The 243,793-nt window shown below is 34.0% G+C and overlaps 10 protein-coding genes across 28 annotated transcripts; 3 read left to right on the forward strand and 7 right to left on the reverse strand.

Annotated features, from left to right (window-relative positions):
- The first annotated feature begins 65,467 nt into the window (after positions 1–65,467).
- LOC126748447 (hemicentin-1-like) lies at positions 65,468–113,699 on the forward strand. The gene is made up of 7 exons (XM_050457703.1): positions 65,468–65,510; positions 65,607–65,808; positions 70,915–71,077; positions 81,177–81,390; positions 81,906–82,089; positions 94,320–94,456; positions 113,041–113,699. Exons 1-7 carry the CDS (start codon positions 65,468–65,470, stop codon positions 113,157–113,159), a joined length of 1,062 nt encoding a protein of 353 aa, XP_050313660.1. The 3' UTR covers positions 113,160–113,699.
- On the reverse strand, positions 113,689–121,589 carry LOC126748778 (serine protease inhibitor 77Ba-like). Its single transcript, XM_050458227.1, has 8 exons — positions 121,258–121,589; positions 120,791–120,888; positions 119,098–119,295; positions 118,705–118,912; positions 114,376–114,593; positions 114,120–114,326; positions 113,922–114,060; positions 113,689–113,870 (listed from the first exon to the last, which is right to left on the reverse strand). Exons 1-8 carry the CDS (start codon positions 121,274–121,276, stop codon positions 113,740–113,742), a joined length of 1,218 nt encoding a protein of 405 aa, XP_050314184.1. The 5' UTR covers positions 121,277–121,589; the 3' UTR covers positions 113,689–113,739.
- A 2,460-nt stretch (positions 121,590–124,049) lies between these two features.
- Positions 124,050–136,975, reverse strand: LOC126748171 (chromodomain-helicase-DNA-binding protein 1). Its single transcript, XM_050457209.1, has 12 exons — positions 136,827–136,975; positions 135,213–135,289; positions 133,929–134,109; positions 130,109–130,928; positions 129,809–130,056; positions 129,644–129,757; positions 129,425–129,589; positions 126,557–129,372; positions 126,309–126,504; positions 126,114–126,253; positions 125,753–126,055; positions 124,050–124,677 (listed from the first exon to the last, which is right to left on the reverse strand). Exons 1-12 carry the CDS (start codon positions 136,833–136,835, stop codon positions 124,458–124,460), a joined length of 5,289 nt encoding a protein of 1,762 aa, XP_050313166.1. The 5' UTR covers positions 136,836–136,975; the 3' UTR covers positions 124,050–124,457.
- Positions 135,447–146,425, reverse strand: LOC126748172 (SHC-transforming protein 4). 2 transcript variants are annotated; one of them, XM_050457210.1, is made up of 6 exons: positions 146,121–146,425; positions 145,838–145,908; positions 145,547–145,781; positions 145,058–145,487; positions 144,762–145,000; positions 135,447–144,700 (listed from the first exon to the last, which is right to left on the reverse strand). In XM_050457210.1, the coding sequence occupies exons 1-6, from the start codon at positions 146,205–146,207 to the stop codon at positions 144,566–144,568; spliced, it is 1,197 nt and encodes a 398-aa protein (XP_050313167.1). In that variant the 5' UTR covers positions 146,208–146,425; the 3' UTR covers positions 135,447–144,565. The 2 variants fall into 2 exon arrangements, with proteins under 2 accessions (XP_050313167.1, XP_050313168.1); XM_050457211.1 differs by having other exon boundaries at positions 146,117–146,424.
- A 730-nt stretch (positions 146,426–147,155) lies between these two features.
- On the forward strand, positions 147,156–148,515 carry LOC126748173 (60S ribosomal protein L17). Its single transcript, XM_050457212.1, has 4 exons — positions 147,156–147,226; positions 147,436–147,525; positions 147,886–148,158; positions 148,221–148,515. Exons 2-4 carry the CDS (start codon positions 147,445–147,447, stop codon positions 148,407–148,409), a joined length of 543 nt encoding a protein of 180 aa, XP_050313169.1. The 5' UTR covers positions 147,156–147,226; positions 147,436–147,444; the 3' UTR covers positions 148,410–148,515.
- Positions 148,516–148,977: 462 nt separating this feature from the next.
- Positions 148,978–167,530, forward strand: LOC126748175 (cubilin-like). 2 transcript variants are annotated; one of them, XM_050457215.1, is made up of 53 exons: positions 148,978–149,123; positions 149,173–149,293; positions 150,278–150,595; positions 150,649–150,752; positions 150,807–151,090; positions 151,141–151,241; positions 151,294–151,420; positions 152,223–152,546; positions 152,601–152,785; positions 153,705–153,873; positions 153,925–154,003; positions 154,055–154,160; positions 154,212–154,559; positions 154,611–154,770; positions 154,822–155,000; positions 155,057–155,225; positions 155,281–155,643; positions 155,700–155,886; positions 155,940–156,282; positions 156,339–156,689; positions 157,361–157,535; positions 157,585–157,766; positions 157,818–157,983; positions 158,035–158,216; positions 158,270–158,431; positions 158,489–158,615; positions 158,667–158,900; positions 159,022–159,129; positions 159,182–159,424; positions 159,474–159,676; positions 159,813–160,002; positions 160,060–160,431; positions 160,483–160,553; positions 160,611–160,847; positions 160,901–161,109; positions 161,167–161,561; positions 161,616–161,747; positions 161,804–162,136; positions 162,188–162,453; positions 162,508–162,904; positions 162,959–163,287; positions 163,579–163,777; positions 163,832–164,032; positions 164,086–164,233; positions 164,289–164,503; positions 164,558–164,769; positions 165,394–165,559; positions 165,614–165,894; positions 165,950–166,097; positions 166,152–166,321; positions 166,554–166,854; positions 167,212–167,291; positions 167,342–167,530. In XM_050457215.1, the coding sequence occupies exons 1-53, from the start codon at positions 149,056–149,058 to the stop codon at positions 167,474–167,476; spliced, it is 11,055 nt and encodes a 3,684-aa protein (XP_050313172.1). In that variant the 5' UTR covers positions 148,978–149,055; the 3' UTR covers positions 167,477–167,530. The 2 variants fall into 2 exon arrangements, with proteins under 2 accessions (XP_050313172.1, XP_050313173.1); XM_050457216.1 differs by having other exon boundaries at positions 163,835–164,032.
- Positions 167,506–173,138, reverse strand: LOC126748176 (elongator complex protein 1). Its single transcript, XM_050457217.1, has 6 exons — positions 172,409–173,138; positions 172,067–172,350; positions 168,598–170,623; positions 168,286–168,541; positions 167,900–168,231; positions 167,506–167,845 (listed from the first exon to the last, which is right to left on the reverse strand). Exons 1-6 carry the CDS (start codon positions 172,956–172,958, stop codon positions 167,772–167,774), a joined length of 3,522 nt encoding a protein of 1,173 aa, XP_050313174.1. The 5' UTR covers positions 172,959–173,138; the 3' UTR covers positions 167,506–167,771.
- Positions 173,139–173,445: 307 nt separating this feature from the next.
- LOC126748177 (glycogenin-2-like) lies at positions 173,446–183,580 on the reverse strand. Of its 2 annotated transcripts, XM_050457218.1 has the most exons (9): positions 183,357–183,580; positions 179,029–179,164; positions 178,799–178,973; positions 177,257–177,419; positions 177,077–177,203; positions 176,844–177,024; positions 175,716–176,474; positions 175,173–175,437; positions 173,446–174,738 (listed from the first exon to the last, which is right to left on the reverse strand). In XM_050457218.1, exons 1-9 carry the CDS (start codon positions 183,361–183,363, stop codon positions 173,591–173,593), a joined length of 2,961 nt encoding a protein of 986 aa, XP_050313175.1. In that variant the 5' UTR covers positions 183,364–183,580; the 3' UTR covers positions 173,446–173,590. The 2 variants fall into 2 exon arrangements, with proteins under 2 accessions (XP_050313175.1, XP_050313176.1); XM_050457219.1 differs by lacking the exon at positions 175,716–176,474 and having other exon boundaries at positions 183,357–183,575.
- A 4,321-nt stretch (positions 183,581–187,901) lies between these two features.
- LOC126749115 (sodium channel protein para) lies at positions 187,902–224,977 on the reverse strand. Of its 15 annotated transcripts, none has more exons than XM_050458760.1 (28): positions 224,494–224,977; positions 217,643–217,819; positions 213,842–213,874; positions 211,146–211,301; positions 210,870–211,075; positions 207,998–208,126; positions 207,199–207,290; positions 206,924–207,136; positions 206,662–206,870; positions 206,444–206,608; positions 205,210–205,449; positions 202,051–202,291; positions 199,390–199,589; positions 199,228–199,324; positions 199,106–199,171; positions 197,305–197,570; positions 197,082–197,255; positions 196,861–197,023; positions 196,616–196,803; positions 196,355–196,559; positions 194,541–194,924; positions 193,921–194,489; positions 193,744–193,866; positions 193,497–193,691; positions 193,310–193,447; positions 191,980–192,087; positions 191,346–191,921; positions 187,902–191,291 (listed from the first exon to the last, which is right to left on the reverse strand). In XM_050458760.1, exons 2-28 carry the CDS (start codon positions 217,787–217,789, stop codon positions 190,470–190,472), a joined length of 6,105 nt encoding a protein of 2,034 aa, XP_050314717.1. In that variant the 5' UTR covers positions 217,790–217,819; positions 224,494–224,977; the 3' UTR covers positions 187,902–190,469. The 15 variants fall into 15 exon arrangements, with proteins under 15 accessions (XP_050314717.1, XP_050314714.1, XP_050314711.1 ...); XM_050458757.1 differs by having other exon boundaries at positions 196,325–196,559; XM_050458754.1 differs by having other exon boundaries at positions 197,305–197,591.
- Positions 224,978–229,801: 4,824 nt separating this feature from the next.
- LOC126749117 (restin homolog) lies at positions 229,802–242,761 on the reverse strand. Of its 2 annotated transcripts, none has more exons than XM_050458764.1 (20): positions 242,479–242,761; positions 241,284–241,410; positions 241,135–241,230; positions 240,862–241,085; positions 240,646–240,809; positions 239,436–240,338; positions 239,246–239,377; positions 239,107–239,197; positions 238,704–238,984; positions 238,531–238,652; positions 238,184–238,475; positions 237,659–238,130; positions 237,350–237,606; positions 236,707–237,298; positions 236,526–236,652; positions 236,091–236,474; positions 235,790–236,036; positions 234,475–235,740; positions 230,385–230,503; positions 229,802–230,316 (listed from the first exon to the last, which is right to left on the reverse strand). In XM_050458764.1, exons 2-20 carry the CDS (start codon positions 241,379–241,381, stop codon positions 230,229–230,231), a joined length of 5,955 nt encoding a protein of 1,984 aa, XP_050314721.1. In that variant the 5' UTR covers positions 241,382–241,410; positions 242,479–242,761; the 3' UTR covers positions 229,802–230,228. The 2 variants fall into 2 exon arrangements, with proteins under 2 accessions (XP_050314721.1, XP_050314720.1); XM_050458763.1 differs by having other exon boundaries at positions 240,628–240,809.
- Positions 242,762–243,793: the final 1,032 nt, after the last annotated feature.

Here is a 243,793-nt window from a genome sequence, read left to right on the forward strand (position 1 = left end):
ATCTAAATATTGAAATTCACGTTGTTATGTCAGGCATTCAGAGGCATATTTTATCCTCTTAATAAAAAATATGAACTCTAATTCATTACATGCGATTTAGGCATTAAAATTTTTTTTGTATATTATTTGATTGAAAAAAATCAATGAGATTAGGTTAACATTAAAGTGAATTTAATATGTTTCTTAGCGATGTTTTTAATCCTTTTTAGGCAATTTTTGGAAGCATATGGAATAATTTATATCTTTTTCAGGCATTCAGAGGCATAATTTACCTTCCTAAAAAATTATTCCAGGCATTAGAATCATTTTTTCAAATCTGATTGATAGATGAGAAATCAGTCTAAGAACAAACAATTTTGAAAATAAAAGGCATTTTTTTATTCCAGGCATTTAAAGTTTCTTCTAGGCATTTAGCGATTATTTAATTTAAAGTCAAATTAATTTTTTTCCAGGATTAAATAAATATAGAATTCGGACATCACTACATTTTCAAAAAAAAAAAAACAAAAATTAATTAATTTCTTTCAGGCAGCTCTAAAAAATATTAATTAATTACTCTCAAGTATTTGATATCAATTTTAATATTTTCCAGAAATAAACTCAAATGTCTGTAAAAAAGCAAAATTAATTAAAATAGTCCAGGCAATTGAGGTAATTTTTTTTTAAGGAGTTTAAAAAAAATATATTAATTATTCCCAGAAACTAAGTTTTAATTTATCCCACTAATTAAATACCAGGAATAGATCCAGATGTTTTGGAAAAAAAACAAATTTTAATTAACTTCTTCCAGGTCGTTAAAAATTTAATTAATTATTTCCAAGGTAAATCTTTACATTTTCTAAGCATCAAAACATAGAAATGAACTCAAATGCCTGGAAGAATTAATTAATTTAATTTAGGTAGTTAAGGTCCATTTTACTTTTTCCCCATATAAAAACAAATAAAAATAGACACAAACGCCTTTAAAAAAAAAAACAATTTTTTTTTATTTTTTAAAGAGTTTTACTTGATTAGTGGAATAAATTAAAACTTGAGGTAAGTTTTAATTTTTTAGTTTAGAATTTTTAGTTTCTGGGAATAATTAGTATATTTTTTTAAACTCCTTAAAAAAAAATTACCTCAATTGCCTGGACTATTTTAATTAATTTTGCTTTTTTACAGACATTTGAGTTTATTTCTGGAAAATATTAAAATTGATACCAAATACTAAAAAAAACAAAAATTAATTAATTTCTTATAGGCAGCAAAAAATTAATTAATTACTTCCAAGTATTTAAGATAAGTTTTTACGTTAACGAATTAGTGACCAAAAATTTTGAAATAGAAGTGGAATTTCGTGGGTAAATTGGCCAATTGCCGAAGAAAACTATTTGTTTCTAGCCATCGTTTTCAATTATATTTAATCCATCTTCAGGGCTCTACAATAGATAGATAGAAATGGTGTTTGATGTTATTATTTATACAGTGCATCCCAAAAGTTATGTCTAAATTCATTTAAAATTCAGGGGTGTGTTCGAAAAAAAACTGCAGAAACTGATGCACGAAACATACGTAGAATTCTACGCGAAATTCAAAAATGAAATAAAAAAAAGGTGTTTTCATTTGAAAAAATGAAGTTGATGGTCGTAATTTATTTTTTAACAACCCTGTATATACAAACTTCACGTACAAAAAATTCACAACTTGAAAAAAAATCGACGGGTCCGAGCGTTTTTTTTCGAACACATCCCTGAATTTTAAATGAATTTAGACATAATTTTTGGGATGCACTGTATATGTAAATAACAGTAGGCCTGTTCTAGAGTTTCAAGAAAAGGAAAAAAGAGAAGTTATCAAAAACACTTACTGAAGTCGTAGTACCATCCAGACATTAAAATACCTAAATGCCTGGAATAAAGCAAAATTAATTAATTTATTCCAGGCAGCTAAGGTAATTTCTAAACTTAATTAAATTATAGAATTTAACCGAAATTCCTAAAAGAAAATAAAAATTTATTAATATTTTCCAGGCAATTTTAAAAAAAATTAATTACTTCCAGGCACTTGAGAAAAATTTTTACATTTTCCAGGCATCAAAACACAAAAATACACTAAAGCCTGGAAGACAGAAAAAAAAGAAAATGGTCAAAAATGGGCAAAAAAAATCCAAAATTCTATCATAAATTTTCATCCCTTAGTAGCAGGCGATTTATTTTAAAAATTATAGAAATAACATCTTAAAAGCTATAATAATAATAATTTATATAAATGAATAAATAGTCGCAAAAAAATTAAGCCATTTATTACAATAAATTAATACTTTTTGGTTCTTTTATTTACATAAAATTACAAGAACATAATTTCAGTTATTTTCTGGAATAAAAACCACCAAACTATAACATGCTTATATAAGGGTGGATCTTCAAAAAATGATTGGCCCCAATCAATAAGATCTTCCCTCTCATTTAAACTTTGTTTATTCCTGGCCATTCTATTTTAACTAATTTCAAAAGATCAGGGAAAATCTTAGCCGTAAAACTTCGGGAGTAGACTTTTAAAGTCGGTTCGAGACATAAGCGGAACTTTCCGAATTAACTTAATTTAAGCCGCAACACAACTAAAAAGGTAAACTCTAAGTATTATTAAATCCTTTATGAAACTTTTCGTCGGCGGGGGGATAGAATAAACAATAATTGACTTTTTTTAATGCAACCCTAACGTCATAATAAAGCTCAAATTTTATCCGTGGGCGTGTATACGCGTGCCATCTTAAGAAGGGATATACAATACATAAAACAGCTTTTTTTTTTATCAAAGCTCCCCTTTTCCCTTTCATATTTCCGCTACTTTACGCACCGCTATTCCAGGCAATTTGAGGGAATCGAAGGGTGAAATTTTTAACAATAAAGTCAAAACATATTTTATTGCCGACAGCATATGGTGTCAATGAATTTTCGCTCAATCCGGATCGAATTGGGGATTTTTCTGTGAGTTTTTTTTTTTTTTTTGATGTTTGAGTCGATAATTGGACCTTCATATCATCGATGTTGAAAATAAAATTTTTTATTAGTAGAAGTGCAGCCCTGATCAAAGAATAAGGTATTAAAGAAGGTAGGGGGTGAAAATGTTCTTTTAGTAATCGACTGGAAATATGTAATAAAGTCTGACTTGGTGTCAGAATCGGGGGGCGCAAATATGACAAACTGCCAGTTTGCCCTATATTGTGGTTGTGTGAACCGATAAATCTGACAAGGCCAGGTAATCCCCCTTAAATTAATACAAAGCAATGCCTGTTTGTGACAGTTAAGCCCTTTTAAATTTTAATGTGATTTTATTACTGTTGTGTTTTGTCGAATTGTAGTAAACACCGGCCTTATTATTTATTTATGTTGTTTTTTCCCTTCGCTCGTGTCATTTTGATCATATTTATTTGGATTTTTTTTATTTGAGAAGTGTTCGTCAAGACGAGTTACCAAGATGCACCAAGCTTCTTTAAAATATTTGTTATTGATCTTTAAAGGTCATTCAGCGAAAAGTGTTTCAGGAAATTTTTATGTTTTAAAATTTCTTTGTTTTTTGAAGTAAAAATAAATTGGCTTTATCAAGAAAAATTATTCTAACTAAAAAAAAAATTGCAAGAAGAATCATAGTTTTTTTAAATAAAAAATATAATATCGCGATTTTTTAAACTGTTGTCACTTTTTAATTTTTAATAAAAACACAGTATATGTCCTTATGGGCACTTATTAAATGGTATTATTCGAACAACGTAAAATTATCATCGTAAAATTTAGTGTCATTAGAAATCTTGATTAGGCATGTAATGGTCCTAAATTTTTTCTTGAAATTACACTAACAATGCATAACTTATCAGTTTATGCGGATATAATTGCCCTAATATTTTTGATAAAACTAGCAGATTACTTATTGGCCTAAGATCTGCTTCTTTTAACTATTGGCTTGATAATAGCCTTTTAACAATATTATTCAGAAGATTAGTACAACAGATCAAGCATAATTTTAAATCTTATTGAATTGTTATATTCTCTCATTGCATTTGTCTTGATTTTTTAAAATAAATCCATGCTGTAATGTTGCTCTATTTATAAGAAAAATTATTGAAGCATTTACGTATTTAACTGTCTGGAATATGAAGAAAATTCTTCTAGGCAGTTGAAGTATTAATATAGAAAATGATATCAAGTTTAAATAAACAGTGTCAATAAATTAAATATTGATTAAATATTTTCTGCAAAAATATTGTTTTTTATCAACAAAACCCTTAACCCCCCACCCACCCCAGATACTGTTCCAGTAAGAAATTCTTTTGAAAAAACACTGTTTTTCGATCATAATATCCAATCTAATAGCACTGTTATTGTATAAAATATTTATTAATATACATATATATAATTATATCAAATTTAAATAAACAAACTGTGTTATTAGATTAGATATTAATGACAAAACCAGCTATTATTCATGCATATTATGTTTGGAAAACAGTGTTTTTTTAAATGTATTTCTTACTGGTAAGTTGTGGGGGTGGGTGGGAGGGGTAAGGGTATCGTTAGTAAAAAACGTTTTTATTGCATAAAATAATGACCATAGAGACAATTCTTTGTTCAATAAAATACCATTCAAAAAGATTGATATATTGAAAAAAGTGGATGGAAACTTATTTCTGAGTAAAACAGTCACCATTTTTCTGAATTACCTTAAGTAATTTAAAAAAAAAAATGTTTTTAGCACATAAAGCTTTACTTTTAGATCAAGGACTTCAGAAGTTAATAACACAGAAATTATTTAGTAAACATTTCTGATCCATTAAGTAAAGTTGCAGGAAATCTATTTCTTAATAGAAAAGCCATTATTGTTGTTCTAAGCTACTTTACGTAATTTTGTACACATCTGTATTTTTATAGCGCAGAAATATTTGCTTAAATATTCCTAATCTGTCTACAAAAATTGTTGAAAATCTTCTTTTGAGTAATAAGATAATTATTTTTCTGAGCAGATTCAAAAGTTATTTTTAAAAAAATTTAGTTTTAGCTTTCAATTGTTTTTTCAGTTAAATCGAATTTAGTTAAGAAATTCATAACTCAGAAACACATTCGTAAAATTTTCTAATCCATTGACAAAAGTTGCAGAAAATCTATTTCTGAGTAATATCGCTATTTAACCGCTAGAGCTAGCTTTTTATAGGATATGTTCAAAATAAGTTTTAGAATTATGCTGAATAACTCAGAAATAATTGCTCGAACCTCTGACCCTTTTACAAAGATCATTAGGAGTCTTCTTCTGAGTAATTTAGTATTAATTTATCTGAACTGGCTCAAGTAATTTTAAAAAAATTAATGGTTCTTGCCCATAAAGATTTTTATTTTTAGATTTCTGAACTGCAATTTATTCAATAATTATTAACTCAGAAGCTATTTTGTAAAACTTTCTGATCCATTAACAAAAGTTGCAGAAAATCTATTTCTGACTAATACGGCGATGGTTTTTCTGAGCTAGCATAAGAACTTTTTCAAAAAAGGAGATTTCTATGGGATATGTCCAAGTCAAATAAATATCGTAAAGTAAAACTGGATAGCTCAGAAATAATGGCGCAAATATTTTTAATTCTTTCACAAAAATTGTTTGGGAGTAATATGGAATATACTTCTTCTAAGTAATATAGAATTATTCATTTTTGTAAACAGGCTGAAGAAATTTTTAGCAAATAAATGGAATTAGTCCATAAAGGTTTTTTTATATTCCTGAATTGAAATTTGTTCGGAAATATATAACTGTGGCACAATTGAATCAAATTCTCTGATCGATTAAGAAAAGTTGCAGAAAATTTATTTCTGAGTAAAATAGCCATCATTTTTTTTTAATTACTTTAAGTAATTTTTCATAAATTTCAGCTAGTAGTATATGTCTATGCTTAGAAAGTTTTCTGGTAAAACTGGATAGCTCAGAAACAATTGCTTAAATTCTTCTCATCCTTCACAACAATTGTTTGAAGTCTTGTTCTGAGTAATATGGTATTAATTGTTTTCAGGAAGCTAAAAAAATTTGTATGAAATTATTGTTTTTAGTTCATAAAGGTTTATTTTAAACACCTGAATGAAAATGTTTTCGGTCGTTAATAAATCATAAACAATTAAGTAAAATATGCTGATCCATTAAGTAAATTAGCGTGAAATTTATTTCTGAGTAACCTAGCTATTATTTTCCCGATTCACTTAAGTAATTTTATAAAATACTTCTTTTTTATAGCGTATATTTATGTTCTAGAGTAAAGCCGGATAGTTCAAAAATAATTGCGCAGAACTTTCTGATCTTTTTACAAAAATTACTAGGAATCTTCTGAGTAATAATTAATTCATTTTTCTGAACAGGCTTAAGTAATATTTAAGCAATTAATGGCTTTAATTCATAACGTTTTATTTTTAGATTCTTGAATTGAACTTTATTCAGAAATAGGCATAATTAAATAAAATTTTCTGATCCATTAAGAAAAGTTGCAGTGTATAAGTGATTAGCAATAAAGAATAATATAAATTATAGTTAATTTCTTGTAACCTGAGAGAGTAAATTATTTAATAAATTATTATTTTTCTTTTATGGCAATTATTTTATGCAATAAAAAATGTATTTCATCAACTCTACCCTTAACCCCCCACCCACCCTTAATGATCTTCCAGTCAGAAATTCTTTTGAAAAATCACCGTTATTGACTATAAAATCCAATCTGATAGCTCTGTTTTTGTATTAAATATTTATTAATAAACATATTTATAATTACATCAAATTTAAATAAACAAACTGTGTTATTCGATTAGATATTAATAACAAAACCAGCTGTTATTCATGCGTATTATGTTTGGAAAACAGTGATTTTTTAAATGAATTTCTTACTGGTAAGTTTTGTGGGGTGGGTGGGGGGGTAAGGGTAGGGCTAATAAAAAACGTTTTTTTTTTGCAGAAAATAATTGCTTGAGAAAAAAATGCTTTTTACGAAATTTAGGTGATAAAAAAATATATGTAGTTTTTTATATCTATAGCTGTTCTCAGATAACCTTAAGGTTTTTAAGTAAAACGTGAAAAATCCCTATTTTATTTCTCGAAACAAGGCGTATCACTCTGTAAATAGCAGTAGTAAAGGTAAACCATTAAGTTAAAAAAAAATCAGTATAACGTGTATGCCACTGTGTAGGATACGGTATACTTTTCATACACGTATATATGTTATAGTGTATGAAAGTAAAATGAATTAGGGTAGAGTTGGGACAGATGACGCACCTTTTTTTGTTGCGTGATAAAGTTTATAGTTCTAACATTGGGAGACAGTAAATAAAGACCACATTTAAATGTTTAAGTTTATATGTGAAAAATGTGTAAGAAAAAAGTATTAAGCTCACATTAAATATAGGTAGTTTAAATAAAATAAAAAAAGTAACAGAAAGAATTCTAGAAAATATGAATTAAATATTAACATGGCTATTTTTTAAAAACTAGTTTAGCACATAACATGCAATGTGAGGTGCAGGAAAAAGCATGAACCCATCTCTCACATTTAACACATTTTATCCAGTCTACAGTGGTTGTTTGGTCGTACTTTTCTAAGCAATCAACACATTCATTCTCATCAAAAATCTCGTCATCGGTGGAATCATTAATTGAAAAATCATCATCATTATCTGATGATGACGACTGACTTTCAACTAATTTGCGTTTGGCAGAATTAAGAGTACTCACGCGAGAAAGTGCGAGTGCTTTTCTTGGCTTCAAGCTCTAGTTTTTTTGAGTCTTTTTTTTTTCAAAATCTTGATAGGGCTAGTTAGGTCTTGAGCAGACTATTTTCTTCTTTTTGGATTCTTTGAAGCTACGATCTTGGGAACAGGAGAAAGATCTTCTAAAATCTTTGAAGGCGTCCAATCTGATGTACAAGTGACAGGCACTGCAGAATGATTATCCAATGTCTTAAAAGGGGAAGAGTTTGAACTTGTCAATGCTACATTGGGTGTTAATGTGGATTAAGGAGGACCAGGTTTCTGAGCGTTCACTTGGTAAATGTTGAGAAGGTAGTTCATTTTCCTCGGCAGAAAGAAAAGCATGATCTGGGATAGCAGATGGTTTCAAGGGGTAAATTACTGTAGCACGAAATCCTGATATTCCAATCTCAGTTGTTGCTGCACGTATCCAAGAATCAGCAAGAAGTTTTTCAAAATGTCTAGATTCAATACGTTTGCCTGGATTTGCCCTTATAAATTCATCACATGCACGTTTAAAGTAACTTTTCAGTGGCTTAAAAAAAAGAGCGATCAAGGGATTGTAAAAAATGGGTAGTATGGCTGGGCAGGCATAATAATAAAATGTCATTTTCCAGGGCAGTTTCTAGCATTTCATAGGGGTTCATATGAGAACCATGACCATCTAAAATCAGGAGACACTTTCCAGCTGGCTTCCTGGGTTTGAAGTGATTTGTTAGCCAATCCATGAACAGCTTTTTTTTTTTATTTTCATTTTAATTATGGCTGCGGGCGGCATATTTTTTTCCCAAACTTGTTGCTTCTTCACCTCCTAAAAAATACAATATGGTGGTAAAAATGAACCTTCTGCATTACAGCAAGCCACGAGTTATAGTCTCTCCTCTTTCTTGACCTTTAATAACATGAATATCTTTACTTCTTTTTGCAGCGATAACTTTTCCAGGATCATTGTTAAGCTGCAAGCCACTTTCATCCATATTAAAAATATTCAAAGGCTTATTAATTTAGCAAATCATTATCTGTTAACATTTTTGATAATAATTGAAAATAATTATTAACCTCTTCTTTATTAAGCCCTTGAGCTCTTGCTAAAGAGACGCCCTTTGCTTTTCTTATCGAAAAGCTCTTATTTCGATTTAAAAAAAGTTTCAACCAATCTTTTCCGGCCATATGGGCTTTCGATACCCAACGATTTTGCTAAATTGTAGGTTAAAATTCTAACAGTAGTTCTTGTTGGTGCAAATCCAGAATTTTGTAGCTTTTTAATATGCTCACAAAGCTTTTTTCAACATCCTCCCCCAAAAGTGATTCTAGTGATCTTAGCGTTCTTTCAGGAATATTATTTTCTCTTGCAGCATGTCTTATTGAAAGGTTTCTGACTCTTACAGCTTTTAGCAGTTCTTCTTCTGTTCATTTGCCCCTTGAACTTTTTCTAGGACCATAAAATGTTGAAGGATCTGAAAATAAAGATTGGCTTAAAAAAGTGAACAAATTTTTATAAATTATGCGTCATCTATCCCAGATGTGTGGGAGAGATGACGCACCAATATTATTCTATATGTTATGAACTAAACGCACTTGCCTTAATATAAGCACGTTACTAATATAACCTAGTTTTTCCTACGGCAAGTATTTTTTTGGTTATTCACGAACTTTGGTTAAAATAAAATATTTTTTAACATGTTTCGAAACTTCGTGGTACTTACCAATTAGAAAAATTATACTGCACTTATATTTTAACGCCTTTTTATATAAAAAAACAAGAGAAACCGAAAACAGTACTAGCTCTATGCACGACTAATAAATTGGGTATGGTTACATGGTAATTTTGGCTCTGCGTCATCTGTCCCGACTTTACCCTATTATACACAAAGAAATTTAGAATAAAATAGGAAATGCATTAATGTGTATGAAGTAATAATTATATCAAATAAGATATACAAATAAAAAAAGTCTAGTTTTCAAATACAAATTTGCTCAAAAATAAACACGAATTTAAAAAATAAAATATATTTAAAAATATGTAGTTGTATACTTTTAGTACTGTATCATCAGCATACATCAAGTTATTAATGGATATTTAATTTATGTTAACTCCTTTTGTTTTAATGCAGTTTTCATAATTTCCTCCAAATAAAGTTTAAATAGGGCCGGTGACAGAATAGACCTTTGCCTGACTCCCTTTTATTAATTTTTTAGCATGTCCTTCTACCCTTAACATTAACCTATTATTGTAACACTTAAATATTTAAATGAAAATAGTGGAAAAATTATTTGTGATAATCACAAACCCTCAGTCAATAAATGATAAAGCTTAAAATCCTTTGCACCATTTAAAAATGTATGCTACAAACATGGTAAATATTTAAATAAAGACAATTTGGCATAAGTAGTAAAAATCGAATTTGGCAACAAGGTTAGTAAAAACCTTAAAATCATCACTTCAACTTCCTGGGAAAAACAAATAATTACTTCAAATGTTAATCTTAAGCAAAATAATTAATTAAAAAGAATTTTAAATTTTATTTCAAGCGCATGCCTAAATCACTTTCGACTAGATTAATGCCTATGAGTTATTCAAGTTGATTCCAATTGCCAACGCCTGCCTCTATAATAATCGAACCAAAACGGTTTTAATATAAAGAAAGGTGTTAAGCGAAAGCAAAATATTAACTTTCGTTATCTTAAGAGCGGCGATATCTTAATTAAGCAACGGTTAATCTGGAAAATTAGTGCAGCATCTCCTTTGAAGCGGGCCCAGTGCACAGTAAAAGGGTAATTATCTAGAAGCCATCCTAATCAGTGGCACTGGCTTGAATGAAAAGTCTCAATTAGTCTTCTCAAACCGTAAAAACTATTGATGCTAACTGAAAACAGATACCAGTGAAAAGGACCGATGCACTGGTAATCAGTAAAAGCTTTCGGGCTATTGTGGGAATTTTATAAAGGTTTACAAAGATTCATTACGGCTTTCGACGAGACAAAAACTAACAAAAACTTCCCAATGATGCGTTCTTTAATTTTTTTTTTCTTAAGACAAAGTAATTAGGACGAGTTTTTAAGGAAACAACACATATAGTTTTTCGAGGCAAAATTTTCTTATAATAATTTATAATGGGATAATTTTACCCTTTCTATAGTACGTTATTTAAAGCATTATAAAATTTACAAATGAATATGACAATATAATTCTTTAATAAAAAATCGAGAGTTCTAATACGTGGTATTTGGTACAAGACGGTCAATATATATAAAATGTTGGCATAACTTAAATGGATATAAATTGCACTTTCTTCTTGGTAAATATTATTTTATCCAACAAAACATGCAGACTTACATATATTTTTTGAGTCATCTACTAAGACCTGAACTTTGAGAGAATAAATTTAAAACTCATTATATGAATCATATAAGAAACTGGCATAACTTAAACAAATATGAATGTCACTTTCTCTTAACTAACCCTTAATTAATAATACAATTTTTTTATTTTCTATACGTCAATCTTTCCTACCCAGTGCTGAATCCAAAATAATTTCTCTATTATTTGCCTGCAGTTAAATTGCATAAGAAGCAAAAGCATCTTAATAAAAAAAAAATTAATTTGGACGGTCGCCCTTCGTCGCTTTATCCATTAATACAGAATTTTATATTATCTATAGTTCTACCAGTATTACTCTTTAAGATTCATTATTAAAACTGTACAAAAATCTGTAATTAATTAATAAGAAATCTGTAAATTATAAAATGATAAATGATTAAAATGATATTAGAGAGAGCTGAGATGTGGTGGAAAGTCAAAAGTTGGACTTGTTACCTCTTTTTATGCATACAAACCGATCTGAGTCCCATGAATCTTTGACGATCGTTATGAAATCATGCTTGTCGGTTGTAAACGAATTAACGTAATAAGAAAAGTAACTTTTTAAAATGATTGAGGACGTTAGAGAGAGGTGAGATGCGGTAGAATGTCAAAAAGTGGACTTTTAACCTCTTTTTTGACTTAAATCTTTATCTCAGGCCCAGGAATCATTGACGACCGCCATGAAATTATGTCTGTCGTTTGTAAACATATTAATGAATTAAGAAAAGTAACATTTTAGAAGGATTCAGGACCTAGGAGAGAGATGACATGCGGTAGAAAGTCAAAAAGTGGACTTTTAACCCCTTTTTTGACCTAAATCTTTATCTAAGACCGAGGAACCATTGACAATCGCTATGAAATCAGGCTTATCGTTTGTAAACAGATTAACGAAATAAGAAAAGTAACTTTTTAAAATGTTTGAGGACGTTAGAGAGAGGTGAGATGCGGTAGAAAATCAAAAAGTGGACTTTTAACCCCTTTTTTGACCTAAATCATTATTTCAGGCCCAGGAATCATTGACGATCGCTATGAAATCATGCTTGTCATTTGTAAACAGATTAACGAAATAAGAAAAGTAACTTTTTAAAATGATTGAGGACGTTAGAGAGAGGTGACATGTGGTAGAAATTCAAAAAGTGGACTTTTAACCCCTTTTTTGACCTAAATCTTTATCTAAGACCGAGGAACCATTGACAATCGCTATGAAATCAGGCTTGTCGTTTGTAAATAGATTAACGAAATAAGAAAAGTAACTTTTTAAAATTATTGAGGACGTTAGAGAGAGGTGAGATGCGGTAGAGAGTCAAAAAGTGGACTTTTAACCCCTTTTTTGACCTAAATCTTTACCTCAGGCCCAGGAATCATTGACGATCGCTATGAAATCATGCTTGTCATTTGTAAACAGATTAACGAAATAAGAAAATTAACTTTTTAAGATGATTGAGGACGTTAGAGAGAGGTAACATGCGGTAGAAAGTCAAAAAGTGGACTTTTACCCCTTTTTTTGACATAAATCTTTATCTCAGGTCCAGGAATCATTGACGATCGCTATGAAATCATGCTTGTCATTTGTAAACAGATTAACGAAATAAGAAAAGTAACTTTTTAAGATGATTTAGGACGTTAGAGGGAGGTGAGATGCGGTAGAAAATCAAAAAGCGGACTTTTAACCCCTTTTTTGACCTAAATTATTATCTCAGGCCTAGGAATCATTGACGATCGCTATGAAATCATGATTATCAGTTGTAAACATATTATTGAAATAATAAAAGTAACTTTTTAAAATGTTTGAGGACGTTAGAGAGAGGTGAGATGCGGTAGAAAATCAAAAAGTAGACTTTTAACCCCTTTTTTGACCTAAATCTTTACCTCAGGCCCAGGAATCATTGACGATCGCTATGAAATCATGATTATCGTTTGTAAACAGATTAACGAAATAAAAAAATTAACTTTTTAAGATGATTGAGGACGTTAGAGAGAGGTAACATGCGGTAGAAAGTCAAAAAGTGGACTTTTAACCCTTTTTTTGACCTAAATCTTTATCTCATGCTCAGGAATAAATGACGGTCGCTATGAAATAATGCTTCTCATTTGTAAGTAAAAATTATTATTTTTAAAGAATTGAAAACATTAGTGAGCAGTGAAATGCGGTAGAAACTCAAACATTTTACTTTTCATAATAGTTATAAAAATAACTGACGATCGAAACAAAATAATGTGCGTTGTCTTTAAAAAGTCCAACTAAACAAGAATTTCTGTACAACCATAAGAAACTCCATGAAATTTCTCCTTAATCTTGTTTAATCCCGTCATGATTACTTACACTCAGCAAATCTGTTCACCGAACCCAAAAATTCGTTTATTTTCTCTCCTATAAGCTGAAGCTAATAAACAGTATTAGCGACAGCACACAAAGGAACGACATCTAGGAAAATAAATTGTTAATTTAAAGAAATCGGAGATATCAGGATAAGGGTATGGAAATTGGGCAGACCCTCTTTGCGGAGGACCTTATCTGAATAACTCATAGCGTTTAGATAGCAATCACAATCGACCGGATAGCTACAGCTACAGCTACGGCCCTGCCGTGGCCGCCTCGCAGCTCCGTAACTGAGCTGTAAAGCTGAAGAGAACTGACGTGGTTTCGGTTACGCGCTTGGATTTGTTTATGTCGTGATTTGTCGGTTAGATTGTCCCTGTTTTTTTTTGTCTTATACAATTATAATCTTGATTACGTGTTGAGAGAAAAAAAAGTTTACCAAAAACGTCCGCCATATATATAAACATTCGTTAACCCCGATAAAATCGGAGGGATAGAAATTATAAAGCCCTTTAAGTTAAGTAGGATTTGCAACTGGAAGTTTTCTCCCTCGTAATTTTCAAAGTTTTATACCTAGGCAGCAAGGATGCGAAAGTTTTTATTAAGTAGCGTTAACATTTAGAAGATGTTACGACCTTTGAGCTAAGATCTTTTAGTATGGAGTCTGGAAAAAGTTAAAGAAATACAGTGTTGAGGAAACTGAGAGGGACTGCGGAAATATTACCTTTTATCCATTTTATGATAGCATGATGAACTCTTTGTTTTTAAAGATCAAAAAAATACACCCTATAGTAATGTAATTGATAGAAATTGCTTTTAGTACATAAATCATCATTTACATTAGACATATTACAGATGTCCCTATATTGTATTTCAGGGCTATAATTACGTAGTTTAATATCATGCTTTGTACAACAGCCGACTCGTACATGTAATATTTCTGACATTACTTATGTTTTATGTGTATATATCAGATAGTTGCAATAATTAATTTCTAGTTAAATTAACATTACTGATTGTAAAATCGATTTATATATTTCCATTGGGTGTTATATAGTTCCCCCTTCCTTTTTGACTGAAAGTTTAAGTTTTGAAAAAATTATAGAGACAGTAATGTACAAGTGTGGCGTGCATAGAAGTGGTTTTAGGTTCGTTACGTTTTGAAATGTACTTGTTTATGTAACGTTAATTTGCTTAAAATGATTATTTTTAAGTGCATGGGAAAATAGAATTGATTCTTCCAGGCAGTTAAGGTCATACTTTATCCTTTTTGATTAAAATCGTCATTTCAATAGTCAATATTTATAGAGAAGTGGTCGATGGAACTTCAAGCTGTTTAAAAATTGTACTAAAAACACCTGGTTTTGGACAATTTTGTACAGGGTGTCCCATTAAGAATGTTCCTCGGCTGTATCTCAGGCCCCAATAATCGTAGAGCGTTGGAAAAAAAAATTAGTATAAAAGTGGGTCAAAAAAAATAGCTGGAAAATATTTTGAAGTTCATTGGTCAACCGCTAAAGGGCGTTCTAGCTACTTAAAAACTTTAAAGTCAATTTTTTCCAAAAAACTTTTAACAACTTGCATTCCAAAATATTCCTGATAAAAATGTTCTGACAACCATTTTTGTCAAATGTCAAATAAAGTGGTGAGGAGAGTTTCTATCTTAAATGAGAAAAATGATAAGAAGTAGGCTTTGGCTGCATCGATTTTTTTAAAACAACTTTTATTTAAAAGTTTTTTTATTGCTTTATTTTTCTACTAAAAAGATATTATTGGAAAATTTTCCTAAAACCCGCTAGATGGCGTCTACTTCTAACTTACGCTATTCGACTGACTATTTTAAGAAACTCAAATGCAACCATGTGTGTTTTTTTACATTATTAAGAGCAGAGAACAAAGCTTAATAATTTAGTAAAAACCGCATTTTGATATTACGTCTCTAGCTAAAGTTACAAAAAAAAATGTGTTCATTAGAAAGTGAAAACATCAAATATGGTTGTTAAGTTCTATTTACCAGCCGGGTTAAAAAAAACTGGGGTCTAAATGAATCTTTGTGTAGAGAAACAATCTTGGTATACCAGCTTTTTAGAAATTCCCGAAGGTGGCGTTTATTTGTACACTTCTTTATACAGGAAGTTTCAGCGGGAATAAATCTATTCAATATAAGAAAACTATGCATAGGAACGTTTTAAATTTTTGGACAACGTAGCAACAAATAATACCACATGATGTGCTAAACCAAAGTTTACTGAATAAAATACTTAATATAAATATATATATTTAAAATTATAATAAATTTTATTCAGTAAACTTTGGCTAAACTAAGTTAAAAGAATAATATTAAAAAAAATACAGCAACATATTAGTTGTGTTTATAAAGGAACTAAAAATTGAAGTTTATATAAGATTATCGATTAGCAGTTTATTCGAATATAAATAAATAGGTAATTAAATTATGCCAATTTTAATAATAAGTTGACTTTGCATTTGTTTAAAAAACAAAAAGGCCGGTGACAACTCTATGACAGCTGCTTAAAAGTTTTCGGTGGTCCTATAAATTTAGTTATTTATTTCGATCAGAGTTTATTCTTTGACTTTAATTTAAAATGCGTCTGTCTTTGCAAGAGACTTGTTTTGAAAATGCTACTATAGCTGCAAGGCTGTATGCTCAACGTTTTCCTCAAAACCGGCGTCTGAGTAGAGGCATATTTCTTCGTTTAGCCCGTCGTTTTCGGACAACAGGTAGTGTAGTCCATTCAACCTACCGTAGACAAGATCGCAGGAGAACGGAGGAAAACATAAAAAATTGTTTGGCCTATGTAGAATTTGATCCGCACTTAAGCATCAGAACTATTTCAGGCGATTTAGGCATACCTTGTTCTGTAGTTCACAGAATGTTGCAAGAACACAGGTATTACACAATTTTTCAAAAATAAGTGCCTAGATACTCACTTAATTGAATTTTTTTTGCATATAGATTTCATCCATTCCGTATAGTACTCCACCAGGCATTAAATCTAGAAGACTATGACAGAAGACTAGATTATTGTCATTGGATGGAGAATATGTTGCTCGAAAATCCAAATTTTCTCAACGAAATTTTATGGACAGACGAAGCAACGTTCAATAGTGACGGAGGAGTTAACAGACATAATATGCACTATTCTGGTCTGAAACTAACCCTCGTTGGATGCGCGAGATCCAGCATCAGGGAAGGTGGAGTGTTAATGTCTGGTGCGGTGTAATAGGATCTCAGGTTATAGGTCCATTTTTATTTGATGAGAGCCTAACTAGAGAACGATATCTTGGATTTTTAAGAAATGAGCTCCCAGCATTATTAGAAGAGGTGCCTCTGTTTATAAGAGCCAGCATGTTTTTACAACATGACGGATGCCCGGCTCATTTCGCGGTACAAGTGCGAACGTTCTTTAATCAGTGGTACCCTGATCGGTGGATTGGCAGAGGTAGGTTTTTCCCTTGGCCGGCAAGGTAATTTTATCGTTATAGAAACATTATTAGATTACATTGCATATACTTGCAGATCGCCAGATTTAACCTGTCTTGACTTTTATTTATGGGGTAGAATAAAAGTCATTGTATTTTCTTCGATTCCTACTAATAGAGAAAATATGAAACAGCGAATAAGGGGCGCTATTCGGAGTTTACCAGCCGTGGAATCAACCCGACGAAGAGTTCAAAATTGTATAGAACAAGACGGACGATAATTCGAACACCTCGGCAGGCATTAGATTAGTGTAGGAATTAAAATAATATTATTTTTTATTCCATTTAAAATAAGCAAGATTTTTATCTTTTTTCAGTTTAATCGGTTCCAAGTGCCAAAACTATGAAAATATTTTTATCGTGTTACAATGACGCATCGACGTTGATAAATATTTAAAACGTTCCTATGCATAGTTTTCCTAGTTTTCCCATAAACATTGATTTATTACCAACGAAACTTTCTGTATAAAGAAGTGTATAAATAAACGCCACCTTCCAGAATTTCTAAAAAGCTGGTATACCAAGATTGTTTCTCTACACAAAGATTCATTTAGACCCCAGTTTTTTTTAACCCGGCTGGTAAATAGAACTTAACGACCATATTTGATGTTTTCACTTTCTAATAAACACATTTTTTTTTGTAACTTTAGTTAGAGACGTAATATCAAAATGCGGTTTTTACTAAATTATTAAGCTTTGTTCTCCGCTCTTAATACCGTAAAAAAACACACATGGTTGCATTTGAGTTTCTTAAAATAATCAGTCGAATAGCGTAAGTTAGAAGTAGACGCCCCCTAGCGGGTTTTAGGAAAATTTTCCAATAATATCTTTTTGGTAGAAAAATAAAACAATAAAAGAGCTTTTAAATAAAAGTTGTTTTAAAAAAATTGATGCAGCCAAAGCCTACTTCTTATCATTTTTCTCATTTAAGATAGAAACTCTCCTCACCACTTTATTTGACATTTGACAAAAATGGTTATCAGAACATTTTTGTCAGGAATACTTTGTAGATTATTTTGATAATATTTTGGGATGCACGTTATTAAAGGTTTTTTGGAAAAAATAGACTTTAAAGTTTTTAAGTAGCTAGAACGCCCTCTAGCGGTTGACCAATGAACTTCAAAATATTTTCCAGCTATTTTTTTTTGGCCCACTTTTATACTAATTTTTTTTTCAACGCTCTACGATTATTGGGGCCTGAGATACAGCCGAGGAACATTCTTAATGGGACACCCTGTACATTTCTAGGAAAAGCAATGCCATTTTAAATAATTAAATATAAATTTAGATAAGTTGATCATTAAAAGTCTATTTTTTGACATTCTAAAGCATCTTACTTCTTACCAACATCCTGAATTATTTTTAAGTTACTTTCCTTATTTCGTTAATCCATTTACAAACGACAAGCATAATTTCATTGCGATCGTCGATCATTCCTAGGTTTGGGATAAGGATTTAGGGGAAAAAATTGGGTAAAAGTCCACTTTTTGACTTTCTACCGCATCTCACCTCTCACTAGCATATTGAATCATTTTCAAAAGTCACTTTTCTTACTTAATTAATCCGTTTACAAACGAAAGGCATAGTTTCATTGCGATCGTCAATGATTTCTGGGCTTCAGATAAAGATTTATATAAAAAAAAGAGGTAAAAGTCCACTTTTTAACAGTCTACCGCATCTCACCTCTCTCTAATGCCCCCAATCATTTCAAAAAGTTACTTTTCTTGTTTCATTATTCTGTTTACAAACGACAAGCATGATTTCATAGCGATCGTTAATGATTGCTGGGCCTGAGATAAAGATTTAGAGCAAAAAATGGGGTAAAAGTCTACTTTTTAACTTTCTACCGCATGTCACCTCTCTCTATTATCCTAAATTATTTTAAAAAGTTACTTTTATTAATTAAGTAATCTATTTACAAACGACAGGCATGATTTTATAGTGATCATCAATGGTTCCTGGGCCTGAGATAATGATTTAGTTCAAAAAAGGGGTTAAAAGTCCGCTTTTTGACTTTCTACCGCATCTCACCTCTCTCTAACGTCCTCAATCATCTTAAAAAGTTAATTTTCTTATTTCGTTAATCCGTATACAAACGATAAGTATGATTTCATAGCGATCGTTAATGATTGCTGGGCCTGAGATAAAGATTTAGAGCAAAAAATGGGGTAAAAGTCCACTTTTTAACTTTCTACCGCATGTCACCTCTCTCTATTGTCCTAAATCATTTTAAAAAGTTACTTTTATTAATTAAGTAATCTATTTACAAACGACAAGCATGATTTCATAGTGATCGTCAATGGTTCCTGGGCCTGAGATAAAGATTCAAGTCAAAAAAGAAGATAAAAGACCTTTTTTTGATATTCTACCTCATCTCACCTCTCTCTAACGTCCTGAATCATTTTAAAAAGTAACTTTTATTATTTTAATAATCCGTATACAAACGACAATCATGATTTCATAGTGATCGTCAATGATTCCTAGGCCTGAGGTAAAGATTTAGGTCAAAAAAAGGGTTAAAAGTCCACTTTTTTCTCTCACTTCTCACTAGTATATCGGATCACCTTGGAATATTATTTTTCTCAGGTCGCTCAATTAAAATGCAAGTTATTTATTAGCAACGATTCTTACATATATAAAAAATGTTTAATGAAGACAATTCAATTTGGAAAGCGATTTTCTTAAACAAAAATGCCGTTCTCCGGTTTACGTTTAAAATGATCGTCGCCGAGACGCTGCCGGGGGTTTCCTCTTTTTTAAGCCCGATGATTTTGGTAAGCTATAATGGATTTTCGTTGTTTTCAGATGCATGACGGCTTAAACGCGTGATCTCGATTCTGCCGGGTCCTAACCAAACTTGAAACTGGGTAAGTACAATAGGGAATAGTTTATAATGCGAAGTTTCATTTAATTAATCAAACTTCTTTAAACCCTACCCCGGGAGGGAGGAGGCTCCTAAACACCCGGTATTATTTAAATTAATCAGCCTGGGTCATGAAACTTTAAAATCAGTTTAATAAATATAAAGTTAAAAGCTTAGAATTACAAACTCTTTATTAAACGAGAGGAGAGCGACCGAATTCATTATAATATTAACCGTATAAATTTAAATGTCTATAGGGCAAGAGGATCCAGCTTTGAAAACAAAACGTATAAACTATGTAAAAGTTTTGACAGTTTCAATTAAGTGCTTATGAATGCGAAAATGCCGTAAAATAATATTCAGGAGTAATAAAATGTATAATTCGAAACCGCTTGCCCGCCCCCCATTAAAAACCCGGTATTTATGTGGATTTATTCAAATTGCTTTTTCGTCCAATAAGGGGGGAATTTAAAATCAAAACGTTATATATATACTTCAACCCAACGATGAATCTTTCAATGCACGGTTTCCTTCAAATCTGTTGCTAAACATGCATGCGTGTTGAAAAGCAGAAAATCACTTCACAAATCAGACAGAAGATCGCGGCATATCGATATCGAAACTATTCAAAAAAAAAATAAACAAACAAAAAATAAAGGATAATTCCCTGACGTATACTTTTTTCGCTTAGCGTAAAATCTCTGCCGAGGAATAATAAATCTTGGTCGAGCGGTGAAATAGCGGAGGCATTCATTGTGACGCACCGTTATTTCCGTTTCGCTCTGCTATTCCCCAGAAGACTCAATCTGTTGGCTTTAATCTTCCAGTCCTTGTTTCATCGATTTCTCGACATTTTTATACACAACTTGCTTCATTTTATGTACGCCAAATCAACCTTTCAATGCCCCAACGAGTGATGTAAGTTTCGCATCTTTTAGTAATAACCAGACGACGGGAGATTTATTAAAAAATCCTAGTTAATTACTTCGGATCCCTTATTCCTTTTAAGGATATCAAAGAGATTTTTATATTAGTTTCTATAAAGAAAAACTGAATATATATGTAGAGAGATAGACAATTACTTAAAGGCGCGCCTTTTATTAACGGACGGATTATCACTGCGTCCTTTTTTAACTCTTAGCGGCGCCTAATTTAGTTGGTAACAAAATACCTAGTGGAGCCTAAATATTTATATTTTTTTGTAAAATTGTAGTAATTTAATACATGAAAATCTGTCAAATAATTTTTTTGTTAAATTTGAATAATTCGGTGGATCATATGGTGGACCACCACGACACAAAATAAGAAAACTAAGAGTAAGATAACAAATTTAATTAAAAACTCATACAAACTTGGGTACTAAAAATTACGTTGCATGATAACTTTGGAAAAACTTTACGTTTTCACAAGCACAAAGGGACTTTACAGATGAAACATACCTAATCCGTCCTTACTGGGTTAGCCTAAAGCACGGCGCCCACTGAATCGGCATCGACCGTAGCCGATCGATAGTTCTAGCCTAGACACTTATTCCCGCTTCCATCGATATACCTCACAACAGAAGCCGAAATCATGCGAGGCGACGACCGCATCGCGATGGCAAAAATTCCGCGCTGGGATACATATTTTGCGTTGATTCGAAATAATATTTTACTGCAGTTATTATTGTAGTTTATAGTAAGATTACGCATTTAAAATTTTAAACTACCAAACTATTTTAACTTTAAACTCGAAAATCGCTATAGAAATCCCTATCAGCGGCTTATTCCCATCACCTACATCACGAAAACACCGGATTATAACGAAATTCGACCAGAACAAGTGGAATTATAGCACTTTGAAAATTCGGAAAAAAGTCAATTTTCGACCCCGTTTTTGAGCCCAAAAATGGGCTACAAAAATGCGAGATCTCAGCTATTATGGGAGCTACGACCTTGCGGATGGTCTCGTTGGATTCAGAAGGGCGAAACTAAGTCAAAACCGTTGGAATTTTCCCGATAGGGCCCATAGAAGCCGAGATATGGACCTCCAAAGTTTGGGATTTCTCATTTTTAGGGTATACCCCCCCGTATCGAATTTTTCACCAAAAATTGATTTTTTTCGAATTTGAACTAACTATACCAGCGGCTTGTTCCCATCACCTACAACACGAAAACACCGGGTTATAATGAGTTTTGAGAAAAACTAAGGGAGTTATAGCACTTTGAAAATGCGAAAAATCGATTTTCTTTAAACCCGAAAATAGCTATAGAAAACCCTATCAGCGGCTTATTCCCATCACCTACATTACGAAAACACCGGATTATAGCGGAATTCGACCAGAACAAGTGGAATTATAGCACTTTGAAAATTCGGAAAAAAGTCAATTTTCGACCCCGTTTTTGAGCCCAAAAATGGGCTACAAAAATGCGAGATCTCAGCTATTATGGGAGCTACGACCTTGCGGATGGTCTCGTTGGATTCAGAAGGACGAAACTAAGTCAAAACCGTTGAAATTTTCCTAATAGGACCAATAGAAGCCGAGATATGGACCTCCAAAGTTTGGGATTTCTCATTTTTAGGGTATACCCCCCCGTATCGAATTTTTCACCAAAAATTGATTTTTTTCGAATTTGAACTAACTATACCAGCGGCTTGTTCCCATCACCTACAACACGAAAACACCGGGTTATAATGAGTTTTGAGAAAAACTAAGGGAGTTACAGCACTTTGAAAATGCGAAAAATCGATTTTCTTTAAACCCGAAAATAGCTATAGAAAACCCTATCAGCGGCTTATTCCCATCACCTACATTACGAAAACACCGGATTATAACGGAATTCGACCAGAACAAGTGGAATTATAGCACTTTGAAAATTCGGAAAAAAGTCAATTTTCGACCCCGTTTTTGAGCCCAAAAATGGGCTACAAAAATGCGAGATCTCAGCTATTATGGGAGCTACGACCTTGCGGATGGTCTCGTTGGATTCAGAAGGGCGAAACTAAGTCAAAACCGTTGGAATTTTCCCGATAGGGCCCATAGAAGCCGAGATATGGACCTCCAAAATTTGGGATTTCTCATTTTTAGGGTATACCCCCCCGTATCGAATTTTTCACCAAAAATTAATTTTTTTCGAATTTGAACTAACTATACCAGCGGCTTGTTCCCATCACCTACAACACGAAAACACCGGGTTATAATGAGTTTTGAGAAAAACTAAGGGAGTTATAGCACTTTGAAAATGCGAAAAATCGATTTTCTTTAAACCCGAAAATAGCTATAGAAAACCCTATCAGCGGCTTATTCCCATCACCTACATTACGAAAACACCGGATTATAACGGAATTCGACCAGAACAAGTGGAATTATAGCACTTTGAAAATTCGGAAAAAAGTCAATTTTCGACCCCGTTTTTGAGCCCAAAAATGGGCTACAAAAATGCGAGATCTCAGCTATTATGGGAGCTACGACCTTGCGGATGGTCTCGTTGGATTCAGGAGGACGAAACTAAGTCAAAACCGTTGGAATTTTTCCGATAGGTCCCATAGAAGCCGAGATATGGACCTCCAAAGTTTGGGATTTCTCATTTTTAGGGTATACCCCCCCGTATCGAATTTTTCACCAAAAATTGATTTTTTTCGAATTTGAACTAACTATACCAGCGGCTTGTTCCCATCACCTACAACACGAAAACACCGGGTTATAATGAGTTTCGAGAAAAACTAAGGGAGTTATAGCACTTTAAAAATGCGAAAAATCGATTTTCTTTAAACCCGAAAATAGCTATAGAAAACCCTATCAGCGGCTTATTCCCATCACCTACATTACGAAAACACCGGATTATAACGGAATTCGACCAGAACAAGTGGAATTATAGCACTTTGAAAATTCGGAAAAAAGTCAATTTTCGACCTCGTTTTTGAGCCCAAAAATGGGCCACAAAAATGCGAGATCTCAGCTATTATGGGAGCTACGACCTTGCGGATGGTCTCGTTGGATTCAGGAGGACGAAACTAAGTCAAAACCGTTGGAATTTTTCCGATAGGTCCCATAGAAGCCGAGATATATACCTCCAAAGTTTGGGATTTCTCATTTTTAGGGTATACCCCCCCGTATCGAATTTTTCACCAAAAATTGATTTTTTTCGAATTTGAACTAACTATACCAGCGGCTTGTTCCCATCACCTACAACACGAAAACACCGGGTTATAATGAGTTTCGAGTAAAACTAAGGGAGTTATAGCACTTTGAAAATGCGAAAAATCGATTTTCTTTAAACCCGAAAATAGCTATAGAAAACCCTATCAGCGGCTTATTCCCATCACCTACATTACGAAAACACCGGATTATAACGGAATTCGACCAGAACAAGTGGAATTATAGCTCTTTGAAAATTCGGAAAAAAGTCAATTTTCGACCTCGTTTTTGAGCCCAAAAATGGGCCACAAAAATGCGAGATCTCAGCTATTATGGGAGCTACGACCTTGCGGATGGTCTCGTTGGATTCAGGAGGACGAAACTAAGTCAAAACCGTTGGAATTTTTCCGATAGGTCCCATAGAAGCCGAGATATATACCTCCAAAGTTTGGGATTTCTCATTTTTAGGGTATACCCCCCCGTATCGAATTTTTCACCAAAAATTGATTTTTTTCGAATTTGAACTAACTATACCAGCGGCTTGTTCCCATCACCTACAACACGAAAACACCGGGTTATAATGAGTTTCGAGTAAAACTAAGGGAGTTATAGCACTTTGAAAATGCGAAAAATCGATTTTCTTTAAACCCGAAAATAGCTATAGAAAACCCTATCAGCGGCTTATTCCCATCACCTACATTACGAAAACACCGGATTATAACGGAATTCGACCAGAACAAGTGGAATTATAGCACTTTGAAAATTCGGAAAAAAGTCAATTTTCGACCCCGTTTTTGAGCCCAAAAATGGGCTACAAAAATGCGAGATCTCAGCTATTATGGGAGCTACGACCTTGCGGATGGTCTCGTTGGATTCAGGAGGACGAAACTAAGTCAAAACCGTTGGAATTTTCCCGATAGGTCCCATAGAAGCCGAGATATGGACCTCCAAAGTTAGGAATTTTTCATTTTAAGGGTATACCCCCCCCGTATCGAATTTTTCACCAAAAATTGATTTTTTTCGAATTTGAACTAACTATACCAGCGGCTTGTTCCCATCACCTACAACACGAAAACACCGGGTTATAATGAGTTTCGAGAAAAACTAAGGGAGTTATAGCACTTTGAAAATGCGAAAAATCGATTTTCTTTAAACCCGAAAATAGCTATAGAAAACCCTATCAGCGGCTTATTCCCATCACCTACATTACGAAAACACCGGATTATAACGGAATTCGACCAGAACAAGTGGAATTATAGCTCTTTGAAAATTCGAAAAAAAGTCAATTTTCGACCCCGTTTTTGAGCCCAAAAATGGGCTACAAAAATGCGAGATCTCAGCTATTATGGGAGCTACGACCTTGCGGATGGTCTCGTTGGATTCAGGAGGACGAAACGAAGTCAAAACCGTTGGAATTTTCCCGATAGGTCCCATAGAAGCCGAGATATGGACCTCCAAAGTTTGGGATTTCTCATTTTTAGGGTATACCCCCCCGTATCGAATTTTTCACCAAAAATTGATTTTTTTCGAATTTGAACTAACTATACCAGCGGCTTGTTCCCATCACCTACAACACGAAAACACCGGGTTATAATGAGTTTCGAGAAAAACTAAGGGAGTTATAGCACTTTGAAAATGCGAAAAATCGATTTTCTTTAAACCCGAAAATAGCTATAGAAAACCCTATCAGCGGCTTATTCCCATCACCTACATTACGAAAACACCGGATTATAACGGAATTCGACCAGAACAAGTGGAATTATAGCTCTTTGAAAATTCGGAAAAAAGTCAATTTTCGACCCCGTTTTTGAGCCCAAAAATGGGCTACAAAAATGCGAGATCTCAGCTATTATGGGAGCTACGACCTTGCGGATGGTCTCGTTGGATTCAGGAGGACGAAACGAAGTCAAAACCGTTGGAATTTTCCCGATAGGTCCCATAGAAGCCGAGATATGGACCTCCAAAGTTTGGGATTTCTCATTTTTAGGGTATACCCCCCCGTATCGAATTTTTCACCAAAAATTGATTTTTTTCGAATTTGAACTAACTATACCAGCGGCTTGTTCCCATCACCTACAACACGAAAACACCGGGTTATAATGAGTTTCGAGAAAAACTAAGGGAGTTATAGCACTTTGAAAATGCGAAAAATCGATTTTCTTTAAACCCGAAAATAGCTATAGAAAACCCTATCAGCGGCTTATTCCCATCACCTACATTACGAAAACCCCGGATTATAACGGAATTCGACCAGAACAAGTGGAATTATAGCACTTTGAAAATTCGGAAAAAAGTCAATTTTCGACCCCGTTTTTGAGCCCAAAAATGGGCTACAAAAATGCGAGATCTCAGCTATTATGGGAGCTACGACCTTGCGGATGGTCTCGTTGGTTTCAGGAGGACGAAACTAAGTCAAAACCGTTGGAATTTTTCCGATAGGTCCCATAGAAGCCGAGATATGGACCTCCAAAGTTTGGGATTTCTCATTTTTAGGGTATACCCCCCCGTATCGAATTTTTCACCAAAAATTGATTTTTTTCGAATTTGAACTAACTATACCAGCGGCTTGTTCCCATCACCTACAACACGAAAACACCGGGTTATAATGAGTTTCGAGAAAAACTAAGGGAGTTATAGCACTTTGAAAATGCGAAAAATCGATTTTCTTTAAACCCGAAAATAGCTATAGAAAACCCTATCAGCGGCTTATTCCCATCACCTACATTACGAAAACACCGGATTATAACGGAATTCGACCAGAACAAGTGGAATTATAGCTCTTTGAAAATTCGAAAAAAAGTCAATTTTCGACCCCGTTTTTGAGCCCAAAAATGGGCTACAAAAATGCGAGATCTCAGCTATTATGGGAGCTACGACCTTGCGGATGGTCTCGTTGGATTCAGGAGGACGAAACGAAGTCAAAACCGTTGGAATTTTCCCGATAGGTCCCATAGAAGCCGAGATATGGACCTCCAAAGTTTGGGATTTCTCATTTTTAGGGTATACCCCCCCGTATCGAATTTTTCACCAAAAATTGATTTTTTTCGAATTTGAACTAACTATACCAGCGGCTTGTTCCCATCACCTACAACACGAAAACACCGGGTTATAATGAGTTTCGAGAAAAACTAAGGGAGTTATAGCACTTTGAAAATGCGAAAAATCGATTTTCTTTAAACCCGAAAATAGCTATAGAAAACCCTATCAGCGGCTTATTCCCATCACCTACATTACGAAAACCCCGGATTATAACGGAATTCGACCAGAACAAGTGGAATTATAGCACTTTGAAAATTCGGAAAAAAGTCAATTTTCGACCCCGTTTTTGAGCCCAAAAATGGGCTACAAAAATGCGAGATCTCAGCTATTATGGGAGCTACGACCTTGCGGATGGTCTCGTTGGTTTCAGGAGGACGAAACTAAGTCAAAACCGTTGGAATTTTTCCGATAGGTCCCATAGAAGCCGAGATATGGACCTCCAAAGTTTGGGATTTCTCATTTTTAGGGTATACCCCCCCGTATCGAATTTTTCACCAAAAATTGATTTTTTTCGAATTTGAACTAACTATACCAGCGGCTTGTTCCCATCACCTACAACACGAAAACACCGGGTTATAATGAGTTTCGAGAAAAACTAAGGGAGTTATAGCACTTTGAAAATGCGAAAAATCGATTTTCTTTAAACCCGAAAATAGCTATAGAAAACCCTATCAGCGGCTTATTCCCATCACCTACATTACGAAAACACCGGATTATAACGGAATTCGACCAGAACAAGTGGAATTATAGCACTTTGAAAATTCGGAAAAAAGTCAATTTTCGACCCCGTTTTTGAGCCCAAAAATGGGCTACAAAAATGCGAGATCTCAGCTATTATGGGAGCTACGACCTTGCGGATGGTCTCGTTGGATTCAGGAGGACGAAACGAAGTCAAAACCGTTGGAATTTTCCCGATAGGTCCCATAGAAGCCGAGATATGGACCTCCAAAGTTTGGGATTTCTCATTTTTAGGGTATACCCCCCCGTATCGAATTTTTCACCAAAAATTGATTTTTTTCGAATTTGAACTAACTATACCAGCGGCTTGTTCCCATCACCTACAACACGAAAACACCGGGTTATAATGAGTTTCGAGAAAAACTAAGGGAGTTATAGCACTTTGAAAATGCGAAAAATCGATTTTCTTTAAACCCGAAAATAGCTATAGAAAACCCTATCAGCGGCTTATTCCCATCACCTACATTACGAAAACACCGGATTATAACGGAATTCGACCAGAACAAGTGGAATTATAGCACTTTGAAAATTCGGAAAAAAGTCAATTTTCGACCCCGTTTTTGAGCCCAAAAATGGGCTACAAAAATGCGAGATCTCAGCTATTATGGGAGCTACGACCTTGCGGATGGTCTCGTTGGATTCAGGAGGACGAAATTAAGTCAAAACCGTTGGAATTTTCCCAATAGGACCAATAGAAGCCGAGATATGGACCTCCAAAGTTTGGGATTTCTCATTTTTAGGGTATACCCCCCCGTATCGAATTTTTCACCAAAAATTGATTTTTTTCGAATTTGAACTAACTATACCAGCGGCTTGTTCCCATCACCTACAACACGAAAACACCGGGTTATAATGAGTTTCGAGAAAAACTAAGGGAGTTATAGCACTTTGAAAATGCGAAAAATCGATTTTCTTTAAACCCGAAAATAGCTATAGAAAACCCTATCAGCGGCTTATTCCCATCACCTACATTACGAAAACACCGGATTATAACGGAATTCGACCAGAACAAGTGGAATTATAGCACTTTGAAAATTCGGAAAAAAGTCAATTTTCGACCCCGTTTTTGAGCCCAAAAATGGGCTACAAAAATGCGAGATCTCAGCTATTATGGGAGCTACGACCTTGCGGATGGTCTCGTTGGATTCAGGAGGACGAAACGAAGTCAAAACCGTTGGAATTTTCCCGATAGGTCCCATAGAAGCCGAGATATGGACCTCCAAAGTTTGGGATTTCTCATTTTTAGGGTATACCCCCCCGTATCGAATTTTTCACCAAAAATTGATTTTTTTCGAATTTGAACTAACTATACCAGCGGCTTGTTCCCATCACCTACAACACGAAAACACCGGGTTATAATGAGTTTCGAGAAAAACTAAGGGAGTTATAGCACTTTGAAAATGCGAAAAATCGATTTTCTTTAAACCCGAAAATAGCTATAGAAAACCCTATCAGCGGCTTATTCCCATCACCTACATTACGAAAACACCGGATTATAACGGAATTCGACCAGAACAAGTGGAATTATAGCACTTTGAAAATTCGGAAAAAAGTCAATTTTCGACCCCGTTTTTGAGCCCAAAAATGGGCTACAAAAATGCGAGATCTCAGCTATTATGGGAGCTACGACCTTGCGGATGGTCTCGTTGGATTCAGGAGGACGAAACGAAGTCAAAACCGTTGGAATTTTCCCGATAGGGCCCATAGAAGCCGAGATATGGACCTCCAAAATTTGGGATTTCTCATTTTTAGGGTATACCCCCCCGTATCGAATTTTTCACCAAAAATTGACTTTTTTCGAATTTGAACTAACTATACCAGCGGCTTGTTCCCATCACCTACAACACGAAAACACCGGGTTATAATGAGTTTCGAGAAAAACTAAGGGAGTTATAGCACTTTGAAAATGCGAAAAATCGATTTTCTTTAAACCCGAAAATAGCTATAGAAAACCCTATCAGCGGCTTATTCCCATCACCTACATTACGAAAACACCGGATTATAACGGAATTCGACCAGAACAAGTGGAATTATAGCACTTTGAAAATTCGGAAAAAAGTCAATTTTCGACCCCGTTTTTGAGCCCAAAAATGGGCTACAAAAATGCGAGATCTCAGCTATTATGGGAGCTACGACCTTGCGGATGGTCTCGTTGGATTCAGGAGGACGAAACGAAGTCAAAACCGTTGGAATTTTCCCGATAGGTCCCATAGAAGCCGAGATATGGACCTCCAAAGTTTGGGATTTCTCATTTTTAGGGTATACCCCCCCGTATCGAATTTTTCACCAAAAATTGATTTTTTTCGAATTTGAACTAACTATACCAGCGGCTTGTTCCCATCACCTACAACACGAAAACACCGGGTTATAATGAGTTTCGAGAAAAACTAAGGGAGTTATAGCACTTTGAAAATGCGAAAAATCGATTTTCTTTAAACCCGAAAATAGCTATAGAAAACCCTATCAGCGGCTTATTCCCATCACCTACATTACGAAAACACCGGATTATAACGGAATTCGACCAGAACAAGTGGAATTATAGCACTTTGAAAATTCGGAAAAAAGTCAATTTTCGACCCCGTTTTTGAGCCCAAAAATGGGCTACAAAAATGCGAGATCTCAGCTATTATGGGAGCTACGACCTTGCGGATGGTCTCGTTGGATTCAGGAGGACGAAACTAAGTCAAAACCGTTGGAATTTTCCCAATAGGACCAATAGAAGCCGAGATATGGACCTCCAAAGTTTGGGATTTCTCATTTTTAGGGTATACCCCCCCCGTATCGAATTTTTCACCAAAAATTGATTTTTTTCGAATTTGAACTAACTATACCAGCGGCTTGTTCCCATCACCTACAACACAAAAACACCGGGTTATAATGAGTTTCGAGAAAAACTAAGGGAGTTATAGCACTTTGAAAATGCGAAAAATCGATTTTCTTTAAACCCGAAAATAGCTATAGAAAACCCTATCAGCGGCTTATTCCCATCACCTACATTACGAAAACACCGGATTATAACGGAATTCGACCAGAACAAGTGGAATTATAGCACTTTGAAAATTCGGAAAAAAGTCAATTTTCGACCCCGTTTTTGAGCCCAAAAATGGGCTACAAAAATGCGAGATCTCAGCTATTATGGGAGCTACGACCTTGCGGATGGTCTCGTTGGTTTCAGGAGGACGAAACTAAGTCAAAACCGTTGGAATTTTTCCGATAGGTCCCATAGAAGCCGAGATATGGACCTCCAAAGTTTGGGATTTCTCATTTTTAGGGTATACCCCCCCGTATCGAATTTTTCACCAAAAATTGATTTTTTTCGAATTTGAACTAACTATACCAGCGGCTTGTTCCCATCACCTACAACACGAAAACACCGGGTTATAATGAGTTTCGAGAAAAACTAAGGGAGTTATAGCACTTTGAAAATGCGAAAAATCGATTTTCTTTAAACCCGAAAATAGCTATAGAAACCCTTATGAGCGGCTTATTCCCATCACCTACATTACGAAAACACCGGGTTATAACGGAATTCGACCAGAACAAGTGGAATTATAGCACTTTGAAAATTCGGAAAAAAGTCAATTTTCGACCCCGTTTTTGAGCCCAAAAATGGGCTACAAAAATGCGAGATCTCAGCTATTATGGGAGCTACGACCTTGCGGATGGTCTCGTTGGATTCAGGAGGACGAAACTAAGTCAAAACCGTTGGAATTTTCCCAATAGGACCAATAGAAGCCGAGATATGGACCTCCAAAGTTTGGGATTTCTCATTTTTAGGGTATACCCCCCCGTATCGAATTTTTCACCAAAAATTGATTTTTTTCGAATTTGAACTAACTATACCAGCGGCTTGTTCCCATCACCTACAACACGAAAACACCGGGTTATAATGAGTTTCGAGAAAAACTAAGGGAGTTATAGCACTTTGAAAATGCGAAAAATCGATTTTCTTTAAACCCGAAAATAGCTATAGAAACCCTTATGAGCGGCTTATTCCCATCACCTACATTACGAAAACACCGGGTTATAACGGAATTCGACCAGAACAAGTGGAATTATAGCACTTTGAAAATTCGGAAAAAAGTCAATTTTCGACCCCGTTTTTGAGCCCAAAAATGGGCTACAAAAATGCGAGATCTCAGCTATTATGGGAGCTACGACCTTGCGGATGGTCTCGTTGGATTCAGGAGGACGAAACTAAGTCAAAACCGTTGGAATTTTCCCAATAGGACCAATAGAAGCCGAGATATGGACCTCCAAAGTTTGGGATTTCTCATTTTTAGGGTATACCCCCCCGTATCGAATTTTTCACCAAAAATTGATTTTTTTCGAATTTGAACTAACTATACCAGCGGCTTGTTCCCATCACCTACAACACGAAAACACCGGGTTATAATGAGTTTCGAGAAAAACTAAGGGAGTTATAGCACTTTGAAAATGCGAAAAATCGATTTTCTTTAAACCCGAAAATAGCTATAGAAAACCCTATCAGCGGCTTATTCCCATCACCTACATTACGAAAACACCGGATTATAACGGAATTCGACCAGAATAAGTGGAATTATAGCACTTTGAAAATTCGGAAAAAAGTCAATTTTCGACCCCGTTTTTGAGCCCAAAAATGGGCTACAAAAATGCGAGATCTCAGCTATTATGGGAGCTACGACCTTGCGGATGGTCTCGTTGGATTCAGGAGGACGAAACTAAGTCAAAACCGTTGGAATTTTTCCGATAGGTCCCATAGAAGCCGAGATATATACCTCCAAAGTTTGGGATTTCTCATTTTTAGGGTATACCCCCCCGTATCGAATTTTTCACCAAAAATTGATTTTTTTCGAATTTGAACTAACTATACCAGCGGCTTGTTCCCATCACCTACAACACGAAAACACCGGGTTATAATGAGTTTCGAGAAAAACTAAGGGAGTTATAGCACTTTGAAAATGCGAAAAATCGATTTTCTTTAAACCCGAAAATAGCTATAGAAAACCCTATCAGCGGCTTATTCCCATCACCTACATTACGAAAACACCGGATTATAACGGAATTCGACCAGAACAAGTGGAATTATAGCACTTTGAAAATTCGGAAAAAAGTCAATTTTCGACCCCGTTTTTGAGCCCAAAAATGGGCTACAAAAATGCGAGATCTCAGCTATTATGGGAGCTACGACCTTGCGGATGGTCTCGTTGGATTCAGGAGGACGAAACTAAGTCAAAACCGTTGGAATTTTTCCGATAGGTCCCATAGAAGCCGAGATATGGACCTCCAAAGTTTGGGATTTCTCATTTTTAGGGTATACCCCCCCGTATCGAATTTTTCACCAAAAATTGATTTTTTTCGAATTCGAACTAACTATACCAGCGGCTTGTTCCCATCACCTACAACACGAAAACACCGGGTTATAATGAGTTTCGAGAAAAACTAAGGGAGTTATAGCACTTTGAAAATGCGAAAAATCGATTTTCTTTAAACCCGAAAATAGCTATAGAAACCCTTATGAGCGGCTTATTCCCATCACCTACATTACGAAAACACCGGGTTATAACGGAATTCGACCAGAACAAGTGGAATTATAGCACTTTGAAAATTCGGAAAAAAGTCAATTTTCGACCCCGTTTTTGAGCCCAAAAATGGGCTACAAAAATGCGAGATCTCAGCTATTATGGGAGCTACGACCTTGCGGATGGTCTCGTTGGATTCAGGAGGACGAAACGAAGTCAAAACCGTTGGAATTTTCCCGATAGGGCCCATAGAAGCCGAGATATGGACCTCCAAAATTTGGGATTTTTCATTTTTAGGGTATACCCCCCCGTATCGAATTTTTCACCAAAAATTGACTTTTTTCGAATTTGAACTAACTATACCAGCGGCTTGTTCCCATCACCTACAACACGAAAACACCGGGTTATAATGAGTTTCGAGAAAAACTAAGGGAGTTATAGCACTTTGAAAATGCGAAAAATCGATTTTCTTTAAACCCGAAAATAGCTATAGAAAACCCTATCAGCGGCTTATTCCCATCACCTACATTACGAAAACACCGGATTATAACGGAATTCGACCAGAACAAGTGGAATTATAGCACTTTGAAAATTCGGAAAAAAGTCAATTTTCGACCCCGTTTTTGAGCCCAAAAATGGGCTACAAAAATGCGAGATCTCAGCTATTATGGGAGCTACGACCTTGCGGATGGTCTCGTTGGATTCAGGAGGACGAAACGAAGTCAAAACCGTTGGAATTTTCCCGATAGGTCCCATAGAAGCCGAGATATGGACCTCCAAAGTTTGGGATTTCTCATTTTTAGGGTATACCCCCCCGTATCGAATTTTTCACCAAAAATTGATTTTTTTCGAATTTGAACTAACTATACCAGCGGCTTGTTCCCATCACCTACAACACGAAAACACCGGGTTATAATGAGTTTCGAGAAAAACTAAGGGAGTTATAGCACTTTGAAAATGCGAAAAATCGATTTTCTTTAAACCCGAAAATAGCTATAGAAAACCCTATCAGCGGCTTATTCCCATCACCTACATTACGAAAACACCGGATTATAACGGAATTCGACCAGAACAAGTGGAATTATAGCACTTTGAAAATTCGGAAAAAAGTCAATTTTCGACCCCGTTTTTGAGCCCAAAAATGGGCTACAAAAATGCGAGATCTCAGCTATTATGGGAGCTACGACCTTGCGGATGGTCTCGTTGGTTTCAGGAGGACGAAACTAAGTCAAAACCGTTGGAATTTTTCCGATAGGTCCCATAGAAGCCGAGATATGGACCTCCAAAGTTTGGGATTTCTCATTTTTAGGGTATACCCCCCCGTATCGAATTTTTCACCAAAAATTGATTTTTTTCGAATTTGAACTAACTATACCAGCGGCTTGTTCCCATCACCTACAACACGAAAACACCGGGTTATAATGAGTTTCGAGAAAAACTAAGGGAGTTATAGCACTTTGAAAATGCGAAAAATCGATTTTCTTTAAACCCGAAAATAGCTATAGAAACCCTTATGAGCGGCTTATTCCCATCACCTACATTACGAAAACACCGGGTTATAACGGAATTCGACCAGAACAAGTGGAATTATAGCACTTTGAAAATTCGGAAAAAAGTCAATTTTCGACCCCGTTTTTGAGCCCAAAAATGGGCTACAAAAATGCGAGATCTCAGCTATTATGGGAGCTACGACCTTGCGGATGGTCTCGTTGGATTCAGGAGGACGAAACTAAGTCAAAACCGTTGGAATTTTCCCAATAGGACCAATAGAAGCCGAGATATGGACCTCCAAAGTTTGGGATTTCTCATTTTTAGGGTATACCCCCCCGTATCGAATTTTTCACCAAAAATTGATTTTTTTCGAATTTGAACTAACTATACCAGCGGCTTGTTCCCATCACCTACAACACGAAAACACCGGGTTATAATGAGTTTCGAGAAAAACTAAGGGAGTTATAGCACTTTGAAAATGCGAAAAATCGATTTTCTTTAAACCCGAAAATAGCTATAGAAACCCTTATGAGCGGCTTATTCCCATCACCTACATTACGAAAACACCGGGTTATAACGGAATTCGACCAGAACAAGTGGAATTATAGCACTTTGAAAATTCGGAAAAAAGTCAATTTTCGACCCCGTTTTTGAGCCCAAAAATGGGCTACAAAAATGCGAGATCTCAGCTATTATGGGAGCTACGACCTTGCGGATGGTCTCGTTGGATTCAGGAGGACGAAACTAAGTCAAAACCGTTGGAATTTTCCCAATAGGACCAATAGAAGCCGAGATATGGACCTCCAAAGTTTGGGATTTCTCATTTTTAGGGTATACCCCCCCGTATCGAATTTTTCACCAAAAATTGATTTTTTTCGAATTTGAACTAACTATACCAGCGGCTTGTTCCCATCACCTACAACACGAAAACACCGGGTTATAATGAGTTTCGAGAAAAACTAAGGGAGTTATAGCACTTTGAAAATGCGAAAAATCGATTTTCTTTAAACCCGAAAATAGCTATAGAAAACCCTATCAGCGGCTTATTCCCATCACCTACATTACGAAAACACCGGATTATAACGGAATTCGACCAGAATAAGTGGAATTATAGCACTTTGAAAATTCGGAAAAAAGTCAATTTTCGACCCCGTTTTTGAGCCCAAAAATGGGCTACAAAAATGCGAGATCTCAGCTATTATGGGAGCTACGACCTTGCGGATGGTCTCGTTGGATTCAGGAGGACGAAACTAAGTCAAAACCGTTGGAATTTTTCCGATAGGTCCCATAGAAGCCGAGATATATACCTCCAAAGTTTGGGATTTCTCATTTTTAGGGTATACCCCCCCGTATCGAATTTTTCACCAAAAATTGATTTTTTTCGAATTTGAACTAACTATACCAGCGGCTTGTTCCCATCACCTACAACACGAAAACACCGGGTTATAATGAGTTTCGAGAAAAACTAAGGGAGTTATAGCACTTTGAAAATGCGAAAAATCGATTTTCTTTAAACCCGAAAATAGCTATAGAAAACCCTATCAGCGGCTTATTCCCATCACCTACATTACGAAAACACCGGATTATAACGGAATTCGACCAGAACAAGTGGAATTATAGCACTTTGAAAATTCGGAAAAAAGTCAATTTTCGACCCCGTTTTTGAGCCCAAAAATGGGCTACAAAAATGCGAGATCTCAGCTATTATGGGAGCTACGACCTTGCGGATGGTCTCGTTGGATTCAGGAGGACGAAACTAAGTCAAAACCGTTGGAATTTTTCCGATAGGTCCCATAGAAGCCGAGATATGGACCTCCAAAGTTTGGGATTTCTCATTTTTAGGGTATACCCCCCCGTATCGAATTTTTCACCAAAAATTGATTTTTTTCGAATTCGAACTAACTATACCAGCGGCTTGTTCCCATCACCTACAACACGAAAACACCGGGTTATAATGAGTTTCGAGAAAAACTAAGGGAGTTATAGCACTTTGAAAATGCGAAAAATCGATTTTCTTTAAACCCGAAAATAGCTATAGAAACCCTTATGAGCGGCTTATTCCCATCACCTACATTACGAAAACACCGGGTTATAACGGAATTCGACCAGAACAAGTGGAATTATAGCACTTTGAAAATTCGGAAAAAAGTCAATTTTCGACCCCGTTTTTGAGCCCAAAAATGGGCTACAAAAATGCGAGATCTCAGCTATTATGGGAGCTACGACCTTGCGGATGGTCTCGTTGGATTCAGGAGGACGAAACTAAGTCAAAACCGTTGGAATTTTTCCGATAGGTCCCATAGAAGCCGAGATATGGACCTCCAAAGTTTGGGATTTCTCATTTTTAGGGTATACCCCCCCGTATCGAATTTTTCACCAAAAATTGATTTTTTTCGAATTTGAACTAACTATACCAGCGGCTTGTTCCCATCACCTACAACACGAAAACACCGGGTTATAATGAGTTTCGAGAAAAACTAAGGGAGTTATAGCACTTTGAAAATGCGAAAAATCGATTTTCTTTAAACCCGAAAATAGCTATAGAAACCCTTATGAGCGGCTTATTCCCATCACCTACATTACGAAAACACCGGGTTATAACGGAATTCGACCAGAACAAGTGGAATTATAGCACTTTGAAAATTCGGAAAAAAGTCAATTTTCGACCCCGTTTTTGAGCCCAAAAATGGGCTACAAAAATGCGAGATCTCAGCTATTATGGGAGCTACGACCTTGCGGATGGTCTCGTTGGATTCAGGAGGACGAAACTAAGTCAAAACCGTTGGAATTTTCCCGATAGGTCCCATAGAAGCCGAGATATGGACCTCCAAAGTTAGGAATTTTTCATTTTAAGGGTATACCCCCCCGTATCGAATTTTTCACCAAAAATTGATTTTTTTCGAATTTGAACTAACTATACCAGCGGCTTGTTCCCATCACCTACAACACGAAAACACCGGGTTATAATGAGTTTCGAGAAAAACTAAGGGAGTTATAGCACTTTGAAAATGCGAAAAATCGATTTTCTTTAAACCCGAAAATAGCTATAGAAAACCCTATCAGCGGCTTATTCCCATCACCTACATTACGAAAACACCGGATTATAACGGAATTCGACCAGAACAAGTGGAATTATAGCACTTTGAAAATTCGGAAAAAAGTCAATTTTCGACCCCGTTTTTGAGCCCAAAAATGGGCTACAAAAATGCGAGATCTCAGCTATTATGGGAGCTACGACCTTGCGGATGGTCTCGTTGGATTCAGGAGGACGAAACTAAGTCAAAACCGTTGGAATTTTTCCGATAGGTCCCATAGAAGCCGAGATATATACCTCCAAAGTTTGGGATTTCTCATTTTTAGGGTATACCCCCCCGTATCGAATTTTTCACCAAAAATTGATTTTTTTCGAATTTGAACTAACTATACCAGCGGCTTGTTCCCATCACCTACAACACGAAAACACCGGGTTATAATGAGTTTCGAGTAAAACTAAGGGAGTTATAGCACTTTGAAAATGCGAAAAATCGATTTTCTTTAAACCCGAAAATAGCTATAGAAAACCCTATCAGCGGCTTATTCCCATCACCTACATTACGAAAACACCGGATTATAACGGAATTCGACCAGAACAAGTGGAATTATAGCACTTTGAAAATTCGGAAAAAAGTCAATTTTCGACCCCGTTTTTGAGCCCAAAAATGGGCTACAAAAATGCGAGATCTCAGCTATTATGGGAGCTACGACCTTGCGGATGGTCTCGTTGGATTCAGGAGGACGAAACTAAGTCAAAACCGTTGGAATTTTCCCAATAGGACCAATAGAAGCCCAGATATGGACCTCCAAAGTTTGGGATTTCTCATTTTTAGGGTATACCCCCCCGTATCGAATTTTTCACCAAAAATTGATTTTTTTCGAATTTGAACTAACTATACCAGCGGCTTGTTCCCATCACCTACAACACGAAAACACCGGGTTATAATGAGTTTCGAGAAAAACTAAGGGAGTTATAGCACTTTGAAAATGCGAAAAATCGATTTTCTTTAAACCCGAAAATAGCTATAGAAAACCCTATCAGCGGCTTATTCCCATCACCTACATTACGAAAACACCGGATTATAACGGAATTCGACCAGAACAAGTGGAATTATAGCACTTTGAAAATTCGGAAAAAAGTCAATTTTCGACCCCGTTTTTGAGCCCAAAAATGGGCTACAAAAATGCGAGATCTCAGCTATTATGGGAGCTACGACCTTGCGGATGGTCTCGTTGGATTCAGGAGGACGAAACTAAGTCAAAACCGTTGGAATTTTCCCAATAGGACCAATAGAAGCCCAGATATGGACCTCCAAAGTTTGGGATTTCTCATTTTTAGGGTATACCCCCCCGTATCGAATTTTTCACCAAAAATTGATTTTTTTCGAATTTGAACTAACTATACCAGCGGCTTGTTCCCATCACCTACAACACAAAAACACCGGGTTATAATGAGTTTCGAGAAAAACTAAGGGAGTTATAGCACTTTGAAAATGCGAAAAATCGATTTTCTTTAAACCCGAAAATAGCTATAGAAAACCCTATCAGCGGCTTATTCCCATCACCTACATTACGAAAACACCGGATTATAACGGAATTCGACCAGAACAAGTGGAATTATAGCACTTTGAAAATTCGGAAAAAAGTCAATTTTCGACCCCGTTTTTGAGCCCAAAAATGGGCTACAAAAATGCGAGATCTCAGCTATTATGGGAGCTACGACCTTGCGGATGGTCTCGTTGGATTCAGGAGGACGAAACGAAGTCAAAACCGTTGGAATTTTCCCGATAGGTCCCATAGAAGCCGAGATATGGACCTCCAAAGTTTGGGATTTCTCATTTTTAGGGTATACCCCCCCGTATCGAATTTTTCACCAAAAATTGATTTTTTTCGAATTTGAACTAACTATACCAGCGGCTTGTTCCCATCACCTACAACACGAAAACACCGGGTTATAATGAGTTTCGAGAAAAACTAAGGGAGTTATAGCACTTTGAAAATGCGAAAAATCGATTTTCTTTAAACCCGAAAATAGCTATAGAAAACCCTATCAGCGGCTTATTCCCATCACCTACATTACGAAAACACCGGATTATAACGGAATTCGACCAGAACAAGTGGAATTATAGCACTTTGAAAATTCGGAAAAAAGTCAATTTTCGACCCCGTTTTTGAGCCCAAAAATGGGCTACAAAAATGCGAGATCTCAGCTATTATGGGAGCTACGACCTTGCGGATGGTCTCGTTGGATTCAGGAGGACGAAACTAAGTCAAAACCGTTGGAATTTTCCCGATAGGGCCCATAGAAGCCGAGATATGGACCTCCAAAATTTGGGATTTCTCATTTTTAGGGTATACCCCCCCGTATCGAATTTTTCACCAAAAATTGACTTTTTTCGAATTTGAACTAACTATACCAGCGGCTTGTTCCCATCACCTACAACACGAAAACACCGGGTTATAATGAGTTTCGAGAAAAACTAAGGGAGTTATAGCACTTTGAAAATGCGAAAAATCGATTTTCTTTAAACCCGAAAATAGCTATAGAAAACCCTATCAGCGGCTTATTCCCATCACCTACATTACGAAAACACCGGATTATAACGGAATTCGACCAGAACAAGTGGAATTATAGCTCTTTGAAAATTCGGAAAAAAGTCAATTTTCGACCTCGTTTTTGAGCCCAAAAATGGGCCACAAAAATGCGAGATCTCAGCTATTATGGGAGCTACGACCTTGCGGATGGTCTCGTTGGATTCAGGAGGACGAAACTAAGTCAAAACCGTTGGAATTTTTCCGATAGGTCCCATAGAAGCCGAGATATATACCTCCAAAGTTTGGGATTTCTCATTTTTAGGGTATACCCCCCCGTATCGAATTTTTCACCAAAAATTGATTTTTTTCGAATTTGAACTAACTATACCAGCGGCTTGTTCCCATCACCTACAACACGAAAACACCGGGTTATAATGAGTTTCGAGTAAAACTAAGGGAGTTATAGCACTTTGAAAATGCGAAAAATCGATTTTCTTTAAACCCGAAAATAGCTATAGAAAACCCTATCAGCGGCTTATTCCCATCACCTACATTACGAAAACACCGGATTATAACGGAATTCGACCAGAACAAGTGGAATTATAGCACTTTGAAAATTCGGAAAAAAGTCAATTTTCGACCCCGTTTTTGAGCCCAAAAATGGGCTACAAAAATGCGAGATCTCAGCTATTATGGGAGCTACGACCTTGCGGATGGTCTCGTTGGATTCAGGAGGACGAAACTAAGTCAAAACCGTTGGAATTTTCCCGATAGGTCCCATAGAAGCCGAGATATGGACCTCCAAAGTTAGGAATTTTTCATTTTAAGGGTATACCCCCCCGTATCGAATTTTTCACCAAAAATTGATTTTTTTCGAATTTGAACTAACTATACCAGCGGCTTGTTCCCATCACCTACAACACGAAAACACCGGGTTATAATGAGTTTCGAGAAAAACTAAGGGAGTTATAGCACTTTGAAAATGCGAAAAATCGATTTTCTTTAAACCCGAAAATAGCTATAGAAAACCCTATCAGCGGCTTATTCCCATCACCTACATTACGAAAACACCGGATTATAACGGAATTCGACCAGAACAAGTGGAATTATAGCACTTTGAAAATTCGGAAAAAAGTCAATTTTCGACCCCGTTTTTGAGCCCAAAAATGGGCTACAAAAATGCGAGATCTCAGCTATTATGGGAGCTACGACCTTGCGGATGGTCTCGTTGGATTCAGGAGGACGAAACTAAGTCAAAACCGTTGGAATTTTCCCAATAGGACCAATAGAAGCCCAGATATGGACCTCCAAAGTTTGGGATTTCTCATTTTTAGGGTATACCCCCCCGTATCGAATTTTTCACCAAAAATTGATTTTTTTCGAATTTGAACTAACTATACCAGCGGCTTGTTCCCATCACCTACAACACAAAAACACCGGGTTATAATGAGTTTCGAGAAAAACTAAGGGAGTTATAGCACTTTGAAAATGCGAAAAATCGATTTTCTTTAAACCCGAAAATAGCTATAGAAAACCCTATCAGCGGCTTATTCCCATCACCTACATTACGAAAACACCGGATTATAACGGAATTCGACCAGAACAAGTGGAATTATAGCACTTTGAAAATTCGGAAAAAAGTCAATTTTCGACCCCGTTTTTGAGCCCAAAAATGGGCTACAAAAATGCGAGATCTCAGCTATTATGGGAGCTACGACCTTGCGGATGGTCTCGTTGGATTCAGGAGGACGAAACTAAGTCAAAACCGTTGGAATTTTTCCGATAGGTCCCATAGAAGCCGAGATATGGACCTCCAAAGTTTGGGATTTCTCATTTTTAGGGTATACCCCCCCGTATCGAATTTTTCACCAAAAATTGATTTTTTTCGAATTTGAACTAACTATACCAGCGGCTTGTTCCCATCACCTACAACACGAAAACACCGGGTTATAATGAGTTTCGAGAAAAACTAAGGGAGTTATAGCACTTTGAAAATGCGAAAAATCGATTTTCTTTAAACCCGAAAATAGCTATAGAAAACCCTATCAGCGGCTTATTCCCATCACCTACATTACGAAAACACCGGATTATAACGGAATTCGACCAGAACAAGTGGAATTATAGCACTTTGAAAATTCGGAAAAAAGTCAATTTTCGACCCCGTTTTTGAGCCCAAAAATGGGCTACAAAAATGCGAGATCTCAGCTATTATGGGAGCTACGACCTTGCGGATGGTCTCGTTGGATTCAGGAGGACGAAACTAAGTCAAAACCGTTGGAATTTTCCCGATAGGGCCCATAGAAGCCGAGATATGGACCTCCAAAATTTGGGATTTCTCATTTTTAGGGTATACCCCCCCGTATCGAATTTTTCACCAAAAATTGACTTTTTTCGAATTTGAACTAACTATACCAGCGGCTTGTTCCCATCACCTACAACACGAAAACACCGGGTTATAATGAGTTTCGAGAAAAACTAAGGGAGTTATAGCACTTTGAAAATGCGAAAAATCGATTTTCTTTAAACCCGAAAATAGCTATAGAAAACCCTATCAGCGGCTTATTCCCATCACCTACATTACGAAAACACCGGATTATAACGGAATTCGACCAGAACAAGTGGAATTATAGCACTTTGAAAATTCGGAAAAAAGTCAATTTTCGACCCCGTTTTTGAGCCCAAAAATGGGCTACAAAAATGCGAGATCTCAGCTATTATGGGAGCTACGACCTTGCGGATGGTCTCGTTGGATTCAGGAGGACGAAACGAAGTCAAAACCGTTGGAATTTTCCCGATAGGGCCCATAGAAGCCGAGATATGGACCTCCAAAATTTGGGATTTCTCATTTTTAGGGTATACCCCCCCGTATCGAATTTTTCACCAAAAATTGACTTTTTTCGAATTTGAACTAACTATACCAGCGGCTTGTTCCCATCACCTACAACACGAAAACACCGGGTTATAATGAGTTTCGAGAAAAACTAAGGGAGTTATAGCACTTTGAAAATGCGAAAAATCGATTTTCTTTAAACCCGAAAATAGCTATAGAAAACCCTATCAGCGGCTTATTCCCATCACCTACATTACGAAAACACCGGATTATAACGGAATTCGACCAGAACAAGTGGAATTATAGCACTTTGAAAATTCGGAAAAAAGTCAATTTTCGACCCCGTTTTTGAGCCCAAAAATGGGCTACAAAAATGCGAGATCTCAGCTATTATGGGAGCTACGACCTTGCGGATGGTCTCGTTGGATTCAGGAGGACGAAACGAAGTCAAAACCGTTGGAATTTTCCCGATAGGTCCCATAGAAGCCGAGATATGGACCTCCAAAGTTTGGGATTTCTCATTTTTAGGGTATACCCCCCCGTATCGAATTTTTCACCAAAAATTGATTTTTTTCGAATTTGAACTAACTATACCAGCGGCTTGTTCCCATCACCTACAACACGAAAACACCGGGTTATAATGAGTTTCGAGAAAAACTAAGGGAGTTATAGCACTTTGAAAATGCGAAAAATCGATTTTCTTTAAACCCGAAAATAGCTATAGAAAACCCTATCAGCGGCTTATTCCCATCACCTACATTACGAAAACACCGGATTATAACGGAATTCGACCAGAACAAGTGGAATTATAGCACTTTGAAAATTCGGAAAAAAGTCAATTTTCGACCCCGTTTTTGAGCCCAAAAATGGGCTACAAAAATGCGAGATCTCAGCTATTATGGGAGCTACGACCTTGCGGATGGTCTCGTTGGATTCAGGAGGACGAAACGAAGTCAAAACCGTTGGAATTTTCCCGATAGGGCCCATAGAAGCCGAGATATGGACCTCCAAAATTTGGGATTTCTCATTTTTAGGGTATACCCCCCCGTATCGAATTTTTCACCAAAAATTGACTTTTTTCGAATTTGAACTAACTATACCAGCGGCTTGTTCCCATCACCTACAACACGAAAACACCGGGTTATAATGAGTTTCGAGAAAAACTAAGGGAGTTATAGCACTTTGAAAATGCGAAAAATCGATTTTCTTTAAACCCGAAAATAGCTATAGAAAACCCTATCAGCGGCTTATTCCCATCACCTACATTACGAAAACACCGGATTATAACGGAATTCGACCAGAACAAGTGGAATTATAGCACTTTGAAAATTCGGAAAAAAGTCAATTTTCGACCCCGTTTTTGAGCCCAAAAATGGGCTACAAAAATGCGAGATCTCAGCTATTATGGGAGCTACGACCTTGCGGATGGTCTCGTTGGATTCAGGAGGACGAAACTAAGTCAAAACCGTTGGAATTTTCCCGATAGGTCCCATAGAAGCCGAGATATGGACCTCCAAAGTTAGGAATTTTTCATTTTAAGGGTATACCCCCCCGTATCGAATTTTTCACCAAAAATTGATTTTTTTCGAATTTGAACTAACTATACCAGCGGCTTGTTCCCATCACCTACAACACGAAAACACCGGGTTATAATGAGTTTCGAGAAAAACTAAGGGAGTTATAGCACTTTGAAAATGCGAAAAATCGATTTTCTTTAAACCCGAAAATAGCTATAGAAAACCCTATCAGCGGCTTATTCCCATCACCTACATTACGAAAACACCGGATTATAACGGAATTCGACCAGAACAAGTGGAATTATAGCACTTTGAAAATTCGGAAAAAAGTCAATTTTCGACCCCGTTTTTGAGCCCAAAAATGGGCTACAAAAATGCGAGATCTCAGCTATTATGGGAGCTACGACCTTGCGGATGGTCTCGTTGGTTTCAGGAGGACGAAACTAAGTCAAAACCGTTGGAATTTTTCCGATAGGTCCCATAGAAGCCGAGATATGGACCTCCAAAGTTTGGGATTTCTCATTTTTAGGGTATACCCCCCCGTATCGAATTTTTCACCAAAAATTGATTTTTTTCGAATTTGAACTAACTATACCAGCGGCTTGTTCCCATCACCTACAACACGAAAACACCGGGTTATAATGAGTTTCGAGAAAAACTAAGGGAGTTATAGCACTTTGAAAATGCGAAAAATCGATTTTCTTTAAACCCGAAAATAGCTATAGAAACCCTTATGAGCGGCTTATTCCCATCACCTACATTACGAAAACACCGGGTTATAACGGAATTCGACCAGAACAAGTGGAATTATAGCACTTTGAAAATTCGGAAAAAAGTCAATTTTCGACCCCGTTTTTGAGCCCAAAAATGGGCTACAAAAATGCGAGATCTCAGCTATTATGGGAGCTACGACCTTGCGGATGGTCTCGTTGGATTCAGGAGGACGAAACTAAGTCAAAACCGTTGGAATTTTCCCAATAGGACCAATAGAAGCCGAGATATGGACCTCCAAAGTTTGGGATTTCTCATTTTTAGGGTATACCCCCCCGTATCGAATTTTTCACCAAAAATTGATTTTTTTCGAATTTGAACTAACTATACCAGCGGCTTGTTCCCATCACCTACAACACGAAAACACCGGGTTATAATGAGTTTCGAGAAAAACTAAGGGAGTTATAGCACTTTGAAAATGCGAAAAATCGATTTTCTTTAAACCCGAAAATAGCTATAGAAACCCTTATGAGCGGCTTATTCCCATCACCTACATTACGAAAACACCGGGTTATAACGGAATTCGACCAGAACAAGTGGAATTATAGCACTTTGAAAATTCGGAAAAAAGTCAATTTTCGACCCCGTTTTTGAGCCCAAAAATGGGCTACAAAAATGCGAGATCTCAGCTATTATGGGAGCTACGACCTTGCGGATGGTCTCGTTGGATTCAGGAGGACGAAACTAAGTCAAAACCGTTGGAATTTTCCCAATAGGACCAATAGAAGCCGAGATATGGACCTCCAAAGTTTGGGATTTCTCATTTTTAGGGTATACCCCCCCGTATCGAATTTTTCACCAAAAATTGATTTTTTTCGAATTTGAACTAACTATACCAGCGGCTTGTTCCCATCACCTACAACACGAAAACACCGGGTTATAATGAGTTTCGAGAAAAACTAAGGGAGTTATAGCACTTTGAAAATGCGAAAAATCGATTTTCTTTAAACCCGAAAATAGCTATAGAAACCCTTATGAGCGGCTTATTCCCATCACCTACATTACGAAAACACCGGGTTATAACGGAATTCGACCAGAACAAGTGGAATTATAGCACTTTGAAAATTCGGAAAAAAGTCAATTTTCGACCCCGTTTTTGAGCCCAAAAATGGGCTACAAAAATGCGAGATCTCAGCTAATATGGGAGCTACGACCTTGCGGATGGTCTCGTTGGTTTCAGGAGGACGAAACTAAGTCAAAACCGTTGGAATTTTTCCGATAGGTCCCATAGAAGCCGAGATATGGACCTCCAAAGTTTGGGATTTCTCATTTTTAGGGTATACCCCCCCGTATCGAATTTTTCACCAAAAATTGATTTTTTTCGAATTTGAACTAACTATACCAGCGGCTTGTTCCCATCACCTACAACACGAAAACACCGGGTTATAATGAGTTTCGAGAAAAACTAAGGGAGTTATAGCACTTTGAAAATGCGAAAAATCGATTTTCTTTAAACCCGAAAATAGCTATAGAAAACCCTATCAGCGGCTTATTCCCATCACCTACATTACGAAAACACCGGGTTATAACGGAATTCGACCAGAACAAGTGGAATTATAGCATTTTGAAAATGCGAGATCTCAGCTATTATGGGAGCTACGACCTTGCGGATGGTCTCGTTGGATTCAGGAGGACGAAACTAAGTCAAAACCGTTGGAATTTTGCCGATAGGACCCATAGAAGCCGAGATATCGGCCTTCAACATTTGGGTTTTTTCATTTTGTGGGCATACCCTTTCCCCCGTATCGAATTTGAAAATTGATAACTGTACCAGCGGCTTCCTCAGATAGAAATCAATTCATTAGGAGAAATAAAATCCATTTTATGAAGTTTCTTTCAGAAATATAATGAAATGTAGAATTTTTAAACCTTCTACTCTAAGAATTTTAAGCCGAATAATAATGTATACAGTATGCTTCCGGAACTGTTGGTTAAAATATTTCAAATTATGTATGCATGCAGGAAATATAGTGGTAAATGTGAGATAAAATTGAAAAATAAATTAGCCCCCCCCTGTTAGGGTTAGTCCGCTTATCTGGTCTAGGTAGTCGAGAACCGCCGGTAAATTATTCTTGCGCAGGGTGTTACAAATTACAGATTCATAATTCAAATCTTTGCCCGCCCTGCTGGCGGCAATCTCGCTAACCCTATAAAAGATATGAGCCCCCTTATGCCATCTGATGCTCAATTTGCTCAACAATTTCGTTGTTCTTTAAATAAAACCGATATTTTTCGCTCTTTTAATCGAGATTAATTAATTCATTGGCCGACTTTATTGGCCATAAATTGAACGGGAATAAAATTAAACCTAAACATAAAACCGAAGAAGCGACGAACCAGGGAAGGAAAAGTAATTAGTCTTAAGAAAAGAGACAAAAACCCTTTAATGTGGCGACGTCATTGTCCAATCCACGACGATTTAATTGCCTAAATTTACTTGCGATTGCACAAACAGCTCTTGGAGTTTATTTTATTGGAAATTGTAAATAACCCTCTACTTTCCATCAATCGCCAGTTTGTTAGGAGAGATTTAATCCTTTGTAGCTCCCGCTCACATCTAATGGTCCAAGTTTGTAAGTCAGCGATTTTCTTTTATTCCATCTTCTGTAGTGGCATCAAAGAAATAATTGGATCGAATAATATCGAGGGAGAGAGATGCAGCTAACTTGGCAATGTGTCTAGTTCAGCCTTTGTACTTGATATTTTCCTCGAAGCCCCGCTACAGTTATTTCTAAACTTTAATCTTCTATTGCAAGCCAACGATAATAATATAAACTTCCCAGGGAAACTTTTTAAAAGGAAAGTTTCACAACATCATATTTCAATAAAAGATGATGTATTACTTTTTTTTCATTCAGGATTCTTTTTATCGGAACCAAACCTGACAAACCATATGAAATCCACTCAACAATAACATACCAGTATTGAAAGAAACAGAATAAAATCGTACAGGGAGTCAAATTATATTAAAAAAAATTAAATTTACAAATGTTTAAAAAATCTAAATTAATTTTTTTTAATTAATATTCTTACGTCAAGAGCAACCAGATGCTGAAGAATTCTGCAGCACATTATTGAGAAAATTCAACATAAGTGATTTTGTTGAATTTTCTCAATAATTCCAATTTTCCGTTATTTTTTTGTGAATACTGCCATATTATTCTCCAAACTTAACTTTGTTTATAAATATTTAGAACTGCAACTTCAAAAAAATGGTCATTCATTTAAAATAAATACCACATGCTCAAATTTTAATAATCTAAATGTAGAATCATAAGAGATTATTTTTATACATTATATATGAACATTAATAATTAATGGCCCATCTGTGATAATAATAATTTTGTTAAAGTATCTTATTTAAATGACATTAGAATTAATTACAAATTAAGATAATAAACAAACGCTTATATTTTTTAATTTACATATTTTCATTTTTTGCTCCTTTTACGTTAAAGAAATTAAACGTAATTATATGCAAGCATTCCATAATTTCTAATAGACAACGCTTTATTTTGAAAAAACCGCTTAATTAAAAATAATAAATGTAACTGTATAAAATAAGAAAGCTATTGGTAAAACTTCTAAATGATATAAGAAAAAAAATATATTTATTATTTATTATTTTCTATTAATTAGTAATAAAAGTAATAAATACAAGAGATTTATCAAGGAAAATATGATGAAATATACAAAAAAACACGCCTGTGTACATAAATTAAAAATATCCCTTTGACAGTTTTTTTTAAATATATAATCAAAAAATGAAACATTTTTTGTTGCTACAGCCCTTATTTATATAAAAGACTCCAATTATTTCTCCCGAGGATCAACAATATAAACAGAAAAACAAGATAACAAGAAGTCGATATCGAGAAACTGAAAATCTCATTTAACGACGTATAAACTTGTATCAATTGTAAAGCAATGCAAACTGGGTTGTAAAAATTGGGTTAATTTCCCCGACAGGCACACGGCGGGGGATTTATCACTGCTTGAAATCGAATTGTCACTAGTTTGGAAAAAATTACGGCCGTTTCTACTTGTACCGCATTAACATCCATGTTTATTGTGAGCAGTTACTGATTTTGCAAGTCAAATCGTTCTGTAATTATCATGTTAATTCATATTCAAACAAGACGTCGGTGCGGGGTGTTAGTGGTTCATTTTAAGACTGACTTATATGTGAATTTTAAGACATTGGAAATTACTTTTTTTTATTAGAAACCTAACTCATATATAATATAAATGTCGTCAATATTTGTTGCAATATTCATCTGTATTTAAGAGAATGAGGTTAATAATATTTTTAATTAAACTAAATATCTCAACTACTTGACATACATGTAAGAAGTATGGTTAATAAAATACCTAAATATTTTATAATAAATTTATTTGTCTGACAGTAAATATTTGTACATAATTATTTGAACATTTTAATTCATAAGCTATACGCCTACGTAATATTTCAATTATTTTATTATAAACAAAATAATGAAAATTTATACAGTAGATGAACAATTTGGAAACATTCGATAACAAATAATGTTAAAGTTTGTATTGGTAATTTTATGCAAAATTAGGAAAAATAATTTAAATGATAATTTGGATGTGGTAAATGTAATTAAATATGAAAAATCACTATTAAAAAATCATTCACTTTAATGTGTTTAGATTGAATCAGTTCATATAAGAGTATTTAATTTTATTTCAACTACCTGGCAAATGTACCTTAATTTTCTTTTAAATTTTATAGCACCTTTTTTATGTAAAAAGCATAGGAACATCATAATCTAATGCCCAAACGGGCAGAAATTAAAGTCTTAAAGAAATGGGCCTAAATTTACCAAATACCCTCCTGATTCTGAAGCCCCTGCTAAATATTTTTTTTATTTAGTAGGTTCAAAAGAATAAACGTACTAACAATAATTTACCTCCCAAAATTGGTTGCGGTAGCTAAAGTATTTCCGGAGCTATTAAAAAAAAACTAGTTTTTAAAGGTCATTTTCAAAGGGCTCTAGCTCCCTGAGGAAGCTTTTCCGGACCCATGTTTATATGAGCTTTTGTTTTTCTTTTGACGTTTTCTATCTGCCCTAGAAGTTTGTAACATGATCAACGGAACACCCTGTATACATATTTAAAATGTTACTCAACTACCTGAAAAAATGGCTAAATACCTTTAAGTAGTTTAGAAAATAAAAAAAAATTCAGGCAATTGAATAATCATTATTTTTTACTTTTATTTCTTAAAATGCATCAGAATATATGAATTAATGTTTTAATTTTTATTTGAACTGCCTGGAAAAAGTGCCTTAATTTTCAAAAATTTAGCAAAAAATTACCAAAAATTTAATATTTTTTAATAAAAAAAAAATTAAAGTGACTAACGTACCTGGAAAATGCCTTCATTATATTCTATGTCTAGGAAATTGAGGAAACAATATTTTAACTGCCTGGACAGAGACAAACATGTGAACATCTCTTCTATTTCTTAATCTATATGCATGTATATGACGGATCTTTATCATCTTATTGAAGTTTACGTTTTTTATTGCTAAAAAATAGAATTTAAGACAAAAACTTTGTCATGGCATTCAAAGTTTTGTCAATTTTATCTCAAATGAATGAAAATCTGAATTGTAATTTCCCATTTCAATTCACAAGATGCTCTTAAAATATATAATATACTATAAATGCTATGGTAAAAAAATAACAAATTTCTTAGTAGCACCTAGGTGTACAAACACCTGTGTGTGCTAAAAACAAAATAAATAATTTATTATAGTTAACAAGATTAAAAAAAAAATATATATATATATACATTTTAAATTAGTTCACATAATATCAATTTACATTTTAAATTTTTCTTCATAATACTGATAGATGTATGATTTTACTTTTAAAATAAGGTTATATGTGTTATGTCTTTAATTTGCTTTGGTAAACTGTTTTAAATTTTTGGCCCAAGCCAAAACAAAACCAATTATTTCAATTAATTGATCTGCTCTACCACGTGCGTTATGCATATGATTGATATATGTTAATTTATTTTGATTTTTGTGGATATACATGGAAACTGTGTGAATATAAATACATCTTACATTTTGAAAGTGGGATGGGTATCTCCTAGGCTTTTTATACATCATTTTTAGAATCGATTTTTGGATTATGTTAAGCTTATTTAAATAAATGTTGTACAACCCACCCCATACTAATATGCCATAACGAATCACAGCTTCTATCAGATTTTTATAAATTGTTTGTAAAAGGTTTTTATTAAATATATCTCTGAGAAGAAAAAATTTATGTAGCAGATTTCTGATCCTATTTGTCACATAATTAATATGGCTAATTATTTCAAATTGTGGAACCGTTTCTCCAATTAGGCTCAATAGTTGCATTTTTTTAAGTTATTCTATTTTTTCATACCATTTTAGCCCAAAAAATTAAGCAATAGGTTAATAAGGTTGTACTGTGTAATATTTGAATAAGTAATTAATTCTTTTCCATACTGTATATAATATCCTAACTCCTTAATAAAGTAAGATATTTTACTAAATCGTACTAGTTCAATGACTAGTACGGAAATCTGCGATGCACTTATTTCAGTAATTTTTAATAAAGAGATTTTAGAGAGATAATTTTTGATAGAATCCATATATTGCCCTAATAAATAAATCAAAAATGTTCCAGGAATATTTACTGAGAACTTTATTTTTTTTTATTTTTTTGGCATATAGTACAATATTCATAATTTTTTTATTCTATTAAGACAAATACTTATCCAGGAATGGTAAAACAGGAATAATCATTTGTGTAAAATCCTAAGTAATTTCTATGAATATAAAGTCCTGAAATATTTCAAGAATTTATTAAAAAAGAGTGCATGCTTTGTGCCCTCTTTAATCATAAATTGGCTTATAGTACTGCGGGTTGCCTGCATAGCATGGAAGTTATGTTTACATTTATGGTATCACTGATGAGGGTCAAAAGTATGGACCGTAATTTTTCAAAAAAAAAATTATAGTTGTTTTTTGTTAATTTAAGATCGGAAATGCATTAAGTGTTAAAATGGGCCTTTTCAAAACGACTTGAAAAAATATTCAATTTTTTTCAGTACGTGCAACATTTATACAAGGTGTTTCAGAACTATGGGATCAAACTTCTAGGGGTTGTTCAGTGCAATAGTAGAATCCATTTGAGTATAAGAACTGATGCCCGGAAATGCGTCACTACCTGTATATGCAAGTTAAAATCCTAAAACATTCCAGGGGAAAAAATATTCTAATATAAGGAATGTTTCAGGAATTTAATTCATACATTCAAAAATGATTTACAAGGTCTCAGAATATTTTGGGAATATTCTTATAAAAAGGCTATACTAAAATGGATAATTCTTTAATGATTTTTTGGGTCGTAGTTTATGATTTTAATAATGATTATTTGTAAAAATATCTAAAACATCTTCGAAGTTTTTCGATCCTTAGGTTTATTTACAAATTTAGCTTTTAAGCGATATTTATGTAAACATAAAAATAATATCTCGAATAACACAGAATTGTGTTTTTCAAAAACAATAAATGACTTCAACTACCTGGAAGAAATAAATAATTAGACCAATTTGTCTGAAATAATTTGAAGAATATTTGGGGAATATTCGTATAAAAACGCTATGCTAAAATGGATAATCCTTGAATGACTTTTTGGGTCGTAATATGATTTTGATGTTAAGTAGTGCATCAGGAATATTCCTAAAATAATAAAATTCTCAATATCCACTCAGGTATATATATCCTGGAAAATGTCTTATATTAACTTTTTTACTGGTTTTCATATACTGCCCCAATAAGACAAATACAATTATGTTCTAAGAATTTTATTTATCAAATTGACACCCTATATAATGGAATTATTTGAACTTGAGAAATACTTTGTATAGTAAACCATAGAACAATTTAACTTCTAATAATTCCTTTTATTATTAAGTGTTTTGTGCATCAAATTTAAAATATTCGTTACCCGAGAAAAGTTGGGGAAATTTTCAGCGAGTCAAGTTTCAAATTTGCTATAAAGTTCCCGAGGTTTCATAATAAAATGATTTAAAATAGGAAAGTTAAGGCCTCGCCCTGTTTTGAATTTTGATTTTTATGTTAATTTTTCGTAATGCGACGCTTTTTGTCTGGTTTTCAGAAAAATCTGCTTGGGGTTTTGTTTCTTTTCTTGACCCACATTTTAGTTTTCTTACGAAGAGACTCTTTTTAAAACGGGAAAATGGCTGTTATTAGTATTAGACCTAGACCATAAAGGGAGTGACAAAAAGTCTCTATATTTTTAATCAAACAGTGTAGCGATTATAATTCAAATTTTTACTTTGGGAGTAAGATTTCCAATCTTTAACTTTTTCTATTAGGTCTTGAATAATGTATAAAGTTCCACGTGAAATTTAAATTTTAAATGCTCCAATCTGAATACGCATTCGTGTAAAAGTACATAAGGAAACGGATGAATTGTTTTACTTTAAATTTATCCCTATAGACGATTTATGCATATTTTACGGGCACATTTCAAAAATCAACAAAATCCCTGCAATTATTTATTTTTCTTTTTTTTTTAATGTATGCAACGATTTAAAACACCATTTGTAATTTATACATGAAAACGCGAATAGTTAAATATTTATCTGGTTTGTAAATGTTTGCTTAGGGTCGAGGTTTTTGAAATTTTAAATCTTTAATTTATAAAAGGGAGGCGAGCAACGACACATAATTTCTAAAAAAAAAAGTATTAAGAACTAAACTCTCCTACGAGAAACTTTATTATGTTATTAGTTGCTAGAATATGTACTGGAGCAATTTACATGTTAACTAGTTGAATTTCATTGTCCCTTAAGAGGGTTGTAGGAAACTACATGCAAATGTACTCTCAGGCTGTTCGTTAACTTTCGGACTTTGATTGTGTTAGCCAATAAAGGCCCAAAAGTAACAATCTTATCTGTGTGGCCATAAAATACAACATTTTATGCGGTAACGATTTAAAAATCAAACTGCAGCACCAGCACCGGGTTTTATGAATGGCTTCCTCACCCTCCTATATTACCTTCAACATTAGGATTTAACACGTATGGGAGATGATGGAGAAAGGAAGAAGAGACGTTAGCTAAGCGCCATTATTTCGTATACATTTGTTCGCGCACCTTTTAACAGATTTGCATCTTTAAGTTAAATATTTTATCTTTAACGGCGTAAACGTTTTTGCCCCCCACAATTATCATAAAAGAAGATCGTAATGGAATGATTTTACACGCACCCCTTAGATTTTCTGGTCTGTACATGTTATTTGGAAATATTGACAAATCAATTCAACACGGCGTTTATTTCAATAATTTTTCGATTTACCCGAGAAGCATGTTAAATTTTATCAACTTTCTCAACTCCTATTAAGGTTTCGTCGACTGGGTGCAGACAGAAACTTCATGATACGGAGATGTAACTTTTCGGCTGGGCCAGGGATCTATTTTCGATAAGGGACTCTAAGAAAAACACGTTATACATAGATATTCTCCGAGGGTTTATACACATTCCGTGCGCAAATAAGATTTAGGGAATCTACTTTTATATGTCTTTGTTGTATAAAATAGATACACCCAGACAGATGTTGGGGGAACCGTGATGCTACTTTTATTTCGCTTAGCATTAAATTACTTAGTGTTTATGTCATCGTATACATAAGACTCTTAACCTAAATAAATAGAGTATCCATGATTTCGTGTTTAATATTAATAACTTAAAAGCACACCCAGTATTATTAATGCATTGATTAAAACCAAGATAAATTATTACACTATTACCACTAGAGATAAAAAAATAGTTCTTAGAATAAAAATTAGGAATTTCAATTTTAGAGTCAGAATTTTTTTTTCAGGATTTCATCAATCTCAAATAAATTTATTTCTGTCATCCTGCTTCCGGAACAGGGTTCAGGGTTTCTTGGTACAAAGTCCCTTAAACAAGATATAATAGAGTTATATACAGTTTACATAAGGTATAATTTTTCTTTTATGTATTATAATGTTAGATTTAATTATAGGAAATACTTAAAACAATTCTTCGAAGATTTCAGGCAGTTTGGTCTAATTATTTATTTCTTCCAGGCAATTGATATCTTTTCTTCCTATGAATTGAAATAAATCCGAATTTTCCAGGCAGTCAATAACCTTTCTATAGAGAATTGTGTTTTTCAAAAACAATAGTTGAAAAATGACTTTAGTTGCTTGTTTTATTACGTACATAATATTAGTCATAAGTATGAAATAAAACACAACATTAATTTCTTTAAAAGAATTAGCAAAAAACTCGAGTTTTTACAAAACTCAACAACTTACATATTAACATTGTTTTCAACAAATGCAACAATAGATTGAAAAATTAATGGGAAAAAATGCAAAATACATACGTTCTACATCTCCAGCACTTATAGATTTTGCTAAACATTTCTTTTTTCCTTTATTATCTAAACTTATATGAGGACATTCTAATATAGGTGGGTGATTTCGTCCAACAAAATATCTCGTTTCTTTCTTCTGTTTTTTTTCACTATTGCGATGCTTCCGCCCACCTGCAGTAACTGTGACATGTTTGTCGTATTCCGCGTTTTCATTTTCAGTACGTGTGGTCTCCATAATCGATCTTAAAGAACTAACAAATTAGGCTATTAAACGATCTATTTATGCGACTGTGGAAAGGCAGGTCTGATCTTGTTGAGTTTTGCAAAACCTTTGAAATTTTAAATTGCTATAGCGCGGTGTTTGTTGCGTTTTGCTGTATATTAGTGCACCAATCAATAGCCGACCCCAAAAACCATATATAAATATGTGTAACTCATATTTGGCAATTTTTGCTTTTGTTGAGTTTTGAAAAAACGCTCCTCAATTAAGCTTTACTGCCTTGGAAAAATCCAGAAATCAATTATATTTCATTAGAAAAAAATTCAATTGCTTGAAATTAAAATAAATGCAAATTTTCTAGGCAGTTGATATCCTTTCTATGAAAAATTGTGTCTTTCAAAAACAATAATTAAAAAATGACTTTAATTGCTTGAAAGGAATTAATATTAAGGCCCCATTGCCTGGAAAATTTTAAAAAATAATTAAATTTCATTAGAACTGCCTAAAAAAAATGACTTGCTTTGAATTGAAATAAATACAAATTTTCCAGGCAGTTGATATTCTTCCTATAAAGAATTATGTTTTTTTAAAACAATAGTTGAAAAATGACTTCAACTGCCTTAAAAATATAAGTAAATAGGGCAAAATGCCTGAAAAATCCAGTAATTGATTATTTATGCTTTAAATTAATACGAATTCTCCAGGAAGGTGATGTCTTTCCTATCGAGAATTGTGTTTGTCAAAAACAATAGTTGAAAAGTGACTTTAACTGCCTGGAAGAAATAAATAATGAGGCCCCATTGCCTTGAAAAATTAAGAAATTAATTATATTTCCCTTGAACTGCCTAGAAAAACTACTGGAATAATAAATAAAGTAATATTACACCAGGCTCATAAGTGACTATTCCAATAATAAGTCCAGGGAATGTTGGAGAATTGTCAACACTTTCAAAATTGATCACTTCACCAATTCCAAATTCAGAAATTCCTTTATCCAAGAAAATTTACCCAAACTGTTGGGCGCCAAAATATTCCGACATACTGGGCTTTTTAGGGAACTAAAATTGTTTTTATTTTTTTGAGCGGAAACCATGCGTTGGACAAGAAAAAACCAGGAAATCAAATTTGCTAAGAAATGATTAAGGATCTTAAAAATAACTTTTATTTTTAGAAAAAGCAGTGGCGTAGTATTTGTTTCACTAAAAATATTCAATAGAAGTCCTGTAGGGACGCCACTGGTAGAGAAAAAAAAAATTTTGCACATCAGAAAATGCGTCTTGATGCATGGAATACATGTACCAAATTTGATAAAAATGTCTACAATATTGTTTAAGCTACTATTAAAAAACTGATTTTTTTTGAAAACTTTAATACCTTATATTTCAAAAGTTAAGACGTTTAGGACATATGTTCATAGGAACTTTTTTTCTTAAAATGAGTCCAGGAATCACCCCCTTAAATATTAGCACGTTTTTAAGGAACACCCTGTATATAAAATTACCGCAGTCTCTTCTGGAAGTTTGAGTTTAAAAAAAATAACCCACACTGTTGGGCGCCAAAATATATGTACCTAATGCGACAATTTTGTATTTATAAGACATTTTTAATAAACTAAAACTGCTGATATAAAGTTGCACTGGGCATATTTCGGACTAATTTAAATAAGAGATGAATGAGTGACAAATCTGCCTACAGTCTGGATAAGTCTTACATTGATTTTTTGTAACTAACTTTGTTTTGATGTCTATGTCTTTCCTATCGAGAGATGTGTTTGTCAAAAACAATAGTTGAAAAGTGACTTCAACTGCCTGGAAGAAATAAATAATTAGGCTTCACTGCTTTGGAAAAATCCAGAAATCAATTATATTTCATTAGAACTGCTTAGAAAAAAATTCAGTTGCTTAGATTTGAAATAAATACAAATTTCCGAGGCAGTTGATATCCTTTCTATGGAGAATTGTGTCTTTCAAAGACAATAATTAAAAAATAACGTTAATTGCTTGAAAGGAATTAATATTAAGGCCCCACTGCCTGGAAAAATTAAAAAATTAATTATATTTTATTAGAACTGCCTAGAAAAAAATGACTTGCTTTGAATTGAAATAAATACGAATTTTCCAGGCAGTTGATATTCTTCCTATAGCAAATTAAGTTTTTTTTAAACAATAATTGAAAAATAACTTCAACTGCCTGGAAAATATAAATAAATAGAGCAAAATGCCTGAAAAATGCAGTAATTGATTATTTATGCTTTGAATTGAAATTAATACGAATTCTCCAGGAAGGTGATGTCTTTCCTATCGAGAATTGTGTTTGTCAAAAGCAATAGTTGAAAAGTGACTTCAACTGCCTGGAAGAAATAAATAATTAGGCCCCATTGCCTTAAAAAATTAAGAAATTAATTATGTTTCCCTTGAACTGCCTAGAAAAACTACTGGAATGGAAATAAATAAAGTAATATTACACCAGGCTCATAAGTGACTATTCCAATAAGTCCAGGGAATGTTGGAGAATTGTCAACGATATCCCGCAATATAACACTTACCTTCCAATTCCAAATTCAGAAATTCCTTTATCTAAGAAAATACACCCACACTGTTGGGCGCCAAAATATACCGACATAATATGCTTTTAAGGGAAGTAAAATTGTTTTTATTTTTTTGAGCGAAAACCAAGAAATCAAATTTGCTAAAAAGTGATTGAGGATCTTAAAAATAATTTTTATTTTAAGAAAAAGCGGTGGCGTAGTGTTTTTTTCACTAAAAATATTCAATAGAAGTCCTGTAGGGACGCCACTGCTAGAGAAAAAAAATTTTTTTTGGTCATCAAAAAATGCTTCTTGATGCATGGAATGCATGTACCAAATTTCATAAAGTTATTATTAAAAAACTGATTTTTTTTGAAAATTTTAACACCCTGTATCTCAAAAGTTAAGACGTTTAGGACATATGTTCATAGGAACTTTTTTTCTTAAAATAGATCCAGGAATCACCCCCTTAAATATTAGCACGTCTTTAAGGAACACCATATATATAAAATTACTGCGTCTCTTCTGGAAGTTTGAAGTTTAAAAAAAATAACCCACACTGTTGGGCGCCAAGATATATGTACCTAATGCGACAATTTTGTATTTATAAGACATTTTAAATAAACTAAAACTGCTGATATAAAGTTGCACTGGGCATATTTCGGACTAATTTAAATAAAAGATGGAATGACTTAGGTGTAACATTTGATAGCTCTCTTTCTTTTCAGCCACATATTACAGATATTGTCAAACGCAGCTACAGAATGCTAGGTTTTGTAATACGTAACTCTCATAATTTTAATAATATCCTCAGCCTAAAAATCTTATTCTTCTCATATGTCAGATCCATACTTGAGTATGCTTCTCAAGTTTGGTCCCCTTATTACCAAAACCATATAAATTAGATTGAAGGTATACAGAGAAAATTTCTTTGCTATAAATGCGATGGAGTGTACCCAGAAATCGGTTTTCCACATGCACGGTTACTGGAAAGATTTTTCTTTCATTCTTTAGAAGATAGAAGAAAATCTGCTGATTTGCAGTTTCTATATAAATTAGTGAACAACTTAATCGACTTGCCAGAATTATTACAAGAACTGAACTTTCACATACCTCGCATATCAGCCGGAAACTCACAAACATTTTACCTACCTAGACCAAGGACTAACATTAACAAATTTTCTCCACTACGCAGAGCCTGTAACACATATAATTCTGTTCAGGGTCAATGTGACTTATTTATCTGTAGCATAGCAGATATCAAAAAAGTACACTATTCTTAGTAAAACTTTGTTTTTTTTTCTTTACTTTTCTCATTGTTTTTCTTTTTAAGCATTTCCTTATTGTTATTGATTGTAAATGTATTTTTTCCCATTCAGTAATTGGATGTATTTCTGTTGAATGACGTAAATAAAATAAAATAAAATAAAAGATGAATGAGTGACAAATTCTGCTACAGTCTGGATATGTTTTACATTGATTTTTTGTGTATAACTCTTTGTTTTAATTGTAGTTTCAAAACCAATAATCCATAACACCCTGTCATAAAAAAATTGCTCTCGATTGTCAAACACAATTTTAATTCTTGGCCATATTCATATATCTGTCTTTGTTCTACTTATTGTAAAATATGTACCGCAAAGTCACTTCTGAAAGTTTAACGTAATGATGATAAGTTTGAAGTTTGAAGAAAATTTACCCACGCTGTTGGGCGCCAAAATATACCTAATGCGACAATATTGATTTTAAATTAAAACTCTTTCCTAGTAATCTGACATTCTAAATAAACCTAAAATGCTGATATAAAGTTGCCTTTGACATATTTCGGACTAACTTAAATAAAAGATTGATGAGTGGACAGTTCCTATTCCAGTATGGATACAAAAAAAATAATAAAAATTCTTCGCTTTTATTATACTTTCTTTTTAATTAAAAAATCACATTCATCAAAAAAAGTTATATTCATATACCTGTCTATGTTCCACTTATTGCAAAATTTTTACTGCAAAGTCACTTCTTGAAGTTTTATATAATGATGATAAAATTTACCCATACTGTTGGGCGCCAAAATATATTGTTGCATTATGCTTAGTGCTTTATTTCTCTTTCCTCTGTTAATAACATTTTTTGTATTGCTAAACTTGACTTTGACAATGAAAACTATAAATTTGTATTATTCGTTTTATTTTTAATGTGCAATATTATATACACGAACGTCTCAATAAATTCGATAAACTTATACATATGTACTTGCATATAATACAACTTACCATGGAGATAAATCCTAAAAAGATTTCTATACATAAATACATACATATGTATGTGAATGCGAGCGTTCCTAAAGATTTTTTCTACCTTATCTAAAGCAAATCCTTCGGAAGTATGTGTACATATGTGGCTTGGCAAACGTTTCATTTTGAAAAGGATTTATTTGACATCAGAAAAATTATAGACTTTATCGTTATCATTCTTTGTTGGTTGGTATTTATTTAGATTTATGAACCCTTTTTTTGTATTAAATTTGAGAAAATCCCGTTTTGGCTCTTGCGGTCGGAGTTTTGTTTAATATTTTATTTGAGATAAACTTAATAGAAATTGTTGGAACCTTCGTCTTTATTACCCCGAAAATGGCCGCCTCAACAAATAAACTTAATACGTTTCACAATGCTAATATTTTATTAAAACACCGCACTTTCGGCGCTATAATAAACCCATAAAAATTAATTCGCTTAATTCATTTCGCCTCTTAAACTTTATCTCTCAAACTGAAGTTTCACCCCCTTAAAAATAAAAAAAAAACTCAAGCGACCATAAAAATTTCAAACGAGCCATATTCAAAGTTATAATTCGTGGCTCGGGGACAGTTCACGTCTACCGCAACGGAAAATAATTCACATGACTGACATTACACCCCCAAGTTTTTCCCTTTTAGTTCCGGTTAATTATTTTATTTGCATAATTGAGGAAACGAATGATTCGATTCATAAATCAATTAAGCAGCTTAAAAGGTTTTTAGAGAAACAATAAGAGAATACTCATTAAATAGTTTCAACGAGCAGCACAAAGGCCTTTTGAGTTTTTAAATTGAAATAGAAAATGAATCGGCCCTTTCATATGGGGACGAGTTTTAGTTAAAAAAAAATTCCTTGATGTATTAAAACCTTATGAAAGAAACTATTCATTAGGCAAAAATTTTTAAATATTCGCTACACCACAGAGTTTTAGAAACTTTTCGCGTCTAAGGGCTTTCACCGTTTCTCTGGAACTTTTCATAATGTAATGATTTAAAATAGCGGAAAGTTGTCTGTTTTGAATTCCGATTTTTCCGGGAAACTTTTATAGGCGAGAATGAGTTTCTGCTCAGACGTCTTGTACTTGAGATTTATTTAAGTTTTTCACGCTGCAGGCCAGCCATGTTAATAACAAAACCGGAACGACGTGTTAACCAAACTCCTGGATGTCCCATTAGCATACCACTACTTACTTAAGTAACCGTGTTATTTACCTGTAGGTAGTTACTTTGTTAAATTATGTGTTTATGTGTGTTCTTTGTATGATTATTTGTACGGTTTATTCACGCAATCAGGTAATTATGCACTAAAATCCTTCTCTAAAAAGTATATCTTAGTGGCATTAAATTAATAATCCAAGTTTGTATATCCGCCTTTATTCCACTCATTGAAAAATCAAGAAGTGGCCTTAGTGAGGGGTTGAAGCTATTAGAATTTCACGCAAATCAGGTGTGGCGGTAAATTTGAATCTGTATTAAAGTTTTTCCAGCTGATTTGTTTGTCCAGGTTAAGATTTTTGTAGATTTAATAATATTTCTATTTTAAATACACTGCTCAACAATCGAAGTGGATATTATAAAAATCTGCAATTTTAGTTTGCCAATGATTTCCAATAGAACAAAATTAAATGTAATAAATAAAACTCTATAAAGTTCACTCACAATAGCCCCAAAAATTAAATAAACAGATATCTCCTAAAAAATTAAATTTTTAACACAGCAGGAAAAATTAAAATTACACCCTGTAAAGCGTGCCCCAAAGTCCTGTCATGAAAATTAATACCTCGTAGGTCTACCCCTGGCTCGTCTTAGTGCTGTCACCCTGTTTGGCATATTAAGTTGTTAATGTAGTGTAATGAGGAATGTTTTGCCATATTTCCAGTAATTGATTGGCTAGTTGTTCTAAGGTTAGAGGTGGTTTAATCTTCGAGACATTTCGGCCCATACATGATCAATGCAATTTATGTCGGGTGAATGTGGTGGCCAGTCAGTAATGCCATGAAATTCAATGCGATCATTGACAATTCTCGCACGGTGCGGGCGCGCATTATCATCGATTAAAACGAATTATTCGCCTATTGCACCAAAAAATGGAACAATTATGTTCTCTATAATAATGTCTCTATATCGTATAGCGTTCATTGTTTCATTTCTTAACACTACTAAATCAATGCGGACATCGAAACATATGCCTCCCCAAACGCAAACTTAACCGCCACTAAAAAGGGTAGTGGGCGCCATCAAATTTTCATGGTATCGCTGTCCCCTTTCGCTCCACACCAAAATTTGACCATCACACATATATGTAGCCGAAATCTGGACTCATCCGTAAACATACAAGACCTCCAGTTTTAAAAATTCCAATTACTGTGCTCTATTGCCCACCGATTTCTGCATGCACGATGTTCCCCCGTCAACCGTGGATGTGTAACACGTCGTCTGGCTCTTAAATTGAACGCATGTAATCTTCTTCTAACAGTCTGATTAGTAATTACCCTCGTTAATTCTCGAACCCGTAAATGTTCGGTTTCTTCTTGCGGTTACTGTTATATAGCGGTCTTGAGCATGAGTTGTAGCACGTTCTCGGCCTCCACCATGCCTGTAAGCTGCAGACCCAGTCTCTACATATTTGGGACAAATTTAGCCGGTTAGCAACTTCTTCTTGAGTTAGGCCCTCCTGTAGCCAACGTACTAATTGCTCGAGTTGCACTCTAACCGTCGTAGAACCATTATTTTTAAGAAAGTAAAGAGATTTATTGGTAACAATGAGAATAATAAAGTCTCTACAAGCGCTTTTATGTGACTAAATTGTTAGAGATAAGAATGTATGAAAAAAAGGAAAAAACGACCAAAAATATTTGCTATCAACAGGATTTACTCATAGCATAAATTTTATTTTTTTAGGCAAATTTCGGTAATTTATAAAATATCCAGTTCGATTGTTGAGCAGTTTAATTCAAATACTCAGTATAGTCACTGCCCATGTCTTAATATATTGTCATCCTTGTTCTAGAAAACTCGCATATTTGGTTGTTGCGAAGTGTCCTCTGGACGCCTCCGAATTCGAACGCTGTGGCGGGAAATTTAAATGTTTATGTTAGTGGTTGTGACGACTTGGCAAGACATTTGAATTTTCAATAAATTAATCCCAATACAAAACAAATAATTTTCTCTCTATACAGAAATAACATTAAAATAAATTTTTAAGCTTGAATATCTAGTCACTGCTTAAGTCTCCTCTCTGTTCTACTCATTAGGAAAGACCCAAATTTAGTACCAACCTTTAGAGGCTCTCAAAAAGCCTTTGAATGTCATGACTTAGCGGAAGATTTAAATATTTATACATTTATCCTAATTTTCTTTTAAAAATAATAAAACAGTTTTTTAAGCTTGAAAATACAGTGGACCAAATAAAATAATAGTCACTGTCTTGGCTTCAACACATAGCCGTCCTTGTTCTATTCATTGGAGAACACCCATGTTTAATAATTCCGAATTACCCTCGATTCCCGTGGCTTGGCGGGAAATTTAATTTTTTTTCTCAGTAGCCAGTACGACTTGGAGGGAAATTTGAATTTCTATGTCTACGTTTTTTCAAACTTAATTTTTTGGGGATTTTTGAATTATTTCAGATATTTCCCAGTTTTGACTACTAGAAACATTTATTCATTTCCCAATATTTCACGTAACGGCAAAAGCTCTTTATATAATAGGTAGACCATTGTTCCGGAACATTCGCCAACTTTCTACGTATATCCCGAGATGTCGCGAGGTATGTTCAAATGGGTATACAAAAGTAATAACAATTACTGTAAATTATAATTTAACAGTAAAATGAAAGTTTATAACAACCTTGAAATATTTAAACGTGGGTCTACGTTTTACAGCACCCTCTCTTGGTTATATTATTAAATTCTAATAGGGAAAATTATTTATTACATGATGAAATTTTAAAAACTAGCACTTATTGTAAGAGGAATTCAATGAATGTGAGGTTTTTACGTTCAAATAATTAATCTGATATTAATAAATGCATGCATATTGATGTTTTTGATGGTACTTGCAGTCTTTAATTACAGTCCTTGATTTGAAGTTTCTGCAGTCTACTTTCAATTCGATTTAGATAGTTTCTTAAAAATATTGTCACGTTTTTACCCTTCACAAACGATGCACAAACAAATAATCAGCTGATTTATTACTCACTAACGCACTATTAAAAACATTTATTTACACTATATTTATATACTACTATTTACTTTGATTTAAATGTCGCGCCAATGAACTGGCCTCCTAGCGGCGAACTTGTTCCGGAAGATTCCCTAATCTTCCACTTGGCGGGAGATTTGAATTTCTACAAGCTTAAAAATCCCGTGGATTACTTACACCAATATTTGCCATCCTTGTTTCACTTATTGGAAAAAACCTGAATTTAAATTCTTCCGAATTACCCTGAAATGCCTTGACAGTAAATTTGAATTTATGCCTATACATTATATATAATTTCACAGAAAATGCTTAGATGTACGTAATATCCTTTGTTCCGTTCAATGTAAGAAAATTTAAATTCAACTTGTGCCTTGACTTGGCCGTAACAAGAAAGGGCTGAATAAAGAAACCGAATGTATCCGATAAGTTCTATATTTACCACTAAACGTAAACAAGGTAACTCGAGCGTTCCCTTTGAAAAGGTTCGGACATTGAAGCCTTAATGGATACTTCGTTTTTATATTGACTAATTCTCGTATTTTCTATTTGCAGAGTCGATAAAGTCGGACCTTTCGACGGTAATCGCCCAAATAGCGCCGAGTTTAATTTCGGAAGGGACAACGATTCCTTCGCCGCCACATCCAGAGCCTGGACCCGTTCCGGGACCACCTCCCATATCGTCTTTTGCCTACTTGGGTCGACATGACACGAATAAAATTGAACTGGGAGCAACCAACGTCACCAGACATCACAGGTAACCCAAAAAAAAAACGCAAAACTAAACAGCAAACGTATTAAATAATTAATTAATTTCGCAGGTGGAGTTACTTGTAGAAATTTCATTTTCAACTTTAATATCGTCGGGGTCTTGTTTTATTTGGCCAAATGGCTCGTGGAATACAAAAGGGTTACTTCAAAGGGATATTTCAACCTGCCCGGGGGTTATTTTCGGTTGAAATGTTTGTTTCCCTTACGAGGGGTGTTTGCGGCTTTTTTTTTTTGATGGCATACCGAGTTTATTTGGAAAAACCAAAACACGCGGCTTGGTTTATTTGATTTTTTTCGGAAAAGGAGGACAACAATAATCAAAAATTCAAACTTCAATTTACTAAAAGATAAGAGTTTGTTTGATTTGGAAGTATTAAAAGTGCTCTATCTAAACCGTGTTTGGAAAACACCGGTTTTGGTCTCAAGGTAATTTTTTTCATTAGAGTGTCACTTGAAATCTTTTTGAGTTTTTAGATAAATAAAAGGCGTTTTTTAAGGAGTAATTTCGTATGCGAACCATTTTTTTAGGTTCCATACTTTTTGAGATAGAGCCCATTTGCTTGCCAAAGATTCTTGCAATGCATTGAAATTTCTTAATTAGTCTTGGCAATTTATCTATATATAATTTTAATGCTATTTAAGATATTTTATATTTATTATGTTACATATAATTAATGTCAATTTCTTTACAGTATTATAGAGGGCAAAAAGATTAACTAGGACAATTTTTGTTCCAAAGTAATTAGGTACGAAATACTTTGAGTAATAATGAACAATTTACGTGAGTCTGAGCTAGGAGGAACAAACGATTCTTAGACATTTTTCTATATTACTTCCAAGTGACTTAAGATATTTTGGTAATTCCTTAGTAGCATTACAATAGCATTTTTATCAAATATAAATTAACCACTACTTCTACATCTCCTTTTAGAAGGTCTCCTTTATCATAAATATTCTCACTTTTGATGTTGAAACTCTCAACGGATTTAAATGCAGCTGTACAGGTTATTTAATTAGGACATGCATCTTTTCTCTCTTCATCACATGGCGCATATACTACAACTTCCTTATCTTAATTATGTTCTATTTTTTTCTCTTTTTTATTTATTTATTTAATAGCGTCTGAATAGATTGATAATAGTGTTTTTCTGGTATGATTTGTCAAATTAAACCAGAAAAACATCATTTCGTTCCAATACTCTTCTATCTGTTACCATGTTTACACAACTTATTTTCACCCAAAAAAACGTAGTATTTTCCTGTTGCTAAACTGCTCTTATTATGGTCATAAGTTTAATATTTAACTTGCTCGTCCTTGTAAATCCTCTATTGTTTAGGCAATAAATATGGTGTCATCTGCAAAGTGAATATTGTTAACTTTTTCCTCCGGTGCTCCTCTGAATTAACCACTAGGAAACCTAAAATATTGTGGTTTTCACCAAAAAGCAAAAATATTAGGTGAAAAAACCCAACGTACAAAAAAAAAGGCCCGTACCATTAATCTCCTTATTTTGTTATCCATCGTGGATATTCGGGATCATTATATTAAGTTCATTTTTTCCCAGGCACGATTTATATTTCGGCAAAGAATAAAAAATAAACTCCGGCCAAATACCGGACGGGGAGTAAAATAAAATAATAAAAAAAAAATAATAATAAAACTAAGAGCGTTCCATAGTAGTAAGTTTAAGTGAGTTAAGCGAATGAGGGAAGTTAGGGCGGTATGTTTCAGTCTGTCAGTGAAAAGTGCAGTTTGGTGCTCGCATTAATAAATTAGAAGATAAACTCGATGAAACGTCGAAATCCTTTTCAACTTTCGAGCGTTGGTAATCAAGGTGCCCCTGCTTTTGGGGACATTAAAGGGAACATCTCGTCCCTATAAGTATAAACTTTCTTATCCGGTTTTAAGCAAGAAACTTGTATTAAGAATATTCAATTATATTTTAATTAAGTTTTCGCCAAGGCATACATTTCGGGGGATTTCTCTTATAAAGTCGTTTAACTTATTGGGATTCTTGGGGCATTTTTTTCTTTTGGATAATTTTGGAATTTTTTCACCAAATTTGCTACTTTTGTAGGACTTGAAAAGGCGCTTTTTCAGAAATAATTTGATACTAAGATCAATTTTGCTTCACCCAAGTCTCAATGCTCACCAGATTTAAAGTACTAATTATTCTTGGACGCTTTTAGAGTGTTAAGGAATTTTTTATTTTTAAGCATATTTTTGATTTATTTTGAAAAAAAATCCTCAACATTTTATTTTAAGCTAATTTATCAATAAATGAATAAAATGCGTCGCTTTACAAAAGTTATTTTCATATTTATTAAAGCTTTCTTTAAAGCTGTCGTGCTTCTTAAAGCGTTTATTTAATTTTTTTTATTATTTCTCCAATTTATTTTCCCTTCTCCTTCAACTTTTTTTTTAATATTATTCTAAGCCCTGTTGAGTATTAAAACTAATTTTTTCTTAAAAGAGAATTTGTAATTTTTATTTATCCTTATTTTTTCAACGTTTAAGAAATACTTGAGATACCACTGCTCTAAATACTCAAATACCTAACCCAGAATGGATTAATTCTATATAAAAAATGTGATTTAGTTTAAAATTGAAAATTAGATAAGCAGTGTTTTTTACTATGAAGAATTATTAAATAAATTAATTAATTAAAAAACCCGTTTTCAAGGAAAATTTGATTAATCAATTTGTTTTTAATCGAATTTTTAAATTCTGCATATCACCATTAAAAAAAAATTATACACTATTTTTCTTAGGAAGATTGTGCATAATTTAAATGGATGTGATACGCTTATTATAAAAAATAAAAATAAAATTCACATTTAAAAGTGTTAAAACTAAAAACCTTCACGTTTAAAAAAAAATTTAATTGATTACAAATTTTCTACTTTTTTTGGTACTACTAAAACCTAATTTAATATAATATAAAGCATTTTAGTGAGTAGAGTCTTTCCCCATATATTGGCCTTTCTTCTACAGGGGTTAGGTTAAAAGTAAACAAAGAAATGTTATACAAAACTTTAGGGCTTGACTTTAAATGTTGGCATCCGATGTCATTTTTTTTTCTTTTAGAAACATCAAATTTTGATAGATAGTCAATTTTTTCTTATTCTTATTCTTATCTCTTAATCAGATTTAATATTTATTAGGCGATATTGATTTTTTTTGACAAAACTACATTATTTTAATAATTGCTTTTTCTTGGATTTATTTAAAAATCTTTAAAAATTTATTTAATAAATTATATTATACAGGGTGTTTTTTATATATTGCGACAAAATTCAGGTACGTGTTCTTTGGACAAAAATTCGCAAAAAAGTTCCTATAAATATAGGTCCTAAACCTTTTAGATTTTGAGCTACAGGGTGGTAAAGTTTTAACAAAAAAATGATTTTTTTTCGATAACTTAAATACCCCTGTAGATATTTGTCCAAAGATTGGTATACAGGGTCTGTGTATCCAGAGCCATTAGAAAGATAAAGAAAGTCTAATCAAATCTGAGCAACAAAATGTCCATGGTTTTTAATTTTTTGTGCGAAAACCGTGCATCTAACGGACAAAGTCCAAGGGATCAAAAATGTTGCAAATAAAACGGGGAATTTAAAAATATTTTTTAAAATACGAAAAACCAGTGGCGTATCATTTTTCTTTATAAAAGTATTCAGCGGAAAACCTGCACACTGGAGAACATAAAAATGTTAAAAGTATGTTGGTAAATGGCTCTGGATACACAGACCCTGCAAACCAATCTTTGGACAAATATCTACAGGGGTATTTAAGTTATCGAAAAAAAAATCATTTTTTTGTTAAAACTTTACCACCCTGTAGCTTAAAATCTAAAAGGTTTAGGACCTATGTTTATAGGAACATTTTTGCGAATTTTTGTCCAAAGAACACGTTCCTGAATTTTGTCGCAATATATAAAAAACACCCTCTATAATCCAGTTCAGTATTTTTGTATCGTATTAATTCTAAATTGTCTATGATTTTGGTAAATATAATTTTGTAAAAGAATTATTTGTTTCCTAGTAAATGTCAAATGATACCAATGCACCGTTTACCAAGATCTTCACTATTTAATTTTTTTAAACTTTGGAACCCGATATTTCCAACATGGTTTAATTAAAAATATTTAAACTAAGAAAATGCCTCTCTTTTCAATTATGAGGTCATATACAGGGTGTTTCATAAGAAAAAACTAACCGTCTATCAAAATTTGACATTCCTAAAAGAGAGAAAAATTTCTTGACATCGGATTCAAAAAGTTTAATATATTTTTTTTATATTGACCTAATCTCTATAGATAGGTAATTTAATATTTTAATTACTCTTGAATATTTTTCCATATAACTTCCACACTATTAAAGATACTTTTGTAATTCTTTTGCGATATTATTAAGTACATTTCATAGATTAGTTCTATATAAAAAATATGACTCTAGGTTAAAAGTTTAATTAACAAAAATAAAACATAATTTTTTAGATACATCAAAAACAACGTTAAACTGGTATTACAAGGCTTCAGCGACCCAAATGAGTGAATTTAGACCCAAAAGAGTTAAAATCAAATTTGGCGCAAAATATAGACAAAATAGAGGATTTATTGGTCCTGATAACAACTCTTTGGCTAATTCTATTCATTCAAAATGTGCTTTTTTAGGCCTTCATAATTTTGGGATTATTTCCACATGTTCTATGTATCATTTAATTATTATAGAAGAGAAAAACTGCCTAAAATTATCAACCAAACACCTTCCTTCCAAAAATGCATTTACCATCATAGTTTTTTTTAACAGACTAATTTATTTGACATTTGAAAGCAATCTCATTTCACCTATGATAGCAACCTAGTACTACCTTCGCCAATCCCAATTTCATTTTTATTAATTAAATAATTCATATTTTCGTAATAGTTGCTTTATTCTCAAGCGAAAGGATATTTTTTCCTGCAATAAAAGTCATTTATCTTATTGGGATACAAGCTCGCCTTGTCCGATATACTACGCACGCACCGAAATCAATCATAAAATGACAATTTGAGAGTGATGAAAGAGGGTTTTTGGTTATTTTTTTCAGCACGTCGCATATATACCGAAGCAAGCCGCATTTTTACGTGTCGGGAGCCAGAGTGGATGGACCCTTTTTCGAAGAAGCTGGAACGGAAGGAAATAATGTCACAGCCCAAGTTGGATCCACCATAAATCTCGACTGTCGTATTGGACTTCTCGGCGACAAAACGGTACGTAATTCCCGATGTTTTTTACATTACCTTTTAACTTCACTATTTTATTTCTTGTTACTCGTTACGGGTTACTGGTTGACCTATTTATCGATTACGCGAAACGTTTTATTGCGAATATATAGATATATTTTTTTTTTATTTTGTTTATTTTATCCGGACGTATGAAGAAAAAAAAATATTTATTTAAAAATGTCATCAGGCAAAGAGGGACAACTTGAAATCGTATAATAAAAGAGCCAATTTAGTTGCGGCTATATCGTTATATATTTGTATAAAAAAAAACAATTCAAATACGTATCGCGAAACAAGAAGCAAAACCGCTTTGTGTAACAAATAAATACAAATTTTAAACGTAGGTTCAATATTTACGCAACAGAAACGGCAATTTTCGAATATCAAACACTTTATTGTGCTTTAAAGTGGATAGAAACACCAATAACGGGTTTTTTTAAAAATTGTGAAAAGAAAAATTATTTTTTCAGGGTTTTTTTTGGGTCAATTATAATTTTTCTTGCAAGAAGTTAAAGTGGAAATAATTGAAGAATTTTTAGAAGTATCATTGGCACCCCTTAAAAACTGGTCACTAAGTCATTGACATCTTTTTTAATAGTACCATATGGTCCTCTAATGCATAATTTAATTATTCTTATGAAGTTCTTCTATTGCTGACCTCTGAAGACACTGCCATACGCCTGTTTAAAGTCTACAAATAGATTGTGTAAGTCCCTATCGAATTTTAAGACCTAGTAACACCCTTTTTTATCATTAAGATATCTTTATTCTTATTTGGTTTATGTTCAAAATTTTAAGGACATCATCGATCCCTAGAAGGTTCCAATAGTCATGAAACAATCAATTTTTCATCAGCGTTAACTTTTAAACGCTAAGATCATAAGTATAACACATAAATTCTTATTAAACTGTCAGGTTATTAAGTCTTAGGCCCTTAATCACATCCCTATTTGATGAAATATGCAATTAATGAGCAGTTTATGCGGTATTGTTAATTATTCAACGATTTTTTAGTAATTTTTGGTTTTGGTATATGCATTAACCGTATATGAAATCAATCAATCAATCGATTTTGTTTGCAAAAGGAAGAAAATTTCGGCATTTAAAAAAATTGACACGAGCATTTGCATATCTAGTTTTTAAACTCGATTACTACACCTTAAATATTTGATCAAATTCTTCAGAAAAACCAGTGTTTTTTCGTCCATATTTCTAATCTAATAACGCTGTTTTTTTAATAAATATTTATATAAAAAATTATATCAAATTTAAATAAAAAGTGTTATTAATTTAAATTTTAAATATATATTTTCTGAAAAAATATTGTTTTTCATCAGCACAATCCTTACCCCCCCACCCACCCCAAACATTTGCCCAGTATGAAATTCTTTTGAAAAATCATCGTTTTTCGTCTTTTCTTCTTTTTCGTATTTTTTTTTTCATTTTTAAACCCACTAAAGCAAATATTATAATTATCTGTTTATTTTAGGCAATTGATGTTAATCTTCCAGGCAGTTAACTCTTTAAAGCAAATATTGTAATTTTTTGTTTGTTTTTGAACATTCAACCTCATTTTCCTATTTGAATTTAAATATGTTTTTTATTGCTTTCAGGTAGTTACCGTAATTGTAATATTTATTCTTTACAAAATGTATAGTTTATTTCTGTAATAATTTTTTGTTCTGGCAAAACCGCGATTTTTGAAAGGCAGTATAGGGTAAACTTGTTTCTTGGACATACTAAAAAAGTCCAATAATTCCAAAACTATTTCTTAACTTCTTTGAACGTGAAAAAATATTTAAAGTGTCTACTTTTTTTGGTATCATGCTTTTTATTTCATTACAATCTCTACAACTAGTTTCTTAGATTTTGGACCCTTTTGATGTTTATTTTTTAAATGATTGTTTACCTTAACCATGATGTCAAACTTGTAGAATATAAACTGCAAAAATATTTGTTACAATCTTTTGAACATTGAGAAACGTTTCTTCTTTTTCTTCTCACTTTCGAATATTGGCTATCAAACATTCTACCTTAGTACTTTTCCTTGCAAGATAGTCATTTCTCATTACGTTTCCCAAATATTAGAGGTTCTATTTCTTCACAGTATTAACCACTTCCTTTTTCTTGCTCATTCTGCCGAGAACCTCGATATTTGTTATGTGGTCTGTCCATGGCATTTTCAACATTTCTATAATTTAATCATAACTCAAATGCTTCAAATTTCTTCATTATAACTATAATAAGACAGAGAACACGCAACAGTACAGATGTCTCATCTTGCAGTCCTGGGCTTTTCAATTCTGCGTCGTATTTTTTGCAAATGATCATTATATTGCTCGTTCAGAAATAACCAATGCTGCTCACTTTTTCTATTGCTTTTTAGTTTATTATAAACTAACTTATTAATATTGTCTCTGCTTATAATCATTTTCTGTTTTTGTCCAGGTCATGTAGTTAACTGCACGTATCGTTTGCATAATGAATATTGTTCACTCTTTCTCCGTTTAGGGATATTCCTGAATCTATGTGCCCGAAGACTTCTCTTACTAAGAATAAATATTGAACACTTTGAGCCTTACACCTTTCAATATCTCTATTCCTTGTATAATTCTTAATTGATTTCAGTATAGGTTGACGTTTTATAATTGTTCAGAATTTCTAACATTTTTTAATGTTTTACTCTATCAACAGCCTCCTGGTCGTCTTTTATTAATATACAATAATACATTTTTGATACTATCGTCCAGGCAATCGAAACCCTAAAGAGAGAATTACATTTTACACAATTGCCTAGACGAATCTTTAAAAAAATAATTCAACTGCCTGAAATTAATGAATAATGCCCGAAAATCGTCCTGTTTTTTTTTTTTTATTTAATTATTCCTTTCAGGCAGTTGATACCCATTCTGCTGAGAACCTCGATGTTTGTTATGTAGTCTGTCCATCATTTTCAATATTTTACGTTATAACCACTCGAATGCTTCGACGCCAGTAAGTTTCTATCAAATAAAACAGGTGGGTAAATGAAAATGACAGCTATGCTATTTGACAAGTGACACCACTAACAGCATATTGGATTGCGGTCAAGTAAATCGAAAACTTTTTTTTAAACCTTACGGTTCAATTTGCTCTACATAAGTGATCTTCTTATCAATGTTGACACTTGTCACAGGAACTTATAAACAGCAAAATGAACCGCAGTATTGCCAAATAATTGATGAATAAGTTCAGCAAGATGAGACATATGTTCAAAAGGCATCACAAAACATTGCGCACCAAGATAAGACTCCTGCACTGTTAATAAATTTTAAATACAATACCGCGGTGCAATAAGCTGTCTAGATTTTCTAGCGTCAGGTAAAAAAATTGCCTCATTCCCAGGTATATTAGCTATTCATTAATTATTTGGTAATACTGCGGTTCAATTTGCTGTCTATAAGTTCATGTGACGAACTTATAGACAGCATTGAAGACAGCTTGAAGGAAAAATTTCGATTCATTTGACAATCTCGCAGCCCAATATGCTGTTTACATGTTTCTATGATAGGTGTCACCTGTCAAATAGCATAACTGTCAGAAGCATGGACATTTACTGAATCCGTCGCGGAGAAATTGGAAGCATTCGAGTTATGGTTATATCGTAGAATATTGAAAAACCACGGACCATATAACAAATATGGAGGTTCTCAACAAAATGTGAATTAACTGCCTGGAAGGAATAACGAAAATAATTTCAAGCAGTTAGAAATTTCTTAAGCCTTCATAACGATTTCAGTTGAAACAGTTGAGATAAATTAATTAACTGCAGTTGATTGATTTACCTTAGATTAACATAACCTTTTAGTTCTTTTTAATAGTTTAATTTTACTTTAGATTGGGTCAAGTATGTATATAAGAATAGATTGTTAGTCTGTAAATTGACCGAATGCTAAAAATATCCTTAGTAAATAGTAAATGTGTGGGGTAGAAACGTAGAATTTATCTTTCTTCAAAATACATTGTTGTATTATATGTTAATATTTAATTTGAACAGGTGTACAAGTGCACAGTTGAAACAGTTGAGATAAATTACCAACTGCCTGAAATAATAATTGATTGATTTATCTCAACTGTTTCAACTGCCTGGAATTATTTTCATTATTTCTTGCATCCAGTTGAACAGCTTGAATTTATGAAATTTCCATAAAATCTACATCCTAGAAAAAAATAATCCAGTTACTCTCGAGCAACTAATTAGTGAATGAAACAGAAAATGTTTATTTCCGCGATTTCCTCGACACGGGTAGATTTGAAATTAAGGCTCAACAGGAATGTGGTAAACATATACAGGGAAAAACGAGCTCAATTTTATAACGGCCGCTATTAATTATACGATACTTTTAGCGCACAAAGGGTCGTAAATAACCGAGTACGTTGGACATGATTAGTTTTTTTTTGCATTTGCATTTTATAATGTAATAGAGGCTGATCCAATAATGGTGTGTTGACCAGTTTGAATATGTAATAAAATACCCTGTCTAGGTCCAGATTAAAAACAAACAGGGCCAAAATACTTTTCCAATTCTTTAGGAAATAGGTACATTACGTTTACCTCCTAAACGTTCTCGGCCAGGAAAAAAGTTAAATTGCTTTCGAACTTTTTATTGTTCCCGTTACCGGCGACCATAAATTCACCTGGCAGCTCCTTAAGATGAAATTATTTTGCGACTTTTCCCTGGATTTAACGGATAATCACCCCTATTTTCTGATTACGTCTTTTCGACGGAGGTATTGTAGCAGAAAAATCCGCGGTGCAAACAACTCCAAGGGCGGAGGGGGCGGCACAAAACGGAAGCTTGACATTTTCACTTATCTCCGGTTATTTTCCGACAATAATGCCGCGAAACAATGCACTTGTTGATACCATCCGATATGACAAACGCATAAGCAGGAATAATAGTCCGAAAAGTCAATAGGAACGCTCCCGAAAAAAAAAAATTGTGTATTCTCCAAACAGTAATGCGGGCTTCTATCTGGGATCTCGATTATCTTTACTTGCTTCCTGTGCATGTAAATAATGTTTACTTTATTATTATTTCAGGGGTTTTTTGGGTCAATTATAATTTTCCTTCCAGAAAGTTGAAGTGGAAATAATTCAAGAATTTTTAGAAGTATCATTGGCACCTCTTAAAAACGGGTCACTAAGTCATTGACTTTAATGCATAATTTAATCAATCTTATGAGTGTGCTGGATATTCCAAGTTCTTCTACTGCTGACCTCTGAAGACACTGCCATACGCCTGTCGAGTCCCTATCGAATTTTAAGCATTTTTATAGTAGTTATCTTAGCGTAAATAACGTTGGGAAATAACTTAATGACACCCTTTTTTATGATCATCAAGATGTCTTTATTTTTATTTGGTTTATGTTCAGAATTTTAAGGACATTATCGATCCCTAGCAGGTTCCAATTGTCATGAAACAATCAATTTTTCATCAGTGTTAAGTTTTAAATGCAACATTGTTTTTCATCAACACAACCCTTACCCCCCCACCCACCCCAAACATTTGCCCAGTATGAAATTCTTTTGAAAAATCATCGTTTTTCGTCAATAATATTTAATCTAATAGCACTATTATTTTATTAAATATTTAATAATAAACATATATATATAATTATAATAAATTTAAATAAACAAATTGTGTTATTAGATTAAATATTTTTGACGAAACCAGTTGTTAATCGTGCATATTATTTTGGAAAACAATGATTTTTTAATACAATTTTTTACTGGTAAGTTGTGTGGGGTGGGTGGGGGGGGTAAGGGTAGATTTATTGAAAAACGGTATTTTAGAAGAAATCTTTTGCCTGAGAAAAAAATACTTTTTAAGAAAGTTATAGTTAATAAAAAAAAATCTATAGTTTTTGTATCTATACTTTTCTCATATAACCTTAAGGTTTTCGAATAAAATATGAAAAAACCATATATTATTTCTTGAAAACAAGGTGTATCGCTATATTGCAATTTTATTGCAAATAAGTGAAAATATTTTTTTTTTTTTGGTTCTAGACAACTTTTCATTATCCAGGATCAAAAATACAATTTTTAAATTGAAACTATTGGTATATTTATCAACCGTAAATGATAAAAGTATAATTATTAAACAGCAGAATATACGTATATTATATACCATTCTGTTTATACAAATATGTGCTAAAATGAGTCCAATATCACATCATCACTACACAAGAATTCTAGAAAAAAATAGGAAATGCATTAACGTGTATGAAACAATAATTATATCAAATAAGATATACAAATAAAAAAACCTCAAGAATATCGTAAATTTTATCTAATATTTGACCCCATTGGTAAAAATTAATTTTTTTTCTTTTACGCCGAAAAATGCCCCCCGATGCATAAAACACATCTGCGAATATAAAAAATATCTACATTGACAGTAGAGTTATTTAAAAAAAAATCTCATTTCATTAGTAAATAGTATACTATATACTTAAATATTAAACTTTTATGAAATAATAATTGTACATTGTTAACATGTAATAAACCTTTTTTAAGTTAAACGTGAAGAAAACATAAACATAAAATTAAATTCCTCAACGTATATCACGCTAACATTTTATCCGATATATAAACGTTTATTGCTTGTTTGTTTGTATTTACAGAACACCTGATGCTGACGTAAATGTTTTTTTCCAAAAATTACTAAGCTTGCTTGAGTCTCTGCCGTTAAAAAGCAAACTCATTTTATGTGGCGACCTAAACATTGATTTTTCCAGTGTGTGTGCTGCTTAAGAATCTCTCCAGTCCATTTTCGACTCACATTAAATCACCTACCAGAATAACTAAAACCAGCTCTAGTTTAATAGATTATGTCGTATCTTCCTTTGAGCCAGATTTCGTCGATTGTATTGTCTTAAGCTCAGGTTTCTCAGACCATGACACAGTGTTAACAAAGTTTTTCATAACTAAATCTAGGCCGTATTTTCTCGGATAAAATTTTTTTACATTTTAGGCACCTTTGTCAATCAACTGACTGGAATATTCTCTCTGACGACGTTGATTCAGCATTCTCTAGATTTGTAAAAACGCTATCTAGTCTTTCTCATAAATCCTTTCCTTTGAGACCTCTTAAAAAGAAGCAACATAACCCCTGGTCTACCCAAGGCTTGCGTACATCTGCTTAGAACATGCGCTTATTATCTCATCTTAAAAAAATTTCAGACAGCGCTTTTTTTCATGAATACGTAAGACTTTACAAAAAGATTTATCAGAGAACTTTAAAAGCCGCCAAGGATATTTACTATAATAGGAGACTGGCTAAATCTAAAAATGTGGCTAAGGAAACATGGTCGATTGTTAATGCTTTGAGAAATAATCCTCCTTTGTCGAATACTATCTCCACTTCATCTGAGAATCTTAATGATTAGTTTGTAAATGTGGCAAATAATTTAATGAGTGATCCACTTTCATATCTTCCTATTGCAAATGAGAATTTCCACAGTTTCTTCTTTACGCCCGTAGTGTTACCAAAGCTTTGCAGTTCAATTAGGGAAATCAAAAACAAAGGCTCTTCTACAATTAATGGACTTACTCTCAAAATATTTTCAAATCTGTCCGAATGTACATTATGTCATCTTATTACTCTAATTAATCAGTCTTTTTAAAAAGGTGTTTTTCCTAACTGCCTTAAGTTGGCGATAATAATTCCACTACATAAAGGAGGAGACAAAGATCAGTCTTCCAACTATCGCCCTATCGCTTTTCTTCCCACACTTTCAAAAATTATTGAAAGATTGCTTAAAAAAAGACTTCAATCATTTTTGCTACAATATAAAATACTTACTTCCCATCGATTTGGATTTTTAAATAACAAATGCACAAATGATGCTATGTTTTCTCTTTTTAATAATGTATACTCTAGCTTAAAAACCAACACCCTACAGCAACAATTTTCTGTGATTTTTCTAAAGCCTTTGATTGTGTTAATCATGACATCTTATTAAAAAAGTTGCAGTATTACGGGTTCAGAGGAGCGCCTTTTGAATGGTTTAAGTCGTATCTCAGTAACAGAACTCAAGCTCTGAGAATTGATTCGACTATGTCTTCTTCTAATACAAAGTGGAGTGCCTCAAGGTTCCGTACTTGGCCCTATTTTGTTTCTTATCTTCATCAATGACATTGCTAATCTAAATATTAACGGTAAAGTCTGTCTATTTGCTGATGATACTAGTTTTCATAGAACCGTATCAAGTGATTTAACTACTATCAAATCATGGTGCGACTCTAATCTCCTTTGTCTCAACATTTCCAAAACTAAAATGTTGTCCTATAAAAATACCTTGCAATCTTTTGTACACGTTAAAATGGGACACACATATTGACTCTTTATCAAGAAAATTAAGTTCCGCTTGTTTTGCGTTAATATCAATTTCTAAGTAGCTTAGCCTGTCTACTTCTAGAACAGTTTATTTTGCCTTTTTTGAATCGCACTTTCGATACGCCCTTCCATTCTGGGGTACATGTAGTGCAACTCAATTTGACCGTATTTTTAGACTACAAAAGAGAGTTTTACGTTATACACTGAGACTTAAATACAGAAGTCATTGCCAGCATTTTTTCAAAAAATTTCAAATATTAAGTCTTCCATCTTTATTCATATTTGAGTCCGTTTGTCTAATACGCAAACACGGTTCAGCATCATCTGATAGGCCTTCCCATAGTTATCCACTTAGAAACACGAAACATGATCTATACCTGCCTACCCCACATTCAGAGTTGGTCAAAAGTTCCATATTATATAATGCAAAAAATGCACAATCATCTGCCATTGGAAATTAAATCCATCACATTTTTTTTTGCATTTCGTAAAGCATTAAAAGCATTCTTACTGGAGAGAGCTTTTTACACAGTTAACGATTTTTTTTGTAATCATTAATTTAAAATTTCGCACTAGCTGATTATGTATTTTTACTATCTGTACATGTTTAGGTATTCTGCTTTGTGTAGCTATTTTAGGATTTTTTACATTTTTTTTTTTAAATAGAGAGATTTTTTAATGATTTTTTTTTTGACATTGTATACATTAAATTGTATATTTTATAATAATATTTTTGACTACTTACAATTTTTAAATTGTATTAATCTGTATATATTGTAGATATTCTATTCTAATTATTTATTTATTTTTTTTAAATTTTCTTTTGTTTTTCTTTTTTTTTAATTGTATTTTGTTTGTATTTTTGTGTCTTTTTTGTTTTACAGCTTTGTCTACAAATTGTAACAATTTCTTGACAATTGACTGATTGACAAATTAATTTTTTTTCATGAAGCTCTCGTCACTTTTCTAAGCATGCATTTTTTTCAAGTTCAAATTATTTTTTGGTTCCTTTCAGGCAGTTGATGAGTTTCAATTATATCTAAAAAAAATGACTGTAATGAATAAAAACCTTTAATTGAAACTGCTTGATAAAAGAAATAAAGTGAGCTGCCTAAAACCAGAAGAAATCGATTAAAATAATTAGAAAATTCTGAAAAATGTATGTTTGAATGGAAAGATATCATTCCATTTAAATTATGTATTAGGAGAGTGATTTGGAGCCATAGAAGTAATAATACCACTTGAGTTTTTTCACTCCTCCATTACTGCCTCTATCACCCTAAAATTGCATTTCCCTCCTTGATTCCTAAAAGTAAAAACTGTTCAACCGGTTGTCCAATTAAAAAAAAAGAGGTGCCTTAATGAAATATCAAATTAAACACTTTGAAACGAACAAGTCGTGCTCGACTGCGAAACAAAAATTGCACGATACACTTTTAATTTATTCCCCGCGGTTTAAATTAGCGTCGCGAGAACCGGAAATAAATTCGTTAGTTTTAATATGCGGATTATCGCACCTTTTTAGGCAAACTCAATGCTTGTAATTAAAGTTCACGTTTTGCACCCCTAATCGGACGATAATCGGGGGTTCCTCTTTAAAATAGGGGAGGAGCGGGAAAAAAATGGCCGCAGATCTTCAAATGAAAGCAAAACACTGCGAGTTGTTTTATAATTAACTTTAGGTCTGGAAATCTTTCCAGGTGACATGGACACAAAAGCGTAATCAGATTATAAACCTGCTGACTGTCGGACGAAATACCCACAGCAAGGACGAGAGAATCCACCTGGCATTCAGATATCCGAACAACTTCAGATTACAAATTTCCTACGTTACAAAGAGGGATGACGGCATGTACGAGTGTCAAGTGGCCACTCATCCTCCCAAAGTCAAAAGGATTTATCTCACTATTACTTGTAAGTTAAATGTGTTACCTACTTTAGTTTACATAACAAAGGTTCGATTTAATAGTGAGTCATCACTTTTATGTTGCCTCGAATCGAGTTTTAAACGATAAATACAGTGCGCACATAAACTGCAAACAAGGTTATACGCAACAAAATAACTAAACCCAACCGTAAAACATGGGAAAAAATTATTAAGTACAATTTTATCGAGTAAAGCTGTTTTTTAAATTGGATATTAAAGTGATGGCTACACGGGAGTCTAGGGGGTGAGGTAGTTCTCTTCAGGTTTCAAATAAATCGGGCGTTTTATAGTTTTATAGTGTTGGTTGGGGGTTGTAAGGAAGTAGGAGCGGCCACTTCCGTTGCTCTTTTTACCGCTTCCCGCCCGATCGATACTTCTAAATTGTTAGATTCACGAGTATAGAATATAATGCTTGTGGCGGAACATTTCCTATTTTAAGATAATAGTTTTCTCTATTTTATCCGATCTTATCTCCCCTGTTTTTTTTTATTCTTCCTTACAGCGCCTGAGGTTAAAATCGTAGACGAGTATCTGAGGGAAGTTCACGAACGTTATTACCGACGAGGCAGCTCTCTGGTTTTAACTTGTCTTGCTACGAATATCGGCACTTTCGAGAAGAACGGCACCGACATCACCAATATGATTTATTGGGAACGCGATAATTTACTCATCAAGAATGGTAGCAAGTAAGTAAAATTTTTTAAAACTAAATATCACAAAAAAAAAAACCTTTACTATCATATAATTTTTTAAGTATTAAAAGTAAAATCCATAAGACAGGCTAAAAGTCCAGACCTATAATACCCAATTGATTTTTATTAATTAGGAGAATAGACTAGTACTCAAAGGTAAAAAATTGAATAAAATTTAGTACATTTAAACTAATTGGTAAAGTCAGAGTTTTACTGTGTTTGATTGGTTCCAGTAAAGATTTCAGCTGATTCTTAAATCTTTTTTCATCCATCCATGTATTCCACAAGACATTCATCTTTTCCTTCTGGTAGTCTATAAAACAGGGAAAAATATCACAGCTTATATGCCCTTCATAAATTTAAATATGACACCCCTTCTTCGCAGATTCTGTAGATTCTTCAATGAACGCATTTGAGGAACTGCTTTATCATGTATTTCTGTAGTTAGTATTATAAATATTATTAAAGTCAGTAAATGTGACGGACTTATTGTCAAGAAACCCGAGGAATTTCGCATAATACTCTGATAAAGTCCAGTTCAGAGATCTATTAGAATCTTTGATGTGTCGCAGTTGCCGCACTAAATAGTCTGTGCGCCTATGTCGTATTTATTGTCGCATGATATACAATGGCAAAATTGTATATAGTTTATCTGTGAAAATATTTTAAATGTTTTACACTATTTTTTTATTTTTCTTTCGAAAATGTCAATTTTTAGAAAGAAAATAATATCACAAGAAAATAATATAAAAAGATTGAGCGCGGACTAAATCCAAGCATCTTACAAAATATTTTAAACACTTCCAGCACTCACAGCCTTCTCACCTCTTTTTAGTCAGTCTATTAAATAAAGATAAAACACCTGCGTTCTGGCGATTCCTACTTCAGGCTGTGCAAGTGATTGTGTATCTTTCTCTATCCCACTGATTTTGAGAATTACGGGGCTGTACCCAAATAAATTTTTGGGCTGTTTTTGTATTATTTTCGTCGCGTCTTTAAAGGAATCTTTAAGAATGGATCTATCGCCTTTAAAATAGTGTTGTTGGAAATCCGGATAAAATTTTAAATATAGGGTCTACCAATAAGAATGATATAAGTTTAAATTGGTAAAAAATAAAACCGAATTGGTTAATTTCTATGATTGATGTTTCATGTTGTAGTTCATTATGTAACATTATGTTTTAAACAAAATATCATTAAGATGTGCACCTCGGCTACGGCGGCAGACGTTTAGACGATGAACCAAATTTTCAATCACTTTTTCTAACTGAATTTCGCGAATAACTCTAGTTACGTTAACTTTCAACTCATTGATGGTTTGAGGATTGTTAGAATACACCTTCGACTTCACATATCCCCAAAGAAGTACAGGGGAATAAGATCACAGGACCTTGGTGGAAATTGCAGGCCAAAGAAAGTTTGTAATCATGTCGCGGTAGCGCTCTCCGTTGACTGTCACAGTACGCCCCCCTGCATCCTCAAAAAAGTATGGACCGATAATTCCACCGACATGCAAACCACACCACACAGTCACTTTTAACGGATGTAATGGCACCTGTACTAATTTCTGGGGATTGTTCAGACACAGACACCAGAAGCGACAATTTTGCCACTAAGACAAAAATGGGCTTCATCTGAAAAGATGATTTGTTTCCCAAAATCGGCATTTTGTTCCAACTGCAACAGGGCCTAGTCGGTAAACGTTCTTCGCAAACCATGATCAGCAGGCTTCAATTCTTGAGTTAGAACCATCTTATATGGATGTAGGCCTAAGTCTTTCTTTAAAATGCACCACAGAGACATTGGTGAAATGCCTAATTGCTGAGAACGGCGCAAAACAGACACATTGTTATTCGCTCTTGCAGCGGCTTCTCTTTTTTGTCGCGTTGGTGGCTTATTATCCAAAAGAGTGTACTCCCGTTCAAACTTAATAATTGTGCGCCTTATTGCAAGCTCAAAAGGCCAAAATCTTCTCTAAGAGCATGATAACAGGCTCTAACCGATTGCGCATTTTCGTAATACCTTTTCAAGATAGCTATACGTTGCTCTTGACTTAAACGATTCTTAATAGTATACTTAACACAACTGATGCTGGATCCGCGTTTTGACACATACCATTTTGCGTACATGGCCCACTAAACTTCTATCACTTCTATTGGTAGACCCATTACAAATAAATTTTAAGGCCGGACCTGTGCAAGTTTTCACGCTTGTGTGGCTGAACTGAGGTCAGACGTCTAATAAAATAGTACGTAGGCATGTGAAGTCAAATTTTACGAACCAAATGTATAAATTAAAAAAAAAATTTTTAATTGATTAAACTCTTTCTTATGACTCTTTCCACATAAAATTTTGCGATTTAAACAATACAAGCAACACCGGCACACGGACTATTAGCGGCACATCAAAGATTCTAATAGATCTGTGAACTGGACTTTACTTATCTACTAGACGAGATCCATATAATACATACGTCGAATTAGAAACTCTATTACAATTTATACTGCAAAGAAAATTCTTCTTGACCCTTCGAATTTTAACAGATTTCATCCCTCAATGATTTCATACGAATTTCACCATAAGAGGGACAAAGGCAGGTATTTTTCAAATTTTCACGCTTCCTGGAGAAAAGGTAGCGTTAAAAAAAAAAATTTTTACTATGTTATTGACAGAAAAGTTGGGGTTGATTAATGACATATTTGTAACTATAATAAAGTTCCTAAAGTGGCTTAAGCTTAAGTGATTAGATTAAATACCACTTGTGTAAAGTTTAATTGTATGATAATACTGTAGGGAATATAGTTATATTACGTAAGTGACAATCGGAGGAAGCCTTCTTAGTTCCTGATGTTATATTGAGCCCTTGGCGGCAAGTTTCGATTACGCTTTTATCTCATCCACCAAAGGTTAAGGGGGAGTTAAGAGCGGCTTACCCTCTGGCCGCCCTTTCTCTTAACCAACTTCGGGGTATGTTATTATATATGGGGTTATTTGAGCACTTAATGCTTATATAGGGTTTTAGATAATAGTCGCCGTTAAACGATAAAAACCCGACCCGCTGTATAAATCAACTGTTATTTTTAATTTCCACAAACCGGGGCTATAAAATTTTAAAGCTTGGCACGATTTCGCCGTTGCGCCCTTTACTTAATACGCCTGAATACGAGGAAAGAGCGAATTCATGTTACATAAATGGATTAGAATATCGGGAACATTTTAAAACATCCCAAAGGGCGTGCACACACACACACACACACACCTTCGTGTCGCTTTTCGCAATTCTAAAGGAGGATATAGTGTTTTACTAGGTTTAATCTTCGCGTTTAATTCCTACAGAGCGTTTGCTTGAAGTAAATTAATTTTTTTTATTAATTAATTGCCCCAAATCCACGTTACCCTTCATAAACCCTAAACAGGACCTCATTATATTCTGTTAATCTATTGTTATTGACCTTCAAGTTATTAACTTACGTTATATAAATTTTATTAAAAAAAATCTCTTAGCTGATGGAACTTTCAAAGCTTCCACATTTTATTTGTATATAATTATTTGCTGCATTATACCCTTTTGAAATAAATATTCTGTGGCTAATAAAATTTGGATAGTAATCAAATAAAAGAGTCCAACACGCATGTTTATTTATAATAATATTTATTATCTATGTACCTACGTTACATAATAGTAATCGGGAATTTTAAATATCATAGTTCTCGATAATTATATTTGAAATAAGTTACCTCAACTGCCTGGAATAGATTATTTAATTTTCTTTTAAAGGCAATTTAGCAATTTTATTCCACACTTCTTCTTCATTTTCTTCTCTTCCTTTAAGTATATGAAAGAAATCAATTATGAGATTCTTTTATAAACAGCTCACTCATTTTATCCTAAGTTTTTGATTTTTCTTTAACAAGTAGATCATTAATTTCCAATATCCCACTTACTCTTCTTTCACTTTTTTAAATGCTGGGAAGAAATTAGCGAATTTGTAACAGACGTCAAGGGTCACGTCGAAGGTCAAGTCAAGGTCGGATCGAGGTGACGTCGAGGGTCACGTCCAAGGCCAAGTCAAGGTCACGTATACTGTGGCACCGAAAAAAATTAACAATTACTTATTATTAATTTTTAAGATCATGGGAATAAAATTAACGATTTTTTACAGGCAATTAAGTTATTTCAATCCATAGTTCTTCTTGTCATTCTTCTTCATAACCTCAACTGCCTGGAAGAAATTATTGATGCTTCTTTAATAAGCAATTAATTTATTTGATCGTGCATGTCTCCTTCTTCTTTTTTCTCTTGTTCTTTTTCTTTAAGTACATGGAAGAAATAAACGAATATATTACAGGCAGTTAAGCTACTTCAATCCATAGTCCTTCTTGTCATTCCTCTTCATAACCTCAACTGCTTGGAAGAAATTATTGATGTTTCTTTAATAGGCAATTAATTTATTTGATTATGCATATCTCCTTCTTTTTTCTCGTGTCCTTTTCTTTAAGTACGTGAAAGAAATTGACGAATATATTACAGGCAGTTACGCTACTTCAATCCATAATTTTTCTTGTCATTCTTCTTCATAACCTCAACTGCCTGGAAGAAATTATTGATGTTTCTTTAATAGGCAATTAATTTATTTGATCATGCATGTTTCCTTCGTCTTTTTTCTCTTGTCATTTTCTTTAAATACATGGAAGAAATTAATGAATATATTACAGGCAGTTAAGTTATTTCAATCCATAGTTCTTCTTGTCATTCTTGTTCACAACCTCAACTGCCTGGAAGAAATTATTGATGCTTCTTTAATAAGCAATTAATTTATTTGATCGTGCATGTCTCCTTCTTCCTTTTTCTCTTGTTCTTTTTCTTTAAGTACATGGAAGAAATAAACGAATATATTACAGGCAGTTAAGCTACTTCAATCCATAGTCCTTCTTGTCATTCCTCTTCATAACCTCAACTGCCTGGAAGAAATTATTGATGTTTCTTTAATAGGCAATTAATTTATTTGATCGCGCATGTCTCCTTCTTCTTTTTTCTCTTGTCATTTTTTTTAAATACATGGAAGAAATTAACGAATATATTACAGGCAGTTAAGTTATTTCAATCCATAGTTCTGCTTGTCATTCTTCTTCATAACCTCTACTGCCTGGAAGAAATTATTGATGCTTCTTTAATAGGCAATTCATTTATTTGATTATGCATGTCTCCTTCTTCTTTTTTCTCTTGTCCTTTTCTTTAAGTACATGAAAGAAATTGACGAATATATTACAGGCAGTTACGCTACTTCAATCCATAATTTTTCTTGTCATTCTTCTTCATAACCTCAACTGCCTGGAAGAAATTATTGATGTTTCTTTAATAGGCAATTAATTTATTTGATCATGCATGTTTCCTTCGTCTTTTTTCTCTTGTCATTTTCTTTAAGTACATGAAAGAAATTGACGAATATATTACAGGCAGTTAAGCTACTTCAATCCATAGTCCTTCTTGTCATTCCTCTTCATAACCTCAACTGCTTGGAAGAAATTATTGATGTTTCTTTAATAGGCAATTAATTTATTTGATTATGCATATCTCCTTCTTTTTTCTCGTGTCCTTTTCTTTAAGTACGTGAAAGAAATTGACGAATATATTACAGGCAGTTACGCTACTTCAATCCATAATTTTTCTTGTCATTCTTCTTCATAACCTCAACTGCCTGGAAGAAATTATTGATGTTTCTTTAATAGGCAATTAATTTATTTGATTATGCATATCTCCTTCTTTTTTCTCGTGTCCTTTTCTTTAAGTACGTGAAAGAAATTGACGAATATATTACAGGCAGTTACGCTACTTCAATCCATAATTTTTCTTGTCATTCTTCTTCATAACCTCAACTGCCTGGAAGAAATTATTGATGTTTCTTTAATAGGCAATTAATTTATTTGATCATGCATGTTTCCTTCGTCTTTTTTCTCTTGTCATTTTCTTTAAATACATGGAAGAAATTAATGAATATATTACAGGCAGTTAAGTTATTTCAATCCATAGTTCTTCTTGTCATTCTTGTTCACAACCTCAACTGCCTGGAAGAAATTATTGATGCTTCTTTAATAAGCAATTAATTTATTTGATCGTGCATGTCTCCTTCTTCCTTTTTCTCTTGTTCTTTTTCTTTAAGTACATGGAAGAAATAAACGAATATATTACAGGCAGTTAAGCTACTTCAATCCATAGTCCTTCTTGTCATTCCTCTTCATAACCTCAACTGCCTGGAAGAAATTATTGATGTTTCTTTAATAGGCAATTAATTTATTTGATTATGCATATCTCCTTCTTTTTTCTCGTGTCCTTTTCTTTAAGTACGTGAAAGAAATTGACGAATATATTACAGGCAGTTACGCTACTTCAATCCATAATTTTTCTTGTCATTCTTCTTCATAACCTCAACTGCCTGGAAGAAATTATTGATGTTTCTTTAATAGGCAATTAATTTATTTGATCATGCATGTTTCCTTCGTCTTTTTTCTCTTGTCATTTTCTTTAAATACATGGAAGAAATTAATGAATATATTACAGGCAGTTAAGTTATTTCAATCCATAGTTCTTCTTGTCATTCTTGTTCACAACCTCAACTGCCTGGAAGAAATTATTGATGCTTCTTTAATAAGCAATTAATTTATTTGATCGTGCATGTCTCCTTCTTCCTTTTTCTCTTGTTCTTTTTCTTTAAGTACATGGAAGAAATAAACGAATATATTACAGGCAGTTAAGCTACTTCAATCCATAGTCCTTCTTGTCATTCCTCTTCATAACCTCAACTGCCTGGAAGAAATTATTGATGTTTCTTTAATAGGCAATTAATTTATTTGATCGCGCATGTCTCCTTCTTCTTTTTTCTCTTGTCATTTTTTTTAAATACATGGAAGAAATTAACGAATATATTACAGGCAGTTAAGTTATTTCAATCCATAGTTCTGCTTGTCATTCTTCTTCATAACCTCTACTGCCTGGAAGAAATTATTGATGCTTCTTTAATAGGCAATTCATTTATTTGATTATGCATGTCTCCTTCTTCTTTTTTCTCTTGTCCTTTTCTTTAAGTACATGAAAGAAATTGACGAATATATTACAGGCAGTTACGCTACTTCAATCCATAATTTTTCTTGTCATTCTTCTTCATAACCTCAACTGCCTGGAAGAAATTATTGATGTTTCTTTAATAGGCAATTAATTTATTTGATCATGCATGTTTCCTTCGTCTTTTTTCTCTTGTCATTTTCTTTAAGTACATGAAAGAAATTGACGAATATATTACAGGCAGTTAAGCTACTTCAATCCATAGTCCTTCTTGTCATTCCTCTTCATAACCTCAACTGCTTGGAAGAAATTATTGATGTTTCTTTAATAGGCAATTAATTTATTTGATTATGCATATCTCCTTCTTTTTTCTCGTGTCCTTTTCTTTAAGTACGTGAAAGAAATTGACGAATATATTACAGGCAGTTACGCTACTTCAATCCATAATTTTTCTTGTCATTCTTCTTCATAACCTCAACTGCCTGGAAGAAATTATTGATGTTTCTTTAATAGGCAATTAATTTATTTGATTATGCATATCTCCTTCTTTTTTCTCGTGTCCTTTTCTTTAAGTACGTGAAAGAAATTGACGAATATATTACAGGCAGTTACGCTACTTCAATCCATAATTTTTCTTGTCATTCTTCTTCATAACCTCAACTGCCTGGAAGAAATTATTGATGTTTCTTTAATAGGCAATTAATTTATTTGATCATGCATGTTTCCTTCGTCTTTTTTCTCTTGTCATTTTCTTTAAATACATGGAAGAAATTAATGAATATATTACAGGCAGTTAAGTTATTTCAATCCATAGTTCTTCTTGTCATTCTTGTTCACAACCTCAACTGCCTGGAAGAAATTATTGATGCTTCTTTAATAAGCAATTAATTTATTTGATCGTGCATGTCTCCTTCTTCCTTTTTCTCTTGTTCTTTTTCTTTAAGTACATGGAAGAAATAAACGAATATATTACAGGCAGTTAAGCTACTTCAATCCATAGTCCTTCTTGTCATTCCTCTTCATAACCTCAACTGCCTGGAAGAAATTATTGATGTTTCTTTAATAGGCAATTAATTTATTTGATCGCGCATGTCTCCTTCTTCTTTTTTCTCTTGTCATTTTTTTTAAATACATGGAAGAAATTAACGAATATATTACAGGCAGTTAAGTTATTTCAATCCATAGTTCTGCTTGTCATTCTTCTTCATAACCTCTACTGCCTGGAAGAAATTATTGATGCTTCTTTAATAGGCAATTCATTTATTTGATTATGCATGTCTCCTTCTTCTTTTTTCTCTTGTCCTTTTCTTTAAGTACATGAAAGAAATTGACGAATATATTACAGGCAGTTACGCTACTTCAATCCATAATTTTTCTTGTCATTCTTCTTCATAACCTCAACTGCCTGGAAGAAATTATTGATGTTTCTTTAATAGGCAATTAATTTATTTGATCATGCATGTTTCCTTCGTCTTTTTTCTCTTGTCATTTTCTTTAAGTACATGAAAGAAATTGACGAATATATTACAGGCAGTTAAGCTACTTCAATCCATAGTCCTTCTTGTCATTCCTCTTCATAACCTCAACTGCTTGGAAGAAATTATTGATGTTTCTTTAATAGGCAATTAATTTATTTGATTATGCATATCTCCTTCTTTTTTCTCGTGTCCTTTTCTTTAAGTACGTGAAAGAAATTGACGAATATATTACAGGCAGTTACGCTACTTCAATCCATAATTTTTCTTGTCATTCTTCTTCATAACCTCAACTGCCTGGAAGAAATTATTGATGTTTCTTTAATAGGCAATTAATTTATTTGATTATGCATATCTCCTTCTTTTTTCTCGTGTCCTTTTCTTTAAGTACGTGAAAGAAATTGACGAATATATTACAGGCAGTTACGCTACTTCAATCCATAATTTTTCTTGTCATTCTTCTTCATAACCTCAACTGCCTGGAAGAAATTATTGATGTTTCTTTAATAGGCAATTAATTTATTTGATCATGCATGTTTCCTTCGTCTTTTTTCTCTTGTCATTTTCTTTAAATACATGGAAGAAATTAATGAATATATTACAGGCAGTTAAGTTATTTCAATCCATAGTTCTTCTTGTCATTCTTGTTCACAACCTCAACTGCCTGGAAGAAATTATTGATGTTTCTTTAATAGGCAATTAATTTATTTGATCGCGCATGTCTCCTTCTTCTTTTTTCTCTTGTCATTTTTTTTAAATACATGGAAGAAATTAACGAATATATTACAGGCAGTTAAGTTATTTCAATCCATAGTTCTGCTTGTCATTCTTCTTCATAACCTCTACTGCCTGGAAGAAATTATTGATGCTTCTTTAATAGGCAATTCATTTATTTGATTATGCATGTCTCCTTCTTCTTTTTTCTCTTGTCCTTTTCTTTAAGTACATGAAAGAAATTGACGAATATATTACAGGCAGTTACGCTACTTCAATCCATAATTTTTCTTGTCATTCTTCTTCATAACCTCAACTGCCTGGAAGAAATTATTGATGTTTCTTTAATAGGCAATTAATTTATTTGATCATGCATGTTTCCTTCGTCTTTTTTCTCTTGTCATTTTCTTTAAGTACATGAAAGAAATTGACGAATATATTACAGGCAGTTAAGCTACTTCAATCCATAGTCCTTCTTGTCATTCCTCTTCATAACCTCAACTGCTTGGAAGAAATTATTGATGTTTCTTTAATAGGCAATTAATTTATTTGATTATGCATATCTCCTTCTTTTTTCTCTTGTCCTTTTCTTTAAGTACATGAAAGAAATTGACGAATATATTACAGGCAGTTAAGCTACTTCAATCCATAGTTCTTCTTGTCATTCTTCTTAATAACCTCAACTGCCTGGAAGTAATTATTGATGTTTCTTATTTATTTTTTTTATCCTGCATGTTTTCTTCTTCTTTCTCTTAATTTTCTTCTTTTACGTTTAAGTATGTGGAACAAATTAACGAAAATATTACAGACAGTTAAGCTACTTTAATCCATAGTTGTTCATAACCTTATTCTTGTTCTTCTTGTTCATAACCTCCTTCTTGTCATTCTTCTTCATAACCTCAACTGCCTGGAAGAAATTATTGATTTTTTTTTATAGGCAATTTATGAATTTTATTTCACCTTTATTCAACTTTTTCTTCTCTTTTTTTAAGTACCTAAAAGAAATCATTAATAAGAATTATTGATTTTTTATAGGTGTCTATAAATAATGACGATTTTTTTAAAAGTAGTTAAGTTACTCTGGACCTCAACTGCCTGAGAAGAAATTATTGATTTTTCTTTTACAACGAAATCATTAATTTCAGTTTCGTGTTTGTGAACAAACACGACACAAACACGAAACTGAAAATAACCAAAACTTGGAACATCGATAGATGGGATTTTTGAAAAATATAAAACGTAATCATGGAATACAAACCTATGAATACTTGAAGAAACGGGCGAGCATCAGCAGACAACTTGCGAATTACAGAAATCACAAGTGTTTTCTTTTACAATGTAGAACCAACCAGTGTCCTGAGGATGACTTAATATAAGTCGAAACGTCGACATTTCTGGTTTCTGTTTTATTTCTGACCCCACCCAAAAACCCTCCGCAATATTAAAATCATTAATTTCCAATATTCCCCATAATATCCCACATGAGAATTCAATTTTTCCACCTATTTCCTAGATCAAAGTTTTATTTTCTAAATAGTGTTTGGATCCCCTGGAAATGGTGTTTTTCTCTCGTAATTATATCTGAAAAACATAATTTTATTCTCATCCTCTTTTAATTTTCAGATTGAGATAAAGATATATAAATGAGAATTCAATTTTTCCATCTATTTTCTATATCATCGTTTTATTTTCTAATATTAGACAGTTAAGTTACTTCAAGCCATAATTCTTTATAACCTCAACTGCCTGGAAGAAATTATTGATGTGTCTTTAAAGTCAACTCCCAAAATCCCATTAATTAAACAATTATGCTTCAAAATAAATAACCGTCGGAGCAGTCTCGTTGGTTATTGAATAATAGTTAGGTAGCATGTAATTAAGTAGAATATAAATACGGATAGTCTCTTAAAACTAGCATTTTCAATGAAACTTTCGGGGCGTGAGGGGATTCCTTGAATTTCAAGTAGGTTCAGTGTTAAAGCCGAAGACTCAATTTGTACCGATAATGAAATAAGTGTTCTATCGAAGTGTGAAATTGGATTTTTTCGCCTTTAAAATTGGTAGAGGCAGGTGCTGGTTAACTAATGTCTTTTTCGAGATAAATTTCCCTATTAACTCTTTGTGGAATGAGGAAATTACTATGGAATCGGGGACACCTTGTATACGATTAAAGTGGAAATCCACTCCGAGCAGTTTTATAAAAATGGAAAACACTTTTTGGTATCTGATGTATTAAATTCGTCGAGCGCTTTCAGTTTATTTGGTCTTTTTTCGGATTTTCAATATTTACCTTTCGTGTTACTGGGAACCCCATAGGGGTTAAATTTCAAGAAATGTCTTATTGAATTTGAGTAGGGAAGGGTTTTAAGATCAAGGTTCTGCGTGTGTTTTATGAGATTTTGGTGTTTTCGCAAAAACCTTATTGATATTTAAGACTATTTAATAAAACATAACTAAATTGAATGTCGCCTTTTTACTTAAGGGATATTAAATACCTTTTTATTTTCTTCCGTCTTCTGCCGGGACTTCACGATTTATATAAACACAAAAGCTTGTAAAGTAAAAAAGCTTCATTACCCAAAGGATCGGTTCGCTATTCCGGAGGGAACAACTGAGAAATGCCGCCCTTCTCACTTTTACTACGAATATTATTTCTTTCGTTCTATTTACGTCAATATTTTATTCGCAGTTCGAATTTTAATAAAATTTTCCAATATTAATATTTGATATAATGGAATTTCCGCTAGCATAATGCCCAGCTTATACTGGACTAAATTAATATTTACACTACGCCAATTCAACATTTCTAATTTAATTTTCCCATTTATCGTTTAACAATTACTAATAGCTTTTTGTTTGGAGCAATATTAAAATGATATAAACTTTTTTCTGCGCAAATTAATTAATGTATAAGGAAAACTTTTAATTGAATTTAATCATTTAGCAAGCATTTAAATTGGTATTTTTTATTCCAGATCGAACGTAACAAAAGAGACGAACTCGGCCATCTCGACCCTGACCATTGCCCCACTGGAACGGACCCATTCAGGAAACTATTCATGCTCGTTCGGGAATTATGCGAAAACGTCCATAACTGTCCACGTTTTAAACGGTAAGGGAATTTAATTGCAAACGTTCAAACTTATTGCGACTTCGCCTTTAACTCACGCCAGTTTATTAAGCGGGTTAAGTGATTTTCGATACTACACACGGCGGCCTTTATTACTCCTTCATCTTTAATTGTTTTAGAAATTTTTTCTTAAATCAAAAGAAAATTAGCATTTTCATGAAAAGAATAAAACTAAACTGAAGCTAATTACAAATCATGGCTGAACTTAGTGAATAATAGGTCACTCATTTGGGATGTTTTTCCCAGTTTATACAGTGCATCCCAAAAGTTATGTCTAAATTCATTTAAAATTCAGCGCTCGAACCCGTCGATTTTTATTTCGAATTTTTGTACGTGAAGTTTGTATATACAGGGTTGCTCAAAAATAAATTACGACCATCAAGCACCTTTTTTTTATTTCATCTTTAAATTTCGCGTGGAATTCTACGTATGTTTCATGCATCATGTCCTATACCTAGAGTCAAAAGTTATCGAAAAAAAGACGACCAAGGATTATTATTTTAGTTCACCTTATCTCTGAGAATTTTTATACAGAGCAAAATTCCATACATTTGTGTTTTTTTATTGTTGGCTGGTGACCGTGTATTTTCATAGAAACTGTATGATAGTTGTACGCCAAACAGATATTGTCAAGTGTGAAGTGTACGAGTAAAGTTGCGGTTTTCACAATGGTAAAGTTAATGGAACGAGAAAAAATAGAAATTCTGTGCATGGTTTGGTGATAGAACACGTACTCAATGAGAAGCTGCTCAATTATTCAATGAAATCCATCCTGATCGTCCTCCGATATGTCAAAAGGTGGTGAGTAGAATAACGTTTTAAATAATAATGATAAACGTTTGCCTGCTTTTTATTGTATGTTTTTTTTTGAGACTGAAGGTTTTTGACAATTTTATACATATAATGTATAATATTTGTATATAAAAAATATTTTATTTACTTATGTATTTCGACCAAATTGTACAATTTGATAATTTGTACAGTATTTTTGTTTTGTTATGTACCTATTTACTTTGTGTGTATTTTGTCTGAGTATTTTTTTTTATGTATATTTGTTTATATTTGTATTTTTTTTTCTTTAGCTTTGTCGATAAAATGTAAATTTTCTGACAATAAAGCATTTTGATTTGAATAGAGGCTAAATTTAGAGAATTCGGTCATGTTAGAGATCTACCCAAATCTGGTCCTCCTGCTGGAGATGAAATTGAACAACTTGAAGTTTTGCTTTCTTTGGAAGAAAATCCATGCACTCCTCTGTCGCAGATTGGGGCAAATTTACACATGGCGAAATCTATAGTTCACCGAATAGTTAAAAAGCACAAGTATCACCCCTACAAAGTTATTCCTGTGCAAGAGTTATTTGATGACGATTTCGATAGGCAAAATGAGCTTTGTGAATGCTTACAAAACATAATTTAGTAACAAATATTATTTTTTCCGTTGAAGCCACGTTCTGTTTGAATGTTAGTGTGAACAGACAAAATTGTCGATATTGTGCAACAGAAAATCCGCATTGGATGTTGGAGGTAAACACACAGTACCCTCAAAAACTAAATGTGTGGTGTGGAATAGTGCGCGGAAGAGTAATGGGTCCCTTTTTCTTTGAACAGACTTTAACGAGACTCGATTTTCTCCAATTTGAACTAGTTCCAGCATTACTAGCTTTATTTCCAAATCCATTGGACCCAGACTATCCTGACGAAGAACTAATTTTCCAGCAAGATGGCGCTCCTCCGCACTATGCTGCCACTGTGCGTACATTTTTGGATAAAACCTTTCCCAATTATTGGATAGGAAGGAGAGGACCCATCGAATGGCCTGCTAGGTCGCCTGACCTAACACCAATGGACTTTTTTTTGTGGGGATACCTCAAGTCGAAGGTATTTGTTAATAGGCTAAATAATCTAGACGCTTTGAAAGAGAGAATTCGCAGAGAAGTGCGCGCCTTGTTGACTTTAGGTATAGGACATGATGCATGAAACATACGTAGAATTCCACGCGAAATTCAAAGATGAAATAAAAAGAAGGTTCTTGATGGTCGTAATTTTTTTTTGAGCAATCCTGTATATATACAAACTTCACGTACAAAAATGCGCAACTTGAAATAAAAATCGACGGGTCCGAGCGTTTTATTTTCAAACACACCCCTGAATTTTAAATGAATTTAGACATAACTTTTGGGATGCACTGTATGCTCCACTCTTGACAATCACGAATAAGTCGATGTAATTTATATCGATCTTCAAAAGGCATCTGATCAGGTCGACCTAAGGTAAACAACCAGTTATTGACATTTCACCAATCATTGACACCATTCTACAATTTTCCCTAAAATAAGAAAATGTATTTGAATTTCATATTAAATGTGAAACCTATGCAAGCCTCTGTAAATCTGGCAACCCTGAACATATTTCCAGAATTTTCTGGTCAGTCATTTTGTCAGGTCAGTTCATGTTCATGGTGTTTTTTGTGCTCCTTAGTGTAAAAAATAAGGTAAGTAAATTTTTGTGACACATTTTAAAAAATTAGTGAAATTGAATGAATTAAAAAATCCCCCCCATATTTATTTGTTTACAAGGAAGTGGAGGTGTCAATAACTGGTTTCAAGGACTATTCCTTCCACCAGTTATTGACACAACTGTCAACTATTGGTTTTTAATACTTTTGACCAATCACATTTTAAGGGTGAAATACGTATCAAGACAATGATGACAATATTTGGATGAGCCAAAACTAAATATATTTAAGTCCTTCTGCTTTTTCAGAAATGTCACATAGAAGAAATTATACCTCTGACCAAATGACAGCTGCACTGGCGGAAGTAAGAAATGGTGTACCAGTTGCAGTGGCTACTCGAAACCACCATGTTCCACGGACAACCCTACTTCATAAGATGCAAGGAAAGTCTGAAGTTGTTTGTACCATGGGGCCCTCAACAATACTTAGCAAGCATGAGGAATCCCTATTGGTTAAATGGATTATTGAACTATCTGAAAGACATTTTCCCGTTTGAAAAATGCAGCTTTTAGATTCAGTTGAAAAAATCATGAGTCATTCAGAACGGGCAAAATCGTTTACTAACAATAATCGTCCTAGCGACAAATGGTTTCTGCTATTTTTGAGGAGACATCCGGAAATTTCACAAAGAATATCACAGAAAGTGTAACTTCAGGACAAATTCGTAGATGGTTTCAGGAAATAAAGGAGTATTTAACGTCCTATGATCTCTATCAAGTAACTGATGACCCCAAAAAGGTATTCAATGCTGAAGAAAGCGCGTTTTACCTCTCACCCAAAGAAGGAAAAGTGTTAGCAAAAAAAGGAGACAAAAACATTTATCGTACTGGAAACAGCTAATGCAGCTGGTAATATTGCACCGCCGATGATAGTTTTGGCCTATGAGCGAATTCCATCTGCCATAGCGTCAAGTGTGCCTAAAGATTGGGCATTGGGTACATCCGAAAATGGGTGGATGTGTTCAAGCACTTTTTCTGAATATATCACCAATATATTCATTCCATGGCTCATAAAAGAGGGGATTCAAAAACCTGTTCTCTTTTTTGTAGATGGCCATGTGTCCCACTTAACTCGCCATTTATCAACATTCTGCAGTGATAATGGCATTGAGTTGATAGCTTTATATCCCAATTCTACACGCATCCTTCAGCCTATCGACATTGCAGTATTTAGGCCCCTTAAATTAGCCTACAGAATTGGAGGATGGAGAACTTTGGCAATAGGCCCTGGGACACATTAAACCAGAAACCATTCAAAATGGTTTTGAATCTTCAGGTTTATGCCCCTTTAATGTTGACAATGTACATTTTGGTAAAATTTCTGCCAAAAATGACGATTCAAGTGACATCCCTGTAGCTGCTATGGCTTCAAACGCTACAATAGATAAGTCCTTGCTTGCCTTGAAAAATTTTGAGAGCAAGAAAAGCTAACTACATTCAGGAACTCCTTAAACCAACATTCTTGGGATGGTCCAGTGGAAGATAAGCATTTATTCGAAATTTGGAAAAATTGGACACTAAAAACATGTTCAGATGTTCAACATGCAGAAGTAACAAATGAAAAAGGGGCCATGGACTCAGTTGCAGATAATCGATTTAGCCATTCTCCCACTAATCTTGCTCCTGCTTCTGTTGCCGAAGATCTTTGCACTCCAACAACAATAACTGATGATCAGCCGAGCACATCTTATAATAACACCCATGGCCAGCCAAGCACCTCCTTTCAAAGCCTTGATGCATCAAATGTTCCAACTCCTTTTAAGAAGGCGTTATTTAGGCCCGACCCAAAACCTCAAACAAAAAAAAGGAAAATTAAGGACAAAATTCCATCTGTTGTTACCTCTGACGCATGGCGAAGGTATCACGCCAAAAAAGAAAACGAGAAGAAAAAGAAAAAAGTAAATTTGAAAGAGAAAACCAGAACTTCCTCACCAAAAGTTCTGGTGAGGAAGAAGAATGGATAGAGAGTGGAACTAGGAAGATAGAATCATTTTGCCAAGTTTCTTAGATTCAGATTTACTCCTGTATTGTTCGGAAATGTATCGAATGTTAAACGGTCTCCATTTACAGGCTTCCATCTCTATAAGATTTGCTAAAGGAACAACATCATCCGGATCTTCATCCGAATTATTTCCTCCATCTTCAGTATCAGATTCTGAATCAGGGCTGCTCTCCTCCGGCTCAAAATCTCGATCATTGATTGAATCATCCGAAAATCCTGTTATTATTCAAATCAGTGAAATGTTCTAATTCAGCGGCAAGTTCAGCATCTGTTAAGCGTCTTACAGTCATTTTTAATTAATTCTGTAACAAATAATTAATTTGTAAAACAAAAACATAAAATAAAAAAACGGTAAAAACGGTAACTTGGTCCCAAAATGTAAAATTACATTCTAGGACCAAGTGACTACTGGTGGATCATGAAAAAAAGTAAGTAAAGATACCATAATAAGAAAATATTTATCAAAAATAATTACTCTAAGGTCATACCAAGTCCAAAATATCGATAAAACTCAATAACAAATGTTGGTCCTGACAAGCGACACAAGAAATGTCCACCCGTGACCACGAGGTCCCCTGCCTGATTTTAATGATGACCACCGGTGAGCACGTGGCGTTCAACGTGTTAAAAAAAAACTTAATTTTGACTTTGGAAAAATTTTATTTAAATTCTGCAAAAATAAATTAATCTTGTGTAATTCGTAAACTAAAAAAAATATATTGGAAAAAAGTAGAGTAACTTATTATTTTGAAATAGAAAAATTAATATTTAGTAATAATTTCCGTTATTTTTAATTACTTCCAGATAACTTATTGAACCTACCAATATGTAAATAATTAAAAAATCCAAATTTTTCGATGCTAAGTTTAAGGCTTCATAAAATTCTAGTACGTTTGTCCGTATTTTCTTATCCAATATATCCTATAAATGTCTATTGAAGTCCGGAGACTGGGATGGGCACTTCATTATTTCAATTTTTTCTTGCCTGAACCAAGGGCATTTAAAGGATTCCTGGCAAAACTAGTTAGAAGTCGTGAAATATAGGTTTCCTTAAAAAAACTTTGAACTGCAACTAGAGGAAGCCTGAAGAAAACAATGATTTATTTCAAAAAATAAGAAAATAAAAAAAAATCTCTTTAAAAAAATGTTTTTTATTTAAAAATATATATTTGTGGCAAACCGATCTAGAAAAACTAAAAAACACCTAGAACATTGAAAAATTCTTATGGCAAAACCACTCAATAGAAAAAATAATTTACTTACCTACTGGAAAGTTTCATCTGCGACTTTCTATCCCCACTGTTGGATCTATTATTATTATTGGATTTACACTTTGTAAATCTACAGAGTAAACCTCCTTACTCACGCAGACTTCACGTTGGATGCCTTGGAGAAGTATTTTCAGATAGATACAATATACATCGACTTCTCCAAGGCATTTGATAGATTCCCACACAACATGCTGCTTCATAAGCTTAACTTACTTATCCAGTAGAAGTGTTCCTTAGGACTCACACGTTGGATTACTCCTTTTTAATGTCTTTACACATTAATTTGCTGCAATTTCTTGCTTTTTGCAGATGCTCTGAAACTAAATGGTATTGTTCATTTCAGGACCTTTTTTGGCAAAATATTTATTAAGTAATTCAGAATCAGCAGATGATGAGATATCTGTGTTACATAAAAGATTTAATTTTTTTTAAAACATGAGTCTATTTCTCGATAATATTGTCAAAGATTTTCTGATTTTAATAAATATTTTTTTATGTGTGGGTAAAAGGTAAAAATATTCCTCAAACAGAAAATGGTATGTGGAAGGAAACGCAAAAAACGGTTAAGTATCAGCATAGCAGCAGCAAAGGCGGAGTAATATACGAGTTTTTATCAGGTGTAATGCGGTGGCGAACCTCTTTACTTTTTCCTCGTGCCCTGATAATGTAGAGGAATGAAATATTGATGGCTCGTACTGCTATTACTACTTCTACGTAGGATATTATCTCTAACGTAACATTTTGCCGGTTTTTGCACAAACACAAAGAACTACCGCCTTTAAATTTATTATACTCGAACGTCGTTTTTGATACTTGCGAATTTTGCAGATGTGCATCGCATGTTTCTATTGCGACTCTTTCGTATTTATTGGAACTTATTCGGGAATATACCATTATAACAGGCGCTCAAAGGAATCTATCCGACCAATAACGGGAATTCATTAGGAACGATATTTTTCCTTGGAAATATATTCAATTTTACCGTAGTAATAAAAAGGCACGTGCAATAGAAAACTCGGCGGGGTTTTAAGGATCATTTTCCACCTATTTTAACAACTAATGTATTGGTGGAGACTATACTCTATTTCAAATAGGTAGAGAGTATATAATGGTAAGAAGGATATAGGTAGATGCGATTTTTAAATGAAACACAGCAGATTAGCATAATAATTAATATATTAATTTGGCAACTTCATTGTGCTGCTGATCTAAATAAATAAATAAGGCTGGTAATAAAAACACAGAGTAAAAATATTAGCGGTTATATATAATATACAGATGTTATATGTAACGTACACTATTTTTATACTTACTTTTTTAACTCTTCATAGTCTTTTTATACATCGTTCTTGCCTTTTACAAATTCTTTTTTTTTATAGTACTGATCCATTGCTTTCCTTCACAACGTACTAATCACTATGTTAACCGCGTCATTTATTATGAACCTTCTACTTTCCTCTTGTTTTTACCAAAAATGTTTGCAAAAACACCGATATTAATATTAAAGTGACTTAATAAGTTTAGGATGCGTTTAAACCCTTTGGACCCACAATTGCCTGTATAACATCTTATTCATTTGGTAGCTGAATTTTTAATAGTTTTAGGAAATTTACCTTCAAAGATCTCATTTTCCCAATAAGAGGAAAGAGATTTTAAAAAACGGTTTTCACTGGTTTCTTTGGATGTTATTTGGCTACTTTTTCATAAAAAAAGCCATATTCCATTTGATTTCTTTAGGATTTTGAGTCATGGTGTCATAACTAGCCCCCTGGTGGAGAAGGATTCAAATAAATTAACTATATTTAAGTTGAGTATTATTGCCCAATAAATGCTCTTTTCAACTATATGAAATTTGTTAAAATCGGCCAAATCGTTAAGAAGTAAAAGCAGGTTATTGCAAAAACAATTCAACGCCCACAACCATCTTTATTTTGAAAATAACTGAATTTTTTGTTCACCACAATGATAAATCTCATCAAGGTTCTCTTTGAAAATGTGATTTTTTTTACGCTTAAGTGGTACAACGAACGGTTCCCGAGATATGGCCGAGGAACATTTTGTCTTATTGAATCAGTCCAACTATTGACGTCTCTTTTCATCTTTGTCAACCATAGAATATAAATTTAAAAAATAAATAAATTGAAGGTTTTTTTGACATAAACCCTGGTGTGCGTAACTCGTACCAATTTTAAACATTTGTAAAAGTGCGTTATATTAATTTTAAGTCTTTCTTGTGTATGTTTGTCTTGTTTCTTTGTTCAAGCCAATATCCCCTGATGATGGACACTACTGGGTCTGAAACATGTCGGAAATTATAAAGTCTAGCCTAGGGCTAATCAACTTAACCTTTAATTACATGAACAAAATGTTATACCAAATTACATAGATAGCAGTTATAGAAAGAAGATAATGGAGAACCCGTGAAATCCATGAAATCTATCTTGAGTTGGATGTGATGTAACGTGAGAAAATGCGACCTTGACTTTACTTTAAAACCAGCAATAGATATGCACTTAAGTGAATTCGGAAGTTCATTATACACCGCAACAGCATTAAAAATAAAACATCTGTGAAATAAGGCAGAATAAACACGAGGAGCCGATAATTTACTTATACATCTTAGATTGACGTCGAAAATTGAATTTTTTGCGAAGGTAAGCAGGGGAGGATGTACCAAGCAATCGATGCACAAAAACGGCCAACTGATGAATTTTTCTGAAACTCTATCATATTTTCTTAAGTTAAAAATGAATCTACCGCATTAATTTTGAAGCTTCTGCAAACGATATAGGGTGACTTTATCTAAACAAGGAACATAAACAATGTTACAGTAGTTCATAATAGGAAGTCCTAATAGCTCGCATAATTTCTTGCGTAATTTGTAGCTAATGATACTTCTATTAGTGTACAATGGTTTGAGCGCAAAATAGGATTTTTTAATTACGTCAGAAACGTGCATTTTGAATCTCAAGTCCTCCTCGAAAATCACATCAAGATTCTTAATGTTATCAACTATTTTTAACTGCGTTCCCCCCCCCAAATAGTTGTAGATTATCCAAGACAATTTATTTCTTATTTTTTAAAGAGAAATAGATGACAGAACACTTGCTAGAATTTAATTTTAAATTATTGCTCGACGAGGAAGTTGAGATACATGACAAATCTTCATTTATTCTACTACAACACCCCAATACGTCATCAGCTTTAAAAGAATAATAAATTTGCGTATCATCCGCAAACTGCAATTTTTTAACAACCTTATACATGTCTGCTATGTACATTAGAAATAAGATAGGATCCAAGACGGATCCTTGTAGTACCCCAGAAGTTATATAAGAACGGTTTGATTGAGCTTGATTTTCAATTATGGATAGGATTTTCATTTTAATTTAATCTACCATTTCACTACAAGTATAGACTATTTCTTCACTACAATTTTTTTTACCTTTCAATAAAGTTATAATACTCTGCATGCACTTGTCGTGCCATTTTCAGTATTTATCCGATGAATAACAATAAAAAAAACTCATAAACTGACTCAAAACCTAAAAAAAAAACTAATTTCGCAATATAAATTATGTAAGTGACATACATTATTGTAGAGCCACCCTATACCCATTTTACATACTTGATAAGGTTTTATTACTCTCAACCTATTTTAAATAGACTATAGAAAAAAATGAGTTCTACCCCTAAACAAAAAAGCGACATGGGACTAATAAATAAAATTTTTACTGGCGCCACAGGGATGAAATATCAAACCCAACAGCGGCGGAAATATAATCTACCAAAAAGCGCGTTGCGGTACGGGAATATCCGTTTTCGCCCGCTAAATACTTCGCGATAACTATAATGCCATGTCCCTAAAACAATAATAATCAAGACAAGCAAAACGGGGATGCGATGCTTACTTTATGGGGGGAAGCTGTCACCGTTAAGTATTCACCGGAAGATAAAATTAGCGGCAACAAAGTAACGCACACAATCCACATCCAGACCGAATTATTTTAGTATGACGGTGTTATTGTTGAGCCCGTCTAATACGGGCGAAGCGGAGCTAAGATATTAATTTATTTTAATGACGCGACAAGTATGTTGTTACACAATAACCCACTTTTCATACGAGAGTGATTCCTCACAAAAATTCACTGTTAAGGAACTTGTTTTCCTAAATAGTTTAATATTCATGTATTCATCTCGCTGCTTGCTTTCCTCAAGTTTTACAACTACCGCTTTAAATTTCGAAACTAAAAGTTAGAGTGATTCAGTGATTCGCGAGCCGGAGCCAAAGAGTCATCGATCCATTTCTGATAGATGCCGGTTGTAATTCAAGTATGTAATGTAATGGCATCAGATGGCATCGATTTTATGTTGCGTCCAGACGGGACGGGAGTAATGAATCGCGTAATGGCGTAATGTTATGCAAATCCCGGGTCGTTTTGTACTCGGACGGACGGCACTGTAACCATTTACTCTGCCTCTGGTAACACTCAGTGTTTACCTAAATTACTATAAGCAGCGGCATAGCTTGTGGTTGTTGCTCGTACACTAGTTTCCATTTTGGTCTACATGTGAATTGCACCGATATTTTAGCAACGTTATTTTGATCAGTCATAATGACTTGAAAAATTGGAAAAAGGCAGGTAGGTTAAGATATCATTAAATGATTGCCAGAACCTTGTTCTTCAGATCAACAATTGCAAAATTATACAGGGTGCCTCCGATTAAGTTGGCACTATTGGTATCTTTGTTATTATTTAAGATACGGTTAAATGAATAAACTCTATTAAAATAAATATAACTATTATAGAAGTGCGTTTTAGAAAAAATATTAAAAATGTACAAGGTGTCCCTTTTTAGGTACTTTTGCGGGATATCTCTGTTATTTTTAGAGATAGAGAGTTGCGGTTCTCGCCACACTGTGCTACTTTTTCGTAAAATTAAAGATGCTGTTTACAAAATTTTCATAGCCCTTTTATTTTTTAAGATACAGGGCATTTTTGAAATTTTTGCACTCTGGAACCCCCGTCGTATCTCCGTTATCTTTAAAGTTTTTGTAAAAGTAAAAATTCATTCTTAAAGATTTTTTCTATAAAATTCAGTGGTGTAAATTTTTTTTTGATCAATAGTTTCTGAGCTATAACCCAAACTTATGTTTTTTTTAATGGAACACCCTGTGTATTTATAGTTCATAATATATAACCGTATGGAGTAATTTTCAAAAATACTCAAAAAAATTACAATTTTCTAAATTTAAATGATAAAATTCATAATTTAATAGCTATTTATAGCAATAAACAAAAAAATTACAAATAAATTGTTTTTTATTAAATTAACATGTTTCTTTAAATTAATTGATAACATTGATTTACGAGGGTGGTCCCAGAAGTACCCGGCCTGACCTAGAGATGTAGGTAGTGATGATCAATAGTGAACGTTTTCAGTGAATTTGTGAAAATGGAGAAAATTGGTCATCGTTATATGATACAATACTTTTATTTGAAAGGCCTCAGCCCAACCAATATAAAAGCTGAACTGGATTCTACTCTGGGTGAGTCTGCTCCTTCGTTAACAACAGTCAAATATTGGGTAGCAGAGTTTAAACGAGGCCGTACGAGCTGCCAAGACGAGCATCGCAGTGGTCGACCAACTGAGCTGACGACTCCAGAAATTTTAACGTACTGGATGATCGCCGACTGAAAGTTCGCGAGCTAGCGGACATAGTAGGCATTTAAAAAAGTGCGGTACATCGCATATTAACTGAAAATTTTGACATGAGAAAGCTGTGTGCAAGATGGGTGTCACGTTTGCTCACACTCGAGCAAAAACAGTGTCGTGAAGATGTTTAGCGAAATTTAATAGCAACAAAACAGAATTTTTGCGTCGTTTCATAACCATGGGTTCATCGCTTCACACCTGAGATAAAAGAACAATCAAAACAATGGATTCAAAAGAAAGAACCGGCTCCAAAGAACGCGAAAACCGTTTCATCTGCAGGCAAGGTCATGGCGTCGGTTTTTTGGGATGTGCGAGGGATAATTTTCATTGACTATCTTGAAAAAGGTAAAATTATTAACGGCGAGTATTATGCGAACTTATTGCAACGTTTGAGCAAAGCAATCAAGCAAAAACGGCCGCATTTGGTTAAGAAGAAAGTGTTGTTTCATCAAGACAATGCACCAGCTCACAAATCCGTTATTGCAATGGCCAAAATTAACGAATTAAAGTTTGAATTGCTACCTTATTTGCCAGATTTAGCCTCCTCAAATTATTTTCTATTTCCAAACTTCAAAAACTGGCCTAGTGGTCAAAGATTTTCCAACGATTGAAGAAGTGATGTCTGCAGTTAATGTCTATTTCGAGGCGCAAGACAGTTCTTATTATAAAAAGGGTATCGAACTTATAAAACATCGCTGGGAAAATGGTATAGAGCTGGAAGGAGATTATGTTGAAAAATAAATAATTTTTTTTTTCAAAATTTTCATGTTTTCTTTCTTGGGTCGGGTACTTCTGGGACCACCCTTATATGTCTTACTATTATCAAGCTTAAGTTGAATTAATATTAGGATCTTTTGTATTATTTTATTTTTGTAAAATTGGTGGATATCGTTAATAAATAAATAAATAATTTTATAGGGGTACATATATACAAGATCAAGTGTATAAAAGACAATGCAATAATCTCATAGAACTTCAAGACGCAATTCATTTACTGTTTCAAAATCTGAGGAGACAAATTATTATTTTGAATGCTATTTAAAGGGTAACAAAAATGTGCCAATTTTGTATCAGAGAAGATGGTGGTCATTTTGAATCTATTGTAAAAAAGTTGTTTTCTTATAGTGTTTATTAAATTTATATATTTGTTCCTTTATTACAAGAAAAATAAAAATGATGCAATTCCCCATTCGTCGTTATTAATTTGTAACTTTTTATTTGTCTATTATTGTTATTCATGGTCTACTAATAAATTATGCATTTAATTTCAAATCGTTCGAGTTATTTGCGTATTTTTGAAAATAAGTCCATACTGTTATATATTTTTAAAAAGGTAAAAAAAAAACAATTTTATATTTGGGTTATAACTCAAAAACTATTAATCAAAAAAAAAATATATCTATACCACTAGATTCTATGGAAAAAATCTATAAAAGTGAGTTTTTACTTTTACAAAAACTGTAAAAATAAAGCTAAGCGCGCACTGACGATTTAGTTGCAATCGCAAATATTTTCAAGTACAAAAAATTTGGGCGCGCACAGCGAGTAATAAATCGCAATATTAGTGTATTTTCGAAATGGATTTTGTTGAAACAACTTGTGTAGTAGCTTTGCTATTGCGTAATAACGCCAGAAAACATCGTAAAAAAAAAGTACTGGGTGCATCCTATTGTTAGTCAAAGGTTAATTAAAGTGTGAACAGTTTTAGTACACTGCTTCAATTAATAGGGCCAAATATAACGTATAAAAATACTATATGGAGGCAGGCAATACCACCTGAAGAGCGACTAGCAGTAACATTAAGGTAAATAAGAACAATCGCAAAGTAATTTATTAATACATTATGATTACAAGTCATATAATTCGCTATCATAATCTCTTGATGACTCAAAATTATACGAAAATTCCGAATAGTAGGTCTGGAGGGAAGAGTTTTTATCAGACTGGTTGCTGAAGACTGGAAGCTGCTGGCAAACGTACAGAGGTTTGATGCTGCATATTATGTGGGCCTGGATGGAAATACTGATGGAAGTTAATTTGTGTTGATGGCCCAAGCTGTGCATAGAATTTTGCATTTCTCATCACATTTAGTTTGGCAAAATGTTTTTGCTCGTCGTTTAGTTTGGCCAACATAGGAATTAACATAAGAGCAAAGTTTTTATCCTCTGAAACGTCCTCCGTTTGTTAGTTCTTTAAAATCTCTAATAACGAAGCCTCATATGTGGACATAAGATGAGAATATTTGCTGGAAAGACTCTTTGTTGTTCCTAGGACCTCCATCAGCGTTTCTGGGTCCTTTATTATGGTCTAACAGTTCTTACTTATCGCCTGGAGGCCCTACATTGCCACTTGTTGTCCTGGGTTGTTGGTGAGGAAGTAAAAATAGCAATGCGTCGAAGTAGATGTATTTCCGACGTTTTTTTGCAGGCTCACCAGATTTGATTTTTTTTTGAGCAGCAAGCTCTCTCGCGAAACAGGAGTCTTTCAGATTCTTCCACTTTTTTTAAACTTCTTTCCCTGTAACAAAAAAAAAATTGTAACTAATTATATACGTTTTATTTTAGGTGTCTGGCAACCGGAAATAGCTTTAACTCTTTGCATTTCGAATTCCTGTTAGGAGCTACAACAGTTCGAGAAATTGTTAAACATACCTGTCATCAATAATGGGAAGTTTTGCAACCTTTTTACATGTCCGAAAAATCTGAAGAGGACTGGATAACTGGAATTTTATTACCGTACTAATTTTCCGAATTATATCGGGGCCGTTGACGATAAACATATAAGAATGAAGCAACCAGAGACAACAGGCTCAGAATTTTACAATTATAAGAATTTTTTCTCAACAGTACTTCTTGCCGTGGTTGATGCCGATTATTGTTTCATTTCAATAGATGTGGGATCCTATGGTGGACACAGTGATTCCAATATATTTAAAAATTCGAATTTTGGCCGAAGACTAACAAGTAACCAATTAAACATTACCTCACGATGAATAAGAAAAGTGTATGCCTTTTGTCATTGTCGGGGATGAGGCATTCGCTTTAACACAACAGATTTCCAAACCATATCAACACACCAAAACAACGAGTTTATAACTATCGATTAACCCGTGCTCGGCGGATGGTAGAATGTACATTTGGAATTATGATCAATAAGTGGCGAATTTTCCATCGTCCCTTAGATGTCAGAATAGAATTTTCTGACGAAATCATTAAAGCGTGCTGCGTTTTACATAATTTTGTAAGAAATCACGATGGTATAAAATTTCACGAGGAATCATACGAATGTCTTTTACAGTCCATTCGACCTGCTGGAACAAGAGCTAATACATCGGGCATGCAAGTACGAGACTATTTTGCAAATTATTTTACCTCTCCGCAAGGTTCAGTTGCTTGGCAATATGACAAAATTTAATGCACATTTTCTAAAATTTGTATTATTTAAAGTAATAAAAATATAATCTACCTACCTCTGTCTTTTCTTTCTGCACCTGATTTTGGTATTACATTTGCGCATACTTCTGTCCATAATTTCTCTTTCGCATTTCTATCGCTGTATTCTTTCAGTTCTTTATTATACAGCGCTGGTCTTCTTTCCACTTCCACAATAATTCTCTCAGTATCAAGAACGATGTGGGTCGTTTCTTCACTGTCAGACATGAATTTTTATTAATATCAAATATTTCACACCCAAAATTAATGTACTACTAATCACAACTGAAAACAGGAAAAACGTCGGACGGTTCCAATCCAACGAAAATCGTACTGCTAAATAATCGCAATGCGTGCACGTCCCTACGAGTCGGTATGCTTCATTCAAAACAGCGATAGTCGCGTCGCTGCTAAAATAGGACTGGTTCATAAACAGTTTATAGGGGTTAAGGTAGGATGTTTTACTTTCCGACACTGTGACATGCGATAACGACGTGCGACACTGCGGTGTGCCGTACATTTAATCTGGCACTAGTCAAATTAGTGTGTTGTTTAACCTATCGACTTGCGGCACCGATACGGCGACAGCGCAGCTAGTACCACAGATGTAAATACGCACTTAAAAGTGCGGAGCTATTTACATCTGTGCTAGTACTTTTGTAGCATCCCCGGCATCGGTCTATTTGGTACATTTGGCGGTTAAATTATTTGTTTTTTTTTGCCATGTCACAAACCATAGATGATGACTTCGACCAACGTTTAGTAGATTGTGTCCGTGTATTTCCAGTCCTTTATTTCAGGTCTTATTGGTTTAGGACAGCGATATGAAGGCATTGTCGTTATATCCTCTTGAATTGCACTCAAGATATAGTAGTACAAATCATGTGATACTCTGAAAAAGGCCTTGAATCGCGTCTCACTATCGCTTAAGTAGCCTTCAATAAAAATGTTGTAAGTTCCCTCCTTGTCACGATTCTTGTATAGGTCAGAATGTTTCTGGAAAGGTTCAGGAGCGTGAAGTAATAGAGGTAAATTTTCTTCTTCTTCGTAAAGCAAGAGAATCGCAGCAATTTTACGACGAATAGCGTTCATCCATCTTGATAAACTGTACTGCCTCAAACGATTTGCGCTGAACTGAAATGTTGCATAGTAAGAAAAAAGTTGGTCGCAAACCCGCAATCTGCGTCGCGACAGTTCAACGCACGTCGTTATCGCATGTCGCAGTGTCGGAAAGTAAAACATCCTACCTTTAATGGTGGACTGGTTCTATTATTTAGTCGCAGCGATTATTTTATCGCAGAATGTGTGCATGTTCATTAAACTGTTAATGCTTCATTTTAGCGACTAAAAGTGGCACTATAATAAATCGCTAGTGCGCGCTTAGCCTAACGGAGATACGACGGGGGTCCCAAAATGTCCTGTATGTTAAAAAATAAAAGGGCTATAAAAATTTTGTTAGCAGCATCTTTAGTTTTACGAAAAAGTAGCACAATGTCGCGAAAACCGCAACTCTCTATCTCTAAAAATAACGGAGATATCCTGCAAACGTACTCAAAATGGGACACCCTGTACTTTTATTAAATTGAATCAAAATATAATGATTTTCTTAATAAAACTGAAAATTATAGCGATATTAATGATTTTACCATATGTGATGTTAGAAGCACATCATCACACGTGACTCCTTGCTAAGATGTTACTGTGAAATGGTTTTCTTATAATCATAATGCACTCCTATCTGTCTCTTTTATTAAATTAACTTATGCCGATTATTGTAATCTGTAACAATTTTTTCTTTGTTTCTTATTTATATAAGTACGGCAGCCGCATAATAATTATTACGCAAACAATTTGAGCTTGTCATGGCGATTTTCGCAACTTCCTCCAAACAACATCCGAAATTTCATAACTTTATATCCGTGTTCAAAACTCAGATCTAAAAGCCGAAGTCGCGTCATGTTTCATTTTCGACGCCGTTTATTTTTTGTGAAACAAACATTAATCCAAATTCTATTTTCAAATTTCAATTCAAATAATCTATTTGAATTTGATTGACCAAAAAAAGGAATATATAAAAATGAAGCATTGATTAATGGCAAAATAGGCGATTATAAAACTGATATCAATAGACCTAAAAAAGCTATAATTGGATTTGCCCTTCGAGTAGCATACTTCTAATATCTTTCCATAATTTAAAAGTTGAAACGTGAAATAGCTCTTAAATGAATTGAATTTGCTCAAATGTATTCACTAATATGCAACTTTTTTTCCATAATAAAAATTTTTCATTTTGATGTGTATAAATTCAAATTGTATTTTTTTAGAGGAAAAATACGTTATATGTCAAAGGTTAATTTTTTTGTCTAATATTATATTCGGAATGATAAGTTATGAGCCATCGGCGAACTGTTCAATTTTGCAGAATTTCAAACAATTACACATATTTAATACATAAATATAGAAAGAGAAACGATGACCAGGTCCCTATGTAATATGTTCCTTTTTTCACTAACAACTATATTACATCTATAACAAAAAAATCACATACCCTTTTAAGAAATTTATATGACAATATCACTAAACATTTGCCGCCTTAAAATTTTTGTGACAAGATATTGACACATAGAATCCTTTGATTATCTATATTATTGCTAATAAATTTGATAGTATCACACGTTGGTGTGGAGAAGAGGGTGTTATTTATGATTGTGAAAAATTGACCAAGCTAAGTGTAGCTGATAGGTTGGAAGGAATAAAGCATGATAGGCTCTGCTTTAATTGTTGATAAATGACTATATTACATTTTTAAATGAATATAAAACTTTTAGCCACATGGTTCAAATATGAGAAGTAAATAAAGAATGGAAAGAGTTAACTGGTAGTGAAGGATATTTTTTGCCGCATCATGTTTTGAAGGCTTACATTAAGACTACAAGACGTCTAATTGTTTTCGATACTAGTAAGATACAATACATGAGAAAAATCATCGATTTTTTATAGATCTTCGCAGTAGAGATGGGTCATATTCGTATGATTTGTACCAATGATATGAATCCCATTTTACTGGCGACTCATAAAAACCTTTTCGTATTTGTATAAATTAGTATCGTGCCGCAATAATCGGCAATCGCAATTCGTATCGTATTAATCGTATTGTACAAATACATTGATATAAAGCGCCGTGATATACGGCATACTATACACTTATACAATAGTATTGTATAATTGCTATTATTTAATTTTAGTGCGAATAATACGAATCCTTTGATTCAAATCTCAAGAAAGATTCGAATCGCCCCAACTCTACCTCGCAGTCGATTTGTAATGGAATCGGGATATTCTGATTTTTGCTAATTACCATTGTCTTCATTTTCTTACTGTTGATCTTCATTTCCTAGTGTGAGCATGCTCTTTGAACGCGATCATTAGTATCTCTGTCGGCCATTAGTATCGTATCATCATAGCCATTGATAGTTTCCCTATATACTTTAATGACTGGTGCCTTATTATTTCCCGGATATCGAGTACCAGAGAACAATAGAAAAATCGTAAATCAAGTAAATCATTCATCATTCATCTATGTTTAACGATTCCAACAAATATATTAATTTACTTATTTTTATTCCAGGTGAGTTGCCGGCAGCAATCCAGAGCGCAGGCGTCGCGTCTACGCCACCAGCAATGGGCATGATCCTGGCATTGTTCCTTCTATGGTGTTTTTTCATGTGCATAAAGCGGAAGTTTTAAGTAGTGAGTGAGAGAGTGAATTAACAAAGTCAAAGTCAATGTGTTTAACAAAGCAAAAAAAGTGATACCATATCAAAAGGTGATGTGCATGGACCAATAGATCCAAGACTGTCGTAGAATACATACAAACAAAAAATAATAAAAGAATTAAATTGAATTAACAAAAAAAGTTATAATTAATATACAATATATACGATATTATATTATTGTATTTTAAAGTTCTTAAAGCTTAGGGATTCTGTCTAAAAAAAAAGCAGTAAATTTATTAAATTAACAGCCTAACGCGAATATAACTATACTATACTCTGTACTTCTGTAACCTATTTTCTACTTTAGATGACTACTTTTAAGGGAAATTATTAATAATATATCCAAGTATTAAAATAACTGTAATTAATAATAAGGAGGGTGGCCCATTAACAGATTTAGAGGACTTACGAGCAGCTGTACAAGTTTAGAGAAATGCAATAAAATTATTTAATTAAATGTAAAGTTAATGTGTAAATCTAAATAAATATATATGATGATGTGACGTTAAAACGACTTTTATTTAGGAAAACAAATTTTACTTCATCAACGCTTATAAGGTACGAGGATCACTAATTTTACCACAAAACAGTATACTGCCAGTCTCTCTATGCACTATAAAGTAAGCAAAAGGTCTATTGACCTTTACTGTAGGCGGTGTAATCCGGTTTGGAAATATAAAACCTACAAAAATACATTGTCATATTAATAAAAAAATCACTATTTTATGTATACCTGATGCTGCACTCGCGACAGTTCCTTCCTCGTTAACTTCAATTTCGGCCCTTTGAATAACCCGGGATAAATATAAATAGTGGCTAAACATACCTAGCAAGTTCGCTTTTTGTGGGTCAAATACGTCAGTGATTCCCATCTAAAACGGTTAAATGAAAATAACACCGTAAGGAAGTTAGTTGCTTTTTTTATCATTACCATTTGAAGAATCATATCCATGTTAAAATTAGAAGTGATCTTAAACTTGGGTAAATAAGTATAAATGTTATCTTCTGGATAAGTATCGTGACTAGCCCTGATTTTCGATAAAATATTCAGTACTGGCTCGTCGTTTAATGACTCCAACATGTTTGCTAAGGACTGAGCACCCCTTGGTACTAACACCAACATCGAGTAATCACCATTCTAAAAAGTAAGCTTTAAAAAAAAATTATTAGAACCCCACTGAACTGACTGCTCCATAAGGCAACTCCAAGGCATCAGCCTTTATGTTATCAATCTTAGAGTATGGATATGGGAACGAGTTGAACATTAAATCAACTTCCCCAATTGGTTTTCTTTTGTCGTCTAAAAACGCTTCTCTACGAGTTTTCGATGTGTTGAAAGGCTGCTGCCAGGATCCCTTGAAGAAGGTTGTGCTTAACATGAAGAGATAAGCATCTTGGACATCTCCTGAAAATGTAGTAATAGGTCATATTTTAAAACAATTTTATCACATATCGCAAAACGTAACGAATTTAATTCTCAATTTACGTTGTTTGTCTAAATATTATTTTACAAGGCGATATTAGTCTTTACAATATATTCTCAGTGCTGCAATTTATACTCTCGTACAACGAAATTTGGCCCTAAGAGAACATCGTGAATCGATTACTAAGTAAATTGTATCCAATTATGAAGACAGAGTGTGTGGAAATTCAGAGTCACTGGAGTACTTTTTTCATGATATCCAGAACCTAATAACTCTATTGTTGGGAACACCAGTTTATCAATATATCAAATGCAAGGTGGTACTTCAGCATTTCTTTTGATATTACACCTGTCTGGAATCATTCGATATGTGGAAAATTCTATGAAAATCATTTATTTTATTATTGTGAAAGAGAAGAATGCGGAGTCCATGACAAGTGTCGTTCTAGAAAAGCTGAAAAGACTGCAGAGGCCAATGATATGATAACCAAGCAACTATGGCAAGTACACATATAGAAGTCCAGAAAAAAATATTGAATGTTAATGAACTAGCAAATACTTTTGCATGTGTTAATCATTTGCTTCATTTACTGGGAGTTCATGTCAATCCGCAAACAATTAATTTTTTTCAACGTCAATTAATAGGGCTAAAATAGGGCTAAAATAAGAATAAACAGTATACATAATGGTCTCATACAGTTTATTACATGCCATGTCTCGATGACGTGCTCAAAGAATTTATAAAAATTACAATTACGTCTGATACTAGATGGAGTATCAATGGAGCAGCAGTGAAGAGTTAGTTAACTCAACTTGATCAAGTACGAAGTTACGAGATACACAAACTGAGACAGTTGATACGAGACAAGATGCGACGTTAGTTATCGGAGATATTGAAAAATTCGATTTTATTGTTCTTCTACTCTTCTTGACAGAAATACTTCAAACATTTGATAAAATGCAAAATATGTTTTAAATTGTAAAACTCAGACATTACTTGCAAAGTTGGAGGACTAGTCTCTGTGATTCTGTTATTTTAGAGCTAAGCAACTTTGTGAAGAAATTGAAGTGATCATCAAAAAATAACAAGAAAAAATCGTGAAGATGATGCAGCTTCAAATTGCAATTCTAGATAAGCTTACTGTTGAGGTTTCAAATCGTTTTTCTAATATGAGAGGAATAAAGAATTATTTGAAATTTATTAATTAAAAAAATTGCAAGTATACTCAATAGTTTAATAATATAAAACATTTCATTGTTCTGTTAAAGGTAACGAAAAGAAATGAAGAGAAATCAGATGTTAGTCCTAAGGGAATATTAATGTTCGTTTCGTCTTATGGATTAGAAGCGTCTAAAGCTTACTTTACTTTTCTCTATAGCCCCTTGTGAGCGTTCACTCAGTAAACTCAACGTAATAAAAACTTACTTGAGGTCGATTGTCCAATTTGGCAATTTTATCAATTAAGAATGAAGCGGCATTATTATTAACCTGCATAAGCTTAAACAACGACATTGAAGAGCAAATATTATGTGCTGAATGACCCAATTAGGAAGAGTAATTGGGTCGTATAATGTAAAATTGTTTTTTATATTACACTACATTTATGAAATTTTAATTTTACATTTATGTTTTTTTTTATTTTATAAAATATTTGAAATTTAACGTTACAATATTTAAATGTTTATTATACAATTTATTAAAGTGCCGATTTGTTAATTGGCGAGGAGAATACATTTAATGGCGTTAATTTTAAATAAATTATAACTAATTAATTAATTACTTAAACTTGCTTCCATGTATTTTAATATTAAAAAATTTTATGACTTCATTTTATTTTAATCTTAACTAAAATAATAAATTTGAAGTTTTTTAAATTTTAATTTATTAATTACTTAAAGATTTCTTAAAAATTCTTTAGTATTGACAAATTGATAAAAAATTATTTAAAAATTAAAATTTTTATCCCAAAAAACTAAATTTAAAAATAAATAAAGAGTAAAATTAACAATTTAATTTACAGACCTTTTTGGTAAGAAAACTTATGAGCTTTCATATGAAACTAAAATCAATAGAATGGTTACACTGATCTTTTGGATATTTAGGTTTTTGTAAAGCCTTCGACAGTCAAGAATTTTTTCAATCAATATCAGGATTTTTTAAAATCTAAAATCACGGAAGTAGTATCATCAGCATACAAGTAATGGAGGAAATGAAGAGAATGGCATAAGGCAGGGACCCCATGCTGAAGCATCAAAATTTTAGACCTACAAACCGACTTCTATCACTTAAATAGAACTGCAGCAGTTTCATATTTTTATGATCAAAGCCATTGGAGTAGAATATTGCGCTCTACACAATCAAATGCCTTAGTTAAATCGTAAAAAGTAGAATGGACATGCAGACTTCCTTCAAAGAACTTTCTCGTGTAAGTCACCGACTACCGTGACAGTGGAATGTTCTTTTCTGAAATCATGCTTTACATAAAATAAAAAATTAAGTTCAAAATAATTCTCAATTTGATTTTTAAATAAAAGCTCAAAAATCTTGCCAATTGGAATAAGGGAAAGAGGGCGGTAATTTTCAAGAATTTTTTTAGACCCTCTTTTGTGAACAGTATCAGTTGTAAATTTACCATCAGAAATAGCCAAATTAAACAATTTGGTTAGGGGAACAATAACCTTTATAAGTCTCATATTTAAATCATAAAAGTCTTTGCTAACACCGTTCTTTATACCATCGATTACCAGACCCACGTGATTGAAAGTTAAATCAAGAAAAGTGAAATTTTGAGTTATATGTTGCTTCATCTGAAAAAGCTGGTTATATACTCGCCGGCACAAAATTCCGCCACCCTGAAATATTGGCCAAGTTTGATGTTTTATAAATTTGTTATTTTTTATCAGATTATCACGATTTTGCCAGTATCAGTTTTTAGATATATTTGTTTTGATTTTTTTAAATCATTTTGTATACACAGGAGTATATACAGGAGTAAAACAAACTGTTGTTTTTTCTCGTAATTTCAAAAGACCCTGTAGGAAAATTAAGGTGGATAATTCTGTTTACATACTGTTCCTTGTAATCTTTGATGTATTCTAAACATTTCGATTTTTGATTCATTCCATTATCTCATTTCTGTTGCGAGCCGCAAATTTTTTATTAAAACTCTGATTTGAAGCTTATTTTTAGATAATTAATGTCAAGTTTTCGGTTAAAAATTATCGACGTTGGCTAAGGACGCAATTAATGTGACATAAAGTTTGACAGTGTCACTATTATAACTTGTTGTGTGTCAATATGGTATTAACTCCAGCAGACGTGGGTAGAATTGTTACGTTAATAGAGGATGGCCGTAGCAAAAGTTATATCGACCGTACTCTGAGATTTCCGTGGTCTACAGTTCGAGATGCCTGGAATAGGTATTTACAGACGGGAATTTTTACTAGACGACAAGGCTCTGGCAGAAGGAGAATGACCACTGCAGCTGATGGTCACTTTGTCACCATTAGTTCTTTAAGAGATCGAAGATTTACTGCTGTGTGTCTAAAAAATGACGAATTGGCTTACACCCTTTCATCCCCTGTAAAAACGTGTGTCTCTAAGATATATCGTGTATTTTATTATCTTTTATTTATACACCAAGTTTGAAGGTGTAACAAAATTTTTAACAATTACTGTGATTTTTTTAATTTATTTATTATTTTTCAAACATTTATCTTTTATACCCCAAAAAAATCAAATCTACACCCTTTTTGTCTATATGTAATTATAGTTTTTCTCTTAACATTATTTTAGATGTTTCAGATCAGATTTAATCCTTAAATATGCAAAAAACAGACTGTAAAAATTTGATTCTGTTGCTAACTTCCATGACGTATCATTTCTGTATTAATAACTTTTCATTTTTCTGTCTTCATTGCTTCTGTATAACGTATTTAAGGAGACTATTGCATGCACTACATATTGTTCCTTATATGAATATCGGTTATTCTTATCATGACGTAGAGACCCTTGGAAGTGCTGCAGTTTGTGTTTCAAGTGAATAAATAATAACCGACTGAATTAGTTCAGGTTGAAGTAGATATACATTACCGGCGGTAACAAGTTGAGTTATTCGATTCCTAGTGGCCTTAGCTACATATTTGTTGATGAGGTCCGCAGCGGCATTGCCATTTACGAAATCCACAGGTGTAACTGAAGCGTCGTAGTATTGCTTCACAACATTGGCAAAATTACGCTTAACGGGAAACTGTTTGCGAGCAAATATGCCGGTCGCCATATCGAACTCCGCCTCGGATTTCTGAAGAAAACAAAACATTAAAAAAAACCGGTTTGTAAAATAACTTTCAAAGTGAAATTTCTTAAAGTGCCGCTGTTGAGATAAAGTGGCCTCTTTATTGTGTTTGTACTTACCCGACCGTAAAACAACCCTTGATTAATTTACTTCTCTAGGAACTTTATATTTTTCAGTAGTGTAACGCTTACCTCACTTTTATCCATCAACTGAGCCAGCCTGTAGTAAGCCTCCCTAATAACATTTTTATTCTGATTCTGTCCTAAAGCCTTATCAATTTGGTCAGCGGTGTTATCGTAAGCTCCTTCTGACACTATAGTCAGCACCGTCCATATAGTCAAAGGGGAGAGAGCTACGTTCACATTACTCCCCGTCACCTTATTCGCATTCTAAAACGTGAAATAATTTCGTAAATAAATCTGGTCGGAGAGTGTGGTGGTGTGCCGCCACTGCAACGTTCCCCAGGAATGTTGGAGAACGTTAGAAGTGAGAATGATTCAATAAATTGTGGGGAAGGAACTTTGACGCGATAATTCGTCGAGGGAGATCTTCACCGGTCGCGGGATGGATATAATAGAATTTGCGGCTGTTCGAATGAATGGGAATCAACTTGCGAAGTAAACACTACCAAAGGAATTAGAATTATCGGAACTGAGTGGTTTTTGTTTCCTATAAGTCTCCTTTTTTTTTTTTTAAATATGATATGGTGTTTAAACAACTGTCTGATTCAAGGCAGTTGGGCAGTAGAGTTTCTTGTATTATTTAGATACTAAAAATTGAATTTTCTTCCACGTTTTTTTAGGCACTTCAATAACTTTTTTCTCGTATTTTCCTGAGACGAAAATTTGCCCAAATTTTCAATTTTCGCTTTTTCAGGCATAACGATTTTTAAACAATACAATTTATTCTTGTTTTTTTCATGAAGCAAAATTTAAAAAAAAAATTAATTTCTTTTATTGCATTTTCCAGGCACAATTTTTTAAATTTTGATCAAATTTTTTGGTGCGAAAATATTCTCAAATTTTGAATTTCTTGATTATCTGGCCCTAACAATGTTAGGGCTTTTTTTTTAATTGCCTGGAAATCTTTATCAAATTTGTTGATTTTTCTCTGATACAAAAATATTCCCAAGCAACACATCATATATTATTAACGTTAAATATATATTTATTCAACGATTTTTTAGTGAATTTTTGGTTTTGGTATATTTATTAAATTGTGGTATACACGTATATCATAAACGATTCTGTTTACAAAAAGGAAAAAAATTCTCTTAACTTAATTACTACACTCCAAATATTTCATGAAATTCTTCTAAAAAATCACTGTTTTTCGTCCATATTCCCCAATCTAATAACGCTGTTTTCATACTAAATATTATTATTAAATTAAAAATTGAATATATATTTTCTGCAAAAACCGTGTTTTTCGTCTACATAACCCATACCTCTTCACCCACCCCAAACATTTGACCAGTAAGAAAATCTTTTGAAAATTCACTGTTTATAACATCCAATCTAATAGCACTGTTTTTTTATTAATAATTTATTACTATACATATATATAATTTAAATAAACAAACTGTGTTATTAGATTGGATTTTAACGACGAAACTAGTTGCAACAATGTATAATATAATAACATTGCTCTATAGCTCAACTGCCTGGAAGAATAATTTTCTTACTTGGACTTCTGAAGCAGAAAGGAACAAATAATTGCTGCTATTGCCTAAAAACCCTTGCAAATCCCTACTAAACCCCTTAAAAAGAAATGAAAATTACTTGCATTGCCCTATAGCTCAACTGCCTGGACGAATAATTTTCTTACTTAAACTTCTCCAAAAGAAGGCCCTTTTATGGTATATATTCTATACATTTTACTTACCCACAATAACTTGACTGAAAATTTATTAATAGATTCTGCTATGTTAAACTTTCCTTGCGATTGTGCTGGTGTGCTTAAGCATATCACAGTTGCGAGAGCTAAAATTGACAAAAAAAAAAGAATTAATTAAAGACCTCAAAAGAAAAAATGTATCCGGATTTAAAAATCTGCACTTTTTTGTTTAATATAAAAAGAGAAGCGCTTTTAATAATAACTTTTTTAATATAAAACTTGGCGAAGAAGAAGAAAAAAATGTGTGTAGCTGTAGAACAGACAGCAGTCCTATATTTTAGAAGTTTAAATTAAAAAGTTCTTAGGGAGAAAATCTAAGCAACTTAGTAAGCACGACCCTTTTTTCGGATTCCCGGGGTTTCATTCACAAAGGGAGCCCCGGGGCGTGAACTTTTTTTTTTAATGCATTTATTGTTACTCCTTTAAAATAAAAATATAGTAAAATAGGCACTCACCTAAATAATTAATACCCATCGTAGTTGACCTTTGATACAACTAAACCGGAAAATCTATACACAATTCATCATGTAGAACACAATGGATTATTTTTAACTTATGCGATAATAAAAGAACTCGACGTCGATCGGTAGGTTTTTTAAAGTAGTACTTTCATTTTACGAAGAACAACAATAAAATCATTTTAGGAACCACGGTACGATCGTGCTTAGCGGTACGTCAGCGAAATCGTGACACAAAGTAAACCCGAGTAAAAATAAATGAGTTTCTTGTTTCCTGCAGCGAATCGGATGTCTATAGTACTCGTACCTCCATGTACAGGGTGTTCCACGCATACTGGTACCACTATAAAAGTGTATATGTATACAGTTTTAAATAAATATTACGTCATAAGCATAATGTGATTTATTACACTTAGAAGAAAATAAAAATAAGTGGATATATCGTGCGTTGTCGTGTTTCTTCGCTTCAATATAAGTCAATAGGTCTCCTGAAAATTCACTAAATTTAGTAATTTTTTTCATGTTGGTACCATGATTCAGTAAATAGTACAGAATTTTATGATTTTCGTGGGTAAATATGATAGAGATACGAATTATGATGATAATATTAATAGATTTTATTGCCACGTGAAACGTGCTATCTAGAGAATACACAACGCAACTGTTATTTGCTTATATATTTATATTTTGTGACAAAATTAATTTTCAAAGATGTCGTGATATGAACTGCGATATGTATGCTTCGTAGACTATCAAAAAGCATTTGACAAAGTCCAGTATGGAAAACTGGAAAGGAACCAAAGTTCGGAACTTAAGTACTCCTTTTCCAGGATAATTAAATTCTTTTTTTTTATTCTTCCTGGTAATTGGTCTCTTTTTCCCAAAAAAATTAATTTTACATTCCAGGCAGCCAAACAAAAAAATCTGATTTCCACACAGATTAAGCAAATGTTAATTTTTTTATTAAGGCAGTTCTGTGGCCAAAACCTGGATGAAACAGTACTCCTTCAATATGCTTAAATTATTTTTTTACTTTTTTAGGTCTTTTTTTCACAGAAAATATATTTTCCCTTCCAGGCAGTTGAAATCATATTCCAGAACAGTTATAATTTATTTTTCCAGGGAACTCGTCTCTTTTTCAAAAAAAAAAAGGATCATGGACACTCACTTAATACTCCATTTGAGATTTGGCTATATCAGCAAATACTTAAAAAACTTTGGTAACAAATGCTCAAGAAAATAAATAAAAATATCCTAAAGAAGATCAATACTATAAAAGAAGAACACAATTTAATGTGGGACACATCCTATATACAAGCCGGAAAAACCAGGTACAACCTCATAATAATTAATTAATGTTGATGTATAGATTTATCACTAATGGATCGCCGCTTTTATATTTAGTTGGTCCGAAACGAGGATGTGCAATTAACTTAAAATGTGTTTTTTTATCGCTTCTTTTCGTTTGAGTTAAAAAAGGAGCAAAAGTAAAAATGGACAAAGCAATTTTTTTTATGTTAATTAATTTAAAGTATTGAAAAAAAAGGTATATTTGGAAAAACCCCCGTATGGCATGTGAGGTATAGCGAGCCATCTGCTGTGGCATATTATAACATGGTTTTTAGTAGAGCAAAGCAAACTGCAATGAAGGTCTCTCTTTATTGGAATTTCTCGCAGAAAATCAGGACCTGTCGGACAAAAGTGTTTATAACTTTGGCTCTATTTAGGATAGAGAAATGATGTTTACATTTTTATAATCTAGAAATATGAAGCTAAAACCTAATTATCTACAAATTTTTTTTTTAGGATTTTTAGAACTCAAAAAAAAATTTTGTTCGATTTTTGTACATGGGATTCGATACAACGGGTCTTTGAATTTTATGAAATACGACGGGTCGATTAGAATTGGCGTCAACTTGAACTGTATAGATTTTGGCTACTGTCAGCACGCGAGGATATTTTTTTTTATTTCTGTCTCTTTTCCAGGCATTGGAAAAATATTTATGGGTTTATTCCAGGTAGTTGAACGCTATTTCTGTCTTTGTTCCACTCTTCAACTGTCTTTCAAGAGTTTTTGTTTTTCTTCAGGGTGTTAAGCAGGGATTTTGTCTCTGTCCTGGACAAATGAAGAGTCATTTTTCTCCAGGCAGTTGTAAAAGTATTTATGTATTTATTCCAGGCAGTGGAACACTATTTCTGAATTTTTCAGTTACATATCATGCGTATCAGAACGTTTCGTACGTTCACCTCATCCTCAGACATTGATTTTGATTTGCGTGAAGTAATTTTGAAAATATCTTCAACGGTTGTAGAGATACTGAAAAATGACTGTAAAGTTTCAATGTTTTCCCTAAAAATTCAAAATGGGTGATTTACAAAAACGCTTGTAATTTCAAAAGTTTGAGGTACAAAAATCGTTGGTACCTCAAAATGTGCATCTCGGAACGTTACATTTTTGAGTGACAACCTTTTGTAAAAATTTTGAATGAGTGAGACTGATTGTGAATTTTCTATTGGTTAATAGGAATATGTTGTTTGTTTATTGATGGTTCTTTGTTAATAGCTTTAATAGTATTTTTTAATCGACTGTTAGATATATACTCTTATAATTTGGTACAGTAGAATAGCTGTTATAAATCTTAAACTGGATCAGATATGTGTCCACCATTTTGTTTGTACACTAATATTGTAAAAACTTTATGAAATAAAAGGCATTATCCATTTATTATTATTTAGTTTAATCATCATTGATTAAAACAAAACATAAATCAAACGACATTATCAAAACATTCAAAGAACGGTTTAATAATTAATAGTACAGTTATTTACAAGAGCTACGAGGTATTTTTTAACATCCTTTGCAAATTTGTACCAGAAATATATAAAGTTTTGTAAATACATATATTTCGGAAACAAAATATATATATAAATAAAAAGAACAAAATGCATCATCCATCTGACAGCCGTCGAAACTGTACATATATAAAACATAATAAAACTAATAAAAAGCGCTTTCGACAACTATCAAAAAAACTTAAATCAGAAAATACTACTTCTTTTTATAAAATTATTATATTACACTTTACAGGTTTGGGTTCACCCGTTACCCAATATATATCATGCACGACTCTTATTTAAAAAAAAAAGCTTGTAAAAAGAACTTAAGACTAGCTAAAATTATAAATTAAGAACGAAAATCACTGAGGACGATTTCTGTAGTAGTCTCTTTCGGCTTGCCGCCACTCGCCCGAAGGATATCGATTCAAGTTATCCTGCATGTAGGGCGGGGGTGGGATCCCGCTACCGCCCCCACCAGGGAAATTACTTCCGTAAAATAAGGGACGCGGTCCCATACCAGGAGGCGGCATACCCCGATTGTCTCGCGGATATTGACGCCAATCAGTCTTTTCTGGGGACCTTAAAAGAAATAAGTACATTAAAAAAAATATATTTCAGCAAATAATAGGGTCAACAGATGTAGATTTCTGTACAAAAGCTGAGTCTAGTCTTCCACTGTTATTTTTAAAAAAAACCATCGCCTAAAAATACATACAATAATATATATTATCACCTATATCAAGCTGTAAATGTACAAAGTGATATATGTTTTATATACTAATTTCTGTTCTATATGCGGATAAAACAAATATTTTAGTAAGAAATCCGCATGTAGATTTACTTTTTACGGACTGCATTAGTGTTTGTGATAACATGACAGGTCAATGGCTTAGTGTTAAATTGTGACAAGACAATTTTTATGCAATTTCACCGAATTATGAACAAAAAAATTAAAATTGGTTTAATTTCCTCTAAGGCGATAATTTTCTAAAAAAAAAAAGAACAGTAAGTACAGACATTAAATACTTTGGAATTTAGTTACAATTCAATTCCTGAAACATTCCTAATCAAATTATTAGGGATTTATGTCGACCAGCAGTTTAAATATATATATGATAACTCATTTCTGCACAAAGTTTAATATGTTTTATATTATGTATTTATTTATAAAAATAAATTGATTAAAACAAAAAATTTGTCATTTTCACTCTTCCAAGATTTGAGAAAATAATTGTTTAATATACATTTATTAACAATACATAGAAGATATGGAACAATGAAAGTGCAACACAGATGAATTAGAGTTATATTAAGGTTGTCTACATCAAAAGCCTTAGTTTTAATTCGAAGAAGAGAAGTGATTTCAGTATAGTCGGGTTGAAAATAAAGAAAAATGTCTGTAATAAGGAAAGAATCACATAAAAGTTTATTGTGCCACAGTATTTGAAAAACTAGTGCAGTTAATAAAATATTGGTTAAAAAAAAATGAGGTTCATAAACGTGTCTGAAAATTTTTCCTTTAGTTATTACGATGGTTGTGTTATTTCGCAGCTGCTTATAGCAATCCCGTTTTAATGGCAGTTAAGATTTTTTTAAATTAATAAATACCTCATCTTCTATAATTAAAATTACTTACTTATACAAATTCTCATACCTTTTATCAGGCCTATTATAATCTCTATCCCTATGGTATCCAGGTGCGCCTCCCCTAGGATAATCGTTAAAAGATCTCTTAGGATGATCACCTTGGAACCGGTCTCTGACACCACTGGGCCACCTTTCGTTATCCGCATGCACTCCCGGGCCCATCCATCTGTCTCTATCGTTTTTATCAACGTGCCTGAAACCTGGAGCACCTCGATGCCGGTTGTATCTGTAATCGCCTTCCTCCTCCGTGCTCACTTCATCTCTGTTCCTCTTGCGTTCTTTATCTTGATGTTTGTCTCGTCGCTCTCTTCTAAGATGTTTGGTTTTATTATTAAATTATTAGAAGCAAAAAATGATTAAGTGCTTACTTTTCAATGCCGTCCCTGTTGTGTTTCTTAACCTCTTGATTGCTATTATCATCTGATTCGAATTTCCTTTTGTGGTGGTATGAAGACTGATAATGTCCGTCTTTGCTGCCATCTTTATCTTTACTGGAGCCAGCAGTTTCCTGAAAATAATTGGTTCATGCAACGTCACTAAAAAAAAACATTCTTAAAACCCACCTGCACGGCATTTTTGTCTTTTTTCTTATCAGACTTTTCTTTCTTCTTCTTTTCAGGGCTCTTTTCCTTTTCTTTTTTCTCTTTCTTCTCGGACTTCTCCGCCTTCTTTAGATCTTTTGCCTTCGCTTTTTTGTACAGCTTGTACAGCTTCTTCGCGTCGTATTCCGTGAATTTCGACACGAAGTACCACAGGTTGCTGCAAATATCAAGATATAAATAAAATAACTTTCACACTAAAAAAAAATTACCTTCTCCACTCTTTAATTTTTTCTGGATCAGAATGTTGCCCTAAAATCGTGCTAATTTGCTCTCCGATTTTAATAAGACAATCCCTAGTATGTTGTACTTGTTCCGCTTCCGTCATAGACTGATCAGGATTATTTAAGGCCTTCAAAGCTTTCTTCACTGGGCGCATTTTCTCTTTGCATTCGTTAAATATCGCTGGGTCTAACTCCCCTGTGACGTTAATAGCTTTCGGCTCGTTATTTGCCGTAAAGTGCATGGGGCCCGCTGATTTTTTCTCTTTTTTTACTTTCTTTTTCTCCTTTTTGACTACGTGCTCATCAGGGGATTCCTTGTCATTTGTGAGCTCTTTTTTTGCTTCCTTATGGGATTTCTTTTTTATACTGTTTAAACTGTTTGTGCTTTGGCTGCTCTGAATCGCGGGTGATTCATCATTCGAACTGGAATCGTTTTCTATGGTTTGTTTAGATTTCGGGTCCTTGACTTCTCTCGCTTTTCTTTGCCTTTTTGGTTTCTGAGCAGTTTTCTTTGTTGGATCCAATTGCTTTTTTAAGAGTTTCAAGAGATATTCTGCCCTTGAGTGCAAGTGTTTTGCTTGTGGTTTCTTATCTTCGTTAAGGAGTATTTTGTCGCCAATATTCAGGGATGGATCGAGCTTTATTTGCTCCCAAGAACCGATGCCGTAGGTGTATATTCCTTTAAGCAATTTAGTGTCTTCTTCGCTACCCCAATCAACATCGAAGTGCGCAGGCTTGGTTCTCGAATCGAACGTCCATTTATTTCGTTCTTCCTCACTTGATGGCAATACTTCATCTAAGGGTGCCAACTCTTCAATGCATTGCATCATGGTTTTGGCATTGACGGATACGCCTCCCATTTTAAAAGAGGGGCCTCTTAACCTTTTTTTATTCTGACTATCAGCGTTATTGGCATCGTTGTTTTCCTTAGTCTGTTCGTTCATAAAAGCGATGCAACGTTCATGAAGCATTTCACCAAGTTTCTTTAATTCAGTTAAAGGTTTCTCTTGAAGTTCGGCATCACAGGCAACTGCTTCCAAACGCTTCAGTGGCGCACTGAACTTTTTATAACTCTTGACAAATCGGCGGATCTCAGCATCGGTGAAGTTTTTAATTTTCTCCCTGTTTCCAATTGGCCGACGTCCTCGTTTCTTCGGCCGATCTTCATCAGATTCCTCGCCTTCACCACTAGTACCTCCCGATTCATCATTTTCTTTTTTCCTATTCGATTTACTTTTACCACCCTCCCCGTCACTTTCAGATTGGTTTATTTGCTGTAAAGTCTTCCGACTTCTTGGAGGCAAGTACAAATCTTCCATCTCTTTGTTTTTCGCTTCCTCCTCGACTTTCTTGCGGAGGTTTTCCGGTATTATTTCGTCCCAATCTTTACTTTCATCATCGTTATCATGCGAGTTATTTGGAACTGGAGAAGGCTCGGCATCCTCGTCAAAAGCTGCAAAACTGGCTACTTTAAATGCAGAGAGAAGCTCATCACCGGCCATTGTAGGGGCTTCGTCTCTAGTCTCGGCTCTCCTTAGGATTTCATCAATGTCACAGGTAGGCTCCTCATCCACATCCTCATCTTTAAAAAGTTCTTCTGCCCCAAACTTCAAAATGGCCGTCAGATCTTCTTTATTGAAAGGGTTGTTGTTAGACGAGCCCTTTTTATCCAACACCGTTCTGCCAGTGGTGTCCATCCTTTGAATAATTAAATGGTCCAAGACCATTTTTTGTTTTGCTCGCTCGACAATTTCCTCCTCGACACTCCTAGCGGTAACTAACCTATAAATATTCACTTGGTTTTTCTGGCCGATTCTGTGGGCTCTGGCTTGTGCTTGTAAATCATTCTGCGGATTCCAATCGGAATCGAAAATAATCACAGTATCCGCAGTGGCTAAATTAATACCCAAACCACCTGCACGTGTTGAAAGCAAAAAACAAAAATCCGGAGAATTCTCAGCGTTAAAGTGATCTAGCGCTTGTCGCCTGATGTCACCTTTGATGCTACCATCTAGTCGTTGAAACGAAAAATGTCGCAACTGTAAGTACTCCCCTAAAATGTCCAGCATACGCACCATTTGGGAAAATATTAGCACACGATGTCCCGTCTCTTTTAACCTTATTAATAACTTATCTAACAGCACTAATTTGCCAGATCCTCTTAGCAAATTGGTCAGTTTGTCTTGCTGATTGTTTTGAGCTTCGGCCTCCACTGGTTTAGTTAAAAAGGCGTGATTGCAACACTTCTTCAGTTCGATCACGATATTGAGGAACGAAGTGGTGCAACCCTTGACGCCCTTTCTTAAAGCGTTATAGTTTTTTGTCAGAATCCACTTGTAATATTGCTTTTGTATGGACGTCATTTCAACCCTTAAAATCTGTTCTACTTTAGCTGGCAAGGATTTTTCGACATCTTTTTTTACCCTCCTGAGGATAAAAGGCTCTAGCTGTCTGTGTAATTTTGCATATCCCTTTGTTGAGGCATGCTCGTGATCCTTATCGAACTCTTCATAACTCTCAAACTTGTTGGGCATAATAAAATGAAGTAACGCCCACAGTTCTTTTAAACTATTTTGCAAAGGAGTGCCAGTAATTAACAGTCTATGATTCGTGTCGAATTCCATAAGGGCCTTATACAAGAGCGAGTCATCATTTTTTAATCTATGAGCCTCATCGACTAGAAGAGCAGCCCAACTTATACTTCCTAAAAAAGTTTTATCTTTAAGCACTATTTCGTAGGTGGTCAGGATGGCGTTGAACTTTAGACGCTTTGACCCCTCGTAACACCACTCGTATTGGCGGATCTAAGAAAAAAATGCGTGATTATAATGTTCAATAGTCTTAAAATATACTTACAATTTCTCTGGACTGTACATCTCCAAGGTAAGTGACAAAGTTCATATCAGGGGCCCACTGGGCAAACTCCCTTTGCCACGACGTCATGGTGGACAAAGGGACGACGCACAAAAAGGGACCGTGAAGGTGATGACTGTTGAATAAGTAATACAGGAAGCAAATGGTCTGAAAAATATTATTGTCATTGCAACATCAGAATTTGATTTATAAAAAGATTACCTGGATAGTTTTACCTAAACCCATTTCATCTGCTAATATACAAGAGTTTTGTTTCGTCCAAGAGTGAATCATCCAGTTCAAGCCGTGCAGCTGGTAATCTCGCAATATCAGACTCTACAATATTTCAGGAGTAAAAAATATATAATAAGAAATAGTTATTAACACCTTCTCTTTGCCCATCATATATTCAGGCTGCTCTTTAACTTCATGGAACTTTGGCCGGTATTTTAATACTTTACAATGCTTGGTAGGCGTTTTTGAGGATTGCTCCCTCTCCTGAAACTCTTCTATCTTTTGAGGCCATTTTTTCTGGATCAAGTTCGAATCCTCCCAAGTGGATTCTGCATAGGGAAGACTCTCCCATTTTATGTAATAGTCTACTCCTCCGGTTTCGTCAGGTTTATTAAATTTTGCTAAAAGTTAATGGTTTAAAGGTATGTCTAAAGCGTATAATATAATTCTTACCTATAATCCTTTCAACCTGATTATAGCTTTTTAATAATTCTTGAGATAACTCTAACTGGCACTCATAATACTCGACATCTTCCGGAGTCGAGTACCTCATCCACCTTTGGATTTCCGATTCTTTCTTAATAAAATTCTCTAACTTTTTCATGCCCTTTACTTTCTGGTCTTTTAAAGACTGATCGGACTCCCACGTGTTGTGGATATGCGCCCAGTCTTTCCATTTAATCAGGTACTGCTGCTCGGTATTTTCTTGGTCATCCGGATCAACTCCCTCGTTTGGATCCCCATGTTCCTCAATATAGTAGCAAGTGGTGATATTACCAGTTGCCCCCTTCTTCCCCCGCCTTTGTCCTAAAACCCTCTCAATAGTCTCACATTTTTCTTCTATCACAGACTCGGTTTCTTGACTTTGATCTACATCTATTAAATCTTCGGAATCTGTCTTTTCCTCACTATCTTCCTTATAACTAACGGTGGCGGCATTTCGCCTGGAAACAACGCGACGTCTATCGTCGTCGGAATCGCCTTCGGTCGATTCGTCTGAACTATATCGACTCCGCGGTTTTCTACTGGGTCTCTTTTTTTGGTGTACAGCTGTTCGTGTACGAGTACCGACCCTTTTACTAGGCGGCGGACGCTCACGTTCTACGTCCGATTCAGAAGAAGAACTTGCGTCATTATATTTCCATTCGTCGTTATTTGCTTTTATGCCACTCACGTCCTCTAACCTTTCTGGCTCACGTCTGGATCTGCCTGATCTTCGGATTGGTTCTTCATTTTCATAATCTTCTTCTTCCTCGTCTTCTTCTTGGCCAGCCTAAAACATGGATAAATATTAAATTTTAGATGCTCAAAAGTTTTTTTGAGGTATACCACCATGCATAAAAAAATTAATATGCATTATTTAAAATCACATAAAATTAAATTAAATCATCCATTTATATTAAAACGATCACAAATCCTTTAAAACAATATACTGCCATTAATGTTTTTATAATTTTAATGATTTCTGTTTCTAGGTCATCCCGCAATTACCTACGTGAACTCCTACATTTTTTTTTAATGAAATTTCCAATAAATCCTTTTAATGTTTCCTAAGAAACTTGTTATATATTTTTATCAGTGACACTGGCATGTATTTTTATAATGAAACCGTCTGCTTAATGCATAACAATCCGATCAAATCGTGAACTACTGGCCAATCTCATTACTCCGTAACTTCTCAAAAATTTTCGAAATTATCCTGAATCGGTCGCTATTTAGTCATGCAAAAGAACTCATCAATCATTTTAGCGGGCGATCTTGTATTACTAACTTATCCTGTCTAGCCACATCTGTGAATCACTTAATATTAATACTCAAGCCGATGTTATTTATACCGACTTCCAAAAAGCCTTTGATCGGATAGATCACTATATTTTGCTGCATAAATTAACTCAGTATGGTTTTTCAGGGAGATTATTTAATTTATTTCATTCCTACTTGATTGGTAGATCTCAGTATGTTGAATATGAGGGCTTTAAATCGAAACTTTTTAACGTAACGTCGGGTGTGCCACAGGGCTCGAACCTGGGTCCACTCCTGTTTAGTTTTTTTATAAATGACTTGATTGAGTCACTCACTTGTCATAGGCTGGCTTTTGCCGATGATTTGAAGCTATATTTAAATGTATATAGTTTGGAGGATTGTGTTTTTCTTCAGAACTGTCTAAATACATTGGAGGTATGGTGCGCTGTTAACAGGTTAGGCTTGAATGCGGCTAAATGTTGTGTGGTCAGTTACTCTAGATCAAAAACACCCTTAAATTTTAATTACTTTATTAATGATACTATTTTGAGTAGATTAGAGCAAATTACTGATCTTGGTATAACCTTTGACTCTGAATTTACATTCGTTCCACACTTCAACAACATAGTGAAGTCAGCCCTGAGAAGGCTTGGGTTCATAATTAGAGTTTTACTTTGGAATATACATTAAGACTGCTTTTCTGTTGCTTTGTGAGATCAAAACTGGAGTTTGGCTGCATTATATGGAACCCGCTCTATCAGAATCATGTTGGTCTCCTTGAATCTGTTCAGCGTAGATTTGCTAAGTTTTTGGCCCTCTTGTAAGAGGGTTTGATCATCGGCAACTATTGGAACGCTTCAATCTACATCCATTACATCTCAGAAGAATGATCTTCTTTGTAAAATTCCTGCATGGGTTACTAAATGGATTCATTGATAGTCCTGTACTTCTTTCTGGTGTACGTTTCAAGGTGCCTAGACTTAATGCTAGACATCCCCGAACATTCTTCCTGCCAAGGCCTCATACTAACATCCTGTTGAAATCGCCACTATATACAATACGCGCTATATTTAATCGGATATGTCACATGTGCGATATAAATTTCTCTCCTGTTCATGTGATTGTCGATATCTTGGTGGATCATTGCTCTTGGGATTAAGACCCATGTGTTTAAGTTATAGTTAGTAGGTATATTGCAGTTAATTTAATTTAATTTTGTTGAATATGTGATTATCTTGTTAAACTTTTATAATTGGTTTTTATATCATATTAATTTGTTCTAATTTTTTGTTATAACTTTTGAGATTGTGGCTTTACTTTACTTTTTTTCTTTTCTTTTCTTTTCATTCTTTTAGGTTTGTTTGTGTGTATTTTTTTTAACTATATTTTTCATTGTTTTGCAACTGTTTCCTATTATTGGATTACTCCACTATCTTTTCAACCTATGTTTCTAGAACCTGTGTATCTTACCTAATAGGTTTGCCAATCAATTTAACAGAAAAGTCCCTTTTGTTCAACAGTAAAAGGATCTTTATTCATTCGCCTCTAGAGAATTTAAAAACTATAGGAAGTTCAGATTTGGTGTCAAAAAAATGTTGATTTTATTTGAATTTTACCGCATTGATGACATTTCACATTTTAATTTTATTGATTCATATATGTTTTATGTGTTACCATTTGCTCCTTTTTTTATGCTTTAGTATTATGTGATACATATTTTATGTATTAATTTTAGTCACAATTATCATTTTTAACTACTCTATATTTAATTCACCTTTGTCAACAACAGTTTATATTAATGTGATACTAAATCATATTTGATTTGATTTGAAATATGTCTTCGGTTAATCTAATAACAATCAATCAATACTACTATATACATTGCACAGTTAAATAAATTGTAATCAAAAGTCAAAGTACGATTTAATTTAGTAAATAACTTAATTTTCTAATTAATGCAATCTGAGTCATTCAATTTTCCATATAAAAATAATAATAAGTAAGAAACACATTAAAATATTTTTTTTACGTATACAAAAGACAAAGCCAATAATTTTTTTTTAAATAATTGACAAACAACTTACAATGAAAATTACAATTAACAATCACAATTTTAGATAACATTATAATTCATACATTCCTCAATGCTATAAGGTTCAATGTTAAATAAAGATTTCTTAAAAAATGGAAAGTTGTTTGTTTTCTTTTAATTTTGCTGGTAATTTATTGAAATAAGAAATGCAAGTATTTGTCGGTAATTCTTCAATAAAGGATGAGATTCAAGAAAGGATATTATAGCTTAATTAGCATATATTATAATTTTGATGAAACTTTAAATTTATATTGATTTCTTACAAAGAAATAATTTTTTTCTTTGAATTTTCCTCTACAGGAATCCTTAAATGTCTTATTTTAAATTGCTCTCTTTGTGTAAGAAAAATAACCTCCAAAATACTAAATCCACCCAAAACCTTGCTAAAGATTGAAAATTTGCAAAATATATTATTCTCAGCATTTCTAACATACTAACCTCTGACAAATTATCCTTGGATGACTCAGATTTGGACTTATCAATAGAACCCGGGCTGAAAGTTGACCCATCTTGACTCTCCTCGTTAGTTTCTAAAGATACCTTGGACGTCTCTTTTTCAGAAGCGTCATTCTCACCTCCACTCTCTGAACCGGAACCTGAGCTGGAGCTACTTGAACCACTGATTATAAAAAAAAAGATTCGGATAACTTTAATCCTCCCTCGGATATAAATATTATTATTTGTATTTATTTAAATATATAAAATGTATAATTTATAAGAAATAGACTTTAAGTAGCATTAAGTAAAGAGTACATATTTCAAATTTTTTATACTGTTCTTAATATGGCTAGGAAAAATTATGTCTTAAAAGGAAAATTCCTCTCTTAAAAATATTTGCGAATTTCTGATTTAAAATATGACTTGATAAGAAGTAATGTCAATAACCAAATCCATTTTAATTAAATATATATATTCAAACCAATCGCTCACATTTTAATACATTTAAAGTGCAATCAATTGAGATTAAAAAGGTTCCATTTGTCAAGTATCTTGGTTTCACTGTTGATAAACATTTAGAGTGGGAACAACATATTATAAAATGAACATCTAATTTTTGCAAACTCATTTATTGTTGATACATTAAGAAATGAAAAATTAAATCCAAAACTACTATTAACAGTATGTGAATCCTCGGGCTGAATCATTACTGAGGTATAGAATAATTGTCTAAGGATATTTACATAAAAATTTATTAAAACAACTAAATGTGCTACACAATTATATTTTAAAGTTATATATAAAAAAAGATACTCTATTTTAAAGATAATTCTAATGTTATTTATTTATTATTCAAATGCATTTATACTTGAAACCTTATTAGCTAGAAGAAAGCAGAAAGACTTTCCAAGTCCCTTTTTCCAAAACATATTATGCCAAAAAATCCTTGAATATTAAAACCATTTATAAACTAAGTTGGTCGGAAACTAAATTTTGTATCCTTTTTTATGTTAATTTTTGTTACTTGAGTTTGTATTTAATTATTTACATAATTCTGTATTGAGCTTCATGTGTTAATAAATAAATATTTTTTTTTATAATTAGCCTTAAAGAATGTTATATGAACCTATCATTGGATAAATTTGGTATTTTACCTTTATTGAACCTAAATTTTTTTATATGAAAACAAACAAATGTTTCCTCATCCAAGTGTATTTTCTATTATTTTGCACAATATGTGTTATATTGTAACTGCTAAACAAATAAATAAAATTTGATACTGACCTGTCGGACCCAGAATTTTGCTCACTGTCTGAAGAACTTTGACTTCCTGATCCAGATTTATCCGTTTCATCCCCACTCTATAAAAAATTTAGTTCCTTTTTAAAAAAACTATTCTGCATTTTAGAGAATTGCAATTTAATTATAAGGCTTCTACTTCCTATTGTATTAATAATGTTGATTCATTATGAGTTCTTTATCAGGGTATGAGTCAAGTCAAATTAAATAAAACAAGCATTTATTTTCATGTAAAATGTATACTTTTATTAAAACAAATAATACTAGATCACATTTACAATAAAAAATACATGTATAAATATAAAGATTCCTTTCCTGTAATAAAACAACATATAAAATCTCTTATTTACCATTACACTAGTTCTAGAACCAAACAATAAATTGGAATATGAAAAATACCTTGTTTACTATACAGTTTGATAAATCACATAAGTTGCCTATGTTAGCAGATAAATTTCTTAAATAATGGCACACTTTATTCGACTCCTTCTACCATTCAGTGGATTTGTTAGTGGTATTTAATATTATTCAATTTTCTCAACACCCATTAAAAGTCTATTTGTTTTAAGCCCAAAGAAGGACTGAGAATTTCAATAACTTTTTCTGGCTCCAAAAAAGACAAAATATAATTAAGTTGACATAATTAAAAAAAAAATTCCTCCCTCTGTGTAATCTGTCATTAAATTTGAAACAAAAATTTACACAAGTGGATCTGTTAAAAATTAATGTTTGTATTCATAAACTTTATGCGATATATAACTAACATACATATCTGACATCCCTGGTACATCTTCAACCGAGGGGGGCCCCTTGATGCCTGTTTTGTGTCACAATTCTTAAGTTCTTAAAACACAGTTTTAATCACATTTCTATCTTTTTCCTTGTATATAAAAAAGCAAATGTATAAAGAAAAAAGCATGAGCAGTGCTTGCTTAATATTTCAACGAGACGAGGGGGGTGCATAATGGGGTGCTCCAGCCCAAGAACACTTCTAACTATGAATCTTGCCTGAGGGATAGAATAAGGATTAAATTGTAAGGGATAAACTAAGGAAGTAAATATTTCTTATATCAATGGTCCCTATAAAGGGGCCGTAGCATGGCGATAATCTAAGGCCCCAAGTGTAAAATCAGGCCAATATGAAGTGAAACTTTAACTGGATGTATTACTGAATGTTATGTAACAATGGGAGCCAGTAAATGATTTACTTTATCCTGAAACGAATTGTGTTGTGGCCTGAATGCATATATCGAAAAGGAGACATGGAAAAGCAAGTTTTTAAGTAGAAATTGCTCAAAAGGGTCCACCTCAGAAATTCAAATTTTTGGGCCTAGTGGCAAGAGGGAACTTCAAATAATGTAAATAAAAGAAAAAACTGTTGGAACACTCATCCCTTCACTAAGAAATTGTTAATAAACTGATTGTAAACAAAAACAAAGCTGAAAGGGTAAAATAGGAAAAATATTAAAAGTATGGCAGCCACACCCTAGATTGTTCTGAGACGCATATGTGAGGAAGTAGAAGCACAAAATAATATTGAGGGCTTTTAAAATAATTGCTAGAGCCCCTAATTAACGATATTTAGAGGGTTGAACTTACCTCTGGCATCTTGTACAATAATTTTCGTTAAAACTTCAAGTATAAACGTACGGGGTATTAAATAAAACCGGATTTTCTAAAACTAAAAACATCCCCTCACCGATTCCCGAAAAGAAAACCCGAATAAATCGGTAAATAATCGGAAAAATTTAAGTTCGAATTGTCGGAGACCGTGGTTTAGTCGAACGACTCGCCATTTTGTTAGACGACACGGACAATGAAATTAAGTAACACGGATAATTTCGTTCTTATTGCCGATTAAGGGGTAATTCTTGTATTTAGATTAAGCCCGACCGGTTAAGGTTATATTACGATAATTCACTGTTAAAAAGGGTTAAGGTTGCACGTTAGATTTGTCACAAGAATAACCTAAGAATAAAACTGTTCGGCCATATTTGATTGAAATTCTGCGAGAATGGAGGAATCGACACCACGGCGACAAAATTTGGTTGAAAAGCGCCGACGCGGCGGATTCGGTGCGTCTGACGTCATCTTAATGGCCTTTTCAGATCACGATCCGTAGCCAGGGTAATTTCGGTGATTTTTTTTTTTTCGTTAATTTTTTCCCGTTTTACGGAAAACTGCTGGAAGCTGATGAATTCAAGTTTTAATTTGCAACATTGTGACTTTTCGCATAGTACAAATGCACCGATAAATGTAAATGGGTCAATAAAACCGATAAGTTCTTGCTGAGCCAAGCAACCAATGGTAGATAAGGAGTCTCGGCGAAACCGATTATAAGCCAATAAAGTAATTTAATGGGACGTCACAATGGTGGGATAGAAAGTGCGTATTGTTAAATAGATAAGCGGGAAATTTGAAATTGGGGGAAAAAAGCCAAAGGAGAAGTACATTTATTGTGAGTTAAATTAACGGCGGTGAAGTTTGTACCAAATTTTTTTTTTTCAAAAAACCACGTGTCACCCACCCTAAAAAATTAAATATGGCAAATGACGTAAAGTATGTACTTGTCAAAATCAGAATAAATGTGAATTCTGGAAACAGTTTGTTTAGTTTTTAAAGAATATAAATATGAACTAGAATTAGGCAATCAGTAGAACAACAACAACTGAGGATTAGAGATACCATCGTCGCAGAATTTGTGAATACACATTTCTGTGGCAAGAGGTTACAAGGGCATAACACGACTTATGCCCTTTTAACTTACCGTGCGTTTTTGGATTCTGAAGGTTGCCTTTAACATACTGACAAAAGGTCCTAATTTAATACCTATTAATAAGCAAGAAATTTTGTAGCAAAAGGGCATAATTCGTTTTTTTTTGTTGCATAAAGTCTTAACTCAACATATACATTTTTAAGTTAAGTATTTGTTAAGTTAAGTATTTGTTTTTGCGGCTGATAAAAAGACTTAAGTTGATATAAACATATTTTTATTCATATTACTACCCGACAAAAGGGCATAAGTTAAGGAATTCCCTCTTGTCAGTTACATATTGCAGTGTTAAAGATATATTTAGCTCGAGATATGGCTTTTTGTCAGTGCGCCTCTGGGAATTAATTCATTTTCGGGTGTTCTCGCGACAGGCGATTTTGTTTATTATGTAATGTTTAGTCTTTAACTGAATCTGAACGAAGAAACACGTATAATTTTATCTGCAAAATAAGAAGAAGTCGAACTCAGCAGATGGTTGATGCTTGCAAGACGACTAATATAGATGTTAGGAACGACGAATCTTTTAAAGAAAATTACCTAAATTTGCAGAATACAAAATATGACAACCATAGCATCAATGTGCGCCTTAAAAGGCTATTCGACCAAGAAAGTACTCAAGGTAAACTTAATTTAAATTGTGAACATTTGTAAGTATAAGAAGTTTTTTACAAACCTATCTCGTTTTTAGTATTTCATGAAGTTGTTGAAAATGAAACAGGCACCTCAAGATATATAAATAATTATGGAGATATCAGCACTGATCAGCTTTTTTCCAGTTTGCAAAAGATCCCAAAGTATATTTTGAGTTACACAATGGTAAGCCTTTAAAATAGGGTGGTAATAAATTAATTGGTAATATTATTGCTACTGGTTTTAGTTGAATTTTCACCACTTCAAACAAATAGCGAAGCTAAGGAGTACAATTAAAAACCGGTTTCCTATTTCCCAACAGATGACCCCAAAGTATATTGCCAGTTGCAAAATGGTAAGGCTTTAAGCTGAATTTCTACGTTTACTTTTAGTTCAATTGTCACCAGTTCAAACAAATAGCCAAGCTAACGAATGCCTACAAAATAACCCGATCTATGAAATAGCAGGTAAGTATACAAGCTTAGAGATTTACATAATTTTTTTTAAATATATCTTTTTAAATAGGGTATTCAAATTTTATAGCATTTTTTTCTTTCAGGTTTTAACTGTTTAGAACCTGAAAACCCATATGATTCAGATGATAGCTTAAAAGACCCGTGTTACATTCAAAATTCAGAAAGCGACAGCGATGACTCGAATACAGTAAATCATGCATCAGGTTCGTCTACAAACTTCATGAGTAGCAAGAAGTTAAAGCAGAGAAACGAAGCTGAAAACAAAAAAAATAATGGTCAAAATAGACAGCAAGTTTATCAAAATAGCTGTGAATTAAACGAGGCTACATCTTCGGCCTCGTTTATAATAAAATCAACGAAAACGCTGGAAAAAAAAAACAAGAAAATTGTTAAAAAACTCTGGAAAAGAGTATACCTCTAAAAGTGGAAAAAAAGTTGTTGAAAAGAAGTCCCGTCCTTTGAAACAAAATTGTCGAAGAAAATGCTTCATAAATATACCAGACGAAGTTAGAATAAATTTATTTAAAGAATATTGGGAAATAGGTGAATACAATAAAAGAGTTATGCATATATCGTCTCTACTTACAGATAGAGAGTAAAAAGTCCCAAATGTTAAACACCTTAAACAAAAGAAACAGGGAAAAAAGTGTTTCCTACTTCGTTGATTCGAAAAATGCGCGAACGCAAGTCTGCCAAGTATGCTTTTTAAATATTTTTGGTGAAACAACTAAATTTATCCGTGGTGTAATTTAAAAAAAGTCTTTTTCAGAAAGCGGGATTCCTGCTTCTGATAAAAAAGGGAAGCACCAACCAGTCGACAAAATTTCGAAGAAGAGAAAATATACTATCATTAACCACATACAAAAGTTTCCTGCGTACGAATCGCATTATTCTCGAAAAAGTATTTGCCATGCGACTTAAATAAAACAAAAATGTTCAACCTATACACCGAGGAAACTTTAAATCCAGTATCTTTTAAAATATATTCTCAGATAGTTGACAGTTTAAATTTAAAGTTTAAAAAACCCAGTAACGACACTTGTTCATACTGTGATTTGTTAAATATGCACATTAAAATGCGCAAAAGATCAAGAAACCCAAATTTTATTGGAAGATAAGCTTCGAGTTCATCATGTTGAAGCCGAAGCTGCATTTGAAGCGAAGAAAGTCGATAAAGCATTAGCTTTGGATAATCCAAACTTAAAAGTCATAGTTTTTGACCTACAGCAAGTGCTGCCAACACCTTATTTAAGTACAGGAACTGTTTTTTATAAAAGGCAATTACACACTTATAATCTTACCATTCATGAATGCAATACTAATCAATCTTTTCATTTTATGTGGCACGAGGGTATTGCAGGTCGAGGAGCTAACGAAATTGCCTCGTGCCTATACAAATATTTATTAAATTTGGATGAATCGATAAATCACGTTATCTGCTACAGTGATACGTGCGGTGAGCAGAACAAAAACTCTCATGTTGCCAGCATGTTTACATATCTTGTTTCAGTCCACAAGCATTGAGCAAGGGTTGATCATAAATTTTTGATACCAGGTCACACACATATGGAGTGTGACTCGGACCATGCCTTAATCGAAAAATATAAAAAGGAGTCATCCTTTCCTATACATGTTCCACGCGACTGGTTAAATTTAGTAAGATTAGCAGGAAAGTCTAGTAATAAAATAAAGAATAAAAATGGAACTGGTAAGTTTATTGTAAACGAAATGACAACAAAAGATTTTCTGGACTTTTCCCAACTTATGAAAGGCCCTTTAATATTAAAAAAACAAACAGACGACAAAGAAGATACGAAAAAGAATTTGGTATGGTTCAATTTAAACAGTCTTTATCAGAGAGTGACGATTTCAAATTTGTAAATTTTAAGAGAAACAACTCAAGTATCAAATTATCTGACATAAAGATAGGTCAAATATTATCTGGCAGCAGGAATATCGATAAAAAGAAAAAACAAAACTTATTAGAACTCCTTGATCTAATTGATGAGGCAGCACGCGATTTTTATGTAAATTCAAACGTCACATCACAGGCACAGGTCCAAAATGATGTCGATCCAGATGTAGATCGGAAATATAATTCCCGATTAATCCCCCAATTAATGTGCGTACCTAGTAAAAATTTGAAGATTGGTTTCTCTAGTTCTGTCAGCAAAAACTTTTTTGTTCTTTTTTAGTAATAAGTAATAGGTACTTGATCAAGTACATTAATAATTTATTAAACTATTTTTCAAACGGAATTTCTAATAAAATGATAATAATTAATAAGTCTAGTTGTTTTAAATACTGAGTTTTATTTATTTTAAAAACAAATCGATAAAAGGCCCTATTTCGATTTAGATTCATTTGACATTCTGTTGGTCATTTCATTTTTAAAAGGTCCAATTATGCCCTTTTGTCGGCTAGGATTATATGTATCTCTGAATTATGTCCACCCATTTTTTTTAAAAAAACAGATACTTTTAGAAAAATAACTTAAATTTTTAGGATAAATTAAAAAATACGTATTTTGACTTATGCAAAAATGTTTTTTTTAAAAGAGCGTTTATTTTAAAGGTATCAATCAATTAATATCTTTTAAATCTAATCTTTCGTCTATCCTGAAAAGTGAGTAAATTTGAGTTATGCCCTTTTAACTTCTTGCCACAGATTTGAAAAAAGATATCTTTGTGGCCTGAGATGAGTGAGATTAACTAGGTTAGTAAATCCATCAGTTACCAAGTTTATACGTACAATCAAACCACCTTAGAGGCTAAACCGGTTTAGACATAATTCAATTTGGCTAGTGTTGACATTACAGGATTCAGAAAGGGAGTCCACCTTAAGATTAAACAACTGTTTACCATTGCCAACCTAGGAATTATGTAAAAAAAAAAAAAAATTGGTGCAGCTGACTAGTTTAACAAAATGATTTGGAAAAAAAATTAACACTTAATTAGACACAGATATTTTAAGGTTTTTATTAGACAGTTTTCTAAATCATCAACCTTTGGTGTGACACTCAGTGGAAAACTGTCTCATGATTTGACAATCACATATGAGCTTTGACCTCAGAAGTACTGTGCCTAATTATGATACTCGGAGACCCTTATCAAAATATAGAAAACACAATATTCACTATAATGGTGTAAAAGTGTATAATTCAATTCCTTTAGAATGGAGGACCTTCTCATCAGGAGAATTAAAACGTTTGTATCACAGTAAATTTACAATATTCTTATGCCATCTGGATTTATTTGTGTTTTTAAAAACGTTTAGGTATTCTGTATTTTCTCTATTGTATTCCTAATTTATATAATACTAAAGATTTATATAATTGGCTTTTAAATTGCTCTACACTTTACTAAATTTATTAATAAGCAGTGATCAAAGGATGAAAAAATCTTTATACCATATCGTCGACGTTCTAGCAAAAGTTATTGAGTTTTTTGTCACTTATTATCCAATATCATAAACCAGTTTAAAAAATAATTATTCTACCCTAGAAAAATACTAAGTGACTAATCGGATCAATAATAATTAAAACACACAAATACATGCAAAGACCAAATAACTATACATCAATTACAACAGAAACTATAGCCATAAGGAAGCCCTCAGACTCTTCCTCAAAAGAAACATACATAGCCAAATAGGAATCAGAAAAAATGCAGATTACATAACCACCAAATAAGAACTCAATATGCAGGGTAGTGACATCAAATTGGTATGGATATCAAGCCATACAGGAATAAATACAACAGGCAAATATAATCCACCAATCTAACTTTTTTAAATTAATAAACTGGGATGCCAAATACAAAAATTGGAAACAGGGGAAAGTCACAACTATACCCAAATCTAGCTTACACCTCAAAAAAAAAATGGTCCAACAGCATCCAATATGCCAAGAACAAAAAATAGAGTAAGAAATCAGGAAACTTCAAACAGGAGGTTAAACTTATGTAAATAGATGTTATGTCAATAAATAGTTCAGTTAAATAGTATCAAATAAACAGTGGCAAATAAAAAAAACACTACCCTCATAAGAATGAGACCTGGACACTGCTCTACACCAAAACATCTTAACAAGATAAATGCAGTGGAGGATTTAAACTATTTTTGTGCAAAAAAAAATTAATAATGTATGTATGCCTTGAGTGACAGTTGCTACCAATAAACAAACATAAAAACCAGGGTTCCAACACCCATTATAAAGGGAGGTTCATGGCTCAGTTGTCAATTTATATCTTTCTTAATAGTGACACTCATCAAGTTTGGTATGTATTTATTTAAATGCCATAATAAACTTGAAAGGTACAGAGCAGCAGACACCGTTTAAACTCTATAACACTTTCACTAACAAACAACTCATAACTTTAGTATGGGTTTATACAACTCCTTAGTGATAACTCGATTTCGAAGTTCCCTCAAAGCACATTAAGTGAGTGTCAAATAAATTAAAATGATCGGTATATTATCTGTCACAAAGAAAATCCATACAAGACACCACTTGCAGTCTTGTTTTCTGCATAATTTGGTGTATAAAATTAAAATTTGTCAACTTATAAGTCATCCAGTATGCTAATGCGTTATGAAAGCAATCAAGTTTATTTGGCAGCACTGTGTTAACTTTTATGAGTTTTTACGTGAATTGCGAACGTCAAAAAACGACATTCGAGGTATGACCCTGATTTAAATATTAATATTCTCAAGCAAAAGAATGGCCCTTTATTATAAGCAGTTTTTGAAATTGATGGCACACCAAGTGTTTTCAAATCTGTCACAATGAAAGCCTATTTATATATTTTACATTAGTCACAATTTACAAAATGCAAAATATAAAGTTGACAGGGAAGTATCATTGCCAAGAATGTTGAAAAATATTCGCCGTTTTTTTATAAGCAAATGTGATATTTTAAAAACAGATTATGAAGAGACATTTATAAAAAAAATGCAGCGTTAATAATTTCTTACCTGTGCAACTTGTCATTATGAGTGTGAAGCACCAGGATGTTAACACTAAAAATAGACCTAAAGTCTAGTTATGGTGATATTATTATAGCAACAAGTGAATGGAAGATCCACATTATGTCAAATAAGTTTTACCACAAATCCACTGATTGGGCTTAAAAAAAATTTAAATTTCATAGTTTCTAAAAGCATTGACCTTATAATTCCTTTTACCTTTCTTTTGGTTCATATATGCAGCAAAAGCAACAACCACTTAATCTAGTTTGTACTCTCAAATCTAATAAAAATGTAGTTCTTTTTATGATATTCAGGTTTCTGTGATTATCAACAATATTTATGCTTTTTATACTACAGAAACCTGAATATACCACCTTGAAATCAGTTAGAGCATTCATAATAAGCATATGCTCTTCAAAAAAAAACTGATCTTATAAGCATTTAAGCTTGAAAAGCATTATAAAATATAAATATTTCTTTACAAAGTCTACCTAGAGAGACATAGTCCTTGCTACTTTATGCCTAAGTACCAGAGCGCTCTCTGGTGATATTATAGGCAAGGCATTATCAAAATGAAACTGAATCAAATGACTCACGCTATTGAACATTCTGTCTTTTGTCCTGACCTGAAACAAAGTTTTTACCCATTAGTTTAAAGGCCTTTTAACAGATTTTTAAACCACTTACAACTCCTTCTGGGTCAACTAATAACAAATGCTTCTTGTTGCTATTCTGCATGCCAGAAAGTACAAACTGTCCAGGGGTATTAGTAGATTCTCTCACCAAAAAATCTCCATCTTTCTGCAGTAGTCTTTCAGCATCTGCCCTAGATATAGGCCCATGGAACCAAACTTCTTTCCTAAGCTGTTCAAAATTGTCTATATCTGTCTTAACTGCATAACTATTCGGATGCTGAGTAAATGGTTCTGAAATTCAAAAGTACTGTAATTATTGTATTAAAACTATAAAATTTAACTACTTACGCATATCAAACACATCCCTTTCACGCACCATAGTTGCATTGTCATTAACATAATCATGATGAGGCCCGTCACATGCAGAAACATCACAGTTAAAATCGATAAGGTTAGGTGAGACTGGAGGCAAAGTTGTGAATGGAGGCATCATCACAGGTAGAGGTGGAACAGGGGGAGGCCCCAATACATCAGGAGGCACCTTTCCTGGCAAATCATTGTAATAATCTTTATCTGCATCTCCCCCAGTTTGCAAAGTTGGGGGGATTGAAGGGATTACTGCAGTTGGTTTGGATGAAAATTGTTGAAATCTCAACTCAAATGCCTGCCCTATAGTTGCGATTACATCTTTGGTTAAACCTCCTGGACATTCCATTACATAACATGCCCGAAGATCATCAGAATCCTTAGCAATGTAGCACACAAAGTCTCGGGTATCCTGTAAAAATATGTCAGATTGGTTATTTTAAATTTGATAAGCATTGCAGTGTTACTTACGCTGTCACCTCCAGATGCAAAAGAGATTTTTGGCATTTCATGACTTGCTATCACTTCATTGCTGTCTAGAGAAGTTAATGATAAATTGACACTTGAAACCTTCAAGGTGACATTTGTGCCTGAATAAGCGAGATTCACTTCGTCAGCTATGGCTTTTTGCACCTTCTTGTCCACTTTTCTTTTTTTATCCAGAACTTTCAGACCTGCTACTTCACATATCCGGTTGATACATTCCCTAGGAATGAATAAAACATGAATTGTTATACGTTTTTATTGCAGTATTAAACTTACTTGGCAACACTAGATCTGGTTTTGAAGTCTAGGGCCTTCATGGAGGCTTTAATCTCCAGGCAGCCGGCATACTGAAAACAATTTTATTCTGTTATTTTCATAATTCTTGTTTAGGTGCGAATACTACTAACACACCTTGGTTTTATGATTAAATGACATTTTCTAGAACTTCTATATTTATCATGATGGGTGTGGCTATTTAATACACAAAGAGTGGCACTTGATTGCCTTATGATAAGTGTTGTAGAGAGAAAATGTTTGAGAAATAGAATTTCTTACCTACCCGGACTGCATAAGTGGCCCCTTGTCTTGCAATCAGCTTATCAGGATGTATCCATCCACTAGTTGGTTTTATATTAAATGCGGACATATTGGATTTACAAATAGGCAAAGTGACATGGAATATTGTACAAACCCATTTAATTTAAGTAATTATGTGTCGAACATTATTAACGTGATGACTAATGACTTCATGGTGTATTTTTCGAGACAATTCTTAGTGTTTGGGATAGAATGGAAATTTTATTCCACTTTATTTTTTGTTAGTGAAATATGTCAATAAGAGTGTATGTGTATGTGTTGTGGGTTGCGGACAAATATATATTGACAAATGACGGTTCATGTATACTAGTGATAATTTTCGAGTAGAAATTTGGAATGGTAAAAAGACAATTTTGACAAATAACAGCTGGTATACAATAGTGATAATTTTCGAGTAGAAATCTGGAATAATAAAACACAATTAAATTTAAGCTAATTATTTACCTTTTTAACTGTGATTATCTTCCAGATGTTGGCTAAAGCTGCCGCATAGTGTTTTAATAGCTAAAATTGAGTTATATTGTAAGTATAGTTGACAAATGACAGCTGGTATGCGATAGGGATAATTTTCGAGTAGAAATCTGGAATATAGAAACATAATTAAATTTAAGCTAATTATTTACCTTCTGTAACTGTGATTATCTTCCAGATGTAGGTTAAATCTGCGGCATAGTGTTTTATTAGCTTTAATTGAGTTAAATTGTAAGTTATCATTGACATATGATCATGACAACAGCTGATATACGATAGTGATAGTTTTTGCGTAGAAACTTGGAATGGTGAAACACACTTGAATTTGAGCTACCTATTAAATTTTTTACTTGTGCTTATTATCCAGATGTTGCCCTAAACTGCGACATAGTGTTTTATTCAAATAAAGCTAATTTAATAATATTATAAGGTGAGTAAATTTGCTCTTCATTCACAAATGGAAAACGCTATTTCATAAACTATTACTATTGGTCGCTGGGCTCCATCTATCATTATAATCAACAGTGTCAAAATTGTTTCCTTCTCAGTTGGCTTCCATCTTTCTCTCTCTTTCTTCCTAAAATTACATACCAATAGGTATGTTTGGTTGGTCTTAAAATATTTTTTCTTAAAAATCCGAATATATTTCGTAAACTGTGCATCATCCGAAATAAATAAAAGTGATTTCGAGTAGCTGCAACCTTTAGGCGGCCATTCGCGTCAATATTTATTTAATTGGTGCACAAGAATTACGAGAAAGTTGGTTTTGTGTCTTTGGTGTCTCAGTGTTTTTGTATTGGTTTTAGGTATCAAAAATGGGCCGGTACGCTCGTGAACCCGATAACGCAACCAAATCCTGCAAAGCCCGTGGCTCCAATTTGAGAGTACACTTCAAGGTACATTTTTTAATACAATATTTATGTTATAATTCCTGCTGTTTACTTCTAACCTATAATATGTTTTTGCTGTCTTAACATCTCATTTAAGTCCCTTGTCTTAGTGGACAGGAGAGTCTGTTAGTTTGGTCCTGCACTAAAATGTTTATTGGTAGTGTTCCCAAACTCTGACTTACTTTTAGTTATATAGTAGTAACTTACAAGTCAAACCTCGCCATTGCTCTGGTAGTTGTATCAACATTGTCACTTAAGTATTTTAGTTCATTCATGCTCACTAAGGAATATTTCACCCAAGTAGTTGTAGTACAACCTAAATAAAGTTGTTTTAAATTGTTTTCTAATTTGTCTAACAATTTTCAGAACACCTGTGAAACTGCCAATGCGATCAGGAAATTGCCTCTAAAAAGGGCACAGGCCTACCTTAAAAATGTAGTTGCCATGAAGGAATGCATTCCATTCAGAAGGTTCAACGGTGGAGTAGGTAGGTGTGCCCAAGCCAAGCAATTTGGCACCACTCAGGGTAGATGGCCAAAGAAATCTGCCGAATTCCTTCTTCAGCTGTTAAGGAATGCCGAAAGTAATGCTGATTACAGTGGCTTGGATGTAGACAGGCTTGTTGTTGATCACATTCAGGTAAGAAGTTTTTAATTTAATTAAAAGTTAATCTTTAAAAAGATTAAATTCCTTTCTCTTAGGTAAATAGAGCAGCCTGCTTGAGACGTCGTACATACCGTGCCCACGGTAGAATCAACCCATACATGTCTTCACCATGCCACATTGAATTGTGGTTGACCGAGGGAGAGTCCAACCCTGAACCACCGAAAGCGGCTGGCAAAAAGGGCGAGAAGGTGAAGAGGACAAAACCTGTCGCAGCAGCACACTGATTTATTTATTTTGTTTATATGACTTACATAAAAGTTTTTGAAAACTTTCACACACTGCTGCTGTTAAATTTGTTAATATCAATAATAAAAAGTTTTTAAAAACTTTTACATGTTTTTTTTTTCAATGGGTATGTCGAGTTCAGTATAAGCCTATTCTGGCTTTGCATTTTCAAGGTACTTAAAAAAAAATTGATTGATAATAAGAAGCTAATACTTGCATTAAGTAAATTGTGATTTACACAAGGGATTTGCTCTGTATAGGTCTTTTGGACTTATGATGAGTAAAGTACTTTCAAATTCAATGTGGGTGAATACAATTTTATTTAAAGGGGTAAGAGCAAAGCTTATTCAATAAATAAATAGGATAAGGTTTAAGTAAGTTTATAATATGCTTTTTTGGTAAAGTCTTAACGCTTAAGTAATTCTGATCAAATGAGTAATTTTTGTAACCGAAGAGTATCAATTGAAACTTTATATCTGTTTTCTGGAATCCTAAACCTAGTGGGGGGCGAATTTTGAAACAAAACCGCATACGCCCCTTTTAAAACCAATTTAACAAGCGACCCACCGGGTTTTAAAACCAACTAGTAGACTGCTACTACTTGAGTTGATAGTTTTATTTTATAAAGTATGATATAGTTCTATTATGAGACGTGCACTCCAGTTTTTTTTTAGCATTTTTGCTTTTGTGGGTGCCACGGCAGTTAGAGACCGGTAAGAATATTCTAAGATATAGGATTTTTTTTAAATTCTGGGTTTTTAGGGCACGCATTTATGTTTTGGATAATAACCTGCATATCACAGTTCCATCTGATCATTATATGTCCTTTGGTGCAAAGGAGTTTAAAATTAATGATGTTGATCTGTTACCCACTTTGGAGAAGGTAAAGCAAATTAATACATTCTTGATTATCATAAAATACAATGGACAAAGCTTCCTACTGAATAAAACAGTTAGCACTTAAAGAATAACTAAATAGTGATTAAAAAGTACCTACATTTGCAAATTAAAAATAAGTAGCTAATAAGAATAGAGTTCAGAAAGTTAGCAAAATGCAATATTTTCAATAAAAAAGGCAAACATAAATATATAATAAAATTATCACCAAAAAATAAAATCATAGTAACTCATAATAATAAAATTGCGAATAAGTATCAAAAATTGGAAATAAAGAAACAATAAACAAAAAATCCAATATTTAGCAGCTCAATAAGGTTCTCTATTAAATATTACTCCCTCCTCTGTAAAAAATTAACTTCACAAAATAATCCAACTTTAATTAATAAGATACTTTTAAAATATTTTTGACTAAAATTCTATAATTACTATGAAGCATTGACTATGGTATAGACAATTAGCTTCTATTTATTTAATTTTAAAAAAGAATTTACTGCTTTTGCTATGTAGGCGACCTGGTAATAGTATTGAGTTAACATTGCGTCATCGGATTCGGCACCCAAGCGGATTAAACTAAAAACGATAAATTTTATTTTATTGAGTCATGAAACAAAAACAACGAACGGCTATTAAAAATTAGAGAAAACAAGTGAATGCCATTTTTGATTTTAAAAAATAGTCATGGAATTTCAGCCCGATCATTGATATTAACATTCCAAAAAATTTATTACAGTTGTTTACTGCAAACAAACTTAAATGCCACTAATTTAGTTTTATTAATGCTCCTAATGTCTCTAGGAGGTTAGTCTGAGTGAAGTAAAAGGGGTAGTACAGGGTTTAAATTATTTGTCTGCTATTAAATAGTAGAACTGATTAAAACACATTTGCGTCAATGGTATACTAATATTAGTAGCTCAAAATAGTGAGCGTTATTTTTTCAAATGTTCAATTAATTAAATGCTCTCTTCAGGCTAGCAATGCAACAAAACTACTAAGCGCGTACGAAAGAGTGCTTCGCGGATTTTATGGAAGAATGGACGATCTGGAAAATCGATTTTCCAATGTAGGTCCAGTTAATAATACCACAATAATCCCAACTTTTAACAGTAGCGTCTTAGAAGTTAAAATCCAAAGACTCAATAATAGAGTGACGCTCGTCCAGAGAAACGTCCGTCGCTTGCGCATGCTTTTGAATAAAGACGAGTGCGCAAGCAACCCTTGCAAAAACGGAGCGACTTGCTTGGACTTATATAATGCGTTTCTCTGTCAATGCCAAACTGGATGGGAGGTAATCAATTATCATATTACAATTAAATGCTATAACTATTTATTAATTCCTAGGGTGAAACTTGTGAAACCGACATTAACGAGTGTGCAAGGTATGCAGGAACCGACCTGGGGTGTCAAAATGGGGCCACTTGCCTTAACCTTCAAGGGAGTTATCAGTGAGTAAAATCTTTAGATATAAAAAAATAATAAAACTAACAAAAAAAATTTAGATGCGCATGTGCTGCTGGGTGGATAGGTATGCAATGCAACAGAAAGCCGACCGATTGCGCAACCGCAGGCCCGGAAATCTGCGGTCATGGATTCTGCGTACCTCAAAACAACGAGATCGGTTACAAGTGTATTTGCGACTCAGGTTGGACCACAGATGGCACCCATTTAACTTGCTCTGTAGATGTTGATGAATGTAAGCAGAACCACCCTCCATGCTCCACCAATCCTTTGGTGCAATGTGTTAATGTACCTGGCTCTTTTATGTGCCAACATTGTCCTCCGGGTAAGCCAAAAGAAATATTCAAATTTATTTAATTAAATGGTCTTGTTTAGGGTACACTGGTAATGGGTATTACTGTGCAGATATCAATGAGTGCGAGTTATTTAATGGAGGCTGTAGCGTTTCGCCCCAAGTTGAGTGCGTAAACACTCAAGTAAGTTTCCATGAAATAGTAACATTCGTGGATAAAGAAAAGTTTATTTTAGGGGTCTAGTAAATGTGGACCATGTCCACCGGGGTATGCAGGTGATGGGAAAAATTGCGTTTTCAAGGGAGTTTGTAACATTAATAATGGCGGATGTCATTTGTTGGCCAAATGCTTTAACAATCCCGGTAAGACTTTATTTTATTTAATTATTCACGGGAAAACCCCATTAACAAATCAAAATTAAATCAACTTTATTAAATCGTAGTTACGCAGTTAGAAGTTATTATAATAGTAGATTCTGAATTATGTAGTTACATTAATTTCCATTTTTCAGTTTTAGTGACTTTAATGAATTTAACGGGAGTTTTTCCTAAATAATTTTAAAACTATTAAGTGTTTTAACCTAAAAAATGCTACACCATTTAAAAAAATATAATACTTTTGATGTTTCTGATATATTTAAATAAATTTTACTGATGCTGATTTAAAACCCTTGCATATCTAAACTAATATCCATAGTTGATTCTGTGGAAATGTACAAAAAATAAAATAAACTCCTGTCTTCTATTCCTTGACGCAAAGTTTGGATGTGGATACTCAATTTTGCCATAAACTAAGTTGTACAGGAACTTTAATCCATGTTTTTGAAGGTGGTAGACAATGGTATAGTGAAAACAAAGTCAACAACAAGTCAGTTTACACTTGATAACGGTTGGAGATACTTACCAACCGAAACGTCGTGTTACATTAAATAAATAAGACAATGCAAGTCCGACAAGATGTTTTCAACTTTAATCCATCACAAACTTCTGCAATTTTTCACAGGTTCTAGGGAGTTGATTTTTTAATTCTCTATAGGTATGATCAAGTTGAGTTTATATGAACAAACTCGCAAGGACTAAATCACTGACGCATACTCTAATAACCTAAACCTAACCAATCTATTATGTATATATGGTTAAACTCACTCAAAATTGTTTTCTATAGCTATCTCAGAGGTCCAATGCATATGCCCTCCAGGCTATACAGGTTCTGGATACGGTCCAGGCGGATGCATAGCAACCTCATCCGGCCAAATAACCGGTTGCACCCCAAATCCCTGCGTTCATGGTAGCTGCTCAGGTAACAACTCCACCGGATTCCATTGTACTTGCAATCCAAATTATTATGGAACCTACTGCGACCGGACCAACCATATTTGCGACTCCAAGCCTTGTATGAACGGTGGTACGTGCTTACCAAGGGGAAGTAACTTTCTTTGCTCTTGCACTGCAGGATATAGCGGGGCGATTTGTCAAAATCAACAGAGAAGTAAGTGTAGTGAGGTTTTTAAGATTATTAAAAATAATTGAATGTGGTTTTAAGGTTGTGATTGGAAACTCACAGGGAGCAACGGTAGTATTAAGTATCCATCGGATGATTTTCGGGAAACACGTTTGGGAGGGTCCACTTGCCAATGGACAATAACAACAGACGAGGATAAAGTTTTAACATTGAAATTTAAGAAATTTAAATTTGCTAAGGAGCCATGCACGGCACAATGGTTGGAAGTAAGTTACAGTTTAATTAATATTTTTTTATTATGTGCATATAGTTATTTGAAGAACAAGTTGACTAATATAGCAACTCTTGAATTAGATCTTTGGGTCGAGGTGAAATCCCGATGGGTTTATATCTCGATCCAAGCAAGGCATATGACACTTGAAATTATCAATCAAAAGACATCAAAGTTAAGCTTATATGGAAGTCGTGATGTAACATTAAAGTGGATTAGGTAGGGTCTTTCAGAAATTACAAATATTGCCTTAGGTATATCACAGGACAGTGACTTCTTATTATTTAGATAAACGACCTCAAAGATACTAGTCTTTTTGTAATTCCCTTGACATTCTTTTTCTTATGAAGACATTATGATACCAGTTAATAATTGGTTTATTAAAAATAGATTAAGGCATGATACTTCTTGAAACTCAAAGATTTGCATTGTAAACATACCAGGACATAGTTTCAAAAAATTAGGAAAAACCAAAATGGCAAAAATGGCAAAATCCCACGTAAAAATTTCCCAAAAAAAAAATTCACCATAGAACCAAAGTTGACAGTTAAAGCGAGTTAAGAAAATAATTAGAACGATACTAAAGCGTAATTTTAAAGGGAGAATTTAAAGAATTGAAAATACTTAATGTGTAATCAAAAATGTATAGAAATAAGGAACTTTTTAACGATGACAAACCCAAAATGCACATTCTAGAAGAACATATATGTAAGCTGTATCGAATTTTATAATAGTCTACCAGTAAGCATTAAACCTTTGCCAAACATAGATTGTTAAAGAAAGCAATATTTAAACTCCTGCTAAACATTGAACCATACAGTGTTCATGAGTATTTTGAAAGGCTATAGGCTGAACTATACATGTTTATGATGTACTTTTGGTATGAGACTAATGCTATATATTGATATTTTTAGGTGCACAATGGGGAAACAATCTTGGCCCCTTCTTTAGGGAGGTTTTGTGGCACTAAGTTACCTTTTAATAATGGGACAGTGACTACTAGTTATAATAAAGCTTTCTTATGGATTAGTAGTAATAATGGTGATCCCGAATTTGAAGTGGAATGGCAAAGTAGAAGTCCTTGTAAGATTTTTTTAAATTTGTAAATAGAATAGTAAGAATCGTGTTTTTTAGCATGTGGGCAAAGATTACCAATGGAAGGGATTACAATGATCACATCCCCTGGATGGCCTGCTAATTACCCAAATAATAGGTAAACACTATTTTTTAGTATAAAAATCATATTATAAATTTATTACTTTAGGGACTGTTACTGGCAATTCTTTGTGCCTTATAACAAAAGGGTGCTATTCCACATCTATTCTTTAAACATTGGAGATAAATCTGATTGCTCTGGAGACTACTTAGAGGTAATATTTATTTATCTTTCTGATAACTATCTTAAAAATCATGTTTTTTAGTTTACCACAGGTCTAGTAGTGCATCCACGCGAACTGTTTGCCAAACTATGCGACTCAAATGCCACTCAGCCATTTTATTCGCGCTCAAATATCGGGTTTGTGCATTTCAAGTCGAACGAGAAAGATACCTATCGAGGGTTCCAAATTGGATACAGCGTCGTGGACGGTTTGCCAGGTTGCGGTGGCACTTACACACAAAACTCTGGATACATCCAGTCTGTTTCGTTAACGGAGAGTACCAGATTCCCTATATATTGCAAATATGCCATTAACTTGGCCTCTAATTCAACTGTGAGGTTTGATTTTGTTGAGATGGATTTGGAGGATGATTGTAACACTTATGTTTCGGTATGTTAGGTCAACTCTAAAACAATCAGATGTAGTGAAGTATTTTTTTAGATACAAGTGAAATACAAAAACGATGATGATTACTCACTGCTAGGGAAATTTTGTGGAAGTAGAATCCTCCCTCCGGTATACACTTACGGGAGTGATTTGTTAGTGATTTCAAAGACCAGACATGACTTGAAAAACCGTTGGAAAATCAAATATGAGTCAAGTAAGTCTAGTAAGGTGAATAGAATTTTGGTTAGTAATGAATATTTTTTAGGGTGCCAACAATCCTTTATAGCACCCTCGGGAGATTTAATCATAAATGGTCAAACGTCAGATTGTATTTGGTTAATAGAACAACCACCTGGAAGGATAATTTCCCTGGAGTTAAACATAGTAGACAATTTTAATTCCATGCCCTTTCGTTTTAGGCCTTCGATGCAAAATGTTGTAAAGGTTATTGAATTGCCCCCAACGAAATCCATTTTACTATTATTGTTTCTTATTAATAGATTTGGGATGGCGATAACGAAAATGCTACTTTATTAGGCGAATACGACCAAAAAGCTGGAAAAGTATCTCTCACGTCAAGCACTAATTATTTGTATATTAAAGTGAACAGTGATACCAGACGATTTAGAAGGATGTATGTTAATGGAACATACACGACAATGGATGTTGGTAAATAAATTTATAATTAAAAAAATATATTTTAAGTAACTATTAATTGTCTTAGGTTGTGGTGGTCTTATCAGAGGTGAAACGGGTACAATAAAATATCCCCCAAGGGGTGAAGAAAAGTACGCCTCAGACAAAAAATGCCGCTGGGTAATCTCCGTTATTCCAGGAAACGTAATACATTTAACCTGGATTATGTTCGGCTTGGAAAGTACCAGCAATTGCGACTTCGACTATGTACAAGTATTCGACAACTCCTCTGTCCCTGGTTACGGGGGTTTAATGGGGAAATTTTGTGGTTCCACCATACCCCCCATGATGACTAGCACCTCCAATATAGTCACTATTGACTTTGCTTCTGATTACACTGTTCCCGGAGCGGGTTTTATTTTGACTTATAATGTTATTAAGGAAAGTCAAGGTTAGAAGGGATATTTGTTTTGTTTCACTTTTTTAATTAAATGATGCCTTATGTAGCTTGTGGAGGAAATTACTACAGTCCAGCAGGCGTGTTGAAATCCCCGGATTATCCTAATAACTATCCCAGAGATATCGATTGCACTTGGACTATAAATGTACCACATAACAGTCAAATATTGTTGAAGTTTTTGAATTTTTCTTTGGAGGCTTATTCTGGATGTCGATACGATTGGCTTGAGATAAGGTTGAAGTTTAATTTAATTTCTTGTTCATATTATGTTACATTAAGGATTTTAGAAATGGTGGTAGTTCATCGTCGCCATTGGTTGGGAAGTATTGTGGCACCACCGTGCCCAAAACCATTTCTTCACATACAGACAAGTTGTACTTAAAATTCCATTCAGACAACAGCAAAGTTGCCCCTGGATTTAAAATCGAATGGATGACAGGATCTACTGGATGTGGGGGCACTTTGACTAGCCCTGCTGGATCAATTACTTCTCCACATTATCCGGAACCTTACTTCAAAAACACTGAGTGTACTTGGAAAATTCATGTTAACCCCGGATCGAAGATTCAAGTGTATTTTGCTGATATCGACTTGGAACTTTCTAGCGTTTGCCAAATAGATTACGTGCAGGTATTTATGTTTATTTAAATGCTTGTTTAAGGTAAATTAACATTATTTTATTTCAGATTTTCGATGGTTTAACAACAAACTCACCGCAACTAGGAAAATACTGCAAGCCTCAAACTAATCCGGTCATGTCATCTGCAAACACCATGTTAATTCGGTTTTTCTCGGACGTCAGCTTTCAGGGGCGAGGGTTTAACATTCAGTATTCTACAGTATGTAAAAATACCCTCACCGGGTTCGGGGGTGTCATTGAAAGTCCAAACTTTCCTAACGATTATCCCCAGGACCAGGATTGCTTATGGGAAATTCATGTGGATAAGGGGAACAAGATTAATATGACTTTTTCAAATTTTGCCTTAGAAAGGTCCACTACGTTGGCTTCAGGACAATGCCGTTATGATTATGTAGAGGTGAGTTGATTAGTGATAATTCAAATTTATTCAAAATAATAAAACCCAAAATGTACATCTTGGAATTTGTATGCCATGACTCCCCTTAAAAAACTAGGAAAAATATACTATTGTAAAAAGAAAGATATCAGATATAAAAAATAAAACAGACGATGATAAAACAATAATAATAAGAGGCGATAGATAGTGTAAAAAGAAGCGACTTTAATAGTAGATAATTTCAGACAAATATATTTAGAAAAAGGGTAGGATTATTGAGCAAGAACTGCTTTAATTCAACTTTCACCTTTTTAATATTACATAATAACTTTTTTGGGAAGTTTATTAAACAAGCTGGGTTCATAATAAGTTATAAGCCAAATGAAGTTGACATACATGCCTTTTAAAATTATTAAATCTTAAAGGACGAATCCTAGCTTGTTTAGTTTAACTAAACCGCTACGTTTAAAATAACCCTATATTAAACACATTTATTAAGTGTCTATAAAAAAATATACTGATAGGTCCTCCCATACATATTTTAATGAATTCAGGAATACATACACTTTTTATTGACAACGTCGAAAACTAATCTGACTTGCGCTGACTTATTGTGTAATATTACGAATAAACATTTCATTTAAAAAAGAAATGATACTTAGATCATTTGACTTATATGTAATAATTTCTAGATTGAATATGCAACTGAGACAGATTCCGAAACACCTCAATGGGAGAAATTCGATCGTTATTGCGGAGACAAAAATCCCGGCTTAATAACAATAAATTCCAACATGGCCCGAGTGCATTTCGTTAGTGATAGTTTGCTAATGGGCACTGGATTTAGACTGGAGTGGGCATTATTTGGTAATAAATAAATTAAATAGTAAGTAAATAACTGAGTGGTAAATTTTAGGTTGTGGTGGTATATTAACCGAGGAGTTTGACTCGTTTTCAACTCCAAACTATCCTGATCCCTATCCTTCATCTATCGAATGTAGCTGGCATATAAAGGTACCTTTCGGGAATAGTATTGAACTTAGTTTTTATGGTATAGACGTTGAGAAGGATTCGACTTGTATGTATGATTATGTACAAGTAAGTTTAATTTTAACGTCATTGTTTTTGGGCCTAAAAAATGGGTTATAGGTTTTTAATGGTAGGGATGATACTTATCAGGAGCTTGCCAAACTTTGCCATGAAAAAAAGACGGTTAAGCTGACTTCCACGGGTAATGAAATGTTTGTGCGGTTTAAGGCTGATTATAGCTATCAAGGAAATGGGTTTTCCGCTTTTTATATGACAACTCCAACAAGTAAGTATATAGACTTTCCTTTAAAAAAATTCAACTTTTGTTTTTTTATAGCTTGTGGTGGTGAAATGTCGGCACCACACGGAAGCATATATTCTCCTAACTACCCTAAGAACTATAACTTAAATGAAACTTGCGAGTGGTTGATTACCGCTGGCGAAAATCACGTTGTAGAGTTAAATTTTCAAGATGTCGACTTAGTGAGGATATACGACTGCAAGCTTAATTATATCAAGGTGTTTAAACTATATTATTTTATATTTTGTCGGTTAATTGAAACGGATTTTAGGTTTATGATGGACCAACACAAGCCTACCCGCTTTTAGATACTATATGCAATAACACCGTAAATCCTAACAAAACGATTCGATCTAGTACTGACAATATGCTGGTGGAGTTTAAAAGTGACAGTACTTTTACAAGTAAAGGTTTTAAAGCGTTTTTTAGAAGGGTATTTACATATCAATATATAGCAGTGTATCTGAGAAAATAATTGATAAATTTTCAGTCATGTGGCGCCAAAATTAAGACGTCTAGTCAAGGCATGATTGAGCATTCAAGAGGTTACGAGCTCACTTATGACAGTGAAGACAACTCGAATTATTGCAATTACACTATCGAATCTGAAGATCCCAGTAAGTAAATATTTATTTAATGAAACTCTTCTATAAAAAGAAATTGTTTAGCAAAACACGTTACTGTCACTGTAACAAAAGTCGAAACCGGGTCGATGTGGTGCGACGAGGATACCGATGAATTCGCTTACGGTTTTTGGGGTGGAGCTTCAAACGATGCGCCCCTTATAGCAAAATATTGCACCTCCAAACTACCCCCTCCGATAGTTAGTGATGGTTCTGCCATACATATCGTTTTAAGTAAAGAAGTTGAGTTTGTTGCTACTTATTCAGTTTTGGATGATCGTAAGTAAATTAAATGTTCTTTGATACTCAATCTCAGTCCAAAACCTCAGAAACTTATATATGCCGCAACTATGATAGATGCGACTCTATTTATAAAAAATGTGCTTGGTGCTTTTTTCAGATTGTGGTGGTGATTTACATGTCGCAGAAGGTTTTATCGCATCCCCTGGATGGCCTAAAAAATACCCAATTAATGCTGAATGTACCTGGAGAATATCTATGGGACTAGGTAAGTGGAAGCTGAATGAATTTTCAATTTTTATCATTTTCCTTTTTCAAAGGAAATGGTCTAAACTTCAACTTCCTTGAAATGGACATCCCAGAATCGGACCACTGTAACACTGACTATGTGGAACTTCGTGTAGCAAACTCATCGGGGCCCCTTTTAGGCGTATTTTGCGGAGGCAACTTACCGGTTTTAAACAAAACTGTGCAGGACGCTCTGTGGTTAAGTTTTAAATCCACACGACTAGCCAAAGATATCCCGGAGGCTAAAAAAGGGTTTTATGCAGAGTTTAGTTCTGGTAAGAGCATGCATAATTTTTCAGTATTTGCTTTGACATTCTTTTGTAGTAACGGACAATGTGCTGACTGGACCAGAGGGTTATGTATCCAGTCTTCTTTATCCAGATCCGATGCCTGAGAGCTCAAATTACTTGTATGTCCCTCGAACTTGGCTGATCCATACTAATACATCCGGTATAATCGAGCTTAAGTCTGTTTATATTCAGCTGCATGTGAACCAAGGAGAGGAATGTATGGATAATTTAATAAAGGTAACGTATCCACGTTTTGAAATTAAATTGGTTCATTATTTATGTGCAATTAAGAACGTTTTGCCTTACACTAGTACTCAAAACTATTAACATTAAGTGCAACACACTTATTTTCTCTACTCTATACCTTATCTAGGTTTACGATGGTATGAACTCAGACGCTCCTCTCCTAAAAGTGGTTTGCACCTCATTCAGCTCTATTCTGTCAACATCCAATTCAATGTACATCCTCAGTGAAACCTACAATAGAAGATTAGACTACTCGTTCCTTCTTGAGTGGAAAGCCATGCCCAGGACCTATAAACCTTCAGCAAATAAAACTAAAGGTAAAAAACACTTTTTAATCAACAATAAAACTTAAAGTAAAAAAAACTATATTTTAGAATGTCACTACATTTATAAACTTGAAAACCAAACCTCGATAAACCTAACTTCCCCTGGCTACCCCAATGGATATGGGCCTAACATACATTGCGAGTGGATTTACGAAATTAAACCTCAATATCACATAGAAATGACATTTGGGGATGTTAGTTTTGGTCAATGGAATGGATATCGCGTATGCACTTACAGTGACGTAGTTCGGGTTTATTCTAAAGATGTGCATGAAACAGATTGGCACGAATTGGCCGAAATATGTAATACCACAGTGGTGGTTGAGAAAAAGTTGATTAAAGGGGGTAACATGATGAAGGTCGAGTTCCAAACGAACAGATATAATAATGGGTCTGGTTTTCAAGCTACTGTTGCTGGGGGTAAGTATACAATATAGTGATATGGAAATATTGCATTCACTATTGTTGTAGTTTGCGGAGGAATAATGACCGACAAATTGGGCATCATCGAGTTTGGTAAAAATCATTCTCTCGGTTCGCAGGTAAGTTGTAAATATGATTTTCTTAAATATTACATTAATTTGTTTGAAACGCTTTAGTGTGAATGGCAAATCTCGGTACGATCTGGTCATACAATCAAACTTCACTTCACCACTTTTGACCTTGGAGATGCGTCCGAAGGCCACTGTCCCAACTATATTCTAATCAGAAATGGACAGTTTGCTGATAGTCCATACTTAGGTAAAGGTAAATTTTGCGGTCAAACTATGCCTCCTGATTTAGAATCCACTAGCAACCATCTATTTATTAAGTACATGGGGTCAACATCTATTAAGGTAACGCTTGATGCACTTAATAAATATTTTTATTAACAAAGCCATTATCGCAGGGTTTCACCTTAAAATATGCAGAACAATCATTTGATTGCGGCGGTGATATTATTTTAACGCAAGACGATACGTCAGTTGAAATTGCATCTCCTAATTATCCTAACATACCTCCGCCACACACTGAATGCATATGGACCATTAGAGCACCCCCCGGAGAGATTTTACGGATAGATTTCGAAGATCGATTTGATGTGCATTCGGGTTATGGGTATTATACAATTTAACTTGCAAATATATTGACTCTCTAAACCGTTTGAATTTACAGCTGCGTTCAGGAATACGTTGAACTGAGAGATGGTAGCTCAGACCTTTCACCGTTAATAAAAACTCTTTGTGACGTTACACCGAGCACTGAAAGAACTAAAAACAACGTTTTAAGAGTGAAATATTTTACTGACTCCGAAGAGCCTGGTGATGGTTTTAAAGCGAACGTATCAGTAAACTACTGTGGAGGAACGATTAGGGAATCATTGGTTATAAACTCAGCTGCACACAATATAAAATTCGGCGACAATTGCACTTGGTATGTGAAAATGAATCCTCTTTTCAGGGTTATTTTGAGTTTCAAAACGATGAATGTTGCTCAGCATATATCGAATTGTACCACGAGGGACACTGCGTCGAAAATTGTAGTGTTTAGTGCTGCCGAAGGCAATAATGGTAATACTTAAAAAAAACAGTTTTGTTTTAGTATAAAGCTGTTTTATTTTTAAGTGTCCCTTGGAGCATTTTGTAACGGAAACAATCCTGATGAACTAAAGTCTCCTACCAACGAAATGGTGATAACTTACGTGTGCAAATCTAACAGTGACCAGTTTAAACTTAATATTGATTATGAACCTGCTAGTAAGTCATTTAAATCACTGTTGTTTATTAACTTAAGTAAATCAATTTAATTCGAGGTTGTGGAGGTGAAACGTCGGAAGACTCGGGAGTTTTGCAAAGTCCAAATTATCCACAATTCACGACCACTACTTACACTTGCCACTGGATCATTACCGTGCCAAAAGGTCGCAGTATATCATTTGTGGTTGATGATATGGACTTAGATCCAGATACGTCTTACCTTTATATAAGGGAAGATTTCGGTGGTCCTGTAGTTGCAAATAGTGAAATGATACGATCCAAGGCTACATTCAGAACAAGTGATAACAAAGCAATTCTTATGGTTTGGAAAAAAACGAGCAGCAGGAAACGTGGGTTTAAGATTAGTTATTCTTCTGACTTACCCGCAGGTATGTTGTAAATTTAATAACCACACAAATAATTATAAAACGATTCCTTAGCATGCCAAGGGGACCTAAACAGCACCTCTGGAACGTTGGTTGCCCCACAAAATTTATCCATCTTCCAATGTCTTTATGTGCGAAATGAATTGCAATCAGAGACATTAAGTATGCAAGTTTCAATTCAGACCAACTTAACTAATTCAAACTGTTTTTATAATAAGGCATATATTAATATCGAATTTCCTCTTGGATATATTGCAAAACTTTGCCAGAATACTCGAAATAGTGTTTACCGGTCCGGATATCCCGAAACTAGCATATCGGTAAGTAGTATGCCATTCTAACTAATGAATAGCAAGAAGTCATACATATTTTAGGCAGTAAATGATGGTCAGTTTCTAAACTATACGATTCACTATAAAATATTTAAATGTGGAGGAACTGCAGAAGGCGGCAAGATTATCTCGCCCAACTTTCCCCATGCCCCTCCAGAATCTATAGAATGTTCATGGCATATTTCCATGGATGGAAGAGCCCACATAAATTTCACCAGTTTGGTACTTGGCGGAGAATGTAGCAAAAATTATGTGGCGGTTTACAACGGAATGACAGCACGAGATCCTAGAATAGCAAAATATTGCAAAGATCAAAAGCCAGAGTCTGCATTCATTAGTGAGGGGAGTAATGTGTTGATAGAGTACGTTTATGAAAAAGATGCTTTAGGGAATTCAACTGAGAATGGATTTAGTTTAGATTATAAGGAGGAATCGCGTGGTGGGTAGTTCCTAAGATTAATGTTTTTATTATTACTAATAAGTTGGTTGCTAGGTTGTGGCGGATATATTCAAACAATTACCACTATTCGCACCCCAAATTATTACTCCGGTAATTATGGAGATAACGAAGAATGCGTTTGGGATATCCAAACGGACAGTGGCAACACCGTCAAGTTAAGTTTCTACGGGAGATTTCATATCGAGGAAAGTCCTAACTGCACCAAAGACTATGTTGAGGTATTTGATAGGAAAGAGAACAAGTGGGAATCGCGTGGAAAGTTTTGTGGGAGGACCTTACCAAGCGATATGGTTTCTACAAACAATATGATGAGAGTGATATTTAGAAGTGATAATAATTCGATTAATGCCAAAGGTTTTCAGGTAAAGTGGTTTTTTAGTACACATCTTGAAATGTGCAGGGGGTTCTTGAATAAAACTTTTCCATCTCAAACTTTTAAGGCAAACGTGGTAAAATAAAACAAAACTTATTTTAATAATCCTTGCGGGATTTTTAGAGCTGTTTTTTTTCTATATGTATGTATAAATTTTTTCTAATTATATGATATTTACACTGTACTGTAAAAAATTTTTGTAAGCATGAATAAACTTACCATAACTTTTTTTGTACTTTAAAACATACAGTCAAGATCCAAGAATGTGTACATATTTTAGGCCGAAATAGATTGGGAATGCGGTGGCGAATATGTAGCAGATGAAACTGAGAAGTTCATAGCAAGTCCTGGCTACCACCGTAACGGCTACGATTCATATTACTTCGGTGTACCTAAGGCAATATGCGTTTATACCATCTCCAGTAAAAAACCTTCAGGAGTCATTAACGTGCGATTTCTGGATTTCCAATTAAACACTGGTAATTTGTTTAAATATCATAGCATTAAATTGGTCAATAATTGAACTGTTATAGAAGGTGACACTGCATCATGCAAAAAAGCCAACATAACCATAGAGGAAACAGGTACCTTCCGACGGCTAAAACAAGTATATTGTGGAAAAACTTTGCCTGCTTTAATACGCTTGCAAAAACGAGTTACAATTACCTTTAAATTCGAGCAAGACTATATGGCTTTTCGGAAGAACAAATTTCAAATCTCTTTTAAAGATGCATGTAAGTATTTGAGAAAAAAAAAAGAAAAAATTGTCTAAGAATTTCATTTTTAGCTTGCGGTGGAAACATCACACAACCAAGCGCCTTGCAGATGCCAGTACACGACGTTTCCCACTTGCAAGGGATAATGAGATATTATCAAACAAAAATTGATTGTAATTGGTATGTTACTGCCCCACTCAATCAAATACCAGTTCTAAAGTACGCCAACATTCAAACATTTAATAATAGTTATTGATAATTGTATTACTTGCAGAATACAGCATTTGAACATGTCCAGATTGTGCATAGTCGATCGGTTACAAGTGTACGAGTCCCTCTCGCCAAATAACAATAAAAAATTAGCCTCCCTTTGTGGAGAAATAACAGATGAACAACCGATATATTCGAGGACCAACACGATGCTTATCTCTGCCCAGGCTTCGTCTGAGAGCTTTAAAGAATTTAGAGGAGAAGTTTATTTCACTTATGGTAAAGATGCACGTGCGTATTTTGCGTTTTAGACTCAAAACCGATCATCTTTAGGCCCATCTGCTGGTTGTGGAGGTAAAATAAACTTAACAGAAACCAAATACCTGAATGCTCCAAATAATTTACCGCATATGGACTGTCATTGGACGATCTTTGCACCAGCGGACTACAAAGTGGAAATGGAGTTCACCTTAATAAACATTGCGCGGAATTGTTCGAATCCTGTTAAAAATCACACTTATTTTTGCACGTGTGCTTTTATTGATGTAAGTTTCACATTTTGCATTATTAAAATTTTAACCCTTGAGGATAATTCAAAATTACTTAGAAATATACACAGATGAATCAAAAACTGGTGATGGTACAGGTTGTGCCTTTATTATTCCGAAAATTAATATTAAAAAAAAGTACAAGTGTGAGGACTATGCTTCTATTTTTACTGCAGGGGCATTAGCAATATTGGAAGCTCTGAAATTTATTAGTGATGCTAATATAATTTCAAACCTTTTAATACTTTCTGATTCACAATCACTTAAAAACCAACATAATTTTTAAGATTCGAGAGGCTATCAGAAATCTTGATAAACATAATTCTAAGGTAGCATTCATTTGGTTAAAAAGACACACAGAATTGTTAGGAAATTAATTGGCAGATAAAGAGGCCAAGGAAGCAATTAAGATAGATCCGAAGTACACTTTAGTAATATAATTCAAATTATCCAAAAGATATCTTCAGAATCTTGGAAAAGAAAATATGTTAAACATTGAGCAAATACTTCAAAAATATACACTTTAATAAAAACGTCCCTTTAGCATGGTTTCCAAATGTTACTTTTCAAGATATTGCATATTGAAAAAAAACAAATTTTACTTAATACGTATCACAATAGGTGAGAGATGGTGCTGGACCTTTTGCTGAACAAATGGCCAAACTGTGCACTTCAGATAATTCACTTAAAAGGAGCTTTACTACTTCTTGGAGGACAGCTTATATTCGATTCTATTCAGCAGTTTCCCAAAGCAATGCGTTTTCGGTTACATTAAAACCTGTGCAATGTAAGTGGAATCTGGCAAAAATCTCACTTATAAAATCATCGTTTATCTTTGTAGCAAAGTGTGGTCCGTCAGATCTAAGCGCAACTAATGAGCTTAAAGAACTCACTTCGCCTGATTACCCCAACCAGTATCCAGAAAATATAAAATGCACTTGGATTATCCGAACCACAGCTAGGAGGATAAGGCTGGAATTTGATGACGTTAATTTCCCTGAAGAAATGTCCTCGTCTGATATGTGCGAAGGTGATAAACTAACGATCAAAGAAGATCCGAAAAGACTTTTGATCACTGATGGGTATGGACCATCAGCAAAGTTTGAATCCCGAGGAAATTTGGTTGGGTTCATTTTTTTCTGTTTTTTAATTATTAATATCTGGTTAATTTTTTTAGCAATTAGGCCAATATGAGGTTTGTGAAAATGGTTCCAAACCGTTTGATTATTATTCGACTGGCAATGAGATCATGCTCATTTTTAAAAGTATACCTTCATACGGAGGCAAACGAGGCAGAGGCTTTAAGTTAAAATATAGCTCAGGCAGTGAGAATCAATTTTTCTTTAGTAGAAAATCATTTTTTGCACTGTAAATTTTAGGTTGTAACCGAACTATCTATGGCAATGAAGGCAGGATTGAAAACTTCCAGAATTTTGCTAAAAACTGTGAAATCAACATAATAGCGGATCCAAATAAGACACTCTCGATTTACTTTATGTCGTTCTTTTTCTATGACAGATCTATTAATTGTAGCAAAACAGGATTTGAGGTATGTTAATTCAACCAGAGTTAAAAAAAGTAATTAAAACAAGTTTTTGAGGTAAACAGGGATTTTACATCGGAGCCTTTCAGGAAGAATGTTTTTGGGAGTTCAATAGCTTTAAATTTATACTGAGGGGCCTTTTCTTTTTATAACTTTTAAATTATTTAAGATATTTTACTTATTCTCTCACTTCACTAAATAGATGTGTAACAAAATACAAATATGTATTCAATTTCAGATAAGAGAAACAAACTCAACAGGCCCGAGACTTTTAAGAACTTGTGGAATTATGATACCCGATCCGATCTTTTCAAATTCAAGCAAACTAGTCCTAAAATCGTACAACAACGATAATCGCTATATAACGTTTCATTTGATGTATATCGCATCAGATCAGCCTCAGGGATGTGGAGGGCAACTATACAACCTTAAAGGGAAATTTACAAGTCCCTTGTACCCGAACCCTTATAGGAAAGAAGCTGAGTGCACTTGGAAGGTCATGGTGCCGAAAGGTTACAAGGTTGCTCTTAAGTTCATGGGTAAGTTCATACAATTGCCATTGTAATTTTGTTTTTTCTCCTTGGTTCAGTTGACAAAAAAACCACACTCAAAAAATATAAAAATTTTAAACTTGAAGTAGATTACACAGTATTTAACAAGTATTCAGAAGGTTTTAAGTGATAATTGCTTTAAATCATTATAACATTGCTAAAATAAATCATGTAGGACCACCAGAATGAGAGCATTTAATAAACCTAATATTGACACAAATAAGGTTACGGTTTTGTATTATTTGCTTAAATTTTATTAATTTCTATATGAATGTTTGTTATATTTTTTGCCACCTATTATCACGTATGTCTGTACTTTACTCCTGTAATTATTTTTTTTTCCAGACTTTGATATTGGCGGTGCATGCAATTCTAATAACGTGAAAGTATTCACTGGAGGCGAGAGCACAAAATTCTGTTCAGGGGTAAAATTTCTGCATTGTAATTCCGATGGTTTTAACCTAAACGTTTTCAGGTTAAGCCGGCAGTTTTGTACTCTGAAGGGAATACATTGGAACTAATATACACGTCTTCCATAAACAATGGTGGTACTGGATGGATTGTCAGGTTCCAGGCAGTGAAATCAGCAAGTGATCCTATTTATTGGTGATATTTTGGATAAATAAATAAAATTAGAAGTAAATAGAAAAACTTTTATTAAAAACTAGTTTTTTTTTAATATAAAAATAGTAATATCACTGGCAGAAGTTACCGGTAACAGTAAGTATCAGTTCGCACTGAAACTGGACTAATAAATATAGAACAAACTAAAAATTTTTTCTCAACGCAACAACATAAACTAAAACATTTTTTCTAACATAAGTAACATTAACAAAAACATTTCTTCTAAACTCATTAACATATTGACTAAAACGCTAAGGAACACGTGTGAAAAATGTCAAATACTATTCACTAGGATAAATACATAAGAACCAATCGCTAGCAGAGTCTATCTTAGGAGGTTTCAAACAGATTTCGTCTGTAAAAAACATAAAAATGCATATCTTAATGTGAAAATGTTAAAAAACCTTACCGATCTCACATCTATTTTCAACAACACCTAAAACCTTCGGATCATTGGACAACTCAGCACTCATAAACACTTCGGACCAAATCTTCGGAATGTTTTCACGTAGTGTTGCGTGGATCAATCGGAGGACCCCCTGTAACTCCGTGGCTAACTGATAATGGTCCTCGTCCAATATCAGATTGCACACATTGTGTATTTCACCTCCTAGGTTAACCAATTCACTCATCATAATATAAAGTTCTCGTATAATCGCTATATCTTCATAAGTTCCACCCATTTTCAAGTCCGTCTTCTTACGCTCCTTCTTGCGTCTATTGCGCGAAGATGTCGTAGAACTGCAATGATTAAATTGTAAAATAATTTTTAACATTTCACTGACTTTAACATACCTCTTCGATGCTCGAGAACTTGATTTAACCGAGGAGGAGGCCACACTTCCATATTCAGAGTCATTTCCCAATTCTTCCGTTCCTTCTTCCACATCATAGCCTTGATTGGCCGACTGGCGGCTAACATATTTTGAAATCTTTTCGTCTCTGACTGTTTCTAAACGGTCTGTTAACGAAGAAACGTAGTCGATCAGATAGGTCACCTTTTCCAAAACGTCTTTGCAGAACTTTAATAGCGCCGGCTTTAATAATGTATCTGAAAATATAATTAAGGAAAAAGATGGTTTAACTCACTATTAAATTCTAACTTACTTATATCCGCCTGCTTGCCATGCTGTATCAGCAAAAATGAAGCCTTTTTGAATTGATAATGATCCAGCAACATTTTACAGGCTGCCGGGACATCGCCGACAAAACGCTCCAGTAGCATTGCAGCATCATCGATCCGATCATTTGCTTCCAAATATTTTGCCATCGACACATATATTTGCAATTTAAGATCGTGCTGTAAATCCATTTTTGAGAGAACACCAATGGTTCTTTGCCAATCAAATGATAGTTTGTAGCATATGAGCGCTTCCTTGTATAGACCCGCGCGTTCTAAAATCATCCCTGCTTCCATGTTTTTCTTATTGTAGGATAGTTCACTAGCATAAAGTTTTGATATTAACTGGAAATATTTGTTTGTGGTAGGCAATCCATCATAAGCTGCCCGGGCTGTTTTGTGCTTCCTGATATAATCTTCTATGATTTTAGCCGGAAGTTCAAGATTTCTCACAAGGTATCTGGTGGTTGTTTCTGGATTATTACCCTTCATAGACATTTTGGTTCTCAGCGATATTTCATCTTTCTTGCTCTCATTTGTTAAACTAGTAATTTCATCTTTATATTGAAAAGGGTCCTCAGCACACTGGCTATATAGGAATTCTAAGAAACTGACATCAAATAAACTTGCCGCAACCCCTATGACTTCCTTCTGGTCTTTTTGTTGTAATATTATTTTAAGCCCTGTTTCATATGTCTTGTGGTATAATGGTCCTAATCTATAAATCTGATTCAAAGTGGACAGGGCTCCCTTTAAACTAAAATGTTTTATTTGCATTTTGATGATGCCAGGCATAAACTTTACAAGATTTGTCAGAACTAACTGCATTAGTACACTTTTAAAGACCAATTCTTTGGTTAAACGAGCATCTAGTTTCTGTCTATCATAAAGCACTTTGGGAGACTTGTCTGGTTTCCAAAAATGATATGTACTTTCTAAGCAATTGTCTTTTTTAAAGTCTGACACAATAGTGTTTAGAATTAAGCATCTATCAGCAGCTTCAATGAAATCTTTGACATGTTCAAGGAACCAATATTTGGACAAATCAATAAGCAAATTCCAGTCAAGTTTCCTAATTTTAATCAAATCAATTGCCTCATCCCACTTGTTTGCTCCGATCAGTTGTTCAACCAAATCAATGTCAATAAGACGGCATGTAACTGTTTCAAAATTGCCTCTTGGCATAAGCAGTACTACAAATTGCTTTTCCTTTATGCCAACAATCTTTGCTCCATGCTCTACATTCCTTGAGAAACATGTCTCCAAGGCAAAACAATTAAAATTTTTGACTGCATCTGTTAATCGTACGCAATACAACTTGCAATCATTGCTTTTTGTTTTCACCAGAAGTAAATAATTTTCAGTCACATATATAGAATTTATATTGAGCAAAGTAATGGTATCATTAATCAAAAGTTCCCCTTTATTATTTAAATGAAATTTATAATTAATGCCATTAACCACCTCTTTAAATGTTGACATAGAATTCTCTTCAACTGGCACATCTAGCTCGCCAATATCATCATTTGAATTATCAAAAGGAATATCACTGACTAGATCCACATACCTCATGTGAACTGTACTGTCATCAGATAATACAAAACCATATACCTGCTTTAAAGGGAAATACAATATTTGATTAACTGGTTTTGAAAAAGTCTTGACAACACTGGATTTCGGTGGTGGCACAATTTCTTCATGGAAATTTGTTAAATGTACTTTCCGGCCATTTATCACTGCCGCTAACTGATTGGAAGCACCATATACATCAAACTCATATTTATATGACCAGAAATTATTTGTGGTCAGTACATATAATTCATATTCATTCCCAGTGTCTTTTCCCCAATCGAATGTTAGCAAAACATCATCTTTTAAGTAATTTAATTGCTGTTTGAGGTACCACAAATCATTTGCATAATAATAAATGTTTATTTGAGAATGTGACTTTGTTGCACTGTGAACGGCTAAAAGGGCTTTATCTGGGTGGTATTTTAGGTTTTTGATGTCACCCTAGAAGGAAAATAGATAATGAGGTTTGAGACTTTTCATCAGGGTGTTTTATTAGTAATAGTATTAATAAAAAAAACTCAAAAACAGTGAGGAATTGGAGCTCAGTAGTTTTTTATTTAACGGGTGTTGTGCCTGAAGATGGCATCTAAAATTATGGGCAGAGAATTAAAATGTATGTAATTTTATTTGAAGCAATATTATGATGATAAGAGTAGTGGATTTTCTTTGCAAGAAAATAAAATGGGAAACCAGAATGTTTTCATTATTCAGAACCAGCAAAGAACCTTAGTGTAATTTTTCATGAGGTCTTAAACAAGTCAATAAAAAATTATTATGCATTTATACTTCACACTAACATATTTTCAAAATAAAAGAGTAAAATATAAACGAAGAGCACCTTCACATTTCAGTCAGTTTTTCTAATAAAATTTACAAGTCCAGGTACATCGTAAGATTTAAAATACCACTGCAAAAAACTGAAGGTTTTTTAAAAGTTATTTGCCAATCAGGGTGTATTTTCATTTAGCTCATAAGAACTACCCACTAATACTGTATTTTTTAAGTAACATGGAAAAAAACATTATGTAAATGTCATATTTTGTTGTAGGTACAATAAATGTTAATTAGTTTTGATCTTTATGCATTTTAATCATACCTGCAGTTATAAACCCAACCCAACTTTTCTAAATATTATACTTAAAATTATGCAAAAATAAGTTCTAGCTTTGATGCTAAGATGAGGAAAAGTTCCCTGAATGTCATTTTACGATGAAGAGTGCAACTTTTACAGTAATAAAGACTCTCGGAAATTTATTTTCCAATGCTTTTATAGTTAAGTTGGGTCAGATTTGGTTGGATTGAGATCAGTTTAGGTTAGAATTACACACATTTTAAGCATTTCGCCATAATTTCAGATGCAATTAGTAGATTTGTCACTCCACCATTAGAATAATGTAAGAACAAACAAAAGACTTACAACTAACTATGCAGTTCAGAAAAAGGACAAAACTCTGGTTTACCAGTATCCAAAAATGTTAACTCATTTAACTTTATACTAAATACTGCATTTAAAAAGACAAATGAAAATGTTGTTTATTGTAACCTAAATACTATCTGGAAAAACCAAAATAAGCAAAAAAAAAAACAAATTAAGGACTTTGTTATTATAATCTAAAAATTCATACCTAAAACCTTGAGGCCAGATTTATTGTAATCTGATTTGAGGTTATGAATAAATATTTCTCTTGATAAAATAACACACATTTTTAAGGCATTTTTATTATTTTTTGAGTGCAATATTCAGGAAAGCTGCTAAACCAGACCTTCATCAAAACAAATTCCTTTACCAAGTACAATACCCATAAGAGACCTTTTATATAACGCATCCAAAATATCAACTTTCAGCATGTGACAAAACAGATTTTAATAAAAAATACAACTTACCTCTATATCTGGGACATCCGACTCAAACCTAATAAGACAATTCTTTTCTGAAATGACTAGGTTAGGAATGTCTCCATTTAAGCTGCAAGTAGCAATAGCATTTCCCATGGGTTTAAATGCAACTGGAGGTAAAAGATTCACATGGTGGTCAGAGCAGTACAAGGCGTTGCACTCGTTATCAAACACCTTCAGTAGCCTCCGGTTGTCACACCAATAATTGACAACGAACATCTCTCCGTTGTTGCGCCATGATATTACAGGCTTCTCATAGGCCTGTGGGATTTCTGAGGAAATCACCACATATTATAATTTATGAAAAATAAACAGAAAGACAATACATACCAGTGACAGTCTTTTCAACTTTTTTAATGCCCTTGAATTGGGTACTGTAGGCTCCCCATCCGACATGGGAAGTAGATGGCACAGGCGAGTCCAGTGAACTATTATGGCTTAAATGGAACTTATACTTATTCTCAGCATCAGAAAAGGTACATGAATATGAGTAAATGTTTTCATTCTCGGTAATGAGAATCAAATGGGTCCCTAAAGGATTCCAAGTGGATCGAATGATTTTGGACTTTAAGTCAGTTTTATGCACTGAAAAAATGCTGTCGCGAAAATCATAGACAATCAAGAAAAAGTCTGTTGTAATATGCAGCACATTTTGTGACTTTGCATAGCTAAGGTGAATAATGTTCTCGTGAATCGGGACTTCTGGGGGCAACTCTAATTTATCTAACTGCATACATGGAAGTCGTAGTATTTCAATTTGATTGGATTTAGAAACATATACACACACTGAATCGTTGATATAGCAGGACTCCGCCGGGTTCTCCCCCATAGGGATATCATGGGGGATCGAGGTGGAAGACATTAACAACAGGTTCTCCATGACGTAATTTATGTTTAGGCACTTGAACGGTTAACTAAGTCACTTGCTTAACATTGAATTACAAAAAAAAACGAAAATCGTTTAAACAATTAATAAGACACATCTTCACCCTATCGTGGTAACGCTGGAAAAGGGAGATTATTTAATTAGGCGACGCCAACATATGGGGGCGCTAAATATCGCGCGTGGCTTAACTGTCACTTGTCAAGGAAACCAATAAGCTGTCAAAATAGGGGCAAGAGGGTAAAGTTATCGTATAGAGTAAGACTGGTTGTAGTTCATTAATTATTTTGGGTTTATAAAAGTGATTGCCTTTAAAATAATACATCAGGATGAAATATTATAACTAAATGCATGTGCCCCAATTAGTAGAATTGGCTAGAAAAATCTTAGAATTTAATATTGCTTGCCCTCTCTGTTGTATTATAGCTTTTTCCATTTGTCACTCGGTGCAACTTCCTGCTGAGGGAACAAAAACTTACCCAAAAAATATTGAAAAACTTTATTCAAACCTTACAAAAAAATAAATAAATAAAAAAAAACATCGGTTATTGTTTTAATCACACGGGCAATACGGAACAACAAAAATTGCACATATTAAAGGATTCCTTAAAAAAAAAAACGCAGGAATCTTATTTTTTCGATTTGGCCGCCCCCTTTTTCGGCTTGTCAGTCTTCCTTGGCGGCGGGGTTGGGGTAGCTCCTTTGGCAGCCTCTTGGCTCTCTTCGGATTTTTCCTTAGACGGAGCAGCAGCTTCCGCTTGAGCCTCACTCACGCCCTTAGCAACCGGCTTAACATCTTCAACCTCTGGTTTAGGAGCTTCTGGTTTAACCTCCGGAGCTGGAATCGGAGGCGTAGCTACGATTGGCTCCTCCGGAGGTGCCAACTGTCCTTTGGGAGGTTGCTCTACAGATACTGGTGGTGCTACAGCAAGTGGCAGAGGTTCTACCGCTGGTTTTGGCGGCTCTTCTTTTGGTGCTAGAGGAACAAACTGAGATTGCTCTGTTGTTGATGCTGCAAGTGGTTCTGAGACAGCTTTCGGTTGAACTTTTGCTGGTTCTGATAGTACTTGAGGTTGTTCTTCAGAGGGCTCTTTTAGGGGTTCTGATGGAACTTGAGCTGGTTCTTTGGGTGCTTCAGTATCTTTTACCGGTTCTGATAGAACTTGGGGTTGTTCTTTGGGGGCTTCAGAGGGCTCTTTTACTGGTTCTGGTAGAGCTTGTGGTTGTTGTTTAGGTGTTTCTGGTGCTGGGACAGGTTCTTTCTCAACAACAACTTGTTCTTTTGCTTGTTCGGTAGTTCCTAAAGTTTCCGTTAATACTTGTGGCACCACAGTGTCTGTTGGTGTTTCTTCTTTGGGTAGTAGTGATGTTATGAGTGAGGCTGGAGGCTGCTCTATTGGGGCTTCCGTTTCACCTTTTAATGATGCAGTTTCCTGTACAGCCGTGGTCGGTTCTTTTGTGGGGTCAGCTACAGCTTCTTGTGTCTCAACTTTGGGAGTCTCAGAACTCACTGGAGGTTCTGGTGTGACGGTTTGAGCTTTGGTTAAGACTGGTGGAGATTCTGTTTTAGGTGAAGGCGATTCAGTTGTTAATGCTGGTACTTCTGGTTGAACTAAGGGGCAAACAATGGGCTCTTGTTCTTCAGATTTAGGTGTCATTGGGCAAGTAGGTTGAGCAGGTTTAGGCTCATCCGTTTCAGGTGTTTTTGTTTGTTCTTGTGTTAAATTAGATTGTATTTTTTCTATGGTTTTATCGGAGGGTTGTGCCTCCTGTTGGACTGTAACAAGGTTTGCGATTAAATGATTGGATATGGAATAACGGTTTTTAATCCAGCGCCAGCAGGGGTGGTTAGAAAGCCACCCCTCATGCCTAAGATAAGAGGTGACCATAGCTGCTAAAGCTCACAAAAAAACAAGCGCACACAAAAAATTTTTTATATTAGATGAGAACGTTGTGGATATTATTATTAGTTAATTATAATTACAAAATATATGATCAAATTTTATGAGATTCAGGTTTTTATTGTCAATAATATACGGACGATAATCTGAGCAGGAAACGGAACATTAAGCAACCCCAAATGAACTCCCATGTGAACAAAACATGCAAAATTTTACAACAATATTTTGGAAATTAGTGTAAATCGAAAGCTGAAGAGGGGTTCTACGATTAGTTAGGATCGCTTCACATCGGTGGGGCTTTTTTGCACACCTGTTTGGCTTTGGCTTTCGGCAGGAGCAGATGGCGCTACTTCTGCAGGGGTCTCAGCCACAGCAACAGCAGACTGAGACTGAGCTGGTCCAGAACTTAAGGTTTCACTGATTTTACTCCAAATGTTATCGAAGGAATCTTTTCCTAGATAATCTATATTTCCGACCTCCCAAGCTTGCTTTCTTAATACATTTTCTAAAGCATCTTGTTCTGCTGTCCTCGCCACGCCCAGGGTCAACTGAGAAAATGCTCCTGCCAAACCGGCCTAAAAATCAAATAAATAAATTAATTTATGGGGGTTTTTTAGTCAATTTCATCAAGAGTATGTGTATTTACCATCGTAGTACTGCAAGGAAGGCGAGAGTGATATGCAACGGCGCAGGTCAAACTAATATACTAAGTAAGAGCTTTAAAGTGGGCCAAAGTATTTGACCTGCGCAGTTCCGTCTTAGTATTATTAACATTTCAAACCAAAACTATAGTTTTTATCAAGCAATTAATAACAAAAATTTATTATAGGCAAAACATCTATGAAATACTTACATCATCGTGATCATTACTATCCTCAATAGTATCACTCACAGAGATCTCGTTCGAAGCGGTAGTGGTAGCGTTGCATTCGTTTGGTAACACGGGAGTTTGGTCAGGGGGAGGGGGCGGGGAACAGGGTGGCAAACTCTCCTCTGGGGGGTTAGTTTGATGGTACGAGTGATGTGATTCGTGTTTTTCAGTTTGGTCTGAATAGGGTTGATCAGTATGACCAACAGGTGCTTGATGAGGAGGATCATTATGGACATGATGGGGTTGATGATATACTTCCTCAGGGAAAATATTATGATGATGTGATTGCTCTTCGTGAGAGATATTGTGATGATGTGTTTCTTGGTGAGTACTAGTTTGCTGATGATGTAGCTCTTGGTGAGAAGTAGTTTGTTCATGATGTTTTTCTTGGGGATAATTTTCAGGTGGGGGCGGATGATACTGAGGAGGAGCAGGTGAGGGTGGCGGTGTAGGAACTTTAGAAATATGCTCATAGTTAACTGAATGTCTAGATGGCTGATAAAAACTATTGCTTTGGCTAGGAGAAGTGTTATAGTTCTGCGACTGCGGTTGATCAGCAACACAACTAGCGTTTGTATTTAGAGGTTGGACATTGTGCGCATTTTGAGCAATTTTTCGGTCATAATCATCCCACGGATCCCACGCACTTTCGCAATCATCCGCAGACGCAGTGGGATTGGGAGGAGGGTCGTATCGGGGTGGGATATAGGACGTGCTCATTCCGTGCTGCGACTGACCTTGCTGAGATAAAAAAAAGCATGCAAAAGAAAGAAATATAAGTTTTGCTAGGAGCTAAAAGGGATTTTATTAGGCGAAATTTTACAAGCACTCAGCAATTTGTGTCTGCTCAAAATACAAAAACTTGAGGTGTGCTGCATCATGCCACAAAACAAATTGCGGTATTAAATAAAAATTCAATCAAAAAAAAATCACACAAACCGAAAACACACCTCATACTTACTACAATAACTTTTTTTAGGGGACTCCTGTGGAGGCTTGTAAAATTCAATGAGACTTTTAAAGACATAAAATTAGTAGTAACGGTTTTTTTTACATTAGTTACAATTGCATACGAATTTAGTAATACACATCAAAACGTCGGTTACATACCATCGCAGGTGACAAATGTGGGTGGATAAGGGAGCAAAAGATGTCCCACCAACGCTGCAACACTCCCTCCAAATGTGACGAGTCTCCTGAGGGTTGAACCTTTCGAGTTTCAGTGTTAAAATACTGCAACCACGGCTTCTGGCTTCCGATGAAGTGCATTATTTTTGCATTCGATCCAAACCTAACACATATAGAACATTTAAGCATGTCAAAGGGTAGTTGTGAAAACTTACTGTTTAAATGCTGGAAGATACGAGTAGCAAGCAGTCGAACACATGTTGTAAATGAACGGCAGATGCTTGCTGATATCCTTGTGCGCCCAGTCTGAGAAGTAGAGATTTAAGACTCCTTGGTCTCCTCCTGAAAACGGTAAAAACGTTCACAAAATTACGTGGGGAATATGCCAAACTGACCATCGAAACTCCCTCTTTCCAAGGCGAACTGAATAAGGCTCTCGTACGTTTGTAGTGAAGGTCGGTAAACGAATACTCCAGAGTTGAAACAATCCGGCCAACCAACATCGGGAGCAGCTGAAAATTCGTCTCTTTCGAAGAGTTCATCAGCGTTTTGCAGCACCTAAGAGAAGCCGTTATTTAGCAACAAATATACAAGGCTAAGAATCCGTATTTTTATCGCTGAATTTATACAAAAATGAAATAATAGTGGGAGATGTGGAACTGATCGGAATGTTATACAATACCTTAATATTGTAGCGTAGGGTGGACTTTTTCAATGTATAACAACTTAAAAGTAGTCAATTTTCTCAATGAGACCTAAATAGAGACTTAATAGGGTTTTATTAACTTCATGGACTTGCTTTAAAAATTAAAATGATTAACTTGAAAAAAAAACGAAATAAAGCCACTAGTGTCGTGAGGTGCATCATCTCTTCATTTTTCTATCTTTAAATAACGAAAATAATTTATTTAAAAAATCTAAAATAATTAATAGGGAGAGCGTTAATTATATTTACCTAAACAAGGACCTGGGGAGAGAAACATGTGCAGAATAGTATTGATGGACCCTATTTAAAATTTATAAATAATTTAAACGTGTATGTAGACAAAAACACCATATCCATAAGACTTACAAGCAAAAATCGGAAAAAAAGCCTTGGAGGAAGCCGACTCTGGGGGTTATTAATTCCATAGAAGATTTTATCAGAAATTATAACCTTTATAAATAAAATTATTAAAACAGCAAAAAATTGAAGAGAAAAGTACACGAATTTGGAATTTCATCAACGAGGCTACAAAAACACGAAGAAATAATACATATTATTTATAAATAAACAATTTCTGGTCATATAGAAGTGAGTGCAATGTTTGATGATTTTTTATTAATGTAGCAAAATCTATTTAAGACAACATTGACACAAATCTAAATAACTTAAATGCAGACTCTTTTAAAATATGTTTATGAATATGAAAAAGAGATATTGAAAGTAGTCCAGTGCATAGATTTTCTTGAGAACCCAGTGGACTCTAATTTGTATAAGAGGTCTTACGAATGAGATTTACGAATTTCTTAGCAGCTATTGAACGAATAACAATGAAAAGCCATTGGACTGATCCAAGTTCCAATAATTCTTTTATTATTATAACTTAAATTAAGAAGCTAAATATGATTTCTAGGATATCAGGCCACGCTTCTACTCTCCTGTAAGATTACATCGTTGCTGTGACTCATAAACGGTACACGGCTTTGAAACCGAGGCCTGGTAAAAAATTTCTCTGTCTTAAGTTTTCGTCAGTATTTTTCTAAGAAAAAGCAATGTAAGCAAAATTAAATTTAAAAAAGATACAATTAAATTTTGGCTTATAACCATCATCAGTAGAAAACTACTGATGTCCCGCGGTTTCTCATGTCTTGTCTTAATTCATTTAATCATTTGGTTGGTAGCACTGTATAGCTTTCAAAAAGAAACTCTTGTGCGCATGTCTGTGACTACCTACCAAAGTATCTGCATCTAAAAAGACACACTTATCGAACTCTGTCAACGTCCAGCAATGTAGTTTCGTAAACGTAACCCCTAACTCTGGCCTCTTAAGCAGTTTCAAGTTAGCCTCGTCTCTGGAGTCTAATACGTTCACTTCTTTAACTACATTAAATACTGTTTCCAGTTTTTCGCTAAAATTAAACAAATTTAATGACCTTGAGGGTCGGGTTGATGTGGTATGCTTACCGCATAGCTCTGGTAACCCCAGGTGTTATCAATACGGCTAATTGATGCACAGTTCCGGCCTGTTTTAATGAATGGGCTAAAACTAAAGCTCCTAAAGAATAGGAGTCGTTTGTGGCTAAAGTAACCCATGCGAAACCTGAAAAAAAAAAGAAAAATGCAATCTGGTTTATTTCAAATTCAAAAGGCGCAATTTTCGCAAGATAGTGAAAATACCGCGGGCATATTTTTAATTTATAGTCGCATTATAACGGGGGCATGACGGCCGAGACTTTGAAAATTATTTGATGTAGGAGGTATTCGTAAAACAGAAATAACTTTAATATTATTGCCAACAGTTAAAACTATAAATAAAGTTCTGCCTGCGTAGTAAATTAAACAACTAAACAAGCAAAATAAAAAAAAACTAAAACGGCACAAATGATAAAATTAGACTTGATCTTGTAGTACTATAAATAAAGTTATATTTTTGCTCTTTTTGTGTAGGTCTGTTCTTTCTTTTTTATATTCGTACAGCAAATAGAATTTGTAATTCAATTGTAGGTATTTATTGTTTGATGAATAAATAAATAAGATTATTAAATAAATTAGGGCAAACCCTCAAAACTCACACCTCGATTTACAGGAATTTAGGCTAACCAAAGTTGACCAGGAAAAACCCAATAAACCCGACGTGTAAATAGATCATTTTTTTGACATTTGATACCATTGTTACAAAATTAGTTAACATGTCATTGAATTGGTAAATAACGAGCAAGGTATTTAAGTAACACTTCATTTATTTATAATCTACTTTCGCAGTTCAAATTTCGCGCTCGTTGAGTGCGTAAGAAAACTATTTGAAACTCCCGCCAATTAATGGCTTCCCTTTAGGACGTCCACGAAGCGAAGGTTATAGAATTTGGACATTAAATTCAAACATCTCTCGAGTGTGTCAACCTGCATTGATAAATAATGTTTTTACGTCACTTGTTATATTTTGGCGGATAATTCAAATGAGCCGCTCAGAGGAAAAGTGGTATATGTCAGTATTTTTTAATTTTTGAGTTATACCATTAATTATGTTTCTACTGGTCTAATATATTCAGTCGAAAACTGGTATAAGTCAAAATTTTAACTTAGCTAAGATAAGAGCTTCCTAACGTTATTCCTTCCGATGTCGCGCCAGGTCCTATTAAACTCGCTTTTTCTTGTTTAGTCAGGTTTTTTTAGTGTTATGGTACGTAGTGTGTAGATCAGTTACTGTAGCTAAGAAAAAAGATATGATAGAACTTCTTCAGTGGATTCCCCCGATTCAGCATCAGTTCTTCCTGGACTTACTGACAAAAGAAGATGCTGTTACCGATTTTGATGAAGATTTAAATTTCTACTTTAAGGGAGTTAGACCACTTTTCCGCTAAACGGCTCAAATAACGAGTGACCAACAAAAAACAAAGACTTCACAATTAATCATGTCAATATGATAAAATGTTTATGTAATAGCAGTCGCGCCTCGCTCTGTTATTATTAGCTATTTTTATAAAAAAATTATATAATCCAATAATAAATTTCATAATGCGATTACGTGAGAAAATTAACGGTCCGCGTTGAACTATTTTTAAAATTTATTAACGAGCCGTTAATTTATTGTCCCATTAGGTGCGATCATGGCCAGCGATGTTTTAATTTTGGCAGATATCGCGAGAAATTCATAAACAACGTTATCAGGGATCCCTTATCAAAACCCGCGTTATTTAATCCGTTTGATTGCGTTTGAAACGTTTATTTGGCGCCATGTGTTCCAATAATTCCCCACTATTTAAGTGAATACGTAGTTCAGTTGAATACCTTTTTTTGATTAATCATAATATTAATAATAAAAACAGATCTAGCGCTATTTTTGAACAAGGTTAAGGTCAACTTTAAACTATTTTAGAGGTCAAGATTTTATTTTTGATTAATTTTCGTTCGTACGTAATAAGAACATTTTATCATGTCATTTTTAAGCCTGATTTATTAGCATGCGTATTGGGTAAAAATAAAGCTCTGAGCATAGTACAGTGTGGCCAACTGCAAGGAATTATCGCTTTAATGATGGAGGCTGTTGCCAAATTTCACAATTAATTAAACACGCTGTATTTAGTATATGATTGTCTTTGAGGCAAAAATCACTTATTTTTTTGAGTTTTAGAGAACCATCAGCAATAATTATGACATATAGTGGATCTCAAAAATGGCCTGCTAAATTAAATTATTACAGTCATGGAAAGTGAATGTTTTGTGATATAAGTAATAGGTTTGCAAGTAAAATTGAAAAGATGGAGATTGTCAGGATATTTTCTGAATGTAAACGAGTCTGTAGATCAATTCTTGATCACAGACACCCTACTTTAAGTGAAAAACGGTCCTGGTTACATCAAAAATTACAAATTACTCTGTAGTAATCTGTAATTTTATAAGAATTTAAGATATTCACGTGTCAGTAAGAAAAAAGTAATTTTATTTCTTCCACGCACTCACAGTGGGAAAAATGTCAATATCTTGATTCTTAGTGCATGGATTTTAAGCACTTTTCAGAAATGTTTGAAGTAGTCTTAGAGCCTCCAAAAATCAATAATTAAAACTCATCATATTCATTAGTCAATAAGAGACAAATAATTTTGTTTCTTACAGGCACTCCTGGAATAAAAATTCCATTATCTCAACTTCTAGTGCATCAATTTTAGTAACTTTTTTAAGAAATACTTGAAAATCCCTTAGAGTATCCTAGATTACATTTTTAATAACAAGAATTTATGATATTCAGTTGTCAGTAAGAGATAAATTATTTTATTTCTTCCAGGCATTCCGTTGAGAAAAATGTCAATATTCTAATTTTTAATTTAAGGATTTTAATCCCCTTTTTTGGAAATACTTGAAAAGTCATTAGAGTATCTCAGATATCAATAATTACTAACATTTAACCACCACAACTCAAGATATTTACTTGTCAATAAGAGAAAAATTATTTTATTTCTTCATAGATAGCATTGTTTGTCCAATGGACATTCTTATCATCGTCCAATGTTGAAAGCATAGACTTCTAAAGAAGCATTCGAATTGCTTTTGCAACGGTTGATTTATTTTAAATTAGCAATTAGGGCTGTTTGATAGGTCTATATTTTAATAAGAATTCTCATTTTTAATTTAGGCCATTGTTCTCGTTATATATTAGAACAACGGTTAATAAATGACCACATCCTGGATAGCGAATGTCAATGCTGAATTTAAATAGCTGTTTCGTGATTAGTGAACCTCCATTGAGTTTGCAGTCAATTTTTTACTTAATTTGAAAAAATAGTTACTTGTCATGCCAAAGATCTATTATCAAAAATCTAAGGGAATTATTTGTTTCATATGTTGTAAATGGTGAGACACTTGAAATACTTGGCGTGATTTGAAGGATTTTCCCTCATGTTCCTCTTTTAAGCATATGTGAAGCAATATATATTTATACTATTCATTTGAATGCGTGTTAAGCATTAGAGTCTAGCTCATAAAGGCGACTAGGAATCAAGACAATCATACAGTTGCCAGTAAGAGTCAACTTATTTTATTTTTCCAGGACTATCGTGCTGGATTTTAGAATTTTTGTGCTAAAAGACGTACAGAGGATACAAGTTTATAAAAATTAAATTGAATTTATTTAATTTAAATGTTTTGCTTTTTTTAATTGTAAGATGTCCAGAATTGGTAGCACTAAGTGTACATTATAGGACGATTAATGGACTTCATTAAGTATTCATTGGATTGATGTCTATAGGATATTGTCCAAAAGGGTCCCTATAGCTTTAATGGTGCTATCTGAATGGGTACTATATAATAACTCCTCTAATTTCTTAGGTACATTTTTTTAAATAGAACCTCCTCTATATTTTTTGATTTTACATTACGTATTTTTAGCTTCCTATATGTTAATCTAGGACGCTTTATGAGCAGTAAATTTTGATTCTAGGAGGCTTGTTATAGAATTATAGGAGTGCTGAATTATTTAAATCCTAATAATATGGTGGAATTTTATAATACTATTAAAATAAAAATTTAAGATTCCTTTTCCCTAGAAATACTTGACCTCGCCCAATATATTCACATGAATAACCGGGCCATTCTGAATGTCCGATTATTCAGCTTAAATATACCTACAATCATCGTTAATAATATTTAAATGTATGCACTTCTCGCTATTTTAGGCAAATTCTTAGCATAACCGGTAAATTAGTATAACCTCTTACTGGGTGCCACTGAAACCTTCGTGCATTGAATGAACTTTAACGACGATTAATCATAAAAAACAGTTTAATAAGATAACATACCTCCCATGGTTGGATCGGATTATTCAAGCAGACGACACTACACAACTATTTTAATACGAGCCGGTCCCGGTTATAAACAGAACTCGGGCTTCGTTTAATATACACAGAAACGCACTATAAACTGCTCGACGCCAAACTAAAATAAAATAAAATTGCGAACGCAGCAGCAGCAGTAAATAGCAGGAGGCACCGTTCGACGCTCTGATACGCAGGCACCAATACAACAAAACAATTTCAACGCGATGCTTTTTTCTTTTCTTCTTTTTTTTTTTGGATTTTTTTTTTATTCCTGCTGAGCGTCGCACGGCGCATGCCTCGTGGCGTCGCGACGCCGCTGCGGTGCGTCGGGTCATGGCCGAGGACGTCGTCGTGCATTGCCGAATTGTTTTTATTTTATATAGCGCGGTACACCTACTTATAGGGACCCTGAGAAGATTAAATGTCTGTTTTATTTAATAATAGCAAACAAATCATTGACAATTGTGTGAATATCATAAATATATTTCTACAAGGGAGGAGAAATCTGGGCGTGTCTCAGTTAAGCTTCCTAAACCCTCTAAAGTAAAAACAAAATATTCAGACAATAGATTCAGTAAACATAGGAAAATGGGACATAGATCAGATCCTAGGTGAAGTATTGGTACCTTAAGGGGTCACAAATGGGATCATTCCAAATTGATCACATAGACGTCCTTTGAATAGAACTATCAATGTACAGAAGACTTATTGGCTGAATGTATAGTGATGACTTAGTGAAACTACAGTAGATATACCATGGAAGAAAATTCAAAAGACTTTTATTACCACTTAAACATTATACATAGAAAATTACATTTTATTTTATTACAAGAATTTATACAATGTGCTGTTCAAACCGTTAAAACATACTATAACCTAATTACAACCGAAACAGACTTTCCCAATTAAAATTATTTAGAAAATAAGTTATTAAGCCCTATAAAAGCTAAAAACAAAATAATAAAGGGTAATAATTGACTATATCAATTACATTAATATAGGTACCATTTGTGCAATAGACGAGAGGAGGAAGGGCAGCAAAAAACACGAACCGAGGCTGGAAAACCAGGGCAACACGACGCAAAAATGAATAGATATTCCAAAATGAACCTTAAAATTTAATTTTTATGCCTGCAAGATCAACAAGACCAGTGTTGATTTAAAAAGTAAGAACTCAAAAATAATATGGTTGCAATTAAATAAAAATAATTAAATTATAATTTTAATAAAAATTTGGCGTGAATTTGTTAGTTGAGAATTAAGAAGAATTTTCTTAACATATGCAATAAATTTCTTTGGTGAACTATTTTTAATGTAATCCGGTAACTTGTTCCACATATGAATGCCTACATACTGGAATCATTTTTTAAAACCTGATGTTCGATGAAATTGAATTCTAATCAAGTTTGGATTTCTTACGTTGTGTATATAATCATGGTGAAAAAATATGGCGGCTGACCTGATTTAATTATTTTATAAATTAAATTATACATATTATGACACTTCCTTCTATTTTTTCATATTTAATATAAAATGTAAATTTAGATTAGGGCTCGGAATTTTGGAAAATTATGTATTCGAATACTCACTTATTTTTTTTTTTTTGAATATTTGTATTATTCACTATTCGAATAATCATACAAATACTCGAATATATTTGAATATTCAAATATTTGAATACTTGAGTAATTAATAGATATATTTGAATAAAGGAAATCTCTCATACAAAATATCTTGGGATATACCTTGACGAAATTTTAATTCGCATATACATACTTAATGTCTATTTTATAAATTTTAGATAAAAGTGACATCAATTCATAGATACAGAATTTTAGTATGGGGAGAATTATACAGGGTGTCCGGAAGCTAGATGCAATCCTTTAAGGGGGTGATAGCTGACTTAATTTTTTTTAAACATTTTAAGCTAAGTATGTGTAGGTGGAAATTTGTTTATAAATTTTTTATGGCAATTTTTGCATTTTTCTCAAGAAATACCAAAATTTCTAATGTGTATTAATAAAAATACGATCAATTCCAAGCTTCTGTGTAAACTTATAGAAAAAATAGAGACATTGAAACTTTTTAGTGCGGTGCGAATCGATTTTTTCCAGTCGCCTTCCGTCCAGCTTTTTTAATATACTAATTACAGTAATACTAATTACTAATACATTTTAGTGGTCAAACCACTCAAATCGAGCAAGAGATACTTACACAATGATTTGTGAATGATGCTTATTTCTTAAGTGATTCCATAAATTGCTTGTTCCTGTCTTGTTCTTGACATTATACGAACAAAATTTGCATTCAACGCGATCATCCGTTCTATTAAAATATTGCCAAATTTTGCTTTTCGAACTCATATTGACTTACTACTAGACTTACTGTTATTTAAGTCAATTAATTTAAAATTAACCCTTATACAGTACTTAATCGTTCGCTTTTATACACAACCAGAGTCAAATATTACTAGTACAACTACGCCGTGCCGTGCCACGTGGAAATCTGGAAAGTGGAAATATTAAAATCGGGCCCGCAATATTTAAATATTCGAGTATTTAAATACTCAAATATTTGAATACTTGAATATTCAAATTATCGAATATGCGAATATTCGAGTATTCAAATATTCGAATATTTGTTGAAATGAATAAATTTTTTTGCAAAAACTCGATATTTGAATATACGAATATTTGAATATTCGAATAAACCGAGTTTGATTCCGAGCCTTAATTTAGATAAGGAGTATAAATGTGGTCCCTATACGATATATTAAAGGAAAAACGCATACAACTATTTTGCAGTTTTTGCACCGTCCTTGACAGAGATACGGTCGAAAAAATGCTACATCGAGTTCATCTTATGTATGTTTGGTGTTATATCTCATATCATTTCACAGGGTGCCAATTTAAAAGTTTGAAATGACCATTTATTAGGAACGAAAAACTGAATAAAAAAAACTATAAGCATTTTTCAAGCTTCAAGTTGATGTATCACTCGACTCCCCTTTCTATTTTAGATTCGTATTAGATTTTAGGGGCGTATCTCACCCTGTCGAAGGAGTTGCAGATAAGGGTAAAATAATATGCTTGTTTTTGTCCCTCCTTCGTGTTATAGAATCTGTTTTCAACGTTTTTTTCAATTCTATTTATTTTTTCAATTCTATTCAATTCTATTCAGTCATTATGGTCATACTTGCCATACTTGCTATGATTTTTTCTTTGGTATTCTGAATTTAACTAACCTAACTGAGATAAATCTAAAGATTCAATCAACATCATTTAGATATACTGTAGAAGTAATAAAAGCTTAAATGGATATAGACTTTTCATTTTTAGATACACTAACGAAAGCTTTTTTGAAACATATGACTCACTTGTGGGCTTGAAATCAGGAAGAATAGCATTATCAATATTGAATGAGTTCAATTTTTGCCCTAATACAATCTGATGCACTTTTTCTTGCACTTAACAATAAACCATATTTTCCAAACCAAACAAAAATTCTCTTCAATCATCATCAATAAAGGTGATAGCCGGACAGGAGTCCTGAGGTCTGAAGAATGATAGAAGTTAAGTATCATCAGCGTAGGGAAGAATAGAGCAAGAGCGATTTTGAGAAAAGAGATCAGAGGTATATAATAAAAATAAAAAGGGTCAGAGAATACTTTAAGAATCCCTTAATAAAATTTTCTTTCATAATTTTTCCGTCTTAGTGACTGTTAGTGCATGTCAAGTATTAGATGTAAAATTCAAATATTTATTCTGATTTTTTTTGGAGAGTTGGGCTTGGTTACTTGTGTTGTTGTAAAACGCTTTAGAAGAGACATATCGTCTTTTTTGTGAATTGGTATTACTTTAGCACATTTCCAGACGCCTGGAAATTTGCCAGTTTTCAAAATAAGGTTAAAAATATGACATAAAGGACAAACATGCAGTCTTTAGCCACAAAACTTGGAACACCATCTGGACCGGCTGTCAATTTGTTTTTTAGCCTCCGACTAGCAGCAATAATTTCCTCAGTGGTAATTGATGGAAGAATGTCAATGAGGTCTGAGGAATTAGAAGGAGGATAGGTTTCTGCGAGATTGATTGGATCTTTATAGGCATTCTGAAAAAGTTTGGCAAAAGCTGGCAGAATATTTTCTGTTCCTTAAAAAGAATTACCAGCATATTCAGGGTGTTCAATATTTACTATCACACGTTTATTTTAGTTAGTAAATCGTTTTTAGGTTAGTCATCGACCTTGGTACTTGATGCATGTTTCGTTTTTGTGCATGTAATGCATAATTTCTTTTAAATACATGGGTATTAATCAAATCTCCATTTTTTATAATTTATTGCGATATTCTTTAAGGGATTTATTGCCCGTGCAATATTGTTATTTAATTAAATTATTTTCAGCAAAATTCTTGCCTAGCGCCCTCTGTAGTTCATGGTGTTCAACTAAAATCGGCGCCATCTTGTTGTTTAGTTGGCTCTCGGAAGGGCAAAGAATTACATGGCTTGAGTGAGAGAAATAAATAAGTGTTTTTTAATAAAGGCATTTATTATTATATAATTATTAATATACATGCTATTGGATAATCAAATATAATAATCCAAATTTTAAAAACTGCTAATTTGTATACACGCTCAATTTTCCTAAAATATTTCAATACAGTGAAACGGAAACGGAAACCAACATTACCTAGAAGCGTAACAGGGTGTATTTTAAAAAAATTGAGCCCTTGCGTTACTAGTGACAAAACCCGCTGCACCAATATGAGTTTTAATCACTTTTAAATACTAGTGGTTTTATGAAGGAATCGATAGTATTCCCATAACTAGAAATAAAGCGTAAGCAGTTTTTGGTGCGGGTTAGTAAAAAATTTAACATTGGTAGTAAAGGAACTTATAATAATTTACCTAATATTTGTTTAACAAAAAACGCAATAATTCAACAACACTTACAATATACAGAATCATATTCCTTATCCCTATTCATAATTACCTACTCGTTCTGCCCTATCCATAGTATCCAAACAAACCGAAAGGAAAGAAATTATTTATGGAAATCTACCCAAACCCTCAATATTTATATAAAAATGTAACAATAATATAATAAATGCTTTAGTACACTTTTTAACAAAAATTATAATTAACAGCTCTTGCTTTGTGTTAAGAACAAAAAGTATGAGCGACATTTATCAATATTTTAGGCAACGAAAAAATGAAAAGGCACATTTTATAAAAATAATGTCATATAATAATGGAGATGACGTTTAAAAAAATATTGATATACTTGAACCATCCTGATTGTTAAGTGAAAGTGCGTCTATCCGAAAAATGTCATTCATACAAAGGTGCGTAGATTTTCTTACATAAGGCATACACTAGTGTTTTTGTTTATTTATTATTATTATTTTTTTTTTGCGAATCCCATCGCCCCTCCCGCTAGCGCTTCCATGTAGCATGTGACAACTTGCGTATTAGCAGCTGAAGAAAGCACCATATTTATATATTATATTATATTATATTTATATTATATTTGTTGAAGTATTTATTATTGTTGGTCTGTTACTAACAAATATGTGAGTAAGCTAAGTGTTTTTTTCAAGCTTGTAATAAATTATAATTAAAAAGCTAATATCGTCAACCCTCAATAGAATATATATAAAAGAAAATAAATTACTTCAACAATTATAGAGAATTTATGTTAATATTATAACTCTTATGCAGCATATAATGTATGTATGCTACTTTGTGCATATAAAAACTGTAGTAAGTCACCTTTTACTAAAACTAAAAGCCCGATCCGAAGGCAATTTTAACCCAAGACCACGATAATCCAGGAGGTATTTTGGGAAACAATACTTCCACAATTAAAAAAAAATTTGTGCTTATTTCAGTGTCATTATCGTAATCTTGAATTAATTTGCCCCATTAATTTACAATTTAATTGTACATATTCTATTATCCTAATAATTTCAAACGTATTCTGGTCAAAACACTATCATAAATAAAATGGTTTTAAGACGTTAAATTGGTCACCTTGGGTATTTAAATATTTTGTTTAAACACTTTTCAACTTACACTTATTCAGAATTGCAAAATATCTATAAATAAGGCAAAAAACCCCGACGATTCCAAATCGGCTGAATTTGATTGTCAATTTTACCCACATTATTTTAAATGTTTTTTTTTATTTAATAATTTTAATACATAGTGCAACCCCAGGTTTAAAATATGTGTTTGTATCAAGACATTAACTTTCAGGAACTGTCAACTTCATTAGTTGAGCAAAGGTTTAACTCAATATTTAAATATGGGAAACTCAGCCATGGTCAACCAATTTAACAATTTAAATACCACTTAAAAACAACCCTGTTATGCACAACATCTCTTTAAAAAATACATTCAACACACAATTAATAATGTGAAATTACAATATTATTTACAAAACAGTTACCTGTCTACTGAGTGACACCATAATAACATGCCTTTAAATGATGATTGCATTTGTTTGTATTGCTTTATATTTGAGGTGTCACCCAGTGTGCCATTAAACCATCAGTCTTAAAACAATTATTTCGTTTTGAAATTAACAGGATACATTTGAAAAAGAAAAGCCAGCAAAATATGCCCTCGCAGTTTCCCCATAATCAGAAATATGCTGGGATCATATTTCGTCTCAACGAAAACCGTTTTCCCCACACGTTTGTTTGTAGTGGTATAACTAAATTAACGATATCCATTTTCAGTTATTAAAATTACTTAGATGCTAAACAAGATACCTTCTCCACCTAAAACTTACACAAGTTGATTCATGAGCTCAATTATCTCGATTAAGGGGGTGAAAATAATTATTATGTTCAAGTTTTAGCAGCAGGCAAACAATCGAGATAATGAACTGACTCAGTACAGAGAGATCTTTTATGGACCAAAATAAATTTGTATCAGACTTAAACCATTCAATTTCAAGTGGTTTAAATTCGACACAAATGAATGTCCACAATTTGTACTAAGTAAACACCGCTCATCAGTGGCTTAACGACTTGGTTGTAACGACTTGCACCAAGTACTAATCAGATATCAAGGAGGGGCAGGGCCGATTTCATACGTCTGCAGATCTTGAGCTGATGCTGGGAGTCCGACTGTGGATCACCACCTTATGTCCATTTCGTTCGACCAGAACTGCCGTTTGCCGTGCCTCTGGCCCTTCTCCATCTCCTTCTTCACCTTCGCCATCACCTTCTCCCTCATCGGTTTCTCCATGGCCGCCATCTTCATCGCCTGACTGATCCGTAGCACCTCTAAGTCGCTTGTGTTTCCTCCAAGCGTTTTGTATCAGTCGGGCACAATATTCCTCTCTCTGTCTCCATAACGTTGAACTGACCGGTTCGTATCCAGGCTCTTGTGCTTTCGGTTGCACTTCACTCAACTCAGCAGTTTCGTCGATTGCGTTGCCCTTACGAGCAAAGAAGTCTTTAGTCAAGGCATCCAAGATATCGACACAAAACATTAAGTCTCCTTTACAGATGGGAATATCCATGGAGACGATTTTGTATTTATTCGGTTTGTGGATTTGTAATGGTGGTTCCAGGACGTCAAGGAAATCGGATAGTTGATCGTAGCGGATGTATTGGGTTCCGTCTGGATCGAACTGTTGCCAGATTTCGTAGTACATGTCGTAGTCGTCGTCGGTTAAGCCTTCTTGCACGTCTTCGGTGGCTTGCGAGTAGTTCTCCAAAATGACCGCAATGTACATGTTAATTACAATCAGAAATGATATTACTAAGTAGCTGAGGAGAAACGGTATCCCGATTGATGAGCTACCGCAATTTCCAGTTTCCCCGATCTCGATGTCTGGTTGCTTGCAATCCTCCTCGTTTATTATACCATCGAGTACTCCATCCCAACCTGCCGAGGTAGACATCTGAAAGAACACATATCAGACTTATAACGTAACACCAAGTGACTCGTTGCTCACCTGAAATAGTAAGATCATAGATTGTCCAAAAGTCTTAAAATTATAAACGTCATCGAGTCCACTCTTATCCTTGACGTGCATGAAGAAGGACATGCCGAAAATAGCGAAGATAAACATAACTAAGAAGAGCAGCAGGCAAATATTGAATAGGGCAGGCAGTGACATGGCGAGTGCAAATAGGAGAGTTCGGATCCCTTTGGCTCCCTTCACCAACCGCAACACCCTGCCGACCTTTGCAACACGCACCACCCTCAGCAACGTCGGAGACACGAAGTATTTCTCGATGATGTCACTTAGCACCAAACCCAAAATCGACAGGATCACCACCACCAGATCGAAAAGGTTCCAGGGTTCCGTAAAATAGTGATAACGCAAAGCGAACACTTTCATCAGGCACTCCGTTGAAAAGATTACGATGAATATCATATTAAGATAGTCCAGCACTTTTGTAAATGTCTCTTTTTGTTGATAATGGTCCATTGTCATTGTTAACATATTTAGTCCTATAAACAACATTATTATCATGTCGAACTTTTTATTTGTCACTATTTCGAACACTATTGCTTGAGGTTTCCACTGTAAAAGAAAAACGTGGTTTTTGTGATGACCAGAATGAGGAATGGCGACTTCTTACCCTTGGACGTGGAATGGCTTTCATAGGCTTCTTAGAGCCCATCTTCTTCATGGCGTTGTAATACTTCTTCTGATCTTCTGTCATGAACATCTCCAAGGATCCTCCTGCGTAATGAAGAAAATCTACTGTCAGTTATGTTAACCACAATTAACTCAATATTTATTAAATAGGGATCTTCTCACCACGTAAATTACAAAAACACCGGGTTATAACAGGATCCAAACTAGGGGAATGAGAGCACTTTGAAAATCCTGAAAAAGTCGTTTTCGACGTCCGTTTTTGAGGCCAAAAATGGGCATCAAAAATGCCATATCTCGGCTACTAGAAGAGCTACGGCCTTGCGGATGGTCTTGTTGGATTTAGAATGACGAAACTAAGACAAAACCGTTGGAATTTTCCAGATCGGACCAGTAGAAGCCGAGATATCGACCTCCAAAGTTTGGGTTTTTTCATTTTTCGGGTATACCCCCCCGTATCGAATTTTTTCACCAAAAATTGATTTTTTTCGAAATCAAACTAAGTATACCAGCGTCTTATTTGGGTCACCTAGATTACGAAAACACCGGGTTATAACAGGATCCGAGCAGAACTAGGGGAATGAGAGCACTTTGAAAATCCTGAAAAAGTCGTTTTCGACGTCCGTTTTTGAGGCCAAAAATGGGCATCAAAAATGCCATATCTCGGCTACTAGAAGAGCTACGACCTTGCGGATGGTCTTGTTGGATTTAGAATGACGAAACTAAGACAAAACCGTTGGAATTTTCCAGATCGGACCAGCAGAACCCGAGATATCGACCTCCAAAGTTTGGGTTTTTTCATTTTTCGGGTATACCCCCCCGTATCGAATTTTTTCACCAAAAATTGATTTTTTCGAAATCAAACTAAGTATACCAGCGTCTTATTTGGGTCACCTAGATTACGAAAACACCGGGTTATAACAGGATCCGAGCAGAACTAGGGGAATGAGAGCACTTTGAAAATCCTGAAAAAGTCGTTTTCGACGTCCGTTTTTGAGGCCAAAAATGGGCATCAAAAATGCCATATCTCGGCTATCGTAAGAGCTACGACCTTGCGGATGGTCTCGTTGGATTCAGAATGACGAAACTAAGACAAAACCGTTGGAATTTTCCCAATAGCTCCCATAGAAGCCAAGATATCGGCCTCCAAAATTTGGCATTTTTCATTTTGTGGGTATACCTCCCCTCCGTATCGAATTTTTTCGTTTTGCAATCAAAACTGATTGAAATTGCAAAGTTTTTCTATGTTTTAAACACACAGCGTTGCTATTCGAAAAAACTACTACTACTACTCTACTAAAAAATATACTTATCTTTTTCTTCTGCTCATTGAAGTTATCAATGATTACTCCTATAAACAGGTTCAAAGTAAAGAAAGACCCAAAGATGATGAAGAAAACGAAGTACAGATACATGTAGATGTTCGTTTCCCTTATAGGCTGCTTGAGGAGCTGAAAATTTTAAAATTACACACATTCCTACAAAGTTCAAAAGTGGTACCTCTCTAGAATCAATGGCATCATTCATGATCTGAATCCAGCCTTTAAAAGTAGCAACTTGAAACAAGCATAAATAAGCTTTCCCAACATGATCAAAATTCATGGGAGAGTTGTCCCAGCTATAATTCTCAGCTTTACAAGCATTAAAATCTGGAATTATTTCCCAGCTAAGGGTTGTCTTATTATTATCCACACACTAAAATATTAAAATCAATATACAGTGACTACCCAAATATAGTTGCAAGTACCTTGTAATATTTTCCAGCAAACAGTTGCACACCCATAATAGCAAATATCAACCAAAATATCAAGCACACTAGCAATACATTGAAGATAGAAGGGATGGCTTGGACCAGTGCGTTAACTACCACCTATAAATAGAGAAACATCATAAGCAGTCCTTATAAGCAATTCATCCAACTTACCCTCATCCCCTGCATCCTGGACATGGCCCTCAAGGGTCTTAAAGCTCTCAAAGTTCTCATGGTCTTAAAAGCCTGAATACCCCCCGCACCACAAAGCGACGCGATAAAATTGATCAAAGACACCATGACGATCACAAAGTCCAACCAGCACCAAGCGTTCGTGAAGTATTTCTGGAACCCCAAGGCGAGCCACTTGATTAACATCTCAAAGAAGAAGATCACAGTAAATATTCGATCCATATAGTAAAGGATGTCTTGGAGGATCGGCCTTTGTTGCAAATGAACGTCCTCCAAGGCCAAAGCCAAACTGCTCAGTAGGATCATGGTGATCACGGCAGTTTCGAAATATTTGTTCTCGATTAGTTGGAAGGTTTTATAACGCAGATTGCCCCACCCTTGCCAGAAAGGTGAGTCTTCGTCACCTGCTAAGAACGGGAACTTTTTGTAGCAGGATTCTGGGAAACAATCCGCCGAGTATTCGTCTAAAATTATATCTTCAGTCGCACCATCCATTATTAAGTCTTCGTCTAGGGGCCCTTGGCAATCGCATTCATCTTCATCAATTTCTTCTGCAATAGAGTTAAATGAGTTAATGTTTAAAATTTTGCGACGTACCTTACCTTCTTCAATGCCCAACTCCTCCTTGCTGGTATCCCTTTTCTCTTCTTGGTCATCAAGAATATCAGCGCTGCCCTTATGGCTCTCCTCTTTAAACCTATTCTTATGACTACCATAAGATTTATTGCTGATCTCATCATCTTCCACATGACCGATAAAATCGTGCGCTTTTATCGAATTGCCGATTGATTTGGATTTATTATTCATATTGCTTAAATTCTTTCCTCGCTTGGAGTTTTGTTTCAAGACGTCACCGTGGATGGTGAACTCCATTCCATCACCTATGGTCACCTCTAGCTTATCCTTGGGACTTTTCTTATCTTTAAATATGATACCATCGGCTAGTATGTCATCACCTTGTAAGTCGAGGATACCATCTCTAGCATCTAAAATTGATTTATTCAAATTAGTGGTTGTGGCCTTAAAGGGTTTGGGTAAGTGTGCTGGAGGTTCACTACTACTGTCATAGCACCTATTATTTGATTTGGTATGATAACCCAGCTCAGACCTGAGATGTTATTGAAATGAGTATAAAAACAAGAGACTTTCAAGCAGTGCGGATAGTGAAACGAGGTAAGGATTAAGATAAATCATTAGTCTCAAGTATTAACGAGGAATGTAATGAGATTATGCTTGTTGCATGTTGTGCCAAACTATGAAGTGAACGTTATTTGGTGATGATTCAGACAGTGGTGGGACTACTACTCAACTACATCCAAGTGGTCAGTTTACATCGCAGTGTTATAGCCGAGTATTATAATCGAGATGAGTTTAATGATAGTGACAAGTGTTTTGTGGGCATTTTGTGAAATTTTCACTTTTAAAAATTAATTAGTAGTTGGTCAAAATCATGAAATCATTGTCAATTTATTAAATTTTATGGAAACCGAAGCAGTGGCTATTCATTCTAAAATAAACAGGGTCCCATACTTCACGTGTTTAGTGGTCTATCTAGGGGACTTAATTATTTGACAAACTGAGGACAATTGACCAAGATAGAAGGATATAACATACATGGATAACAAGAGAATATAATACCCTATAACTTTCTTTTAATAAAAAGAAAATCGTTATGCTTATTTAGGATTTTAAAAAATAACCGGTTTTTATAATTTGCAGATTTTTGTGCAAATAAGCATTTTAAATATAAAGTTTTTATTTGTAGTATATCTTGTATCTATTGGATTATTATGGCCAGTTTAATTTAAAAAAAAAAGTAAAATTTATTTTCCCCTAACGCCTAGAAAAATGAAGATTTTCAAAAAAAAATTAAAATTATAAAACTGTTATTTTATTTCAACATAACATAATACAATAATTAATAGAACATCACCTCTGTTGAGTGTGTATGAAAACTTATATTAAGAATGTAATGCCCAGCGATTTAAATATAATAGGCTACAATAATTGAATTTTATTTACTATAATAGACTTTAAAATATTCCTAACAGTTACGCAAATTCGAAAATTTCACGGCTAAAATATGCCGAGTGTAAACTCACTCAGAACATGGAAAAGCTTATCATTTTCTGTCCCTGTTTCACTCTTTCGTCTGCGCATTTTATCTTATTTTTGGAAATGGTTGAGTTGTAAGAAAAGTGAAAACTGTAAGGGACATGCAGACTTTGTAACGTCATACGATGACAAAGCTCTAGGGGAAGTACCGAGTTACTACACTAACATGCAACTAAATATTCTAGACAACTAAACAAGCTACTACATACTAAAAATATTTAACGCATTAGCAAAGATATATAATTAAACAATCAGAGTGTTGGATAAAAACCTTGATTCCAACTGTTGGACGGGCCCTCACCTGAAGGCTGGTCGGATATTTGATTTGTCAGTTTGAATCTCACTAGTTTCGCGATGTGCATGAAGCTCGCTTTGACCCAGTTGATGAATCTGCCAATTCTGTCGAACGCCTCGGCGATTTTATTGGTGTCATTGTCTGCGGTTGGTGCTGACAGACTGGATGAACCGAAGTTGCTCAAAAGCAGGGCCAAGAACAGGTTCAAGACCTGCGCATAAGAGTCTGGTTGAGGCAAGTTTCGGTTTCAATTGGCCGTTTACTTACCACAAGATTTCCAATAACCACGGTGGCTAAGAAGAATGGAATGCAGGACACGTCTCCAACGAGCATACAGTCCCACATGGACTCGATCCATTCGCCGCATAATACACGAAATACTATCATGAACGAGTGCATGAAGTCTGTGAAGTTCCATCTGGGCATTGAGTGGTCGGGAAACCGATCTACGTTATCTACGAGAGAAAATTTGTCTTAGTTTTAAGGATTTTATGCAATGACCGCTTACTTACCCCAATAGTTTTTCCCAAACAGTTGCATACCCATCACGGCAAAGATGAAAATGATAATACACAAGACAAAAGTCAGATTACCCAAGGCACCCATGGTTCTGCCCATGATGGATATAAGCAAGTTTAAGGTTGGCCACGATTTTGCCAGTTTGAACACTCTTAGCTAAAAACAATCATCAACAACTCCTTGATAATATTAATTAATACCTGATATTCCTCACCAATCTAAAGGACCGCAACACAGACAACCCTTGAACCCCTTCCAGTCCCAATTCCAGAAGCGACAGTGTCACAATAATAAAATCAAAAATATTCCATCCTTCTTGGAAGTAGTACTTTGGACTCATCGCTATCAGCTTCAAAGTGGCTTCAATCATGAACGTCGCTGTAAAGAACTGCACCACTATGTTAGAACAGTTTATAGTAAAATGCTGATCGGCTTACATAGTTGCCACTCTTCAAAGCGCGTTCCAAATCCGGATCCATGTTGTGATGATCCAGGGCCATAAAAAGCGTATTTACAACAATACACAGGGTGATAAATAACTCCACAAAGGGATCAAATACAAGCAGGGCCACGTACTTTTGAAACCACAACCAACAAGAGCAACAATCCCACACGCAGAACACGTTTATGATCCGGATCGCGTGTTCCAGGATTCGCTCTTTTATCGTCGGTTCCTCCTCCTCCTCACCCTCCTCGTTATTGGCTGAGAAATAATAAACGGCAACTGTGTGAAAGAGACAAGAAAATGTGAAGGTTGACACACTCTTTTTTGGGGAAAGAGATTGATTTTGGTGCTGGTTATGCGATAGTGCGACAACTAATTTAACCGATTCGTTGGTTGATTTTCATTGTCGCTTGTTAAGCTATACCGGGTGGTGCGTCGCCGAGTGGGGGGTCAATTATTGGCTTTCCTGTACATTTTATAGAAAAAATGGAAGATAAGTTTTTGAAGAGACCAATCTGGCAAACCCTTGTGCAAAGTTTCAAAAAATTTTAATAAGCGAATCTTGAATTATTCAATTAAATGTAATTGCAAAATTACCAAATTTTCGGTTCAGGTAAAACCAAACGAGCATCAGTAAAATGAATATTGTCACTGACGTGAGGAAAAGTGTCAATAAATCAGTGACAGTCGTTATTTGAAAACAAGTATGAATTATTCAATCGACGAAAAAATAGCCATAATTAAGTGGCATTATGCGGGAAACAGTTTTAGAGCAGTATCTGAAAGTCTTTTTCAGATACTACATCAACCATAAACATTTCTTGTATTCGGTTGTACGTCAGATTTGACAAAGCCTTATAACAAATTGTTTGCTGGTGGCTGGTGAACTGAAAATTTGGTAATTTTGCAATTACATTTAATTGAATAATTCAAGACTCGCTTATTAAAATTTTTTAAGCCAAATTGGTCTCTTCAAAAAGTTATCTTACATTTTTTCTATAAAATGTACAGGGAAGCCAATAACTGACCCCCTTAAAATTTACACGGGATTTCCCATGTTCCGCTCGGCGACGCACCACCCGGTAGAGAGAGTTTCGTTATATTTTCTTCTTGGGGGTTTAAGTTTCACTAAACCCTTCTCAGTATGTCTCAGAGAATATAACTTAAAAGACCAAGATACAGATAATAGGCAAAAAATTGAATGAGTAATTTTTGACACCATCGATTTGGCTTGTGCAAACTAAGTTCACATTAGTGCACTCCGTTTTTTTCATTATCAACTTTGTGATAAGCAGTGACTCTACCGAAGCTAATTAAGTCTAAATAGTCTAAAAAATTACGCACAAAATACACTGATTGATTAATGATGAATAATGTAAAGTTATTTAGAAACCTCGAGTTTCCTCACACAGATTATATTATCCTGATGTTTGCACTATTCTAATGAAGAGAGATTAAGTTATTCATGATTGAGTTACCCTACGAGTTCTACAAATTCCATCTATAAATACCCTAAATTGAGTGCCTATAACAACATTTATATTCTGTGCTGGACATCGATTTGTTTATTTACCTAATCAACCAAAGGTTTCTTGTTATCTTATCCTCAGTGTGTTTCAATGTAAAATATTTGAATTAGTTTACATGCTTCCGTTCGGTGGTTCATTAAAGCCAATTGCGATGGTGTATTTTAGTGATTTTAAAGGATGGGGGCGCCTTAATCACTGACAAGTCAGCAATTAAGCTTATCCACCCTTAAGTTTATAATTAAATTAATTAGATAACAGGCTTACCTCCATGCTCCTCAGCCATCTCCCTGCCAGCTGCTTGCTCGATGATATCATTCAGCACCATCACATCTAAAATCAAGCAACATAAAATAAAAACCTTTAAAGATGCTTGCTACACCACATACCTTTCATATCAACAATAGTTTGTCTCTGAACAATACTGTCAATAAACGGATTGTCAAGGGTCTTAATTTTCTCACTTATTTGACTAGTTGGTCCATCCTGTGAAAGAAAACAAGGTCAATAAGTAAAAAAGGGTGTGTGCATACCCAACGGGGACAACTCACATAATTCGCCTTGGTTTTTCGGGAATAGTCCAAGTGATTACTGGTGTTGTTCATCGCAGGTCCGTTCCGCAAAGATCGATGAGTGAGTGTGAACTCTTTCGTCGGTGCTTTCCCGTTTCCACCAAAACCACCAAATAGATCTGCGTGAGAGGTGTAGGACATCCGAGAAGCGTGCGATGTGTACGATGAGTGCCGTGATCCTAATTTTGTTTTTTTAATAATTTTTCTTGTTTTTTTACAGATTCATGTGTATGTAGCGTTGGCAAGAATAGGTTTTAGTGCTACTGAACCAGCTTGAGGATCTATCCAAATCAATCATGATGTTTTCATGATTAAATAGGAAACAGAGAGTACACCAACCAGCTACGAACAGAAATTATTGAGGGAGAAATACCTTGTGTGTTTCTATGATACATATGATACATATTCAATTTTCTTTGGTAGTAGAAGAGCTCTTAAAATCATCTTCAAGTCCTGGCTGACAAAGACCTTTCATAATTAATTTTTTGGGTATTTGAATGTTATCAAAAATAATAACAATAATATGTCTTTATTAAAAAAAAGCAATATTACTTAATACTATATTGCCAAAGAAGGCGAAGATTAGCTTAAAGCTACTCTTTATCTCTTAACCTTCCTAACATTCACAGATTAAATGGAGAAAACGAGAACAAAAAAAACAGAAAACAAAAAAAGAAACAAGTATATACAATGTGTCCCAGGATGAGCGAATTTATTTCCAGAATTAGTTCCAGCATTACTAGCTTTATTTCCAATACATTGCATGTGGTTGTATTGCATACAACCCAATAAACGACCGGTTAATTCTAATAAACCTACGAAACTTGACGTACTATGTACATGCCTACCATAGACCCACCAGAAACAGTAGGTAATAAATAGAATGACAATCACTTACACCAAACAATAGGGAAGTATGATTTAGGACGTGAGGAATGAAAGAGGTGAGCGACTAATTCTGTTTGCTATAGAAAATAATCTCATATAAGTAGAACAGTAGTTATGATATATATAAATTGTAATTTTCCTAAAAAACAATTAATAAAGGTAGCTGCTCTATTAATAAAGGCATGTGCCAGTCCTTGAATTAAGTCTCTATCTCTAATAACAAGGACGTTATTATTTTTTTAGAAAATTACTGGAAATAAAAATTACAATAAGAGACAAATTGTGACATCAAAACCTTTAGTGCTAAAAGATCCATTGAAAGAAACTTATCTTTAGTAGATACAACCAATAGCAGTAACAAAACCTAATTGGTTAGAGGCTAAGAAGAGTTATATTTATTTTGCCACAGAAGAGTAGCATCATCAGCAAACATCAAGTAGTAATATAGAAGCAACACTCTTCTGAGACAGTAACTGTAAAGCCACGCCTCTAAATCCTTATTTATTTATGTTAGACAACAATATTTTATGATCCACACAGTCAAAAGCCTTAAATAGATCGTAGGACACAATTATATAAGCTCTCTCAAAAAAATCATCAAATCTAAGACGAAAGTAATTGATTTGAGGGAGCAAATCTCAATCAATAGCATATACGAAGAAATGGTGGGTAAAATTTCAATAGCTCAGATCAAGGATAATAAATACAGGACAATGCGAACCATTATTCGGATATTTGAAGGCGAGTTGCCATAGCACGTACTGCAACTACATGCCTAAAAAAATTTGGAAAGATACAAGCATAAAGATTAATACAAACGCCAATCTTTCCCATAACAACGTAGCCGGGACTTAAAAAAGACAGTTAAAAAGTAGACAAGAACAGAATCAATACTTTTGAGATGTGGAGGTACTATGCACTGCATACCGTACAAACCACTCAGGCATAGAAGAATTCGGCGTAAAAAAACGCTGATCACAACAGTGAAATTCTTTAGAATCTCGCGAGATGTGATAATACCATGATGGTTCGATGAGATGGATAAACCAAATGAAGATGATAGCAGAACAAACATTGCAAGAAGCTACTAACTCAGCTCATGATAAGGGAACATCTTCATTGTCATTTTCAGCTTCTTCTACGTCTTCAATTTCCATTTCTTAAGACATTTTGGTACTTATATAAGAAAAATTATTTTTTGACTAAACCACTAAACTGGAATCATTTACATAAAGTAATAATAGGACTGGGCGTAAAACCGAGCCCCATCTGATAGAGCTAAATTCTGATTAACTTGATTCGACCGAAACTCCTAGACGTCAACCAAGCAGGAATAAGGAAAACCATGATAGAGAAACCCAGTCAAAAGCTTTTGATAGATCAGAAAAAACTGCCACTCAAATTCCTCGTACAGGTCCTGAAGAAGATGTACTCGTATTCTCGCAAAAACTGAAATTACTAAGAATGTTATTTGCTTGGATAAAAGGGAGCATACGAGTTTTCACCAGATAGAAGAGATATGGGCCAAATATTAGAAGGATCATCCTAGATGTTCTTGGAAAGAAGGAAGGGAGACCTAACCTTTTGAGTGAGTGTATTTCGTAAAATGAAATATATGAAAAAATGAGATTTAAAGAAAGCGTTTGCCAAGTATGCACAAACATTTTATTCCCAACGCTACAATCAAGAAGGTGCTTGTGATCATCAAGTGTCTTAAGTACCTCAGTAATTCCTAAATAATAAAATACTTACCAAGGTTAGCATAATAAAGTGGTACGACCATAGCACCGTTCTCCTCACTCATGGGCGTGACTGCATTGGAGTCGTCGGCATAAGGCAAGTGTTCCTGGGCATCAAGATAAGTCGAGAGAACGAGCGGTTTACGGTCACCAGGTGGTGCCACCATTCGCCGGCTGTTTCGCGAAGTAAATTGGTGGGACCCTCTGGAACCTCGTCGAAGATTGAATGGAGACCCGGGGAGACTCAGACTTGCCTGAACACGGGACATGACATGGTCTATACATGCGGCCTGAGGCTCACGTTTTTATTTAATTTCTTTTTTGTTTCAGTGTGCATGGTTCAGATGCAGCAACTTTAATGAGTGAATCTGATTGTGTTCTGATTTTTCGAACTGATTTTGACACTTTTAGGTAAGATTGTATTAGTGAGTCCAAGAGTGAAGCAGAAATTATTGAGGAGTATAACGGACTTTGAAAACTGGAGCATGGATAGGAGCTTTAGTTCAGCGAAGGGTTTAGAGCATTCCGGATTTTCTCTTTGATGAAGTTGAATATTAACCAGTTGGCATTACTGGGACGGCTGGTCCTCATAAATACGATCTTACTTTAAATGCGTCAGTAAAAGTGAAAATATTGATATTCAATTGTAAGGTCAGCGAACTAATTTGGTGCGGAAACTGCTTGAGGGTCAATTGAATTATTATTTAATAACCCTTTAAGAGACAAGCCTATACAATCAAGTAGTTTCCATGCTTGACCAACTTAAATATATATGCTACCGTACTGCAGATGCATAAAACATTGCTCACTACGATTGAAATAGGCTCTCTTACCTTGTAAGATGAATTTGCTCGCAAACGTTAACGAATTTAAGACTAAGTCTCCCGTTCCATAAAGTTACAGTAGCCGCAATTATAAATATCGGGTGTAATTTGAAAACTTCCAACCCTTAATATACATTCTTGGCATAGGGGTCAAATGGAACATCGTTTTGAAGGGTATTTATTTCTCTTTTCAATTTTGTTGCTTTTTGTCTAGAGGTTTCTGAATAATCCCGTTTCAAAGTTGCAGTAACAATTAAACTTCCTGCATTGAGATTTTGGTTTTCTGGTTAGTGTTTAAGCAAGAACTATTGCATTGGGACATATGGATGGGTCATAACATTCTCTTTAAGAAAGAAATAAAATTATCTAACTTATTGAGAGGTACATGAAGAACGGCATTGGTATATAAATATTTTAGTGTATTTGGAACAGAGCTACTTGTCCTTTTATAGTTAGCAAATGGCCAAAATTTCTGTCAAAGTTAGAGCCAGTAGCTGCTTTAGTGCAGTGAACAGCATTTCTTAAAAAATAATTATCATTATTTCAAGAGGCTTATTCAAAAGTAAAAAATCCGAGTTGAACTGATCTAAAAACATTGGAATTTCGTGAAAATTGGCAGACTTTAAACCAGAGACCCTCTTACCTAATATTCTGCGGTATAATGTTAGCTCACCTTTTCTAAATGGAAATGGTAACAAACAAACGGTATTGGAGTAGCGAAAAACTGCATATTTTTCAACACAACATCCTCAAAAAGTTAATGTTGGAAATGCCATTATTTACTGAAGGAAACTTGACCAGGTGATCTGTACCTTAATATGCTTGAAGAAACTATTGATCCTCTTATCACCTATGAGCTAGAAATTCAAACTGATATAGAGGATAATTCAGTTTTGAGCAAGAAATTTCGGATAGATGGATTAGCAGAAGAGGAGCAATTGAATGGCCTCCAAGATCACCGGATTTAACACCCTTAGACTTCTTTCTTTGTTCACATTTTAAATGTATTGTTTATAAAGCACAACTTGCAACAAGCGCTGATATTGCTGATCTTAAAAGGTAAATTGCAATTACCGGTGAAGTTTTCTAAAATAGATATAGTGATTAAGTAGATCCCAGGTGTTTTATTGAAAATCAATTGTTTCTCCTCCTCTCATTCAATGATTTGAACGGTGCAATTTATTCTTCAAATCATTTGTACTATAAGGAGACTCAATGCTTTTTCTGTGCAAACACTAACTTGAAAACCAAAATCTTAATGCAGGCACGTTTAATTGATTCTGCAACAAAGTAGGATACCACTGAAAAGAAAATTGAACATTCTTTAAAGCGGTTTGTCATTTGACCTCCATTCCTATTGAAGTTTCTAGGGATGTGTCTTTTCGATTTTTAACTAGGGTGGTGAGTTTTCAAACTGACACCCTCAATAAGTGAATATCCGAGTTAGGCTGACTTCCAAATATTTTTGATGTTTTGTCTGAATGTCGAAATGGTTTGATGCTTGATGGTTTTAATTATGATCGAGTCAATTATTGTACCATATAAGAAAAAAAAATCATGCACTTTACTTGCTAAGATTCGCATGCTGTACAAGGTGATTCAACTTTGAAGACATTATTTTAGTATATTCTTTGCATGCCCTTAAAATGATGTCTCAACTTCTGATCACCCTGTATATTAAATTGGAATTAAAAATAAAATAGTGCATAAGAAGAAAAAATTTATTTATAAAAAATGTGTTGAAAAGAAGGTCTTGAACATGCTTGGGAATGTAAAAAAGTGAATGTATGGTTTAAATTCCAGGACCATATTGCTCTCCTTGTGAGATCTATTTTAATGGAAATGTCTTAAAAAACTGTATATAAACCATACATTTAGTAAGAACTAAAAAACAAAAATAAAATGCAAACAAAACACTTAAAATAAAAACTGAATAAAAAACAGTGCAACTCTAAATCCAGCTTCTACAGTGGCTGGCAATAATCAACAAAGTCTGGACACCATAATTGTCATGATTTTTATTTTCTATTGTCTCGTTTTGATCGAATCCGACAAGAAAATTTTGAATCATCCTGCAGATTGAGATTATTATTTTTTTTTAAATTGATTTTATACTAAACAGGCCACAATCAGTGCACAAAACCGTCACTGCTTATGCCTCCTCCAAATAAAATAACTAATAATTTGCAGGATAACAACTACAAAAAACTGCCCTAAAATAAATGAATTTGGAAATACTTTGGAAATCTAGTCTCACTCATAGGGATCAAAATAACAATCAGGACACTTACAGCGCTGACTTTCCGCATCTTGGTGGGATTAGTGAGTATTCGTCTCTGGTCACTCACAGAATCTAATCCTTCGGATCTGATGCTCATCTTCTCCTTGTTGTTGTCGTCCTGGCTCTTGGGCTGGTTCACGAACAGCTCGTAGCTGTGACAGCTCCGGCACGAGAAATTCGATGGCGATTTCGCGATGTCGATGCTGCCCGGGGGAGCGCCTCCAGCTGCTATCCGAGCTGCTTCCTCAGCTGCGGCTGCCCGTGCATCCGCCCTATCCTGTTTCGCTTGTGCTGCTTTCTCTGCTTCCTAAATTTTCGTTTCAACCATATTAACTTTAATACAAATCTAGCAAATCAATGCTATTCTACTCAACAATACATACATCTATGCTAAATTAAAGAATGATAATCAATACGCTGAACTATCGGAGTAAAGAAAAATAGAAAGGAAGAGACGTGGATTAACTTTTGTATGAGGGAGGAAGCAATATAAAACAATTTAAAAAATATAATAATGGAGATGCACAGTAGTGGTGTATCATAATATAGGTAAGTAAGTTCTCTATACGAAAAAAAAGAAAATCACCAAGTCACACATTTATTAAACAATTTTGTTTTTCTAGTAGATAATTCTTTAAGATTCTTTAAGAGTAAGTGTTCCTCAGGTGACAAATGCATTCATTGATTTGATACTTTTGATTTAAATGCTCTCCACAAACAACATTGCTCGTTCGATCGCTTTTGATTATGGTTCAAAAAAAGGCTTCGGTGACATCATACATTGACAGTTCATCTCCTTCCCGCCTTGTTTTACTATATGTGACGAAATTCTCATTACTTTCTCAACCTTGATCTAATATATGGCATCATTGAGAAACCGTAATTTATTATTAATGTCTTCATTCTATCAGAACGGTTTAACATGCGCGCACAGACAATTTATGCTGCGCGAACGTTCGCCAATATTCGCCACAGCACGAAGGGAGCGTTTCCTCCTTCACATCACTAGGATTGAATATATGAAGTGGTAAATTTTGTAAAAAATCATCAAGTACATCTAAATTTCGAAGTTTTATGACTATTATTAATTTATATTTCATTGCCTCATCTTCAACTCGAGCATTTAAACTAGTGATTGTTATTCTTGGCATCTTTATGCAATTCCTCTTCCCCAAGAGAAACACACTTATATATTAAAATTGAAAAGATATACACATGCAGCACTAGATTTTTGCAAACAAAACACTAAATTTGTAGTGAAATAAGCAGAGTACATGGACACACGTCCTATTTAAACTTACCCTTATGGCTTCTTCTTCAGCAGCCTCTTCTTCCTCGGCTTTCTTTTGCAATTCGTCATAGGACATAGCGACAATAGCTAAGATTAGATTCACTAAATAAAACGATCCCAAAAATATAATTACGATAAAAAACAACATGTGCCATGGTCCAGCTGATCGTAAGACCTGAAATAGGAGGGTTTGGATAACAGTGGGATGATTGAGTGGGCGAGACTTACCAGTTGGTATAAATTTTCCCAATAATCCTGAGTCATTAATCTAAAAGCGGATAAAAAAGCCCATCCGAATGTATCAAAACTAGTATAACCATAGTTCGGGTTGTCACCGTAACCTTGCAAACACGTGTAACCGGGTTTACATTGGCCTGCCCCAGAAGAGTTCCCGCAAAGTGGTATTTCGCCTTTATCCTCGTCAAAATACCAGTTGGCTAAAATTTAATGTTAAAGTCTAATCTGATGCAAAAGTGAGTTTAATGATTACATTTATTCTGGTTGAATGCCTCCCAGTTTTCATGGGTGAGGTTACCCCAGGAACCGTCCAGCGGGAAGTTTTTAATACATTTTTGGGTCAGGACACCCATATAAATTTGTAAACCCATAAGAGCGAAAACAGAAAGGGAAAACATTGTTAAAATTATCACATCTCTTAGATTTTTTACAGATTCTATTACAGCACCTACGATGGTCTTCAAACCTAAGGTCAAATAAACAAAGGTAAGCACCTTCTTAGACATGCAAATTATCCCTTTTACTTACCCGGTACAATGGCAACGGTTTTAAGGGCTCGGAGCACCCTAAATGTTCTTAAGGCAGCTAAATTACCGAGGTCTATCCCCATAGTAACGTAACTGCAAAAGAGATTAGAATCAAATGCTAGAAGGAGAGTTGCTCTATACAGGTATGGAAACTTTAAGACAATAAGGACTTGGGAAGGAATGTTTTCCATAGCTGTATTTGTATAAAAGAGTGATAGCCTCTAAAAAAAGCTACTCAGTAAAAAGCTAATTATTAGGAAAAAATATCTAACAGAAGAAATCTACTGAATATAAACTATATAGTTAATTCAAATTTAAATGACTAGACTGCTTAAAAGGGGCCATTTGGCCTTGCTGAGGGCTAAAAGATGTTTAGCCATCACTATACTAAATAATAACTAATAAATTACATAATTTCTAAAAAGTAGACATATACAGGTTGTGTTACAACCGATTAGATAATATAATAATAATATGAAATAATCGTTGACTACACAACCTGTATGACAGCACAAAAAAAGACTAAAAATCAGCTCGGCACTAGACTGAATATACCCATTCCTATCTGTTACATAAAAATCTAAGTCACGTCTGACTAGCGTTAATATTAATCCAGAATACTCTACGACTCAGTTTAATCTACTACAGTTTATCGCAAATTCACTCACTCACATATTATTGTCGAATGCATTTGTCCAAACAAAGACAAATATCCGTTAGTTAGTCCAAACCGAAATATGTTTCTTAAGAGCCTATTCTAGTTCTATATGGTACTAACTAGTTCTAGCTAGTCTACTCACGCTAAAGCTATGACTACGAAGTCGAGCCAGTTCCATGCATCTCTAAGGTAGGTGAACGGTTGAAGAATAAAACCTCTCGCCATCACCTTCACAGCTGATTCAAAGGTATAGATGCCCGTGAATATCACTCTGAAACATTACAAGTACCTTGTGCTACTCTAGATACTTAAAAGCCACTATGGAAGGATCTAAAATACTCTAAGTCTAGGTAAAATAAAACAACGTTTTTATATTGAGTTAGGTTAGTAATGGAACAGGGCGAACAGTCATAGTAGCGATGGGGGGTGTGAACTTTTCCAAATGCATTTGCAAATTAAGGATATTTTATTACATAATGAGTCTTTTACATATCTAATAAATGTAGTAAACCTATCATCACTCAGTAAATTATTAATATGTTCAATGGAAAGATTTAAATTGATCACACAGAGCAACAACTGTTAGTCGACTTTAATAGAATGAAAGAACCAAGGTAACATGACTGAACTTTCGATTGAATTTGTTCAGATTAGCTTAGGAATTCTTGTGCTCTTCAATATCAGATGCAAGGAACATTGTATGGACCTGTTTCTGTTAAACAACTTTTAAAGATGGATCAGCTGGTCAATCAGTACGGATTTCAACCAAAAGAATCTTTTTTCAGTTAAATGATCTTACAAAAAACATGTCAGGAAACGACATAGGTACGTCAAAGAAATGTAAGAAAGAAATCAAGTGTGTCAGGATCATCGAACGAACAGTTTTGTGAAAACTGAATGCATTGCAAGACGTGCACTTATTACAGAATTTATGGATTTTTTCCAATATTTATGCAAGGAACTAGAGAGCATTGAGAATTTATGACAATCTTAAAATGATTTAGAATATCTTTCTTGGAAAGTTGTGCATCTTCAAAAGTCTTAATTACATATTTAGATATCACTGGACAAAACGCTCAATAACTTGAAAACCATAACTCAGATAGATTTAAATCTAAAGCAACATTCGCAAAGAACATTCTTCTGAATATCATGCTCTTAGTTAGGGAATGCTTTCAATAGTTTTTGAGATATTGGACTTTACAGCGAGCGATCACCTTGAAAGTCAAATCCAATTTTTGGACACCACTGTACAAAAAGCTCAATATTTTCAAAACCATAACTTGGATAGATTTGAACCTAGAGTATCATTTGTAAAAATAATTTCTGAATTCCATGCTCTTAGCTTCATGAGAAAGCTTTCAAAAGCTTTTGAGGTATTGGACTGTGAAGTGAGCGATCATCTTGAAAGTCAAACTCAATCTTTAGACACCACTGGACAAAAAGCTCAATATTTGCAAAACAATAACTCAGATAGACTTGAATCTAATATAACATTTGTAAAGAACTTGTTTCTGAATAACGTGTTCCTGGTTTTTTAAAAATGATGAAAGTAAATGATCACCTTGAAAATTCAATTTTTGAACAAAAAGCTCAATATCTCTAAAACTATAGATCCTGTCACCACTTATACTTTAACAATATAATAGAATTTAAGAACTCAGTTAAAAGTCTAGGCTTCATTATCACCTTCACTTAGACTAGTTGCTTATTGATTTGAAATTGTGAAGTTAATCACGTCTGAAATTTCCCCTATTCATTTCTTTATAACTTTTCATTTTCTCTTACTTGTTTTGCAGATGATAGATACAGTTAGTTAAGACATTCAACACCGGAATGAGTTTCATTCCTCTCTCTCCTGGATATTGGAGGAGCATTACATAATTGAAGGTACCTCAGTTGGAGTAGAATGGGTTTTTGATAAAGTATATGTCTTTTTAAGGTTAGGGATTATGTTTTCCAAGGAGATCAAGCGTTAGGAAATCTCAAGTTTTTTAATGATGCCAAACCTTGGGTTTCAAAAAATTGACTCAATTGATATAAGAGTTTTCACATTTAGGTTAATTTACTCATCAATAAATGCTCTAGAGATCCGTACTGAGGACACATTTTACAAACAATCTCCACTTCTTATCCTAGTCTACGATTTACAGATTCCATACCTTTAAACCACGAGTTATTTTGTTCATTTTTTATCATGTGTTTTGATCCTTTGAATATTTCGATAGCAAACCGCATAATTCTGCTACTGGTCTACTCAAAAAGATCCTTGATTTTGACTTTGTAAAGTGAAAAATTTAACAAGCTGAAGAATTGAATGACATCGAAGCTGCTTTGGTAAATAAAAAATAAATGAAGAATAACGTTGAAATCAATCCACTGATCAGCAGCTCAATTTCAATCTAGATAGTGATTGTGCGAAGAACCAAGAAAATATTATATGCAGAAATACCTTCCAACTTTGGTTTTTTGACGTTTTGTTGAAAAGAATTTAGGGCTGTGCTGCATCAAAGACAATATTAAAAAAAGTTTTTCAGTGTTGATGCTTATTGAAAAAATCTCTCAATTCCCTATAGACAAAAGCAATATTACAATAGAAATGGCTGAATCATTTGTTGAGTTAGAGCCTATAATTACAAATTCTTTTTAAATCAAATATGATGAATCAAATGGTGTGATTTCCTTCGCATACAAACTTGTTTATTATATCATAACTGCTTTGGTGACATCAGGTATGATCGCCTAAATTTGTTAATTGTGCTTTATTCTACATCGGATAAAGTAGATAAAGTTGACCTTGTTTTGAAACACCGCAGGGTGAGAATCTAAGGCAGATTGTTCTCTTAATGAATGATCACTTGGTACTTTTATACTCCTCTCCACAAATGATTACATACTATTTATGGTGATTGATATTAGTGAACATTTAAATATAATATATTGCTCTTATTCAAATCACCCCCCTACCGTTTGACATCTTCGCCACAAAGAAGAAATAATTAAAGAATACTTACTCGGTTGATTCTACGGTGGGAGTTGTTGGCATAATCATAAGTATACAATTGACTAAAATGGTTGTAATAATAAAAAGTGAAAATAACGGATGTACTAAAATGTAAATAGCCACACGACGGATTGGGTTGAAGGGATCTAATATCCACAGGGCGTTTGTTGCGCTAAATCGAAAAATGTCCTTTCCTTTACTAATTACTACAAATGTCTGAAAAAGAAGGAGAATATCGCAGTAAAAAAAACGTGGTGCTTGTTGAAAAATAACGGGGCTGCCTTACCAATTGGTTACTATAAAATGGATCGATGTCCTCGAGCGGTGTACTTGCCAGTTCCGGTGGGAACCCTCCCTGTAGCCGAACTGGTAGCGGCAGTCCTTGCTCCAGGGTCTGGTCCGGTTGGGGGCCTTCATCTTCGTCCTCGTCTTCATACCGAATCTGTCATATGATATTTTATTTTTTTTATCATTGTCTTGACACTACAAACCTGGTGACATGCAGCGCCTTTTTTCTTTTTTTTTTCTTGCTACACTATTCTGGACCAAATTTATCATTGTTTGCATAATCACCAGTACAATAATAATAATATTAATAATAATAACATTGTTAGCATCCTACTTTGTAGTTGATTCGATGTAACAGCGTTTATGGAGATCAATACTGATATTCGAACGGTAATGTAAACAGGCTACTTACAATAATACATGACTTAATTGTTGTTGATGTATTGTGTGCTTAAATGAATATAATTAGTTGCCTATTTTGTTGGGTATTATGTCACTATTTCAATAAATATCGATTTGAAAAATATTATCTTAATTATTGAAAAGGAGAAGACAATAGTCTTCTTCACGTATTTAGTGATTGTGATTCGTGATTTTTTTCTTAACATGCCCATAACTCAAAAACCAAGAAAGTTGTACCCTTGAAAGTTTGCACAAATACTCCTGCATTAAAATGATAAGACACTTATTTCAGCGTTTTTTAAAAAATGTACAGGGAGTTAAAAAAAAAATTTTTTTGAGTAAAGTGATTTTTTTTCTCAAAAATTTTCATCAACATGCCCATAACTCGAAAACCAAGAAAGTTGTATCCTTGAAAATTTGCACAAATATTCTTCCATTAAAATGATTAGACACCTATTTTAGCGTTTTTTAAAAAATGTACAGGGAGTTGAAAAAAAAATTTTTTGATTAAAGTGATTTTTTTTTTTATAAATATTTTCATCAACATGCCCATAACTCAAAAACGAAGAAAGTTGTACCCTTGAAAATTGGCACAAATATTCTTCCTTTAAAATGATTAGACACCTATTTTAGCGTTTTTTAAAAAATGTACAGGGAGTTGAAAAAAAAATTTTTGATTAAAGTGATTTTTTTTTTTACAAATATTTTCATCAACATGCCCATAACTCAAAAACCAAGAAAGTTCTAGCCTTGAAAATTGGCACAAATATTCTTCCATTAAAATGATTAGACACCTATTTTAGCGTTTTTTAAAAAATGTACAGGGAGTTGAAAAAAAAATTTTTTGATTAAAGTGATTTTTTTTTTTATAAATATTTTCATCAACATGCCTATAACTCAAAAACCAAGAAAGTTGTATCCTTGAAAATTGGCACAAATATTCTTCCATTAAAATGATTAGACACCTATTTCAGCGTTTTTTGAAAGATGTACAGGGAGTTGAAAAAAAAATTTTTTTGGGTAAAGTGATTTTTTTTTAATAAAAATTTTCATCAACATGCCCATAACTCAAACACCAAGAAAGTTGTATCCTTGAAAATTGGCACAAATATTCTTCCATTAAAATGATTAGACACCTATTTCAGCGTTTTTTAAAAAATGTACAGGGAGTTGAAAAAACAAAATTTCTTGAGTCAAGTGATTTTTTTTTATAAATGTTTTTAACAACATGCCTATAATTCAAAAACCAAGAAAGTTGTACCCTTGAAAATTTGCACAAATATTCTTCCTTTAAAATGATTAGACACCTATTTAAGCGTTTTTTAAAAAATGTACAGGGAGTTGAAAAAAAAATTTTGGGGTCAAGTGATTTCTTCTTTTTTTTTTAATTTCTTATCAACATACATTAAATTCATATTAATTGTAATAAGACTATTTTTTCCTTCTCTTCATAAATTAAGCATATGAGGTAGTATTTTCTAAATTAATATTAACTGAAATAGTGCCGCAATACTTAACAAAATAGGTAATTAATTATAAATTCGCCACAACAAGATAAATATAGTGACCGCAGGAATATTAAATCAGTTAAAACTTATTCCTGTAGGTCACTTAAAAAAATCAGTAAGTGCATGTATCAAGGTATAACAACAAGTTGTCATTGACAAAACTGCACTAAACTCTGCAATCTACCTAATAAAGAACAGTCGAACCTAATGTTAAGCATCTGTGAAAAAACTCGTCTAAACTTCTAACATAACAAATAACGAATCCATTCAAATAAACTTCTATAAACTACTTTGCTTTAACAAGTAAATAAAGTTGAGTAAAACGTGTTGAGGTGGGTATAAGTGAATGTAATCGCGCTTCTTGAGTGAGCATTAAACTAATTTTAACAAGAACATCGATGTCGATTTGACGTTCATAATGCTAAAAATGCTTCTGGTGTCGGATATTGTGTTAAGCTGGTCCAAAATGCACTAAAGTGGCCTTAAGCAGCATAAAATTAAAAGGTTTAAGCTGTTTCTTAATGCAGCTGACGATAGATTTAGATTGCATTAAGTCGTTAATCAATGTCAGCCAATTACATATAATAAGTGTTTTTAGTCCCTTGTGTGTTTTCACCTTTAAAGAAAAAAAAATTTGTTTGATTAGTTCACAGTGTTTATTTACGGCGCTTTCAATTTAAAAAAAAACCAAAAATAAATAAACTAAACAAATCGTCAGTAGCATTTTGTCTATAAATAGCTAAGAAGCAATTTCCTGTGAACTCTGTTACTGGAAAAATCTTACTTCTTTTTTCTTTTTCCTGCGTCCAAAACCGGGCTGCAACGAAGGTTTTATTAAATTTGTAACACTAAGGTTAAGGGTCAGTTCTAACTAGAAATCTACCTTTTCGAAGGCAACACTGACGTTGCTAAAATGGTGTGTCTTGTTTGGGGGCTCCTGGTAACACTTATTAACCCCCCATAACAAGATTATTGAATTATCAACTGTTTTTTGTATGTAAAAAGTTAAACAACCAATAACCCTGACAATATCATCAATGATGCTCATAATGTCCAGCACAGTTGCCAACTTTACCAAAGATAGTGCCTAAACTGTATGACATAGAGCATAAAGTTCTATAGCAAACTGGTAGGGTTGCGAGGAAACTATGAACTAAATTTTTTCTACATGTACAGAGTGGGTCACAGAAAAATTTGCATATTATTTCACAAAATTATTAGGCATAACTACGAATTCAACCCAGATTTTTGACCACAGAAATTTATACCACAGTTAGTCTACTATACCTGTTAAAGACTGGCAGTGATATTTTATCATTTCTTTTACGCTATCTTAGGTATGATGTAAAATAAGCATGAAAAGCGTATTTTGGGAATTTTTATCAAAAAACATTGTTGTGCAGGGCAATTTGTTTCTTAAAAAATTTTTTTTTGGAAAAATTGAATTTGAATTGCCATGAGTTGGTTTAAGAGACCTCAGGATTCACTACTGGGTTTAACTCTGAATAACTTAGCAACTTTTGGTTGCACGATTTTGGACCCAAAACAACTTTTCTAGAAAATATAATTCTGAATCCAGGGCAATTTGTTTCATTAAGTTATTTTGAGTAGTTTTTGAGATAATTGAGTTTATATGGCGAAAAGTCGATTTAAGGGATCTCAGAGCCACTACTTGGTTTAATTCTGAATAACCTAGAAATCTGGACTTTTAACACCATTTCTGGACAATTTAATTTTGAATTCAGCGCAATTTGTTTCATTAGAATATTTTCAGTAGTTTTCAAAAAAATTGAGTTTAAATCTAAAGAAGGGGGTGAAAACTGATCAACTGCCTGGTATAATTTTAAAATTTCTTCTTCTTCTTCCTCAAATACAATGGACTCGCGTCATTTCGACGGCCGCAAAATCTTGTGGTTTATTTTGGACCTACAGTTTACTGACTAAAGTTATTGTGGATCTATTTTTTTTATAGTATTGAGAAAACATTGAGCTACGTTACTATAAAATGTAAACATTGTAGTTCAATTAATATCATTTTTCTAGGACCCTAAAGTGAACCAAACTCGCATACTTTTCTGCCAAAAGTAGCTTTGGCAAAATAATAATATTTAGCCACTGACTAAAGATATTTTATATCTCTTTGCTTTATATTAATAAGAGAATATCGAGTTACTTTACTGTAAGATTTAAACATTGTAGTTTAATTAACAGAGTATTTCTAGGGTCCTAAAGTGAACCAATTTTGAATACTTTCATGTCAAAAAGAACTCTAAAAAACATTAATATTTGGCCAATGACTAACGATGTTTTAAGTTTGTTTGTTTTATAGTATTAAGAGAGCATTGAGCTACGTTACTGTATAATTTAGACGTTGCTGTTTAATTAATATAATTCTTCCAGGCCTCTAAAGTGGCCCAAATTTGAACACTTTCCTGGCAAAAGAGGCTATGGAAAAACATTAATATTTAGCCATCAAACGAAGATATTTTAGATTCGTTTGCTGTAAAATATTAAGAGAACATTGAGCTAAGCTACAGTAAAATTTGAACTTTGTAGCTCAATTAACCGGATCTTTTCAGACCTCTAAAATAACTCAAATTTTAACACTTTTCTGTCAAAAGTGGCTGTAGAAAAACAATAATATTTAGCCAATGACTTTTGAAATCTTGGGTCTGTTTACTTTATAATATTAGGAAAACATTAGGCTACGTTACTGTAAAATTTGAATCATGGTAATCTAACTAACAGAATAATCAGAGCTCTAAAGTGAATCAAAGATGGCAGTTATTTTAAGTGTTATTGAGCATCCTCAAAAAAGCACTAGAGGCAATCCTTTGAGTGTATCCTGTATGCTCCTGGACGAAAAACGTCATCCTTTCCTATCCAATTATTACAACAACAGGATTATGAAAAATAGGAGCCCTTTTTATCAGGATGGATCAGCGTAAATTTATGGATCTGGTGCTTTTTTCAGACGAAGCTACATTTTATAATAATGAGCACAATTTTTATTATGTTGACACTAGCAATCCATTCTTTACAAGAGAAATTCATCACAATATTTTTTTTCATAATCGATGCATAGGTAGAGGTGGACCGATTCATTGGCCGGCAAGCTCTCCTGATTTGGCCAACCTGGATTTTTTATTCTAGGGATATGTGAAGAAATAAATATACCAAAGGACTGAGTGAAAATATAAAAAAATTCGGGAGATTTTTTGCTTCACTAATTCGATTTCAAAAAGAATTAATGTTTGAGCAAAAAATTTGGGAGGTCATATTAAACGAAATTCATAATATAATTATTATTTAAAAATAGTAGTTAGTAGTAAAAGTATCATTGGCAGTCTTTAACAAGTACCCTAGACTAACTATGGTGCAAATTTCGTAAGTTTAGGTTGAATTCCTAGTAAGTTATAATTTTTTAAACAAACCCTTTAAAAGGCAAACAAATTAATTACCTGGCAAATTTTAAAAATATTATATCAAAGTTGCACTATGAAATGGGTTAGGCTAATTAATATAAATGATAACGCCAGAAATTGCCTTGAAATCCAAGGTAATACCAGACCTCATTACTTTTGTCAGAGCTATCATTTGATAGCTATGCAGTTTAAAATTATATTTACAAATGATTCAAAGTTGGTGTTCACGTGCAAACATTTTGCTAATCAGGTAAACACTCTCAAAATCTCTCTGTTGATCAGAATGTGTACAGTTGAAATCACTAGTAATCTGATAGTTGAACCCGGAATCACAAGCAAATCAGGATCTCTTTTTATGCCTAATAATTCCATTAAAAAAAAAATAAAATTCATGATAACTTTGTTCTGACCTAACCTGTATATATGTAGATTTTTAGCAACCCTAAAACTTTCCTTTAGAACTGTTTGCTCTCGTATAATTCGTATAATCTTTGCCCCTATATAAAACAAAATAATAGAAAATATACAGATGTTCGCCTGTTGAGCACTATAGAGCAGCATGGTGAATTAACCAGTTATTGAAAAATGCGTGGGGGGTTAAATAATGCGCCAAAAGCCCTCGTACGGTTTTATGAAGGCAAAATGATCGCTTTTTTTTGTACATGGATGAAACAACTATCGGTGAGTTATACCCTATTAAATTATGCTGACAGGGATGGTAGTAAGAAAACTCATTATTCCGGAAGAAGATTAATGAATTTTGCGTCCGTTGGAACACGATACAGCATGAGAAATTAACCGGGAGCATTAGGGGGTACATTTTTCATAGCGGTGTCGCAATTTATGTAGGTTTGTTGGTCATGGACGAAGGGGTTGTTTTGCTTATTCTTTGTCGATAGTTCGTGAGCGGCTCAGTGGTAACATATCGCTCGTGCAAACCCTGGTTCTTGCTGACCTTCTCTTCATGAATATTCAATTTACTTTTGCTGTTAAGTCGTTGATTTGATTAGTGCACTCGTGTAGGCAGGTAAGCTGGTCTTGAAACCAACAATTTTTTTTTCTGCATGAACATGAATGTACGTATTGATTGTGCATGATGTGTCACTTTGTATTGCTCCTGTCTTTTTGTGGTAATAAAAAAAAATGGTTTTCATACGTACTTCTCCCTCCGCTCTTTTCTTTTCGAGCTCTTTCTGCTTGGCATATTCTTCAGCAATTCGAGCTTCGATGGCGGCCAATGACTCACGCGTGAATGGACGGAATAGGCTGCGCTCTTCCTCAGAGAACGAGTCAGAGGCGACGGACATGTCTCCTCGCGCCTAGGCCCCCACGATACCCTGGAACAACCCAACAAATCTCCATTAGTAATAATGACAAGTTTATGCAACAAAATACTGTAAAGTTTAAAATGCCTGAATAAACAAATGGGCTACAACAGGTTAACCTTGTTAGGAGTTCACTTAATTTGGTACTATAAAACAATGATAAAAAGTTCCGATGCTATTCGAAATTTTAATGCTAAAATATGTTTAAATAACAATTTTTAAGTGGAAGATATTGTATAATAAAGACTTGGAAGTATAACGGTCAAACTAGGGTTTTGCATCTAAATAAGAAATAAATTGGAGTTTATTAATGCCGCTACTAGCAATTTTGTAATAAACATATACATCTACTTATTTTTAAAGTCTATGATATCGTGCATATAGAATAATACCAAAAAAACAGTAGAGACCACTGAATGAATTTTTGGACTTATATACAAGTAGAACCGTTGTCCTAATGTGGTATTTATTTTACCTAGTTAAATGTTTTGAGCAAGTAGCATAGGGGTAGTAAAATAGCTGCCTTAGTTCCAAGACACTGTTATTTTTATTTAGGTGTGGATCAAGTACAACTCTTCGATATTTATTTTTTTTTAATTAAGTTAATGTTAATTGATTTATCAGGAAGAGTGCTTTATAATCAGGCAAGGAATCAGTATAGCATCCCAATGGCATAAAAAACGTTTTCTCAAAATTAATGATGAGTTTTATAATTATTAAACCACTTACAAACGTTGCCTAGGTCATATGCAGCTATTTTTATTCACAATTTTCCAAGTGGTTCCCTTATATTGAAAGGTATAATCCGGAATGACACAAGAGGGCACACCGCACAATATTTTTGGAAACGCATGGAATGTTCGCGAATCTTCCGGAACCATGGTCAGCCGAGTATCTAAACTCGCCGCTAGGAGGCCAGTTCAGCCAGTTGGCGCGATATTTAAATAAATGGTAGTAGTACAGAAATATTTCTAGTAGTCGAAGTGATCGTGTTTAGTAGTGTAAGTGTGTAACTAAATCAATTGAATGTTTTTGTGCATCGAGTATTTAATTAACACCTAACGAAGGGTGAAAACCCTTATAGGATAAACAATATGTACAATTTTAGTAAGTAATGTAACAATTTTTATAAAAGGAATTTGCTTATCCAAACCAGGCGCTTTTGCACTCTGGCTCTAGAAATAGGGAATTTGGATTTTTTGGTTCTTTCTTTATTAGGTGATTAACAAATACCTCTGCTATCTCTTTTTATCAACAATTCCTTTATAAAACAATTTTATTATTGGTCTGAGGTATTAATAGTTAATTTTTGATTTATAATAGTTTGTAGACGAAAAAGCAATTAAATAACTGCAATCAGTTATCCTTACTTTATGAAGTTTTAAAAAGGGTACAAAACTAAATTAACACATAACATTCAAGCTTGTTTTAAGGAAAACACCGTCGGACAGTGGTCCCACATTTGAACAGGAAAGCTTTCTGAAAAGATCCCATAGTATCCCATATACGAGAGTGTTCCCAGAAGTACCCGGCCTGACCTATAGAGATGTTGGTAGTAGTTTGAAAAATATCAGTGTATTAGAAAGTATACAATCTATAAAGCATATGTTTCAAGTTTGACGACGCCACGTTGTTTAGTATTTGTTTGGCAGCCATTAATAGTGAGTGAAAATGGAGAAAATTGGTCATTGTTATGTGATACAATACTTTTATTTGAAAGGCCTCAGCCCAACCAATATAAAAGCTGAACTGGATTCTACTCTGGGTGAGTCTGCTCCTTCGTTAACAACAGTCAAATATTGGGTAGCAGAGTTTAAACGAGGCCGTACGAGCTGCCAAGACGAGCATAGCAGTGGTCGACCAACTGAGCTGACGACTCCAGAAATTTTAAAGAAAATTCACAAAGCGGTACTGGATGATCGTCGACTGAAAGTGCGCGAGCTAGCGGACATAGTAGGCATTTCAAAAAGTGCGGTACATCGCATATTAATTGAAAGTTTTGACATGAGAAAGCTGTGTGCAAGATGGGTGCCGCGTTTGCTCACACTCGAGCAAAAACGGTGTCGTGAAGATGTTTCAATTGAGTGTTTAGCGAAATTTAATAGCAACAAAGCAGAATTTTCAAAGCAGTGTCGTTTCATAACCATGGATGAAATATGGGTCCATCACTTCACACCTGAGACAAAAGAACAATCAAAACAATGGACTCAAAAGGGAGAACCGGCTCCAAAGAAGGCGAAAACCGCTTCATCTGCAGGCAAGGTCCTGGCGTCGGTTTTTTGGGATGCGCGAGGGATAATTTTCATTGATTATCTTGAAAATGGTAAAACTATCAACGGCGAGTATTATGCGAACTTATTGCAACGTTTGAGCGAAGAAATCAAGCAAAAACGGCCGCATTTCGTTAAGAAGAAAGTGTTGTTTCATCAAGACAATGAACCAGCTCACAAATCCGTTATTGCAATGGCCAAAATTAACGAATTAAAGTTTGAATTGCTGCCTCATGCACCCTATTCGCCAGATTTAGCCCCCTCAGATTATTTTCTGTTTCCAAACTGGCTCAGTGGTCAAAGATTTTCCAACTATGAAGAAGTGATGTCTGCTATTTCGAGGCGCAAGACAATTCTTATTATAAAAAGGTATCGAACTTATAAAACATCGCTGGGAAAAGTGTATAGAGCTGAAAGGAGATTATGTAGTAAAATCAACGCATTTTTTTCCAAAATTTTCGTGTTTTCTTTCTTGGGTCGGGTACCTTTGGGACCACCTTCGTATGATCCCATAGTTAGACATAGATAAAATTCCATTGTGCTTCAAAAATCGAGGTTACGTGCCATCTAGAGAAGCGTAAACAAGAGTTCTGATTTTTTTTTGTATTCAATTAGGACATGCCGAATAAACGATATCTCCATAATCAACAAAAGACTTATATTTTGAGATCTGTCACTTCCGAAGCTCACTCTTTAAAACACGAGAAGTTTCTATACGTTCAGAAACTTTTAAAGCCTTCTTTACAAGTTTTCAATTCGGTTTATCTTAAAGTGAAATTGTTTAAAGTTTTATTAATGAGAGTCTACTCAGCTAGGGGACGAACTGTATTAGAACTATTTCATATTAAACATACAAACTAGTATGGAAAAGAAATTTTGAAAGTATGTTAACCTTAACCCCTCGAGGTCATTGCTGGAGCCACAGAGGAATGAAATGCTAAGTAAGCTTTCCTAATAAAATCAATACGCTCACATTATTCTACCTACGGTGTACGTTCTATAAATAAATGAGTGGACATTAATAAAATGATGTCATTGATATTAATGATAATGAAAAACGTTAATGACGCTTTAATATTTAATGAAATTATATATTTATAACCGTTAGGGGCTTATTCAATTTTCTGGGGATGTAAATATAAAAAATTACCCGAAAAGGATTCATTTCGCCTAAGTTCTAAAAAATTATCTATTTTTAGCAGCAAAAATGTCACTGTAGTATTTTCATTTGAATCAATTTATTGATTCCGCCAGACGTTTTTATTTTGTATGCATAATTCATTTCGCTTTTGTGAGCTATTATAGGAACTTTTTATGGATATGGGGTAAAAAAACCGTATTTTAGAGGTGTACTGCTCATGCGTCTACGATTTGAATAATTTTTTTTCAGGTAATTTTAAATGGAGACATAAATGTCTTTTTTTTTAGTAATTATTGTTTTCCGTTGTTAAAAAATTACGCACACTTTTCTATATTAACTGGGATCAACATTATTTGGCTTTTATTAACTTTTAGCACCTCAGATAGTACAGGCTTTAAAAAGAAATATATACCAGATTTGTTTAAACATTTAATACAATAGCAGCAATCATTTAATGCGTTAAAAAAATGTGTAATTATTTTGACGGTTTGTTGATTTACTAAACCAGTTGCGCCTCTCAGAAATCATGAATTTTATAGATTTCTTGATAATATTACTTTAGCCCTGTAAGAAATACTTCACTGAATAATGGCATACACGTCTTATATATATTAAGTTTTGAAATTCCATTATCATTTATGTTACAATAAGGCAAACTACAAGCAGTGGGAGTCTCTAAAAACCGCATAAGATAACACAATAGAGGGGTTAAAACTAAAGCGAATAAAGTGATATAAATTAAACGATATTATAAAAGTTTAAATGGTGATATCTTAAAAACTTCCAATGATATTAAAATGATTTTAATATCATTGGCAGTAGGGTATTATTAGTAAACCATCATTTAGAGTTTACCTTTGATTTAAGCGTCCATGACTATAAATTATAATAATAATAATAATAATAAGCCTTTATTTTCAACAGGCAACAAGTAAAGTCACAATCTCAAAAGTTATCCAAAAAATGAGAACAAATAACTATTAATATGATATAAAAACCCAATTATAAAAGTTTAACAAGATAATCACATATTCAACAAAATTAAATTAAATTAACTCCAATATACCTACTAACTATAACTTAAGCATATGGGTCTCAATCCCAAGAGTAATGATCCACCAAGATATCGACAATCACATGAACCGGAGAGAAATTTATATCGCACATGTGACAGATCCGATTAAATATAGCGCATATTGTATATAGTGGCGATTTCAACAGGATGTTAGTATGAGGCATTGGCAGAAAGAATGTTAGGGGATGTCTAGCATTAAGCCTAGGCACCATGAAACGTACACCAGAAAGAAGTACAGGACTATCAATGAATCCATTCAGTAACCCATGCAGGAATTTTACAGAGAAGATCATTCTTCTGAGATGTAATGGATGCCCTCTTACCGGATATATGCCATCCTGCCAAAAACTTACAGCAAATCTACGCTGAGTCAAGGAGACCAACATGATTCTGATAGAGCGAATTCCATATAATGCAGCCAAACTCCAGTTTTGATCTCACAAAGCAACAGAAAAGCAGTCTTAATGTATATTCCAAAGTATAACTCTAATTATGAACCCAAGCCTTCTCAGGGCTGACTTGACTATGTTGTTGAAGTGTGGAACGAATGTAAATTCAGAGTCAAAGGGTATACCAAGATCAGTAATTTGCTCTAATCTACTCAAAATAGTATCATTAATAAAGTAATTAAAATTTAATGGTGTTTTTGATCTAGAGTAACTGACCACACTACATTTAGCCGCATTCAAGCCTAACCTGTTAACAGCGCACCATACCTCCAATGTATTTAGACAGTTCTGAAGAAAAACATAATCCTCCAAACCATATACATTTAAATATAGCTTCAAATCATCGGCAAAAGCCAGCCTATGAGTGACTCAAGTGAGTGACTCAATCAAGTCATTTATAAAAAAAACTAAACAGGAGCGGACCCAGGTTCGAGCCCTGTGGCACACCCGACGTTACGTTAAAAAGTTTCGATTTAAATCCCTCATATTCAACATATTGAGATCTACCAATCAAGTAGGAATGAAATAAATTAAATAATCTCCCTGAAAAACCATACTGAGTTAATTTATGCAGCAAAATATAGTGAAAGGCTTTTTGGAAGTCGGTATAAATATCATCGACTTGAGTATTAACATCAAGTGCTTGCTAGGTTCAGTAAATTAAAAGTTTGACTAAGTAAGAATCTGCTGTCGTGAATCAAAATCCAAATGGCGATACCCTAAAAACGTCGTCTTTAATTTTAATGTTTCCGCTAGTCGTCAAATGAAATGCCGTTAAATCTCGCGGTGAATTCTGCTAGTTGGCAGTACTGTTCATGACATTTATAAAAGTCAAGTTACCAGCGCATCAACAGTTGCGCTAGGTCACGTTGTCAGAGCAGCCAACGTAAAAAAAAATAAAAATATAATTTGTTTTTTTGGAATTCGACCTGTGCGTTCAATTTTCGCTATAAAGACTTTCATGGCATTCCTAGAGCTTTAACCCTTCGAGTTTGTCTTTTATTGCTCTTTAGGCGTTGAAAAATCTTTTAAAATTTGACGTTTATTAAATGACAAATTATTTTTGACTTTACGTCGTATATGGTGTTGGGCGCGGTTTATTTTAATTTTTGATATAGAATGACAGTTTTAAATTTTAAAATAATGGTTCGCGCCACTTTTGAAAAAAAATTCGAAAAACGTAACGGCGTGGTTTAGTAGTAGTAGTGTAACTAATAATGGTTATAATGAAGGAGCCTAAAATTTTTTATGTAAAAAAAAATTTAACATGTATTCAAAATATCATTAATCAGTTAGTGGACATATGCACTGCTAGTGTTCTGCCCTTTACGTCGTCTCTAATATAACTCTTACTTTTATTCCGGGGGTGATTAACGCCACCCTTAACGACTACTTAAAATGATTAAGTTGTTCATGAAAGAAATTCGAGAAGCGTTAATTATTACTTAGAAAATAAATAATATCACTAGCGCATTGCCAATTCGATATCGATTTCCGCGGTACAATAAAACTGTATTAAAAAAAAAAAAAGTTTTAAACTGGTTTTCCTTTCGCACCAGACGTTCTAGTTCCGTCAGCGTATACTGGGAAAATGGCTAATTTCGAGTGACATTTCACTTTTATCCGCATCGCTATTATGAAATTGGAAATAAAAGTGTGATGGTGTGTGTCAGGATCATAATGCTGTAAGAGCTGTCACTGCCAAATAAAACTGTCAAAAAAAAAATGAAAAATGGGTCGGAAGGACCTACCTTTACTTTTTTTCTTATTCATATTCTCCTTATGTAGTGTAAAAAGGGCACAAAGTGAGATTTCCTGTAAGAGTCGTAGCACTGAGAGATTTTGAACCACTTCATTTAAAATTTATAAAGAAAATATATTGTTGCGGATAAGTAAAGCTAGTAGAGATGACAATACCGTGCAGTCTACGGAAACATCGACACTCTAACTACTATTCCAGCGGCGTGCAATGACTGCGCCATAGCTAAGGGACGGATCGAACATTCGGCACAGGATCAGTCCTTGACTATGCGCCATACTGGATGATGTTACCCTTCTTTATTCCAGACAACAAGAACCCTTATACACTTTACACGAAATACTCCTCTTCTATATAGTTATACCAATAAAATTAATTTGTTATTATTAATTTATTTATTTTCAAACGATTATTTTCACTATGGCCGCCAGTACGGTTTGGTGTCTGGATTCACTTCCGCGTTTATCCCGTTTCTTGGCCGCTGCCACTATGACGCAACCCTTGATCCGCCGGCGCCGTTTTATTGTGTATTCGGGTTTGACAGCAGGAGTGTGACGCCTACGGTCTGTAATATACAGGGCGTCATCTTAAAATAAGGGTGAGTTTTAAAAGTAAGCAAGACAACAGTATTCTTTTTAGCCCTCCTATTTTTGACTAAATAGTTCCTCTTGACAATTTGGTAGATTGGGATCATCCTCCCTCCACAGATTTTTTTAAATTTTTTCCTATGAAGGTTATTCTTGCTAATGATTTCAACATTGATTTTTCAATTGATTCCGCAAGTTTGTCCCAACATGTCGCCATAAGTCGACTCGATTTTATACGTATAATAATACTGATATTTATTATTATTTTATTTATCAACGGCCAAGTCCAATTACAAAAAACATAAATTATACTAAAAATAAATAGATCATAACAGTGCAATATTAAATTATCAATGAAATAAACCAAACTTAACAAAACAGCGACAATATCAATGGATGGCGTCCTGTGGACCAAACAAACAAACCAAAGAAGTCAATTTCCGAATGTTAATGAATATTTGGAAAAAATCCTGAAATAGGTGTCGAATGATTTTCTTAGAGTAATTTCTGTTTCAATTTTCATACTTTTAATTTTACTGGTTTTAAAGATATGAGCGTTTTCTGCATAGGAATTCAATTTTTTTTTTAATAATTTTTTTTTCAACTTCCAAGGCTGACCTCTCTATTTTTAAAACATTTTTGGAAAAAATGCTGAAATAGGTATCGAATAATTTTCTTGGAAGAGTCTGTGTTTCAATTTTCAAACTTGTGACTTCAGCGATTTTAGAGATATTGACGTTTTGTGCCTAAATATTTTATTTTTTTCCAAATAATTCTTTTATCAACTTCCAAGGCTAATTTCTCTATTTTTAAAACATGCTTGGAAAAAATGCTGAAATAAGTGTCTAATGATTTTTTTAGAATAATTTGTGTTTCAATTTTTAAACCGCCAATTTCACTAGTTTTAGAGATATGTGCGTTTTCTGCATAGGAATTCAATTTTTTTTCAAATAATTTTTTTTATCAACTTCCAAGGCTAATTTCTCTATTTTTAAAATATTTTTGGAAAAAATGCTGAAATTGGTATTCAATGATTTTTTTAGAAGAATTTATGTTCTAATTTTCAAACCTCTAACTTGATTGCTTTTAGAGATATGAGCGTTTTGAACCTAAGAACTCAATTTTTTTCAAATAATTTTTTTTATCAACTTCCAAGGCTAATTTCTCTATTTTTAAAATATTTTTGGAAAAAACACTGAAATTCAATGATTTTTTTAGAAGAATTTATGTTCTAATTTTCAAACCTCTAACTTGATTGCTTTTAGAGATATGTGCGTTTTCTTCATAGGAATTCAATTTTTTTCAAATAATTTTTTTTATCAACTTCCAAGGCTGATTTCTCTATTTTTTAAACATTTTTGGAAAAAATGCTGAAATTGGTATTCAATGATTTTTTTAGAAGAATTTATGTTCTAATTTTCAAACCTCTATCTTGATTGCTTTTAGAGATATGAGCGTTTTGTGCCTAAAAAACTCAATTTTTTTCAAATAATTTTTTTTATCAACTTCCAAGGCTAATTTCTCTATTTTTAAAATTTTTTGCAAAAAATGCTGAAATAGGTATCCAATGATTTTTTTAGAAGAATTTGTGTTCTAATTTTCAAACCTCTAACTTGACTGCTTTTAGAGATATGAGCGTTTTGTGTCTAAGAACTCAATTTTTTTCAAATAATTTTTTTTATCAACTTCCAAGGCTAATTTCTCTATTTTTAAAATATTTTTGGAAAAAATGCTGAAATAGGTATTCAATGATTTTTTTAAAAGAATTTATGTTCTAATTTTCAAACCTCTAACTTGATTGCTTTTAGAGATATGAGCGTTTTGTGCCTAAGAGCTCAATATTTTTCAAATAATTTTTTTTTATCAACTTCCAAGGCAAATTTCTCTATTTTTTAAATATTTTTGGAAAAAATGCTGAAATTGGTATTCAATGATTTTTTTAAAAGAATTTATGTTCTAATTTTCAAACCTCTAACTTGATTGCTTTTAGAGATATGAGCGTTTTGTGCCTAAGAACTCAATTTTTTTCAAATAATTTTTTTTATCAACTTCCAAGGCTGATTTCTCTATTTTTTAAATATTTTTGGAAAAAATACTGAAATTGGTATTCAATGATTTTTTTAGAAGAATTTATGTTCTAATTTTCAAACCTCTAACTTGATTGCTTTTAGAGATATGAGCGTTTTGTGCCTAAGAACTCAATTTTTTTCAAATAATTTTTTTTATCAACTTCCAAGGCTGATTTCTCTATTTTTTAAATATTTTTGGAAAAAATACTGAAATTGGTATTCAATGATTTTTTTAGAAGAATTTATGTTCTAATTTTCAAACCTCTAACTTGGTTGCTTTTAGAGATATGAGCGTTTTGTGCCTAAGAACTCAATTTTTTTTCAATTAATTTTTTTTATCAACTTCCAAGGCTGATTTCTCTATTTTTAAAAAATTTTTGAAAAAATGCTGAAATAGGTATCCAATGATTTTTTTAGAAGAATTTGTGTTCCAATTTTCAAACTTCTAACTTGATTGATTTTAGAGATATGAGCGTTTTGTGCCTAAGAACTCAATTTTTTTCAAATAATTTTTTTTATCAACTTCCAAGGCTGATTTCTCTATTTTTAAAAAATTTTTGGAAAAATTACTGAAATTGGTATTCAATGATTTTTTTAGAAGAATTTGTGTTCTAATTTTCAAACCTCTAACTTGATTGCTTTTAGAGATATGAGCGTTTTGTGCCTAAGAACTCAATTTTTTTCAAATAATTTTTTTTATCAACTTCCAAGGCGAATTTCTCTATTTTTAAAATATTTTTAGAAAAAATGCTGAAATAGGTATCCAATGATTTTTTTAAAAGAATTTGTGTTCCAATTTTCAAACTTCTAACTTCACTGGTCTTAAAAATATGACCGTTTTGTGCTTATAAATTTAATTTTTTTTAAATATTTTTTTTATCAATTTCCAAGGCTGATTTCTTTATTTTTAAAACTTTTTGGGAAAAATGCTGAAATAGGTATCCCATAATTTTCTTACAAGAATTCGTGTTTTAACTTTCAAACCTCTAACTTCACTAGTTTTAGAGATATGAGCGTTTTGTGCCTATGAATATATTTTTTTAATCAATTTCCAAGACTAATTTCTCCAGTTTTACAACATTTTTGGAAAAATGGGTGTCCAATCTCTCAACCTCTCAACTCCTTTTCTTAATCTTCACTCTTAACTAGATATAAAAAATTTAATTCATAGCGATGCATTTAAATTAAAATATACTTTCTAAGGGTGCATCACATAAGTCCTTTTTTATTTAACGCAGGTTGAATCGAGATGCTTGCAAATTGAATTTTGAATATGAATCTTAATTTAAATTGCAGTCTCGACTAGTGGTGACAGGAAATAAAAGGGTTATTTAAAAAAAAACTAAACTCCCCATTTAATCAACGCAAACCTCCCGAACGGGTTAATTAATTCATATTTCGTTAAGCGTCATAAACGTAGCCGAATTAAAGTTATACCGTTTACAAACTGGCAATGGTTACCTTGACCCAGTTATACAACTTGTTAGTCCAGGCAAGTGAGTGTAAGGGAAAATCGAAAAAGCAGACTGCGGCAGTTAAATGTTATGGTTATGTACGGGAAAATGGTTTTTTACCCCCCCGTTGCGTTAACTCACTTAAATACACGGTGGTAAAGAAGGATGCCCTTTTTTATGTCTGTTATGTCACGTCAGCTAAAAGTTTATTTTTATACGAACATAAATTTCTTTTAAGTTAACCACAGGTAGATTATATAAAGGGTCAACACGTTGGGAGGCGTACCATTAAAATATTTTGACAGTTGACAAATTGGCGCCCTAAGAATAATTCAAAAAGTTCATAAAATTCCTGTTTTCCTACGAAACACAATAAAAGCGGCCTCCGATGTCCGTTCCAGGAAAACTCGTCCGCGTTATTTTCCCAGGAAGTAGGCCCTAAGAAGTTTTCTCAGTAACAAGAGGAAGAAATTAATTTTTGAGGAGACGTGGAAACTTCGGACTGAGGTTAAATTAAGCGGTTGCACGGCCCCAGGAGTATCGAGTTCCGCCGAACTTTATTAAATTTTCACCAGAATGTTTTAAGTGACCATTTGGGGTGTTCATTATTCACCAGGGGGAGATAAATTTAGTTGATAAATTGGTCGGATTTGGGCTTGTCAATTTCATTCATTATGCATCAAATAGAAAAAATTAGGTTACGCGTTTATAATAGGTCACACACATTTGATTGCAATCTTGACATGTAAGAATATAATCAGCAATTAATTATTAAAGAACCTCAAACCATGCATGCATTTTTAATAAATCCAGGTTATAATAATATATTGGCTAGACGTAAGTTTCACCACGTGGACGTCCAGTGGTATGGCGGCTGCGTGTAATATTGGTGAATGACACAGAAAACGTTCCAGAGCTGGCGCTGGCACCACACATTGGATAGACTTACTGACTCTATGTGACGTCAGAAGACAATATTGCGGACACGGTCGCCATAGCTACGGAATGCTACTACACGATGCCAGTGCCAGCTTGATCAATAACGAAGAACTTGGTCTGTTTTATCCAGTTTTATCCTGTATGGTCCGGGCATCACTGCCCTCCGATGTGTCTGTTGCCCTTTTGGGTCTGCTTCTTCCAGTTCAAACAGGAAAATCGTTTTCTCACTCTGAATTAAACAAAAAAACAAATTGAGCATGGAAAATATGGTTTATTTTATCAAATGTTACAACATTTAGAATTATTGTTCAATTAAGTTCTTACAGGAATCTTTTTAACTATTATAGGAAAGGAGTACATTGATCCCGGCTAAATCGATCCTTAGTTCAGCGTTTTCCCACTGCGGCATTGTCGGGACCCAAGGTGATCAATATTAGCTTAAATTTTATTTAGGGTTGAGGGACAAAAATTAGTTTTTAATATGCACCTTAAATGACTAGTTCGTTCTCCACAAAATAAGATCTTTATCCCACAAGGAATATTTTAAATATTCTGGAACCAAACTAAGATGAGAATCAAATAGTTTGTTTGAACTAAGGACCATAAAACATCAATCTAGGTAGCGAACACTGCACTAAACATCCATTGATTGATTCATTAAAACAACATTTACTAATACTAGCTTGCGTTGGACGAGCTTGCGCTTACTTTGGTACCATTCCGTATTAGGGGTCTCTGAGTTGAACTCGTTTCCCTCCGTTCTTGACTGGAATAAAAAAAAATCAATTACTATGCTGCGCAAGCAAGCCATTCATAGTTGCGCGAGCAACGTACCTGTTGCTTCGGGAAGATGACCCACTTCGCCTGAATATGCCACTTATTCGTTCTTTTAAGTTTGATTTGCTGCCCTTTTCCTCGTTTACGTCTGAGTTAGAGTTGTTTTTTGTACTGCTCTGTAAGAGAGTATTTATTTATATAAATATAATATAAAATTAGTGCGCTTGAGACCACACTACTGAAGTAAAGGTTCTTTATTTCATACACTGACTATGAGAGGAAGAGAGCAAGAAAATGTGAGCGCGCACGGCTTTTTCTTGCTTGTGGCAGTACATGGATATTTCTTTACACACCAAGACAATTTTTTTATTATTATTTTATTTTAAAAAAAATAGGATAGGAAACAATTTTCCCGCTTTTTTTATATATGTATGTATGTACATATTGTTGTTTTTTTTTGGACCTGAGGAAGCAAATATATGTTGCGAAACGTCGCTTATATCGAGTTAAACTGGATAATTATTTCAATGATCTCGAAACTCAAAAGACAGCTAACAGAATTTGGATCGTTAAAAAAAATAAACCGACTATCAATGGTATTAGTTAAATGCAGTTTAAATGAGTAAGTATGGAGCAATTCACAGATGTATATAGCCGCACCGAGCTATATAGATCAATTACAGTATATAATTATTTTAAAAGACTAAATTCCTCATAAGATTTTAAGGTGAATATATATTTATATATATTCAATATAATTTTTTGAAAAATTATAAAAGTAAAATACTAGATTTAGTTCTTTGTAATAGAGGCTTAGTAAGTAATCTACAACAATCTCTTAGCTGTTTAGTTAAAGAAAATGCTAACCATAAAGCAATTGAATTTGCTTGGTCAGTTTCTTGCATGAGACCTCTCCGAGCCTCAAATAATAAAATATATAACTTTAAAAAAGCTAATTTCGATAACATAAATCAATCCTTATCAGAAATCAATTGGAGTCAATGTTTAACGGGCGCTCACGTAGATGTCCTGGTGGACCAGTTTTATCACAAAATAGAACTAATTATAGAAAAATTAGTTCCGGTGCGTAGAGTTAAAGGCAACTTTCCTATCTATTTTCGTTTCGAAACAATCGCAGTAATAAAAGAAAAAATCAAACTCCATAAAAAATATAAAATATACAGTGATCGAGCTTCATACGATCGATTTTGTGAGCTTAGAACCCTATCTAAACAAATGATAAAAAATGACTATAAAGAGTATATAAATAGCATAGAACCCAACATTTTGGAAAATACAAAGAAATTTTGGGGTTTTTGGCAATAAGAGAAAAAACAATGTGTCTACTCCACACGCCGTAAAATTAGGTAATATTTCTGCAAAAGGTGGCAGGGATGTAAGCAATTTGTTTGCTCAATCTTTTAAGAGTGTTTATAATACATCAAATCCAGCTGTTTTTAATAAAAGTAATATTAAAATATACGAAATTTCAGAAAATAAAATCCTTGAGATATGTAAAAATTTAGATGTAAATAAAAGTCCTGGGCCAGATAATATTCCACCTATCTTGGTAAGGAACTGCGCAAATACCTTGGTCAAGCCACTAGGCATTATATTCAATAAGTCGTTAAGATCAGGAGTTTTTCCTCAAAAATGGAAATTAAGCGAAATTTCACCAATTTTTAAAAATGGTGATAGGGAAGACGTGACAAACTATCGGCCCATTAGCAAGTTATGCATTTTTGGCAAAATCCTGGAAAAAATTATGTACGACACAATTTTTCCGAGTGTAAAACATAGAATTATTCAAGAACAGCATGGTTTTTACCCTAAAAGATCTCTTGAAACAAATCTACTATGCTTTTCAGAATTTGTCACTAGAACAATAGATAACAAAGGTCAAGTGGATGTGATATATACCGACTTCAGTAAAGCATTCGACAAAATTGATCCTGAAATATTAATACAAAGGCTTGAAGAAGTCGATGTTAATCCTGCAATAATTAGACTATCCTGTTCCTATAATACAGGTAGAAAAAGTAGAGTAACTATTGATGGCCATAAATCCGAGTGGTTTGACATAACATCAGGTGTACCGCAAGGCAGTCACCTGGGTCCGTTGTTTTTTATAATATATATAAATTCAATTAAAAATGTTTTAAACACTGTAAAATATTACTTTTTGCAGATGATTTGAAAATCTACTTAAAAATCGAGACCATGGATGACTGCCTCAAAATCCAACAAGACCTTTTGCGCCTTGAACAATACTGTCAGAAAAATCGTCTCTTTCTAAATTCTGCAAAGTGCTTTTGTATTTCTTTTACAAAAAATATTACCAAAATAATATCGCCTTACTCTATAAATAGCAGTAATCTGAAACGAGTTGTACAGATTAGAGATCTGGGAGTAATCCTGGATGAAAAATGGACTTTTAAATCTCACATTGAGCGAGTAATATGCGAGTGATATGCGAGTCCAATAAGATGGCTGGTTTCATAAAAAAAAATTCAACGGATTTTAAAAACCCAAATTCAATTATCTCCTTATATAATGCTTTTGTCCTCAGTAAACTTTCTTTTGCCTCAGTAATATGGAATCCGAAGTACAATGTAGACATTACGCGCCTAGAGCGGGTACAAAATAGGTTTCTAAAATATCTAGGATTTAAGACCAATATGCCAATATACAACCATAATTACACCATTATACGAGCCAAATTTAAATTTTTAACTCTTGAATACAGAAGAAATATCACAGATCTTTTTACGCTTTATAAAATAGTAAATTGTCACGTCGATTTACATTATCTTCTATCTCACATTAATATACGGATACCAAGGCAAAATGCAAGAAACCGAGACTTGTTTGCAGCTGATTTTTATCGAACCAACGTAGGACAGAACTCTCCACTTTCTAGAATTCAAAATGTTTTTAATTTTTACAACAATTTTCTGAATTCGGATATTTTTGGAACGCCGATAGGATCCTACAAACGCCAATTAAAAACCTACTTTTTAAAAAAGATAGAATAATTTTATTTTTGTTTATTTAATTCAGAACTTGTAACAGTTTACGCTCTATTTAATCTCATTAGTGTATTCATCTAAATTTCCCTTTTCTTTTTGATTGTATCTACACACGTAACATGTAAATTTAAGACAATGTTTGGTAAACCTATCATAAGTTTGTTATATATACACAGTGGATGCTTTTTTGGTACTTGTGTACTGTTTGCAACCTGAACTTGTAATAAATAAATAATAAATAAATAAATAAGGTGCGTACAGACATACAACAAATCTTCGTTTCTTACCGTCGTCGCGCAACAATTTTTTGTTACGCAACGGTGTTCCGATATTAACAAGGCATTGTCGTATAGAAGAAAATTCTTCCGTTCCAACTTTTTCCATTACCATTTTAATTTATTTAAAGTAGTTAAGTAGTATCGAAGCAACCATAATGGAAATTTCGGTAGCATATATTTATATGAGCTATTATATTAATAAACAAAAAAAAAACGTAGATGGCAAATGCAATTATACGCTTGTCAAATATTTTTTATCGTATTATTTTGTCCCATAGAAACAGAAGACTTTTGAGGACAAACTAGTGACTGTCATAAACATCTACGGTTTCTTAAAAAACACATTCATTGTCCTATTGCAACAAATTAAAAAAAAATTAACTACTAATTAAAGTTCACTCACTTGTACCTCGACTCTCCTTAATTTAACTTTCTTTTGCGTGAGTGCCGTTAACAGGTAATTTATTTTCTGTTCACACTTTTCTGCAGAACTAAGAAATTCCTCTGAAAGTGCGTATCAAGTATCACTTTTATAATTTTACCACAATATCTGGGATTTTTTGAGTTACAGTGTTACAATGCACCGTCCACACATGTTACTCAAACATGATACGACCGTGTTACGATACGATGTTTTGTTTTATGTGTGTACGCGGCTTTAGAACTGGAATGTGATGCTTGTAAAGGCAGAATCAACTCTTTGGAGTGCTATGCATGTAAAAAAGAGACCAAATTATTGATTCATACTCCAACAAGTGACACAGACAACCTTTTACAAGTTTCAACTGAAGGACCTTAGATGCTTTAGTTATATAGAAACATCCCTGCACAACCACTTACCTTAGAACTTAAATTTCTAGGCTCAGAGAAAGTTCCCGGATCTTGATCGTCTATACTCCTGGACTTTGTCAGTTTCTTCAATTTGCCCATTAGTGACTTCTTCTTCTTCTTGTCACCAACGTCACTTTGCGTCGACCCTCCGGACAATCTGCTGTCCAAGCTGGAGTCTCTCTTCACCATCTTATCAGCCTCACCATCAAACGATTGTAGACTTGACAAACTGTCACCATAGTCATCACTCCTCCAAATGTTTTGGTCTGCCTGGATATTGTGTTCGAGAGATAAACTCTTCCTTTGCAGACTGCCTTGTCTTTCTAAAGAAGTTTGCTTTTTGATTGTTTTTCCATACCTGGCGCTGCCAACGTTCTCTGCTTCAGTGGAAGTAGCTCTGCGCATGCCCATTTTTCTTATTCGTTCTCTTTCTATGTCACGCTCGTTGAACTTTTGAATCTTACGTAGGTCCTCGGTGGTATTAACCAGCCTTAACATAATCCTTTGTATTTGTTGTTGCTTGTCTTCTTGGCTTGGCTCAGTTGCTCCTATGACGGGCGATGTTTCTCTGGACTTCGACTTTGTACGCCTTGGAGGAGTTGGAGTGTATGGAGCCTCTTGGTCTTTTGAAAAGAACAATTCGGGGGCAACTTGCTTCAGGATGTCCACTTGCTCAATTATTCTCTCAACCTTAGAGTCATCTTCGTATTTGCGACTCTCCAGTCTTGATAATCTAAATGATTCACGCTCCTTGTCGAAACGTTCTTTTTCTCTTCGGAGTTTCTCGTTGGTTGTTCTTAGTTTTGCGTGAGCGTCACGTAGCTCAAGAAGATCACACTGTAGCTCAGTGAGCTTTCGCTTGGTCTCTTCTTGTTCTTCTTCAGATGTTTTTTTATACTGATCCTGCTTCCTCTTGGCTTCGAGACGTTCTTTATCTCTTTCCCGTTCCACTTCAAATAATGTTTGCCGCAAATCACGCGCTAATGTAGCGGTTTCTTGCAGTAACCTTTGCTGCTCTTCACGCTCCTTTTGCCAAGCAAGCTCCATCCTTGTTCTCAACCCCATTATCTTCGTGCGACCACTATTAAGAACCTTCTCCTCTTCAAGCTCGTTCACTTTCGAATGGAGTTCAGACAATCGGACTTCCCATGAAGATTTCTCTGATATTAGTTCCGTTTTTAATCTAGAACTCTCCAGTCTTGCTTCAGACAGTTCGTCTTCCATGCAACTGATTTGCTGCTCCAAGTTTGCTACTTTTGATTTGGATTCCTCTAGCTGAAATAAAAGGTGATCAATATGGGGTATGATTATAATGTTTATATACCTCATCGTAATACTGTTTCTTTTCGTCATGTCCAGCTCCCCTAGAGATTCTGGGGGAATGTTTTAGTTCTCCCATGGTTTTTTGAGCGGTTTCCAACATATGCTTGTAATTGTCACGTTCACGCTTGAACCGTAGCACCTGGTTTTGTAGGGATTGGATTTCTTGATTCACCACGCTCAGTTGGGCTTCATATCGCATCTTGCATTCGCCTACGTCCGCTTTACGACCCTTGTCTGCATTATTCAATCTAACAATTAAATAATAGTTAACTCGTAGAAGGAAGAATCTTAGTGTTTCTTACTTGATCCTTAGCTGTCGAATCTCTTGCTCCATAGCGGAGGAGTCAGCACTAATATTCCTCTGGACTTTATTAACTTTTTCATAATCATCCAGTTTCCTTTTTAACTCGTCGTTTTCTCGCCTCATATACTCCATTTGATCGTGGATGAGCTCGTACTCCTTCTTAACCTGTTCCAGCTCGGATTGTTTCTCCTCGAAGAGCGCTTTCAGTCTTTGTTTCTCAATGTCGTTGCCGTTATAGTTGATTTTTGATAAATCTTTAACCTTTTGCTCCAACTCAAGCTTTTCTTTGATCCAACCGTCTTGGTGGCTGGTGTACGTGTCTCTTAAGGTCCTCAGTTCAGTTTCTAGTTGGGTTTGGTCTTTTTTTAAGTTTTTAAATTGACTGGAAAGTAATAATGATTATTATTTGTATCTCAAAGGGTGCGTTACATACTTTTCCAATGTTTCCTTCTCCATCACCAGTTTTGCTTTGGTAACCACATGTTCCTCCTCCAATATTTCATACTTAGCAGTAAGGTCGTCGTACTTTTGCCTTTCTTTTGTGATAGTGTTCTCTAGTTCTACAATAAAAAATAAATTAAAATAAACATAGCAAGCAATTTCTTATAAATTACTTTCAATAGACTCTTGGAAGTGTTTGAAATCCAGTTCTCTCTTCACTCCTCCACCAGAAGCGTTAGCTTCAAGCTGCTTAATTTTTGTTTTTAACGCTATAAGTTCTTGCTCCCTATTTTTATGTTCCTTCTCAGCGTTTGCCTTTAAGATCTCAACCTTTTTCTTTTCGTTTTGTAAGTCGATCTGTAGTTCTTTGATCTTCTTTTCTAAGTCTACTTGGGCACTAGAGGAAGCCGCCTCGGATTTTTTAATTTTATCCTGCAAGTTCTGCTGGTTTTTGTTTGCCATCTCTAGCTTCGATTCTAGCTCGGATACAACCACGTTCTTCTTGCTCAGTTCGCTTTTCAGCTTGCTGATTTCCCTACCTTCAAGTTCGCCTATTTTCAGGTTGGTTTTGGAGACCACCTCTCGCTCCTTGGCCAGACTTTCTTCCAATTGTTTGATTAGTTTGTCTTTTTGGTTGATGGTGTTTTCGTATCCTTTGATTTTTGTGTTTAATGTCTCAGCTTGATAACTGACTTTCCGTTTCTCGTCTTCCATCTTGCTCAGGCTATCTTCAAGGTCTTTCAGTTTCTGTTTCTCTTTTTCAAGCTAAAAATCAATTTACTTAAGCACTTGCAAAGTTATTAGTTACTTACTTACCTTAGAGTCAAACTCTTTGCTGTGCTCTTTGAGTTTCTTGTTGCATTCAGTGTATTTAGTTTCAAACTTTTCTACGCGACTTTCTAAGTCGGTTATTTTTTTGTCTTTTAATGACACCTCATTGGAGAGCTTTACTAGTTCAGCAGCACCCTTTTTGAGGTTATTTATTTCACTGTCTTTTTCGTCCAGGGAGTTTTGCAAATTATTAATTTTTTTATTTAAAGTGGCCGCTTCTTGCTTGTCGGACTCCATAATTTCTAAAAAAAAAATTATAATAGTAAGGGTGTTGCAATATGAGGAAACACTTACTGATCTTATTTTGTAAATCTAGAATTTTATTTTCCAGATCTAGTCTTTCTTTCAGGGTCTTCTTGTGTTCCTTGTTCACCTTATCCAGTTGCTCTTTCGCCTCATTTTTCTCAATAGTGGCTTTTTCAATAACATCCCGAATTTTGCTTATCTCCAAAGACATTTCACCACTATTTCTGGCTAGTTTTGATTTCTTACTTTTCTCATCATCATACTTCTCCACGTTGCCAAACTTTTTGTACAGCTCTCTTATTTCATCCAAAGCTTTACCTGTTTCACTATTTTCCTTTAACCTCTTCAGTTCCTCTTCCAGTTTTATCTTTTCATTCTCGCTGGTCTTCATACACATCAGAATCTCACTTATCTCCTTCTCCAGGTCGCTAACCATGGTTTTTAGTTGGTCTCGAGATGTTAGTGCTGACACTTTCTTTGGAGTTCTACTGCTAAACTTCTTGAAATCTCCTTGACTCACCTAAAATTGGCAACACTCTAATATCTAAAATAGGTTAGTCAATGAAGCCTCACCTTACTACTACTTTGTGCCCCGTTTCCCATTCCTTGAAGCTCCCTAATAACTTGTTTGCTTTCATTAAGTTCAACCTCAAGAGCTGCTATCCGGTCCATATACTTTTCCACTGACTTTTCACTAGTTTTTCCTTTAATACTCTTCAGCAGGCTGAGCTTCTTGTTTTCAGCAGTAAGTTTCTCGCATTCAGACTCTAAGCTTTGCACTTTGCTTCTTAAGATGGACGCCTCCTGCTCGATCAGTTGCAACTGCCTTTTTAGATCCAGAGTTTGCTGATCGAGGTCCAAAGACCTAAAATAATTGAAAAAATTAACATTTTGTTTGCTGGTTCGATGGTTGGTAATACTTGGACTTCTGGACGCTCTTGGAACGTTTCTGATTCAAAGTCAACTCAGCATGTAGCCTCTCGCAGTCTCTTTCTTTTTCTATCAGTTTCTTTCTTAAATCGGTGGTTTCGTCTTCAAGTATCTACAAAAGCAACATATTTCCACCATAACATAACAACTGTGAGCATCATACCTTGATTTTCTGGCTATCAATGGTGTCTCCTTTATCACTTGTTGGCAATGACTTCCTGCTAGTGCCTTTGGTAATCAACTTATCCTGAAGGTCTTTCACTTTTACTTTTAACCGTCTGTTGTCAGCTTCGGATTCTTCAATTTTCTTTCGCAGCACTGAAGCTTCTTGCTCGCTCAGCTCCAGTTGAAGCTTCAAATCTTCGAGGTTATCGTCATCCGACTGGTTCTTGGAGTCTTTTGAGTCTGGCGTAAGTCTTTGGTTGGTTGGACTCAATTTTCGACCTGCAAGGAAAGAACTCTTATGATATGGTTAATAATGGTTGTTTCAGGTGGGCACGCAAGCATACAAGTGTTAAAAACGTGAAATATTAGTTACATTAGCTGACGTTTGGTTTTGAACATACTTCTAGCCTTGGTAGCCATTTTTTTCAGTTGGAGCACTAATGATTCGTTGTCCTCTTCTATACGTGAGACTTTCTTGCGTAAGTTTTCTGCCTAAAAATGTATGTTTATTAAGAATTTACTTAAGAGGAATTTACTTACCTCCTCTTCGGCAAACTTCAGCTGCTCCCTCAAATCAGCCTCTCGCTCCAAGGAATCTTGTAAGTCTCGTAGTAGTTGAGCAGGATCATCTTGAGAACCCCCTCTGGTAAGACTCGCCCTGGATACTTTTTGCTAAAATTTTATTATGCCGTTATATTATTTATAATAGAGTAAGTAGTTATAAAATTACCCCTTCTCCAGAAGAGCTTTTACCAATGACCCCTAAGGGAGGAGCTTTGGTTTTTTTCGATGTTGTCTTGGTGCTCTCTTCTAATTTTCTATTGCTTTCTTCCAGTTCCTTCTGCAGCCTTAATGAGACCTCATTGGCTACTTTTAAGTCTTGCTCTAGTTGCTTAATCCTATCCAAATGCGTTAAGGTTCCTCCTGCTCCCCCTGAAATCTCATTCATTTTCTTATCCATTTCAACCTTTTCAGCTTCCAGTTGTTCAACCTTCCTCTCAGCTTTTCTTAGCTTAAACGATAATATTCGACAGTTCTTAGTGGTTTGATCCAACTCCTTTTTAATGGACGTATACTCCACTGCCTGGTCCTCCCTAAAGTTGTCTTGCATCTCATCCAGCTGCTCTTCCATATCCCTCAACTCCTTCTTCATATCTTCATTCTCATCCATTAACTCCTCACATACAGTCTCAGCTGCTAGCAATTTTGACCTTAGCTCATCAGCTATCTTCTGCGCCTCCTGCACCGTCGGCCTAAGATCTAAGTCAGCTTCCAGCTCCTTAACCCTCAGGGTCAAACTACGTCTTTCATCTCTACAATCCTCCAGCTGCTGCTGCATCTCGTTACATTTCTGCTGCAACTTCAACACCTCTGTAGCTGTCGTTTTGCTCGTAGTGGTTTCCATAGCAGCCAGTCTTCGGAGCAAAATGTCGCTCTTCTCACGTTCCAAACGATCGCATTTTGTCTTGGTGGTTTCTAGTTCTGCCTTGAGACTGTCTAGTTGTTCTTTTAGTTCTGAGTCGATCCCTACTAAGGTGGTGTCGGTTGTTTCAGTACCAGCATTACTAAGGGTGTCGTCATGGTCTGAGCTCGATGAACTGTCGTAGTAGTCATCTTTAGTACGTTTTTGGACCTAGAGGTGAAAAGTACTTTAGGATGTGACTATTATGAAAGTGACAATTTTATGTATTATAGAAAACATCTCAATGGAGCAAATGTTTCAAGAAGCTGTTAGAAGGTGGTGCATATTAGCTAATATATAAAACGACAAAATACATACTGTTCTCGATGAAATGAAAGAAAAAGTTTTCCAATTGCAGGCAATGGAGGGTCTGCAGTAATCTACGCATGCTCAAATGCGACTACAAGAACTTAAAAACTAGGTTTAGGAAAGGTGCAGGTTAAAACACAACATCAATTACTTGGATGAGATAATGTACATCGTGATTGTTGGTATCCTCCGATACTGTTTTAAGTTCCTTTACTTGGATCCTTTTGCTTTCTGTCTTGGATGCTTGGAACTTCCTTACCCTGTCTGATAAACTATCAGATTTATTAAACATTGGGGAAGTTCGTTCTTTTATGATCGAGAAACTATCTGAAACTGGTTGTTTCAGATTAGAGTTGATATCTGGAGATTTATTGGGGCAACTTACCGGTTCTCTGTCCAGTATCCAAAGGCTTCTGTTTCCGCTTAGGCGGCAACTTAATACTGACTGTCGGTACTGCCTGCATGTCATCCTGCAAATTTGCCAAATCTGACGTCGAAACCCAGGAAGACGGATTTGATTGGTCACTGGCACTGTTGGAATTTCCTGTCTTACCATTTTCTGCAGCTAAGTTCGAACTGGATACCCAATTTCTTTTTATACTACCATCACTAAAATTGACAACAATTAAATTAAATTTATATTTCTTGAGGAGCTTACCTTAAATTTAAAGATAAGCTAGGAGTGGATGCTGTGGAACTATCTCGTCGCAAACTCGGCTCCTCCCTCTTCTTACCCCCATGCTCCTTATAATCCCTTAAAAGTGTTCAGTAAGGGTGGTTTCTATTTCTGTGGTTTGATGGTCTTACCTGAAGCATCTTTTGCATCTGGTAGGCCATCGGACTTGCGGGTGGAAACCTAGGGGGCACAAGGGGTCTCCTCTGGCCAGGGGATATATGTTATGCATCACTGGGGATTTTATTTACTTCTGTAACGCTAAATTAAAATGCAGATCTCCTTGAACTCAACAAATTCCTCGCAAATAAAAACATGAAGATACAGAACTCTTAAATGTTATGTAGGGTCAGTTTTTTTGTATGGTGTAGAAGCCTGGACATTAAATGTAAGTTCTATAAATAAATTGGAAGCATTCAAGGTGTGGTGTCTGAGAAGAATGCTGAGTAGACCACATATAACTAGAAGGTCGTGAGCTTTTCGATGTAATAAAACGTAGAAATCCAGAAAAAGAATTCGAGCACCTTTCAAGGTAAAATCGAAGGAGGAAAAGGGCGAATTAATAGGAAGAAGGAACCTTTCGTGGTAGTTTTCAAGAACTCCAAAATGCTGCAATTGACAGAAGCATATGACGGAATTTGCATTTGCATTTGCAAGTTAGCCGTTGACAACACTCTCATTCTAGTCCTTCGCTTGTTGCTAAGATTTAGAACCATTTTTATTTGATTCCAGGTATTTGGATTATTTTTGGTGATTCCTGTAACTTTCACGTTTTCCAGGCTTATCGGATCATTTTCTACGTTAAAATTATCCATTTATCCTTGCTAGGCATTATTAGAAATTATTTTCCACGTGTTCCAGGAATTTGGAGTCGTTTTCCGTGCATTCCAGAGCCTTCGAAGTAATTTGGGTAATTTTTTAAGATTCCTGGTTATATGCTCTCGATTTAAATGGTTAAGTGGTGTAATAATGGTTTTAAAGTTACTAGGAACTATACCTGTTTAAAAAATTAATGAATTTAATGAGGGACTTTATTTTATCAATTCCAGGGGTAGATGAGTTATTTTTTAGATAAAATATAATATGGTTGAGCTGTTTCATTCTTACAGGTGAGCCTTAAAGGGAAAAATATTGAATATCTGAATATATATAGAAAAAGAAACGAAATTGCTAATTTGTATTTACATTTTTACATTTTCTAGTTGAGCTTACGCTTATATGCTATATATAGACGTGCGGGAGCTATATATAGCACGAGGCCTCGCATGTATTAAATTGTTTTAATGCTTATTATTATTAAAATAATGCCTATAATAGGGTGGTACTCACTGTGTATTTGTTACTTGTATTTTTTCGCACCTACACATTAATAAAAGAACTCGCAACTGGGAACAACGAACGGGAGCGAACGCGACGACCGTCCTCGGAATATCCAGACTTTTACGTTCGGTGATTAAACGGATTGCAAAACACGTATATGTACATTAAATCGGGCTGGAAAATTTAATTAACATATACACACGTACGTGTAAATAATTAATACAATAAAAAAAAAATTAAACAATCCCCGTCGACTATCGAGTTATTTCGTTAAGGTTAGATTTAGCAGCAAGTTTTCGTTGCTTAACTAAATACGGGAACTTTGCCAAAATGATCTTTTGAGCAACACATTATTCTCGTCGATCGGGTTTTTACGATCTACAAGGGAATCGAAGCATATACAGAGTGTCGTAATACATAACTGTTTAAATATGTAATTTGCGGTTATGTTAAGGAATCTACAAGTGGAAGGATCATCATCAGTATATTTTTCAGAAATTTTAGATAAGTTGGATTAGAATTTAGCCGCCGTAATTTGGTTGGACGCCTATTTCAGCGTTTTTTAAGAGTTGTACAAGATTTTGAAAAAAACATTTTTTTTGGAAAAAATCATTTTTTTTTCATCAAATTCGAGAAAATGCTCATAACTCAAAAAATTGATCAAATACAACTTTGAAAATTTGTACTTATATTCTCAGGAAAATTTGATTGGACACCTATTTCAGCGTTTTTCAAAATGTGTACAAGATTTTGAGATAAACATTTTTTTTGGAAAACAATCATTTTTTTTTTATAAAATTCGAGAAAATGCTCATAATTAAAAAAATTGATCAAATACAACTTTGAAAAGTTGTACTTATGTTCTCAGGACAATTTGGTTGGACACCTATTTTAGCGTTTCTCAAAATGTGTACAAGATTTTGAGAAAAACATTTTTTTTGGAAAAAAATCATTTTTTTTTTCATAAAATTCGAGAAAATGTTCATAACTCAAAAAATTGATCAAATACAACTTTGAAAATTTGTACTTATATTCTCAGGACAATTTGATTGGACACCTATTTCGGCGTTTTTCAAAATGAGTACAAGATTTTGAGAAAAACATTTTTTTTGGAAAAAAATCTTTTTTTTTTCATAAAATTCGAGAAAATGCTCATAACCCAAAAAATTAATCAACTACAATTTTGAAAACTTGTACTCATGTTCTCAGGACAATTTGGTGGGACACCTATTTCAGCGTTTTCCAAAATGTGTACAAGATTTTGAGAAACACATTTTTTTTGGAAAAAAATCTTTTTTTTCTCATAAAATTCGAGAAAATGTTC

This window comes from Anthonomus grandis, chromosome 22 (assembly GCF_022605725.1).
Source record: "Anthonomus grandis grandis chromosome 22, icAntGran1.3, whole genome shotgun sequence".
Classification (NCBI taxonomy): domain Eukaryota; kingdom Metazoa; phylum Arthropoda; class Insecta; order Coleoptera; family Curculionidae; genus Anthonomus; species Anthonomus grandis.

Coding starts and splice junctions, on each gene's coding strand:
- LOC126749117 (XM_050458763.1), bottom strand. CDS start 241,381: ATGCATAACATATATCCCCTGGCCAGAGGAGACCCCTTGTGCCCCCTA. Junction 240,339..240,627: donor ATGTACATTATCTCATCCAA/GTAATTGATGTT, acceptor TTTCACCTCTAG/GTCCAAAAACGTACTAAAGA. Junction 236,475..236,525: donor GAGAAGGAAACATTGGAAAA/GTATGTAACGCA, acceptor ATTACTTTCCAG/TCAATTTAAAAACTTAAAAA.
- LOC126748173 (XM_050457212.1), top strand. CDS start 147,445: ATGGGCCGGTACGCTCGTGAACCCGATAACGCAACCAAATCCTGCAAA. Junction 147,526..147,885: donor ATTTGAGAGTACACTTCAAG/GTACATTTTTTA, acceptor AACAATTTTCAG/AACACCTGTGAAACTGCCAA. Junction 148,159..148,220: donor TTGTTGTTGATCACATTCAG/GTAAGAAGTTTT, acceptor CCTTTCTCTTAG/GTAAATAGAGCAGCCTGCTT.
- LOC126748175 (XM_050457215.1), top strand. CDS start 149,056: ATGAGACGTGCACTCCAGTTTTTTTTTAGCATTTTTGCTTTTGTGGGT. Junction 154,161..154,211: donor GCTCTGGAGACTACTTAGAG/GTAATATTTATT, acceptor CATGTTTTTTAG/TTTACCACAGGTCTAGTAGT. Junction 155,001..155,056: donor CGATGCAAAATGTTGTAAAG/GTTATTGAATTG, acceptor TCTTATTAATAG/ATTTGGGATGGCGATAACGA.
- LOC126749115 (XM_050458747.1), bottom strand. CDS start 217,789: ATGTCCGTCGCCTCTGACTCGTTCTCTGAGGAAGAGCGCAGCCTATTC. Junction 199,325..199,389: donor GAAAAACCAAGGCGAATTAT/GTGAGTTGTCCC, acceptor TTTCTTTCACAG/GATGGACCAACTAGTCAAAT. Junction 194,925..196,324: donor GTCCAACAGTTGGAATCAAG/GTTTTTATCCAA, acceptor AATCAATTTTAG/ATGCTAGAGATGGTATCCTC.
- LOC126748447 (XM_050457703.1), top strand. CDS start 65,468: ATGTATCCGATAAGTTCTATATTTACCACTAAACGTAAACAAG. Junction 71,078..81,176: donor GACTTCTCGGCGACAAAACG/GTACGTAATTCC, acceptor AAATCTTTCCAG/GTGACATGGACACAAAAGCG. Junction 81,391..81,905: donor GATTTATCTCACTATTACTT/GTAAGTTAAATG, acceptor TCTTCCTTACAG/CGCCTGAGGTTAAAATCGTA.
- LOC126748176 (XM_050457217.1), bottom strand. CDS start 172,958: ATGGAGAACCTGTTGTTAATGTCTTCCACCTCGATCCCCCATGATATC. Junction 172,351..172,408: donor AGTTGAAAAGACTGTCACTG/GTATGTATTGTC, acceptor TGATTTCCTCAG/AAATCCCACAGGCCTATGAG. Junction 167,846..167,899: donor TGAAAATAGATGTGAGATCG/GTAAGGTTTTTT, acceptor TGTTTTTTACAG/ACGAAATCTGTTTGAAACCT.
- LOC126748172 (XM_050457210.1), bottom strand. CDS start 146,207: ATGTCCGCATTTAATATAAAACCAACTAGTGGATGGATACATCCTGAT. Junction 145,488..145,546: donor TTGCATCTGGAGGTGACAGC/GTAAGTAACACT, acceptor ATATTTTTACAG/GATACCCGAGACTTTGTGTG. Junction 144,701..144,761: donor TAGTTGACCCAGAAGGAGTT/GTAAGTGGTTTA, acceptor ACTTTGTTTCAG/GTCAGGACAAAAGACAGAAT.
- LOC126748171 (XM_050457209.1), bottom strand. Junction 129,590..129,643: donor GTTTAGGTAAAACTATCCAG/GTAATCTTTTTA, acceptor AATATTTTTCAG/ACCATTTGCTTCCTGTATTA. Junction 126,254..126,308: donor AAGACAAAAATGCCGTGCAG/GTGGGTTTTAAG, acceptor AATTATTTTCAG/GAAACTGCTGGCTCCAGTAA.
- LOC126748778 (XM_050458227.1), bottom strand. Junction 118,913..119,097: donor AGTTGATGGATAAAAGTGAG/GTAAGCGTTACA, acceptor TGTTTTCTTCAG/AAATCCGAGGCGGAGTTCGA. Junction 113,871..113,921: donor TGTCGCGAGTGCAGCATCAG/GTATACATAAAA, acceptor GTATTTTTGTAG/GTTTTATATTTCCAAACCGG.
- LOC126748177 (XM_050457218.1), bottom strand. Junction 177,420..178,798: donor TTTTAGATGCAGATACTTTG/GTAGGTAGTCAC, acceptor GGCTTCTCTTAG/GTGCTGCAAAACGCTGATGA. Junction 175,438..175,715: donor ATAGTAATGATCACGATGAT/GTAAGTATTTCA, acceptor TTTGATTTTTAG/GCCGGTTTGGCAGGAGCATT.